Source organism: Saccopteryx bilineata, chromosome X (assembly GCF_036850765.1).
Source record: "Saccopteryx bilineata isolate mSacBil1 chromosome X, mSacBil1_pri_phased_curated, whole genome shotgun sequence".
Taxonomy (NCBI): Eukaryota; Metazoa; Chordata; class Mammalia; order Chiroptera; family Emballonuridae; genus Saccopteryx; species Saccopteryx bilineata.
In genome coordinates this window covers 87,488,695-87,751,335 of record NC_089502.1, presented here as the reverse complement: position 1 = coordinate 87,751,335, position 262,641 = coordinate 87,488,695, and the positions used below count along the sequence as shown (strand labels likewise).

Genomic DNA, 262,641 nt, shown 5'->3' with positions numbered 1-262,641 from the left:
TTCCTATGCGCAATCCACATCCCACTTGATGATTGAATTCCCCCTACAAGATCTTGTTAGGCTCTGCTCCTACAAGTGTAGAGGCCCAGAAAGAAAACCCTACATTTTAAGCATACTGTTGTTCGAAGTCTGAGCAATACAACAAAGTGTTCCAAGGGACACTGACCCCAGAGTGATGAATCGTTTCAATGGCATCTATTTAAGGATGCAGTTTGACCAAAATGCAGATATTGCCTAATACAGTAATTTCTACATACTCAGTGCTGGACTAGCTGCACAAAATTACCTAGGATGCCTTTTTAAAAAATTAATAGATTTTCTTTGTTGTTGTTTTGAGCAGTTTCAGGTTTTAGAAAAATTGAGTGGAAAATATAGAGTTCCCATACACCCCCTCACAACCCACACTCCTTCAGTTTCCCTTAATATTGCTATCTTGCATTAGTGCAGTGCACTAGTCACAATAGATGAGCCAATAGTGACACATTATTAAGTAAAATCCATAATTTACATTGGGGTTTATTATAGTCTGTTTTGTACATTCAATGGGCTTGACAAATATATAATGGCATGTATCCACATTGTTATATCATACAGAGTATTTTCACTACCCTAAAACTTTTCTGTGCTCTGACTATTCATCCCCCGCCCCCCACAACCCCTGGCAATTACAGATCTTTTTATCTTTTTTCCTGTTACAGATCTAACAGTTTTACCTTTTCAGAGTGAAATATAATTAGAATCATATAGTACAGGGGGTGGGAACCTTTTTGGCTGAGAGAGCCATGAATGCCACATATTTTAAAATGTAATTCCATGAGAGCCATACAAATGACCCGTGTATGTTATGCATTATCCAATAAAAATTTGTTGTTGTTCCGGAGGACAGCTGTGATTGACTCCAGCCACCTGCAACCATGAACATGAGTGGTAGGAAATGAATGGATTGTAATACATGAGAATGTTTTATATTTTTAACGTTATTTTTTTTATTAAAGATTTGTCTGCGAGCCAGATGCAGATGAGCCACATCTGGCTCACGAGCCATAGGTTCCCGACCCCTGATATAGTATGTAGCCGTGTCAGTTTGGTTTCTTTCACTTGGTAATATGCATTTAAGGTCCTTCCACATATTTTCATGGCTTCATAGCTAATTTCTTTTTATCACTGAAGAATATCCACTCTCTGGATGAGTCACAGTTTATTTACCCATTCACCTACCGAAGGACAACATTGTTGCTCCCAAAATTGTGGAGATTGTGAGAAAAGCAGCTATAAACATCCATGTGCTGGTTTTAATATGGACGTAAGTTTTAAACTCCTTTGGGAAAATATCAAAGAGCACTTTTGCTGTATGGTATGTTTAGTTTTGGGAACTGCCAAACTTGTCTTCCAAAGTTGGCTATACCAGCCTGTATTTCCACCCGCAATGAATGAGAATTTCTATTGTTCCAGTTTTCATTAATGTTTGGTGTCAGTGTTATGGATTTTAGCCACACTAATAGGTATGTAGTTTTGTCTCATTTTAATTTGCAAATTACCTAATGACATAATGTTGAACATCATTTTTTTAAATTTATTTATCTATTGATTAAGACATAGAGAGAGAGAAGCATCTACTCATTGTTACAGTTAGCTGTTCCATCTAGTAGTGCACTCACTGATTGCTTCTCATACCTGCCCTGACCCAGGACCAAGCCCATGATCTTGGTGTGCGGGACAAGCCTCTATCCACTGGAAAACCCAGCCAGGGATTGACTATCTTTTTATATGCTTACTTGCCATTGTGCACAGCTGGTTTCACAGAAGATACTTTGTGATCATATATACTTTTCTTCTACCCTGTAGCTTCTCTCCCAGCTGAGAAGCCCACAGGTCCTTACCCCTGCCCATGGTGCCTGGCTTATGGCTGCATGTGCATCAAACCTCACTGTAACTTGACTGGGGTTTCCTTTAACTTAGGTCTGGGATATTGTTGATCCTATCTATTTTACCCATCCTCCTTCAGCTATTTTTACTTCAAATACTATTGTGGTAGGATGATCTGTAGAATTATAACAGACATAGGGCTGATTATTCCCTGGTTCACACACTGTATATTGAGTCTGATGATAGGTACAGGTCCCTTTCTGAGTTCCCTTATACTCATAGAAGTTATAGAAAAGCAAGGTGGTGGAGACCTTTTGTCTTTCCTTGGTGATATTGATACACAGTTCACAGTCCTCTGCCTAGTTTCCCTCTCTCCCCAGAGTTCAACTATATGAAGCCCCATGGTGAGGTTCCTCAGGCTTCAGAAATGCATGGACCAGCCAGCTTCTGGTTGTGGCTGGAGCAGGGCATGTTGTCCTTCTCAGGGTCAAATTACAAGGGTTGGTGGGGGTCTGTCTCTGCTGTCCATGAGGGCGTCTCTGCAGGGCTATAGGCTTCAGCTGGCTGTGGTGAATCCAGACAGGTATACCTTCTACCTTGGCAGCCATAGGAGTGGTTAGGATCATGGAATAGGGTCCCTTCCACCTGGGTCAGAGAGGTGCTGGATTCCAATCCTTGACCACACTTGGTCTCCTGTGGGAAAAAAATGGATGGGGAAAATAAACTGATAGGAGCCCTATTGAACACCCACTTGGCTATGGTACAGGCTACTTTGCCTAAAACTTCTAATTGCCTGTATAGTTTTGTTTCTCCTAGTTCTCAGAGGGATCCTTGGCAAACTACATAATACTTGGGAGGCCTATTGTATAATATCTCATAAGGTGAGTACCTGGTGTTCTTCGATAGGGTACACCAAATTTTGAACAGAATTAAAGGTAAAGCTTGCACCCATTTAAGACCTGTTTCCTGACATAACTTGCTAAACCCTAACTTTAAAGTTCTATTCATGCATTCCACCTTTCCCGAACTTTGAGGTCTGTATTCCGCATGAAGTTTCCATGTGATGTTCATGGCTTGAGCAGCCTCTTCCACTACTTTAGCCACAAAGGCAAAACCGTTGTCAGAGCCTATCCAAAGTGGCAGTCCAAATCTTGGAATAACTTCTCTGAGCAATGTCCTGGTTACTTCTCTGGCCTTTTCAATCCAAGTGGGGTAGGCTTCTACCCATCCTGATTAGGTGCATAGCCTTGACCTGTGGTGGCACAGTGGATAAAGTGTTGACCTGGAAATGCTGAGGTCGCCAGTTCGAAACCCTGGGCTTGCCTGGTCAAGGTAAATATAGGAGTTGATGCTTCCAGCTCCTCCCCCCTTTCTCTCTCTCTCTGTCTATCCTCTCTCTCTCTCTCTGTCTCTCTCCCTCTCTTTTCTAAAATGAATAAAAAAATCTCTCTGATTAGGTGCATAATAGCACCAGCAGGTACTGGTAGCCTTGGCTTTTGGGCATCTCGGTGAAGTCTACCTGTACGTCCTCAAAGGGGGCTGCCCTGTAGGTCTGTATACTGGGGGGCACTGAAGGTCCTTCTTTTGCATTGTTCTGACGGCAAGTTTGGCAGCACAGGTTGACTTTCTTGGCTAAGGTTGCTAGGAGAGGGATGTAGAAATACCTTTCTAAAAGTTTTTATCTCTTTTTTTTGTCCCAGATAGGTGGCAGTGTGTGTAGCCTGGACTACTGCTGGTCCCAATAGGTTGGGGGATAACAACTCTACCATGTGGCAGCTGCATCCATCCAGCCACATTTCAATTCTTTTGTCCCTTCTTTTTCCATCAACTTTTTTTCTCTCTGAATATTTGAGTGAAAGATCTAAGGCCCATGGGATGACCATCACTATATACTATAGTAGCCTTGTAGTGTGGCAGAGTAAAAGCCTTCTTTTCCTTTGCATCTGCCCTGGCATTCCCTTGGGCTTCTACTGTTCCTCCCTCTGGTGTCCTCGGAAATGGATCACTGCCACTTGTTTTGGCTTCCAGACTGCTACCAGCAGCTGGAGAATTTCTCCTGGATATTTGAGGTCCTTTCCCCTGGCTTTCAGGAGCCCTCTTTCCTTGTGTATTGCCCCATGGACTTGCATAGTAAGAAAGGCAAAGCAGGAGTCAGTAAAGATATTTGCTCTTTTTCCTTCACTGAGCTCTAGGGCTTGAGTCAGGGCAATCAGTTATGCCCACTGAGCAGAAGTCCCTTGGGGGAAAGGCCATGCTTCCATAATCTCTGTTAGAGTCACTACTGCATACCCCACCTGCCTTTCTCCCCTTGAGTTGATGGAGCTGCTTCCATCTACATACAGCTCCCAGTTGAGATCCTTTAAAGGCTGATATAGTAAGTCCAGACGGCTGGAATACAATGAATCAAGGACTTCTAAGCAACTGTGCTGCAGCTTTCCCTCCTTCACTAGATTTAGAGTGGTAAACACACCTCTATTACCAGTCTTGGTTTTTCACATAATAAGCTCTGGTACTTAGTGAGCCAGTGCTGTCCTTTGGCATTCATCAGAGTCACTACTGCATGTGGCACCCACACCTTTAGGTCTTGTCCCAAAGTTCATTTGTCTTTTACCAGCATAGCTGTGGTTGCTAGGACTTTCTTTTTTTCTTTTTTTTTTTTTTTTAATTTTATAATTTTATTTTTTTAATGGGGTGACATCAATAAATCAGGATACATATATTCAAAGATAACAAGTCCAGGTTATCTTGTCGTTCAATTATGTTGCATACCCACCACCCAAAGTCAGATTGTCCTCTGTCACCTTCTATCTTGTTTTCTTTGTGCCCCTCCCACCCCCTATCCCTCTCCCATTCCCCCCTCCCCCCCGTAACCACCACACTCTTATCAATGTCTCTTAGTTTCACTATTATGTCCCACCTACGTATGGAATAATACAGTTCCTGTTTTTTTCTGATTTACTTATTTCGCTTCGTATCATGTTATCAAGATCCCACCATTTTGCTGTAAATGTTCCGATGTCATCATTTCTTATGGCTGAGTAGTATTCCATAGTGTATATGTGCCACATCTTCTTTATCCAGTCATCTATTGATGGGCTTTTTGGTTGTTTCCATGTCCTGGCCACTGTGAACAATGCTGCAATAAACATGGGGCTGCATGTGTCTTTACGTATCAATGTTTCTGAGTTTTGGGGATATATACCCAGTAGAGGGATTGCTGGGTCATAAGGTAGTTCTATTTTCAGTTTTTTGAGGAACCACCATACTTTCTTCCATAATGGTTGTACTACTTTACATTCCCACCAACAGTGTATGAGGGTTCCTTTTTCTCCACAGCCTCTCCAACATTTGCTATTACCTGACTTGCTAATAACAGCTAATCGAACAGGTGTGAGGTGGTATCTCATTGCCGTTTTGATTTGCATTTCTCTAATAGCTAAAGAAGATGAGCATCTTTTCATATATCTGTTGGCCATTTGTATTTCTTCCTGGGAGAAGTGTCTATTCATATCCTCTTCCCATTTTTTTATTGGATTGTTTGTTTGTTTGTTGTTGAGTTTTATGAGTTCTTTGTATATTTTGGATATTAGGCCCTTATCTGAGCTGTTGTTTGAAAATATCATTTCCCATTTAGTTGGCTTTCTGTTTATTTTGTTATCAGTTTCCCTTGCTGAGCAAAAACTTCTTAGTCTGATGTAGTCCCATTCATTAATTTTTGCCTTCACTTCTCTTGCCATTGGAGTCAAATTCATAAAATGCTCTTTAAAACCCAGGTCCATGAGTTGAGTACCTATGTCTTCTTCTATGTACTTAATTGTTTCAGGTCTTATGTTTAGATCTTTGATCCATTTTGAGTTAATTTTTGTATAGGGGGAGAGACTGTAGTCCAGTTTCATTCTTTTGCATGTGGCTTTCCAGTTTTCCCAGCACCATTTATTGAAGAGGCTTTCTTTTCTCCATTGTGTGTTGTTGGCCCCTTTATCAAAAATTATTTGACTATATATATGTGGTTTTATTTCTGGACTTTCTATTCTGTTCCATTGGTCTGAGTGTCTATTTTTCTGCCAATACCATGCTGTTTTGATTGTCGTGGCCCTATAATAGAGTTTGAAGTCAGGTATTGTTATGCCCCCAGCTTCATTCTTTTTCTTTAGGATTGCTTTGGCTATTCGGGGTTTTTTATAGTTCCATATAAATCTGATGATTTTTTGCTCTATTTCTTTAAAAAATGTCATTGGAAGTTTGATGGGAATTGCATTAAATTTGTATATTGCTTTGGGTAATATAGCCATCTTGATTATATTTATTCTTCCTAGCCAAGAACAAGGTATATTCTTCCATCTCATTATATCTTTTTCGATTTCCCTTAACAATGGTTTATAGTTTTCATTATATAAGTCCTTTACATTCTTTGTTATGTTTATTCCTAAGTATTTTATTTTTTTTGTTGCAATCGTGAAGGGGATTATTCTTTTGAGTTCCTTCTCAGTTGTTTCATTGTTGGCATATAGAAAGGCTATTGACTTCTGTATGTTAATTTTGTATCCTGCGACCTTACTGTATTGGCTTATTGTTTCTAGTAGTCTTTTTGTGGATTCTTTGGGGTTTTCGATGTATAGGATCATATCATCTGCAAAAAGTGATACCTTTACTTCTTCTTTTCCGATATGGATGCTTTTTATCTCTTTGTCTTGTCTGATTGCTCTGGCTAGAACCTCTAGTACCACATTAAATAAGAGTGGAGAGAGTGGACAACCCTGTCTTGTTCCTGATTTAAGGGGGAAAGCCTTCAGTTTAGTGCCATTTAATATGATGTTAGCTGATGGTTTATCATATATGGCCTTTATCATGTTGAGATATTTTCCTTCTATACCCATTTTGTTGAGAGTCTTAAACATAAAATTGTGTTGTATTTTATCGAAAGCCTTTTCTGCGTCTATTGATAAGATCATGTGGTTTTTGTTCTTTGTTTTGTTGATATGGTGTATTACATTAACCGTTTTACGTATGTTGAACCATCCTTGAGATTCTGGGATGAATCCTACTTGATCATGATGTATTATTTTTTTAATATGTTGTTGTATTCGATTTGCTAGTATTTTGTTTAGTATTTTAGCATCTGTATTCATTAGAGATATTGGTCTGTAGTTTTCTTTTTTTGTGCCATCCTTGCCTGGTTTTGGCATGAGGGTTATGTTGGCCTCATAAAATGTGTTTGGAAGTATTGCTTCTTCTTCAATTTTTTGGAAGACTTTGAGTAGAATAGGAACCAAGTCTTCTTTGAATGTTTGATAAAATTCGCTGGTATAGCCGTCAGGGCCTGGACTTTTATTTTTGGGGAGGTTTTTAATGGTTTTTTCTATTTCTTCTCTACTGATAGGTCTGTTTAGGCTTTCTGCTTCTTCTTGACTCAGTCTAGGAAGGTTGTATTTTTCTAGGAATTTATCCATTTCTTCTAGGTTGTTGAATTTAGTGGCATAAAGTTTTTCATAGTATTCTACAATAATTCTTTGTATATCTACGGTGTCCGTGGTGATTTCTCCTCTTTCATTTTGGATTTTGTTTATATGAGTTCTTTCTCTTTTTTCCTTGGTAAATCTTGCCAAGGGTTTGTCAATTTTGTTGATCTTTTCAAAGAACCAGCTCCTTGTTCTATTAATTTTTTCTATAGTTTTTCTGTTCTCTAATTCATTTATTTCTGCTCTGATTTTTATTATTTCCTTTCTTCGGCTGGTTTTGGGTTGTCTTTGTTCTTCTTTTTCTAGTTCCTTAAGGTGGGAAGTTAAGTGGTTCACTTGGGCTCTCTCTTGTTTGTTCATATATGCCTGAAGTGATATGAACTTCCCTCTTATCACTGCTTTTGCTGCATCCCATAGATTCTGATATGTCGTATTGTCATTTTCATTAGTCTGTATATATCTTTTGATCTCTGCACTTATTTCTTCTTTGACCCATTCATTTTTTAAAAGTATGTTGTTTAGTTTCCACATTTTTGTGGGATTTTTTTCCTCTTTTTTGCAGTTGAATTCTAGTTTCAAGGCTTTATGATCAGAAAATATGCTTGGTACAACTTCAATTTTTCTGAATTTGCTGATATTGTTTTTGTGGCCCAACATATGGTCAATTCTTGAGAATGATCCATGTACACTGGAGAAAAATGTATACTCAGTCACTTTGGGATGAAATGTCCTGTAGATGTCTATCATATCCAGGTGCTCTAGTGTTTTGTTTAAGGCCATTATGTCTTTGTTGATTCTCTGTTTGGATGACCGATCTAGAGCCGTCAGCGGTGTATTGAGGTCTCCAAGTATGATTGTATTTTTGTCAGTTTTTGTTTTAAGATCAATAAGTAGCTGTCTTATATATTTTGGTGCTCCTTGGTTTGGTGCATATATATTAAGAATTGTTATGTCTTCTTGATTCAGTGTCCCCTTAGCCATTATGAAATGGCCATTTTTGTCTCTAAGTACTTTTCCTGTCTTGTAGTTAGCATTATCCGATATGAGTATTGCTACACCTGCTTTTTTTTGGATGTTATTTGCTTGGAGTATTGTTTTCCAGCCTTTCACTTTGAATTTGTTTTTATCCTTGTTACTTAGATGAGTTTCCTGTAGGCAGCATACAGTTGGATTTTCTTTTTTAATCCATTCTGCTACTCTGTGCCTTTTTATTGGTGAGTTTAATCTGTTTACATTTAGTGTAATTATTGATACTTGTGAGTTCCCTATTGCCATTTTATATCTTGCTTTCTGTTAGTTTTGTGTCTTGTTTGATCCTTCTCTTTCGTTTTTCTATCTTTTGTTTTTATTTGGTTGTATTCCATACATCTTTCCTCTGTTGCTATCTTTTTTATCTCATGTGCTTCTGTGGTGGTTTTTTCAATGGTGGTTACCTTTGAGTAATGAAAAGGGTCCCTACCCTGTTCATTGTAGCGAACTATTTTGTGAGTACTTTTGCACTCCATCGTCCTTTGCTACTGTTAATCTCCGTCTTCTCCCCCTCTTTCTTTTTGTTGTTGTCACAGTTTAAATTTGGTTTTATTGTGTTCTTCTTGGAGCTTTTACTTGTGGCTCTGTTTTTTTTTGTTCTTTGTATCTGATTGGAGAACCCCCTTTAGTGATTCCTGGAGTGGGGGTTTTCTGATGATAAATTCCCTCATCTTTTCTGTATCTGTGAATGTTTTTATTTCTCCTTCGTATTTGAAGGATAGCTTTGATGGGTATAGTATTCGTGGCTGAAAGTTCCTCTCTTTCAGGACTTTAAATATTGGGGTCCACTCTCTTCTAGCTTGTAGAGTTTCTGCTGAGAAATCTGATGATAATCTAATGGGCCTTCCTTTATATGTTGTATTCTTCTTTTCCCTGGCTGCCTTGAGAATTTTTTCTTTGCTGTTGGTTTGTGTCAATTTCATTATGATATGCCTTGGAGTAGGTTTGTTGGGGTTAAGAAAACTTGGAGTTCTGTTTGCTTCTTGAACTTGAGGCTTTAGTTCTTTCCACAGGCTTGGGAAGTTCTCATCAATTATTTGTTTAAGTATGTTCTCCATTCCATTTTCTCTCTCTTCTCCCTCTGATATACCTATTATTCTTATGTTATTCTTTTTGATGGAGTCAGATAATTCTTGTAGGGCTATCTCATTTTTTTTAATTTTTGAGTCTCTTTCTTCTTCTCTCTGTTGTGCCTCAAGTTGCTTGTCTTCTATTTCACTAATCCTCTCTTCTATCTGACCTGTTCTATTAGCTAAGCTTGTTACTTCGTTTTTCAGCTCGTGAATTGAGTTTTTCATCTCTGTTTGATTTGTTTTTATAGTTTCAATTTCCTTGGACATATATTCTTTGTGTTCATGGAGTTGTTTTCTGAGCTCCCTATATTGCCTTTCTGTGTTTTCTTGTATATCTCGGAGGATTTTTAGGATTTCTATCTTGAATTCTCTGTCATTTAGCTCCAAGGTTTCCAATATGTTAAATTTTTTCTCCATAGATTTTTCCTCATCTAGCTGTGTTACCTCTCTTTCTTTTGTATCCATGATATTCGATTTTCTCTTCCTTAATGGCATCTGAGGGTGGTTTTGTTGATAGTATTAATGACATTTAATAAAGAATAAAAAGTTAAAAAAAATAAAAAAATAACAAATCAAAAAGAGTTGTTTTTTAAAAAAAATTAATAATGAAATAAAGAAAAATAAAATAAAATAAATTTTTTTTTAAAAAAGGAAATTATTCCCCCCCTCTTTTTTTCCTCTCCTCTCCTCTCCCCTCTTTCTTGAGAAAATCTTGTGGTGGACTGTGAGTTATAACAAACAATGCCTGTGATGGAGGGCCTGAATTGGGGAAAAGTAATAAAGGGGCAAAAAAGAGAGAAAGAAAAAAAAAAAAAAAAAGGAAAAAAAAAAAAGAAAAAAGAAAAAAAAAGAGCGTATGGACCCACAAAAAGCAAATAAGGAAAAAATTTGGGTCAAGAATAAAATGATTTGCTTTTAGGTGTTGGTTTTCTAAGAGTTATGATGAGAGGAATAAGAGGAAAATGGAAAAATGGGGGGACAAATTAAAAACTTACTATTGTATTTAGTGGAACAAGAACTAGATAATATGGAGAGCCAGGGATGGGAGCACTGCTAGTGCGTTAAAAAGGTGAAGTAAAAACCCCCCAAAATGCCACAAACATAGGTTTGAGTCCCAGATAAGATAATTTGTTTGTTATTGAGGTTTGAATGAGAGGAGATGTAAAGGAGAAAGGAAGAAACTAATATAGAGGGAGAAAAGAAAGAGAGAGAGAGAAAAAAAGAGGGAACCACTAAAAGAAGAAAAAAGAAAGGAGAGAGAGAGAGAGAGTTAAGGGTTTTGGAGTGCAACCCTCATAGAGAGAAAGGAAGAGAAGAGAAATGATAATGGGAGATGTAACACTTATGGGTAGTGTAGTTCAGGGAGAGGAGAGAGTAAGACCGGTAGAGAGTTAATCGGCCAAATTGGAGGAGGAAAAAAAAAGTCTCAAGAATGAAGATAAGAGAAACAAACGAACAAATATAATAAAATGGGATAGGTTATAAAGTCTGCAGATTATTCTTGATTTTGAGAGGTTATCTTCTTGCTTTTTCTTTTCTCTCCCTCTTCCTGGTCGGTGACTCTGTACCCCGGGTTCTGCCCCTTTGGCACGCTCAGGTAGAGGTGTGCAGTTGATAAGTCTCTATGGCAATGTCATGTATTGTGCTTTATTCTCGTTGGGAGTCGAGGCTCATTAGCATTTATAGGCTCCGACAGTGAGAGAGTCCGTGTTCCTGGAGCCTTTCTCCTAGTCTTTCCTTCCTCAATTAGTAGCCTGATAGTCCAGGTATGGGGTTGCTGCTGCCTCTGCCTGGATAGTAAGAGGCTCAAATTGCTGGCAACTCCCCACTCTATTTCCACTCAGCACAGGGCTCTGGGTAAGGCTCAGTCAGTCAGAGCTGCTAGCATAATCAGGCGGGCTTTCCGCCCACTCGAAGACCTCTGGCTCTGCCACTCTATCCGGTAACACAAGCGGGCGCCCACTTCCAGGGCGCTTGGAGGAAACTCTCACTCACTGTCTGCAACCAGGATATCCGGCCAGCAGTCTCACGCTCTGAGTGAAACCCCCAACCGCAGGGAAAAGTTGCAGCGTTGGAATTGAGTCTCGCTCCGTCCCCATGTGCGGCTTTTGCAAGGCGCTGGGGCGGCCCGAGACTCCGCCCTGGCCCACACAAAGGCCCCTGACTCTGCCCCTCTGCGCGACAACACGGGCGCGTACTGCCGAGGCACTCGGAGGAATCGCCCACTCCTTATCTGCGCGCGCAAACCAGGATATGAGGCCGGCTGCGGTTCCCTGTGAGTGAAACAGCCTCCAGCACGGAAAATCTCCACCGTTGGGATTAGTTCTCACTCCCTCCCGTGCGTGGCTTTCCCAGGGCGCTGGGGCTGCCCAGAGACTCTGCCCTCAGCCCACAGAAAGGCCTCTCTCCCTGCCTCTCCGTGGGGCAACACGGGCACCCACTTCCGCGGCTTAGGAAGAAATCTCTCTTCCACTAACTGCGCACCGACCAGGAGACCGGGTAAAATGGCCGCTCCGCTTGTCTTTCTTTGTTTGGGTTTGGCGCGAGTGTTAGCTTGTATTGCCCGGGTTGCCACAGGATCAGATTTTCCTCGGCTTGGATCTCTGAGCCACAGCCTGGTTCGGCCGTTTTTGCTGCGGCGGCCTGGATCTATTCACCCCCTTTGCCCGCCTCAGTTTCTATATTCACAGTTACCAGAAAAAGCCGCCCTGTTTAGGTTAGTGAGGAAGGCGGAGCATTTCTTACTCCCTATTTCCTTCGGGGTTTGGTTATATATTTAGCCAATTTTTCACTCAATCATACCTTTGGGTGTATTGCGAAGAATCTGGAAGCTCCAAGTATAGGTTTTTCTGTTTCTGGTTGAAGATCTTGTTGAGTTTTGGGGGAGATTTATCGGTATCGCTTCCTACTCCGCCATTACTCTGACGTCATCTCCAGGACTTTCTTTTTTTAAAAAAGATTTTATTTATTCAATTTTCAGAGAGGAGAGAGAGAGAGAGAGAGAGAGAGAGAGAGAGAGAGAGAAAGGGGAGGAGCAGGAAGCATCAACTCCCATACATGCCTTGACCAGGCAAGCCCAGGGTATCGAACAGGCGACCTCAGCGTTCCAGGTTGACACTTTATCCCACTGCGCCACCACAGGTCAGGCTGCTAGGACTTTCAAGCATAGTGGCCAGCCCTTTTAACCCCATCTAGTTGTCTGGAGAGATAGGCTACCAGTCTAGGCCACGACCCCAAGTCCTGGGTTAATACACCTACTGCTGTCTTGCTCCTCTCTGAAATATACAGCACAAAAGGTTTTGTTAGGTTAGAAAGACCTAAGGGCTGGGGCAATTTGTAATTAACTCCTTTTTAAGAGTCTGAAAAGCAAAGTCCTGTTGCAGCCCCCACTCCATGGGCTCCTTTTCTTCCCCTTTTGTAACTTCATAGAGGGGTTTGGCCAGTACTGAAAAGTTGGGGATCCACAAATGGCAGAATCCTACTACACCCAGGAATTCTCTAGCTTGTCTCCTTGTGGTGGGGACCGGGATGTTCTGAATAACCTGTTACTGTTCCACTCCTAGCCTCCTTTCCCTCTTCTGGAGAATGAATCCCAAGTATTTTATTTGCCTTTGGCAGATCTGGGCTTTCTCTTCGAGACCTTGAATCTATTCTTCTCTAGATGACATAGAAGCTCGTCGGTTCCTTGAGCACATTCTTGGACAGTCTCGTGACCCAGCAACAGGTCATCCACATACTGAATGAGAACACATCCAATGTTTTACACAGAAAACCTCTGGAGGTCCTGAGAAAGGGCCTCCCCAAAGATGGTGGGGGGGCTTCTTGAACCTTGTGGGAACCTAGTCCAGGGTGTACTGCACCTTTGCTCCTGGAGCCGGGTCCTCCCATTGGAAGGCAAACAGCTTCTGGCTTTCAGAAGCCAGTCTTATACTGAGGAAGGCATCTTTCACATCCAAGGAAGTGAACCAGGAGACTCTAGCAGAGAGGAAGCTCACAAAGGTGTAGGGGTTTGGTATTGTTGGGTGCAGAGTCACTGCTGCCTCATTAACAATTCTAAAATCCTGTACTGGCTGATAATCATTGGTTACCAGTTTTCTGACAGGGAACAAAGGAGTATTCCAGGGTGACTGGCATGGAATAATAAGGCTGTGCTCCTTGAGCCTCTGTAAATGCACCTGGATTCCTTCCAAGGTATCTCTAGGAATAAAGTATTGTTTCTGGATGACAGGCAGTGTTCAGGTTTTAACTCTATCTGCACTGGCACTTGGTTTATTGCCAGCCTGAGAGGATTGTCTTCAGCCCATACTCCAGGCCATTTGTGAGTCAATTTCTGGCTGGGCGGCTTCCCAGACTCAGTAGCAAAAACCTTCCACTCCTCCTCTCTGGGAACGGTTAGAGTTAGAACAAGCCTAGGCTTAGGTACCTGCAAGTCCAGCTATCCATTGTCAGCAAAAGATATAGCAACCCTTAGTTTACTTAGCAGATTGCATCCCAACAAGGGCACTGGACAGTCAGGCATGTACAAAAACTGATGCATAACTTCATGATCTCCTATAGTACATTTATGGGGCAGGGAGAATGTCTGCTCTGCCTGTTTTCCTGTGACTTCTACAATATTCACCCCACAGGGTCACCACCAAGTGTTCATTCAGCCCTGGTGTCAATCAAGAAGTCCATCTGTTGGCCCCCTACCATCATATGGACCATAGTCTCATTGCAGGCCCCTGAGTCCGGTTGCCTTCAGTCCAAGAGGGATTCCCTAGCTATGTTGAACAGTGTATCTTCCCCCTTTGGAGGTGGCTGGCAAGGATGCTTCCCCCTTGTCCCAGTTGGGACATTCATTTTTCCAATGACCACTTCCCTGGCTGATGCCCTGGTACACTGCTCATGCCACAAGGGGGTCCTGCCTGACTGTCCTTTCTTTCTCTTTTCAATGGGGGAGGCTTTCCTTTGCCCTTGGGCTGAAGGGCAGCAGCTATGAGCTCAGCCTTTTTCTTTATTTGGTGCTCATCTTCCTGCCTGCTTGCAACCTCTCTGTTGACATAGACCTTGTTGGCTACTTCTAAGAGTTGGGAAATGTTCATCCCAGCAAAGCTTTCTAATTTCTGGAACTTCATTTTTATATCTCCTGCACTTTGGCTGACAAAGGCCATATTAAACATTCTCTGGTTATCTGGAATTTCTGGATCAAAAAGAGTATAGATCCAGTAAGCCTCATATAACCTCTCATAAAAGTCACCCAGACTTTTGTCCTTCCTTTGCAAATTCTCTGCTACTTTGTTGATATTAGTGGCTTTCTGGCTTCCCTTCTGGAGGTCTTGGAGGAGACCCTCTCTGTATCTCTGAGCCATCTCTGGCCCTCCTCTACATTTGGGTTCCATTTAGGATCCTCTCCTGGCCTCTGGACCCTCACATATTCCTGGGGACTCTGGCGTTCCTCAAGGGCATTCTCCTCTAGCCATTTAGTTGCCGCCTGTATTATTTGGTGTCTTTCATCTGTGTTGAACAGAGAGGAGCAATTGATGGCAATCTGCTCACGTGGGATTGTGGGTCTGGAATGTGGATTGCATGAGATCTATTAAGGCCTGAGGCTTTTCTGTGTAAGAGGGAGTGTGGTGCTTCCAATTGAAGAGGTCGGTGGTGGTGAAAGGTTGGTACACCAGTACCTGCTATTCTACCATGCACTCCTGCTTGTTTATCACTGTGTTCCTTACTTCTCTCAGAGGCATCTGCACACTGGGCACTGTCTTTGAGTGCAACCTCCCAGGTAAAGGAGGAGAGTCTGTACTTGGTTCTGGTGGGGCAGTGGGAGGCACCTCTGGCTCGGATGAACTTATGCTGGGACTTGATAGATCCGGTGATGACGGGCCTGAGTCAGTAGCAGTCTCTGAGGTAGACAGGGAGCCAGGTGTGGAGGGGTAAAGCCTTCCAGTACATAAGGTGGAGAAGCCAAAGTTTTTGCTTCTGGTTCATTAGGGGTTAAAATTTCTCGCACTGGTGGTGCGAGCAGGTCTCCAGATTTGGTAGAATGCTTCCTTGCTTTTTCTACCAACACAGTGGGAGCCTGACCTCTATGCCAAGGAGGAGGGTGCAATACCAGTGTGAGCCAGGTGTCTATGTAGGAAACTGGTCAGGGTGACTTGGATCTCTATTAACTAGCTGCCACACTTTCTGCACAAGGGACCTATCCAAGCTCCTTTCTGCTGGCCACCCACCCCAAAAGTGGGCCATTCTAGTTCACACAAGGTCCTCAATTTCCCTGGGGACATAGTAACTCCATAATACCCTGAGACCCCTTTCTTAAAGTTCTTGATCATTGTAGCCAGGAAAGTAGGTGTTTCCTGTGAACCTCCCATGCCTCCCAGACAAACACTACTCACACCACAAGAAGGGATTGAGGGTAAAATAGGGGAAGCTTGCAGGGGATGCTACTTGCTTCATCCATCACCAGCCACTCCCCTCGCAGAGATAGTGGATCTTCTTGGCTTATGGAAGGCTGATATAAACCGTCAGCATGTAATTCTGCCTCTTAGCCTTATGAGGCACCCTTTGTAACCACAGTTTGGGACTCTACACTCTCTTTGGCCCTGTGGGAGAGAGTCAGAAGAACCCTCTCCTGGTATCTGTCTCATTCACTCTGCACTCTTTCATACAACCTCTCACAACTCGTGGAGGGTGATCAGTCACCACTCGTAACCTGTGGAGGGTGTCCAGTCACTACTCTGGGGGGGTGATCAGGCCTCCCTTCTGCCTAACGGGGCAGGACCTCAGCTAGCTACCTTGTGCCCAGTATGGCTTACCGTGCTTTAGATGTGCCCCGGTTTTCTTGTTTTTCTATTGTCTGATCCTTGCTGGGACCAGCAGAAGGGGTTTCCCCTTCCATCTTGTGAGGCATTCACATGGGGAAATCCCCAGTGTGCACTTAGCGGTCATGTTTACAGGGCAGTTTGGGGGCTCCCCAGTGGGGTACCTAAAGTTTGCCAAATGTGGACTTCTTGCTTCCAGGCCCATGTAGCAGAAATCTATTGCAGGAAGTGACACTGATGGAGGAGGCACTTAGACAACTTGATTAATAGAGGAAGGAGAATTTATTAGTAGCTGGTGGAGCACATGGAGTTAGTATCATCAAAGCATGAGCTCCCCGAATTAGATTTTCTTACAGTATATACTTTTACAGTAGCCAAGCAATGGGCACATGATTCTTTTGTTTAAGTTTTCCCAGGACTCAAGGAGAAGGGAGGGGGAGTTTCAGTGGGGTCAGCAAGGGGGATGGAATTTCCAGATCACTGGTCATAGCTATATACAGATTCTGTTTTTCCCGCTTTGTGTTACAAGCCGCTCCAAGCAACCATTTAGAGAACTATGGGATGTAGTTAGTTGATTACTGGCTGACTCAGTTATCCCTGCTGGCTCCTTTCCTCCTTTCCCTTGTATTCTTCTGGTTGCTCCCTTATCATAGCAGAAGGGAGGCTTGCTGTCTCCTCACTTTCTGCTTAAAGCTCCATGTGTCTTTTCCCAGCTCTCAGCCCCTCGTAGCTTTGCATCTTTTGCCTCCAAACTCAGACCTGGAGGGACCCTTGTGATCACATTGTCAATTCAGGATGATATCCCCATATCAAAGTCACCTGATTAGCATCCTTAATTCTATTGGCAAGGTTAATTGCCCTTTGCTTTATAACCTCGCATATTCCTAAGTTCTGGATACTAAGATGTGGACAGTTTTGGGGAGCCATTATTCAGTTACCACATCTCACCAAGAAATGTTTCTTCATCTGTATCCCCCCTTCTCTTTTCTATTGCTGAGGAAGACAAATTCCTTGTGCTGTTCAAGGCCAATCCTTCTCAGTCTACATCCTTGGGCTCATGCCCACTCTGAGGCCTTGTTCTGTCAGGCAACAGCTCTATGCCTGTATCATGAATCTCTCTCTCCACTAGCTCTTTCCTCCCCAAATATGATCATACTTAAGCCTCTTCCTTTAAAAAGCCCATTTTCTCTATCTTCTCTCCTAACAGATATCATGCAATCTCCCTCCTTTCTTTATAGTCAACCCTCTAGAGAAAGCAGAGTACACTTGTCTACCCTTCATTCTTTCGTTTAGTCATTCATGCATTCCAATAAATATCTATTGTGTAACTATTTTGTTCTAGGTACCCTGTTGGGCATTATAGCCAAGAACAAGACAGAAATGGTTCCTGCCTTCACACAGCTTATAGCGTAATAGAAAGAAAAACTTTCAATACATAATTTCAACAAAGTATGGCAAATGCAATAATAGGGGACATCTAGAGTGCCAGAGCAGCTTAGGACAGTGAAACCAAAGTCAATATTGAGGAGAGGGGCATTGGGGAAGACTTCCATAATTGAGTGATATTTAGGCTAAGAAAACTCTATAGATATTTGTTGAATGAATGACAGCAAGTGGTGGTGCTATTCTTCCTCAGTTTCTTTTTTCTCTCTTCACCATAACATGGCTCCTTATTCTTAGATCTGGAATGAGACATAGCACTTCCTTGCTGCTTAGTGGTGCTAAAGCAGGCTTGGTGTCAAACTCAGAATTTCTCAAAACAGCCTACTTCCTTGTAGCTGCTTGAGCTGGAGTCTGGGCCAGTGATTTTTAACTCACTGTTGTTTGGCTTCTTCCTCAATGAAATAGCTCTCACATATGTACCCCAGGGACTTACTAACTGTCCAAATTGAATGGACTTCTTTCTTTCTTTTTAGTGAGAGACAGACAGAAATGGAGAGAGATGCGAAGCATCAACTCATACTTGTGTCACTTTTTAGTTGTTCATTGATTGCTTCTCATCCATTCTTTGACCAGGGGGTTCAAGCCAAGCCAGAGACCCCTTGCTCAAGCCAGTGACCCTGCACTCTAGCTGGTGAGCCTGTGCTCAAGCCGGAGACCTCAGGGTTACAAACCTAGGTCCTCAGCATCCCAGGTTGATGCTCGTTCTACTGCACAATCACCAGTCAGGTGAATGGACAATTTTCATCTTAAATTTACCAGATAGCTCAGGCTAAGCACTTGCTTGCTCTTTGAAATTCTCTTATGTTACTTTTCATAATACAACTGTTGGCTACTACATTTCTTGGACCTTCCTTTTCCATCTCATTCCAGGTCTCCTTGTCCTTAGTCTGCCCCTTAAAACCTGGAGCTGGGGCTCGTCACTTTTCTTCATTTGGATGGGTAATGTCATCTACTCCATGGTTTCCATGGTTTTGCTCACAAATTTGTTTTTATCTCTGACTTCTCTTGTGAGCTTCAGGTCTTTATCCTCAACCACATCTTGAAAGCCTGTCTTCTTACAATCAGCATGTCCTAAGCTGTCTTCAGCATTGCCTCATTTGCTCCATTGATATTCCATTTCTGGAAATGCTACTACTTGCCACCTAATTACCCTAACCAAAACTTCAATATCATCTTTGATGTGTTTCTATCTCTTCTTCCAGTCAGTGACTCTTACTTATTATTATTAGAGCACACATGCACCCACAAGAGAGAGAGGGAGAGAGTCAGAGACAGAGGGAGAGAGATGAGAAGCATCAACTCAGTTGAAACAATTTAGTCGTTCATTGATTGCTTCTCAAATGTGCCTTGATTGAGGGGCTCCAGCTGAGCCACTGACCCCTTGCTCAAGCCAGAGACCTTGGGTTCAAGCCAGCAACCTTGGACTTCAAGCCAGTGACATATGGATTCAAGCCAGAGAACATGGGGTGATGTCTATGATCCTGCACTCAAGCAGGTGATGCCTTGCTCAAGCTGGTGAGCCTGTGCTCAAGCCAGATGAGCCCACACGGTGTTTTGAAGCTGAGTCCTCAGTGACTCAGGTCAACACTCTGTACATTGTTCCACCATCTGGTCGTGCCTACTTATTATTTTTCAACCTGTGTCTCTACTCTTCTATACTTCAGGCTGTCTTTCACATCTGGTCAACTACAATAGCTTTAAGCTGGACTGTCCTCAGTCTTATTACCCTGAAACTCACCATCCAAATGGCTGCCAGAATAACTCATATTTTATCACATCCCTCCCATGCCTAAAATTCTTCAGTGGCTCCTAGGGTGTATTGAGGAAAATATAAATTCTTTAATACGGCCCTTAATGAGCTCCATGACTGGTTCCTGCCTATCTCTTCATCATCTTCTGATCACCAGAACTGTAAGATACTAAATGTGTTATAATAAATCACCACTAAGTTTGTGGTAATTTTTTTAAAGCAGGAACAGAAAACTAATACACAAGGCAAATGCCATCTTGTGCCATAAATATTTTATGAGCACAATGATTAAAATGCATTTCTGAGAAGGGCTGTTTTTGGGGTATAAGGAAATTTCAAGAATGAACTACTCATATTCTTGTATAACAGATGGACACTGAGACCCCCTCCTGGGCCTTACACCTTCTATCCAAGAAGTACTTCAGTGCCCAGACAGAAATCCAGGTTTGCATAGATCCCAACCAGGGTTCTTTCTTTCTTGTTTGTGTGAAAGAGGGAGAGACAGAGAGAAGGACAGACAGGGACAGACAGACAGGGAGGGAGAGAGATGAGAAGCATCAATTCTTTGTTGCAGCTACTTAGTTGTTCATTGATTGTTTTCTCATATGTGTCTTTATTGGGGGAGGTTCTGGCAGAGCGAGTGACCCCTTACTCAAGCCTGTGACCTTGGGCCTCAAGCCAGCGACGTTTGGGCTCAAGCCAGTGACCATGGGGTCATTCCCACACTCAAGCCAGCAACCCCAAACTCAAGCTGATGGGCCTGTGCTCAAGCTGGAGGAGCCTGCACTCAAGTCAGCGATCTCAGGGTTTTGAATCTAGGTCCTCTTCATCCCAGTCTGATACTCTATCTACTGAGCCACTGCCTGGGCAGACCCAACCAGAGTTCTTTTTAATATATGTTTATAATTTAAAGCTCTTGAAATGAGCTGAACAACTTTCTTTTATAATTTATATGGAAAGCACTGTGATTCAGTCAATTTTGGAAGCACATCAGTACTAACCAGTGCAAATGAATAAGTCATGTTTTCCAAAGCTACTACAAAAACAAAGTGTTATGTCTTAACAGTCATATGTAAACCTTTAGCTACACTATGTGGCTTAAATATATTATTGCCTTTGCTTTTAAAGGACAAATTATTGCAAATAAGGAATAAGCCATATTGAATTCTAAGCCTTAAAAGGAAATGAGAATACTTTGCTTTGCTGATCTTTCCTCTTTCAAATATTTAATACAAAAGACTTTACTAATAATTTAACTAAGTTATAAATCTACCAGTAGATGTTAAAGTCTTAGACTCTTATTTCAAATATTGGTATTTCAGTATCATGCATTTAGTGATCATGTGAATATAAAAAATTCATCTGCAATCTACAACCATATACTATTTTTCTTTGAATGTGCCAATCCTTGTTCTAACTGGTGAGATGAACACTATATACATTTCTTACTTCCTTTGGATGTCCTCTGCTTTTGTTTTATGGCCACCAAAAGCTATGTTCATGAAAAATGTTTCATGAAATTTCAGTCATAGTTATGCAGACTCTAATAAAATGCCTTCATTTTAATAACATTCCTTTTATATACTCATTTTTACCTAATGCCTCCAAATGTCACAAGAGCTGTCTGAATGACTGACACCACAAATCTTCATTCTCTAGAGTGCTGCAGGTGATGATACTAGTCAGCTTATTTTGAAACTTTTGACTATTATTTCTTTAAAAAAAGCATAAGCATAAGGTTGTTGTATTATCAAAAATAGATTAAAAAGTGTTTGGGCTATATTTAGAAAAGCTGTTATATTATAAATAGTATGTGTAACTCCAAATTATTTGGAGTGCTTTCTCAGGAAGAAATTCTTTTATTTCATTCCAGAAGACAGAGCTCAAGTATTCCGTGGGAACTTGAGAGAAGCAGAATTCAGGTTAATCCCTATATACATTTGTTTTGATGCTATGGGACTTCGACATGTCAGTGAACCCCTGGAACAATGACTTTCTCAGCTGAAAAGTAAGGATAATATATAGAATACTATGTAGCCAATAAGGTCATAGGATTAAACACAGCAATGCCCAAGGAAGAATCTTGCAAAAGCATTTCAAATAATCATAGTGTTAAAAGATATATTTAATCTTTTAAGAGTCCTAGTCAAATTTTAAAAGAATGGTTAATTTTAGTTTCCTATTACAACTATTTAGCATTCTTCAGATGCATATAAACAATGTAATTTCCAGTTGGCAGCCTAGTTCGAAGAATTTTTAAAATTCTTACCTAAAGAGACATTTGGTATGCCTTATTTCAACCAATGTCTTACTCTCCCTTAACTGCTTTGTTCTCCATACAGTCTTAAGTCTTGTGTCTGTGCACTCCCAGCACTTTTGTGAAAGCTGTCTTTACTTTGAGAGAGACAATTGTGACTCTTAAAACTTGCATTGTTAATGCACTTCAATGTCCAATATCACTGGGATTTGGAGAGAGCCCCACAAGGTTCTAGCAAGACAAAGAGCATGTGAAGTCAGCCAGGAAGAGAAAGGAGGACAACATGAACATTTAAGATACATATACAATTACATCTCTGACAACACAGCACAAGGTTGAGTTAATATATTTATTACAGCAGGTCTTTAGTCATTATTGCCATGAAAAATGTTTCATGAAATTTCACAAAATCCTTTTAAGTTATTAGTATTAGCTTTTTTTCTTTTTATGGAGTGATCCTTTGTTAATGTATGAAATATTTACAGCGTTTACAAAAAGCAAGAGAATGTCTAATAAAATTTCTTATACATACAAAATTTATACATTATACTACTATTGTTTCTGAGATGTCTTATTTGGTAGACCAATTAAACTATGACATAAAATAACTTACAAAGATATATTTAATCTCTCTGAATTCATTGAAAACAACCATCTTAGCTATAAATAGTCTGTTACAGATCATTGTAAAACATTAATTGCTTTAACTCTAGCCTTAACTTTTATAAATATACTTAATAAATGAATTAGTTCAGATATCAAATAGAACTGCATTTGATATTTCATTTAAAACTACAGAAAAAATAAAACACCAAAAACCTGAAAAAGCAAACTGGGTACTTCAAGTAAAAATTTGTAGAACCAGTTTTTATGCACACTTGGGAGGAGGGGTACCCAACACCATTTAAACTGAAGTTAATAAACACAATACTTTCAAGAATATACTCAACAACTGTACACCTGCAGTTTTCATTTCAAAAATGATGCTCTAGCAATAGCTCAAACATCCCAGATGGTTAATCCTATGCTTTGGCAGATAAGCTGGTTTGACTAGAGCCGTGATGGCGAACCTTTTTGTAAAAACCGCCCACTTTTGCAGTGCTGGTCAACCTGGTCCCTCCCGCCCACTAGTGGGCGTTCCAGCTTTCATGGTGGGCCAATCGCAGTGCCATTTCATTGCCCTGCTACTGCCCACCATAAACGTAAACCACCCACTAGTGGGCGGGAGGGACCAGGTTGACCAGCACTGCAAAAGTGGGCGGTTTTTATAAAAAGGTTCGCCATCATGGGACTAGAGCAACATTTGCGAAAACATTTAGCATAGCAACATATAACATCCAACATCCTTGCACAGTGCTATATAGGGGGTTTCCCACATCCTGAAAATGGGTCAAAATTTTAGGCAAACTCATGGAAAAGCTTAGAAAATAGAACTGGCAAAGTTTAAAAAAATCAAATCATATTTAACTGGGCCCCATCAGTTTTCTTAAATATAAAAATACACTTCTCCTGAAAATTAGGAGAAAAAACTTCATATTCCAAAATTTCAAAATAATGAAAACCTCATCTAGACAGCTATTTCTCCTTAAGTCACCACTTATGATGGTATAAAATTTGGCAATTATTGAAATACCTTGCTTTTGGATAATGCCTCAAAATCTGAGCTCAATTTGGTTTTGGCAGTAACATACCTTTTACATCTGGGTTCACTTGACATAATCTGAAGCAATGCTTTTAAGCAACCCGAGGAAACTTCGTTTCACAAACCTCTCGTCCCCTTCAGTTTAAAATAATGTCTCAATTAAGCCCACAAATTACATATTGTATATATAGCATTTCTAAAGAGGCAAATAAAATTTAAACTTTATATTTTTCAAAAACTTATTTTGAAAGGTGTCAGGATTTTCCAAAAACTCCATCTGGGCTCCTTTCTTCTGATTGCCATGTTGACTGTGTAAACCAGTGGTTTTGAACCGCTGGTCCACAGACTGGTGCCAGTCCACGAAAGAGTTAACCACCCTGATGTTGAATGAAAACTAGAGACCCAATGAATATCTTCATACAACATCAGTATGGTTAACTCTTTTGTGGACTGGCATGAAATCTCTGGTGGACCAGCACAGTGGTTTAAAATCACTGGTGTAGACTGAAATTTTCTTGTAATATGTAATCTAGAAGGCACATATTCAAGAATTTAATATTCTGTTAGTTCAAGTTCTACATAGGAGGCAAATATTTTAATCTACTTGGTACAGAGGCCCCAAATGAAAGTCAACTATTTCCTCTATTTAGAGCTCAAACACAGCTCTGGGTAAGGCTCCCTCTCAGAAGTGAGTTTGCACATGGGGAAGCATTTGTGAAGGGCTGGAAGGTGAAGTTGAGGGATCAGAAAGCTTGGCAGAGTTGGCGAGCTGCAACTCCTCCAGCCGCTTTATGTATTCGTCACGCAATGCCAAGAGCTCCATGTAACGCTGCTCCACTGGATTGGGCTGCTGGAGGGAAGCACAAGCCTGAGTTACTGCTTTGCACCTGCCATATCACAAAAATTCACCAGCTCCACCCACGTCTCCTATAGGACCTTTCTTTCTTTCTTTCTTTCTTTTTTTTTTGGGGGGGGGGGAGGACAGGTGTATAGGAAGGCAGAAAGATAAGCATCAACTCATAGTTTTGGCACCTTAATTGCTCATCAATTGCTTCTCCTATGTGCCTTCACCGGGGGGCTCCAGCCGAGCCAGTCACCCCTTGCTCAAGCCAGTGACCTTGGGCTCAAGCCAGAGACCATGGGGTCATGTATGTAATCCCATGCTCAAGCTGGTGAGCCCGCGCTCACCAGTGACACTGGGGTTTCAAACCAGGGTCCTCAGCATCCCAGGCTTACGCTCTATCCACTGTGCCACCACATGGTCAGGCAGGACCTGCTTTCTGAATAAGCTTTCCAAATAAGGTTAACAGTCAGTCATACATAGTCTCCTCTAATATTGTATAATTTAAAATACAGAAAAGTGCCAAGAATAATAAAATGTCACTAAGAAATAACTGTACACTTTTCCTCCCACATGCATCACCATCTTTTAAAAGTTTCTCAACCCAGACACAGGTCCTGCCTCCTGTGTTGCCTGAGTGCAAGCTTACTGCCCTTTTGCTCCCAGAGGCAACAACTCCACTCAAGTTGGCAGGTAGCCTTCCTTCCTGTGGAGATTTATGGTACTTTTCCTATAAGTAAGTACAGTGGTACCTTGAGATATGAGCCGATCAACAAACAAATTTTTTAAGATACAAACTGCGACTTGGTCCATATTTTTGTTTGAAATCCAAGCAAAATTCCGATAGAAGTCGTGATTCGAGAAGCTGCTGCTAGTTGACACATTGGCGCACAGGTCCAGTATCACAGCACAACACCAGCATCTTGTTCTTTCTCACAGGTTACCAGCAGAATCAAGTTGAATCTCGTACACTGTAGTTGTTCTTGCACCATTTTTGCATTTTTTACTAACATTTTGTGTGCTATCATGGGGCCGAAAAAAGTGAGTGTAAAGGACAGTGGTGAGAAGGAAATGATGTTGATAGAAGTAATGAAAGAAATAATAGAAAAAACATGAGTGTGGTGTATGAGTGATTGAACTGGCAAGGCTGTACGACTGCAATACATCTACAATTTGTACCATCCTTAAACAAAAGGATACCATCAAAAGCGCAAATCCAGAGAAAGGAACTACAATTCTGTCCCAATTAAGGACAAATATCCATGAAGAAATGGAGAAGCTTCTGCTGGTGTGGGTGAAAGAGAAAGAGCTGGCAGAAGATACAGTGACAAAGACTGTAATATGCAAAAAGGCACATATTATTTATGGTGACTTGAAGAAGAACCATCAACCTCAACAGAGGCATCAGAAGAAATGTTTAAGGCAAGTTACGGCTGATTTGAAAATTTCAAGAAGAGATCTGGCATCCACTTCGTGGTGAGGCATGGTGAGGCTGCGAGTGCTGACGTTAAGGCAGCTGAGGAGTACATCACATGTTTTGCTGCGCTTATCGCAAAGGAAGGCTACATCCACCAACAAGTGCTCAACTGTGACGAAACAGTATTGTTTTGGAAAAAATGCCCCAGAGGACTTCCATCACCGCAGAGGAGAAGAAGCTGCCAGGCCAAAAACCCATGGAGGACCATCTGACCCTTTCATTGTGTACAAATGCTAGCAGTGATTGTAAAGTAAAGCCACTGCTTGTGTATCATTCCAAAAATCCTCGAGCCTTTAAGACTCACAAGATTCTTAAAGAAAAATTGCAGGTTATGTGGCGCGCCAATGCTAGGGCATGGGTGACGTGGCAATATTTATTGAATGGGTAAATCTCGTCTTTGGTCCTGCAGTGAAAAAATATCTTCAAGAAAATAAACTCCCAGTGAAAGCATTACTAATCCTTGATAATGCTCCAGCCCCCCCACCTGGTCTTGAAGATGACATTCTCGATGAGTTCAAATTTGCGAAAGTCCTCTACCCCCCACCCAACACAACTTCAATCTTGCAACCTATGGATCAGCAGGTCATTTCTAACTTTAAAAAGCTTTACACAAAGCAATTGTTCCACTGCTTTGAGGTGATTGACAATACAATTCTAACCCTTCAAGAGTTTTGAAAAGATCACTACAACATCGTGATATGTTTACGCATAATTGACTTGGCATGGCAAGAGGTTACAAGAAGAACCTTGAACTCAGCATGGAAAAAGTTATGGCCTGATGTTGTTGCAGACAGGGTCTTCAAAGGATTTGAACCACAGACCGAGACCGAGGTAGAAACGTTGGAGGAGATTGTGTCCCTCAGAAAGTCAATGGGTCTGGAGGTAGATAAGGGTGACGTAAATGAACTCATCGAGGAACATGAGGAGGAACTCTCAACTGAAGAGTTGAAGGAGCTACAGATGATGCAACACTGAGAGCTTCTGCAAGAGATTAGTAGTGAGGAGGAGGTAGAGTTGGAGGAAGTGATTTCTACAAGTGAAATTAAAGACATGCTGGCAAATGTGGGAGAAGCTTTCAAGTTTCATTGAAAAGAAACACCCAGAAAAAGTTTCAACTGGTCATGCTTCATTCAGCACATTTTAATGATACTTGGTTGTCACATTTCCGTAACATTTTAAAAGGCAGACAAAAGCAAACTCTTTGGATAGATTTTTATTCAAAAGTCCTGCAGGTTAAAGTGCCAAAAGTGCAGCCAAAAAGGCAAAAACAGGTGATGATTAAATGAAAAATACGTAATGTTAAGCTTAGGTTAAGTTTAAAGTTAAGAAAGTGCATTTTTTTTACAATTAAGTTTTTGTAGTTTCATTTTAGGTAAAGAAAGTACAGTTTTAGTTTTGTTTAAAGTAAAGAAAATGCAGTTTTAGTTTACATTTAGTGTTAAGAAAGTGCAGTTTTAGTTTACTATCTACAGTGCCTGCATCCCTTCCTCCCTTCCTCCTCCTCTGTCATTCACCTCCATTAGCCACACTTGTCTGTCTCCAAGGTAAGAATACAGTACTAAATAACACTTTTTTCTTTTATTTCACATATTTTGTTATGTATTGGTAAAGTATACATGTGTTTTTCTTAATTAAAAATGTCTTTTTTTCATAATTTAGAATGGTTTGGGGATGTTTCACAGGGCTGGAATGGATTAAATCTATTTCAGTTATTTTAAATGGGAGAAATTTGATATACGAGTTGACTGACTTATGAGCTCGATTACAGAATGAATTAAACTCGTATCTCAAGGTACCACTATATCTAGAAACAATACACTATTATTTTCTATTTTGTGAAAGTTTACATCAAAGGTGGTCTTCTGTAGTTAGTTACTGACATTTTGACATGACATTATGTTTCCGAATTTGATCCTTCAGTTCCATTGAATGAATTTTCTATTCATTCCCACATTGTATAGTTTATCTATCCACTCCCACATTGACGGGTAGTGGCAATTTCCAGTGCTCCCCACCATTACACTCAGTGCTCTGCTATCCTTGGACAAATCTACTCGTGCACATGTGCAAATGTTTGTTGAAGAAATCTGACCAGGGATGGCATTGGTGGAGAGGATAGTATGATCTCTCTAACTTCAATAGATGCTGCCAAACTGCTCTCTAAGGATACAATCTTATGCACCCGCTATTGAATCTGGCAGTTCCTATTTCTCCACATCCTCACCAGAACTTGGGAATATAAGAGTATTTGTGTGTGTGTGTGTGTGTGTGTGTGTGTGTGTGACAATTTGAGGACAATAACATGGTACTTTAAATATATTTTTATTTTTTTATTTTATTTATTCATTTTAGAGAGGAGAGAGAGAGGAGAGAGGAGCTGGAAGCATCAACTCCCATATGTGCCTTGACCAGGGAAGCCCAGGGTTTTTTGAACCGGCGACCTCAGCATTTCCAGGTCGACGCTTTATCCACTGCGCCACCACAGGTCAGGCTAACATGGTACTTTAAACAGCATTGCTCTGTTCTACCATATATTTTCATGTGCTATTGCTGATAGTAATAAATGCACAGCTGAGAGCAGTGGCTGACATCCACCAGGCTTGGTGTGAATCTTGGGTCTGCCTGTTGGCAGCTGTATGACAACCTTCTGGATGCCTCCACTTCCTATCTGTCAAATGGGAATAAAAACAGCACAGACCTCATAGGGTTGTTATGAGAGTGAAGCCAGTGAATATAATCTGCTTTGCTATATCATGTTATTTGATTGATAAATAGTGCATTTATAGCAGTATAAAGTGAGAGGTCATGCTGGAATAGAATGTGATTCTCCCCAGCATGTTAATTTTTAAAACTTTTGTACTGATATATAAATTATACATTAATGTGCATAAATCTTAAAATGTTTAACTCAATAAATGTTTACATATGTAGACACTAATGTAATCACCATCCAGGCCAATGTATATAGCAGAACAGCCCTTGGAAGACTTCCTCACCATCACATTAATGTTTTGAAGTGACCAAGGGCAAGCTTCTAGAAACCTTGAACAATATATAAAGACATTAAGAAAAAAGGCAAAAGTGTGCACTTGAAACCTGTATAATTTTATTAACCTATATTATCCCCCAAAATAAATAACTATCTTCAAAATGCTGAAAATAGATTAAGAATGTGTCAGAATGATTGATGTATTTTGAGTTTTTCTAAGATTTCTTAATATCTCTCAGAATGGCATCCTCTTGTAGTGACTTCTAGGTTCTTAGCTGAGAACCCCTTTAATCAAAGACAGAGTAGCAGGAGGAAAAACAAAGAGAAGTTTAGGAACATTTACCCTCCTGTATATATGGAAGAGATCCAAAAAACTGAATAACTCCCCAAAGTGGCTCAAGACACCACTTTAAATACCATATCCAGCTAAAGACAAAATATGTTAGGCTCCTGATACAAAGAGGGAGACAGCATTACAAATAGAGATTTCCCTTATAATGTAAATGTTTCTCTTAAAAAAGGGGTAACTTCTCCTCAATTTTCAGAGCTTCCCCTTTGCTGTTTTTTAAAAATAACTAGCTCAAAATAATTCTTATACCAAAGAGGCATATTTTGGGGTGGGAAATTCTGCTCCTTTGTTCTTAGGTAATTCTATTATTTCCCTTTGTCACATTGGAATTTCTACATATTGCTAGGGAGATATTTTATATCAAACCATGGGGCTATTATACTGTGCTATTTATGATGCAAACATAATTATAATTTATTTCTTATTTTTCTCCAACTTAAAATATAGTTTAAAAGCTGAAAGGATGGAGATGCCTATTAGTTAATAAAAAATTTTGTTCTTTTTATTCCCCTCATAAGTATGTGAGGTGACTTTAAAAAAAAAAGAACAAAAGCCAAAAATCTACAGGAATATCTTCTTTTAGTACTAGTGGCTTCCAGAACTGTCCTGCTTTCCAATGATTTAAGCTATCTGTCAAAGCCATGAACACCAACAAGGAGACTGTGAAGATGATGCACTGGTGAAGAAAGGTACACCTTGGATCCGATTGTTAATGCTGAGGGGATGGTCTGGATTAGAAGAAGACACCCTCTGGGACCTGCATCTCAGAGGGGGGAGCAGGAGGTCTGGGTTTTTTTTTTTTTCACTTTTCTGAAGCTGGAAACAGGGAGAGACAGTCAGACAGACTCCCGCATGCGCCCGACCGGGATCCACCCGGCACGCCCACCAGGGGCGACGCTCTGCCCACCAGGGGGTGATGCTCTGCCCATCCTGGGCGTTGCCATGTTGCGAACAGAGCCACTCCAGCGCCTGAGGAAGAGGCCACAGAGCCATCCCCAGCGCCCGGGCCATCTTTGCTCCAATGGAGCCTTGGCTGCGGGAGGGGAAGAGAGAGACAGAGAGGAAAGCGCGGCGGAGGGGTGGAGAAGCAAATGGGCGCTTCTTTTTAGTGCCCTGGCCAGGAATCGAATCTGGGTCCTCCGCACGCAAGGCCGACACTGTAATGCTGAGCCAACCGGCCAGGGCTTGGGTTTTAAGATAGTACTAGTTTCCTGTGGCTGCTATGACAAATTAATGCAAACTTGGTGGCTTAAAATAGAAACTTATTTTCTTACAGTTCTGCAGAGCAGAAGTTTGAAATCAGGGTGTCAGCAGGGCTGTGTGATCTTTGGAAGTTCTAGGGGACAATCGATCCTTCCTTGCCTCTTCTAGTTTCTGGTGATTCTAGGTTTCCTTGGTTTGTGGTAGCATCACTCCAATCACTCCTGTTTTCACATGGTCTTCTCCTCTATATGTGTCTATGGCTCAAATCTCTGCTTTCCCCTCTTAGGATATCTGTTATTGGATATAGCGCCGACCCAAATCTATGAGAATCTAATTTTGTAATCCTTAACTTAATTATATATATAAAGATACTTTGTCCAAATAAGATCACATTCACAAGTTCTGAGTGGACATGTGTTTTAGGGGCCACTGTTCATCCTACTGCATGTTGTCAAAGATTGATCCATGAAAGTCAAGTGCAAATGCATCAGACTATACCAACATTTCTATAGGGATTATTGCTTTCATTAAAGCTCTGGTTACAAAGGTCTATAGATTTGGAGAGGTCTCCTCCTAATCCTGTTCTTCCTGTAAGACTTCTTTTTTCTGTGACTTAGCAGAATGTGAGGTTTCTCAGAAATGCATATATGGCAATAGAGTAGAAACGTTTGGTAGAATGCCTGATGTCCAGTAAGTGCTGAGCACTGCCTGTTTACATCCTTTGCCTGTTTTTTTCATTACGCATTCCACTGAGGGGTCCAGACACTGTTCTAGGTGCTCAGAATCCATCAGTGAACAGAGGTACAAATCTCTGGTTTATGGTGTTTTTCTTCCAGCAGGGGGAGACAAACAACAAATACAAGGATCCTGACAGTTACATAGAACATTGAAAGGTGATAAATACCGTGGAAAAGAAGTAGAGCAGGGTAAGAGGCATGGGGACAGTAGATGCTGGTTACCCTCTAAACAGTGGGGTCTGGGGAGCTACACTGAGGAGGTGACTCCTGGGGGAAGGCTTAAAGAAGGAGAGGGACAGAGCCAGATATTTGAGTGTCTAAGGACGAGCAAGGAGCCCAGTGTAGCTGAAGCAGTGTGTGAGAAAGAGTTGTTGATGAGGACGTGAATGGGTCAGAGAGGTAAGGGGTGAGGCAGAGTTCATATATAAGGCCTCAGACCATCACAAGGATGTGTACTTTGACCTGGGGTGACGTAAGCAGCTACCTGAATGGTTGTGTGTAGAGAAGTGGTGTGACCTACTGTCTATTTTACAAGGACCACCTTGGCTGCTAGGTTGAGAACAGAATAGAAGAAAACAAGACAGAAATAAGGGAATCTAGGAACACATGGCTGAGGACTGGTGGCCTGGCCATGGTCATGGTGGGAAATGGTGAGAAGTGCTTGGAGGCTATATAGATTTTGAAGGCTAGGCAAAGCAGGATCTCCTGATAGAGTGGATGTGGAGTGTGAGAGAGAAAGGCGTCAAGGATGACTCAGGTTTCTAGCCAGAGTGACAAAGATAGAGTTGTCAAGAAGTGAAAGGGGGAGACAGACAGAGGAGCAGGTTTGGGAAGAACATTAGGAGTTCTGGTTTAGACATGCTAAGTGTGATTTGCCATGCCAGCACCATTTGCCACCCAGTCCATCATTCTCCTATATATTCTGATGTTACCTTCTTACCTTACCTAGTATCCACCTCTGTGTGGTCTCTTTTGGGGGCTCTTCTGTTTCAGGAAGTCTTGAAATATAGCAGGGCAGGCTCCTCTTTTATAACAACCTCGAAAATTATCTTGGCTATTTTTATTTTATTTTAAAGGATTTTATTTATTAATTTTAGAGAAAGAAGTGTGTGTGTGTGTGTGTTGTGTGTGTGTGTGTGAGAGAGAGAAAGAGAGAGAGAGAGAGAGAGAGAGAGAGAGAGAGAGAAAGGCAGTGGGGGAAGAGCAGGTATGTGCCTTGACCAGGCAAGCCCAGGGTTTTGAACCAGCGACCCCAGCATTCCAGGTCAAGATTTTATCCACTGCACAGGACAGGCTATCTTGGCTATTTAAAAAACCTCCCTGTTTCATATGACTATTAGAAGCAGTTTGTTATTGTACCAGCAAGTACAGATAGACAAGAAAAAGATATCCAAGGCAAAACAATAATTTTCACTGATGACAAGATTGTGTAATTAGAAAACTTGAAAAACTAGATGAGGGGGCGGCAAGATGGCAATGGAGTAGGTGGATGTACCAACTTCTACCTCCCAGAAACAAAGTGGATTACAACTTAATTTTAAGAACCATCATCTGGAAAAACCAACTTTGGACTAAACTAAGAGGACTCTTTAACCAAGGAAAACTGAAGAAGCCACACTGAGACTGGTAGAAAAAGTGGAAATGCAGAGAGGGCTGCCCAGTTCCTGGGAGCAAACAGCAGCCTGGAGAGACTTGCTTGGTGGGAAGTGAGTTTAGCGGAGAAGGGAGAGCCCTGAGCCCCAGGAACAAAGCCCCAGCCTGCAGCCCAGAGCCTAGAAGAAGCTTATGGACAGTATTTAGATGTGAAACAAGTCAGGATACTGTTTGTGAGAAAGAGACAGATTTCTTAGACCCAGGATTCTTCTTAAAGGGACCACGCAGAAAACCTCTTTCACAACCACTCACCCGGGGCTCCGGGGGTTAGGGAGAGAAGAGAGGACCAGAGTAGCAGGAAGAGGAGGCACAGGGAGAAACACTTTGAAGGACAGCCAACCTAACCCCTGGGCTGAGGCACTCCCCAAATCTAAAGTGAATATTTCTCCTGGAACCAGCAATACCAGCGAAAGGAAGCAGGACACCAGCCAAACAAGCTCTCTGGTGGCACTCAGAGCAGAGTCACTTCGAAGAAGGGAGCCATCAAAAATACAGTATTGAGGTCTGAGCTGCAGTGCCCCCACCCACGCTGCTGACGGCTGGCCGGAGGTTGGGCAGCAGTGGGATGCAGAAGTGTGGTCCTATGAGGCCCAGCATGAGCCACAACTGAAGCCACAACTGAGGCTCAGCATGAGCTCAGTCTTGCCGGGCGGGGGCGGAGGGGATGCACAAAAACGGTCTGGCCAAGGTTGCAGGCAAAAACCTGGTAACTGCAGAAACCTGAGGCCAAGCGCAGGCACACAGACCCACCTAGCCTGTGGAGATGGGGATTATGGCCTGAGGAGCGAGCACAGCTACACCTGCAGGGGCAGGGCGAAAACCTGGGAATAGGTGGAGACCCGCGGCTGAGCATAGATGTGCAGCCCTGTTCACAGTGCCAAGGCTTGGAGCCCTGGGCATGGTGCACAGCCCCACCCATGGGGACGGGGTGAAGGCCAAGGCTGGCGGAGGTTTGAATACTCGGGCATGTGAACACAGCCTGTTCTGTGGAGAAAAGGTGGAAACCACAGTGACAGCTGCAGCGGGTTGGCACCGGCAAAGCCCATACCTGAATGCCCTAGGCAGTGGCAGAGGGGGTGGAAGGCCTATAGACAGACCACACGTACAGAACACAGAGGCCACACCCTTCTTATACACAGACAAAAAGAGAAGGCAGAGAAATACAACCCAAATGAATTAAGAGAAATCTCCAGAAAAAGACTTGAATGAGTCAGATATAACCAAATTACCAGATGCAGAGTTTAAAATAATGATTGTTAGGATGCTCAAAGATCTTAGAACAAAAACAGATGAACATAATGAACCCATAAATAAAGAGATAGCAAGTATAAAAAAAGGACATTGAAATAATAAAAAAGAATCAGTCAGAAATGACAAATACAATATTAGAAATAAGGATCACAATGGAAGGAATTAAAAGCAGAATGGATGAAGCTGAGGATCGAATCAGTGAGTTGGAGGACAACATAAATGAAGTCACGAAAGCAGAGCAGCAAAAAGAAAAGAGACTCAAAAAGTCTGAGGAAACTCTAAGAGAACTCTGTGACAACATGAAGAGAAATAACATCCGCATCATAGGGGTTCCTGAAGATGAAGAAAAAGAACAAGGGATAGAGACTTAGTTCAATCAAATGATAGCTGAAAACTTCCATAAATTGATGCAGGAAAAAGTCACACAAGTTCAAGAAGCACAGAGAATTCCATTAAAGGGAAACCTAAAGAACTCTACACCAAGACACATCATAATTGAAATACCAAAGCTAAGAGATACAGAAAAAATATTAAAAGCTGCTAGAGAAAAAAAGGCTATCACCTAGAAATGAGCCCCCATAAGGATGACATCCGACTTCTCAACAGAAACACATGAGGCCAGAAGGGAATGGGAAGAAATACTCAAAGTAATGCAGAACAAGAACCTAAAACCAAGACTTCTTTATCCAGCAAAACTATCGTTTAAAATTGAAGGAGAAATAAAAAGCTTCCTAGATAAAAAAAAAAACAAAACTCAAGGAATTCATTATAACCAACCCAATGCTACAACAAATGTAAATGGGCCTGTTTTAAACAGATCAAAGTGGGAAAATAATATAGCAAAAGAGTAATACAGCTTTAAAGAATAAAACGGCAATAAACAACTACATATCAATAATAACCTTAAATGTAAATGGATTAAATGATCCAATCAGAAGACATGGGGTAGGTGCGTGGATAAGAAAACAGGACCCATACATATGCTGTCTACAAAGAGACACCTTAAAACAAAAGATGCACAAAGACTGAAGGTAAAAGGATGGAAAAAAATATTTCATGCACATGGAAATGAAAAAAAAAAAGCTGGGGTAGAATACATATTTCAGACAAAATGGATTAAAACAAAGGCTATAGTAAGAGATAAAAAAAGGTCAATACGTAGTGATAAAGGGAGCAATCCAACAGGAAGATATAACCATTATAAATATCAATGCATCTAATATAGGAGCACCTAAATATATAAAGCAGACTTTGATGGATATAAAGGGTGAGATCAACAGCAATACTATAATAGTAGGGGATTTTAATACCTCACTAACATCACTAGATAGATCCTCAAGAAAGAAAATTAACATAGAAACGGCAGACTTAAAGGACACACTAGATCAACTTGATTTAATAAATATCTTCAGAACCTTTCACCATAAATCAGAAGAATATACATTCTTTTCAAGTGCTCATGGTACATTCTCTAAGATAAACCACATGTTAGAGCACAAAAGTGGTCTCCACAAATTTAAGAAGGTTGAAATCATATCAAGCATTTTCTCTGATCACAATGGCATAAAACTAGAAATCAACCACAACAAAAAAACTGAAAAATACTCAAACACTTGAAAACTAAATAGTATGTTATTAGGAAGAAATAAAAAAAATCCTAGAAACGAACGATAATGAGCATACAACAACTCAAAATTTATGAGACACAGCTAAAGCAGTACTGAGAGGGAAGTACAAAGCATTACAGACATACTTAAGAAGCTAGAAAAAGCTGAAATAAACAACTTAACCCTGCATCTAAAAGAGCTAGAAAACGAACAGCAAGTAAAGCCCAGAGGTAGTAGAAGGAAGGAAATAATAAAGATCAGAGTTGAAATAAATGACAGAGAGGCTGAGGAAACAATACAGAGGATCAATAAAATCAGGACCTGGTTCTTTGAAAAGGTAAACAAGGTCGATGAACCTTTAACTAGGCTTATTAAGATAAAAAGAGGACATATCAAGATAAAAAGAGAGGACTCAAATAAATAAAATGAGAAATGAGAGTGGAGAAATAACAACTGACACAACAGAAATTCAAAGGACTTTAAAAAATACTATGAATTTTGTATGCCACAAAATTAGACAACGTAGATAAAATGAAGAAATTCCTAGAAAATATAATCTTTTAAAAATGAATCTGGAAGATTCAGAAAACCTAAACAGATTACAACAAATGAGATCGAAACAGTTATCATAAAACTCCCAAAAAAGAAGTCCTGGGCCTGATGACTTCACAAGTGAATTCTACCAAATATTCAAAGAACTAACTCCTATCATTATCAAGCTATTTCAAAAAATTCAAGAGGAAGGAAGACTTCCAAGCTCCTTTAATAATGCAAGCATAATTCTGATTCTAAAACCAGGCAAAGACAACACAAAGAGAAAAAGTATAGGCCAATATCCATGATGAATTTAGATGCTAAAATCGTCAACAAAATATTAGCAAACTGGATCCAGAAATATATGAAAAAATCATACACCATGATCAAGGGGGATTTATTTTCGAAACGCAAGGCTGGTACAATATTCGCAAATCAATCAATGTGATTCATCACATAAACAAAAGGAAGGAGAAAAACCACATGATAATTTCAATAGATGCAGAAAAGCATTTGATAAAATCCAGTAACCATTCATGATCAAAACTCTCAGCAAAGTGGGAATCCAGGGAACATACCTCAACATGATAAAGGCCATCTATGACAAACCCACAGCCAACATCATACTCAACGGGTAAAAGTTAAAAGCAATCCCCTTAAGATCAGGAACAAGGCAGGGTTGCCCCCTTTCACCACTCTTATTCAAAATAGTTCTGATAGTCCTAGCGACAGCATTCAGACAAGAAGAAGAAATAAAAGCCATCCAAATTGAAAAAAGAAGAAGTAAAACTATCATTATTTGCAGATGATATGATATTGTATATAGAAAACCCTAAAGTCTCAGTCAAAACACTACTGAACCTGATAAATGAATTCAGCAAGGTGGCAGGATATAAAATTAATACTCAGAAATCAGAGGCATTGTTACATACCAACAATGAACTGTCAGAAAGAGAAATTAAGGAACAATCCCCCTCACTATTGCAACCAATAAAACTAAAGTACCTAGGGAAAAAAAAAAAGTACCTGGAAGTAAATTTAACCAAGGACATTATGGACTTGTATTCAGAACGTTATAAAACATTGATAAAAGAAATCAAGGAAGATACAAACAAGTGGAAGCATATACGGTGCTCATGGTTAGGAAGAATAAACACCATTAAAAAAAATCGGATCATTTACAATAACATGGATGGACCTTGATAACATTATACGGAGTGAAATAAGTAAATCAGAAAAAACTAAGAACTATATGAATCCATACACAGATGGGACATAAATATGAGACTCAGAGACATGAACAAGAATGTGATGGCAACAGGGGTGGGGGGAGGAGGGATGGGGCGAGGAAGGAGAGAGGGGGTGGGGGAGGGGAGGGGCACAAAGAAAACCAGATAGAAGGTGTCAAAAGACAATTTGACTTTGGGGGAGGGGTATACAGCACAATCAAATGTCAAAATAATCTGAAGATGTTTTCTCTCAACATATGTACCCTGATTTATCAATGTCACTGCATTAAATTTAATAAAACAAACAAACAAAAATGTCTATATTACTCAAAACAATTTATAAATTCAATGCAATACCAATTAAAATACCAATGACATACTTCAAAGATATAAAACATATATTCCAAAAATTTATACGGAACCAAAAAAGAACACAAATAGCCTCAGCAATCTTGAAAAGGAAGAATAAAGTGGGAGGTATCACACTTCCGGATATCAAGTTATAATACAAGGCCATTGTACTCAAAACAGCTTGGTACTGGCGTAAGGACAGGCATATAGATCAATGGAACAGAACAGAGAACCCAGAAATAAACCCACGCCTTTATGGACAATTGATATTTGACAAAGGAGGTAAGAGCATACAATGGAGTAAAGACAGTCTCTTTAACAAATGGTGTTGGGAAAATTGGAAAGCTACCTGCAAAACAATGAAACTAGACCACCAACTTACACCATTCACAAAAATAAACTCAAAATGGATAAAAGACTTAAATGTAAGCTGTGAAACCATAAACATCTTAGAAGAAAACATAGGCAGTAAGCTCTCTGACATCACTCGCAGCAATATAGTTGCTGATTTATCTCCACAGGTAAGGGAAATAAAAGACAGGATAAACAAATGGGACTATATCAAACTAAAAAGCTTTTTGCACAGCTAAAGAGAACAAAAACAAAATAAAAAGACAAATTAAACAATGGGAGAACATATCTGACAATACTTCTGATAAAGGGTTAATAACCAAAATTTATAAAGAACTTGTAAAACTCAACACTAGGAAGATAAACAATCCAATGAAAAAATGGGCAAAAGAAATGAATAGACACTTTTCCAAAGAGGACATACAGATGGCCAATAGGGAGATGAATAAATGCTCAACATCACTAATCATTAGAGAAATGCAAATTAAAACCACAATGAGATATCACCTCACACCAGTCAGAATGGCGCTCATTAACAAAACAACACAGAATAAGTGCTGGCAAGGATGTGGAGAAAAGGGAACCCTCCTGCACTGCTGGTGGGAACACAAACTGGTGCAACCACTGTGGAAAACATTATGGAGATTCCTCTAAAAATTACAAATCGAACTGCCTTTTGACCCAGCTATCCCACTTTTAGGAATATACCCCAAGAACACCATAGCACTGTTTCAAAAGGAGAAACGCACCCCCATGTTTATGGCAGCATTGTTCACAATAACGAAGGTCTGGAAAACAGCCTAAGTGTCTGTCAGTGGATGAGTGGATTAAAAAGCAGTGGTACATATATATACAATGGAATACTATGGGGCCATGAAAAAGAAGGAAATCTTACCTTTTTCTACAACATGGATGAACCTGGAAACTATTATGTTAAGTGAAATAAACCAGGCAGAAAAAGAGAAATATCATATGACTTCACTCATTTGAGGAATCCAATGAACAATGTGAACCGAGGAACGGAATTGAGACAGAGGAGGGATCAAAGGGACCAGAGGGAAAGGGGATGACAGGATGGGATAAACCTGAAGGGAAGGAAGAGGGCGCTACATGGAGTGGGGCAAGGGAGATGTTGAGGGGGAAATGGGGCAGGGGTATGCATTCGGGGCAACAGTAGAATCTATGTACACACAATAAATTGAAATCAATAAAAAAGAAAAAGTAGATAAAAAACTATTAGAAATAAAAAGATAATTCAGTCTAGCAATGGGTACAAAATATAAAGAAGTCACTGGCCTAAAGACAGGACAAAAAAACATTTGCAGGATATAAAAAGAAGAGCCCATTTGTGAGAGCATAACAAAATACAAAATAATGAAAAATGAAATTTAAAGTGACTTTAAATACTGCATCTCAACTTTTTATTTGGGAAATTAATTATGAAGTAATGAACGTGCCAGCTCAACACAGAATAGAAGAGAGGCAATCAGCTAGCTACGGAAGTATTTTGGGCTTCAAATAGTATTTATATTCATATTCCTTTTCATTTTCCTAACTGAAATGCTTATGCACTGCACAGGTCAGCCTGTTAATATCTGACTATCCTTGTTCTCATCCTTGAGTTACCACTACATGAAATGTGAACTTGCCCAGTGCAACCCTGGTTGATAACTACATGAGGTGCAGTGGTTTCCCAAGTAAAATATGAGGCTTACCAGCAGCTGAAATTTCTCATTTAGGTTTTGGGACTAATTTATACTTCTACTTTCAACATGAGCAATTTCCTTACATTAAATAAAAGTACCAAATTTGCTTATTGAGAACTCGTCAAATGTAAGCATTAGTTTTGTCATCAATTCTGATTTTTTATGTGGTAGCAAGAGTTGCCTGCTTTTAAAAGGACATTAATCCTGTCTTCTTCTAGGTGATCAGCTCATTATAGGGAGGGGCTGTATATAATTTGGGGTCTTTCAGTATTGACAGCATGGAGTATTGTTGCAAAAGCTCTAGGTACCCAGGAATCATTTGTATTCCAACTGAGCCACATAACTGAATAACAATTTAACTTTTAAGAGGTGAAGTATATTATTTTAGATTTACAATATATAATATAAAAAGTACTATGTGATTGAATTTTAATCTATTTGTATATGAAATAATGTTCTATATAAGATCATTAAGAAAATCTAATGCACTTAATTCAAACTTCTATTATTGTCTTTCTCCCTAGGCATTATAATCATTGGCTTATCTTCCTGGGTGCCCCCTCCAGCTTGGGAGATCCTTGTGTGTGAAATCTCTCTGTGGCTGAACATCTTCTTAATCTCTGTGTCTCCCTTTTGCTGAATTATGAGGACACTCAGTATTTGGGAGATGAAAATAGTGTCAAAGGACATAAAGCTATGTGAGGGACCCTTATGTTCAAATAATCTATATTGAAAGGATAAGTTATTTTCTTTTTTGAGTAAGTTTCACAGATCATAACATAGACTAATTACTGTCACAAACAAACAAACAAGCTCTACCACAGAATGTTCAGTCCTATCTGGCCCAGTTTCATTTTGCTAAACTCTCTGAGAATAAGGGGATAGATACCTTACAGCAAGATCTTATAATGATACCCCTTCCAGCTTCCCTTGTCACAGAATTATTACTATTACCTTTATATATTCAGAAATGAATTGCTCTAAATTTTTTTAATTTCAAGAATTTCTCCAAGTACAAATGGATGAAGGGAGATTATATAATCTATACCAGGGGTAGTAAACCTTTTTATACCTACTACGCACTTTTGTATCTGTTAGTAGTAAAATGTTCTAACCACCCACTGGTTCCACAGTAATGGTGATTTATAAAGTAGAGAAGTAACTTTATAAAATTTATAAAGCAGAGTTACAGCAAGTTAAAGTATATAATAATAATTACTTACCAAGTATTTCATGTTGGATTTTTGCTAAGTTTGGCAGAATAAATCTTTATAAAACAACTTACTATAGTTAAATCTATCTTTTTATTTATACTTTGGTTGCTCTGCTACCGCCCACCATGAAAGCTGGAACACCCACTAGTGGGCGGTAGGGACCAGGTTGACTACCACTGATCTATACAGAAACTGTCAATACTTTCTAATTACCAGTGGTTTTTAAAAAAGCCACGATAAATACGAAAAGGCTTAAAGTAGAGGACAAATTTAATTAGAAAAGCAACATGCTCTCTGTAACAGCAGTCAGAACTCTGAAAAAATTCCCATTTTATATTCCACTCACTAGAACTACTGCTAAATATATAAATGCCCTCAACATGCTTCTTAAATCCAAAACTAAACAAGTGCATGTTCTCCAGCCCTGGAATCTGTCACTTTTCAAAAGATTACACATTTCAACCATTACAAAATTGCAAGAGACTTTCATGAACGCAGCAGAGACCTTGAAGTGAAAGTGCCAGCCTGATCCGGGCATTCCCCAATGAGAAGAGAGAGCACAGAATAGCATGAGGCCAGCTGCTTGAGTGGAACATGCAATCTCAGAGACAGACTGCAACACCAGGCCCCTGCTGTTGCCTGATGATTTCTATCAGGATTAAAGCTGGTGCCTATGCAAGACTGTGTTGTGAGTACAGGTAGTCAACCATCCAAACCACAGGAAAATGTGCAAACCTTTACAAAGAGCAATCACAAATGCTGAATATTTATAGCACTTAGAACAAATCACTAAAAGGAGGTACTTCTGAGTCTTTACAAACAGGCTGTACTTTCCATCTGATTTCTGATGGAGTTGGGGTGGGAAAATGGAAAGCCTGAGTGTGTCCAATGAAATGTGGTATCTCTTGCTTCAAAAACCATTGTTTCCATTTTTGAATGATAAATGGCCAACTTAGTATACTATCCATAGACAGAACCAGTATCTTTATTTTAGAAGTAAACACCCTCAGAAAAAAGCATTCTGATGTTAGTTGACCTAGTTACATACCCTCGTACATACCCCAGACACCAGAAAATGTTTTCATTCTGATTTCCAGTGGTCAAAGGAAATCCTTGGCTATCAAAACTCAGAAATTTCCCAGAGTTTTAAGTCAGTTTACATTTTAGTGAAAATAATTATATTATTCCCATTGACAAAAGAATGTAAGTTTACACCCAATAAAAAAGGTTTAGTAATCAAAAACAATTTTTAATGGAAGTTGTGTTTAAAAGCAAGTGTGACTTTTTTAGTCTGATAATTTCCCCCTCATGATATTTTTTAAGTGAGAGGAGGAGAGATAGTGAGACAGACTCCCACATGTGCCTGACTGGGATCTATCTACCCAGCAATCCCTGTCTTGGGCCAATGCTTGAATCAATGGAGCTATTTTTTTATGTTAGTAAGCATCTTTATTTACTCTTATGTGCATACATTTTTAGGAGTGTTTTTAAAATATATTTCCTATTTTATTATTTAATTATTTCTGAATCAAAACCCAAAAAGTATAAGAAGATATACAACAGGTCCTCAGATAATGCCATTTAATTCAATGTCATTTTGTTATAATGTTGACAAGATACCTTAGGTACTTAATTCTTATTTACATCAATTAGCCTACGGTGAAATGAGTTTCATTATACATCATTTTCCTTAAAGTTGCAGAAGCTATTGATGGCTTTAAGTGAGGAGTTATTGCATCATGAAAGGCTTCTATGCATCCTTGTAGCTTCTCTGCCTGGAGATGAACCTAGAAATCACTGTAACCTGTTCTTGTTTTTGTCCCCCAGAATTTATTTGTGCATATAAAAGAAAGTAAGACTATTTTATCTTTTTTACACTAGAAGAAGCATGTTCTTCATTCCATTCAGCACTGTACTTATTTTAGTTATTGCCAGATTTGTAACATTAGTACACAAATACTTTATCTTTTTTAAACACTGTATATGGTTCCATTAAGTACCAGTCTTCCACTGATGGATATTTAACTTTTAATTTATTTAACCTGTATTATATTGATGAAAATGTTTGTAATTTCCAATTAAAAAAAAGACTTTCTAACATTTTCCTTAAAAATACAACACATGAATAGTTTTTGTTTTTTCCTTCTCATAACAGTGTCATACATTTTATTTTTCACAAGTTTTCATCATTTATTTGTTTTTTCCTACCTTGGCATACTATGAGACATACATTTTATATATAATACTATTACAATTCAAATAGTTGTTGTGGATAAGGTCACTTGGGTTTACATTCTAAAGAAAACTGGATTTTCTTTTCAGTGTCTAATGTGACCTTAGTGGCAAAAGAAACTCAAACCATGCCTTGAGACATAGTGGTAACAATATTTTATATGCATATAACATATTTGAATGATGGAAGAGGTAATCTCATTTTTAAAGGCAAGCCCCTTTAAAACAAGTTTACTGCAGGAAACAATATAGTTTGGAATTAAAGCTCTTACAAAATTGGAGGTAAAAGTGAGTTCTGTAATAGAAGTCAAAGAAAAAGTGTACTGTTGACTTTTTAAAATGACACATTAACTTTAGTAATTAACTTTTTAAAATAAATTTTTATTAATTTTTATGGAGTGACATTAATAAATCAGGGTACATATGTTCAAAGAAAACATCTCCAGGTTATCTTGTCATTCAATTATGTTGCATACCTGTCACCTAAAGTCAAATTGTCCTCTGTCACCTTCTATCTGGTTTTCTTTGTGCCCCTCCCCTTCCCCCTCTCCCTCTCTCTCCTCCCTCCCCCAGTAACCACCACACTCTTGTCCGTGTCTCTTAGTCTCGTTTTTATGTCCCACATATGTAGGGAATCATGCAGTTCTTAGTTTTTTTATGATTTACTTATTTTACTCTGTATAATGTTATCAAGATCCATCCTTTTTTTTTTTACAGAGACAGAGAGAGGGATAGACAGGGATAGACGGACAGGACAGAGAGATAAGAAGCATCAATCATTAGTTTTTTGTTGCGACACCTTGGTTGTTCATTGATTGCTTTTCTCATATGTGCCTTGACCGTGAGACTACAGCAGAGTGAGTAACCCCTTGCTTGAGCCAGCGACCTTGGGTCCAAGCTGGTGAGCTTTTTGCTGAAACCAGAGTAGTCCACGCTCAAGCTGGCCACCTCGAGGTCTCGAACCTGGGTCTTTGGCATCCCAGTCCAATGCTCTATCCACTGTGCCACCGCCTGGTCAGGCAAGATCCATCCATTTTGTTGTAAATGATCCAATGTCATCATTTCTTATGGCTGAGTAGTATTCCATAGTATATATGTACCACATCTTCTTTATCCATTCATCTATTAAAGGGCTTTTTGGTTGTTTCCATGTCCTGGCCACTGTGAACAATGCTGCAATGAACATGAGGCTGCATGTGTCTTTATGTACCAATGTGTTTGAGCTTTGGGGATATATACCCAGTAGAGGAATTGCTGGGTCATAAGGTAGTTCTATTTTTAGTTTTTTGAGGAACAACCATACTTTCTTCCATAATGGTTGTACTACTTTACATTCCCACCAAAAGTGGATGAGGGTTCCTTTTTCTCCACAGCTTCTCCAACACTTGCTATTACCTGTCTTGATAATAGCCAATCTAACAAGTGTGAGGTGGTACCTCATTGTAGTTTCGATTTGCATTTCTCTAATAACTAATGAAGATGAGCATCTTTTCATATATCTGTTGGCCATTTGTATTTCTTCCTGAGAGAAGTGTCTGTTCATGTCCTCTTCCCATTTTTTTATTGGATCGTTTGTTTGTTTGTTGTTGAGTTTTATGAGTTCTTTGTATATTTTGGATATTAGGCCCTTATCTGAGCTGTTGTTTGAAAATATCATTTCCCATTTAGCTGGCTGTCTGTTTATTTTGTTGTCAGTTTCTCTTGCTGTGCAAAAACTTCTTAGTCTGATGTGATCCCATTCATTTATCTTTGCCTTCACTTCTCTTGCCTTTGGAGTGAAATTCATAAAATGCTCTTTAAAACCAAGGTCCATGAGTTTAGTACCTATATTTTCTTCTATGTACTTTATTGTTTCAGGTCTTATATTTAGGTCTTTGATCCATTTTGAATTAATTTTAGTAAAAGGGGACAAACTGTAGTTGAGTTTCATTCTTTTACATGTGGCTTTCCAGTTTTCCCAGCACCTCAATGGAGCTATTTTTAGCACCTGAGGCTGACTTGCTCGGACCAACCAAGCCACTGTCTATGGGAAGGGAAAAGGGAGAGGGAGGGGGAGCAGGGGGAGAGAGAAGCAGATGGCTGTCTCTTTGTGTGCCCTGACCAGGAATCGAACCTGGGACATCCACACCAGGCCAATGCTCTATCCACCAAGCCAACTGGTGAGGGCCATCACTATATTTTTTAAAACTATCAAATAACATCAAAGTCAAGAAATAATAATCAATCAACAATACTGTCTTTTAACAATGCCAGTTCATTTACCTGTTGTTTGATTCTGGGGTTCCATCTGATGTAGTAATTCACCCAAAGTTCCAAGTGACGCATACTGGCAACTGGATATAAAACTCGATTGATCTCTTTAGTATAGAAGGGATTTTTGAATGTGTCTTTATTACTGTTTATCAGCGACCACAAAGAAACTGTTCTTTCTGTAACTTTCTATAGAGAAAGGGAAAAGGGAAAGCCTAAATAAAAACACACACAAGCACATAAGATATTTTACAGCCTGTGGCAATACAATTGAATATCAACTTGAATCACACATTTGCATTATCCCCATAATATAGCTCAAAAGCCTCTTGGGCTAGTGAGTGCTCTGGCAGCCATTACTGATATTTGCACATATAATGGCCTAGCTTGAAAGTCACTATTTCTACTGGAAGATAGAAGTACCGAATGCTATAACATTAAATGCACTTAAATGATCTAAGAAGACTATTACTCACTATGCAAAACATTTATCAACAGATGGGCAATATGCTCTTTTTAATTCAGCAGAACAAAAATAATCATAAGACCCCATTGGTATATTTTATTTATTAGAATATGAAATTTTAACCTGTATTCATTTGACATTAGGTATCTAAATATGAAGTTATCAGCATTCTAATTAACCATACAGATGTTTAACCTACATCATGCTAACATCTAGATATTTGAAAACAGCTGGGTAACTGGCTTCCCTGAATCTTCATTTTTCTTCATTTTAGTCTGGTGTCCATCATCTCATTCAGATATTCACATTTTCATAGTTTTTTTATTATAGATTTTTACTGATTTCACCATAAACTAGAGAAAGACCAAAGCTTGGGCAGGTAATGCAAGTATTAAAATTATGAAAGGCAGAATTTAAAACTCTTACTACTAATCACTTCAATAAGAAGACCAATAAGCAAAAAAAGCTTGAAAAAAGTAACTGAAGAAATTTCTTTAACATACATGATTAATGTAAACAATAATAATGGCAGTGTAATTGCCTTCATTGGCCTTCATTGAAATCCACTTAAAACTTCATCTATACCTTTCTGATGCTACAATGTATATACTACATTATGTTTATTTGTGTTTTTATTCTTATACTAGTACATAGTTTAAAAAGTCACATCACTCGACAAAGCAGCCTCTCACCTCTCTGCCCAGCAATTGTGTTTGATTTTTAAAATCAATTTATTTGTTTGGTACTTACCTCCAAATCTCTAAATATCATGCTTTTCTTGCTACCTGTTAGCTACCCAGTTATAGGCATTAACTACAACAATGCCACACTAGAATGTCTCCCCTCCATCCTGCCACACGCACATACTTTATATCATCCTTCATACTCCCAATATATAGCATAGGTTCTATAACATTGATGTTTAGTGTTTAGATCCTATGTGAAGCAAGTGCTGTTTCCAAGTAACCCACACAGTCACTATTCTGTGATTTCTTTTCCTGTACATTTTTTTGTTTTCCCTCAAGTTAATAGTTGTCTAGTCTGTTTTACTTTTTTGATGCTTATTAATTAAACCCCAAATTTTTCCTCCAGTCTCAAACATCTGTCAAGACACTCTGTACATCTATAACCGCCAATTCCATCTTCAGAAAAGAGAAAGCTGCAATGGGTGGCCCTGCACTTGTGGCTAGCTCTCACCTGGGATCTTTCTATTTTGCCCTGAGGATCGCCCCTTGTCTCTCTATGTGCTGGAACTGCTACTTCCTGAATTCCATGCAGTCTTCTTCATTGTTTGCATGAAGCTTGTATCCCAATGGCTTCCAGAGAAAGAGTGTTGTGTGAGAGGAAAGTCTTTTTTGTTGCTATGCATGTGGGAAAATACCTTTGGCCTACCTTCAGATTTGGTTAACAGTTTGGTGACTATAGAATTCTAGGTTGAAATCACTCTCCTATAAAATTCTGAAAGCAATGATCCACCAACTTCTACCTTCCAATATTGCTATTGAAAAATTCAAAGTTTCCCTAATTTGTTTTTTTCTTTCCAAATAACCTATTTTTTTTCACTTTGGAAGCTTAAAGTTCCTTTCTTTGTCCCCAGCATTCTGAAATTTCACAAAGATGTGCCTTATTATGGGTCTATTTTAGTCCATTGTGCTTGGGTACACACTAGGCTTTTCAATGTGGGAACTCATGTACGTCAATGCTGGGAAATATTTTCAAATTGTTTCAGTAATTTCCTGGTCTCTGGTTTCCTTATTTTCTCTTTCTAGAAGTCCTATTATTTGGATATTCGAACTCCAGAACTGTACTTCTAGTTTTATTGTTTTCATTTTCTATTTTTGTCTTTTATAGTCTATTTTCTTTCTTTTTTAAAATTTTTATAATTTTAGTGAGAGGAAGGGAAGCAGAGAGGTAGACTCCCACATGTGTCCCAACCGGGATCCATTCGGCAAGCCCACTAGGGGGCAATGCTCTGCCCATCTGGGGCCCTTGCTCCATTGCTCAGCAACTGAGCCATTTTTTAGTGCCTGAGGTGGAGGCAACAGAACTATTCTCAGAGCCTGAGGCCAGCTCACTTGAAGCAATTGAGCCACGGCTGTGGAGGGGGGAGGAGAGAGAGGAGGAGAGAGAGAGAAGGGGAAGGGGAGAGGTGGAGAAGCAGATGGTTGAACCAGGGATATCCACATGCCAGGCCGATGCTCTACCACTGAGCGGGCTGCCAGGGCCTCTACATTTTATTTTCTAGGAGATTTCAACTTTATCTTTCAATTCTTCTCCCGAGATTTTAATTTATGTTGCTATTATGTTTTTAATTTCAAATTCTTTTCTGATGTCTAAATGTTCTTTCCAAATAATATCCTGTTATTATTTTGTGGTACCTGTATTTTCTTCTTTTTTGGGATATTAATACTAGTTTCTTATTTACGTTTCCCTTCTCTCTATATTGTAAGTATTTTCTCCAAGCCACTTTCTCTCTCTCTCTCTCTCTTTTGGTTGTCTGCTATTATGTAAAAGTGGAGGACTGAAGAGTTGAATGGAAGCTCTGAGATCTAGAGCCTCATTTGAGCTTCACTGAGGAACCCTAGGTGTTGGTATCTCTGGGTCCTTAATGGGCTAGTCAAGTTTTCACAGAGATGATTCTTTTTTATGAATTGGAGTTCACATACCATAAAATTCACCATTTTAAAATCTGTTACTGAGTAGCTTTTAGTCCACTCACAATATTGTGCAACCATTACCTCTATCAAGTTCTAAGGTAGTTTCATCATCTGAAATGGAAACCATGTACCCATTAACCAGTCATTTCCCTTATTCTCCCCTCCCTCCAGCCCCTGTAAACCACTGATCTACTTTCTGTCTCTATGAACTTGTTATTCTGGCTATTTCATATATACAAATCATACAATATGTAGCCTTTTTTGTGTCTGGCTCCTTTAACTTAGCATAGTATTGTCAAAGTTCATCCATGTTGTAGCATGGATCCAAACTTCATTCTCTTTTAGGGCTTAAAAATATTCCATTGTGTGAATATACCACACTGTGTTATCTATCATCGGCTGATGGACATTGGCATTGTTGTCACCTTTCAGTTGTTATTAGTTGTGATGCTATGAACATCCGTCCACACATTTTTTTTTTACCCTTATTTTCATTTCTCTTGAGTATATAACCTAGCAGTAGAATTGCTAGGTCATATGCTAATTCTATATTTAACATTCTCAGAGCCTGCCAGAGTGTTTTCCATAGTTGCTGTACCATTTTATACTCCCCACACCAAAGAATGAGTGCTGCACTTTTTCCTAATCCTCGCCAATAGAAAAACTTCTTTCATGCACCCAGCTGTAAGATAAAGACCTGTTGCCAGAATACTGGGAGTCAGTAGAGGAAGTAAGCTAGGGCTCTGTAGGAAAAACAGCTGTGTTAGGCTTGCTCGCTTGCACTTTGCATGATTAGTGCATGAGCACGTGGCAGAGACACACGTGTATAGCTTATGAAAGGCTATGGGTTCAATAACTTGGTGCAGATTGCGGATTGCTTGCTTGCCAATGCAAGGGGCCCTGGAGGATTGCTTGCTTGCCATTGTGAGGTGCCATTTTGCTGTTTGTTTGCTTGCTGCTGTGAGAAGCGGTTTCCCTCTGCCTGTTTGCTTGTTCGCCGTTGTGAGAATCTATTAAATGGGAATGGCCCAAAATTTTCCGGCTCCATCATTCCTTTACCATGCCCGAATCCAATGGGAACCTGCCTGGGCTTGGCTACAGGCATTACAGGTTCTCACAAGCCATCTCATCTCCATTCATATCACTCCTCCACACACTATGATGACTCAGGTTTCAACCCAGAGACCTATTTATACCCTCTCTCACAAAGAACATCTGTCAAGAGTCCTCACCTACAAATAGAGGTAAAGGGGATCTGGGGAAGCTGTTTATTCTAAACAGACCTTCAGGTTATCTTACTCTTCTTCTTTCATCCCACACACCTGATAGACCTTTGCCCCAGACTCCTGAGTCATCTAGGGTTCCTGCAATGTAGAGTGGGCTGGTTCTTGGCTTCCCAGCTGCTGGTATGAGATTTGGTTTTCTCAAACTGTTATTTACCACTTTCTAATAGCTTTCCAGTTTCCAAAAGTTTGCTGCTATGTATCTTTTCTGGTTTTCCTTGATCTTGTGGGTTTATATTGAATGCCTTTTTTAAAAAGTTCCCATTACAGGTATTTTTATGGCTTTTTAGGAGGGAGACCTTGTGTATATAAAAAGTTACTTCTACTCCCTGCAGGCAAAGTCAAATCTTACACTTGCATTAAATACCAGACACTCAACAAACCCTGGCTGAACTGAAAATACTCAAGCTTGGGATAAAAATTGGACGCTCTGCATTTACAATAAAGCAAGTTATCAAATTTTTCTGATTTTATGGCACACTAGACACATGTAACTAAAAAGATTAGCATTTTCACTCACTTGTCTTTCTCGAGCAGACTCACAGTTGTATAAAAAAGTCCCAAACCGGCAACTATACAGGTGATCCAAAATTGTCATCAAAAACCGTTCATTGAATTCGAAAGCTGTAGGAAACTAGACAAAAGCAAACAAGCAAATAAAACATTAAAACTCAGGTTGTCTGATCTGTGGTAACACAGTGGACATATTGGTAACCTGCAATACTGAGGTTGCCAGGTCGAAACCCTGGGCTTGCCTGATCAGGGTACATGCAAGCAGCAGCTATTATGAGTTGATGCTTCCCATTCCTCTGCACCTTCTCTCTCTCTCTCTCTCTCTCTCATCTAAAATCAATAAATAAAATCTTAAAAAAAAAAAAAACTCGATTGGCCTTTTCTAGAACTGCGAAGAGGTACATAAACTTTACCACCCTTTGCTTTCCAGGAAGAATAGTAGATGCTGCAATCAGCATACACCCCTGTAGGGAAAACAGTTCTGTTAGGCTTGCATGCTTGCACTTTGCATGATTAGCGCTTAAGTATGTGGCAGAGCCACATGTATATAGCCTATGTAAGACTATAGCTGCTTGCCTGCAGCAAAGATTGAAGATTGACTATCTTCTAGTGTGAGGGTCTGTTTTTGCTGTTCGTTTACCTACTGGCATAAGAAGCATTTTCCACTGTTTGCTTGCTCATCTGTTGTTGCAAGAATCTATTAAATGGGAATGACCCACCACTTTCCGGTTATGCAGTTTTTCTACCGTCTGCCCAAATCTAGTGTGAACCTGCTTGGCCTCAGCCACCTGTAATACATCTGGAGCAGTGGGAAGGATTCGGATCAGATTGGTATGGAGTCGCTGACACCCTTGAAGGGTGGAACAGAAGAGTGGCTGTTCCCTGTGGCTACCGTATTGGGGGCCATGGGCTGGGTGGTTTTTTTACAGCTCTGAGAGAGGAAACCGAAAGCTCTGTGCAAGAGGCTGAGCAAGGTTAAAAGCTCCAGGATGAGCTACAGATTGCTGACAGTGGCTTGAACTGCAACAATTGCTGGAGAAGGAGACTGACTGAGTTCCAGAGCTTCAGTTTTCTCTAGAATCTGAATGCTGGCAGTGACAGTTTTAAAGAAACACTGTGGGTTCATAAGCTTGATCTTCAGCTTCAGGCTGAGAGTTGGCAGCTGTAAGAGCTGAAGAAGTCACTGAAGAAGGAGCTGCTTTCGTGCTGGTGGAGGGACTCCTAGTTAGTGGTTGTAGGCATTTTCAACTCCTTCTCTGAGGAGTAGGAGGTTTAAAACTGCTTTCGACAGACTTAGAGCCTGACCAGTGGTCACCCAGAAGGTAAAAACCCAGCACTTAAAAGTGCCTCAAGGGCAGGCATAGCCTCCTCTGCAAGTAGCTGAGCATTCTGTGGCCTGGCCATACACCCAGACAGAGTTGATGGAGTTGGGGCAAAATTTAGAAAGAAACCCACCAAGTCCCTGGCAGCTTGGTTGCGGTAGTAGGACATAGGGGTGGATGGTAACATAGTCTCCAGAGAAGAGATGGATAAATTAGCCTCCATTACCATGCACTCCTCTTTGAATTACCATAACCCAGGAAATCATGCCCTATTTGAACGGATGATGGCTGCCATTTGTACAGTCTGGCAGAATGCTGGAAACTTGCTGGAGGCAGTGAGTTGGTGCCAGTTGTATACTGAACTGAAGCAGGTCCTCTGAGAACTAGATATGAAGAATGTTGCTTTCAACCTGAGGTCTTGTGGGCTGGATAAGGAAGTATTTACAGCAGGGATGAGGGACCTTATACTCTGTAGCACCCTAATAGCCCCTTTTGGGTCACTAATGGCTATCTTGAGCCCCTCTGTGGGGCAGTCCATCAACACGGTTACACAGATGGTGGCAGATTTGGGGGAGGTAGAGGTAGCATGCAACCATAAGGCTATGCAAGCTGTTGCCCATGCTGACCCCCCCCCCCACTGACTAATAAGAGAAACAAGCCTGCAAAGGTTACCCAAACACAGATGTGGGCAGATCTGATTATAGCAGGGACAAATAAAGAAAAATTAGATGGCAGGTCTAATAGAGGACTGCTAAAGCTTTGGCGGCAGCTTAAGCTGGAACAGAAGTTCCAGCCACTGAAAAAGCAGGGCAAAGTGGGCAGCCTCAGAAGTTGCCAAGAAACTGGCTGGTATTCAGGTTGTGCAGTTGCCGGATTACATGATAGAGACAGCTAAGGGAGAGGAGGACCCCCAAGACTGTTGTTCCAGTTTGAATAGGGGGAAGGCCAAGGGATACATCTAACAGGCACAGGTAGGGGCAGGAGACCCCATGTGGAATTGGCAATCCACTGGTCCCCTTCTAATGTGCAACAGGTGTTGGCCTTAGAAGATAATATGTGCTTTCTTTCAGCAGCAGCAGAAACTAAGAGATCTGTCAAGGCGGCACAGGCCTTAAATATGTCTGACCTTGGCAGGCCTTATATGCTTGCTGAGGGGTTTGGATGTGGCTTGTGGCAACAGATAGTGCACTTATGGAAAAGCACTGAGGTCCATTAATAAAAAGCTATATGTCTAGTTGCCTGTAATGGACCTTTACCTTGGTGATTTGCACAGACAGCTGGGCTATCGTGGGCTGATCACTGAGTGGTGTAATGGACACTTGAAGCAAGGCTGCAACAAGAAGGGGCACCAACTCCCTGCTGGATGGACATACCATTTGTGGACAGTATGAGAGACCCTGACAGGGGGCTGTGGCACCTGTGGAGGCCCTCCTGCACTGCACAACAACTCCCATCCAGTTGCAGAAACTCACCGAGGACACTTTATTCAATGGACATGGACAGTGATGGGGTTCAAATAATTTAACAACTGGCCTAATGACCATTTTAAGTATAAAAAAATGGTATACCAAAAGGTATACCATTATTATTTCATGCATTTAATACTTAAATAAGAATAAAACAGGAACACAAAACTAGATTATAAGAAAGTTTTGAAAATATTAAGAAAAAAAAGAATAACTGACAAAAAATAAAACTGTTAAGATATTTCTATATTGTTTCTTGATTGGCATCCTCACTTGCAAATTTTTCACCTATGGACGGAATGAACATTACTACAGGCACTTAGAATATGCTATTGTATAGATGGCGGCAAGATGGCGGATGGAGTAGGAGGACGTTCCAACCTCCCACCTCCCAGAACCAAAGTGGATTCAACTTAATTTTAAGAACAATCATCTGAAAGAACCAACTTTGGGATAAACCAAGAGGAATCTATAACCAAAGATCACCAAAGAAGTGAAACTGAGACTGGTAGGAAAAGTGGAAATGCAGAGAGGGCTGCCTAGCTCCCGGGAGTGAGCAGTGGCCCAGAGGGACTCACGTGGTGGGGTGGATTTCCTTGAGAAGGGAGGGTCCTGGGCCCCAGGACCATAGACCCAGCCTGCAGCCCCCAAGCCTAGAAGAGGCCTATGGACAGTATGTAGTTGCAAAACGAGCCAGAATACTGGTTGCAAGAAAGAGACAGATTTCTCAAACCAAGGATTCGTCTTAAAGGGACTGCGCAGAAAACCTCTTTCACAACCACTCACCCGGGGCTCCAGGGGATAGGAAGAGCTGAGAGGACCGGAATAGCAGGAAGACAGTGTAATCTAGGAGGCACAGGGAGAAACACTTTGAGGGACAGCCACCCTGGGCTGAAGCACTCCCCAAATCTAGAGTGAATATTTTTCCTGGAACCAGCAATACCAGCAAAGGGAAGCAGGTCACTGGACAAACGGAAGCTCTTCTGCTACAGTCAGAACAAAGAGTAGCTTAGAAGCAGGGAGCCCATCAGGGATACAGTACTGAGTTTTGAGGTCTGAGCTAAATCGCCACCCCCACTCTGCTGAGTGCTCTCAGGAGAGCAGGTAGTGGTAGATATGAGAGCGCAGTCTCGCCTGCAGGGGTGGAAGCCGGGGGCAGGCCATGGACAGGTAGCGCAAATGCAGTCTGGCTGGTGGCTGTGAGATGGGTGCGCAAGCATGGTCCTGCCAGCAGTCTGCCCGTGGGGGTGAGGTGGAAGCTGGAGAACTGGCCGAGTCCTGCAGACCTGGTACACCAACAGTCATGCCCGCAGGGGCCAGCCAAAGCTAGCGGCCAGGTGCTCAACTGCAGACCCACCCAAGGGGGCAGGGCAGAAGCCAGAGAACTGGTCAAGGCTTACAGCCGGTGCATGAACGCAGTCCAGCCCACGGGGACAGGGTGGAGGCTGGGGGACCAGCTGAGGCTTGTGGCTAGGCATGTGAATGCAGTTCCGCCCACAGGGGCAGGGCGGGGGACAGGGGCCGAGTGCGGCTGAGGCTTGGGTGTGCACGCGCAGTCCCACCTATGGAGGCAGGTGGAAGCCACAGCAGCTGCAGTGGCAGGCCGGCACAGGCCACACCTGTGCCTGAATGCCTGAGGCTGTGGCAGTGGTGGTGGTGGACCTGCAGACAGACCACACCTTGGGAACACAGAGGCCACAACCATTGAAGTCCTGTGGCCACACCCTTCTGAGGGCTGAAAAAGAAGAAAAATATAAAATAAGAGAAAAGGAAAAAAAAGTCTGGATAAACGACACATGAGGCTAAGGGGTAAGCAACATCCAATACCTTACCTAACCCCTAATTTATAGTCCTAAGCCCAACAAGTACCCACCAATATGATGGCAGAAAGCGGATCTCAGGGGAACATGAACACTTAAATGAAAATCCTCCAGGCCAAAAGTAGATAAAAGCCAGCCTAAGAGTGCAATTGGTATTAACAATGGCACCTATGCTCAGCAGAGGCAGCCACAGGATCTGGATCGCCCGTTGCTCCAAATAGGTAGATAAAGGCAATTCAAAGGCAGTGACCCCCCCCACACCCACTGGTCTTCTCCAGGCTCCAGACAACAAGGCCCAGGGAGAGCACATCCAGAGGCCAGATATGAGGAGCATAAGTTCAGGACCTAACAGCCCTTGTTAGAGTGATATCTTAAGGAAGATCTCCTCACACCTGACCCAGTTAAGATATAGAAAACACAAATACAAACAGCAAAAAGAACAGTGACCAGACAAATACCCCATAGCAGTTTGGAAACAGTAGCTGATGCTAACCCAAAAACTTCTAGAAACAACACAATTGGAAACTGGAGGCAGACAATGCCAACCCTAGACTCAGCTAGCTACACAAACAATACATCTAAAGAAGGAGTCTAAACACAGACAAAATGGGAAGGCAGAGAAATGCAACCCAAATAAATCAACAAGAAAAATCGCCCCCAAAAAGATCTGAATGAGATGGAAATAACCAAATTACTGGATGCAGAGTTTAAAATAATGACTGTTAGGATGCTCAAAGACCTTAGAGCAACAACTAATGGACATAATGAGCACCTAAATAAAGAGATAGCAAGCATCAAAATGGACATTGAAATCATAAAAAAGAACCAGTCAGAAATGACAAATACAATATCAGAAATGAAGACCACACTAAAGGAATTAAAAGCAGGATAGATGAAGCTGAGGATCGAATCAGTGATTTAGAGAACACGATAAACAAAAGTATCTAAGCAGAGCAGCAAAAAGAAAGAGGTTCAAAAAGTCTGAGGAAACTCTAAGAGAGCTCTGTGACAACATGAAGAGAAAAAAACATCCACATCATAAGGGTTCCCGAAGGAGAAGAGAAAGAACAAGGGATAGAGAACCTCATTGAAGAACTCATAGCTGAAAACTTCCCTAAATTGATTAAGCAAAAAGTCACAAAAGTTCAAGAAGCACAGAGTCCCACTAAAGATGAACCCAAAGAGGCCTACACCAAGACACATCATAATTAAAGTGCCAACATCAAGAGACAAAGAAAGAATACTAAAAGCTGTAAGAGAAAAGCATTTAATTACCTACAGAGGAGCCCCCATAAGGATGATATCTGACTTCTCAACAGAACCATTAGAGGCCAGAAGGGAATGACAAGAAATATTCAAAGTAATGCAAACCAAGAGCCTACAACCAAGATTTCTCTATCCAACAAGGCTATCATTTAAAATTGAAGGAGCAGTAAAAAGCTCCCTAGACAAAAAATAATAAAAAAAACTCAAAGAATTCATTATAACCAAACCAATGCCACAAAAAATGTTAAGGGGCCTGTTGTAAACAGAACAAAGGGTAAAAAAAAAATGTAGAAAAAGAGGAATTTAGATTTAAAGAATAAAACGGCAATAAACAACTACATATCAATAATAACCTTAAATGTAAAAGGATTAAATGTTCCAATCAAAAGACATGGGTATCCAGTCATCTATTGATGGGCTTTTTGGTTGTTTCCATGTCCTGGCCACTGTGAACAATGCTGCAATGAACATGGGGCTGCATGTGTCTTTACATATCACATATACACTATGGAATACTACTCAGCCATAAGAAATGATGACATCGGATCATTTACAGCAAAATGGTGGGATCTTGATAACATTATACGAAATGAAATAAGTAAATCAGAAAAAACCAGGAACTGCATTATTCCATACGTAGGTGGGACATAAAAGTGAAACTAAGAGACACTGATAAGAGTGTGGTGGTTATGGGGGGAGGGGGGAAAGGGAGAGGGAAAAGGGGAAGGGGAGGGGCACAAAGAAAACTAGATAGAAGATGACAGAGGACAATCTGACTTTGGGTGATGGGTATGCAACATAATTGAACAAGATAACCTGGACTTGTTATCTTTGAATATATGTATCCTGATTTATTGATGTCGTCCCATTAAAAAAATAAAATTATATTAAAAAAAGACATGGGTAGCTGAGTGGATAAGAAAACAAGACCATACATATGCTGTTTACAAGAGAACCACCTCAAAACAAAAGATACACATAGACAGAAAGTGAAGGGATAGAAAAAAATATTTCATGCAAATGAAAATGAAACGAAAGCTGGGGTAGCAACACATATCTGACAAAATAGACTTTAAAACAAGGGCTGCAGTAAAGGATAAAGAAGGTTATTATATAATGATAAAGGGAGCAATTCAACAGGAAGATATAACCATTATAAATATCTATGTGCCTAAATCAGGAACACCTAAATTTATAAAGCAGATTTTGATGGTCATAAAGGGCAATATCAACAGCAATACTACAATAGTAGGGGATTTCAATACACCACTAACATCACTGGATAGATCCTCAAGAAAGAAAATTAACAAAGAAACAGCAGACTTAAAGGACACACTAGATCAACTAGATTTAATAGATATCTTCAGAACCTTTCACCCTAAAGCAGCAGAATATACATTCTTTTCAAGTGTTCATGGTACATTCTCTAGGATAGACCACATGTTAGGACACAAAATGAGTCTTAATAAATTTGAGAAGATAGAGATTATATCAAGCATCTTCTAGGATCACAATGGCATGAAACTAGAAATCAACTACAATAGAAAAACTGAAAAACACTCAAACAGTTGGAAACTAAATAGCATGTTATTAAATAACGAATGGGTTAACAATGAGATAAAGGAAGAAATAAAAAAATTTCCTTGAGCCTGACCTGTGGTGGTGCAGTGGATAAAGCGTCGACCTGGAAATGCTGAGGTTGCCGGTTTGAAACCCTGGGCTTGCCTGGTCAAGGCACATATGGGAGTTGATGCTTCCAGCTCCTCCCCCATTCTCTCTTTCTGTCTCTTTCTCCTCTCTCTCCCTCTCTGTCTCTCTCTCTCCCTCTCTCTCTCCTCTCTCTAAAATAAATAAATAAATAAATAAAATAAAAATTAAAAAAAATTTCCTTGAAACAAATGAAAATGAACATACAACAACTCAAAATTTATGGGACACAGCAAAAGCAGTCCTGAGGGGGAAGTTCATAGCATTACAGTCATAACTTAAGAAGCTAGAAAAGGCTCAAATAAACAATTTAACCCTGCATCTAAAAGAAGTATAAAAAGAACAGCAAGTAAAGCCCAGAGGAAGTAGAAGGAAGGAAATAATAAAGATCAGAGTGGAAATAAATGACATAGAGTCAAAAAAACAATATAGAGGATCAATGAAACCAAGAGATGGTCCTTTGAAAAGGTTAACAAGATTGATGAACCGTTAAGCAGACTCACCATGAAAAAAAAGAGAGGGGACTCAAAGAAATAAAATTAGAAATGAGAGTGGAGAAGTAAAAACAGGCACAGCAGAAATACAAAAGATTGTAAGAATATACTATGAAGAACTGTACGCCAAAAAATTAGACAACCTAGGTGAAATGCACAAATTCCTTGAAACATATAATTTTTCAAAAATCAATCTGGAAAATCAGAAAACCGAAATGGACTGGTTACAACAATTGAGATCGAAACAGTTAAAAAACTGCCAAAACACAAAGCCCTAGTCTAAATGGCTTCACAGGCAAATTCTACCAAATATACAAAGAACTAACTCCTATCCTTCTCAAGCTATTTCAAAAAGTTCAAGAGGAGGGAAGACTGCCAAACTCCTTTTATGAAACGAGCATAATTCTGATTCCAAAACCAGGCAAAGACATAACAAAGAAAGAAAATTATAGGCCAATATCCCTGATGAATTTAGATGATAAAATTCTCAAAAAAAAAATTAGCAAACCAATCCAACAATACATAAAAAAAATCATACATCATGAGCAAGATTTATTCTGGGGAGGCAAGACTGGTACAATATTCGCAAATCAATCAATGTGATTCATCACATAAACAAAAAGAAGGAAAAAAATCATGAGTATATCAATAGATGCAGAAAAAGCATTTGATAAAAATCCAGCACCTATTTATGATCAAAACTTTCAGCAAAGTGGAAATACAAAGAAGACACTTCAACGTGATAAAGGCTATTCATGAAAAACCCACACCCAACATCATACTCAATGGGCAAAAATTAAAAGCAATCCCCTTAAGATCAGGAACAAGGCAGGGGTGCCCCCATTAACCACTCTTATTTAATACAGTTCTGGAAGTCCTAGCCACTGCAATCAGACAACAAGAAGAAATAAAAGGTATCCAAATTGAAAAAGAAGAAGTAAAACTATCATTATTTGCTGATGATATGATACTGTACATAGAAAACCCTAAAATCTCAGTCAAAAAACTACTGGACCTGATAAATGAATTCAGCAAGGTGGCAGGATATAAAATTAATATTCAGAAATCAGGGCATTTTTATACACCAACAATGAACTGTCTAAAATAGAAATTAAGAAAACAATCTCCTTCACTATTGCAACCAAAAAAATAAAGTACCTAGGAGTAAATTTAACCAAGGAGGTTAAAGACTTGTACTCAGAATATTACAAAACATTGATAAAAGAAATCAAGGAAGATACAAACAAGTGGAAGCATATACCGTGTTCATGGATAGGAAGAATAAACATCATTAAAATGTCTATATTACCCAAAGAAATTTATAAATTCAATGCAATTCTTATTAAAATACCAATGACATACTTCAAAGATATAGAACACATATTCCAAAAATTTATATGGAACCAAAAAAGAACACGAATAGTCTCAGCAATCTTGAAAAAAAAAGAATAAAGTGGGTGGTATCACACTTGCTGATATCAACTTATACTACAAGGGCATTGCACTCAAAACAGCTTGATACTGGTATAAGAACAGGCGTACAGATCAATGGAACAGAACAGAGAATTTAGAAATAAACCCAAACCTTTACTGACAATTGATATTTAATAAAGGAGGTAAGAGCATACAATGGACTTAAGACAGTCTCTTTAACAAATGGGATTGGGAAAATTGGACAGGTACCTGCAAAAAAATGAAACTAGAACACCAACTTACATCATTCACAAAAATAAACTCAAAATGAATAAAAGACTTAAATGTGAGCCGTGAAACCATAAACATCTTAGAAGAAAATACAGGCAGTAAGCTCTGCAACATCTCTTGTAGCAATATATTGCTGATTTATCTCCACGGGCAAGTGAAATAAAGGACAGAATGAACAAATGGGACTATATCAAAGTAAAAAACTTTTTCACAGCTAAAGACAACAAGAACAAAATAAAAAGACAAACTACACAATGGGAGAACATACTCGACAATACGTCTGATAAGGGGTTAATAACCAAAATTTATAAAGAACTTGTAAAACACCAGGAAGATAAACAATCCAATGAAAAAATGGGCAAAGAAATGAATAGACACTTCTCTAAAGAGGACATAGAGATGGCCAATAGGCAGATGAAAAAATGTTCAACATCACTCAAGATTAGAGAAATGCAAATTAAAACCACAATGAGATACCACCTCACACTAGTCAGAATGGCGCTCATTAACAAAACAACACATGATAGGTGCTGGCGAGGATGTGGAGAAAGGGGAACCCTCCTGCACTGCTGGTGGGAATGCAGACTGGTGCAGCCACTGTGGAAAACAGTATGGAGATTCCTCAAAAAATTAAAAATCGAACTGCCTTTTGACCCAGCTATCCCACTTTTAGGAATATATCCCAAGAACACCATATCACTGATTCAAAAGAAGAAATGCACCTCCACGTCTATGGCAGCATTGTTTACAATATCCACGATCTGAAAACAGCCCAAGTGTCCGTCAGTGGACAAGTGGATTAAAAGGCAGTGGTACATATACACAATGGAATACTATGGGCCATGAACAAAAGGAAATGTTCCTTTTGCGACAACATGGATGAACTTGGAAACTAGCCAGGCAGGGAAAGAAAAATATCATATGACCTCACTCATTTGAGGAACCCAATGAACAATGTGAATTGAGGAACAGAGTAGAGGCAGAGAGGGGATCAAAGGGACCAGAGGGAAAGTGGACAGAGGGAAAGGGATGAGTGGATGGTATCAGAGAAGGGAAAGAGATTGGTGAAATTACATATAAATAACACAGCATTATAGAGAGCAGAAAAGCAAATCCTGGAGGGAAGGGGGCAGGGCTTTGGGGAGGGGGGGCAAGGAGGATGTTGAGAGGAACATAGGGGTGGGGGCGATGTATTTGGTGGGATACTTGAATCTATGTAAACACAGTAAATTTAAATCAATAAAAAAAAGAATATGCTGTTGTACAGATGAACATTAAAAAAGAGTAAGGAATGTAAATTTGTGATTTCCACAATGAGCGGCTGCCCAGGCACCCATCTTAGAGAGAACCCTGATTACAAGTGCCATTTTAAATATCATTTTGCCTAATACAACAAAAAATTAGTTATTGGTTGTGCCGAAATGGTGCAAACTGCCTGAATTCCACCACTGGACATGACTCTGAACTATAAAGGCCCTCTCGCCTACCATGGGGTAGGGGGGCTAGAGGTTGGCCTCCAGTTAACTCCTTGGGCAGAGTGCTCGGGGAGATATTATAAAGGGCACCTTTGTAATTTCAGGGGATCTTTGCGTTACGACAGGCTTGACTTACGACATTTTGAGTTTATGACACTCACACCCATAAAAACTTAAGAAGTACGGTATATTTATGTCCTTTTCCTTTTTCTATGGCTTAGTTGTGCTTTTTGTTCTAGATTATGAATTTACAACTATGTTAGGATTGGTAAGTGACTTAGGCTAGGGTTGTTTCGACTTATACCAAAATTCGGGTTATGTCCCTGTCATAGGAACAGAACTGAATTGTAACCCAAGGACTCCCGTGTATTGTCATTTTTGGTATAGCGTGTGCCTTTGTAATTTGGTTGCTGTAGTCTATACTGTTTCTGTTTATGTAATGTACCTCACTTCTTGCATAGGGACCATCGTGGAAGATACCTGTTATGTAGATTGTGAGTCAAGCAACCCTAAAGGGGTGGAGTGTAGAAAAAAATAGCTGTGCTAGGCTTGCTCCCTTGCACTTTGTATGATTAGTGCCTGAGCACGTGTCAGGGCCATGCGTGCATAGCTTATGTAAGGCTATGGGTTCCTGCCCGCAGTGTGGATTGTGGATTGCCTGCCTACCACTCTCTGAGGAACAGTTTTTCTGTTTGTTCACCTTCTGCCATGAGAAGTGGTTTTCCCTTGCCTGTCTGCTCATCTGCTGTTGTGAGATTATTAAATGGGAATGGCCCACCACTTTTCAGCTGTGCAGTTCCTCTACCATTTGTCCAAATCCAATGTAGACCTGCCTGGCAGGTCATCAGCATTACAGCCCATACTCATTACTTGGTCCTTTCCATAGGACTGAGGAGTTTAAATAAGGGTCAAGCAAAGGAATAAAGAGGAAAAAGAGGAAAACAAGCCAAATCTTCTGGCTTCTCCTGAGTGTATAATGCATACAGGATAGTTTAATTATTGAAGGTATTTTAAGTTAGTAGACATGTTTGTATATGAATACTAGTATAGAATGGATTGTAAAGATGAATTGGTATTGTCAATTCCATTTCTCCTTCATTAGTAGAGTTAATATAGTTAAATACTGATTTTTAAAACTTTATTATGGAAAATCCCAGACATATAAACAGTAGTGAGAATAAAAAAAGAAAAATCCATGTACCCAGCTTCAACAATTACTCACATATGGACAAACTGGTTGCAGCTCTTATTTCTTCTCTGTATTATTTGGAGGCAAATCCCATATATTATGCCACAATATTTAAACATTAAGTTGAATATATTTTTATCCTATAAATCCCTTACCTGTTTTGACATTTGCCATACACAATCAATAAACTGGAGAAAAATAGGGGATCGGTCAGCATCTGCGTGGTTTTTATCACCATGACCTATTCTCTGAAATAAATTGATAAAGATTAATTTATAGGTACAAAACTGAGAGAGCTGATAACTCACAAAAGGTAACAATACAACTCCTCAATCTGCTTTCCAAATGCCAAGACTCCAAAGACTTGGTTTGTCTTTCCTCAGAAATATAGAAAATAATATAAGGTTTTAAAATAGTGAAAATGAAGTATATAAACTTTCATAAAGTACCAATACAAAGTGGCAAGGCATCATCATATGTGAGTGTTACAAGTATTTAATCTGACTGAAATTTTGTCCAGGTCCTGAGTGGCTACAGGTAGACTGGTCCAGGTTAGTCCATAGAGTATGTTACCAGTTGCTAAGGGACCAGTTCTAAAGTTTCAGGGCTTGAAACCAATCAAAAAGGGTGGATTATTATAATTAAAAGTAAGTTTCTTCTCTCTTAAAAGCAAGACAAAGACCTCACCATTTATTTATTCATTTTTCTAAACAATGATTCTTTTTACTTAAAAATGTTATTCACACTACTTATGAAGTTTGGATAAAGACTAAAAGGCTATACAGCAGTGTTTCTGAGTATCATCCAGGGAACTTGTGAAAAATATATATATATATTCAAAAGGTGTCTATAAACAAGACAGAGAAACAGGAATTTTAATACATTCTCTCAATTTTAAATATGTATATCAGAGAATAATAATGACAAATGCCTTAACTGAAAGTCTAGCATTTCTGTAAAATATATTTGGTTCTAACAGCTGTAATATTAGTTGAAAACTGTCATCCTATCTTCCTTCCTTTTCGCAATTTCAATTTAGACATTTCCATGCAGAATCTTCATATTAGTTTCAAGTGAAAGTGTAAACAGTGCAGATGGATAAACACGTCTCCTAAAGAGACTTTTTAGACCAAAGCATCACACATTTTCAAACCTGCAAAGTGTTGTGTATTACACTCCTCAGATTTTCATTTTAAAAGTGAAAATATGGTTTAACAACTAATTTTTAAATTCCAAATGGCAGTGATCTGACATTTTATATATCAGCTTTATTGTTTACTTACAGATGCAAATTTATGTCCAAAACTTATCCATTCTTTTTGTACCAATATTTCGAACCCCTCAATGCTCCGATAGAAGCTGTCCAACATTAGCATGGCAAGGGACGTCAGCTGGGCGGTCCTGTCCCATCCATCACTACAGTGCACGAGCACGGAGCTCTTCCCTGAAGAAACTTTGTCTGCTACTTGAATGGCTCCCGTCAAAACAAGCTAGCAAAGAAACACATGCAAGTTAGTAGGTAGCTGCAAGGTACTGCTTCAATCTGAAATGATAGTTTTTAACTGTAGAAAAAGTTCTGTTTTAAAATAATATTAATGTCTAGAACAGGAAGTGTCCAGAAAATGCAAAACCAGGAGCTGCAGGAGCTGCTGTTCTTCCTCTACGGAAACTGCTCTCAAATGTAACTAGGTTTTTTTTTTTTTTTTAAAAAAAGCCACACTGCATTTCAAACTTCTTTTCACATATGCAACTGTCTTAGTCTGCTGGGGCTGTCATTACAAAGTGCCACAGTCTGGGGGCTTAAACAACAGACATTATTGTCTCCCAGTTCTGGAGGCTGAAAGTTCAAGATCAAGCTGTTAGCAGGGCCAGGTTTATCTCCAAGCTTCTGCTAGTTCCTTGACTTGAGGCAGCTTAATTTCAATCTTCAGGTTGGTGTTCTCCCTGTGCATGTGTCTCTGTGTCCAAATTTCCTCTTTTCTTTTCTTTTTTTTTTTTTTCTGAAGCTGGAAACGGGGAGAGACAGTCAGACAGACTCCCGCATGCACCCAACAGGGATCCACCCGGCACGCCCACCAGGGGCGATGCTCTGCCCACCAGGGGGCGATGCTCTGCCCCTCCGGGGCATTGCTCTGCCGAGACCAGAGCCACTCTAGTGCCTGGGGCAGAGGCCAAGGAGCCATCCCCAACGCCCGGGCCATCTTTGCTCCAGTGGAGCCTTGGCTGCGGGAGGGGAAGAGAGAGACAGAGAGGAAGGAGCGGGGGATGGAGAAGCAAATGGGCGCTTCTCCTATGTGCCCTGGCCGGGAATCGAACCCGGGTCTCCCACACACCAGGCCGATGCTCTACCGCTGAGCCAACCAGCCAGGGCCTAAATTTCCCCTTTTCATAAGGAATTCAGTCTTACTGGATCAGGGGCCCACACTACTCCAGTACAACCTCCCTTATCTAATCACATTTGCAATGATCTGAGTTCTAAATAAGGACATACTATGAGGTACTAGAGGTCAGGACTTCAACATATGAAAGTTGGGGGGAACACAGTTCAACCAATAACAGTGATCATACTAGAAAAATTAGTGGTCTAACAGGCCAGTTTAGACCTTGAAGGCCTGATGCAATGAAAATCGCCTTTTAGCACACACTTGGCCCCGTTTCCTATTGTTGATATCATATAATAGTATGGTACTTTTGTCACAACTAATAAACCAATGTTGATATATTATTAAAATGTTAATAAACTTATTAACTTATTTTTAATAAAATACATACTGAATTCAGATTTTCTTACATTTAACCTAATGTCCTTTTTGTAATCCATGATTATCACATTACATTTAGTTGTCCCAGGGTATTTTGCAATTCATTTTTGAGGATGATAAATTAAGAAAAAATGAAAGGTGAAATAAAATATGATCCGTATCGTGTTGGAAAATAAAATTTCACTAGAAAACAATCTGTCTCAATAATGCACCTATTTAAAGTATGCCTTTTGTTTTTCTATAGAACTAAATGGTAGCTTCTAAAAGTGTTAGTTCCCTCAGATAGCTTCAAGTACTTTTACTTTTGAAAGAATGGAGGTTTTTGATGCCTTTATACAAATGAAGGATTCAATATAATAAAAAAACAAAATTTAACCATTAAAATTAGTCTATTTGATATTGGTTTCAATGAAAACAATTTCTCTCTAGGCCCGTGAGGGTCAAATACAGTAGTGATCAGATAATAAACTGGCTATTCCTAAATAAAGGTGTGTGAAAGCTCAACTATTTAGTATTGATGAGATGGAAAATGACATCTCTAACGATGCTAAAAATACTCTGGAGGTGACATTGTGAAGTCTTTTATTTAGGTAAGCGAATTATAAGAAAATACAAAATTGTCAAATGCAGAAAGAACCCTATACTAAAAAGATTTCATCACTTACTGGTCAATGTTCTTTAATTTAGGGATAAAAAAATTCCTGTTCCACTAAAATAATCATTGTTTTTTGAAAATACACTTGCCTTGATATGTTCTAACCAGTGAGTCGACTCCAAACTCGACAACCAGTGAGATTCTTCCACATTAGGATAAACAATGTCTTTGACTTTTTTTAAAGATTCCCGCATAACATGAATATTATGAATGTCTAAGAAGCAAAGTTCGGTGTTATGATATGCATCATCACTTTCATATCCTCCTCCAGTTGCCTAAGAAAAAAGATATACACACAATCACTTGCGTTTTCTGTGTCTTTCTTTTTCTAATTTTATTTTTCAATTATAGTTAACATTCAATATTATTTTTTATTAGTTTCAGGCATATAGCATAGTGGTTAGGCAATCATATGCTGTACAAAGTATTTCCCTCAATATTTCCAGTACCTGACCGCACCATACATAGTTATTACAATATTATTGACTATATTTCCTATGCTGTACTTTACATCCCCACAACTACTTTGTAACTTTCAATTTGTACTTCCTAATCCCTTCACTTTTTTTCCACATAGTCCCTCTACAAAAGTCTTCCCTCTGGCAATAGTCAGTCTGTTCTATGCATCTATGAGTCTGTTTCAATTTTGTTTACTTCACTCCTTAGATTCCACCTATAAGTGAAATCACATGGTATTTGTCTTTGACTGACATACATCACTTAGAATAATACTCTCTAGATCCATCCATGCTGTCATAAATGGTAAAATTTCATTCTATTGTAAGGCCAACAATTCCATATTTTTATATAAATATATATACATACATATATAAATATATATCTCACAACATTTTTATCCACTCATCTATTGATGGGCACTGGGGTTGCTTCCATATCTTGGAGAATGTAAAAAATGCTGCAGTGAACGTTAGGGTGCATATATTCTTTTGAATTAGTGTTTTGCGCTTCTTCAGATATATTCCCAGAAGTGAAACTTCTGAGTCATGAGGCAGTTCCATTTTCAATTTTTGAAGACCCTCCGTACTGTTCTCTATAGTGGCTGCACCAATCAGCATTCTCAGCAACAGTGCAGGAGGGTTCCCTTTCTCCACATCCTCGTCAGCACTTATTATGTGTTGTTTTATTAATGAGCACCTTTCTGACAGGTGTGAGGTGGTATCTCATTCTGGTTTTCATCTGCATTTCTCTGAGAATTAGTAAGGTTGAACATCATTTCATGTCTATTGGCCCCTTTGAAGAATGCTCTATTCAGTTCCTCTGCTTTTGGGATTTTTTTTTTGTTTGTTTGTTTTTGTGACAGAGAGATAGAGAGAGGGACAAATAGGGACAGACAGAAGGGAGAGAGATGAGAAGCATCAACTTTTTGTTGCGGCACCTTAGTTGTTCACTGATTGCTTTCTCTCCACTTTATTTATTTATTTTTTTTCCTTCTTTTTATTAGTTTTACTAGGGTGACATCAATAAATCAGGGTACATATGTTCAAAGAAAACATGTCCAGGTTATCTTGTCGATCAATTATGTTGCATACCCATCACCCAAAGTCAGATTGTCCTCCATCACCTTCTATCTAGTTTTCTTTGTACCCCTCTCCCTCCCTCTTTCCCTCCCCCCCAACCACCACACTCCTGTCAATGTCTCTTAGTCTCGTTTTTATGTCCCACCTATGTATGGAATAATACAGTTCTTGGTTTTTTCTGATTTGCTTATTTCACTCCGTATAATGTTACACTGATTGCTTTCTCATATGTGCCTTGACTGGGGGGCTGCAGCTGAGCCAGTGACCCCTTGTTCAAATCAGCGACCCTGGGCTCAAGCTTGTGAGCCCGCTCTCAAGCTGGATGAGCCCAGGCTCAAGCTGGCAACCTCAGGGTTTCGAACCTGGGTCCTCTGCATCCTAGGCCTATGTTCTATCCAATAGGCCACTGCCTGGTCAGGCCCCTTTGGAATATTTACCCGATTGTAGCATTGACAAATATCTTCTCCCATTCAATAGGTTATCTTTTTGTTTTATTGGTGGTTATCTTTTGCTGTGCAAATTCTTGTTAGGTTTTTTTTCTTCTATTTTCCTTGCCCAAAGAGATACATTTGAAAAAAAAATATTGCTATGAGAAATGTCTGAGATTTTGTGTTTTCTACTTCATCAATAACTTACACGATAACTTATAAATATATATATATGTGTATATATATATATATAATATATTTTTTTGTGGTAGAGACAGAGAGAGTCAGAGAGAGGGACAGATAGGGACAGACAGACAGGAAGGGAGAGAGATGAGAAACATCAATTCTTTGTTGCGGCTCCTTAGTGGTTCATTGATTGATTTCTCATATGTGCCTTGACCACAGGGGCTACAGCAGACTGAGTGAACCCTAGCTCGAGTCAGTGGCCTTGGGCTCAAGCTGGTGACCTCGGGGTCTCAAAACTGGTCCTTCACATCCCAGTCCAACGCTCTATCCACTATGCCACTGCCTGGTCATGCTAACTTACACAAATATTTGAAAATTTGTTGGTCTTCTAATCTCAACCCCAAACCTTGCAAGTTATTCTGCTCACAACAATTAGGGGATATTTCAAAATGAACATGAAGCTATAAAATATCCCCTAATTTTTGTAAGCAGTATCGATATAACGACTAATGGGATTTGACTTCCTATCTAACACAAAGCCTAAACAACATTAGTCACACTTTGAACTAGAAAAAAACTGGCAGGCTGGCAATTTTGGGGGGATGTGTATTTGTGAGAAAAAAAAATATCATTTTAAAAATGTTCCAGAATTACTAGCTCTTCTTCCAGATTTGGAAAGGCAAGAACAGGTTCTGAAGGTCCTTGTCCTTTTCAGGGTAAGACACTGGCTTTGCAATAGCACTCACATGGGACACAAGGGTGAAAACAATAGGCTTCGCAGTCAGACAGATCCAGATGGATAGCTCAGCTTCAGTCCTTCCTTGTGTATGATCTGGAGAAAGGCATTTAACTTTTCTGAGCCTCAATGTCCTCTCCTGAAGAACAGAGGGTAATACTATCTAGGTCTCACAGGATTAGAAGAAGTCATACTCTGTAACAGCTAACACCAGCCACTGTTTAATGAGCACCTATGAGTTAACAGATACTGTGGTTCTTGCTTTACATAACTTTTACAGCAATACTACAAGATAGGTATAGAGCACTGTACCTCAAAGCACAAAAGGTTTCAAGAGGGGATAAGACAGCTGCCAACTACCACAGCTTCTACAGGTATTAATTGCTAGGGAGAGTTATGGGTTCACCTTCACAGCATGGTAAAGATGCCCATTTTCCATGTAGACAAGAAGAAATGCTATGATTCTGTTTAGGAACCTGGCTGCATTCTCCTTAATGTTTTTAAATGCCATGGGGCATGTGGCCTCTTTCTCTTTAAGAAAAAGTTAAATAATTCAGAGGCTTGCTAAGAAAGGAATGTTTTATAAGCTGAAATGAAAGGATGCTAATTAACATCATAAAAACATGAATGTGTGAGTTTATCAGAAAAAATATATCATCAAAACATTATACTAATTTCAGAGTGTCTGCAGGAAGAGGACAGGGAAACGTGCTTGGGAACGAAGAACAAAGATGAAGGCACCAGAAAAATGTGCCATTGCTACTTTATGTCTCTTTTCTTTTTATTTATAACAACAGAAGGAATATAAACGTGTTGCTCAGAAGGGAAGGGCCAACACATCCTAGGAATTTTTACTGGGTTAGTCACAGAGACTTGCAGTAGAAATAAGGCTACCACTTGAACTTCAAACCTGTACATCTAGGTACAAATCAGAGGCCTTGATCTCCACAGACTCTAAGTAAGAAATATACAGAAATATTTATTGTGCTGAGCCCTCCCCCCCCAAAATAGATATGTTTCATTAAAGAAAAGTCTTTGTGGTGGGCTTTCACCTCCTCTTTGCCATGTGAAGGAGTAATTTTCACCTCCCATATTTCTTTCTCCCGTGTCTTTATCTGCTTTGTATGTCCTTTTGTCTATACCTCCCCAGTCAGCCTGGGGAAAGGGTTGGCTCATGGTTTGACAGAGGGAAGACAAATCAATACTATGTATATTAATAAGAATAAGACAGAAAAGTATTTTTCTAACTGGTGCACTGCTGTGTCTCCAGTACCTAGAAAAGTATTCATTCAATAAATAGTTGTTGAATTGAAAATATATTTTAAAAGCTTGATACAAATAGCATCAGTAGAAAGTAAACAATAGTCACTTGTTGTTTTTAAAAAGCTATTAGACGGCCCTGGCTGGTTGGCTCAGCGGTAGAGCGTCGGCCTGGCGTGCGGGGGACCCGGGTTCGATTCCCGGCCAGGGCACATAGGAGAAGCGCCCATTTGCTTCTCCACCCCCCACTCCTTCCTCTCTGTCTCTCTCTTCCCCTCCCGCAGCCAAGGCTCCATTGGAGCAGGGATGGCCCGGGCGCTGGGGATGGCTCCTTGGCCTCTGCCCCAGGCGCTGGAGTGGCTCTGGTCGCGGCAGAGCGACACCCTGGAGGGGCAGAGCATCGCCCCTGGTGGGCAGAGCATCGCCCCTGGTGGGCGTGCCGGGTGGATCCCGGTTGGGTGCATGCGGGAGTCTGTCTGACTGTCTCTCCCAGTTTCCAGCTTCAGAAAAATACAAAAAAAAAAAAAAAAAAAGAATATAAAAAAAAGAAAAAAGAAAAAAAAAGCTATTAGACAAATGAGTCATCTTCATCTCTTCTTGGTCATCAATGCCTGAGTAAATGACACCTGGCAGCTCTGATTGGAAGTCATGACAGAGGTGCTCTTATCCACCTGAAAGTCACTTTTTTAAACTGCAGGCACAGGGCATAGGAAGAAATGACAAGCCTAAGTTTTGCTAGATCTGCATGCCTATAATGCAACAACACATGTCATTCTCCCAGACAGACAACCTGCTTCTCTGCACATGTAATTTTTAAATAGTTACAGTGACTTTCAAAATTTCATAAATAAGTGAAGATGATATGAAAAAAAAGAAAAAAATATACTTAAAACTAATAGTCAAAATTTCTGCTAAAAACAGACACTAATATAGTTCCACTTTAATTCATCACAGTGTACTGCTGAAAAATTAAAAGCAGCTTGATGCTAGATATTATCCACCCACGGGTTTTGTCTGTTTGCTTGTTTAATTTATAATTATGTTATGATGCTGTTATATCTGGAGGTGTGAATATCTAAATATCCACAAGGGAGGAACAATTAGGTCCAAAGAGACAGAAGTCAGTAGTGTAAAATCATTTAGTCAGGCATAGATTAAGTTCTCAAAAGTACAAATTCTCCATCTCTGGTTAGTTTTAAAATATTCTTTTCAGTTTTCTTCTTTTCCACACACATACAAAAAACAACCCAGAGCCTGACCATGTGGTGGCGTCGGACTGGGATGCAGAAGGACCCAGGTTTGAGACCCCGAGGTCACCAGCTTGAGTGTGGGCTCATCTGGTTTGAGCAAAAGCTCACCAGCTTGGACCCAAGGTCGCTGGCTCGAGCAAGGGGTTACTCAGTCTGCTGTAGCCCCATGGTCAAGGCACATATGAGATGCAATCAATGAACAACTACGGTGTCACAACGAAAAACTGATGATTGATGTTTCTCATCTCTCTCCATTCCTGTCTGTCTGTCCCTATCTATCCCTCTCTGTGACTCTCTCTCTGTCTCTAAAAAAAACCCAACAACAACACAGATTGCCTAGTTTGATGACATAAAGGTCCAAGAGCCTGTTGTTATGGAGATAGGTGACTGACAAAAAGAAAGAGAGAGAGAGAGAGCGGCAAGGGAGGAGGGAGATCTGAGCTACTTTTTAAAGAATGATGCAGAGATCTTTAAAGCCTAGGGTTTTTTTCCCTCAATTTTTTTCCTTCCCTTCATTCTTAAAGGGACTAGAAACACAGGCATATTTCCTGAGTATTAAAAAGGCATTCAGCAATTCTACTGTTATAACAATAAGCTTTAGACTTAACATGATGCATGGATTTTATACATTATAATATTTTAAAATATTCTTTCTAATCCTTCATTTTAATGTTATATCTATTTCAGGCTAAATGTATACATGGAAATACTACATTTTCTATATATATTCAAGTCTGAATTCTAGGAAAAGAAATATATGAAGTTCAGGATAATCCAAAAAGACATTCATATTTAGACTTAACTTCCTAAATGTTTTACTTACAATTCCTAATTTACTTATTCATTTCACTTTCTGATTACTTTACATATAATTTCAAGGTCATTTTCATTCCCTAAACACAAACCACCTGTGGTAACAAACAGCTGGTCCAAGCACATTACAGGGCAGAGAGGCCCCCCAGGAGCCAGTGTGTAAGACAGACAACCATGTGAGTGGAGACCTCCACACATGATGTCTCACACACGTATGTTCAGACAGATGCCATAGGTCCCACTAGGGAAGATGCTGTGTCTGTATACTCAAGGACTTGTTTTGCTTTCAGGTTATTGTCTTGTGCTCTGAATAATTTAAGATACCAGATAAATGACTGCAGGATAAGCAAAGTATTCAAGATAATGAAACTGAAGCCTATACCTGATAAGAAACAAGAACTCTGAAAGGTGGAATGGGGACAAGCAACATAGGGGAAGGCCCACTGTGAGCACTTGTGATATTTGGCAATAAATGGGAGAAAAAAACAACAACAAAACAGAAAGGAAAAATAGAGCATAAAAAGCATACCACAGGCCCTGGGTGGTTGGCTCAGTGGTAGAGCATTGGGCCAGCATATAGAAGTCCTGGGTTCAATTCCCAGTCAGAGTACACAGGAGAAGTGACCATCTGCTTCTCCATCCCCTCTCCTTCTCTTTCACTCTCACTCTCATCTCCTCCCACAGCCATGGCTCAAATGGTTCGAGCAAGTCGGCCCAGGGTGCGTTGGATGGCTCCATGGCCTTGCCTTAGGTGCTAAAATGGCTTGGTTGCCAAGCAACAGAGCAACGACCCCAGATGGGCAGAGCATAACCCCATAGTAGGCTTGCCAGGTAGATCCTGGTTGGGTCACTTGCAGGAGTGTGTCTCTGCCTCTGTCTCCCTTCCTCCCTGCCTCCCCACCTCCCACTTAATAAAAAAAAAGCATAACACAATCTGGGAATATTTAGTATAGAGACAAACAGCTTTATACTTTGCAGAAGCCTCTGAAGATCTCCTGAAAGCAACACTATGAAGTCACTGATGTTCAGTGACAATCCCAGTCAACCTCAGTGGCACTTGGCATTTTCTGCTTAAGAAGGCAACAAGACAACTGAGACAGATTTCTTTGAAAAGAATAACATTTTGTGTGTGATTATAAACTACACATGCATAGATCTACTCATTTCTTGAATTATTTTACATACATGAGAATACAAATCGATGAATATAGTTAAGAGACTGTTTTGATAAAACTACAAATTTAGGATTTTAATTACAGCTTCCCACAACTCCTCACAGATGCCTCAATAGTGTAGACATTGAGATTGACCATTAACAGCTTAAAAAGTTCCAAAGAGATTTTAAATTTGCCTAAGATTCTGATCAAAATCCAGTTTCATTACAGTTCTATATTTGCTTAATTTACCTAAAGATTATTTTCATTTGATTTTAATACATTCAACTTTTAAGATAAACTTTATGATTAAAACTTTCTACCTTATGAGAATGTAAACTAGTATAAGCATTATGGAAGAAAGTATGGTGGTTCCTGAAAAAAATTAAGACTAGAACTACTATATGACCCAGTAATCCCTCTACTGGTATATACCCCCCAAACTCAAAATCATTGGTATATAAAGACACATGTACCCCCATGTTCATCGCAGCATTATTCACAGTGGCCAAGACATAGAAACAACCAAAGTGTCCCTTGAAAGAGGTTTGGATAAAAAAGATGTGGTACATATATACAAATGGAATACTACTTAGCCATAAAAAGGTAAAACATTGCTGTTTATGACAAAATGGATGGACCTTGAGAACATTATACTGAGCAAAATAAGTAAATCAGACAAAGTTAAGAACTATATGATTTGACACATAGGTTAAATCATAAATAAATAGGTCTAAATATAAAACTGAGACCCATGGACATAGATAAAAGTGAAGTGGTTACCAGGGGAAGGGGATGTGCAGAAAGGGATGTAGGGCAAGGGGAGGGGAGTAAAGAGGGACAAATATAAGGTGACGGAAAATGATTTGACTTTGGGTAATGGGTATACAACATAATCAACAGTTCAAATACTATAGAAACGTTGTGAAACCTATGTACTCTTATTGATCAATATCACCATGTTAAGTTTAATTTTCTAAATAAAATTAAAAAAAACTTTCTACCTTTGTGAACCAGTTTTTTTATCTCAGTTAAGTTTAACTATTAATTTAAGCGCACATGTTGACATATGAGAAAAACATTCATGTGAAACACTATATGCTGTATATAAGTTTCTATCATGTCATTAAATATATTCACCTTGTTGGCCACTGCATTTACGTTGGGTCTTGCATCATAAATTGTGAGTTTAGAAATTTGTCTATTAGTCTCCCTGATGATGTCGAGATATTTTTCATCATCTTTATTTCGTTTACCACTCATACCAACGAGAGGTTGACTGCAACGAACAATGACTGTCTTGTTTTCGGGATGAATCCATGACAGCACCTATAATTAGTACAGAAATTTTAAGCCATCAAAACAAATCTAAAAACAATTAAACCTATTTTAAAAAAGCACTAACAATCATGAGGAAGTATATCTGCTTTTGCTGAAATGGAATACTTATTCACCTATGATTTCACTGTATGTGCCCAGAAACATATTTAACAGTGTTTTTATTAAGAAAAAATTAGAATAACCAATTGCTTCACTAGTGTTTTCTTAATTAGCACCAAATTTTATAGAAGTTAAAAAAAAAAGATGTGAGAACACCCAAAAGAGCTGCCACAGTCTCCACAATTAAGCGTGGATACCTAGTTCCTATGAGAGCATTTTGAGCCTTTATTCACACTCAGTCCTCTCTAATTTTATACACATACCTACCATATTTGATACCTGGTTTCTCAGCTCATAGCACATGAGAAACAATAATTGCAAAAAGTAGTTAAAAATGTAATACACCAAAAGCTATAGAACTGTCCACTTTAAAATGGGTGAATTGTTTCGTGTATACCTCAATAAAGCTATTATAAAAAGGGGGGCAGGAGGTGAGCTTGTTAGGTAACAGCATGGGCTTTTTAGCTGTGGCACATTTCTGCCGTGGCTCTAACCTGCACACTCAGCTCACAGCATCTGTTGCTTCCCTTTCCTCTTTCATTAAATGGGGAGTAATGGCAGTGCTGCTGGGAGGATGAAGGAAGAATGAATGCAGGTAAAGTACTCAGCACAGGAGGCTGGCTGGCTTGAGTTAGCATCTAGAGGTAGGTTGGCAGCCAGTAAAGTCAGGTATGAAAAACTATGAAAAGCAGACACAAAAACCAAAGAAGCATAACAGTATGAGCTCTTTTATTTATTTTTTTAACAGAGACAGAGAGAGAGTCAGAGAGAAGGATAGACAGACAGGAACGGAGAGATGAGAAGCATCAATCATTAGTTTTTTGTTGCGCGTTACAGCACCTTAGTTGTTTATTGATTCCTTTCTCATATGTGCCTTGACCGCAGGCCTTCAGCAGAGTGAGTAACCCCTTGCTTGAGCCAGTGACCTTGGGTCCAAGCTGGTGAGCTTTGCTCAAACCAGATGAGCCAGCGCTCAAGCTGGCAACCTCAGAGTTTTGAACCTGGGTCCTCCACATCCCAGTCCGACACTCTATCCACTGTGCCACCATCTGGTCAGGTAACCCTCATCAGATTTTAACTTTAAATGAGGTTATATGTAAGAAACTGCCCTACACCACCAGTGCCCTCCTTTCTTCCGCTCCTCTTTTCTCTGTTTGGGAGATTTAAGACTACAATCACCATGCCATGTTAAGATACGCTACTCGGACTAAAGAAGTGCTGGCAGAGTGCCGTCACGGAAATGGCGCCATGAGCAGCGCGTCCAACAGATCTCCCCTAAATCACAACAAATTTATCAACTAGAAACAGAAAAATTTATCCTCGGAGCATTCCGGAGTTCCACACAAACTGGAAGCGAAAGGACTGTTTTCACTTGAATCTGAGAGACAGGGTGTGGAGGAAGCTACTGCAGCGACGTTCATTCAAGCCACGAGGGAGTGCGCCTGTGGTGAGTCAGCCCACACTTGGGAGCTGCGAGCAGCCGCTGGCGCGCGCTCCATACGGTTGCAGAGCGAGCACCGCCCACACTCCGGAGCGCAAGCAGCCACCGGCGTGTCCGGTCCGGTTGCAGAGCGAGCACCGCCCACACTCGGGAGCCGCGAGTAGCCGCGGGCAAGCACCCAGTACGGTTGCAGAGCGAGCACCACCCACACTTGGGAGCAGCGAGCAGCCGCCGGCGCGGGCCCGGTCCGGTTGCAGAGCGAGCACCGCTAACGTTCCCAGCGGCCGGCGCACTGCGAGTGAGAGTTGCCAGCCACCGGTGCCCGGAGCACCCCATTCACGTGCGTGCCCTGGGCATTCCACACGCCCAGAGCGCCTTACTGGCCCACACACCCAGGGTGCCCCATTATCCTGCACCTGGTGCGATTCAGCCGCCAGCGGCAGGGCGAGCGGGAGAGGCACCAGGGTGGTCTTCTACTTGGGAGATTCTCTCCGTGGGCGGGGCACCTCACCCAGCCATTCAAGCTAACAATCAAGCATTGGGGGAGGGGCGCACGCAGGCAGCCTAAAATACCTTCGGGAGCACAGCTGCGACCCAATCACTGAAATTAGCTTAACCCATGAAATCTGTGCACCCTCGGTTCTAATTGATAAGATCTCTCTCAGTTCAGCGACCCAAGACAAGAGGCGTGATATTTTTTAGTGCCTCTCGCTAAAGGGGTGGGGGCAACTTCTGATTGGTAGAGCCTCCATATTCAGGGATAAACACTAACAAGAGGGACTTGGCAGATAATAAGATCTATACTACACTAGTCGCAAGCAGAGACTAGTGCCTCTTCTTCCCAGCCAAAACAGGCTACAAAGTGTGGAAAGCCTGGGTTGAGAGGTCCAACTGAATGCTAGGCGCTGAACAGTCACCTTGACAACAATTGACTCCCACCCCCGCCTGATTACACTGGAGGCCCTGACTGCCAGAGCCTTTCCCAAAGCCTTGCACTGAGTGGGGATAGAGTGGGGATTTCCCAGCTCTTTGAGCCTCTTACTCCCCAGGCAGAAGCAGTTGCAGCCTTATAGCTGGATCACCAGGCTGCTAATTCAGGAAGGGGGGACTAGGAGAGAGAATCCAGGAAAGCAAACTCTCTCATCGTTGGACCCTGCAAACGCCAACAAGCCTTGACTACCAGCAAGACTAAAGCCAATTATATGACAATGCCATAGAATCCCATCAACTGCAAATCCCTACCTAAGTGTGACACAGGGGCAGAGCCTGGGGTACAGAGTCACCGACCAGGAAGAGGGAGAGAAAAGAAAAAGGAAGAAGTTAACCTCTCAAAATCAAGAAAAATCCACAGACTTTACAACTTGTTCCACTAACTTTTTTTGTTGTTGTTGTTTGTTTCTTCTATCTTATTGCCTTTATTTCCTCCACCTCGGTCCTTCTATTCTCTGCCCATCTTATGCTTCCCTTTTGTTGAACTACACTACCCATAACTGTTACATTTTATTTCTCTTCTTCATCCTCACCCTCCTTTAAGGTTATACTCCAAAACACTTAACTCTCACTCTCTCCTCTTTTGTTTTTTTTTTGATTTGCTTTATTTTGTTTTTTTCTCTTCCTTTTTTATTACTTCCTTCGTTTTTCTCTTTTTCATATTTTTTCCTTTCTATTCGTTTTTTCTTTTTTCATTTTACTTTCCTCCCATTTAATCCTCAATCACGAACAAATTAGTTAATTTGGGACTCAAGGCTTTTTTTGGCTTTATTTTTCTTTTTTGCTTTTGTTTTTGTTTTTTTCTTGTTTGTTTATTTTTGTGGCATTTTGGGTCCTCCCAACCCAAGGTCTCCATTGTATTTTGTCTTCGCTCCACTTAATACAACAGATTTTTACTTATTATTTTTATTTTTTTCTTCTTTATTATTCCTTTTTTGGTCCTTTTTTCTGGTTCCCTCTTATCCCTCTCATTATATCTCTTAGTTGACCATCACTTACAAGCAAATCATCTTATGCTTGTCTAAAATTTTCTTCCTTTTTTTTTTTTTTTTTTTGCATTTAGTAGGTCCCTACTCCCTTTTTTTGCCCCTTGAACTCTTCACCCCAAATCAGGCCCTCCATTATAGGCACGATATTTCCCTGAGGAGGGGAGAGGAGGGAAAGAGAAGAAAGAAAAAAAGGGGGAAATAAATTATTACTGGTTTCTTTTGTGTGGTGTTTTACCTTTTTGTTTTTTTTTACTTTTTACTCTTTATTAATTCTAATTAGTGCTATCAACAAGACCACCCTCAGATGCCAATAAGAAAGAGGAAATTGAATATTATGGATACAAAAGAAAGAGAGGTAACACAAATAGATGTGGAAAAATCTATGGAGAAAAGACTTAACATATTGGAAGCCTTGGAGCTAAATGACAGAGAATTTAAAATAGAAATCTTAAAAATACTCAGAGATATATACGAAAACACAGAAAGGCAATATAGGGAGATCAGAAAACAACTCAATGAACACAAAGAATATATTACCAAGGAGATTGAAACTATTAAAACAAATCAAACAGAAATGAAAAACTCAATTCACGAGCTGAAAAACGAGGTAACAAGCTTAGCTAACAGAACCGCTCAGATTGAGGATAGGATTAGTGAAATAGAAGACAAACAACTTGAGGCACAACAGAGAGAAGAAGAAAGAGACTCAAAAATAATAAAAAATGAGAAAGCCCTACAGGAATTATCTGACTCCATCAGAAAGAATAACATAAGAATAATAGGTATATCAGAGGGAGAAGAGAAAGAAAATGGAATGGAGAATATACTCAAACAAATAATAGACGAGAACTTCCCAAGCCTGTGGAAAGAACTAAAGCCTCAAATTCAAGAAGCAAACAGAACACCGAGTTTTCTTAACCCCAACAAACCCACTCCAAGGCACATCATAATAAAAATGACACAAACCAATGACAAAGAAAAACTTCTCAAGGCAGCCAGGGAAAAGAAGAGTACAACATATAAAGGAAGGCCTATTAGATTATCATCAGATTTCTCAGCAGAAACTCTACAAGCTAGAAGAGAGTGGACCCCAATATTTAAAGCCCTGAAAGAGAGGAACTTTCAGCCAAGAATACTATACCCATCAAAGCTATCCTTCAAGTATGAAGGAGATATAAAAACATTCACAAATACAGAAAAGATGAGAGAATTTATCAACAGAAAGCCCCCACTCCAGGAAATACTAAGGGGGGTTTTCCAACCAGATTCAAAGAACAAAAGAAAACAACACCACAAGTAACAGCTCCACCAAGAACACAATAAAACCAAACTTAAACTGTGACAACAAAGGAAAAAAAGGGGGGAGAGGATGGAGATTAACAGTAGCAAAGGATGATGAAGTGCAGAAATACTTATAAGATAGGGTACTACAATGAATATGGTAGGTACCCTTTTCATTACTTAATGGTAACCACCCTTGAAAAAACCACCACAAAAAAAAAAAACTTGACTTAAAAAAGGTAGCAACAGAGGAAAGAAGTATGGAACACAAACAAACAAAAACAAATGATAGAAAAACAAAAGAGAAGAATCAAACTAGATACAAAACTAACAGAAAGCAATTTATAAAATGGCAGTAGGGAATCCACAAGTGTCAATAATTACACTAAATGTAAATGGATTAAACTTACCAATAAAAAGACACAGAGTAGCAGAATGGATTAAAAAAGAAAATCCAACTACATGCTGCCTACAAGAAACACATCTAAGCAACAAGGATAAAAACAAATTCAAAGTGAAAGGCTGGAAAACAATACTCCAAGCAAACAACACCCAAAAAAAAGCAGGCGTAGCAATACTCATATCTAATAATGCTGACTACAAGACAGAAAAAGTACTCAGAGACAAAAATGGTCATTTCATAATGATTAAGGGGAAGTTGAATCAAGAAGACATAACAATCCTTAATATATATGCACCAAACCAAGGAGCACCAAAATATATAAGACAGCTACTTATTGACCTTAAAACAAAAACTAACAAAAATACAATCATACTTGGAGACCTCAATACACCGCTGACGGCTCTAGATCGGTCATCCAAACAGAGAATCAATAAAGATATAGTGGCCTTAAACGAAATACTAGAACACCTGGATATGATAGACATCTACAGGACACTTCATCCCAAAGCGACAGAGTATACATTTTTCTCTAGTGTACATGGAACATTCTCAAGAATTGACCATATGTTGGGCCACAAAGACAATATCAGCAAATTTAGAAAAATTGAAATTGTACCAAGCATATTTTCTGATCATAAAGCCTTGAAACTAGAATTCAACTGCAAAAAAGAGGGGGGAAAACCCACAAAAATGTGGAAACTAAACAACATACTTCTAAAAAATGAATGGGTCAAAGAAGAAATAAGCGCAGAGATCAAAAAATATATACAGACAAATGAAAATGAAAATACGACATATCAGAATCTCTGGGATGCAGCAAAAGCAGTAATAAGAGGAAAGCTCATATCACTTCAGGCCTATATGAACAAACAAGAGAGAGCCGAAGTAAACCACTTAACTTCACACCTTAAGGAACTAGAAAAAGAAGAACAAAGACAACCCAAAACCAGCCGAAGAAAGGAGATAATAAAAATCAGAGCAGAAATAAATGAAATAGAGAACAGAAAAACTATAGAAAAAATCAATAAAACAAGGAGCTGGTTCTTTGAAAAGATCAACAAAATTGACAAACCTTTGGCAAGACTCACCAAGGAAAAAAGGCACAGGACTCAAATAAATAAAATCCAAAATGAAAGAGGAGAAATCACCACAGACATCATAGATATACAAAGAATTATTGTAGAATACTATGAAAAATTATATGCCACCAAATACAACAATCTAGAAGAAATGGATAAATTCCTAGAAGAATACAACCTTCCTAGACTGAGTCATGAAGAAGCAGAAAGCCTAAACAGACCAATCAGCAGGGAGGAAATAGAAAAAACTATTAAAAACCTCCCCAAAAATAAAAGTCCAGGCCCAGACGGTTATACTAGTGAATTCTATCAAACATTCAAAGAAGACTTGGTTCCTATTCTACTCAAAGTCTTCCAAAAAATTGAAGAAGAAGCAATACTTCCAAACACATTTTATGAGGCCAACATAACCCTCATACCAAAACCTGGCAAGGATGGCACAAAGAAAGAAAACTACAGACCAATATCTCTAATGAATACAGATGCTAAAATACTAAACAAAATACTGGCAAACCGAATACAACAACATATTAAAAAAATAATACATCATGATCAAGTGGGATTCATCCCAGAATCTCAAGGATGGTTCAACATACGCAAAACGGTTAACATAATACACCATATCAACAAAACAAAGAACAAAAACCACATGATCTTATCAATAGATGCAGAAAAGGCTTTTGATAAAATACAACACAATTTTATGTTTAAGACTCTCAACAAAATGGGTATAGAAGGAAAATATCTCAACATGATAAAGGCCATATATGATAAACCATCAGCCAACATCATATTAAATGGCATAAAACTGAGGACTTTCTACCTTAAATCAGGAACAAGACAGGGTTGTCCACTCTCTCCACTCTTATTCAACGTGGTGCTAGAAGTTCTGGCCAGAGCAATCAGACAAGACAAAGAAATAAAAGGCATCCATATCGGAAAAGAACAAGTAAAGCTATCACTTTTTGCTGATGATATGATCCTATACATCAAAAACCCGAAGGACTTTACAAAAAGATTATTAGAAACAATAAACCAATACAGTAAGGTCGCAGGATACAAAATTAACATACAAAAGTCCATAGCCTTTCTATATGCCAACAATGAAATATTAGAAAACGAACTCAAGCCCTGGCCGGTTGGCTCAGTGGTAGAGCGTCGGCCTAGCGTGCGGAGGACCCGGGTACGATTCCCGGCCAGGGCACATAGGAGAAGCGCTCATTTGCTTCTCCACCCCTCCGCCGCACCTTCCTCTCTGTCTCTCTCTTCCCCTCCCGCAGCTAAGGCTCCACTGGAGCAAAGATGGCCCGGGCGCTGGGGATGGCTCTGTGGCCTCTGCCCCAGGCGCTAGAGTGGCTCTGGTCGCAGCATGGCGACGCCCAGGATGGGCCGAGCATCGCCCCCTGGTGGGCAGAGCATCGATCCCCACGGTGGGCGTGCCGGGTGGATCCCGGTCGGGCGCATGCGGGAGTCTGTCTGACTCTCTCTCCCTGTTTCCAGCTTCAGAAAAGAAAATGCAAAAAAAAAAACAAACAAAAAAAGAAAACGAACTCAAAAAAATAATCCCCTTCACGATTGCAACAAAAAAAATAAAATACCTAGGAATAAACATAACAAAGAATGTAAAGGACCTATATAATGAAAATTACAAAGCATTGTTAAGGGAAATCGAAAAAGATACAATGAGATGGAAAAATATTCCTTGTTCTTGGATAGGAAGAATAAATATAATCAAAATGGCCATATTACCCAAAGCAATATACAAATTTAATGCAATTCCCATCAAAATCCCTATGAGATTTTTTAAAGAAATGGAACAAAAAATCATCAGATTTATATGGAACTATAAAAAACCCCGAATAGTCAAAACAATCCTAAGGAAAAAGAATGAAGCTGGGGGCATTACAATACCTGACTTTAAGCTATATTATAGGGCCATGATAATCAAAACAGCATGGTATTGGCAGAAAAATAGACACTCAGACCAATGGAACAGAATAGAAAGCCCAGAAATAAAACCACATATATATGGTCAAATAATCTTTGATAAAGGGGCCAACAACACACAATGGAGAAAAGAAAGCCTCTTCAACAAATGGTGTTGGGAAAACTGGAAAGCCACATGCAAAAGAATGAAACTCGACTACAGCCTGTCCCCGTGTACTAAAATTAATTCAAAATGGATCAAAGACCTAAATATAAGACCTGAAACAATAAAGTACATAGAAGAAGACATAGGTACTAAAATCATGGACCTGGGTTTTAAAGAACATTTTATGAACTTGACTCCAATGGCAAGAGAAGTGAAGGCAAAGATAAATGAATGGGACTACATCAGAATTAAAAGTTTTTGCTCAGCAAGAGAAACTGATATCAAAATAAACAGACAGCCAACTAAATGGGAAATGATATTTACAAACAACAGCTCAGATAAGGGCCTAATTTCCAAAATTTACAAAAAACTCATAAAACTCAACAACAAACAAACAAACAATCCCATAAAAAAATGGGAAGAGGACATGAACAGACACTTCTCCCAGGAAGAGATACAAATGGCCAACAGATATATGAAAAGATGCTCAGCTTCATTAGTTATTAGAGAAATGCAAATCAAAACTACAATGAGATACCACCTCACCCCTATTAGATTAGCTATTATCAACAAGACGGGTAATAGCAAATGTTGGAGAGGCTGTGGAGAAAAAGGAACCCTCATTCACTGTTGGTGGGACTGTAAAGTAGTACAACCATTATGGAGGAAAGTATGGTGGTTCCTCAAAAAACTGCAAATAGAACTACTTTATGACCCAGCAATCCCTCTACTGGGTATATACCCCAAAACCTCAGAAACATTGATACGTGAAGACACATGTAGCCCCATGTTCATTGCAGCACTGTTCACAGTGGCCAAGACATGGAAACAACCGTAAAGCCCTTCAATAGAAGACTGGATAAAGAAGATGTGGCACATATACACTATGGAATACTACTCAGCCATAAGAAATGATGACATCAGATCATTTACAGCAAAATGGTGGGATCTTGATAACATTATAAGGAGTGAAATAAGTAAATCAGAAAAAAACAAGAACTACATGATTCCATACATTGGTGGAACATAAAAATGAGACTAAGAGACATGGACAAGAATGTGGTGGTTACCAGGGGTGGGGGGAGGGAGGACATGGGAGGGAGGGAGGGAGAGAGTTAGGGGGAGGGGGAGGGGCACAGAGAACTAGATAGAGGGTGGCGGAGGACAATCTGACTTTGGGCGAGGGGTACGCAACATAATTTAATGACAAAATAACCTAGACATGTTTTCTTTGAATATATGTACCCTGATTTATTAATGTCATCCCATTACCATTAATAAAAATTTATAAAAAATAAAAAGTAAAAAAAAAAAAGATACGCTCTTTTCTTTTTTAAAAAAAATTATTATTATTTTTAAATTTTTTAAGACTTTATTCATTTTAGAGGGAGGGGAGAGAGAGAAGGAGGAATAGGAAGCATCAACTCCCATATGTGCCTTGACTGCGCAAGCCCAGGATTTTAAACTGGATACCTCAGCATTCCAGGTCAACTCTATCCACTGCGCCACCACAGGCCAGGTCAAGAAATGCTACTTTTATGAGTGTTTCACCTCTTTCTTTGTATTTTATGATCTCAACTAACTTTAAAATGGATGCCTGCTGTATAGCTGATGAGGTACAAATAATGCTAATTTTGCAATATTAACTGCTATGAATACTTTTAAAGTATATGGTACCATATTAGGTTATTCTTATTAAAGTAAGTATCTAATACCCATAAATAATTAAGGATGTACACAAAGACTTGGCCACCAAAAGGTGGTTATCACAGCACTGTTTATATTAGCAAAAGATTAATAAATGGAACCTTGATGCTTCACAATAGAAAACTGATTAAATACATTGTGGTACAGCTACATGCTGGACTATGACTAGATGTTTGTAAGTGTGGAGCAAACTGAGACACAAATTATAGAATAATTTAATTGTTTTCTAATAAAAATATGATACATAGAAGGTAGTCTGAAAGGATATACACCAACATATTAACTGTGTTTCTCATAAGGTGCCTGACTCTTTAATTTTCTAAAATGTCTAAAGTAAAATATGTACTACTTATATGTTAAAGACTTCCATAACATTAAGACAAACCTGTTTGAGAACAAAGGAATATGTATCCATTAATGGGAACATTAAGGCATATGGATTATTACATTAATCAATTATATTTCATAAGTTTGCTTCTTATTTACACACAAAATAAGAAGACTGATTTCTCATAAATTATTTTTGCATTTTTATATGGGCTTAAAAAACTAAATATAAAATACTGACTTCACATTAAAAGAAGGTTAGAAGTTATATCAGAAAGAGTACATTATCTATTGTTAGATATTATTAAGCACAACAATTCTAGAAAGATATAGAGGTAATGGATAGCTTAGCCTCAGTTTTGTTAGGAAGAATAAATGCAAATTGGTAGCCATCACAAAGTAAGAAGGATTCATAAAATGGCTCAATGAGTAAAAAGTTAAGCATTCTATTTGCTCTACAGAGGGCTCTCATTCACTCAATAGTAGAAAGTACTGGATTAACATGGCAGCCTGAGTATAATGGACTAGGCACAGTTGTTTCATTTCCTCTCTTACTCCAAATCCTAACACACACACACACACACACACACACACACACACTTTTGACATAGTAGATGTTCAGTAAACATTAGTTGAGTGAAGGAGAGAACAAAAGTGATTCACGCTACCCTAATCCAGTTCTCCTGTGGACAAGGAATTTATTACTGAGACAGATGGCCAGGACAGATGTGGAATCTATGACTATATTACAGAAAAGTATGTCCAAATAGATCACAAGAAGAGTGACCTTGCAATTCGAACTTCCTTAGCACCATGTTCTAACAAAATGAACTCAAGAACATACTTTCAAGTATAATACATATCATGAAGATATGAACAGATACTCATAATTAGAGAACCAAGTGAATTTTAAAATTTACAATTCATATTATGTTGACAAGTGTAAGAAAGCATTCACATGAATATCCTTTTAAGGCTAAAAATATCTAGACTTGGAATTTAAAGGCAAGGTGACATTAAATCTTAGTATCTTCAACCCTTGTTTTCATACCAAAACAAAACAGTGTACTTATTGTGACATGCCCTGAAAATTAATAGCAGGGGAAAAATTCTCTAAATTTTTAGTCAGTAAAATTTATGTACACAGAGCAGATAGTATGAATTATACATAAATATTTAAGAAGCAAAGGAAACTCTGTGAATCAGTCCCAATGGTACCATAATTATACTGTCTGGAATAATCTGCACTTGGTTCCAGTTTGCTAATGGTATTAAGGCAGCTTGCAAATGTGAAGAGGGTAAGGTAATCCTAATAAAGGTGCATATACATAAAAACCTGCACTCAGAAGGCACTTGATAATTATTTGTTGGATTAAAACCTGAGTGTGCCTCTGAATTACTTGGCTGCCATTCTTATGGAATAACAGGTACTCTTTGAAAACAAAAACAAAAACAAAACAAAAAACATTAATTATAGTACTCACTGGAATTCGATTTCGGGATCTGAAAGTTGCAACTCTCTTGAGGTCTTCATCTGTGGCACGAAATGGAACTACCAAGAGAGCAGGGTAAGTGTCACACAGTTCATAGCACTTATTAATAAAAGTTATTCTCCAGTGGTGATTGGGCAAGCCCTGCAGAAAGAAAAAGGAAATCCAAGTCAGTATTGCATGACTTCTTCTCTGTACTGGCCTCGGGTCTCCTCTCTTTTAGCAGAATTTGTACATGCCTCTTTGACTACGGTGTAGTGATGGCCTACTGATTTACGACAAGGGCGCCAAATCATAATCCAAACAACATAAGAACACAAGACAAAACATTGGTGGTTTCCATAATCCTAAACTGTCATTGGTAAATAAAGATTCTCTTAAATTTGAGATCTTCCTTTATTTCATGTCAAACTACTCTTTACTACTAGTACATGAAGTTAAACCCCAGCTCATTCCCCCTCTTGCGTACTCTCCTACTCTAGAGAAAATATATCATGTAGTTTTACTAAGTTTCTAATTCAGGATAGAAGAGAGATCAGGCAGCTGCCTCTCCCTATTCAAAACAGAGGAAATGCTTAAGTCTACTCCACAGTAGAAAGAGGCTAAGTGTATGAAGAAAGTCATAGAGGGAAGTAAAGAAAATCCCCTCTTGGGGAGGCTCATTTCGCCACCTCCTAAGAGTTTTTTCAATAAACTTGTTTGGGATTGGTGATTGCCCTGTAGGTTATGTGAAAAATACAGTCATTTGCAGTCTAAGAAGATTGCTAATGTGACAGGGAGACATAGAAGACATCTGCCATGCTATTGTTTACCCACAACATTTTATCTAGTGTGGATAAGAGCCAGAGGTGGTGGAATATTCTCTCCCCATACTCACAAATACACATATATATACACACACACAGAAGGAAGCTATGTGGGTGCTTGCTTTGGGGACAGACATGGTACCTTTTTTTAGTCTGGCCCTATAGACCATGGACCAAACAGATGAGTCTGATGCTGAATCCAATTAGAGAGGATTAAGTCCCATCAGAAAGTTATAAGAAAAAAAGATGGAATGTAATGGCAGTCTAGAATAAAATACCTTCAACAGTTCATATATGCATGCAATCTTAAAAACAGGAACTGTTTTGTTTCAAGCTAGAAGCTTTGACCTAAAAAGATACATCTTAATATTGTCAATAACACTCTAAAAACAAAGTATACATACTTTAATACATAATGCTACAGAGATCTCCAGAATATGCAAAATATTTTAATGGTCCTTCTTCTGCCTCAATAACTGACCCAGAACAAAGGCCACTAAAATGAGAAGCATACACAGACTTTGAAAACAATAGCCTAAAGCTTTTATCTAAAAAGCAATAGTGTATACTACCTTATATAATATATATGTGTTCTAGAGATAAACTCCCACACCTCCATTCCTGAACGTCAAATCTGCTTATGAATACACACACTACTGATCAAGACTAAATGGAAATCAACCCAGGTCTTTAATAGTGGAGGTGGTAGTTAGAAGATTCTTCTTAAGTCTAGGGTTCTGAGATATTATTGTACATTTACTGCATTTTCATATAATGCAACTAGGCTTGATTTGATCCTCAAAGGTCATTTTTAAAAATTCTCAATTATTTTAAGAAAAATTTCATCATAAAACTTCTAGCTGTCCTATAAATTTAGTTATACCAGAGGTCAAATTGTGGCTCTTGTTATATAACATGCACAGTATCTTTTTCTCCACAAGCACACCTTTGTCTCTGAAGAACCAACATTATTCCAAGCCTTTTGTCTTTATTACAACAAATAGAGATGCATGTAGGTAATGTTTACATAACATAGAAGCAAGGGTAATTCTAATATACATTCATCGAAGCTTTCTTGGAAAAGACATTATACAGAAAACAGTTCAAATTCATTTAAATCTGTAAACCAGAATGCATGCAATAGAAATCTAACTGCCAGTACTAGTTAGGCTCACAAATATATAATTATATAGCAACATCAATTCCTAGCAGGGGTCGTCAAACTTTTTATAAAAACCGCCCACTTTTGCAGTGCTGGTCAACCTGGTCCCCACCGCCCACTAGTGGGCGGTCCAGCTTTCATAGTGGGCCAATCGCAGCGCTGTTTGGTTGCGCGGTAGGGACCAGGTTGACCAGCACTGCAAAAGTGGGCGGTTTTTATAAAAAGTTTGAAGACCCCTTAACTTAACCAGCCAGACTTCAATGCAGCTTGAATATGGCTATGGAATAAATACACAGTATAAGCTATATTATACCACTGCCATTAAAAACATATTTAGCAAGGATGTTATTGATCCAATTGGTGACATATGGTCACCATGCATGTTTCAGATTCATTATATGCCACAGTACCTATTAGCTTACCTGCCTTCTGTATTCTTCAATTGGATTATAAACCATCCATCCATCTACGTTAAACTTTTCTTCATTTAAAAATGCAAATATTGGCTAGAACGGCAAACAAAAAGAATTTAAAGTTCAGTGTCAAGAAACAAATAGGCACCTGTCCTGTGGTGGCGCAGTAGATAAAGTGTCGACCTGGAAAGCTGAGGTCGCTAGTTCGAAACCCTGGGCTTAACTGTCAAGGCACATATGGGAGTTGATGCTTCCTATTCCTCCCACCATCTTACTCCCTTCTCTCTCTCTCTCCTCTTTATCTCTCTCTCTCTCTCTCTCTCATTCTCTTTCTTTCTCCTCACTAAAATGAATAAAGTCTTAAAAAAAGAAACAGTCTATTAATACTACATCCTTTGATTTTTCACCAGATTTGCATACCATGAAATCACAGCCAAACCTGAGACTTTCAACAAAGTAATTATAGTAAAAAAAAAAATCAGAATAGACTTATACTACCTTTTATCTTCAGTAATTACTTTTGAGACCTCAATTTTCTGGGGCTACAGTCAACTCTTTTAATTATTTTTTTAAATGATATTCCACAAAATCAGATTTCCAGATAAAAAAATGCCTATCAATTTTAAACCACATTACAATTGATCAGGTAAAAGCCACTAAAAAAACTAAGAGGAAATTCATGAATGATTATTAAACAGTGCAACCGGATCGAAAGGGTACAATAACATGTTTATCAATTTTAGAAAAGACAGGACATTAGGAAAATTCTTAATCAACTTTCTGTGAATTTTGACTCAAAGCCCTGATATCTGTGAAAAGGCAGAATTTAGCTCTTTCACCTCTTTTCTATTTATGCTCACTCTTGAGGAGGCCATATTGATGAGTTTCATGGCTTCAAATACTATCCATACCCTAGTGACTCCTAAATATCTATTGCTGTCCAGCCCTCACTCTGATCCCCAGACTCAACTATCCAAGTGGCCACTCCACAATCCTAGACTGCCTAAGAAGCATCTGGAGGACTTTGGTTAACATATCCAAAGACAAATCACTGACTCCTATCCAATTCTATTCTTCTCACAGCCTCCTCATTTCAGCAAGTGGATGCCCCACCTTCTGTTGATTGAGCTAAAAAAATCTTGGTGTTAGCTTCATCACTTCACTGCCACCATCACCCACTTGGGTTGTTATAATAAACTCCTAACTGATCCCTTGCTTTTCTCTTTACCTCTAAAGTCAGAGTAATAGTTGGCTTCAGTCTCACTTGGAGTTAAAGTGATCTGGCCATGTATCTGCTCTCCCCCCTGCTCACTCCAGTCTAGCCACACTGGCCTCCAGGGCTGCTCCTGAAAAGCACCAAGCACATATCAACCTCCAGGTCTTTGCATCTGCTGTTCCAGCTGACTGAAATCTATTACCTTCATGGGTTCCCTCTTGTACTTTTTTATTATCAATTTGAGAGAGAGAGAGAGAAGAATGGAGAGACAAAAGGAGGGAGAGACAAAAGGAGGGAGAGATGAGAAGCATCAATCGTAGTTGCTTCATTTTAGTTGTTCATTGATTGTTTCTCATAGGTGACTAGACAAGGGTGGGGGGCTCAAGCCAAGCCAATGACCCCTTGTTCAAGCCAGGGACCTTAGGATCTATCAGTGAACCCATGCTCAAGCCAGCAACCCTGTGCTCAAGCTGATGAGCCTGTGCTCAAATTGGTGACCTCAGGGCTTTGAACCAGGGACCTCAGCATCCTAGGTCAGTAGTAGTCAACCTGGTCCCTACCGCCCACTAGTGGGTGTTCCAGCTTTCATGGTGGGCGGTAGCAGAGCAACCAAAGTATAAATAAAAAGATTGACTTGACTATAGTAAATTGTTTTATAAAGATTTATTCTGCCAAACTTAGCGAAAATCCGACATCAAGTACTTGGTAAGTAATTATTATTATATGCTTTAACTTGCTGTAATTCTGCTTTATAAATTTTATAAAGTAAAGTTACTTCCTTACTTTATAAATCACCATTACTGTGGAACTGGTGGGCGGTTAGAAGATATTACTACTAACAGAGATACAAAAGTGGGCGGTGGGTATAAAAAGGTTGACTAACCCTTTCCTAGGTCAATGCTTCACCATTGCACCACTGCCAGTTAAGCTCCTCTTCCTTACTTTTTCAAAAATATGCTCAAATGCAACCTTAATCAATTATACTTGCTCTGACATGCTGTAGAAAAACAACATGCTACCTCTACAACTGCATCCCCTATTCTCTTTCTCATGTTATTTCTCCTTATCACTTATGACCATTTGATATATTACATATTTACTTATTTCTTTACTGTTGGACCTCTACTCTTCCCTTCCCTCAGAACATGCTACATGAAGGTAGACACTTGTTATGTTGACATCCTGTATTCCTAGTAACTGGTAGTGTCTGGTCCATAGTATTTGGAATACATATTTGTTGACTGAATGAAAATGTGAAACCTTATACAGCCCCTGAACAAATACTTTCTTTGGGGTTACTGAGTCTGGGCACTTTTCCTCCACGTATCCACCTTCCCACATATCTTCCTCTGCTGTCAGCCTACAACTTTGAATGCCAGCATTCCCTTCCCTACATTACAGAGGATTTCTAGGAAACCATTATTTAGCAGCAACAGTTTTCTGTATTTAAGTGGTAAGAGGTTTGGGGTAAAAACTAATCAAGAACATGCACTCCAGACTGTCTTCTGAACTTTCTTTCCCTTTTTTTTTTTTTTTTTTTTTGGACAGAGACAGAGAATCAGAGAGAGGGACAGATAGGGACAGACAGGTAGGAAGGGAGAGAGATGAGAACCATCAATTCCTCACTGCAGCATCCTAGTTATTCACCAATTGCACCCTCACATGTGCCTTGACCGTGGGGCTACAGCAGACCGAGTAACCCCTTGCTCAAGCCAGCAATCTTGGGCTCAAACTGGTGAGCCTTGATCAAACCAGATGAGCCCGCACTCAAGCTGGCGACCTCCGGGTTTTGAACCTGTGTCCTCCATGTCCCAGTCCAATGCTCTACCCACTGTGCCACTGCCTGGTCAGGCTGTCTTCTGGAACTTTCTAAAGCATGTGGCACCTTCAGCACATCTCAACTCTGGCAGTGCCAGCCTAAGTGCTGTGTAATCTGTGATAAATAACATGCCAACCACACATTAGTAATAATGCTGATCTAGCCAGGCAATTCTTTCAAGGTTTAGCCTGACACTGAATCCACAGCAATATACTTAATTATTCAGCACCACTGGGGTAAACGAGTGATTTTTGTTAACTGAAGTTTAACTCAAAGACAGGGAAACTTGGTAAAAAGTGTTATAATATATGTTGAACTTCTTTATCCATAAACAGAATCTATAGAACATATCTAAGCATTCTCTTATCGACATCTGAGTGCCAGATACTACACTGGTCAGGATGTAGCACAGGTAAATACTCAATAGTGCTGCATGCTGTGCCACTGACATACTATAGATCAGCGGTTCTCAACCTGTATTTTCCAATGGCTTTAGGCGACCCCTGTGTTTTGGTCGTTTGACCCCCGCCGGGGTCGCGACCCACAGGTTGAGAACCGCTGCTATAGATGGCTGATGGTTTGAAACATAAAGCTGTACTGTCACTCACTTTAGAAGAAGATCTAGATCTGCTTTCTTTATTTTACCCTTAAGTGAGAAGCAGAGTGGCAGAGACAGATTCCCACATGTGCCCCGACTGGGATCTACGCAGTAAGCTCCATATGGGGCAATGCTCTGCCCATCTGGGTCACTGCTTGGCAACTAAGCTATTTTAGCCCCTAAGATGAGGCCATGGAGCCATCCTCAGCACCCAGGGCCAACTTGCTCCAACCAAGCCATGGCTGCTAGAGGAGAAGAGAGAGATAAAGAGAGAAATGGGAGGGGGAGAGGTGAAGAAGCAGATGGTCTCTTTTGTGTGTCCTGATGAGGAATTGAACCTGAGACATCCACACACTGGGCCGACACTCTACCACTGAGCCAACTGGCCAGGGCCCGGGATCTGCTTTCTTAAAATAAGTTCCTGATCTCAACATGGTTTTGTTCCTTTTGTTTTTAGTTATTTGCATTTTCCCCATGAAGCTCAAGTGAATAAACTGGCCTTTTAAAAATAAACAATAAAATTGTTAACTCAAAGGCAAGATAAAGTTTTTCCTCCAGGAAAACCATTATGTGTATTAATGCTATCCATGTCATTTGACTTGCCAGCAGCATCTTCAATGTAACTTACTATTTCTCAATCACTAATAAAGCAACTCCCTTTTTGCTCCAAATATGCTCTTGTATCTTACATTAAAAATTACTGATAAGTGTAATGTAAGTTTACCAGATTGTTATCATTAGAAGAGAGCTATGGAGCCTAAACCAAATTATTACCATATTTTCTTTAATATGTTTGATTTAAGAGAACTCTGAATACAAGCAATATTTTAAAAATTGTCATTAATATGAGAATGATACAGTGACTTCATGGTAATGATATAACTGGTGGCCTTTCTCATGACATCATTCTAGAATGACACTTCTCATTCTGAGTGATGTCCAGATACGTAAGATGAGTCAAGGTACTGTCATCCTTTACCCCTGAAACATACTAAGAGAACTCTATGATGGAAAGAGCTCCTAAACTAATTTTGATGCTAAGAGCCAGACTTGGACCTCAAACATTTCAGAAGATTCCAGCTATTTCTTGTCATGAAATACATACATGGCAACACATTTAATATTGAAGTGAAGCTTATGATGGAAAAGACCAGGTGCTTAAACTAATATTTTAACCACTTAAATAAATTAGCTTACAAATACAAGAAAACATATTTTTAAAATGCACTACTTGTTAATGTTCACCTTGTATTTTTCTTTAAAAACTAAGTTGTCTATAAATTCCTTGGCTTTACTGAAGCAATTTAAAAGAACCAAAATTTTTAAAAGTTAAATGTACCAGAACTTACTTTTCAGATATTTTAATTTTTACCTTTTCTTTCCTTAAAGATTCAGAAGAGAACAAAGAAGGAACTTTAAGAAAATAAGCTCTCAAATAGAGTAACATAAATGTGAATTATTTAAAAAGAAATAAAAACTAAGCATTAAAACAAGGTAACAAATCTGTTCATCTGTACCTTATTATTAAAAAAAGTATAAAATTCCCTACAAGTTATAACTTGTTACAAGCCTACTTAAAGTTCCCGTCTGAAAACTGTTAAAACCCAAACTAATGGATTACATTTCTTGAGGTTCTTAACTGTCATTTTTCCTCTTATAGATAATACATTTTTAAGGCTTCAAGCAGATTGACATTATCCATAATTATAACTTAGGTTAGCATGGCCCCTTTCTTTGGGAAATTTAAGTCCCATGGATAGAATCAGTTCTATAGAACTTCCCTTTATGAGAAACAGCAGGGAGTTGGGTTTGCAAAACTGGTAATAAAGTCCACTCCATGAACCTGAACCTGTCTAGCACCAATTTCATTTCAGGGCCTATCAATAACTTAAGAATGGTTCAGTCCCAGCTTAAGCGAAGCCTCAGAGTAGAGAAGTAGTTTGCTGAATGTTACCGGTAGCTGTAGTTGGTGCTTCAGGAAATCCTCCACGGCTTTCTTTCAGGGCCTGGACCATCACTTGACCTCTGCCTCAGGATTGGAGATGGGAGCAATTTCCCAAGGTGCTAGTTACTTCCTGTGCCCCACCTCACCCCACTGAACCAGGATCTGTAGGGGGTGATTGCCCTGATCTCGAAGGGCCACAGGGAATACACCAGAACACTTGTTAGGAGGCCAGCCTAAGGAGTCTGTGTGGTCAAGTAATTATGGAGGGCGGATTTACTTTTTAAAAAAAAAAGTTATTTGAAATAATTATAGATTACAAGAAACTGAAAGCAAATGCACAGGGGAATCTCATGTATCCTTCACTCAGCCTCCCCAATGTGAACATCTTACATAACTAGAGTCCAATATCTAAATCAGGAAACTAACATTAGAAAATGTATACTCTCAAGTGCTTCTCCTAGTTTCAAGGGAAAGGGTCTTCCTTTATTTGGCTCTGGCTCTATGTTAGTAATTGAGCATTTCACCAATTCAGATTCCTTCTAGTTAAGAGATACCATGCATGGAGACTTAAAAAAAAAAAGAGCAGCCATGTGCATTTTTTCCAATATTAAAAATAGCACAATGTAACATTTGAAAAATGTTAAAGCATAAGGTTGAGATGAAAATTTGTAATTTCACACTAGGGATACAAATAGCTCTGAGAAAAAGAATGTAATTTGTTATTTTAATTTAGCTATGTTTATCACTGTTGTGTCTTGTGGGGGAAAGTCTGAAATGACAACAGATTTTACCTTACACTTAATTAACCATTATTTGTGTGTATGTATAAAGTACTTCATTATTTTTATTTTTAAAAATTTATTTCTACTTTATTGGGAGAACATGGTTCACCAAAATATACCAACTCAATTAAAACACATCCAGATTAGGTTTATTTTTGTTGAATAGAAGCTATAAATGGTAAGTGATTCATGAGTTTCCTTCCTTCTGTCACAAAATTAGGATTCCTAGAGCTCATAAAGCCCCCTTCCAGACAGCCTCTTTCCCCAAAGACATGTGATACGGTGTCTTAGAACTGGATGTTTGACAATAAGATACAAAAATTAAATATCATCCCAAAGGAATACAATTATAGAAGAAAACAATTTTCATAGAATTGAGGCAATAAATTGATAAACCATTTAACAGTGCTTTCAAATAAGTCACCACCATGCCATAATCATTGATGGACATGATTTTTAGGAAAAGCAGACTCTTTTCACTCAGCAAATAGACTACAGCTCTGAATATATCCAGACTTAAAAATTCAGGGGACCATTCACTACTTCTTTCCTGATAGAATTTGCAACCTTTGAATAGAAATTTAAGTGAACTTTCTCTAATTTGATATCTAAAATTGAAGATATTTATCTTTTTAAAAGCTTCAGTCTACAAAAAAAAAAAAAAAAAGCTTCAGTCTACCATGCAAGGGTGCATCAAGGTAAAATTACCTTTTTCATCTTTTACATTACACTCAGGATACAAGACCTCCTGCATCTAAGAAAATAAAAACCCACTTTCATTAAAGTTGGACAAAAAAAGCCTAAAATCTTAAGGAAGAATCATAGGACGCACTAAAAGTTAACAAAGATTATAATTCCAACTAACATCTTTATGCTAGATAGTGAATTCAGCTGATTTCACATTACTTGACTCAGTAAATTAATAAAACTGCATCAAAAGTAATTATATACCAAAATTGGACAAAAGTCTCACAGGTATAAAGCAGCTAGCACATAAATTAACATCTATACTTTGTATAAATAATTCTCCTCATCCTATTGCCATCACTTTCCCGGGGAAGATAGTTGAATATGCCTGAATCAATAGTACCTTCATATATAAATGTACATAATCACTTATCCAGGAAAGGACAACAAAAGTACATCTGCAATGTCATTTGAAACCATTTTGGAAAACAAACATTCCTTACCACTTATCATAAAGATAACACTAGGAGGGAGGGAACATGGCAGCGGAGTAGGCAGACACACAGACTCCCAGCTCTCACCACCAAACTGGAATACAAATCAATTTAGAAACAATCAGCATGAAAAACCAACTCTGGACTACAAGAAGAGCTCTCAAAAACCAAGGAGCAAAGAAGAAGCCACAACAAACCTGGTAGGGAATCCCCGAATCTCCCCTGCTAACAGGAACGGAAGTGGGTGTGAGGCTGAGAGCCCAGAGGGGCTCTCACTCCAGGGAAAAGAGCAGAAAATACTACTCACAGCCACTTGCCTGGCGACCAGGGAGCGAGGTGTGTTGAAAGGACCAGCTTGTATTCCAAGAGGAAAAGGGAGAGAGAGGGACAGATGATGAGGGACAGAGGAATGCAGAGGACGACCTAAAAAGCTGACTCATCCAGGACTGGAGGCGGCCATAGCAGGGGGAGGGACTGATCTTTCCATATAACAAAGATAAAAGTGATTCCGGATCACGGATCTCTAGACATCTCTTCACTTCCAATCAGCACAACAAGACACAGCTGAAAATAAGAAGTGGGGAGAGGGGCAGTAACTCAGGTCTCCATGGAGCTCTGAGATACATCTCGCCCTACTGAAGCTGAGAAAACACCCTGCCCCCAGAGAGATTATCTGGTAGAAGAGGCATTCAGAGTCTCAGGTTATACCCACTGCATTCCTGGATAGTTTGAAGGAAGCCCCCTGCTGAGATCAGCAAACAAGACTATAACCTGTTAAGAAAACAAACAAAAAAAAGACTTCAAAGCAGCCCAAATCCGAAAGTGGATTACAAATAATAGTTGATACCAACCCAAGAAGACCTAGAAATAACACAATTGAAAACAGAAGGCAGACAACACCAAGCATAGACTCAATCACACAGACATAATGAGAAGACAAAGAAGTGCAATCCAAATGAAACCACAACAGAAAACTTCAGGAGATGAACTGAGTGATATGGAAATAACCATACTTCCAGATGCAGAGTTCAAAATAATGATTATAAGGATGCTTAGGGATCATAGAACAACAATGGATGGTCATTACGAACACCTCAATAAAGAAATAGCAAGTATAAAAAAGAATATTAAAATATGAAAAAAGAATCAGTCAGAGATGACAAATACAATATCAGAAATGAAGACCACAATGGAAGGAATTAAAAACAAAATAGGTGGAAATGAGGATCAAATCAGCAAGTTGAAGGACAACTTGAATGAAGACAAGAAAGCAGAGAAGAAAAAAGAAAAGAGACTCAAAAAGTCTGAGGAAACTCTTAGAAAGCTCTGTGACAACATGAAGAGAAATAACATCCGCATCATAGGGGTTCCTGAAGAAGAAGAGAAAGAACAAGGGATAGAGACTTTGTTCAATCATATCATAGCTGAAAACTTCCCTAAATTAATGCAGGAGAAACTCTCATAAGTTCAAGAAGAACAGAGAATTCCATTAAAGAGAAGCCCAAAGAAACCTACACCAAGACACATCATAATTAAAATGCCAAAGCTAAGAGATAAAGAGAAAATATTAAAAGCTGCAAGAGAAAAAAAAGCTATCACCTACAAAGGAGCCCCCATAAGGATGACATCTGACTTCTCAACAGAAACACTTGAGGCCAGAAAGGAATGGCAAGAAATATTCAAAGTAACGCGAAACAAAAACCTACAACCAAGACTACTTTATCAAGCAAGGCTATCAATAAAAATTGAAGGAGAAATAAAACGCTTTCTAGGCAAAAAACCCCTCAAGGAATTCATTACAACCAAACCAATGCTGCAGGAAATGTTAAGGGGTCTGTTGTAAACAGATCAAAGTGGGAAAAAAATATAGCAAAAGAGGAATACAGCTTTAAAGAGTAAAATGGCAATAAAAACTACATATCAATAATAACCTTAAATGTAAATGGATTACGTGATCCAATCAAAAGACATAGGGTAGCTGCGTGGATAAGAAAACAGGACCCATACATATGCTGTCTACAAAAGACACACCTTAGAACAAAAGATGCATATAGGTTGAAGGTAAAAGGATGGAAAAAAACATTTCAAGCAAATGGAAATGAAAAAAGAGCTGGGGTAGCAATACTTACATCAGACAAAATGGACTTTAAAACAAAGGATATAGTAAGAGATAAAGAAGGACACTACATAATGATAAAGGGAGTAATCCAACAGGAAGATATAACTATTATAAATATCTATGTACCTAATATAGGAGCACCTAAATATAGAACAGACTTTGATGGATAAAAAGGGCGAGGTCAACAGCAATACTATAATAGTAGAGTATTTCAATACCCCACTAACATCACTAGATAGATCCTCAAGAAAAAAAATTAACAAAGAAACAGCAGACTTAAAGGACACACTAAATCAAGTTGATTTAATAGGTATCTTCAGAACATTTCACCCTAAAGCACCAGAAGATGCATTCTTTTCAAGTGCTCATGGAACATTCTCTAGGATAGACCACATGTTAGGCACAAAAGTGATCTCACCAAATTTAAGAAGATTGAAATCATATCAAGCACTTGCTCTGATCACAATGGCATAAAACTAGAAATGAACCACAACAGAAAAGCTTAAAATCTCTCAAACATGTAGAAACTAAATAGCAGGTTGTTAAAAAATGAATGGATTAAGAATGAGATCAAAGAAGAATAAAAAAATTCCTAGAAACAAATGACAATGAGCATACCACAACTCAAAATTTATGGGACACAGCAAAAGCAGTACTGAGAGGGAAGTTCATAACACTACAGGCACACTTTAAGAAGCTAGGAAAAGCTAAAATAAACAACTTAACCCTGCATCTAAAAGAACTAGAAAAAGAACAGCAAGTAAAGTCCAAATGTAGTAGAGGGAAGGAAATAATAAAGATCAGAGCAGAAATAAATGACATAGAGGCTAAAGAACCAGGAGCTGGTTCTTTGAAAAGGTAAACAAGATTGATGAACCTTTAACTAGACTCACACACAGAAAAAGCGTGAGGAGTCAAATAAATAAAATTAGAAATGAGAGTGGAGAAATAACAACTGACACAACAGAAATACAAAATATTGTAAGAAAATACTATGAAGAACTGTATGCCAAAGAGCTAGACAACCCAGATGAAATGGACAAATTCCTTGAAACATACAATCTTCCAAAAATTAATCTGGAAGAATCAAACAACCTAAACAGACCAATTACACCAAATGAGATTGAAACAGTTATCAAAAAAACTCCCAACAAAGAAAAGTCCGGAGCCTGATGGCTTCACAAGTGAATTCTACAAAATATTCAAAGAAGAACTAACAGCTATCATTCTCAAGCTATTTGAAAAAATTCAAGAGGAAGGAAGACTTCTAAGCTCCTTTTATGAGGCAAGCATAATTCTGATTCCAAAACCAGGCAAAGACAACACAAAGAAAGAAAATTATAGGCCAATATCCCTGATGAATATAGATGCTAAAATCCTCAACAAAATATTAGCAAACCCTATCCAACAATATATGGAAAAAATCATACACCATGATCAAGTAGAATTTATTCTGGGGAGGCAAGATTGGTACAATATTCGCAAATCAATCAATGTGATTCATTACATAAACCAAAGGAAGGAGAAAAACCACATGATAATTTCAAAAGATGCAGAAAAAGTATTTGATAAAATCCAGCACCCGTTCATGAACAAAACTCTCAGCAAAGTAGGAACCCAGGGAACATACCTCAAAATGATAAAGGCCATCTATGATAAACCCACAGCAAACATCATACTCACTGGGCAAAAATTAAAAGCAATCCCCTTAAGATCAGGACCAAGACAGGGGTGCCTCCTTTCACCACACTTATTCAACATAGTACTGAAAGTCCTAGCCACAGGAATCATACAAGAAGAAGAAATAAAAGGTATTCAAGTTGGAAAAGAAGTAAAACTATCATTACTCGCAGATGATATGATATTATATATAGAAAACCCTAAAGTCTCAGTCAAAAAACTACTGGACCTGATAAATGAATTCAGCAAAGTGGTAGGATATAAAATCAATACTCAGAAATCAGAGGCATTTTTATATGCCAAAAATGAACAGTCAGAATGAGAAATTAAGGAAACAATCCCCTTCACTATTACAACCAAAAAAATAAAGTACCTAGGAGTAAATTTAACCAGGAAGACTAAAGATTTGTACTCAGAAAATTATAAAACATTGATAAAAGAAATCAAGGAAGATACAAACAAGTGTAAGCATATACCGTGCTTATGGTTAGGAAGAAGAAACATCATTAAAATATCTATATTTACCCAAAGCAATCTATAAATTCAATGCAATACCAATTAAAATACCAATAACATACTTCAAAAATACAGATCACATATTCCAAAAATTAATATGGAACCAAAAAAAAAATACGAATAGCCTCAGCAATCTTAAAAGAGAAGAATAAAGTGGGAGGTATCACACTTCCGGATATCAAGTTATACTACAAGGCCATTGTACTCAAAACAGCCTGGTACTGGCATAAGAACAGGCATATAGATCAATGGAACAGAAGTGAGAACCCATAAATAAATCCACAGCTCTATGGACAACTGATATTTGACAAAGGAGGTAAGGAAATACAATGGAGTAAAGACAGCCTCTTTAATAAATTGTGTTGGAAAAATTGGACAGCTACCTGCAAAAAAATGAAACTAGACCACCAACTTACACCATTCACAAAAATAAACTCAAAATGAATAAAAGACTTAAATGTAAGCCATTAAACCACAAGCATCTTAGAAGAAAACATAGGCAGTAAGCTCTTCAACCTCTCTCACAGCAATATATTTGCTGATTTATCTCCACAGGGAAGTGAAATAAAAGACAGGATAAACAAATGGGACTATATCAAACTAAAAAGCTTTTGCACAGCTAAAGACAATAAGAACAGAATAAAAAGACAAACTACACAATGAGAGAACATATTTGACAATATATCTGAGAAGGGGATAATAACCCACTAGGGGGTGATGCTCTGCCCATCTGGGGTGTCGCTCTGCCACAATCAGAGCCATTCTATCGCCTGAGGCAGAGGCCACAGAGCCATCCTCAGCGTCCGGGACATCTTTGCTCCAATGGAGCCTTGGCTGCGGGAGGGGAAGAGAGAGACAGAGAGGAAGGAGAGGGGGAGGGGTGGAGAAGCAGATGGGCGCTTCTCCTGTGTGCCCTGGCCGGGAATTGAACTGGGGACTCCTCCATGCCAGGCTGACGCTCTACTACTGAGCCAACCGGCCAGGGCCGCAAAAATTATTTTAAGACACTGTCTTATTTTGGGGGAAACAGGGTAGATGGTTTTACATGGAAATAGAGTCACAAGAAATTCTTGATAGAATTCAGAGTTTGGTTGGTTATGCTGATATGTGATGACATGACTACAGTATATTAATAAATGTTGACTTTTTGTTCAACAATATATGTGAATTCTTGTTCATGGAAAAATAAGACCTCCCCTGAGAATAAGACCCAGCGCATCTTTAGAAGCAAAAATTAATATAAGACACTGTCTTATTTTCAGGGGAACATGGCATATGCTGAGTTCTGTGAGTTCTCCAAGTGAATCATGGAACTTGGGCTGGTCTTAGGAATATCAGGAGAGAGAGAGAGAGAGAGAGAGAGAGAGAGAGAGAGAGAGAGAGAGAGAAATAGAAATTCTTACAATAACTATTTTTAAAAATTCATTAGCAAAAGCCACCATAAGAAAAGTCAAAAGGTATATGGGAAAAATACGTGTAACCCATAAAATAAATCAGTATAATTATTACATGAAGAGTTCCTAAAATTAACAAGAAAAAGACCAATATCACCAAAGAAAAATGGCAGAAGATACGTAGAATGCAGAGATAGGACGTCAGAGTAATGGCGGAGTAGGAAGCGATACCGATAAATCTCCCCCAAAACTCAACAAGATCTTCAACCAGAAACAGAAAAACCTATACTTGGAGCTTCCAGATTCTTCGCAATACACCCAAAGGTATGATTGAGTGAAAAATTGGCTAAATATATAACCAAACCCCGAAGGAAATAGGGAGTAAGAAATGCTCCGCCTTCCTCACTAACCTAAACAGGGCGGCTTTCTCTGGTAACTGTGAATATAGAAACTGAGGTGGGCAAAGGGGGTGAATAGATCCAGGCCGCCGCAGCAAAAACGGCCGAACCAGGCTGTGGCTCAGAGATCCAAGCCGAGGAAAATCTGATCCTGTGGCAACCCGGGCAATACAAGCTAACACTCGCGCCAAACCCAAACAAAAAAAGACAAGCGGAGCGGCCATTTTACCCGGTCTCCTGGTCGGTGCGCAGTTAGTAGAAGAGAGATTTCTTCCTAAGCCGCGGAAGTGGGTGCCCGTGTTGCCCCACGGAGAGGCAGGGTCAGAGGCCTTTCTGTGGGCTGAGGGCAGAGTCTCTGGGCAGCCCCAGCGCCCTGGGAAAGCCACGCACGGGAGGGAGTGAGAACTAATCCCAACGGTGGAGATTTTCCGTGCTGGAGGCTGTTTCACTCAGAGGGAACCGCGGCTGGCCTCATATCCTGGTTTGCGCGCGCAGATAAGGAGTGAGCGATTCCTCCGAGTGCCTCGGCAGTGCGTGCCCGTGTTATCGCACAGAGGGGCAGAGTCAGGGGCCTTTGTGTGGGCCAAAGCGGAATCTCGGGCCGCCCCAGCGCCTTGCAAAAGCCGCACACGGGGACGGAACGAGACTCAATTCCAACGCTGCAACTTTTCCCTGCGGTTGGGGGTTTCACTCAGAGCGTGAGACTGCTGGCCGGATATCCTGGTTGCAGACAGTGAGTGAGAGTTTCCTCCAAGCGCCCCGGAAGTGGGCGCCCGCTTGTGTTACCGGATAGAGTGGCAGAGCCAGAGGTCTTCGAGTGGGCGGAAAGCCCGCCTGATTATGCTAGCAGCTCTGACTGACTGAGCCTTACCCAGAGCCCTGTGCTGAGTGGAAATAGAGTGGGGAGTTGCCAGCAATTTGAGCCTCTTACTATCCAGGCAGAGGCAGCAGCAACCCCATACCTGGACTATCAGGCTACTAATTGAGGAAGGAAAGACTAGGAGAAAGGCTCCAGGAACACGGACTCTCTCACTGTCGGAGCCTATAAATGCTAATGAGCCTCGACTCCCAACGAGAATAAAGCACAATACATGACATTGCCATAGAGACTTATCAACTGCAAACCTCTACCTGAGCGTGCCAAAGGGGCAGAACCCGGGGTACAGAGTCACCGACCAGGAAGAGGGAGAGAAAAGAAAAAGCAAGAAGATAACCTCTCAAAATCAAGAATAATCTGCAGACTTTATAACCTATCCCATTTTATTATATTTGTTCGTTTGTTTCTCTTATCTTCATTCTTGAGACTTTTTTTTTCCTCCTCCAATTTGGCCGATTAACTCTCTACCGGTCTTACTCTCTCCTCTCCTTGAACTACACTACCCATAAGTGTTACATCTCCCATTATCATTTCTCTTCTCTTCCTTTCTCTCTATGAGGGTTGCACTCCAAAACCCTTCACTCTCTCTCTCTCTCCTTTCTTTTTTCTTCTTTTAGTGGTTCCCTCTTTTTTTCTCTCTCTCTCTTTCTTTTCTCCCTCTATATTACTTTCTTCCTTTCTCCTTTACATCTCCTCTCATTCAAACCTCAATAACAAACAAATTATCTTATCTGGGACTCAAACCTATGTTTGTGGCATTTTGGGGGGTTTTTACTTCACCTTTTTAACTCACTAGCAGTGCTCCCATCCCTGGCTCTCCATATTATCTAGTTCTTGTTCCACTAAATACAATAGTAAGTTTTTAATTTGTCCCCCCATTTTTCCATTTTCCTCTTATTCCTCTCATCATAACTCTTAGAAAACCAACACCTAAAAGCAAATCATTTTATTCTTGACCCAAATTTTTTCCTTATTTGCTTTTTGTGGGTCCATACGCTCTTTTTTTTTTCTTTTTTTTTTTTTTTTTTTTTTTTTCTTTCTCTCTTTTTTGCCCCTTTATTACTTTTCCCCAATTCAGGCCCTCCATCACAGGCATTGCTTGTTATAACTCACAGTCCACCACAAGATTTTCTCAAGAAAGAGGGGAGAGGAGAGGAGAGGAAAAAAGAGGGGGGGAATAATTTCCTTTTTTAAAAAATTTTTATTTTATTTTATTTTTCTTTATTTCATTATTAATTTTTTTAAAAAAAAACAACTCTTTTCGATTTGTTATTTTTTTATTTTTTTTAACTTTTTATTCTTTATTAAATCTCATTAATACTATCAACAAAACCACCCTCAGATGCCATTAAGGAAGAGAAAATCGAATATCATGGATACAAAAGAAAGAGAGGTAACACAGCTAGATGAGGAAAAATCTATGGAGAAAAAATTTAATATATTGGAAACCTTGGAGCTAAATGACAGAGAATTCAAGATAGAAATCCTAAAAATCCTCCGAGATATACAAGAAAACACAGAAAGGCAATATAGGGAGCTCAGAAAACAACTCAATGAACACAAAGAATATATGTCCAAGGAAATTGAAACTAAAAAACAAATCAAACAGAGATGAAAAACTCAATTCACGAGCTGAAAAACGAAGTAACAAGCTTAGCTAATAGAACAGGTCAGATAGAAGAGAGGATTAGTGAAATAGAAGACAAGCAACTTGAGGCACAACAGAGAGAAGAAGAAAGAGACTCAAAAATTAAAAAAAATGAGATAGCCCTACAAGAATTATCTGACTCCATCAAAAAGAATAACATAAGAATAATAGGTATATCAGAGGGAGAAGAGAGAGAAAATGGAATGGAGAACATACTCAAACAAATAATAGATGAGAACTTCCCAAGCCTGGGGAAAGAACTAAAGCCTCAAGTTCAAGAAGCAAACAGAACTCCAAGTTTTCTTAACCCCAACAAACCTACTCCAAGGCATATCATGATGAAATTGACAAAAACCAACAGCAAAGAAAAAATTCTCAAGGCAGCCAGGGAAAAGAAGAATACAACATATAAAGGAAGGCCCATTAGATTATCATCAGATTTCTCAGCAGAAACTCTACAAGCTAGAAGAGAGTGGACCCCAATATTTAAAGTCATGAAAGAGAGGAACTTTCAGCCACGAATACTATACCCATCAAAGCTATCCTTCAAATACGAAGGAGAAATAAAAACATTCACAGATACAGAAAAGATGAGGGAATTTATCATCAGAAAACCCCCACTCCAGGAATTACTAAAGGGGGTTCTCCAATCAGATACAAAGAACAAAAAAAAACAGAGCCACAAGTAAAAGCTCCAAGAAGAACACAATAAAACCAAATTTAAACTGTGACAACAACAAAAAGAAAGAGGGGGAGAAGACGGAGATTAACAGTAGCAAAGGACGATGGAGTGCAAAAGTACTCACAAAATAGTTCGCTACAATGAACAGGGTAGGGACCCTTTTCATTACTCAAAGGTAACCACCATTGAAAAAACCACCACAGAAGCACATGAGATAAAAAAGATAGCAACAGAGGAAAGATGTATGGAATACAACCAAATAAAAACAAAAGATAGAAAAACGAAAGAGAAGGATCAAACAAGACACAAAACTAACAGAAAGCAAGATATAAAATGGCAATAGGGAACTCACAAGTATCAATAATTACACTAAATGTAAATGGATTAAACTCACCAATAAAAAGGCACAGAGTAGCAGAATGGATTAAAAAAGAAAATCCAACTGTATGCTGCCTACAGGAAACTCATCTAAGTAACAAGGATAAAAACAAATTCAAAGTGAAAGGCTGGAAAACAATACTCCAAGCAAATAACATCCAAAAAAAAGCAGGTGTAGCAATACTCATATCGGATAATGCTGACTACAAGACAGGAAAAGTACTTAGAGACAAAAATGGCCATTTCATAATGGCTAAGGGGACACTGAATCAAGAAGACATAACAATTCTTAATATATATGCACCAAACCAAGGAGCACCAAAATATATAAGACAGCTACTTTTTGATCTTAAAACAAAAACTGACAAAAATACAATCATACTTGGAGACCTCAATACACCGCTGACGGCTCTAGATCGGTCATCCAAACAGAGAATCAACAAAGACATAGTGGCCTTAAACAAAACACTACAGCATCTGGATATGATAGACATCTACAGGACATTTCATCCCAAAGTGACTGAGTATACATTTTTCTCCAGTGTACATGGATCATTCTCAAGAATTGACCATATGTTGGGCCACAAAAACAACATCAGCAAATTCAGAAAAATTGAAGTTGTACCAAGCATATTTTCTGATCATAAAGCCTTGAAACTAGAATTCAACTGCAAAAAAGAGGAAAAAAATCCCACAAAAATGTGGAAACTAAACAACATACTCTTAAAAAATGAATGGGTCAAAGAAGAAATAAGTGCAGAGATCAAAAGATATATACAGACTAATGAAAATGACAATACGACATATCAGAATCTATGGGATGCAGCAAAAGCAGTGATAAGAGGGAAGTTCATATCGCTTCAGGCATATATGAACAAACAAGAGAGAGCCCAAGTGAACCACTTAACTTCCCACCTTAAGGAACTAGAAAAAGAAGAACAAAGACAACCCAAAACCAGCCGAAGAAAGGAGATAATAAAAATCAGAGCAGAAATAAATGAATTAGAGAACAGAAAAACTATAGAAAAAATTAATAGAACAAGGAGCTGGTTCTTTGAAAAGATCAACAAAATTGACAAACCCTTGGCAAGACTTACCAAGGAAAAAAGAGAAAGAACTCATATAAACAAAATCCAAAATGAAAGAGGAGAAATCACCACGGACACCGTAGATATACAAAGAATTATTGTAGAATACTATGAAAAACTTTATGCCACTAAATTCAACAACCTAGAAGAAATGGATAAATTCCTAGAACAATACAACCTTCCTAGACTGAGTCAAGAAGAAGCAGAAAGCCTAAACAGACCTATCAGTAGAGAAGAAATAGAAAAAACCATTAAAAACCTCCCCAAAAATAAAAGTCCAGGCCCTGACGGCTATACCAGTGAATTTTATCAAACATTCAAAGAAGACTTGGTTCCTATTCTACTCAAAGTCTTCCAAAAAATTGAAGAAGAAGCAATACTTCCAAACACATTTTATGAGGCCAACATAACCCTCATACCAAAACCAGGCAAGGATGGCACAAAAAAAGAAAACTACAGACCAATATCTCTAATGAATACAGATGTTAAAATACTAAACAAAATACTAGCAAATCGAATACAACAACATATTAAAAAAATAATACATCATGATCAAGTGGGATTCATCCCAGAATCTCAAGGATGGTTCAACATACGTAAAACGGTTAATGTAATACACCATATCAACAAAACAAAGAACAAAAACCACATGATCTTATCAATAGACGCAGAAAAGGCTTTCGATAAAATACAACACAATTTTATGTTTAAGACTCTCAACAAAATGGGTATAGAAGGAAAATATCTCAACATGATAAAGGCCATATATGATAAACCATCAGCTAACATCATATTAAATGGCACTAAACTGAAGGCTTTCCCCCTTAAATCAGGAACAAGACAGGGTTGTCCACTCTCTCCACTCTTATTTAATGTGGTACTAGAGGTTCTAGCCAGAGCAATCAGACAAGACAAAGAAATAAAAGACATCCATATCGGAAAAGAAGAAGTAAAGGTATCACTTTTTGCAGATGATATGATCCTATACATCGAAAACCCCAAAGAATCCACAAAAAGACTACTAGAAACAATAAGCCAATACAGTAAGGTCGCAGGATACAAAATTAACATACAGAAGTCAATAGCCTTTCTATATGCCAACAATGAAACAACTGAGAAGGAACTCAAAAGAATAATCCCCTTCACGATTGCAACAAAAAAAATAAAATACTTAGGAATAAACATAACAAAGAATGTAAAGGACTTATATAATGAAAACTATAAACCATTGTTAAGGGAAATCGAAAAAGATATAATGAGATGGAAGAATATACCTTGTTCTTGGCTAGGAAGAATAAATATAATCAAGATGGCTATATTACCCAAAGCAATATACAAATTTAATGCAATTCCCATCAAAATTCCAATGACATTTTTTAAAGAAATAGAGAAAAAAATCATCAGATTTATATGGAACTATAAAAAACCCCGAATAGCCAAAGCAATCCTAAAGAAAAAGAATGAAGCTGGGGGCATAACAATACCTGACTTCAAACTCTATTATAGGGCCACGACAATCAAAACAGCATGGTATTGGCAGAAAAATAGACACTCAGACCAATGGAACAGAATAGAAAGTCCAGAAATAAAACCACATATATATAGTCAAATAATTTTTGATAAAGGGGCCAACAACACACAATGGAGAAAAGAAAGCCTCTTCAATAAATGGTGCTGGGAAAACTGGAAAGCCACATGCAAAAGAATGAAACTGGACTACAGTCTCTCCCCCTGTACAAAAGTTAACTCAAAATGGATCAAAGATCTAAACATAAGACCTGAAACAATTAAGTACATAGAAGAAGACATAGGTACTCAACTCATGGACCTGGGTTTTAAAGAGCATTTTATGAATTTGACTCCAATGGCAAGAGAAGTGAAGGCAAAAATTAATGAATGGGACTACATCAGACTAAGAAGATTTTGCTCAGCAAGGGAAACTGATAACAAAATAAACAGAAAGCCAACTAAATGGGAAATGATATTTTCAAACAACAGCTCAGATAAGGGCCTAATATCCAAAATATACAAAGAACTCATAAAACTCAACAACAAACAAACAAACAATCCAATAAAAAAATGGGAAGAGGATATGAATAGACACTTCTCCCAGGAAGAAATACAAATGGCCAACAGATATATGAAAAGATGCTCATCTTCTTTAGCTATTAGAGAAATGCAAATCAAAACGGCAATGAGATACCACCTCACACCTGTTCGATTAGCTGTTATTAGCAAGTCAGGTAATAGCAAATGTTGGAGAGGCTGTGGAGAAAAAGGAACCCTCATACACTGTTGGTGGGAATGTAAAGTAGTACAACCATTATGGAAGAAAGTATGGTGGTTCCTCAAAAAACTGAAAATAGAACTACCTTATGACCCAGCAATCCCTCTACTGGGTATATACCCCAAAAACTCAGAAACATTGATACGTAAAGACACATGCAGCCCCATGTTTATTGCAGCATTGTTCACAGTGGCCAGGACATGGAAACAACCAAAAAGCCCAGCAATAGATGACTGGATAAAGAAGATGTGGCACATATACACTATGGAATACTACTCAGCCATAAGAAATGATGACATCGGAACATTTACAGCAAAATGGTGGGATCTTGATAACATGATACGAAGCGAAATAAGTAAATCAGAAAAAAAAACAGGAACTGTATTATTCCATACGTAGGTGGGACATAATAGTGAAACTAAGAGACATTGATAAGAGTGTGGTGGTTACGGGGGGGAGGGGGGAATGGGAGAGGGATAGGGGGTGGGAGGGGCACAAAGAAACCAAGATAGAAGGTGACAGAGGACAATCTGACTTTGGGTGGTGGGTATGCAACATAATTGAACGACAAGATAACCTGGACTTGTTATCTTTGAATATATGTATCCTGATTTATTGTTGTCACCCCATTAAAAAAATAAAATTATAAAAAAAAAAAAAAAAAAAAAAGAGACTTCAAAAAAAAAAAAAAAAAAAGAATGCAGAGATAGAAATACCAATAGCTCAAACCAAAAGATACTCAATTTCATTAAATAAGACAAATAAAAAAAACTATGAAAATACATTTTCACCTATAGATCAGGAAAGACAAAAAATTAGAAAGCATACTGGCTTTGTGTGGTAGGCAGAATAATGGCCCCCTAAAGATGTTCATATACTAATTCCTAGGACCTGAATTATATTGCTATACATGGCAAAAATAAATTCAAGTTGCAGATAGAATTAAAATTGCTAACCAGTTGACTTTAAGATAGGACAATTACCCTGGATTTCCCAAGTATGCCTAATGTAAACAAGAAGGTCCAGAGAAATAGAAGGGAGAGGCAGAAGAGTCAAAGTCAGAGGAGGAGATATGATGATGGCTTAGAGCAAAGTCAGAGTGATTCAAAGGACTTGACTCACTCTTGCTGGCTCTGAACAGGGAGGAAGAGGCCACAATTCAAGAAATATGGTGGCTACTAGAAGCTGGAAACACAATGAATGAATTCTCCTCTAGAGGCTCTGGAAGGAATGCAGCCCCGCTGACACCTTGATATTAGGTCAATGAAACTCATTTTGGACTTCTGACCTCCAGAACTGTAAGATGATACACTCATGTTTCTTTAAGCCACTGAGTTGGTGGTACACTGTTATAGCAGCTATAGGAAACTCATTCAGTTGGAGAGAATGTCTGGAAACAGGCACTCTACCACACTGCATGTGGGAGTGAAAGCCAGTACATCTTCCATAAATGGGAATATAACTTTTTCTATTTAGTGAGAGGAGGGAAGGCAGAGAGAGACCCCCACAGTGACCCAACTGGGATCCACCCAGCAAGCCCACTAGGGGGCAATGCTTTGCCTATTTGGGGCCCTTGCTTCATTGCAACCAGAGCTATATAAAGGGGAATTCAGCAATATCAGTAATTCTACTTCTAAGAATTTATCCTACTATACAAATAAAACCATACAAAATCATGTATATGCAAGGTTATCCACTGCTATAGTTTATAGAATAGCAAATGATTGGAAATAATCTTAATATCCATTAATAGAGGATTGAATCAATAAAGTAGGGGACAGTCAACAGAGTACTGTGCAGTCATAAATAGAGTGAAAAAGCCCATTCATTACACACTATCTACTGATGAGTTAGAAAATATATGTAAATGCCAAGCTGCCTATATAGGTCTAAACTATCACTGGGTAGATAGTAATAGGCTGAACACACCAACTGTGTGTGAGGAGAGGAATGGGGTGGCTGAAGGGTGCTAGGAGGGAGGGAGATAATTTTACTGTATACCTGTCTTAGTTTGAGTTTCTATAACAAGATACCACAGATTGGGTGGCTTGAAACAACAAATCTTTATTTCTCACAGTTCTGGAGGCTGGAAGTCCAAGATCAGAATGCCAGCATGGCAGTGTTCTGGCAAGGGCCCACTTCCCAGTATACAGAAGGCAGCCTTCTTGCTGTACCACACACAGTGGAGACAGTGAGCTCTTCCATAAGTGCACTTCCTCTTTTTACAGGGACACTAATTCCATCATGAGGGTCCACTCCACAATTTAATCTAAAACTAATTACCTCCAAAAGTCCCACTTCCAAATACCATCACATTGAGAATTAGGGGTTCAACATGTGATTTTTGAGGGAGGGACACAAACATTCCACTTATAGCAATATCTGTTTATACTTCCTGAATTTTTAGTCATGGGCATACATTAGCCATTTAAAGAAAAAATTAAAGTATAGCCCTGCCTGGGTAGTGAAAATTTGTTAGAGTGTCCTCCTGGTACACTATATTGCAGATTTGATCCTCCATCAGGGTACATACAAGAATCAAACAGTGAATGCATGAATGGGTAGAACAACAAATCCATGTGTGTTGTCTCTCTCTCTCTAAAAAAAAAATGAACCAATAAAAATTACAAAAAAAATAGATTGATTATACCTTTTTGCATTCTTCCAACAGCGTATAAGAGATTTAATTCCTCCATATCCTAGAAAATATTTGGTTTGGTTGTTTTTTTTAATAAACATTTTTTTTTATGTGTTAACTTTGTCATGCTACCTCACTATTTTTCTAAGGATTTATGGTGAGCCTTTTCTCCATGTGTATTTGCTATCTCTGTATCTTTTGTAAAATGTTTGATCATATGTTCTGCTAAATCTGCTATGAATTTTGGCAGTTTTCTTTACCAAAAGAGTTAGGGAAATAACAAAAATGCATGCTGAAATCTCAAAAAAAAATGTTTTTCTTCATTATACTGAATGAAATAAGTAAATCAAAAAAAGCTAAGAACTGTATGATTTCACACATAGGTGGAATGTAATACTGAGACTCATGGACACAGATAAAACTGAAGTGGTTACCAGGGGGAGAGAGATTTAGGAGAGGGGGATGGAGGGAAGGGTGTACAGAGGGACAAATATAAGGTGACAGAAAATGATTTCATATTGGGTGATGGGTATACAACAAAATCAACAGTTCAAATGCTATAAAAATGTTTACCTAAAATGTATGTACTCTTATTGATCAATGTCACCCTGTTAAATTTAATTTTTTACATAAAGCTATAAAATTTTTTTTCTTAAGTAAATGTTTATTGAATAAAATACCCTTTCTAGATAGCAGGATATTCTTATTGATAACTTGGTTGCTGCTGGTTTCTATTCATTCACTCTACTGACATTAGTATATTCACTCAACAAACACCAAGGGTTTATTATGAATAAGTATTGCTGGAGAAAAAGATGAGTCAGACACAGCCACTGTCTTAAAAGAGTTAGAAATTCTCCAAAGAAGAGAAATGAGAAGGGAACAACTGTTGATCATATAAGGAGGAAAGTGGTAAATGCTATGAGTAGTACAGATAAAGCACTATGGGGCTCCAGAGAAGCCAAGTTTACTTCTGGACAACAGTGCCCAAAAGGACATTTATGGAATTTGTACTACCCTGGAAAGGTAAGATGACTTTGGACATGATAACAATGATGATGACAAAATGACACAAATGGAAGCCAGACTCAGAGAATTTGTGGTCATCAGCAAACACCTCATTCTCAACACCAGGGTATAAGAGGGAGAGAAAAAATGGAGACCATTGAGAAGTGGGGCCACACTGCAGAGAAGACAGAGGTTTGCATTTACAATGAAAAAGAGGCAGGAACCACTGATGTTTTGAGGGCAAGGAAAGGAGACCTTCAGTGCTACATCGCAGGGAGATGAATCTGACAGAAGGCAGGTGTGGCATAGACTAGAAAAGAAACAGAACCAAGGTAGGAAAACCAGTTAAAGCACCATACCAACAGCTTAGAAGAGAAAAGGGGAAAACCTTACCTAAGTCAGGCAGAGAAGGGAGAATTCCCTAGATATAGTAAATGTTAAGAAAAAAAAATATTCCAATGGCTTTGATTTGAGGAGGAGAAGGAGGAGATAGCATCAGAGAAATTGGAAGCAGAGGAGTAGGTTTGGGGGGAAGATGAAAGATTAATTTAAAATAAACATTTGTGTCAGTTAAGTCATATAGCAGCTAAAGGGAAATATAAAGTTATAGATTTGAAAGTTATGCTCAGAAAGGCAATCCTGGTAGACAAATTGACGAGGGGGTAGTATAGAATAAGAAGGAAGTGGAAGAATGGACTTTTCTAGACAACCCAGAGTTAGACAGCAGAAGGAAGCAGAGTAACAAGCTAGGTCGGTTGATGGACCAGGAGATTCAGGTCTCAGAAGCCACAGGGAGAGGTGTCTGGAAGCATGATGGTCTAGAAGCCCTAACTAATTTTTCTGTAGTGAGTGGCTGCTGAGGACATGCAGGTACGCAGTAAACACTCTGCTTCTGAACATGGATGGCCATTAGGAAGCAGCCCAACTGGGACCACAGTTCCAGGAGATGGGGGTGTGGGGAGAAGAACTGAGTGTGTCCAAAGGCTACAAGGGGGAAGGCAATAGGAAAAGAAAAAGAGAAAGAGAAGAAGGCTAAGTCTTGGAAGAGGCAGGAAGGAAAGTGATTTAGAAGCATAATTAGACCCTCAATTAGCCAAGTTTACTGTTTATTCACGGAAAAAAAAAAAGCTCTGGCCAAAAAGGAAATAGAGAACTAAGACATACTTCAGTCCTAAGGCCACATCAAGGATGAAAAGTAGGTGTAGGTGTAGGGTGTGTGTATGTATGCAATGTTGCTTCTTATTTCAACTCCCACCTGAAAAATGAGCTTTTTACTTTTATCTATTAATTCTGCAATTGACCTAGAAAATAAGAGTCCACTACATTTCAGTCTAATTTAATATTTCAAGCAATTTATAAAAATTTCTCCATTTCTGAACTAAAAAATGAAGGCACAGGGAAAAATACCCTGTGTGCTTAATTCTTTTTTTTTTTTTACAGAGACAGAGAGTCAGAGACAAGGATAGATAGGGACAGACAGACAGGAATGGAGAGAGATAAGAAGCATCAATGATTAGTTTTTCGTTGCAACACCTTAGTTGTTCATTGATTGCTTTCTCATATGTGCCTTGACAGTGGGGCTACAGCAGACCAAGTAACCCTCTTGCTCAAGCCAGCGACCTTGGGTCCAAGCTGGTGAGCTTTGCTCAAACCAGATGAGGCCGCGCTCAAGCTAGTGACCTCGGGGGTCTCGAACCTGGGTCCTCCGCATCCCAGTCCAATGCTCTATCCATTGCGCCACTGCCTGGTCAGACTTAATTCTGTATTTATAGGATTATTTATCCCTCTCATTCAAATAATCAAAAAAGATGTACACACCATAATCCACTTTCTTAATTTTATGTAATTATTTTTACAAGTAAGCACAAGTGGAATAGATCAAGAGAAGACACAAGGTAAAAGTAGTACAGTGCTTAAATAATACCACAGGGTTTTGATTTGGCTCACCAAAGCTAGGCAAATATAAATAATCAGTAAAAGCTATGAAAACCAAAGGCAGCAGTTACTAACTCCTGCATATACAGATGATCGCTGCTCTCAAAGATACTGCTGTTTCAAAGATACTGCTTCCAGCCTCCGCATACAGTATAAAACACAGTGCCATCAGTGATGGGAGGTTGCTGGTCTCTACAGAACAGGCTTTGCAACCTGGTTGCTTTTCTCAAAAACAGAGCCAGAAAGGAGAGTCTTCTCTCCTGTGCCAATTTCCACTGCCCATAGAAGGTTGTATTTGCCAAAACAAACAAACAAAACACCAACAAACTTTGCAACTATATGACTGCTAAACAGCTCGTAGAATAAGAAGTAGGAAATATTGTGACACTAAAGAGCTTAATTTAGAATGGTACAAAAAGTAGAAAGTGCAGAAACACAAATTCACTGAGCCATGTTACCCTGGAAACAACAGGCCTGTGTAGGGTCCAAAGCAGAAAGAAAAGATGGAAAACAATTTCTGAAGAGTTCTGTTTATTACATATTATGGTTGTCCATGTTTCATATTTTTAGTTAAGATGCTTTCTGTATTCAATACTTGAAATTTAATACTTTCAACTAATCCATTATCAAGGTATAACCAATGATTTGTTAATAAAAACTCTTACCTTTATTTGTATAGTACCTTTCATTTAAAGGGCTTAAAGCATCTCACAAGTGATCACAATTACTTTATTAATACTCTTGGGAAAAAGTGTGTTGGGGTAATCATCCTTTATTCTTTGCACCTGCTGGGAAAATGCTGTGCTAATAACAGAACTGACATTTATTGAACACTTACTGCGAGCCAGGCACTGTTGTAAACACTTTCCATTTAATCTTCACAAAATCCCTATAGGGTTGACAGTGTTATTATCCCAATTACAGATGAGAACACAGAAGCACATAAATACTATGTGACTTTCAAAGTCACCAAGCAGGTAAGTGACTGAGCCAGATTCAGACACAGGCTGCTGTGTCTGCAGACAGGCCGTCTCACAGGGCCCCCTAATCAGTGGCTGCTGAGAACCTGGCATCTGGGTCTCAGTCTCCATTTCTTCTAGCCCTACAAGAATTTTGAGTCTATGTCCAATGAGTCCAGTCACAAACTCAAGCCCTTCACTTGGACAAAATTCAAGAAAATCCATGCATGTCTATTGTTGTAATAATTGACTAAAGAGACTTTATTAATGCTTAAATTAACCTAAAGCACATTTTATTATATATATTCTACCATTATCTAAAACTGTTTTTAAAAATTTCTAGAACATGATTAACAAAGAGCCACTTACTTTATACCATGACCCAGACATATATACACACATAGGTAAGTGACAGAAACGTTTCAAAAATCTACATTTATCCATATTACATGTTATGCTTTGAATTTTTTCTATTCCATTTAAAAATGCTGGTTGCAATCTAGTAAATTGACTTTATGATTCAATAATAGGTTGGGATTCATAGTTAAAAATTTTTTTCATCCAAAACTTATGTTGCCACTGACTATCCCATCTGAGTAAAAAAATGAGCAAACAATAAAGGAAGAACTTTGGCATTGAACATATCACCCCCACAATCAAACTCTATATTTTTCTGTAGAACTATCAGGCTCTGCTTCTACACACTCAACTTCTGTTCCCACCATTAAACAAAAAATACCACTGTATCAGAAGCATTGCCACATTTCTTATAATAAAAATGTATCATTTACGCGGAACCAGTATTGAGTTACAATGCATCTTGAAAAGCAAAGCAAAAATAAAACAACAAATTCTTTAGCTGTAATAGAAAATGTTATTTTAAACAATTTTGTATTATGGATGGATATAATACAAAAAAAAATCAAGTTAATGGTTTGAGGTCAACTCTGTGTGGCTAGACTGCTCACATTTAATTCAGAGTTCAAATTCCAACATGAACACACTGAGTGGTAAAAATACTAATGGGGAAGGAGGTGAGAGAGAGCCAAAGGAGTGGTCTGAAAGAAAAAAGTCCACTTATATACTATTCAGCCCACAGCTGGATTCGGAACACACCTCTCTTGGCCTGCAAACAATATTGCATGGATATAACAGCAAGTTTACTTCTGACTTCAAATGGCCAATAAAAGACATTATAATAATCTGCAGTAAATTGAACAGTTTCATTAATGTTAACAAAGTGATATTTTTTCAAGCAGGGCCTTTTTGTATTGTTCAATGCAATCATGCTTAGATTACGCTTCCAGGAAATCCCTTTTTGGCACACTCTAGCATTCCCTACTGCGGCAGTTTGGAAACTTTTTTTTCCCCCTCCTGTCTGAGAGATATAACTGTCCCTTCTTTCCAAAACCACCCTACAAACTGGGCTTAATCCTATCTCCCTCTGCATTCCCCAGGATCCTGCTCAAGAAAGGATCCCTTCTTTCTCTTGCCTTGAAAAGACATGCGCCCTGGCCGGTTGGCTCAGCGGTAGAGCGTCGGCCTGGCGTGCAGGGGACCTGGGTTTGATTCCCGGCCAGGGCACATAGGAGAAGCGCCCATTTGCTTCTCCACACCCCCCTCCTTCCTCTCTGTCTCTCTCCTCCCCTCCCGCAGCCAAGGCTCCATTGGAGCAAAGATGGCCCAGGCGCTGGGGATGGCTCCTTGGCCTCTGCCCCAGGCACTAGAGTGGCTCTGGTCGTGGCAGAGTGATGCCCCAGAGGGGCAGAGCATCGCCCCCTGGTGGGCGTGCCGGGTGGATCCCGGTCAGGCACATGCGGGAGTCTGTCTGTCTCTCCCGTTTCCAGCTTCAGAAAAATACAAAAAAAAAAAAAAAAAAGAAAAAGAAAAAAAAGAAAAGACATGCTCACAAATATGTCTCTTCACCTCTCTCAGACTCTAAGGAAAATGCTTCTTTCCTCAACCTGGCTGCTACCACTCCTTTTTTTTTAGCATTGCCTACTCTCCCTTTAAATCCCTAAAAATCTGGCTTCTGTCCCCTCCACTCAAATCATTTTCCTGGATTCAAAAAAGTTCAACAAATGTATGCCAGGCACTGTATTTGGGGATACAAAGGAAAGGTCTCAACCACAAGCAGTTCAGTTAAGGTCCCCAGAAAGCTTGTAAACATCAAATCTAAAGGACTCTTCTGATCCTCCCCTCTCCAGCATAACACACCCATGATTGTCTTCTTAAACTTCTCTCTTCCTTTGACCTTCTGCAGTTTATAGGTAGTGAAGGGGGCTGGGGAAGGAGCTCCCAAAGTGAAAGAGAATGGTTAGAAACATGAGAGAAGAATCTGCAGCATGTGGCCTAGATCAGTGGTCCCCAACCTTTTTTTGGGCCATGGGCCGGTTTAATGTCAGAAAATATTTTCACGGACTGGCCTTTAGGATGGGACGGATAAAAGTATCACGTGACCGAGACAAGTGTCAAGAGTGAGTCTTAGACGAATGTAACAGGGAATCTGGTCATTTTTTAAAAAATAAAACATGGTTCAGACTTAAATTTAAATAAAACGGAAATAATGTAAGTTATTTATTCTTTCTCTGCAGACTGGTACCAAATGGCCCACGGACCGCTACTGGTCCGTGGCCCGGGGGCTGGGGACCACTGGTCTAGATAAAAGCAAATAGCTCACTTTCAGATGGAAAATGAAATGAGAAGCAACACTGATCATGTGCATCTAGATGTGTTCTTCAGCTTAGATGTGTCCTTCAGATCACCAGTGTCTTAGTTCAGCACTACAGACCTCTTGCCTGGCCCTCTGACTCCCCTTCCTGGCTTCAGGAGCTCTCTTCTCCTATTCATTCTTCAGTCCACCATTTATTTAAAAACCTTCAGTGATCTCTGCTACTTTCCAAAGTACAAACTCCTTATCATACCAAGGACCTCCATTGGGTGACCCCAGATCTCTTTCTCTTCCTCACACTCCAGCCAAATATCACTGGCTACTCTCATAAACACTTTGTAATACTTCCAGCTTCCTCTATGCTATGTCAAGGGTCAGGGTCTTGCCTCTTTATCTGAAATTCCACTTTCTCCATCATCCTAGCCAACTGGAAATGATAACCCTTCTTAAGGCCCAAACCAAATGACTATCAATTCCATTCAGCCTTTTCCAATCTGGGTTGGATGCTCTGTCTTCTTTTCTCCTCTTTCTCCTTCTTTAAAGATTTTATATACTGATTTTACAGAGACAGGAGGGGGGAGTGAAAAGTATTAACTCATAATTGCTTCACTTCAGTTGTTCATTGATTGTTTGTCATATGTGTCTTGGCCGGTCAAGCCCAGGGTTTTGAACTGGTGACCTCAGCATTCCTGGTCGACACTTTATCTACTGCGCCACCACAGGCCAGGTGGATATGCTGTCTTCTTCCTGAGACTTCCTAATGGACTTCCTCTGCATTTCTCTTATAGCAATGAATGTACAATGTCTAATGTTGGGGCCAAACATGCTTGTCATATAACCTGTCAGATCCCTGAATGGGACTAGGTATCGTTCATCTGGTAGTACTCCTCATCTGCCATCAATGCTGCCCAACAGCACCCATAACAGTACTTTGAAATAAACTTGATTTATGAAACAGATGCACATGTTGACTTGAATAGCAGGAACTGACATTTCAAAAGCCATGTCAGTAGCTGGCCTGTTTTTATCTGTATCTTGTGTTGTTTTGATGTCTAGTTCAGCTTTTTAAAAACTACTTTTAGTGGTTAAAAATTAGAGACCTTAATTTTCCAAAATTTTATATGAACAATTCAGTTCACATTTTAAGCAGTGATTTCTAGCACAAGTACAAAAAAGAAGGCCAAGTATCATAGACTGGAAAAAATCAAACCCTTTGTCCCTGGCTGGTTGGCTCAGCGGTAGAGTGTTGGCCGGCATGTGGAAGTCCTAGGTTCGATTGCTAGTCAGGACACACAGGAGAAGCAAACATCTGCTTCTCCACCCATCTCCCCTTCTCTCTCTCTCTTTCCCTCTCTCTCTCTCTCTCTCTCTCTCTTTTCCTCCTCCTGCAGCCATGGCTCAAATGGTTTGAGTAATTTGGCCCCAGGTGCTGAGGAAGGCTCCATGGCCTCACCTCAGGCACTGAAATGGCTTGGTTCTGAGCAACGGAGCAGTGGCCCCAGATACACAGAGCAACACCACCTAGTGGGCTTGCTGGGTGGATCCCGGTTGGGGCGCATGCGCCAGTCTCTCCTTCTGCCTTCCTGCCTCCATGCCTCCATGTCTCTCATTAATAAATAAATAAATAAATCAAACCCTCTGTGGACCCCTCCAATGACAGCAACCTGAAATGCTAGGCTCTGGTACTAGATCTACAACATCCAGAAATCCATCCCATTTGTTTCCCTATAATGATTCCCCCTTCATTTTTTACTAAACCCAAGATCAGTAAAAAAGCAATCGTTATACAGCTCTCATGCATAAGTAATTTTGTTCAGGTTAGAGAGATTAAAAAAAGGCTGATCCCCACATTGATAAGCTCACAGTTCAGCAAAAAGGACAGGCAATTACTACACAATTATTATATAAGGCAAACTAAGATAAGTGCTCTGACAGAAGTACCTGCCAAGTCTAACGCGTAAGAGGGGAAATGAACTCGCTTATGAGGAGAATGCATAAGATGTGGAAAAGGATGGAGAACTGAGCAAGGTGGTGGAAGATGGACTTAAAGAGACAACAGGACTGCAGATGAAGGGGACAATAAAGTCAAAGGCTCTAAGTCAAGGAAGTTCTATGTGTACCAGAGGGGCACAGGGTGGTCCTGTGGAGTTGAAGTATAGGGTATAAGACATGGAAAGTCACTGAAATTTTTTATTTATTAATTTATTTTTGGCGGGGAGTGAAACACAGAGTGATATGATCAAAACCGGCAGCATTGTATAGGATAAATTGCAAGGAGAGGAAACTGAAAGAAGGGAAGCCAGTTGGGATGGATGGCTTAAATTAGAAAGCACAACTAGACATACGTAAAAAATATTTGAGAGTTACTAATAAGTAGAACCTATAGGGTTTGGAACTGATGTGGCTATGAAGCAAGGCAGAGGAAGAATAAGAAGGATGACTTCAAGTTCTTGAACTTGAGCAACTGAGGATCATTCAAACTGAGGGACATGTAGTGTGAAGAGTAGGTCTGGTGAGCTGCAAAGAGGTTAGGGAGATGACAAGTTTGTGATCCTCATGAACTTCCACAGGAAGATGCTTAAGAGATAGGTTTGTTAGATTCACTTAAGACCAATGTCAGGGCTACACTTAAAAATCACCAACACATCAATGACAGCTTATAATATGGGACTAAATGAAATCATCAAGGCAAAGAAAATAATATGAGAAGAAGGCTGATAGGGGACCAATGATGAGATGTTTACATTTAAGGAAAAGACAGAACAGTGGGGGCTGGGAAAAAGTATTCAAGACAATAGAGAAATACAGAAAGCAAGGCTTGCAAGAGGGTGGTCAAAGCGGTTGAATGCCTGGGCAAGAGCAAACAGAATTAAGACTAAAGTGAGGTCCTAGATTTGGCCAGTAAAGGTCATGAGTTCCAAGAAGTTTACTTCCAATAAAGCTGGATACTGGAATGGGTTGGGAGAATTAATGAACTGGAAATAAGGATATGCTACTGTTTCCAGAACACTAAATTGAAGTGAAAGATGGGACAGCAGTTTAGGGGAAAGCTGGTTCAATTCTTGACTTTTTTTAGGGAAGTTAACCCTAAAAGAGGCAGAAGATGCCAGAGAACGGAGGTGAATAATGGAGCAAGAGTTTATAGATAGATTGGGGCCTCAGCTCCTTCAAATTTATGTGAGCCACTCTTTACATTTCTGATTAATTTAGGGCCAGATATGTAAAACCCAAAGACAAGACATTTTCCCAAATTAAATTTTCATGGATTAGACTTAACATTCTCACTTTCATAAAAATTTCAAAGATGTGGTCCCATAAAACTTTTTACCCTAAGAGTTAAAAATATTTAATGCTGAAATACATTTTAAATCACATATTTAATCAAAAACCGAGAAAAGGCTGAAAATATATTTAACTCTCTGATATCACTGCATTTGTTTTAAGCATTACATTTGCACCTACAATCACATGATTCATGATGAGTCTACTTCATATCCTTCTGGAACACTGCAGTCTTTGTATAATTATCCTTTTTAATCAACCACGAATTTCCTTTGACTGAAACAACTGCTAATGAAATTTGGAAAGACAGAAGCCTTTTTCTCACTAGAAAAAAATCTGATGCACTTATGGCAAATAAATTAATTAATTAAAAGACAGCCATAGGAAGAAGAGACACATTACAAAGCAGCTCTTTTGTTTAATGATGTTTTTCATCACCTTTAGTCTAGCACACAACATATTTATGCTATACTTAAAATAAAGGCATCCACAGATAGATAGATAGATACATACATACATACATACATACATACGTACATATAGATATAGATATATTTGTAAATAATTATTTCCTTGCTTACTCCATAGAAGGTGTTCGCTTCCAAGTTTGTTTAGAGTCAAGCACAAGGAGAGGGGTAAGAAGATGTGAGCGAGGCATGGCGGAACAAAAAGGAAGGCAAGACCACCAGGACAGAATACAAAGATTGTTTTAAAAGCAAGATGTGTGGTAAACTTTATTTCAATCATGTGGTAAAACAAAGTTAGATTACTCAGTTTGGTGAATAGGAAGGAAAAGTTTTAGGTATACACATCCTGAATCTTGTTATAGATAAAATCATAGGTGATAAATAAACACACAGATAAGTTTGTCCTACCAAATATACACTAAATGCTATCAAATGACATTTAAAGTGGCATTCTTTTAAAAAAAAAATAAGCCTGCCTTATTCAGCAACTGCCTGCAATATAAGTAAAATATATCTGAATTTTAGAAGTGTGGTTGCTTAGATGGCATTTAGGCTCAGAGGACTGATTCCTATTTATAACTGGTGCCACAATAGCCTGATACACATCACTTTTTAGCTCCTAAGTTGAGAACAACCTCTGGGGTGTCTTCACAGTGTGGCACTAAAGCTGCTATGGCCCACTTCACAACCTCACACCTTTTACAGAGGGCTGGCCAAGACCGAGAGCATGCTCGGCGGTAGGTGAGTACAAGCTGCTACAGGACAAGCTCTCCGGCTCGCTCAGGGCTCCAACCCACCTCAAGGCCCACGCTGCAGTCACCTGGGGTGAGCCATCCCATACAGACTAGCATAGGAGAAGCCTACTCCCTTTGAAAATGGATCAATGATCTTTAAGAAACACCCTTGTATACACATCACACTAGAAAGTGCAGCACAGACAGTACACGAAAGAGGAGACACCCGAGAACCTTCCGACATTGAGGAGAACCCTGGAATTTACCAGACTATGGGCCAGGGGAAAGGCATATTTCGTGAGGATCTCAAATATATCTCTTCTGCTGTGGCCTTCTTGTTTCAGTGCGAACCTCAAGTTTCTCATGTCCTAGGGGGCAGGAAATTTGATAGATCAGTCTTCAAATAAAGTCACATTTGTTAGCTAGAAATCTATGCAACTAAGGGTGTAGAAGATTCACTTACCTGAAAGGGCAATTCATCTAGATTACTAAGAAAATTACTTTGTTTTGTATATTTTGAAATACCCAGTTTAAGAACCTCTGAAAATACTCTCATTGTAGTCATGAATGTAAAAACAAAGCAACTAATGTTAAAGAGAAAACAGAACTAAAATTTATTCAATATAAAGACAAATAAAACCAGGTCTTACACATCATCTACTGTGTCTATCTAACTGGTTTCATGGTATTTTAAATTATAAAACTGGACTTCATTCATAGAACTTCTAAAAGGCATACCTGATACCAAATATAATCTCAAAATTATCAAACATGTTAATAAAATACAGCTCTTTTCTTCACCCCTCATGCTTTTGAAGTCTTATTTTTAAAAATTTGGAAATGATTGGCATTTTAAGCTCTCATATAAGTAATATAATATGTTTTTACTATACAATTTTACTTTCACAGAGTTCTATATAACCACATGAAAGTACCCCATATTAGGAGGGGCTATGCTTCCAGGAACTAAAAATTAATGATCAAAACCATGGTTTAAGGGTAGCTTCTATTACGTATCTCTCTCTTTTCTTTTTTTGGGGGAAGAATAGATAGGGCCAGATAGACAAGAAGAGAGAGTGATGAAAAGCATCAATTCTTTGTTGTGGCTCCTTAGTTGTTCATTGATTGCTTTCTCATATGTGCCTTGAACGGGAGGCTCCAGCTGAACCAGTAACCCCTTACTTAAGCCAGTGACCTTGGGCTCAAGCCAGCGACCATGCGGTCATGTCTATAATCCCATGCTCAAGCTGGTGACCCTGTGCTCAAGCTGGTCAGACCATGCTCAAGCCAGATGAGCCTGTGCTTTAGGCTGGGACCTCAGGACCTGCATCCCAGGCCAATGCTCTATCCACTGTGTCACCAACCTGGTCAGGCTACATATCTCTTTAATAAGCAGGAAAATCTTCCTTTAAATCAAGTCTAAACAAAATAAGTTACCTTAAATATCATTTTGTATTATACATCAAAATAACATTCTATCTTATTTTCAAAGCTAGAGTTTATAGGTCATTTCTCAAATCAATCATGGTACTAATAACGTTATATATTGCGCTCCACACTTTCAGTCAGAAACAAGCACCATGATGAACCCTGGGGATACAGTTACTCATGAGTGAGACAGATCCAGTTCCTGCCCTTTTGGATGTCACCATCTTAATGTTTGCAAAGTGCTTTTTAATTTATTATCTCAAGAGCACTCTTAAAGCTTCCTAAATCTTTTACATGAAGGACTAGCAAAGGTCTTGCTGTATATAACCCAAAATGCAAATGGCAGCAAAGAAAGTATAAAGAACCAGACTATAAGACCTTTAATGAATGACCTGTGAATGATCATTCTGTATACAGATGGCATCTACTAGGCCTTGCCAGCTCCAGGATATTGTGCTTTCATTTTTAAAAGCATGTAATTGAATAAAATCCAAAAACTGATTCACAACATACTCCAACAAAACTGGAATATCGGTTGCTGACTCATGACGCCAAGCACTAGTCAAACATAAGGGGAAAAAAATCATTTCAATAAAATAACAGCTTTTAAAGCATAAGCTATGAGATATAAGTATAGCACAAGAAGTCCCAGGGCTCAAAGAACTGTGAGGAACTTTCTTCCTAATAGCATTGGGTCAGATGATAACTCTGCAGCATCATTCTCTTAACCACTCAGCAAGAAATTAGACCATTGCTAGGTAAATATTTATTCTATCAGTGATTCCAGCAACTACTTTTAATGTGCCAAAGCATAAGTGATTCAAGCAACTTCTTTTTGCCACCTGATGCAGATGTAATTAAAGGACAGATAGAACTACTATCTCATCTTTCCAACAAGAAAACTGAAGTGGAAAAGACAGACTCACAGACAGTACTTGCTTCGGTAGAGAAACAAAGCTGTATTACAGTTACTGAGTGCAGATGATGGCTGACCTACGAGAGGCAGAAGGATGAACCTTTATCCCACTTGAATCAACTTCAGGATTTACTGTGAGAATGGAACATGACATTGCTGTTTCCAAGGAGATAATTGAGTTAAAATGTTGTGCTACAAGATTGTTCTTGGCCATTGTCTTTTGAGTTCAATGATAATTCCAAGAAATATATATATTAACATTTGAGAATTATGTGTGGTGAGGTGTGCCATAGTTCTTAAAATAAAGTCAAAAGGTAAGACTGTGCATTCTCCTATTAGTTTTGGGTGATTTAAACACAAGTTTTTTTCCTATTGAAAAAGGCACAAAGAGGATTTGTTAAACAAAAAACTCTAACAGAATAAAAATCAGTTCAAAATCATCAAAATAGCAATCCCATTTTTCCTTGAGTACTGTAATACAACACTTTACTCCCATGGATCCATTTATACAAACTGCAAAAAAACTTTTCTTCAAAGTAAATCCCCACATTTCTAGGCCTCAAAGGATAGACTGTAGCTGGGTTCATAAATACCCATTTCTCCGAAAATAAGACATCCCCCGAAAATAAGACCTAGTGCAATTTTTTTCAAGCTTAAAAATATAAGGCCTCCCCTGAATATAAGACCTAGCATGTCTTTAGAAGCAAAAATTAATATAAGACACTGTCTTATTTTTTGGGAGACAGCATAGATTGTTTTACTTGAAAATAGAATCATAAGAAATTCTTGATGGAATTCAGAGTTTGGCTGGTTATGCTGATTTTGTGATGACATTACTACAGGATATTAATAAATGCTGATTTTTTGTTCAACAATAAATGTGAATTCTTGTACATGGAAAAATAAGACATCCCCTGAATATAAGACCAGCGTGTCTTTAGGAGCAAAAATTAATATCAGACAGTCTTATTTTCAAGGAAACAAGGTAAGGTATTAAGGTAGCATGGAGTAAAACAAGAAGAACAAAAAAAGGCAAGGTGAGGAAAAATGAAAAAAAAATTGTTTGTTTCTGATTTTTTTTATTGATTTTAATTTACTGTGTTTACATAGATTCCAGTGTTGCCCCAAATGCATCCACCTTCCCACCTATTCCCCTCAACATCTCCCTTGCCCCCTCCCGTAATGCCCTCCCCAATCCCTTCAGCTTTATCCCATCCTATCATCCCCTTTCCCTCTGTTCTCCTTTCCTCTGATGCCTTTGATCCCTCCTCTGTCTCAATTCCGTTCCTCAGTTCACACTGTTCATTGGATTCCTCAAATGAGTGAAGTCACATAATATTTTTCTTTTTCTGCCTGGCTTACTTCACTTAACATAATAGTTTCCAGGTCCATCCATGTTGTAGCAAAAGGTAAGACTTCCTTCTTTTTCATAGCCCCATAGTATTCCATTGTATATACAGTGTGTCCCTAAAGTCATGGTGCACTTTTGAACGGTCACAGGAAAGCAACAAAAGAGAATAGAAATGTGAAATCTGCACCAAATAAAAGGAAAACTCTCCCAGTTTCATACTTATTCAGTGCAGTTCGATGTGGGCACACACAAAGATTTTTTAGGGCTCCTTAGGTAGCTATCCCGTATAGCCTCTACAGACTTGTCACTGACTGATGGCCTACCAGAACGGGGTTTCTCCACCAAACTGCTGATTTCCTTCAACTGCTTATCCCACCGAGTAATGTTATTCCTATGTGGTGGTGCTTCATTATAAACGCGCCGATATTCACGTTGCACTTAGGTCACGGATTCAAATTTAGTGAGCCACAGAACACACTGAACTTTCCTCTGTACAGTCCACATCTCGACTGGCATGGCCGTGGGCTGCTCCACTGTATACACAGTGTTACGTCATCATCTGCAAATGTGCACATGCTGTCACATCATCCTACAGAAACTGGGAGGGTTTTCCTTTTATTTGGTGCAGACTTCACATTTCTATCATCTTTTGTTGCTTTCCTGTGACCGGTCAAAAGTGCACCATGACTTTACGGACACACTATATGTACCACTGCTTTTTAATCCCCTCGTCCACTGACAGACACTAGGGCTGTTTCCAGATCTTCTCTATTGTGAACAACGCTGCCATAAATATGAGGTACATTTCTCCTTTTGAAACAGTGCTATGGTGTACTTGGGGTATATTCCTAAGAGTGGGATAGCTGGGTCAAAAAGCAGTTCTATTTTTATTTTTTTGAGGAATCTCCATACTGTTTTCCACAGTACTGCACCAGTTTGCATTCCCATCAGCAGTGCAGGAGGGTCCCCTATTCTCCACATCCTTGCCAGCACTTATTCTGTGTTGTTTTGTTAATGAGCGCCATTATGACTGGTGTGAGGTGATATCTCATTGTGGTTTTAATTTGCATTTCTCTAATGATTAGTGATGTTGAACATTTTTTAATATGCCTATTGGCCATCTGTATGTTCTCTTTGGAGAAGTATCTATTCATTTCTTTTGCCCATTTTTTTTCTCTCATCTATTTTTTTATTAATTAATTTTAATGGGGTGACATTGATAAATCAGGGTACATATGTTCAGAGAAAACATATCTAGGTCATTTTGACATTTGATTATCCTGCATTCCCATCACCCAAAGTTCAATTGTCTTCCCTCACCTTCTAACTGGTTTTCTTTGTGCCCTTCCCCTCCCTCAACACCCTCCCTCTCCTCCCCCAATCCCCATAACCCCCACACTCTTGTCCATGTCTCTGAGTCTCATTTTTATGTCAAACCAATGTATAGAATCATATATTTCTTAGCTTTTTCTGATTCACTTATTTCGCTCAGTATGTTATCAAGGTCCATCCATGTTGTAAATGATCCGATGTCATCATTTCTTATGGCTGAGTGTATTCCATAGTACATACATATCAAAGCTTTTTAATCCACTGGTCCACTGATGGATACTTGGGCTGTTTCCAGATCTTTGCTATTGTGAACAATGCTGCCATAAACATGGGGGTGCATTTCTTCTTTTCAAACAGTGCTATAGTGTTCTTGGGGTATATTCCTAAAAGTGGGATCGCTGGGTCAAAAGGCAGTCAGAATTTTTAATTTTTTGAGGAATCTCCATACTGTTTTCCACAGTGGCTACACTAGTCTGCATTCCCACCAACAGTGCAGGAGGGTCCCCTATTCTCCACATCCTTGCCAGCATTTATTCTGTGTTGTTTTGTTAATGAGCGCCATTATGACTGGTGTGAGGTGATATCTCATTGTGGTTTTAATTTGCATTTCTCTAATGATTAGTGATGTTGAGCATTTTTTCATATGCCTATTGGCCATCTGTATATCCTCCTTGGAGAAGTGTCTATTCATGTCTTTCGGCCATTTTTTGATTGGATTGTTTGTCTTCTGGTATTGAGTTTTACAATTTCTTTATAAATTTGGTTATTAACCCCTTATCAGATGTATTGTCAAATATATTCTCTCATTGTGTAGTTTGTCTTTTTATTTCATTCTTATTGTCTTTAGCTGTGCAGAAGCTCTTTAGTTTGATATAGTCCTATTTGTTTATCCTGTCTTTTATATCACTTGCCCGTGAAGATAAATCGGCAAATATACTGCTGCGAGAAATGTCAGAGAGCTTACTGCCTATGTTTTCTTCTACAATGCTTATGGTTTTACGGCTTACATTTAAGTCTTTTATCCATTTTGAGTTTATTTTTGTGAATGGTGTAAGTTGGTGGTCTAATCTCATTATTTTGCAGGTAGCTTTCCAATTTTCCCAACACCATTTGTTGAAGAGGCTGTCTTTACTCCAATGTATGCTCTTACCTCCTTTGTCAAATATCAGTTGTCCATAAAAGTGGGTTTATTTCTGGGTTCTCACTTCTGTTCCATTGATCTATATGCCTGTTCTTATGCCAGATCCAGGCTGTTTTGAATACAATGGCCTGTAGTATAACTTGATATCCAGAAGTGTGATACTTCCCACTTTATTCTTCCTTTTCAAGATTGCTGAGGCTATTCGTGTTCTCTTTTAGTTCCATATAAATTTCTGGAATATGTGTTCTATATCTTTTAAGGAAGTTATTGGTATTTTAATGGGTCTTGCATTGAATTTATAAATTGCTTTGGGTAATATAGACATTTTAATGATGTTTATCCTTCCTAACCATAAGCACGGTATATGCTTCCACTTGTTTGTATCTTCTTTGATGTCTTTAATCAATGTTTTATAATTTTCCGAGTAAAAGTCTTTAATCTCCTTGGTTCAATTTACTCTTAGGTACTTTATTTTTTTGGTTACAATAGCAGAGTGGATTGTTTCCTTAATTTCTGTTTCTGACAGTTTACTGCTGGTGTACAAAAATGCATCTGATTTCTGAGTATTAATTTTATATCCTGCCACATTGCTGAATTGATTTATCAGGTCCAGTAGTTTTTTGACTGATATTTCAGGGTTTTCTATATACAATATCATATCATCTGCAAATAATGATAGTTTTACTTCTTCTTTTCCAATTTGGATGCCTTCGATTTCTTCTTCTTGTCTGATTACTGTGGCTAGGACTTTCAGGACTATGTTGAATAAGAGTGGTAAAAGGGGTCACCCTTGCCTTGTTCCTGATCTTAAGGGGATTGCTTTTAATTTTTGCCCATTGAGTATGATGTTGGCTGTGGGTTTGTCATAGATGACCTTTATCAGGTTGTGGTATGTTCCCTGTATTCCCACTTTGCTGAGAGTTTTGATCATGAAAGGGTGATACATTTTTCAAATGCTTTTTGTGCATCTACTGAAATTATGTGGTTTTTCTCCTTTCTTTTGTTTATGTGATGAATCACATTGATTGACTTGCAAATATTGTATCAGCCTTGCCTCCCCAGAATAAATCCCACTTGATCATGGTGTATGATTTTTTTCATATACTGCTGGATATGGAGGGCTAATATTTTGTTGACGATTTTGGCATCTAGATTCATCAGGGATACTGGCTTTTAATTTTGGAATCAGAATTATGCTCGCCTCATAAAAGCAGCTTGGAAGTCTTCCTTCCTAATGAATTTTTTGAAATATCTTGAGAAAGATAGGAGTTAGTTTTTCTTTGAATATTTGGTAGAATACACTTGTGAAGCCATCGGGCCCGGGCTTTTGTTTGTTGGGAGTTTTTTGATAACTGTTTCGATCTCATTTGTTGTATCTGTCTGTTCAGGTTTTCAGATTCTTCCTAATTGATTTTTAAACTATTATATGTTTCAAGAAATTTGTCCATTTCATCTAAGTTGTCTAATTTTTTGGCATACAATTCTTCATAGTATTTTCTTATAATCCTTTGTATTTCTGTTGTGTCAGTTGTTATTTCTCCATTCTCATTTCTAATTTTATTTATTTGAGTCCTCTCTTTTTTGCTTGGTGAGTCTGGTCAAGGGTTCACTGCTCTTGTTTACTTTGTCAAAGAACCAGCTCCTTGTTTCAATGATCCTCTGTATTGTTTCTTTAGCCTCTACATCATTTATTTCTGCTCTAATCTTTAATATTTCCTCCTTTCTACTACCTTAGGCTTTACTTGCTATTGATTTTCTAGTTCTTTTACATGCAGGGTGAGGTTATTTCAGCTTTTTCTATTTTCTTAAGGTATGCCTGTAATGCTATGTACTTCCTTCTCAGTACTGCTTTTGCTATGTCCCATAAATTTTGAGTTGTTGTATACTCATTATCATTCATTTCTAGGATATTTTTTTTTCATTTCCAGTTGCATGAAATATTTTTCCCATCCTTTTACCTTCAGTCTATGTGCATCTTTTGTTTTAACGTGTGTCTCTTGTAAGCAGCATATGTAAGGGTCCTGTTTTCTTATCCACACAGCTATGTCTTTTGATTGGATTTTTAAAATTTCTTCTTTGCTTTCATTGTTAACCCATTCATTATTTAATAACATACTATTTAGTTTCCAAGTGTTTGAGTATTTTTCAGTTTTTCTGTTGTGGTTGATTTCTAGTTTCATGCCATTGTGATCGGAGAAAATGCTTGATATGATTTCAATCTTCTTAAATTTGTTGAGACCACTTTTGTGCCCAAACATGTGGTCTATCCTAGAGAATGTACCATGAGCACTTGAAAAGAATGCATATTCTGCCACTTTAGGGTGAAAATTTCTGAAGATATCTACTAAATCATGTCAATCTAGTGTGTCCTTTAATCTGCTGTTTGTTAATTTTTTTCTTGAGGTTCTATCTAGTGATGTTAGTGGGGTATTGAAATCCCCTACTATTATAGTTTTGCTGTTGATCTCGCTTTTTATATCCATCGAAGTCTGCTTTATAAATTAGGTGTGTAGATATTTATAATGGGTATATCTTCCTGTTGGATTGCTCCCTTAATCATCATGTAGTGACCTTCTTTATCTCTTACTATAGCCTCTGTTTTAAAGTCCATTTTGTCTGATATAAGTATTGCTACCCCAGCTTTTTTTTCATTTCCAGTTGCATGAAATATTTTTCCCATCCTTTTACCTTCAGTCTATGTGCATCTTTTGTTTTAACGTGTGTCTCTTGTAAGCAGCATATGTAAGGGTCCTGTTTTCTTATCCACACAGCTATGTCTTTTGATTGGATTATTTAACCATTTACATTTAAGGTTATTATTAATATGTAGTTGTTTATTGCCATTTTATTCTCTAAAGCTGTATTTCTCTTTTGCTATATTCTTTCCCCCCTTTTGATCTGTTTATAACAGGCCCCGTAATTTTCTTATAGCATTGGTTTGGTTGTAATCAATTTTTGAGTTTGTTTTTTTTATTTGGTTTAGGAAGCTTTTTATTTCTCCTTCAATTTTAAATGATAGCTTTGCTGAATAAAGCATTTTGGTTATAGGCTCTTGTTCTGCATTACTTTGAATATTTCTTGCCATTCCCTTCTGGCCTCAAGTGTTTCTGTTGAGAAGTCGGATGTCATCCTTATGGGGGATCCTTTGTAGGTGATAGCCTTTTTTTCTCCAGCAGCTTTTAATATTTTCTCTTTATCTCTTAGCTTTGGTATTGCAATTATGATGTGTCTTGGTGCAGATTTCTTTGGGTTTCTCTTTAATTGAATTCTCTGTGCTTTTTGAACTTGTTTGACTTTTTCCTACATCAATTTAGGAAAGTTTTCAGTTAGATTTGACTGAACAAAGTCTCCATCCCTTGTTCTTTCTCTTTGGCAGGAACCGCTATTATGTGGATGTTATTTATCTTCATGTTGTCACAGAGTTCTCAGAGTTTCTTCAGACTTTTTTAGTCTCTTTTCTTTTTGCTGCTCTGCTTCTGTGCCTTCATTTATCTTGTCCTCTAACTCGCTGATTCGATCTTCAGCTTTATCCATCCTGCTTTTAATTCCTTCCTTTGTGGTCTTCATTTCTGATATTGTACTTGTCATTTCTGACTGATTCTTTTTTATTATTTCAATGTCCTTTTTTATACTTGCTATCTCTTTATTTAGGTGTTTGTTATGATCATCTATTGTTGTTCTAAGATCTTTGATCATCCTAACAATCATTATTTTAAACTCTGAGTTTGGTAATTTGGTTATATCTGATTCATTGAACTCCTTTTCTGGGGATTTCTCTTGATTCAATTGGGTTGTATTTCTCTGGCTTCCCATTTTGTCTGTGTATAAGAAGGTTGTGGCCACTATAGTCCAATGGGTATAGCTTCTGTGCTCCCTAGCTATGGTCTGTCTGCATGCCCACCACTCCCTCTGCCACTACCTTGGGCCTTCAGGCAATCGGGTATGGGCATTACTGGTGCTGGCCGGCTGTGGCTGTCACTGCAGTTTCTGCCTCTCCTTCAGGGGAGGGGCTGTGTTCACGTGCCAGGGTGTATATGCCTTGGCCTTCGCCCTGCTGCCGTGGGTGTGGCTGTGGGCCATACCTGGGCTGCAAACCTTGGCACCACAGGCATGGGTGAGTACCTTTGCTCAGCCATGGGTCTCATTCTATTCCTGGGCTTATGCCCCGCTCCCATGACTGGAGCTGCACTGGCAAGTTAGGCTGTAAGGCCCAGGGCTCCGAAGGCTGGGCGGGGTTGAACTCCTTCACTCAGCCTCGATTCTCCATCTTTTCTCGGGCTTTCGCCCCAACCCCACAGGTGGAGTTGTGCTTATACATCAGGCTGCAAGCCCTGGCTCTGCCAGTTGGGTGGGGCTGTGTGCTCTTCTCATCCGCGGTTCTCTGCAGATCCCAGGCTTTCACCTTTCCCCTGCTTGTGGGTTTGCAGGCTGGCCTGCAGCCAGCCAGATCGCTTTCGTGCACCCCTTCTGCCCATGCTGGGTGAGACTGAGCTCACGCCAAGCTTCAGTCTCTTGGCTGGCCCAGCTTCCGCCTCCGCCAATGGAACCATGCTTCTGTGTCCCACCACAGCCCACCGTCTGTCTAGCCCTCAGCAGTGTGGTTGGGGGCACTGCACCTTGGACCATAACACTCAATACTGTATTCCTTAAGGCTCCCTCCTTCTAAGCGACTCTGCTCTGAGTTTCGCAGAAGAGCTTGTTTGGCTGGTTTCCTGCTTCACTTTGCTGGTATTGCTGGTTCCAGGGTAGATATTCACTTCTGATTTGTTGAGTGACTCAGCCCAGGGGTTAAGGTGGTTCTCCCTCAAAGTATTTCTGCCTGTGCCTCCTAGATTACACTCTCTTCCTGCTATTCTGGTCCTTTTATCTCTCCCTATCCCCTTTAGCCCTGGGTAAGTGGTTGTGAAAGGTTTTCTGCAGGGTCCTTCTAAGAAGAATCCTGGGTCTGAGAAATCTGTCTCTCACAAACAGTATCCTGACTTGTTTTGCAGCTAAATACTGTCCAGACACTTCTTCTAGGCTCTGGGGCTGCAGGCTGGGGCTTTGTTCCTGGGGCCCAGGGCCCTCCCGTCTCCGCTAAACTCACTTCCCACCACGCGAGTCTCTCCGGGCTGCCATTCACTCCCAGGAGCTGGGCAGCCCTCTCCACATTTCCGCTTTTCCTACCCGTCTCTGTGTGACTTCTTCAGTGTTCCTTGGTTAAAGAGTCCTCTTAGTTTAGTCAAAAGTTGGTTTACTCAGATGATGGTTCTTAAAATTAAGTTGTAATCCACTTTGGTTCTGGGAGGTGGTAGATGGTACGTCCACCTATTCCATCGCCATCTTGCTAACCCCCGCGAAATGAAGAATTTTAAGTTCAAGTCTAAAATTATATAATCCTTTGGTTTCTGATAGAGTATACTAACCTTGATCTTTTATAAATCAGATATAAAAAGTAAAAACAACAAAAAGAAACAAACAGAAAAATGTGTTCTGTTCATAATCCAGACAAAACTATAGGAGATTGCTTTTAAGAAATCACAATGAATGAGGCTTTTAAAAAGACTTGGATTTTAATTCTGGCTCTTAGGCAACTCTAGTCAAGTAATCCCATTTAGCCAGAGCCTCATTTCCTCAGGACGGGCTTTTTGTTATTTGCAAAATGATCGACTCACTGTATTTGGATCTCAACTTGGCCATTTAGTAGGTAATCTTAGCTAAGTTACCTAACTCTTCTTATCCTTAGGCTCTCCATCTATAAGATGGGAATGCCACTGTCCATCTCGGAGGTTTATACTGAAGACTAAATACAAACCACCTAGCATGTGCTTGGACCGACATTGATACTCAATAGATAACTGCTATTACAACAGGTTAAATTTTATTAACTGCAAATCTCAGCCACTCACCAAGCCAAAAGAAAATGTTAGGCTGCTATCTCTGTAAAGTATCTATGGAAAAGTTAGAAAGGCTGTTAGAGGTAAGAACGTATCCTGTGAACAGACAGAAAAATCTTTTGTATTTCTCTTTCGTGTCACAGTGTGAAGGTGTCTAGCTGGTAACATCATATAAAAGGACACTAGAAGCAGACTTGGGCAAAAACTCAAAAGTGTAAAATTTTACTTATAAAGTTTTCTTCCTATTTAGTCAAGCTAACAAAATGACCAGTTCAAGTACTCACACTTGGTGACAATACCAGGTTCCTTTTATACTGCTCACAAAAATTAGAGGATATTTCAAAATGAATATGAAGTGATAAAATATCCTTTGATTTTTCTGAGCAGTATTTCCCCAGTTGGTTTTGGAAAGCTTGAGCATGATGTAAAAACAAGGTTCTCTGATTTTTTTTTAAGCCACATTAACTTTTACTTATCATTCAACATTAATGTGCCTTTTTTTCACATAAGAAAGTATGGAATCTCTTACTTTACAAGTAATATCTAGACCATAGGAATTTTCTCCTCTACTTGTCGCACCACCCATTTTTTCAATTCTTGAGATCACTCCCAGAGGAACATCAAGTATTAGAGCAGAATCCTGTAATTAACAAAAATATAAAAGTTAATATTTGTGTCAGTATAATCAAAATGTCAAAAACAAATTAAAAAAAAACATATGCTTTCAAGGTGTTTTTACCTTTGCCCTTCTACCACTTTTTATAAACAAAAATATGATATAGATAACACATTGTATGCAAGCTTTAAAATAATCAGTTACGCAAGCAAAATGCATTCCCAAACGTGTCATTCTGCACTGTCTACACAAAGAAGAGTAAACTTCTTGGTACACAATTCAAGAGCACATAATGTTGCTTCCAGCCTGTCTCTGCAGAGTTCTATCCCATGACATTCTGTGCTCCAAGTGAGTGAACACTTTCACCATTCTTCAAATATTTCATCTATTATCAGGCCTATATGCTTTGTGCATGGTGTTCCCTTTGCCTAGGATGATTTGGCTTTTCCAAATACCAAAATTTTTCCTTCGGCTTAAAACGCAGCCCAGCATGTATCACCTCTCATGAAGCCTTGCTTTCCAATTAGATCATATAGTTCTGACCATTTCCATCTCTGAAGTTCTACAACACTTTATTCAGACTACTATTACACCACTTGCTTCACTCCATTTTGTTACCATGAATTTCCTTGTCTGTATTCTCTCACTAGAAACCAAGCACCTGGCTGTCGTGCTTATTTTAGGCATGAGTGCATATCCCACAGCAGAAGGACCTAAGTGTATAGCAATACTTCTCCATCATTTCTTATCCAATGCTGGCTGCAAGGAATCCATAAGACTGCTGGCCTGACAAAATCATGGTACTGAAGTCATTCGCAATCCTTGCAACAAGATAACAGTTGTTGCGATGTACATAATTACTTGTTTGTTCCAGATACTACAACAGAGGCTTGGCATGCATCATCTAATTTTATCCTCACAACCATTCTGGGTGTAGGTGAAGTATTTCTGTTTATACATGTGGAACCAAGGCTTTAAAAATCTTCAGTAACTTGCTTAGAAAACATTGGGAAGGGTTGAAATTCAAGATTAGGTATGAGAACATATAGCAAGAGAGCCACAAAACTGGTCTTAACACTTTGACTCCATAACTGTACTCCAAAGAACTTATGTTACAGCAATCATACAACAGAAGGAAAAGCTGTATGCATGAAGATACTTAAGGGAGCTAGAGGTGAACATCAGGCTGCAGAATATTAAAGTTAGTCAACTCAATGGAATTAGCATACAGCTATTAAAATCATTATGGTGCATGGAAAAATAAGTTAAAGTGGAAAAAAGCATACAAAAATACACTAAGACTACAACAATGTAAAATATAAACAAAGATAGAAAGTGTATAAAATTTTTTAAATTCAACATTTTCTTTAATGTTAGATGACTTTAATAATGAAGAAAAAAATTTTAAAGGTGCTTATAATTTTTCTTTAAAAATGTCTTTGTAGAATACAAATAAAATTAAGTTTTTTATTCTATTTAAAATTTCCCTCCTTAAAACACAGTATAAAAAATGTTTCTTCATAAAATATTTTATAGATTATGGGTATTCCAGAAAGTCAAAAAGTGTAAGACTGTGGTGCATCCATGCCATGGAATGCTACTCAGCTACGAAGATGAATGAACTATGGATACATGCAAAAACCTGGAAGGATCTTAAAAAACATCATGCTGAGTTTATAAATAAAACCGAACTCAAAAGGTCATATGCTATATGATTCCATTTATAACATTCTTTTTTTGTTGTGTGTGTGACAGAGACAGAGAGAGGGGCAGATAGGGACAGACAAATAGGAAGGGAGAGAGATGAGAAGCATCAATTCTTCATTGTGGTATCTTAGTTGTTCATTGATTACTTTCTCATATGTGCCTTGACTGGGGTGCTATAGCAGACCTAGTGACCCCTTGCTCAAGCTAGCAACCTTGAGTTCAAGCTGGTGAGTTGTGCTCAAACCAGATGAGCCCACACTCAAGCTGAAGAGCTAGGTGTTTCGAACCTGGGTTCTCTGAGGACCCAGATTTGAAATCCCAAGGTCACTGACTTGACCATGGGCTCATCTGGTTTGAGGGCAGGGTCACTGTCTTGAGCGTGGGATCATAGACATGACCTCAGGGTTGTTGGCTTTAGCCCAAAGGTCGCTAGCTTGAGCCCAAGGTTGCTGGCTTGAGCAAGGAGTTACTTGGTCTGCTGTATCCCACCCCCCACCTGGTCAAAGCACATAAGAGAAAGCAATCAATGAACAATTGAGTTGCAAGGAAGAATTGATACTTCTCATCCCTCTGCCTTCCTGTCTGTCTCTATCCTGTCCCTCTCTCTGTCTCTGTCACACACAAAAAAAAGAAAAAAGAAAAAAAGAAATGTTGATGCAAAACCTATGTACTCTTATTGATCAATGTCACCTCATTAAATTTAATTTTCAAATAAATAAAAAAATCTGATGTAACTCTATTGTGCCAATCAATTCTCCGGTTTTGATAAAGCAGTAAAGTTATTGCAGAGGCTGAGTGTAGTGCACACAGGACCTCTCTGTACTCTTTTTCAAAAAACCTGAGTTCATACCTATGTCAAAATAAAAAATTTTAAAAGTATGAGTACAGTTATTATTATGTAAAGAGCATAAGCTCTTAAGTTGGACAAAAATGATTCTAATCTGGGTTTTCATATACATTAGCTGAATGCTTTTAGCAAGTTACAGTATTTCTCTGCCATATTTACCTGTAAAAGTAGGGATGATTAGAGATAATGAACTTAAATTACTGGGAATGGTGCCTGTCACATGGTAGCTAGAAAACAATAAAAGTTATTATTATAGAAAAGAATCCCTTGGCCCTAGCCCATTGGACCTGCATGTGGATGTCCCAGGTTTGATTCCTGGTTAGGGCAAACAGGAGAAGCGACCATCTGCTTCTCCACCCCTCCGCGCCCCCTCTTTCTCTTTCTCTGCCTCTCTCCCTCCTCCCACAGCCATGGCTCAATTGACTAGAGCGAGTTGACCTCTGGAACTGAAGATGTCACCCTGGCCTCTGTTTCAGGTGCTAAAAATAGCTTGGTTGCCCAGTAATGTAGCAACACCTCAGATGGGCACAGAGTATCGCCCCATAGGGGGCCTGTCAGGTGTATCCTGGTTGGTCCAGGTGTATGCAGAATTTTGCTGTCTGTCTTCCTTGCTTTCCTTTAATTAAAAGAAAAAGAATCCTTTAGTACATTTGGAAGACATTGCTTTGCTATGCAACTATAGTGGCCCAGTGTGCCGTGCTCTGGCACACAGCTACAGGGCTTTTTGTTTGTGTCTATAAGGAGGCATTTTTTAGCTGTTCATGGGACTACATACCTCACTATATAACTGAAGTCCAATTCTATAGAGAAAAAGACACTACTCAGTAACCGTGTACATACATAGCTACACATTATAATGTATTTACTTCTCAATGCAGTCTAGTTATTAAAAACATATTACCAGGCAGTCTGTTAAGATTATATTGAGATTTATGAGCACGTGTTCAACTGTATTTCTAAATGTCAAACGTATACATAAAAATACGTAAGAGGCCCTGGCCGGTTGGCTCAGTGGTAGAGCCTCGGCCTGGCATGCAGAAGTCCTGGGTTCGATTCCCAGCCAGGGCACACAGGAGAAGCACCCATCTGCTTCTCCACCCCTCCCCCTCGCCTTCCTCTCTGTCTCTCTCTTCCCCTCCCGCAGTGAGGCTCCATTGGAGCAAAGATGGCCCGGGCGCTGGGGATGGCTCCTTGGCCTCTGCCCCAGGCGCTAGAGTGGCTCTGGTCACAACAGAGCATGCCCCGGAGGGGCAGAGTATCGCCCTCTGGTGGGCAGAGCGTCGCTCCCTGGTGGGCGTGCCGGGTGGATCCCGGTCGGGCGCATGCGGGAGTCTGTCTGACTGTCTCTCCCCGTTTCACTTCAGAAAAAAAAAATACGTAAGAGTAGACACTAAATAGGAGTCTGAAACTCTAATAGCAACATGGAAGCAAGGATGCATGTAAAGCCAGAAGCCAGGGCCAAGGCCACTATCACAGCAGCTTTCTGGCCCATGCAGGTTCGCATTGGATTTGGACAGTCGGTAAAGAAACAACGGAGCCAAGAACTGATGGGCCTTCATCTTTAATCCTAGCTTGCACCCGGTGGGCAAGTAAAAACACACACTGGGCTCCAAAACCCAATCACATTCAGTGCTCACAAAGCTACTGATTTATCCGAGTTTCCTAGAATCAAAGGTTTCTAGCTCACCAGCCTTATTCTCCTCAGTTCCCCATCTCCTTCCTTATCCCAGATACAAACTCTACACAAACTGGCATCTCACTCAGCACTCCGCCATCTTGGCTGCTTTTCCTGGCCTCCTCCACGTGGCCTTTCTCTGTTCTCTTCTGCTCTCTCTCTTCTAATGATAATCTCAGGAAGCAAGAGCGCAAGCTCCCGTTCTACCCCTATTTTATAGTGTAGAATCAAAACCCTTAATCCAATATACAAAATAGGGAAGTCTCTAATACAAAGTCACTTTCTGAGGCATGATTGGATTGTACCACCCCACATCAAAAAGGGTAGGAAAGGCTTAATCCCAAAACCAAGCCCCAGGCTACAACGATCCTGCCTGCCCCCAACACACATTAATATCACCTGGGCAACAGGTTATCTTTTACAAAGTGAGCATAATACATTTTATCTGCCCAACAATGCAAAAGAAAAAAAATGCAGAAGAATTAAAAGTGAGATGAGACCTCTAAACTCTTTGTCCCTGTATAGAAGGAATTCAATAGCTGTGATTGCCCTGGAGAGAAAAGAACACACTGAGAAGAACCAGCCAGCTCATGACTAAGGACATCCACAATCTAATCAGGCTATCTGTCTCATTCTCCCTGAATGATAGGTTCAAAATCAGATAACCTAGCAGGCCAAACTGGAAGATCCAGGAATGGGAAAATTATCTTCCCTCTTTAGAAACCTAAGTTGCCACTATCTAAATATCATTAAATATGAAAGGATTCTCAAAGGTCCATTCTAACTCAAAATTTTGTGCCTCTGACCTTTAAATATGTAAAAGAGTTGAATACTAAATATAACAATCTAAAAAGATGCATTTATTTACTATCTCTCTTTTGAGTATATCCTGAGTAGCAGAAACTGTACTGTTCCCTAGGGACCATGGAGATTAAACAAGACACAGACATTGCCCTCAGGGAGCTCCAGGCCCAGTCTGGGAGATAAGACACAGTATCTGAATAGCTACAATGCCAGGATGCAAGTGCTAAAAGTCATTAAAAAACAAAACAAAAAAAGGGTCCAGACAAAGTGGAACTAGAGGTCGTAGGAGAGCAAGATGAGTTCCTGTCAATGGGGTTATATGAAGGTTTGGTGGTGAAAGTTACATTAAAGATAATTCTTTGCCCTGGCTGAATAGCTGGGTTGGAGCATCAACCTGAAGCAGAGGTTGCCAGTTTGATACTCAGTCAGGGCACATACAGGAAAGGATCAATGTTCCTCTCTCTCTCTCTCCCTCTCCCTCCCTCCTTCCCTCCCTCTTTCCCTGGCTAAAATCAATAAATAAAAACAAACTTAAAAAATGATTCTTAAAAAAATAAACAGGAAACAGTGACATCAGCTACAAGTGTGAAAAAGTATAGGGCTACACCTATTCATAGGAATCTTGGAGGCTAATGTGTGTGTATATGGTTTCTTTTTATTATGTTGGCATGGTTTAAAGCAGGGGTCCCTAAACTACAGCTCACGGGCCACATGCGGCCCCCTGAGGTCATTTATCCAACCCCACCACACTTCCGGAAGGGGCACCTCTTTCATTGGTGGTCAGTGACAGGAGCACTGTATGTAGCAGCCCTCCAACGGTCTGAGGCACAGTGAACTGGCCCCCTGTGTAAAAAGTTTGGGGACCCCTGGTTTAAAGGGTCCAACACAATATAACAGCATCAACACACCACTTCTTGCCCCACTATACCCCATGCAAAGTCTCTTTCTACCCCCATTTCCCACCTTGCCTCCCTCCCCCTACTTCCACCCATTTTCCTCTGGCTATTGCTACTCTGATTTTATATATATATATAAAATCCTTTCACCTTATTTGATCCAGTTCCCTCTTCCCCTCTTTCCTCTGACACCTTTCCATTTGTTCCCTGTGACCCTGCCTCTGTTTCTATTTTGTTACTTTTTATTAGATTTCATACTTTTTATTAGATTATTGTGTTTATTAGATTTCACATATAAATGAAATCATATGATATTTGTCTTTCTCTGCCAGGCTTATTTCACTTAGCATAATAATCTCCAGGTCCATCAATGTCATTGCAAAAGGTAAGATTTCCTTCTTTTTCTCAGCTGCATAGTATTCCATTGTGTAAATGTACCACAGTTTCTTTATCCACCCATCAACTGATAGGCACTGGGGCTGTTTCCAGACTTTGGCTATTTAAAATAACACTGCAATGAACATAGAATGCATATATTCTTTTGAATCGTTTTGTGTTGCTTCAGATATATTCCCAGAAGTGGAATCACTAGGCCATAAGGCAACTCCATTTTTATTTTTTTAATGGAAATTCCACACTGTTTTCCACAGTGGCTGCATGAGTCTACATTCTCACCAATAGTGCATGAGGGTTCTCTTTTTTCCACACCCTCATCAGCACTTGTTTTTTGGTTCATTTATTAATGATAGCCATTCTGGAAGGTGTGAGGTGGTTTTAATTTACACTTCTCTGATGATTAGTGATGTTGAACATTTTTTCATGTTTATTGGCCATCTGTATCCTCTTTGTATAAGTGTGTATTCATGTCCTTTGACCATTTTTTAAATTGGATTGTTGTCTTCCTGGTGTTAAGTTTTATAAGTTCTTTATATATTATGGTTATTAACCTCTTATGAGATGTATCTGCAAACGTGTTCTCCTATACACTGGGTTGTCTTTTAATTTTGTTAATGGTTTGTTTTACTGTGTAAAAGCTTTTTAATTTGATATAGTACTATTTGCTTATCTTTTCCTTTATTTCACTTGCCTAAAGAGATATATTGGCAAAAACACTGCTATGAAGTGAGGTCTGAAAGTCTACTGCCTATGTTTTCTTCCAGGATTTTTATGGTTTCATGACTTACATTTAAATCTTTTCTCCATTTTGAGTTTATTTTTATGTATCGTGTAAGTTGATGGTCGTTTCATTTTTTGGCATTTACCTATCCAATTTTCTCAACACCTTCCACAAAGGAGATTGTACTCCATTGTATATCTTGCCTCCTTTGTCAAATATTCATTGACCATAAAGGTGTGGGTTTATTTCTGGGTTCTCTGTTCTGTTCCGTTGCTCTGTATGCCTGTTCTTATGCCAGTACCAGGCTGTTTTGACTAGAATGGCCTTGTAGTATAACTTGATATCAGGAAGTGTGACACTTCCCACTTCTTTCTTCATTTTCAAGATTGCTGAAGTTATTCGAGTTCTTTTTTGGTTCCATATAAATTTTTGGAATATTTGTTCTAGATCTGTGAAGTATGCCACTGGTAATTTAATTGCAATTGTTTTGAATCTATAGATTGCTTTGGGTAGTATGGACATTTTAATGATATTAACTCTTCCTATCCATAAACACGGTATATGCTTCAGCTTGATTGCATCTTTTTCAATTTCTTTTTTCAATGTCTTATAATTTTCTGAGTACAAATCTTTTACCTCCTTGGTTAAACTTAATCCTAGGCAGTTTATTTTTGTTGTCATTGCAATAGTAAATAGGATTGTTTCTTTAATTTCTTTTAGACAGTTCTTATTGGTGTATAAAAATGACATTATTTCTCATTGTTAATTTTATATCCTGCCACCTTGCCAAGTTCATTTATGAGGTCTAGTAGTTTTTGGCAGATATCTTAGAGTTTTCTATGTATAGTATCATGTTGTCAGCAAATAATTACATTTTTACTTCTTCCTTTCCAATTTGGATGCCTTTTATTTCTTCTTTTTGTCCGTTGCTATGGCTAGAACTTCCAGTATTATGCCAAATAAGAGTGAAGGAAGAGGACACTCCTATCTTGTTCCTGATCTTAATGTGGTTTGCTTTTAATTTTTTCCCACTGAGTATGATGTTTGCTGTTGGTTTGTCATATATGACCTTTATTATGTTGAGGAATGTTCCCTCTACTACCACTTTGCTGAGTTTTCATCATAAATAGGTGCTGGATTTTATCAAATGCTTCTTATGCATCTATTGATATGATCATGTGATTTTTATCCTTTATTTTATGTGATGAATCACATTTATGGATTTGCAAATACTGTACCAGTCTTCTCTCCCCAGAATTAACCTACTTGATCATGATATATGATCTTTTTAGTATATTGCTGGATCTGGCTTGCCAATAATTTGTTGAGAATTTTAGCATCTATGTTCACCAGGAATATTGGCCTATAGTTTTTATTCTTTGTCCTATCTTTACCTGGTTTCAGAATTAGGATAATGCATGATTCATAAAATGAGCTTGGAAGTCTTCCCTTCTCTTGAATTTTTTGGAATAGTTTGAGAAGGACAGGTGTTATTTTTTTTTGAATATTTGGTAAAATATGCCTGTGAAGCCATCCAGTCCAGAACTTTTGTTTGCTGGGAGTGTTTTGATAACTTCTTCAATTTCACTTGTAATCAGTCTGATCAGATTTTCTGATTATTCCAGGTTCAATTTTGGAAAATTGTGTGATTCTAGGAATTGAGTCATTTTGGCCAGGTTGTCTAATTTTTTGGCATACAGTTCTTCATAGTATTTTTTTACAATCCTTTGTATTTCTGTGATGTCAGTTGTTATTTCTCCTCTTTCATTTCTAAATTTGTTTATTTGGGTCCTATCTCTTTTTTCTTAATGCAGTGGTAGTCAACCTGGTCCCTACTGCCACTAGTGGGCGTTCCAGCTTTCATGGTGGGCGGTAGCAGAGCAACCAAAGTATAAATAAAAAGATTGACTTGACTATAGTAAGTTTTTTTATAAAAATTTATTCTGCTAAACTTAGCGAAAATCCGACATAAAGTACTTGTTCAGTAGTTATTATTATATGCTTTAACTTGCTGTAACTCTGCTTTATAAATTTTATAAAGTAAAGTTACTTCCCTACTTTATAAATCACCATTACTGTAGAACCAGTGGGTGGTTAGAAAATTTTACTACTAACAGAGACACAAAAGTGGGTGGTAGGTATAAAAAGGTTGACTACCCCTGTCTTAATGAGTCTGGTTAAAGGTTCCTCAATATTGTTTACCTTTTCAAAGAAACAGCTCTTGGTTTCATTAATCTCATTAATCTTTTGTACTTTTTTAAAAGTCTCTATGTCATTTACTTCTTACTTGATCTTTATTATTTCCTTCCTTCTGCTTCCTTTGGTCTTTGTTTATTGTTCTTTTTGGTAGTTTTTTTAGGTGCAGGATTAAGTTGTTTAAGGGTTTTGCAGGGTTTTTTTTTCTTTTTCTTTAGGTGAGGAGGTGAGATAGTGAGGCAGACTCCTGCATGTGCCCCGACCAGGTTCAACCTGGACACTTCATCTGGGGCCAATGCTCGAGTACCAGCAATTTTTAGCTCCTAAGGCTGTCACGCTCTGATGGGAGTTATCCTCAGTGCCTGGGGCCATGCTTAAAACAATCAAGCTAGTGGCTGTAGGAGAGAAAGAGGAAGAGAAGGGGGAGAGGGAGAGCAGGAAAAGCAAATGGTTGCTTCTCCAGTGTGCCCTGATTGGAAATCAAACCCAGGACGTCCATACATCAGGCTGATGCTGTATACACTGAGCAACTGGTCAGGGCCTCTTTTGCTTTTTGAGGTATACCTGTAATGCTATGAACTTCCCTCTCAGGACTGCTTTCTCTGTGTCCCATAGATTTTTGGTTGTTGTTATGTTCATTTTCATTTGTTTCAAGGAAATTTTTTTTTCTTCCTTGGTCTCTTTGTTAACTCATTCATTATTTAATAACATACTATTTAGCCTCCAAGTGTTTGAATGTTTTTCAATTTCTCTATTGTAGCTGATTTCTCATTTCATGTCATTGTGGTCAGAGAAGATGCTTGATATGATTTCAATCTTCTTAAATATATTGAAACTTGTTTTTTGTCCTAACATATGGTAGATCCTAGAAAATGTTCCATTTGCACTTGAAATGAATGTGTATTCTGCTGCTTTGGGGTGGAATTCTCTGAAGATATCAGTTATCTGACCTAGCATGTCTTTTAAGGTCACTTTTTCCTTGTTGATTTTCTGTTTGGAAGATCTATTCATTGATATCAATAGGATGTCAAAATCCCTAATGACAGCTGTATTACTGTCATTCCCTCCCTTTATGTCCATCAGGATTTTCATATATTTAGGTGCTTCTATGTTGGGTACATAATGTTTACTAGGGTTATGTCCTCTTGTGTTGATCCCTTTATCATTATGTAGTGTCCTTTTTTTGTCTCTTAATATAACCGTTGCTTTAAAGTCTATTTTGTCAACTATGAGTATTGCTACCCTAGTTTTCTAAAAATTTTTATTTGCATAAAATATCTTTTAACATCCCTTTACTTTTAGTCTCTGTGTTTCGTTCTGAGGTGGTCTCTTGTAGACAGCATATATATTGGTCTTGTTTTCTTATCCATTCACCAATCCTATGTCTTTTGATTGGAGCATTTACTCCATTTACATTTAAGGTTATTATTGATATGTACTTACTTATTGCCATTTTATTTCTTAAATCTATAATCCCCTTTCTCTCAATTTCCTTTCTTCTTCTTATAGAAGGCCCTTTAACACTTCCTGCAATACTGGTTTAGAGGTAATGAACTTATTATATTTTTTGTTTGTTTGTTTTGTCTGAAAGCTCTTTATTTCTCCTTCAATTTTAAATGATAGCTTTCCTGAATATAGTAGTCTTGGTTGTAGCTTCTTGTTTTGCATCCCTTTGGATATGTCTTGCCAATCCCTTCTGGCCTAAACTGCTTCTGTTGAGAAGTCAGATGACAGCCTTGTGGGGCTCCTTTGGAGGTAATTAAGTGCTTTTCTCTTGCAGCTTTTAGGATTCTTTTTTTGTTACATTTGGCATTTTAATTATGATGTGCCTTGATGTTGGCCTCTTTGGCTTCATCTTTAATGAGACTCTGTGCTTTTTAAACTTGTGTGAGTTTTTCCTTCACCAGATAAGGAAAATTTTCATCTATAATTTCTTCAAACATGTTCCCTATCCCTTGTTCATTCTCTTCTCCTTCAGGAATCCCTATGATGCAGATACTGTTTCACTTGATGTTGTCTCAGGGGTCTCATAGGCTTTCCTCAGCCTTCTAGAGTCTCTTTTATTTTTGCTGCTCTACTTTTGTGCTTACTGTTTTCTTGTCCTCAAAAGTACTGATTCCAGGCCCTGGCCGGTTGGCTCAGCGGTAGAGTGTCGGCCTGGCATGCAGGAGTCCCGGGTTCGATTCCCGGCCAGGGCACACAGGAGAAGCGCCCATCTGCTTCCCCACCCCATCCACTCCTCCACCTCTCCTTCCTCTCTGTCTCTCTCTTCCCCTCTCGCAGCAAGGCTCCATTGGAGCAAAGATGGCCCGGGCGCTGGGGATGGCTCTGGGGCCTCTGCCTCAAGCACTAGAATGGCTCTGGATGCAACAGAGTGACGCCCCAGAGGGGCAAAGCATCGCCCCCTAGTGGGCATGCTGGGTGGATCCCGGTCGGGCGCATGCGGGAGTCTGTCTGACTGCCTCCCCGTTTCCAGCTTCGGAAAAATGAAAAAAATATATATATATATATATGTATATTGGCTCTGGTTGGTTGGCTCAGTGGTAGAACATCAGCCTGGCATGTGGATGTCCCGTTCTATTCCCAGTCAGGGCACACAGGAGAAGCGAACATTTGCTTCTCCACCCCTCCCCCTCTCAGTTCTCTCTCTCTCTCTCTCTCTCTCTTCCCCTAGGAAAAAAAATAAGAAAAAAAAAAGTACTGATTCCACCCCTTCTTCATCCAACCTGCTGCTGATTCTTTCTGGTGCAGACATCATTTCAGATATTGCATTCACCATTTCTGACTGCTTCTTTTTTTATTATTTTAATGCCCTTTTTTAAGGCTTGCTATCACTTTGTGTATGTTCTGACATCATCCTTTCATACCCTAAGATCTTTGAGCATTCTAATAAATATTGTTTTGAAATTTGTGTCTGGTTGTTTGGTTGTTTCCATTTAATTTAATTGTCTCCTGGGAATTTCTCTTGTTGGTTTATTTTGGGAATATGTCTGTCTGTCCTTTTTTGTCTGTGTATTAGGTGGCTCTGCTCTGACTCCCAAATCAGTTGTGGTATCTTTATGAGGAAGGTGTCTTGTTGGGCTCAGTGGTACAAACTGAGAGGCCACCTCTGCTCCTTGCTTGAGAATTTTTTCTTTAGGGTTATATGTACTCTCTTGTTGTATGTGAGTCTTGAATGCTGTTGGCCCTTTCATGGCTGAAGTTAACCCTTCAGGCTGGCTGGGCCTAAGGGTCACCCTTGATCATGTGTATTAGACCTTGTGTCATGACTCTCCCCTGAAGTATAGTTATTCTCAGCAGGGTCTGGTGCTTACTGGACTATTACTTTGGGTGTGTCACTTGTGTGGTTGGTGCAGTCTGCAACCCATTGCTGGTTGTGTTTGTTCTAGGTCCTCCTAGGTGGGGTTGAGGTGCAGGTTGATGTCAGACATTGTAACCAGCTATGGGCTACCTGTCTTTAGCTACCACTGTGTTCACTGTTTGTATCTATATTTTCTGTACCTCAGTGTGTGTGGGAGGGGTCATCCTGTGTACATAGGTCAACTTCTTCCTGCTTAAAGCTGTAAAAGGGCCAAAGCTCCTTATTTTTGCTTCTACTTTTCAGATGTTTCATTTCCCCTTGAAGCTGCCTAGTCTTCTACCAGACCCTTCTGTAGAAAGATTGTAGAGTGAGCTCAGACTGGCTTCACCCCACCAATTCCTCCACAGTTTGCAAGTTTGGTAAGGTAGGGCAACTGAGGTTGGGAGGACATTAGTGGGACCCCCATACTTGTGAGGTCTCTTCATCATGCAGTTGGTATGGGAAAATTGGCCCCTATACCAGGTCCTAATCTCTTAGTCACTGCTGGATACTACAATTTTATTTATTCCCAGAGAGGTTCAGGTTGGGTGGGGCCGAGAGTCCCCTCTACAGAAGTTCTTCCAATTGAAGATCCACTGGTCTCAGGAAGGAAGATTAAGAGAGTCTTCTACTGGGGCTGATTGTGGCCCTGCCCCCAGGAGGGGGTAAAGCCCTTCATCTGGTCTTAACAATAGGCTCCAAGGCACTCACACTTTGAATGTCTAAGCTCTAAGCCTCTCTTGCTTTCAACTGCGGGACTGAGTCCAGCGGGGTAGGATATCTAGGACTTGGGCTAGCTGATTATGAGGCTCTATCTTGTCCAATGCATGTCAGCTGCTGTGTATGTATTGACAATAGGAACCAGAATTTGCCTCAGATGGATTTGTTGCCTTATGATCTCTCCCTCTGGATATGCCACTTATAATGCTAGTTGGATCCTGTTCTGATGTTATCTGTAGCTGGCCACTGTATGTGTTGGTTCTGGGTCTCTTAGGAGAGAACTTGGTATAGACCAGTGTAAGACACTGCCTATGACTTCCCCTCAGCAACCCATTTGAAGCTACAAGCAATCCACAATTTGTGGCTGCTTCTGTTGTACTTAGGTGCACATGGAAGGAAGAACTGCACACCTAGCTTGGCTTTTACTAGCACTGGACCTGGGGGTGGTCATCAAAAGACCATAGGCTTCTGGAGATCCACCTCTTGCTGCCTCTGTATGCTGGTTGCTTTTAGGCTCCACACTGAAGAAAACCTCTGAGACAGTAGGGAGGCTAGGAAAGGTGGTGGATGTGGCTGCTACTTGAGTCCCAGGTATCCTTGGTAGGGTGTAGCCACTAGGAGTCAGGTGGGTAGAGCCTCTGAAACCAAGAGATTTGACCTTCCAATAGCCCAGACAGTTTCTACTCAATCTCCCATTAGGGGAAGCACCAGTCATATTCTTAGGAAAGTGGGTGGGGAGAAATAGCTCTAGCCTCAAATCCAGATACCAGAGTCACTGTTACCCACTGAGTCTGTTTAGCCTTCTGGCAAGGCTACTTAAATCTCACAGGGTGAGTCAAGATAAATACCCAAGGGTGGCCCCCTACGCTGATGCAGCATAGAGAGAAGTGCTCCAGACAAGAGAGATGGTGACAGGTACCATAGAATGACTCAGCAAAGGGTTCCTAGTGGGTGTCCCCCCATGATGTATACCCCTACAGCTGCAAATCTCAGACTTTCTTCATATGACTCTAGTCCTCTTAGCCTTCCCTTTGCTGGAGACCATAGTAAGTGGCTGTGAATGAGATTTTAAGTTTTGGCCCTTTAAGAGGTTGCCTATGGCTCTGAAAACTCCTGTCTCTTTCTGTCAGACAGAAGCCTCACCTCTTTTCATAGCTAAATGCTATAGGGGTACCTCTTCTTGGTTCTCATGGTCTATGCTGGGGAGACAAGCTTGGGGTACAGCACCCATACCTCTCAGGATTAACCCCCTGATATGTCCCTCTGGAACCTCAGCCACCACTGGTAGGAGTAGGGGCAGCCCTTTTCATGTCTCCACCTTTTCTACCAGTCTTGCTATGGCTTCATTTGTGAATCCTTGGTTATAAGCCTCTTCTTCATTTAGCCTTGAGTTGTTTTTTTTAGGATGATTGTTCTTAAATTTAGTCCTAAGTCCAGTTGTTTTTTTCCTGGGAGGAGGCGAGTGAATCATCTTCTTACTCCATTGCCAATTGGGATTCCCCAAACTCTGGAGATTAATGTTTTAATGAAAGCAAGAGGCTATGAGAATCTGAAAGTAGAGTGTGAGGTGGAAACCAAATGAAGGGTATGAACCACTGTGGAAGAATCAAAGGTGACTCAGATTTATAGTCAAGTGTCTATGACAATGGTGGTCTTTCTAAGAGATGTGAAGAACATAAGATGAGGTTCTAAAGGAAGATTAACACTGTCAATTTTAGACACATTGGATTTGAGTTTATGATAAATTATTCAAGATCAGATATCTAGGAGGCAGCTGGAAATACAGAACTAGAATAGATCCCAAAGATTCCTCAAACTCAAAATGTCCAGAACTAATCAAATGATGTTTCTCTCTCCAAACTATATCTTCCTATCTCCACTTCTGGCCAGTTACCAAAGCCTGAAATCTAGGTGTTACACCCTTTCTTCATTATCCTTAATCCTACCTTTCATGTTTACCTCTTAAATCAATCTCGTATCTGTTAACATCTCTCCAACACTACCAGCAACTTCTTCGGACCACTGGAATAGGCACAGTGGTCTTTTTGCTGCTATTGTTATTCCACTTATAATCTTCCCTCTTCACAGCAGCCTGGGTGATCTTTTATATAAGTAAACTTGATGCTATCATTCCTCTACTTAAACTACTTCTGAAGCTTTCCTATGCTCACCTCTAAACACTTAAAACCTTAGCAGAGTCTACGAGGCCTAGGTCATCTGGCCACCACCCACCTCTCTGCTCATCTCTCACTGTTGTCCTGGCCCCCATCCCAGTCACACTGCCATCGTTTTATGATCTGTTTGTTCTCCCATATGCTGCTCTCTCAGCTTATTCTCTCCAACCTAGCCCTTTCCTAGTATCTAGGTAACTTGTATTTCTTCTCCAGACTATGGGTCAAGCATCATGTTCTCAGGACAATTTTGCAAAATTCTCAAACTACTGTGCTCGTCCTGTACTACTGCCATGCAACACTTACCAGTTTGTTGCTATATATTGATGTAATTATCTGATTAATGTCTGTCAGTCCCATCAGAACTAAAGCTTCATGAGACAGAGACTGTGTTTGCTGTGTGCATCACTATATCCTAGCACCTGGCACAGTGCTTGACAGTAGGCTCTGAAACAACCAATGAATAAAAAAAGAAAGATATGGCCTGGAACTATGGAATTGGAAAGCAACGAAAGTTGAGAAAGAAGAAGGCAAGGATGGAACTCTGAGGAAATATACATAACTCTGGGGGAATTACAAAGCGGGAAGGAAAAAAAATGCACTGCAATAAAGGCAAGAGGCAAAAAGGAATGGAAGAACCAAGATTTCATGGAGAAACTTAAAAAGAAAGGAGTAATCAACAATACCTATAGCTGCAGAGAAGTTAAAAAGTTGGGGATTCCACCAAGGCCACTGAAATTGAGCAATGAAAGGGTAATTTCAATAGAGAACAAAAGCCAAACCACAAAAAGTGAAGGAGTTAACAGACCAGGCAAGAGACAAGATGGCCATGGAGTAGGCAGATGTTCCAACTCGTACATCCCAGAACCAAAGTGGATTACAACTTAATTTTGAGAAGAGTCATTTTAAAAGACCAACTTTGGACTAAACTAAGAAGATTCTACATCCAAGGACCAACAAAGAACCCACACTGAGACTGGTAGGAAAGGCGGAGATGCAGAAATTGCTGCCCCGCTCCCAGGAGCAGGAGGTGGCCGGGAGGGACTCTCATGGTGAGGAGGATTGCCCAGTGAGTTGTGGGTCCTCAGCCCCAGAACTGGAGTCCCAGCCTAGAAACCTGGAGCCTTGAAGGGGCGAACAGACTGTATTTGTCTGAGAAAGGAGCCTAGATACTGTTTGAAAGAAGGAGACAGAACTCTCAGACCCAGACTCCGTAGTAAAGGGACTGGACGGAGAACCTCGCTCACAGCCACCTGCCTGGGTTTCCGGGAGCGGGGAGTGCTGGGAGGACTGGAGATTCCAGGGGAGAGTGTGGTCTCGGAGGCACAGGGGGAGACAATTTGAGAAATGTCTACCCTAACCCCTGGGCTGAATCACTCCCCAAATCTAAAGTAAACATTTCTCCTTGGAGCAGCAACATCAGCAAAGGGAAGAAATTACCCTGTCCACCAGAAGCTCTCCTGCTCCAGTCAGAACAAAGAGGAGCTTAGAAGTAAATGGTATATTAGGGACACAGGTAGTGAGTGCTGAGGTCTGAGCTATACTGCCTCCCCCATGCTGCTGAGTGCTCAGCTGCTGAGGTCAGAGTGAGCACGCAAGATCACCCAAGGCACAAGCTTGGGCGACTGTGGAGGTAGTCCAAGAGGGCGCTGGAGAACCCACCCAAGGCAGTGGAAGCCACAGCAGCAGATGTAGAGGTCAGAGTGAGTGCGCAAACTCGTGGTCTACCGCATGACCTCAGGAAATTGCAGAGGCAGTCCCAGTGGGCATGCGCAGGCCCACTAGCGGCGCGAGCCCACCCTTGGAGGTGGATGGGGCCTGGAAAACAGCAGAGGCAGTCTCAGCAACTGCGGGCCACCCATGGAGGCAGAGGCTGCGGGAGCTGCTGCACAAGTCCAAGCTCCCAAGCAATTCCGCCTGCGTTGTAGGCTCCCCTTGCCCCTGGCAATGGCTAAGTCCTGGGAAACAGTGTAAATATAATGGATTAAAAGAAAATAATATGATGAAATGTATGCCAAAAGTAGACAACCTAGGTGAAATGGACAAATTACTTGAAACATATAATCTTTGAAAAATCAATCTGGAAGAATCAGAAAACCTACACAGATTACAATAAATGAGATCAAATAGTTATCAAAAAATTCCCAAAAATCAAAAGCCCTGGGCCAGATGGCTTCACAAGCAAATTCTACTAAATAATCAAAGAAGAACTAGCTCCTATCTTTTACAAAGCTATTTCAAAAAATTCATGAGGAGAGAAGACTTCCAAGCTTCTTTTATGAGGCAAGCATAATCCTTATTCCAAAACCAGGCAAAGACAACACAAAGAAAGACAACGATAGACCAATATCCCTGATGAATTCAGATGCTAAAATTCTCAACAGTAAATCAGGATACATATATTCAAAGATAACATGTCCAGTTTATCTTGTCGTTCAATTATGTTGCATACCCATCACCCAAAGTCAGATTGTCCTCTGTCACCTTCTATCTAGTCCTGATTTACTGATGTCACCCCATTAAAAATAAATAAATAAAATTTAATTTAAAAAAATAAAAAAGGTAGTTTATTAAATAAGAACAATAAAAGAGGTACACAAAACTAGATTATGGTATAAGAAATAGTTAACTATTAATGAAAAAGTTTTAAATAATACCTGACAAAATATATATATATATATATAATTTATTTAAAATACTTCCAATGAAAGCTTGTCACCTGCTGGTTGTTTGCCACTTTTTTACTTTACGTTATATGTTTGCTGAAGTAACAAACATGAGGGTATTAAAATGTAGTATTTCATTTAAAGTATACTGAGTTTTATGAAATGAATAAATAAATATTACAATCATAAAAAAAATTCTCATGATCAAGTGGGATTTATTCTGGGGAAGCAAGGCTGGTACAATATTCACAAATCAATCAATGTGATTCATGACATAAACAAAAGGAAGGAGAAAAACCACATGATAATTTCAATAGATGCAGAAAAAGCATTGATAAAATCCAGCACCCATTTAAGATCAAAACTCTCAGCAAGGTGGGAATACAGAGAATATAACATGGTAAAGGTCATCTGTGACAAACCCACAGCCAACATACACAACGGGCAACAATTAAAAGCAATCCCCTTGCCTGACCAGGCAGTGGCACAGTGGATAGAGCATCAGACTGGGATGCGAAGACCCAGGTTCGAGACCCCAAGGTCGCCAGCTTGAGCGAGGGCTCATATGGTTTGAGCCAGGGTCCCCAAACTTTTTACACAGGGGGCCAGTTCACTGTCCCTCAGACCACTGGAGGGCCGGACTATAAAAAAACTATGAACAAATCCCTATGCACACTGCACATATTTTATTTTAAAGTAAAAAAACAAAACAGGAACAAATACAATATTTAAAATAAAGAACAAGTAAATTTAAATCAACAAACTGACCAGTATTTCAATGGGAACTATGCTCCTCTCACTGACCACCACTAAAAGAGGTGCCCCTTCCGGAAGTGCGGTGGGGGCCAGATAAATGGCCTCAGGGGGACGCATGCGGCCCGCGGGCCGTAGTTTGAGGACCCCTGGTTTGAGCAAAAGCTCACCAGTTTGAGCCCAAGGTCACGGCTCGAGCAAGGGGTTACTCAGTGTGCTGAAGGCCATGGTCAAGACATGTATGAGAAAGCAATCAATGAACAATTAAAGTGTTGCAATGCGCAACGAAAAACTAATGATTGGTATTTCTCATCTCTCCGTTTCTGTTTGTCTGTCCCTCTCTCTGACTCTCTCTGTCTCTGTAAAAAAAATTTTTTTTAAAAAGCAATCCCCTTAAGATCCAGAACAAGGCAGGGTGCCCCCTTTCACCACTCTTCTTCAATACAGTTCTGGAAGTCCTAGCCACAGCAATCAGACAAGAAAAAGAAATAAAACGCATCCAAATTGAAAAAGAAGTAAAACTATCATTATTTGCTGATGATATGACGTTGTAGATAGAAAACCCTAATGTCTCAGTCAAAAAACAACTGGACCTGATAAATCAATTCAGCAAGGTGGCAAGATATAAAATTAATATTCAGAAATCAGAGACATTCTTATACACCAACAATGAACTGTTTGAAAGAGAACTTAAGAAAACAACAGCCTTCACTATTGCAACAACAACAAAAAAAGTACCTAGAAGTAAATATAACCAAGGAGGTTAAAGACTTGTACTTGGAAAACTATAAAACATTGATAAGAGAAATCAAGGAAGATACAAACAAGTGGATGCATATACCATGTTTGTGTATAGGAAGAATAAACATCATTAAAATGTCTGTATTACCTAGTAAAATTTATAAATTCAATGCAATTCCTATTAAAATACCAATGACATACTTCAAAAATATAGAACAAATATTCCAAAATTTTATATGGAACCAAAAAAGAACACGAATAGCCTCAGCAATCTTGAAAAAGAAGAATAAAGTGGGTGGTATCATACTTCCTGATATCAAGGTATACTACAAGGCCATGGTACTCAAAACAGTTTGGTATTGGCCTAAGAACAGGCATATAGATCAATGGAAGAGAACAGAGAACCCAGAAATAAACCCACAGCTTTATTGACAATTGGTATTTGACAAAGGAGGTAAGAGTATAGAATGGAGTAAAGACAGTCTCTTTAACAAATGGTGTTGAGAAAATTGGACAGCTACTTGCAGAAAAATGAAACTAGGCCACCAACTTACACCATTCACAAAAATAAACTCAAAATGTACAAAAGACTTAAATGTAAGTCAAGAAACCATACGCATCTTAGAAGAAAACATAGGCAGTAAGCTCTCTGACATCTCTCACAGCAATATATTTGCTTATTTAACTCCATGGGCAAGTGAAATAAAGGACAGGATGAACAAATGGGACTATGAAACTAAAAAGCTCTTGCACAGCTAAAGACAGTATGAATAAAATAAAAGACAAAGCACACAATGGGAGAACATATTCTATAATACGTCTGAAAAAGGGTTAATATCCAAAATTTATAAAGAATTTGTAAAACTCAACACCAGGAAGATAAAAAAATCCAATCAAAAAATGGGCAAAAGAAATGAATAGACACTTCTCCAAAGAGGACATACAGATGGCCAATGGGCAGATGAAAAAATGTTCAACATCACTAATCGTTAGACAAATGCAAATTAAAACCACAATGAGATATCACCTCACACCAGTCAGAATGGTGCTCATCAACAAAACAACACAGCATAAGTGCTGGTGAGGATGTGGAGAAAAGAGAACCCTTCTACACTGCTGATGGAAATGAAGACTGGTGCCGCCACTGTGGAAAAACACTATGGAGATTCCTCAAGAAAATTAAAAATGGAACTGTATTCTGACCCAGCCATCCCACTTTTAGGAATATATCCCCAAAACACCACATCACTGATTCAAAAGAAGAAATGTACCCCCATGTTTATTGCAGCACTGGAAATAGCCCAAGTGTCTGTCCGTGGACAAGTGGATTAAAAAGCAGTGGCACATATACACAGTGAAATACTATGGGGCCATGAAAAAGAAGGAAATCTTACCTTTTGTGACAACATGGACGGACTTGGAAACTATTATGTTAAGTGAAATAAGCCAGGCAGAGAAAGAAAAATATCATATAACCTCACTCATTTGAGGAATCCAATGAACAATGTGAACTAAGGAACAGAATTGAGACAGAGGAGAGATCAAAGGGACCAGAGGAAAAGAGAACAGAGGGAAATGGGCTGATAGGATGGAATAATCCTGAAGAGAAGGTTGGAGGGTGTTACAGGGAGGGGGGCCAGGGGGATGTTGAGGGGAATCTGGGGGAGGGGAATGCATTCGGGCGGACACTAGTATCTATGTAAGCCCAATAAATTAAAATCAATTTAAAAAAAGGAGTTAATAGATCAGATGTGGAAGCAGCATGTGTAGACTAATTTTTTTAAAGGGAAGAAAAAGGACAGCAGGACAGAGAGTAGCAGGAATGCAATACGTTTTAAAACAAAGAGACTAGGGTAGGTGTGTGGGGGTTGGGGGAAGGGAAGCAGCCAATGAAAACCACATATGTAAGACAGAAGAATAACAGGGCACTAAGGTTCCGGAGGAAAAAAAAAAGGAGGAAGGAGAAAGGCTCAAGTAGAAGGATTTGCTTTTGGACAAGAAGGTGCATAGCTCCTTCCTCTGAGATGGGAGGAGGAAAGGATGAGTGAAAATAGATACAATCAGGTAATGAGAGCGGAATTTATAGGAGCTCCATGAGGATAACTTGTAACTTTTCAACTTGTAACTTTTCAACACAGCAAGAGATGGTGTCAGCTAAAGAACATTGTAGAGCCAGAAGCCAAGGCCACCATCAAAGCAGCCTGGCCCATGCAGGTTCGCATTGGATTCGGACAGTCGGTAAAGAAACAACGGAGCCAAAAACTGATGGGCTGTCATCTTTAATTCTAGCTTGCACCCGGCGGGCAAGTAAAAACACACACTGGACTCCAAAACCCACTCACATTCAGCGCTCACAAAGCTACTGACTTATCCGAGTTTCCTAGAATCAAAGGTTTCTAGCTCACCAGCCTTATTCTCCTCAGTTCCCCATCTCCTTCCTTATCCCAGATACAAACTCTGCACAAACTGGCATCTCACTCAGCACTCCGCCATCTTGGCTGCTTCTCCTGGCCTCCTCCACGTGGCCTGCTCTCTCATGCAAATCATCCCAGGAACCAAGAGCGCAAGCTCTTGTTCTGCCCCCATTTTATAGTGTAGAAATCCAAACCTTTAATCCAATATACAAAACAGGGAAGTCTCTAATACAAAGACACTTCTCTGAGGCATGGTTGGATTGTGCCGCCCCACATCAAAATGGGTGGGAAAGGCCTAATCCCAAAACCAAGCCCCAGGCTACAAGGATTCTACCTGCCCACAGAGACACATTAATATCACCTGGGCTACGGCCTCCTCATGGGCAGCGCCGTCTTTAACAAAGTGAGTATAATATATTTTATCTGCCCAACAAACGTGGAGGGTTTGTCTTCGATGTGGTGGAGGTGTAAAGAAAATTCAATTGAAGATTAAAAGAATTGCCAAAGCAGCAATGAGACTTTTCTGAGGCTTAAAAGCCTGAACTTGTGGTAGAAATAATTGATTCAATTTACAATGTGGCTTTCAACAGCAGGGCTCAGGAGTTTCCAGAGCAAAATGGGATGGTATGGCAAAAGGGGAAAGGGACTCTAAAGTATTAGCAGGAATTGTTTTAAACTGAAAACGGCATTCATTTTGCAGCAGCAATACAAGATGATTTGAGATTGAAGTTTAAAAGAATGCCTATAGTGTGACTCTATGTTCCCACTTATATTCTTACCTACAGACACACTAGGGATGTTTTATTGTTTTAGTCTTTTTAACATTATTTAATCTCCTTTAAAGAAAAGAGGTATGTTGGTCAAATAAGTCTCTAAATATGATATATGTTTGCTTGCTTATAGTTTGATTTGGGTGTGGGGGACAGGCTGTAAGCAGGTAGGGTGGTTATAGCCTAAGGCTTAGTTTTAAGACTAAGCTTTTCCCCACACCCTTGACTGCTGCATGATGTGGGGTGGAACATTCTCATGAGGAATCCCATCATGCCTTAGATAAGTGACTGTATCAGAGACTTCCTTGTTTGTATATTGGATTAAAGGTTTTGATTTCTACACTATAAAGTGGGGCAGACCAGGAGCTTACTCTCTCAGTTCCTGAGATTAGCATTAGAGAGGAGAGCAGAGAAAGGCCATGTGGAGGAGGCCAGGAGTAGCAGCCAAGATGTTGGAGTGCTGAGGGAGAAGCCAGTTTGTACAGAGTTTGTGCAAGGAGATGCAGATGGGGACCAGAGGTGAACAAGTCTGGTGAGCTAGAAACCTTTGATTCTAGGAAACTCAGGTAAATCAGTAGCTTTGTGAGCACTGCATGAAAGGGTTTTGGAGCTCAGTGTGTGTTTTTACTTGCCCGCTTGGTGCAAGCTAGGATTAAAGCTAATGGCTCACCAGTTCTTGGCTCCATTGTTTCATTACCGTCTGTCCGAATCTAATGCAAACCTGCATGGGCCAGGTGGCTGTGATGGTGGTTGTGGCTACTGGCTTTACAAGGTACCAAATCCACTAAACCTAAAAAAAGAACAATCTTGAAAAATTTCCAATGTACTTCCCTGAATAGAAAAATACTACAGGATTCTTCTTTGTTCATGCTTGTAATGAAGTGGTTGAGCCTTCCCTCTGGGAAAGAATACAGATCTGGCTTTGAAATGTCCACAATGAGAGGTAAATTTTGCCTCCCTTCTGGGTGGTATCCAAGGCTTGTAGCTGGAATTGCAGTCAATCAGAGAGATCATGGAACCTATGTGCTGCTACAACTGTTAGATGCCCAGTTCTTGGGTGGCATGATACCTAGCACCTATCCAAATATCATTTCAGAACCCGACATCTGAGAGTCTAATGGACATGCAGGTTGTTCAGCCATCTTGATTTTACAAATCCTGCCTCTGCACTGGTAAAGCATCAAAAAGCAAAGTAAACAGACCTGCTCTTCTTGTCCCTCACAGAAATATCTTTACTGAATAAAAGTTAATGTGTGTTCTCTTTATAGAGGGCCTTGAATGGTATTCAAGAATCTTTGGGCCTGACCAGGCAGTGGTGCAGTGGATAGGGCGTCGGACTGGGATGCCAAGGATTCAGGTTCGAGACCCCGAGGTCATCAGCTTGAGCGCAGGCTCATCTGGTTTGAGCAAAAGCTCACCAGCTTGGACCCAAAGTCGCTGGCTTGAGCAAGGGGTTACTCGGTCTGCTGAAGGCCCGCGGTCAAGGCACATATGAGAAAGCAATCAATGAACAACTAAGGTGTCGCAATGCGCAATGAAAAACTAATGACTGATGCTTCTCATCTCTCCATTCCTGTCTGTCTGTCCCTGTCTATTCCTCTCTCTGACTCTCTCTCTGTCTCTTAAAAAAAAAATCTTTGGGTGATACTCTGCCTGAAGAATTGAATCTCTATGTTTCTACTTTTAACAACAAAGTTGTTTCTGAATTTAATCCAGGAAGAACATATTGTTTTGGACTTATCATTGGAAAATGAAAACTATATATACAACATTTTTCTCATAGCAGCAGTCCTAATTCTAGAACCAAATTTTACTGCTAAGGGTTATCAACTATTTATTTTGACAGTTTTAAAGCCTCCATTCCTTTAGTTTCTTACACACGCTCATATCCCATTCTATTTTTAAAAGAGGTGTGTGGAATGACCAGGAGTGAAAAATACCAACTTTCAGATATTACCTCTGAAGTGAAGGGGAGATGGGATTACTTCAGCTGGGTGGTAGATCTAAAGATGGTTATGTTATCCTTTATAAACTTTCTTAAATATTTCAAAATAATTTTTCAAAGTGTGTGTTTGTGGGGGGAATGAATGATGTTTTTTCTAGTTGGAGAAAATTGTCTGAAGGTGAAATATAGAAAGTTTTTTAGCAAATAGGTAATTTAAAGGCTCTTAGCAAAAATAACTTCATTTAGCTTCTCTCATCTTAAACTCTAAATGACCTCAGCATTTAGATTTAAAACTCCCTGCCTCTGGCCTTGCCAAACTATTGTGGTGTCAGGGATAGGTTGTAAATCCTGGAATGTTTAGGACAGAGGTCCCCAAACTACAGCCTGCGGGCTGCATGCGGCCCCCTGTGGCCATTTATCTGGCCCCCGCTGCACTTCCGGTAGGGGCACCTCTTTCATTGGTGGTCAGTGAGAGGAGCACATTGACCATCTCATTAGCCAAAAGCAGGCCCATAGTTCCCATTGAAATACTGGTCAGTTTGTTGATTTAAATTTATTTCTTCTTTATTTTAAATATTGTATTTGTTCCCGTTCGGTTTTTTTACTTTAAAATAAGATATGTGCAGTGTGCATAGAGATTTGTTCATAGTCTTTTTTATAGTCTGGCCCTCCAATGGTCTGAGGGACAGTGAACTGGCCCCCTGTGTAAAAGGTTTGGGGACCCCTGGTTTAGGAATAGGTATGTGAAACATTTCTCACTATTGTGGTGTCAGGGATACGTTGTAAATCCTAGAATGTTTAGGGATGTTTTTGTTAGGCATGAGAAACATTTATCACTACTGTGTTACCATGTTTAAAGTTTATGGTCTTAGTGTGTAGAAAATGTTTTTTTCCTTTTAATGGATCCTATAGATAAACACTATAACAAGACAGTAAAATTTAATCTTGTTAGTGAGATTAATGACTTTTGTACCATGCTACCCCTCCTTCCCATACCCCAACCAGTATGTGATTTTGTCTTTAAAAGCTGGCCCCAAACTGTGTTCGGGGCCGCACGATTTGACTGACTTAGGTCTCTGTGCAGTTGCCGGCTTTAAAATAAACACTCCTTCATTTGGCTACTTAATTGTGTGGCAAAATGTCTGTTTCTAGCTATTCCAATACAACAAAGGAAAATCCAGAGGGGAGAAAGCATGGGGCCTGTTTAGGGAAAAAGCTTGATCTAAGGTTGTGGGGTGGGACTGAATGATCTGCTGGAGCTGGACTATAGAGAGAGTAGGAGGAGTGGGGAATGGGAGGCAAGGAGGCTGTATATACATTATATGGAGAACAACACATCAGATATGTAATTCAGGAAGGGAAGTCAGGTTAGAGCATGATTGATGGATTAGGGGAGATAAGTCAGGGGTAGACTGCAGAGGACTGTAAATACCTAGCTAAGGAATCTGAAATGAGGGAGGAAGTAGCCAATGAGAGTTACTGAACAGAGGAGTGATAAGATCCTGAGAATGTCTTAGGGAGCTGGCAAAAATGGAATGGGAGAAGTTATTGCAGTAGTCTGGAAGAGATAAGTGATGGTATTTAAGACCTTAGGCTAAGGTGGGGCAACAGGCCAAGAAACAACTGGGAAAATGTGAAAAAGACTGTACAGGTATTGATCGACTTATGACCTATACAACTTACGGTCATTCGACTTTACGACCAAAATCGCTAGCCACGACTGCTCCACGTCTGGCAGCGCAAGCGTTGCCCAGCTGGGCGTATGACAGCGCTGGCCAATAAAATGTTTCATACATGTTTATATATTTTGATATGTTTTGCAATTGGGAAAATGTTTCCTATGGTATTTTTTACACCTGTATTTTGTATTTTTGTATACACCTGTATTTTGTAATTTTGTATGTTTTGCAAATATTAAACCAGTTGTACTGGTAATGCAGTGTTTTACTTAAACCTGATGAATGTAAAAATAAGAAACAAAATGGTGTAGAGATAAGACAAATGGCATAAAATGAACAAAGAAAATTATGATATATAATAATGAAAGAAAATTATGATAAAATATGACTTAAAGATTTTTATAACATCATTTCACGGCACTGTACATATAGCCTACTCAACTTACAACCAAATCTTGTTATGACTGGTCTGTTGGAACCAATTGTGGTCATAAGTTGAGTACTAGCTGTAGAGGAGAAGGGAGGGAGGCTTAGAGAAGTGATTCCAGGGTGACTAGAAGAAAAGTAACACCATCAAGTGAAACAAGAATGCCAAAAGAGGCCCTGGCCGGTTGGCTCAGCGGTAGAGCGTCGGCCTGGCGTGCAGGAGTCCCGGGTTTGATTCCCGGCCAGGGCACACAGGAGAGGCGCCCATTTGCTTCTCCACCCCTCCCCCTCTCCTTCCTCTCTGTCTCTCTCTTCCCCTCCTGCAGCGAGGCTCCATTGGAGCAAAGATGGCCCGGGCGCTGGGGATGGCTCTGTGGCCTCTGCCTCAGGTGCTAGAATGGCTCTGGACGCAACAGAGCGACACCCCAGAGGGGCAAAGCATTGCCCCCTGGTGGGCATGCCGGGTGGATCCCGGTCGGGCGCATGCGGGAGTCTGTCTGACTGCCTCCCCGTTTCTAGCTTCGGAAAAATGAAAAAAAAAAAAAAAAGAATGCCAAAAGAAGGATCTGAGAAGGGAGAAAGAGCTGAAGAATTTGGCCATGCATCTAGGCTTCCAGGTGGAAAGCCTAGAAATATCCAGCAAGTAGTAAGAAATGAGAAACTGGGGTTAGAAGAAAGGTCAGCACTAGAAAACAAAGCCAAGGAGCAGGAAGGGGCTGGGGGCTAGGGAATGAGGCAGGTATAATCTGCTTTGCTTGTCAGCTATTGTTAGATGGTATAAGTGTGTGGGAAAATGCTTGGTAAATTCAAGGAACTTTGTTAACATATGGTGTTATCTGTAGAGAAGTAACTAAAGCTAGGGAGATGAAGCTTAGGGAAAAAAATAAATAGAGAGAAATGTGCTGAGAACTGGGAGCTGGTGAATCTTCAACCAGGAGGATCAAGGAGGAGCAAAGGAAACCAATCAGATTCAGACCACCACAGAAACCATTCTACCTGGGTTCCCAGTGCCTTGTAATGGCCACCTCCCACAGTCTCTGTTCATTCTTTATCTTACTGAACCCTGCAATATTTCACACCATGCTCCACTATTACTTAGAGATTTTTCTCTTCTACCAACTTCCACCAAAACCTTCCCTCAGATTTTCTTTTTCTTTTTACATTTTTAGGTGAGAGAAAAGGAGATAGTAAGACAGAATCCTGCATGCGACCCAACTGGGATCTATCCGGCAACCCTGTCTGGGGCCAATGCTCAAATCAACTGAGCTATTTTTAGTGCCTGAGGCAGATGCACTGCAACAGAACTATCCTCAGTGCCCAGGGTGACGCTGGAACCAGTCAAGCTACTGGCTTCAGGAAGGGAAGAAGGAGAGAAATGGGAAAGGGAGAGGGGGAGAAGCAGATGGTCGCTTCTTGTATGTGCCCTGACCAAGAATCAAATCTGGGAAGTCCATATGCCAGTCTGATGCTCTATCTACTGAGCCACTGGCCAGTGACTCAGATTTTCTTCTACTGCTTCCTTCTCTTCTCCAGTGGCTCTTCTCTCCCCATCAGGGAAAAATATTCATGTCCCCTGGTATTCCTTTCTCAGCCTACACCTCTTTGAGTAATCTTATGGATGTACGTACATGATTTTTGCAAATATTGATATCCTAATAACTTCAGAAGCTTTTGAGTCATGTTTCTGACTGCTTCTGAGCTATTTTCATGTGGTAGTTATACTGCTCTAAGTCCACACATTCATATTTATTTCCCCTGGGGCTTGTTTGTAACAAATCCCTTCTCCTGTAATTTCTATTTCAATGATTGGGAGCAGCTTAAATCATTCAAGCCAAAAAATTCACAGGTCTCGACTCAAGTCTTTCATTCAACTCCTACCTTCAATGGCCATACAAATCTTCCTGAATCTCTCATGGCTGTTTTCTTCTTTCAATTGCAACCATGGCTATAAGGCTCTTATTGCTTACCTAGAAAACTAAAATAACTTCCTGCCTCCAGTCCCACTCTCCCTAATTCATCATACATGCTGCAACCCGACTTCTCTTCCTGAAATACACATCTGATATGTCATTCTCCATGTAACATGCACACAGCCTCAATGCCTCCCATCCCCCACTCCTCCCTCTACCTTCTATATTCCAGCTCCAACAGATAGGTCACTCAGCCATTTCCACAGTCTGTGGTATTTTTCCATATTTATACATGTGATATAAAAACTCTACTTGATATGCTCTTCCCACTTTCCCTCCTGTCCAGGAAATGGTTACCATTCTTCAAGACTCGGTTCAACTATTAACCTTCTCTATAAAGCATTCTATGACTCATCACATGGTTTTTCATCCTCTTCCTTACAACCTCACAGCATTATGAAACCACTGCAGGCTTTGCCATGTTATACCACAATTACTCATCTCCACATCATTCACCTAGCATGGTGCTAGATTCACCACAGGGCTCAATGAATAAGTTCTGGAATAAAGATATGAACACATGAATGAACAAAGGGTTGATCTGTCTTTCTCATTTTCTATAGCGACTGAACCCAAAGTCTTCCTAGAAGGGAATCTGGAAGCACTCTTTCCCATTGTCATCTACATGGCAGTCTATAAAGTATTATGTGCCTAAAGTGGACCCTAATGGAATCACAAGATCAACTCTAAAAATTCCTGAGCACCCTCAAGATCAAAAGGTGGATTTGAGATATGGTCAAACTGCAGTGACAAGGTCTATTCCCTCCTGAGTTCACTCATTGAATATATTTTTACTGAGCATCTACTGTCTATCTACTGGACACTGTACTTACTAGGCACAGAGAGCCAAAAGGACTCACTATTAGTTATGACCACAGACAAAGCAGCATGTAAGTAAGACAATTCTTTCATTCGGCACAGACTGATTAAGTATCTTCATGAGCCAGGCTCTGTCCTATGTACTAAGGGTACACCTGTGAAAGGATAGACAAGCATCCCTGTCCTCAGACAGATAAGGAACAACATAAAGCACTGAAATATATAAAATAGGAGATAGTGGCAAGTACTCAGGAGAAACAAACAAACATGGAAGGGAGAGGGAAGTATTGGAAGGGGTATTACAAGTTTAGATATGGTGGCTAGGGAAGGTTTCATAACAAGTGTTAACAGAGCTGTGAAAAAAAAAGGTCTGTGGGGACACAAAGAGAGTGATTTCTTCAAAGGCAGCTGTAGAAGACTTCATAGACGACACAATTTTTGAGGTGGGTTCTGAAGGACGAATAGGGGCTTCTCAAAGGGCATTCTGAAGGACGAATAGGGGCTTCTCAAAGGGCATTCAGTGAGAACAGCACATGCAAATGCTACAGAGGCACAGAAGGACCTCACATGCTGGGAAAAGGGAAGAGGCTTTGTGTATTTTGAGAAGAGTATGGGAGATGTGGTAAGAGTCAAGGCAAGAGAAGTCAGGAAGATTTTATGCTATATAAGGAGAGTGGATTTTATTCTATGGGCAATAGGGTGCTGTTAGGTTTGGGTTCAGTGCTCCTTTAAATCCAAGAGCCCCTTTAAAACTCAAATTCCCCTCACCCAACTAACTGCCCAACAGGGCTCAAAACAGATCATTCTCATCCCCCACTGTTAGGTTGTAGTTAATTGGTTTGTTATTCTCTCACTTAATGGCTTCCTGGCCTTTACTTTGAAATGTAGCAAAAAGTTTACCTTTGCAGGAATGTCAGGGAAATCTTCCATGGGGGAGAGACCTGACCTTAGGGGAGTTTAAATCACAATAGTTGTTTGTGAAAGCCTAGCCATAGGCCCAGAGGCACCAGGCCCAGCTGTTCCTGAGAGATTCCTGACCTCTTGGCTGTCTTCAAAATTCACCAAGGACACCAGAAAAAACCATACTGATTATGTCTGTGCTACATCAGAAAAAACTTGTGTTTCTGCAGCTGAATCCCCCTCCTCCTGCTCATCGTCAAGTCAGTGACCAAGGCCACAAACCCTGATATGCTAATCTGAGTATGTCTAGGTGCAAGCAAGCCCATGGCAGGAAATGCCTGCAGCAACCCCTATATCTAATGCTTTCTCCAGCAGCTTGGGGCTGACACCCTTTGCTGGACTCAGACCAACTGCACCCAAGCACTTTTAAAATAAATTTTCCTTTTGGAACACACTAGCCTCGTGTTTTTGGTTTGCCCTGCGGTTTCTGCCTTACAGGTAGGTAGGTGCCAACAAGAATTTTGGAGTTGAGAAGTAAACTGGTCAGCCTAGGCCTAAGGAAGATCACTCTGGAGGCAGCATGCAGGCCATAGTGGCACTGGAAGACCATGAAAGAGGGCCAAGTGGAAGACCAGTGTGACAATTTAAGAAAATGACCACTGTGCTTGGACAGTTGACTCCGAGTGAGACTGCACTTCCACTGCAGTGTTTACATACCTGAAACAAAGAGGTATCCACTTCAAAATGCCAATGAGATGACAATTCTTTCTCAAACACACACACACAAAATCACGTTTTATAGCTGAATCCACAATTAATGCTCTTATTTAGGACTTTAAGTGACAAACACTATAACTACATTTTTAGACTTCTATATAACCAATCAAATGGCTCTATATGGTGTTTTCTGCCATTAGCTGCTTGCTTTTATACTTGGGCTAAATGTTGTAGCCAATCACTCAAAATATTTATGTAAAACTTAGTACAAGAAGAAAAAAGTTAGAAATCAGTGTCAAACAGGCATTTTATTCACCCATTTGGCACAAGAGGGTCATATAAAAACAAAATAAAGCTTGTTAGTTGCTCTCCCAATTATAAAAGGAATATATGCTCCTTCCATGTAGAAGGGGAGAAAACATGCCTAATTTCATCTACTCTCCAAATACCCCAAGTACTAAAACTTCTGCTGTACTTCCTTCTGGTTCCTTTTCTACAGGTAGTTTTTGTTTGTTTTATGTCATTTAGATCATACAATATACACAATCTTGTCACAATACCACAGTTTAAATAAGTTTCCCAGTTGTCATCAATGACAGCAGAAAATAGAACCAGGCATATGTGTGACTGGTCAATAAGCCAAAAGTCTCAGAAGTGAAGGCACCATAACACCTGTCTTAATTCTAAATTTCTGATGATTTTCCCCTATATTAGCATAAAATATCTCAATCTGTCCCAGTTTGATCCTTGGGAGCTATACAGAATGAGTTTAATCCCTGTTACACAGAAGGCACTTCAAATATTCCAAGGTAACTCTATCATGTGTCCTTTGTCTTCTTTTCTTCACATGAAAGATCAACATTTATTTCAATCATTGTTCATATTGCAGCCCCTTCACTAGCCAGATTCCCTTTGTCTGAACTCTATCTAGTTTTTCCATGTCCCTCTTATAATATGACATCTCGATTTTAACATGACACTTCAGACAGAACTACAGTACCATCTTATTTTGTCTTTTCTTAATTCAGCCTATAGGTCTATTAACTTTTTAATCAATCATGTCCAATGACTGAATCGAATAAGTGCAGGCTCCTGTTAAGACAAACCTCTTCCGTCCTTTATTGATACAATGGTAAATGTTATTTACACTAAACTTCATATTATTAGTTACACTCCAAAATCCTAGGTGATTAAGATAGCTTTCAACCCCAATTCTGTCAGCACATTAGCTAGTTTGCTGTTTTTCACATATTGGACACACATGCTTTCTTTGTGCTTATTTACACTGTATTAGAAACACTGGAGACAAAGGGTCCATACTACAAGATATGAGCCACCACTCTTCCTGGCTGTAATCAAGCTTTTAATCAACAGTTTATAACTCCACCTAAGTGTACAGCCACCATTTGGCCCATGCTACTTTGTTGAAGTCTGCCACATGCTTTGATTCAATTAAGACAGGGGTCCCCAAACTTTTTACACAGGGGGCCAGTTCACTGTCCCTCAGACTGTTGGAGGGCCGGACTATAAAAAAAACTATGAACAAATTCCTATGCACACTGCACATATCTTATTTTAAAGTAAAAAAACAAAACGGGAACAAATACAATATTTAAAATAAAGAACAAGTAAATTTAAATCAACAAACTGACCAATATTTCAATGGGAACTATGCTCCTCTCACTGACCACCAATGAAAGAGGTGCCCTTCCAGAAGTGCGGCGGGGGCCGGATAAATGGCCTCAGGGGGCCGCATGTGGCCCGCGGGCCGTAGTTTGGGGACCCCTGAATTAAGACAATGTGAATAACACTCCCAATGGTTTCTTTTCTAGGTACTTAAAAATCATCTGTTTAAATGATTAAATCTAGAATTGCTGTCATTTGTTGCCAAGGGTTGACATCCAACTCACGGACCTGTTAATTTCTAGACTCTTCTTTTGTATTTTGGAAAATGAGTAATATTTTTTCAACAGGTCTTACTTAGAAGCCTGAATAGATTCACATAAGTAAAATACCCAATCTCAGGACCCTGTGAGTCTATGAACACTATAGAAGTGGACTCCCACAACTAAGGCAATAGAAGTAATAAACAGCATTTTTCAGACTTTGGATACAATACTGAACATAAAATAAATCAAAAGGTGCAAACTATTCTAGATTAGAACTGTTCTGAAAAAATAGCAGGGTAAAAGCAATAAAACAAAAGCAAGATTCCCCTAACAGTCTCAATGACTCCTACATACAAGCTGCTCTTGGGCTCTCTTCCACATACCCTGTACATATTTATGCCCCCCTTGTTCCATATCATCAAAATAAAGCTGTCTGTTCAGGTCAGCCTGGGCAATGGAGACCAGACCCACCACATCTACCATAGGTCCTTCTGTGATAGCCATAGAGGTTATTCAATCCTTCTTTCCCCCCTGGAGCATATCATCTCTATCTCTTTGTTCCACCAATGGAATAGAATATTCCTTGAAATGTTGTGGCAAACATTCCATGGCCATAGAATGAAAAGGTCGAGATGACTAAGCCACACAATAGCTTAGTTCTAAACTGCTACCTGGTGCTTTGTAATCAAATACTTTGAAAGTTCGAAAGCAGTGGGCTTACACAAGGGATTAATATCAGCATCCTCCTCTGTGATATTTTAAAAGTTACATCTGTGCCTGGACCATAGGACTGGATGTACTGATGCAATACATCTAGGGTATCTGTAGTGTTTTTAAGTTCCACAAGTGGTTTTCCTCTGTGCTTCTGTTAAAGAACCACTGTTCTACACCTAACTAACTTCTCTAAACTATCAAATGGGTACAGTTTCTAACATCTCCCCACTATTATGAGAGACAAACTTATTAATTTTTTAATTCACTCTATTCCTAAATATACTGGTGTTAGTGTTAAATAAGCTTTGCATAAGCCAAAAATTAAGAGTTGAGAAGCCAATGTATCCCCCATGTTAATCTGATCCACAGTCAATCTTGTAAGGTAGAAGAAAAACAGTTTAGCATTATCCTTAACAATTAGAATCATCTTTATGGTCTTAGATTCTACTTACCATTTCCAAACTTCTTAAATAAAGACGATAATTTGTGATGTAAACTCTTCCTTTAATGGGGCCATTGAAAGGACATATGTAAATAACTTCTTTGTCTATTAAAATAAAAGAAGTACCCTAAAATAACAGAAACATATACCAAGATACATAACAAATGCCACTAATTTAATATGAACTATTTGGTTAAGAATAACTATAATTAAAAAAATCACTGAAAAGATGGAAAGCAAGCATTGGTAATACTCCTACATTGCCATGCTAGGTCCAGTGGGGCAGTGAGGGAACTAGTAGGGCCACAGTCACCTCCAGGCACTAGTGATGCTTCCCTGAGCTTGCCTACAGTGCTGCCACTACCTGGGGCAAGGTGGTAACAGCTGGAAAGTGAATGAGGGTATTGCTTGCTGTTACCTTCAGGAGGTTATAAAAGTAACCACAGAGCTACTTCAACCAGAGGATTACAATTCCCTTTAGGACAGTCTCATGGACTAACCACTAGATAGGGTTTGAGTTTTGCCAACCTCTAATCAAACAAACATTGTGATGTTTTTAATAGATGAATGTCAGCACTAGAGGTGTTTCTATAGTCTACTGTTTATCTTTTAATAGTTCATATGAGAGTTTAGCTGGATTCGTTTCAGATAGTTGAATGATATAAAACAGATGGCCAAGGAAATAGTACATCTTCAGTGGAATCAAATTTAAGAAGAAACTAAATTAGGAGATTTATTATAAAAATGTATCTTTGTCTTAACTTTCAAGGATGTCCTTGAATATGTTACTGCTTTTTCTAAACAAGTTTGAAATCCCTTTCTCCTGAGGTGCTAAATAAAAAATAGTAAGGCTGCCTGACCAGGCGGTGGCGCAGTGGATAGAGCATCGGACTGGGATGCGGAAGACCCAGGTTCGAGACCCCGAGGTCGCCAGCTTGAGTGCAGTCTTAGCTGGTTTGAGCGAAAGCTCACCAGCTTGAGCCCAAGGTCACTGGCTCGAGCAAGGGGTTACTCGGTCTGCTGAAGGCCCGCAGTCATGGCACATATGAGAAAGCAATCAATGAACAACTAAGGTGTTGCAATGTGCAATGAAAAACTAACGATTGATGCTTCTCATCTCTCCATTCCTGTCTGTCTGTCCCTGTCTATCCCTCTCTCTCTGTCTCTGTAAAAAAAAATAGTAAAGCTACATCATGCTAATTTAAAGCTACATCATGCTAATAGTAAAGCTACATCAGCTAAGGTTCTGGCACTGATCCAGTACACCAAAAGTTCATACTATATATGAAGATCAGAAGTGAGCTTCCCTCTTTGCTCTTTTCCAGAAATTGGGATGGTTTCCTTTTCAAAACTAGGATCATGCTAGCAAGTCTGTGGACATGAAATAGTTTCTACTGGTGCATAGTTAACTAATTCCCAAAGGCACTATATCTATGACCTTAATCTAATTAGCAACATGTCTTAATAGCTAAACAACCAAGATCTTAATCAATAAGAAACAATGATAACTTTACTGTCACCAAATATATGAGAATCTGAGAGGATATTGACTCTAATGTAAAATGTGAAAACTCACAGGATCAGCCCTTGGCTTAAAAGCTGTCAGATGCTCCTGTATACTTAAACAAGAATAATCCTGTCCTTCCAAAGTAGATCCTTTCCTCTTAATATGAATGTATCATGAAAAAATAAGCCAACAGTCAAATTGTTTCATCAATATTACTAACTTCAGTTATCTGGCAAATAAAAGATATTTTAAACCATTATGGTCTCCTGTATTTCAAAGAAGAGAATACTGAGATTTTTTTAAATTTTTTTTTATTTATTCATTTTTAGAGAGAGTGGAGAGAGAGAGAAGGAGGAAGGAGCAGGAAGCATCAACTCCCACATGTGCCTTGACCAGGCAAGCCCGGAGTTTTGAACCAGCGACCTCAGCGTTCCAGGTCGATGCTTTATCCACTGCGCCACTACAGGTCAGGCAAGAATATTGAGATTTTAAGCCATTAACCTAATCATTTTAAAGCATATATCAGACTAGAAACCTTAATACCATTTTCTTCTTATAACATCAATTCATGAGACCTTATGGCTCCAATAAGTAACTTTGAAGATATTCACATTTCTTCCAAAATAATTCTGTCTTTGGTACAGAGAAAAAGGTATTATCCTGAAGAACATGAAGCTCTTGAACTCTTTGACAAGAAACTAATACATAGAGTTCTATACTAACAGTTTTAAACAAAACTAGACTATTTGTCTAAATTTGACTTCTAAAGAGCAGGAGAAATTAAAGCCACCTGATCCTGCTGGACCTCTCATCAATTTATGCAAACCCTAACTTAAGAGGATCCTTACCAGTAATGCGAGTTTCTCCTGGAAGTCGAGGAACAGCCTCACTGAGATCCCAATTAACTCCATCCCTAGAAGTCTGGAAATAAAACAGTGGCATCAGAAGTAATGACATTACATCTGCACAGGTTTTTAAGCAACTTGAAACACAAATGACCAGAAATACACCTTTCAAAGGAAAAAAATTAGAGACATATTTACAATTATAAAACTTTGGCGCAGAAAATCCAAACTAAAAAATACAACATACCTTTGAAATTTATTAGCTGAAATAACTTTTACTCTGCAAATAATATTAGCATGCTTTTTAATATTAACCTTAAAAACCACTTCCAAAGCTTCACAGTTAAGTGTTCAGGAAAATGATAAAAAGTAAATATTAAATGTATTCTATAGATACACATATACTGTGGCAGTTTTTTTGCATGTTAAATACACTGCTCATAAAAATTAGGGGATATTTTATCACTTCATATTCATTTTGAATATGAGTTGAATATAAGGGTAGGAACAAAAACTTCTTCAAATATTTTTTATTGATTGATTTTACAGAGGGCGGGGAGCTAGAAGTATCAACTCATAGCTGTTTCACTTTAGTTGTTCATTGGTTGCTTGTCATATGTGCCTTGATGGAGCAAGTCCAGGGTTTTGAACCGGCAACCTCAGCATCCCAGGTTGATGCTTTATCCACTGTGCCACTTCAGGCCAGGCACAAAAACTTTTTTCAATGAGGCCTTAACTGAGCAACAGTAATCACAGAATCTTCTTACAATGCCAGAAAGTAACCACTATTACACATTGGGTTTCTTTTTTACTAAGATCCTTTTTCACGTAGGTAGCTTGATAAGAAAAAAGGGGACTGTCTGGATAAAGAAGATGTGGCACATATACACTATGGAATACTACTGAGCCATAAGAAATGATGACATCGGATCATTCATTTACAGCAAAATGGTGGGATCTTGATAACATTAAATGAAGTGAAATAAGTAAATAAAAAAAACCCAGGAACTGCATTATTCCACACGTAGATGGGACATAAAAGTGAGACCAAGAGACATTGATAAGAGTGCGGTGGTTACGGGGGGAGGGGGGAGAGAGAGAGGGAAGGGGGGAGGGGGAGGGGCACAAAGAGAACTAGATAGAAGGTAACAGAGGACAATCTGACTTTGGGTGATGGGTATGCAACATAATTGAACGACAAGATAAACTGGACATGTTATCTTTGAATATATGTATCCTGATTTACTGATGTCACCCATTAAAAAATAAATAAATAAATACTTTTAAAAAAAAGGAAGAAAGGGGTCTGTCATTGAAATTTGGAGCTGATAAAGCCTTAGGTACCATCTACATTAATTCTTCCCAATGCTGTATTATGTCTCTAGGCCTCCTGGCTTTAGAGATATTCCAGGTCTGTGCCTATGCAATGGCCACAGCATCTCCCTCAGGCAGGCCAGTATTTATTAATCACTGAAAGCCAGAGGGGAGTTCTAAGAATCTAATTTGCCATAATTAGCAAGTGTGGCCTGGATGCCTGGTAAGGTGTCTCCCAATCTATTCAATGGATTCATACCAATGATAGGCTGTCTGTGTCCACTGTAGGGTGTATGAAGCATATCATTAAAATCTGTTTGGGTAAAAGTTTTTTCCAGCATTACTTTTCATTCATTATTTTCTAGTTGTTTTCCAAAGTCACAATGCAATCATTTCATATGTGAAGTTAGTTAATACTTCCCTCAAAGGGGTTTTGTAAATGTATTAAGTGAAACAAAATGCACAATCACACTTTTGTGAATTATCAAGGGCTATGCAAATGTCAAGTATTATCAAATGAGATAAATGTGAATTATGTACTTTGATAAAATATAAGCTGTCAAAAACAGAGTGCTTTGCTGGATTTTTAATGGCTTTATCTCTTTTATTCAGGCACAAAATGAAAATTCTTAGCCAATTTTCAGTATGTTTTAGTGCTTGCAAGTTAAACATTTTAACTAGGAGTACAAGAAAAATTTTCCCCAGCCAGGATGCCTTTCTCAGTAAGGAGCAAAACCTTATATAAATAATAACACTAGAAATAAATTATCATCAGCCTTTAACACCGCCAACCACTAACTAAAAACAAGTACAATGAGCAAACTTAATATTCAGTATGCCTTTTAAATACCAGTTGTAAGTCAGATGAAAGCATAATACAACCACAAAATAAAAACAAATGTTTGATTAACACAGGATAACAAGATTAACATAGGATACACTTTATTTTAATATTACACAAGGACTTATGATTACCTTCTTGAAGTTACTCTTGTGTTTACAACTAATTCTTGTACCATAAAATTACTAAAATACAATAAAAATTTATATAATTTTGGTGATGAAAAGGTCCTTGTAAACATGATACCAAAAGCAAAAAATATAAAGAAAAAGATTCATAGATGTGATTATATAAAAACTTTAAATCTGTGATTTTAAAAATCAAAGCAAAATACTACAAATATACTTAAAATACTTAAAATATAATTAAAAGGCTGACAATAAACTAGGAGAAAAAAGTGAAGGGAGATAAGAGGTATAAAGTTCTCGATATAATAATAAGTAAGCCATAGAGATATAGTGTACAGCTCAGGGAATAGTCAATAAAAAAAAACACAAAAAAATAATTAGGACAAAGACTTATAATGTATATTATAAAGAACTGGTTGGCTCTGGCTGGTTGGCACAGCGGTAGAGCATTGGCCTGGTATGTGGAAGTCTTGAGTTCAATTCCGGGCCAGGGCACACAGGAAAAGCACCCATCTGCTTCTCCACCCTCCTCCAACCTTTTCTCTCTCTATCTCTCTCACTCTCTCTCTCTCTCTCTCTCTCTCCCCCTCCCACAGCCAGGGCGCGACTGTTTCAAGCGGGTTAGCCCCAGGCACTCAGGATGGCTCCATGGCCTCACCTCAAAAGTTAAAATAGCTTGGTTGCTAAGCAACGGAGCAGTGCCTCAGATGGGCAGAGCATCGCCTGGTAGGGGGCTTGCCGGATGGATCCTGTTCCAGCAGATCCTGGTCGGGCCCATGCAGGAGTCTATCTGTCTGCCTCCCTACCTCTCAAATAAATAAATAAATAAATAGGATTATAAGATATAAAAACACTTATAAATCAATAGGAAAAAAATCCCTCAAACATCTCAAAGGCAAATAGGCAAAGCATATGAACAGCCACTTTACCAACAAAATGCAATCCAATGCACAGTTCAACTGCTATAGAGATGTTTACCTGAAACCTAGGTGTTTCTATAGACCAATGTCATCCCATTAAATTTAATTTCTAAATAAAATTTTAAAAAGAAAAAGTAGAAGTACAAGTAGATAAAAACCTACATTTTTTTCTTTTTAGAAAGGCCAACCTTGTTAGTAATCAGAGATATACAAATTAAAAGACACCAGTTTTCTCCCGATTGCATCCCTCTACACAGCCAATGAGAATATAAATGAACCTTTCTGGCAGATAATTGGGAATATGTACCAAAAGAATTAAAGAGCCATGAATAAAACTTATTTTAAATTTATCCCATACTTTCAATATATGTGCCAAAATCTGCCTATACTTACACAATTTTCTCCTCAATGCTTTGAACCATTGTCTGTTAACACTGTATTTGTTTTGGATGTAAAACTATTTTATCATCATAATTAGAAAATAATGCCAATATTTAGAAAGGTGTAACAAGCTTCTCAATAGGCCTTAGTTTTCCAGTGTCTCTTTCAGAAAACTTTCAGGGGCAAGGTATTGCCTAGTACCTCAACTGTAATATTCACAAAAATGAAGTTACATGAAAGGAGTTACAGGATGACGTCAGAGTAATGGCGGGGTAGGAAGCGATACCGATAAATCTCCCCCAAAACTCAACAAGATCTTCAACCAGAAACAGAAAAACCTATACTTGGAGCTTCCAGATGCTTCGCAATACACCCAAAGGTATGATTGAGTGAAAAATTGGCTAAATATATAACCAAACCCCGAAGGAAATAGGGAGTAAGAAATGCTCCTCCTTCCTCACTAACCTAAACAGGGCGGCTTTCTCTGGTAACTGTGAATATAGAAACTGAGGCGGGCAAAGGGGGTGAATAGATCCAGGCCGCCACAGCACAAACGGCTGAACCAGGCTGTGGCACAGAGATCCAAGCCGAGGAAAATCTGATCCTGTGGCAACCCGGGCAATACAAGCTAACACTCGCGCCAAACCCAAACAAAGAAAGAAAAGCAGAGTGGCCATTTTACCCGGTCTCCTGGTCGGTGCGCAGTTAGTGGGCGAGAATTTCTTCCTGGGAAAGCCACGCATGGGAGGGAGTGAGAACTAATTCCAACGATAGAGATTTTCCGTGCTGGAGAGTGTTTCACTCAGAGGGAACCGCGGCCGGCCTCATATCCTGGTTTGCGCACGCAGATAAGGAGTGAGCGATTCCTCCGAGTGCCTCGGCAGTGCGCGCCCGTGTTATCGCACAGAGGGGCAGAGTCAGGGGCCTTTGTGTGGGCCAAAGTGGAATCTCGAGCCGCTCCAGCGCCTTGCAAAAGCCGCGCACGGGGACGGAGCGAGACTCAATTCCAACGGTGGAGATTTTCCGTGCTGGAGGGTGTTTCACTCAGAGGGAACCGCGGCCGGCCTCATATCCTGGTTTGCGCGCGCAGATAAGGAGTGAGCGATTCCTCCGAGTGCCTCGGCAGTGCGCGCCCGTGTTATCGCACAGAGGGGCGGAGTCAGGGGCCTTTGTGTGGGCCAAAGCGGAATCTCGAGCCGCCCCAGCGCCTTGCAAAAGCCGCGCACGGGGACGGAGTGAGACTCAATTCCAACGCTACAACTTTTCCCTGCGGTTGGGGGTTTCACTCAGAGCGTGAGACTGCTGGCCGGATATCCTGGTCGCAGACAGTGAGTGAGAATTTCCTCCAAGCGCCCCGGAAGTGGGCGCCCGCTTGTGTTACCAGACAGAGTGGCAGAGCCAGAGGTCTTCGAGTGGGCAGAAAGCCCGCCTGATTATGCTAGCAGCTCTGACTGACTGAGCCTTACCCAGAGCCCTGTGCTGAGTGGAAATAGAGTGGGGAGTTGCCAGCTCTTTGAGCCTCTTACTATCCAGGCAGAGGCAGCAGCAACCCCATAGCTGGATTATCAGGCTACTAATTAAGGAAGGAAAGACTAGGAGAAAGGCTCCAGGAACACGGACTCTCTCACTGTCGGAGCCTATAAATGCTATTGAGCTTCGACTGCCAACGAGACTAAAGCACAATACATGACATTGCCATAGAGACTTATCAACTGCAAACCTCTACCTGAGCGTGCCAAAGGGGCAGAACCCGGGGTACAGAGTCACCGACCAGGAAGAGGGAGAGAAAAGAAAAAGCAAGAAGATAACCTCTCAAAATCAAGAATAATCCGCAGACTTTATAACCTATCCCATTTTATTATATTTGTTTGTTTGTTTCTCTTATCTTCATTCTTGATACTTTTTTTTCCTCCTCCAATTTGGCCGATTAACTCTCTACCGGTTACTCTCTCCTCTCCTTGAACTACACTACCCATAAGTGTTACATCTCCCATTATCTTTTCTCTTCTCTTCCTTTCTCTCTATGAGGGTTGCACTCCAAAACCCTTAACTCTCTCTCTCTCTCTCCTTTCTTTTTTCTTCTTTTAGTGGTTACCTCTTTTTTTCTCTCTCTTTCTTTTCTCCCTCTATATTAGTTTCTTCCTTTCTCCTTTACATCTCCTCTCATTCAAACCTCAATAACAAACAAATTATCTTATCTGGGACTCAAACCTATGTTTGTGGCATTTTGGGGGGTTTTTACTTCACCTTTTTAACTCACTAGCAGTGCTCTCATCCCTGGCTCTCCATATTATCTAGTTCTTGTTCCACTAAATACAATAGTAATTTTTTAATTTGTCCCCCCATTTTTCCATTTTCCTCTTATTCCTCTCATCATAATTCTTAGACAACCAACACCTAAAAGCAAATCATTTCATTCTTGACCCAAATTTTTTCCTTATTTGCTTTTTGTGTGTCCATACGCTCTTTTTTTTTCTTTTTTCTTTCCTTTTTTTTTTTTTTTTTTTTTTTTTTTGCCCCTTTTTTACTTTTCCCCAATTCAGGCCCTCCATCACAGGCATTGTTTGTTATAATTCACAGTCCACCACAAGATTTTCTCAAAAAAGAGGGGAGAGGAGAGGAGAGGAAAAAAGGAGGGGGGGGAATAATTTCCTTTTTTTTAATTTTTATTTTATTTTTCTTTATTTCATTATTAATTTTTTTTAAAAAAAACAACTCTTTTGGATTTTTAATTTTTTTTATTGTTATTTTTTTAACTTTTTATTCTTTATTAAATGTCATTAATACTATCAACAAAACCACCCTCAGATGCCATTAAGGAAGAGAAAATCGAATATCATGGATACAAAAGAAAGAGAGGTAACACAGCTAGATGAGGAAAAATCTATGGAGAAAAAATTTAATATATTGGAAACCTTGGAGCTAAATGACAGAGAATTCAAGATAGAAATCCTAAAAATCCTCCGAGATATACAAGAAAACACAGAAAGGCAATTTAGGGAGCTCAGAAAACAACTCAATGAACACAAAGAATATATGTCCAAGGAAAGTGAAACTATAAAAACAAATCAAACAGAGACGAAAAACTCAATTCACGAGCTGAAAAACGAAATAACAAGCTTAGCTAATAGAACAGGTCAGATAGAAGAGAGGATTAGTGAAATAGAAGACAAGCAACTTGAGGCACAACAGAGAGAAGAAGAAAGAGACTCAAAAATTAAAAAAAATGAGATAGCCCTACAAGAATTATCTGACTCCATAAAAAAGAATAACATAAGAATAATAGGTATATCAGAGGGAGAAGAGAGAGAAAATGGAATGGAGAACATACTCAAACAAATAATAGATGAGAACTTCCCAAGCCTAGGGAAAGAACTAAAGCCTCAAGTTCAAGAAGCAAACAGAACTCCGAGTTTTCTTAACCCCAACAAACCTACTCCAAGGCATATCATAATGAAATTGACACAAACAAACAGCAAAGAAAAAATTCTCAAGGCAGCCAGGGAAAAGAAGAATACAACATATAAAGGAAGGCCCATTAGATTATCATCAGATTTCTCAGCAGAAACTCTACAAGCTAGAAGAGAGTGGACCCCAATATTTAAAGTCCTGAAAGAGAGGAACTTTCAGCCACGAATACTATACCCATCAAAGCTATCCTTCAAATACGAAGGAGAAATAAAAACATTCACAGATACAGAAAAGATGAGGGAATTTATCATCAGAAAACCCCCACTCCAGGAATTACTAAAGGGGGTTCTCCAATCAGATACAAAGAACAAAAAAAAACAGAGCCACAAGTAAAAGCTCCAAGAAGAACACAATAAAACCAAATTTAAACTGTGACAACAACAAAAAGAAAGAGGGGGAGAAGATGGAGATTAACAGTAGCAAAGGACAATGGAGTGCAAAAGTACTCACAAAATAGTTCGCTACAATGAACAGGGTAGGGACCCTTTTCATTACTCAAAGGTAACCACCATTGAAAAAACCACCACAGAAGCACATGAGATAAAAAAGATAGCAACAGAGGAAAGATGTATGGAATACAACCAAATAAAACAAAAGATAGAAAAACGAAAGAGAAGGATCAAACAAGACACAAAACTAACAGAAAGCAAGATATAAAATGGCAATAGGGAACTCACAAGTAACAATAATTACACTAAATGTAAACAGATTAAACTCACCAATAAAAAGGCACAGAGTAGCAGAATGGATTAAAAAAGAAAATCCAACTGTATGCTGCCTACAGGAAACTCATCTAAGTAACAAGGATAAAAACAAATTCAAAGTGAAAGGCTGGAAAACAATACTCCAAGCAAATAACATCCAAAAAAAAGCAGGTGTAGCAATACTCATATCGGATAATGCTGACTACAAGACAGGAAAAGTACTCAGAGAAAAAAATGGCCATTTCATAATGGCTAAGGGGACACTGAATCAAGAAGACATAACAATTCTTAATATATATGCACCAAACCAAGGAGCACCAAAATATATAAGACAGCTACTTATTGATCTTAAAACAAAAACTGACAAAAATACAATCATACTTCGAGACCTCAATACACCGCTGACGGCTCTAGATCGGTCATCCAAACAGAGAATCAACAAAGACATAGTGGCCTTAAACAAAACACTAGAGCACCTGGATATGATAGACATCTACAGGACATTTCATCCCAAAGTGACTGAGTATACATTTTTCTCCAGTGTACATGGATCATTCTCAAGAATTGACCATATGTTGGGCCACAAAAACAACATCAGCAAATTCAGAAAAATTGAAGTTGTACCAAGCATATTTTATGATCATAAAGCCTTGAAACTAGAATTCAACTGCAAAAAAGAGGAAAAAAATCCCACAAAAATGTGGAAACTAAACAACATACTTTTAAAAAATGAATGGGTCAAAGAAGAAATAAGTGCAGAGATCAAAAGATATATATACAGACTAATGAAAATGACAATATGACATATCAGAATCTATGGGATGCAGCAAAAGCAGTGATAAGAGGGAAGTTCATATCGCTTCAGGCATATATGAACAAACAAGAGAGAGCCCAAGTGAACCACTTAACTTCTCACCTTAAGGAACTAGAAAAAGAAGAACAAAGACAACCCAAAACCAGCCGAAGAAAGGAGATAATAAAAATCAGAGCAGAAATAAATGAATTAGAGAACAGAAAAACTATAGAAAAAATTAATAGAACAAGGAGCTGGTTCTTTGAAAAGATCAACAAAATTGACAAACCCTTGACAAGACTTACCAAGGAAAAAAGAGAAAGAACTCATATAAACAAAATCCAAAATGAAAGAGGAGAAATCACCACGGACACCGTAGATATACAAAGAGTTATTGTAGAATACTATGAAAAACTTTATGCCACTAAATTCAACAACCTAGAAGAAATGGATAAATTCCTAGAACAATACAACCTTCCTAGACTGAGTCAAGAAGAAGCAGAAAGCCTAAACAGACCTATCAGTAGAGAAGAAATAGAAAAAACCATTAAAAACCTCCCCAAAAATAAAAGTCCAGGCCCTGACGGCTATACCAGCGAATTTTATCAAACATTCAAAGAAGACTTGGTTCCTATTCTACTCAAAGTCTTCCAAAAAATTGAAGAAGAAGCAATACTTCCAAACACATTTTATGAGGCCAACATAACCCTCACACCAAAACCAGGCAAGGATGGCACAAAAAAAGAAAACTACAGACCAATATCTCTAATGAATACAGATGCTAAAATACTAAACAAAATACTAGCAAATCGAATACAACAACATATTAAAAAAATAATACATCATGATCAAGTGGGATTCATCCCAGAATCTCAAGGATGGTTCAACATACGTAAAACGGTTAATGTAATACACCATATCAACAAAACAAAGAACAAAAACCACATGATCTTATCAATAGATGCAGAAAAGGCTTTCGATAAAATACAACACAATTTTATGTTTAAGACTCTCAACAAAATGGGTATAGAAGGAAAATATCTCAACATGATAAAGGCCATATATGATAAACCATCAGCTAACATCATATTAAATGGCACTAAACTGAAGGCTTTCCCCCTTAAATCAGGAACAAGACAGGGTTGTCCACTCTCTCCACTCTTATTTAATGTGGTACTACAGGTTCTAGCCAGAGCAATCAGACAAGACAAACAAATAAAAGGCATCCATATCGGAAAAGAAGAAGTAAAGGTATCACTTTTTGCAGATGATATGATCCTATACATCGAAAACCCCAAAGAATCCACAAAAAGACTACTAGAAACAATAAGCCAATACAGTAAGGTCGCAGGATACAAAATTAACATACAGAAGTCAATAGCCTTTCTATATGCCAACAATGAAACAACTGAGAAGGAACTCAAAAGAATAATCCCCTTCACGATTGCAACAAAAAAAATAAAATACTTAGGAATAAACATAACAAAGAATGTAAAGGACTTATATAATGAAAACTATAAACCATTGTTAAGGGAAATTGAAAAAGATATAATGAGATGGAAGAATATACCTTGTTCTTGGCTAGGAAGAATAAATATAATCAAGATGGCTATATTACCCAAAGCAATATACAAATTTAATGCAATTCCCATCAAACTTCCAATGACATTTTTTAAAGAAATAGAGCAAAAAATCATCAGATTTATATGGAACTATAAAAAACCCCGAATAGCCAAAGCAATCCTAAAGAAAAAGAATGAAGCTGGGGGCATAACAATACCTGACTTCAAACTCTATTATAGGGCCACGACAATCAAAACAGCATAGATTGGCAGAAAAATAGACACTCAGACCAATGGAACAGAATAGAAAGTCCAGAAATAAAACCACATATATATAGTCAAATAATTTTTGATAAAGGGGCCAACAACACACAATGGAGAAAAGAAAGCCTCTTCAATAAATGGTGCTGGGAAAACTGGAAAGCCACATGCAAAAGAATGAAACTGGACTACAGTCTCTCCCCCTGTACAAAAGTTAACTCAAAATGGATCAAAGATCTAAACATAAGACCTGAAACAATTAAGTACATAGAAGAAGACATAGGTACTCAACTCATGGACCTGGGTTTTAAAGAGCATTTTATGAATTTGACTCCAATGGCAAGAGAAGTGAAGGCAAAAATTAATGAATGGGACTACATCAGACTAAGAAGATTTTGCTCAGCAAGGGAAACTGATAACAAAATAAACAGAAAGCCAACTAAATGGGAAATGATATTTTCAAACAACAGCTCAGATAAGGGCCTAATATCCAAAATATACAAAGAACTCATAAAACTCAACAACAAACAAACAAACAATCCAATAAAAAAATGGGAAGAGGATATGAATAGACACTTCTCCCAGGAAGAAATACAAATGGCCAACAGATATATGAAAAGATGCTCATCTTCTTTAGCTATTAGAGAAATGCAAATCAAAACGGCAATGAGATACCACCTCACACCTGTTCGATTAGCTGTTATTAGCAAGTCAGGTAATAGCAAATGTTGGAGAGGCTGTGGAGAAAAAGGAACCCTCATCCACTGTTGGTGGGAATGTAAAGTAGTACAACCATTTTGGAAGAAAGTATGGTGGTTCCTCAAAAAACTGAAAATAGAACTACCTTATGACCCAGCGATTCATCTACTGGGTATATATCCCCAAAACTCAGAAACATTGATACGTAAAGACACATGCAGCCCCATGTTTATTGCAGCATTGTTCACAGTGGCCAGGACATGGAAACAACCAAAAAGCCCAGCAATAGATGACTGGATAAAGAAGATGTGGCACATATACACTATGGAATACTACTCAGCCATAAGAAATGATGACATCAGAACATTTACAGCAAAATGGTGGGATCTTGATAACATGATACGAAGCGAAATAAGTAAATCAGAAAATAACAGGAACTGTATAATTCCATACGTAGGTGGGACATAATAGTGAAACTAAGAGACATTGATAAGAGTGTGGTGGTTACGGGGGGGGGGAGGGGGGAATGGGGGAGGGAAAGGGGGAGGGGGAGGGGCACAGAGAGAACAAGATAGAGGGTGACGGAGGACAATCTGACTTTGGGTGGTGGGTATGCAACATAATTGAACGACAAGATAACCTGGACTTGTTATCTTTGAATATATGTATCCTGATTTATTGATGTCACCCCATTAAAAAAATAAAATTATATAAAAAAATGAATAAATAAATTAATTAATTAAAAAAAAAAAGGAGTTACAAGCAAAATTTATGTAATACATATAAGGTAGTCTGTCTTTTTTAGAACAAGATGTGATAATAAATACAGTAAAACCACATGCATTAAAGTATTCACATTATATGAATAATATAATAATTCAATAAACTCAAAGTGACCTAATGTTCAAATATAAAAAGAGAAATGTAGAGAAAGAAATAGGATAAATCTGAAAACATAACTTACCCTCTTAATAGACTCATTTTCCAAGGAGCGTGAATTATATTTAGAAGTTGATGCAGAAGCCATACTGGAAACTCTACCAAGAAAGACAACATTTAATATCAACTGAATTGTTTGCAACTTCAAACACATGCAAGACCTGATATTTAAATATTGCAATTGAGAACTAATAGTACTACCCTTTACAGGCCCTATTTACATAGTAGTTTCCAGTGGGAATGACACACACAAAGGACTAAGCACAGCACAGGTCATAAGACAGAGCTTTGGTAAAGATACAGGGCTATCTTTACCAAAGATAGAACAGGAAAGGGCAACTAGCTAAGTATGCATGGCATACTCAGGGGAAGATAGCACATATATTCCTGGACTTTTTATTCATAGCATTCAAATTGTCATCTGAAAGAACTTAATGTTGGCCCTGGCCAATTGGTTCAGTGCATAGAGCATCAGCCCAATATGCAAACGTCCCAGGTTTGATCCCTGGTCAGGGCACACGTGAGAAGTGACCATCTGCTTCTCTTCCCCTCTCTCTCCCCCTTCTTTTTCTCTTCTCCTCTTGCAAGTCAGTGGCTCAGTTAGTCTGAGCATTGGCCTCAGGCACTGTGGATAACTTGGTTAATTCAAGCATCAGCCCCAGACGGAGGTTGTTAGGTGGATCCTGGTCGGGGTGCATGTGGGAGTCTATCTCCCGTTCTCTCACTTAGAAAAAAAAAAAAAGAACTCAATGTTTAGTAATTGTGCAACAGGCCTCACATTTCTACACCTTAATTTTTAAAGATTATTTAGAGGCAGCAAAGCAATAAAAAGGGTAGATAATTGAACACACAGTATTTTCCCATTTAAGAATTTTGTTTTCTCCAAATTAAAGCAATTTAAAGTGGCATGAATTTGATGGAAACCAAATGAGCAAGATTTGATTTAATCAATATTCTCTAAGGAAAGTGTAGACTTCATTTAAATAATACATATTCATCACAATTCAGACATAAATGAAAGCATCATATTCAGGATGTAAACAATATCATTTTAATTCAATATTCACACTTGTGAAGATTATAACAACAGGAAACTAAGCAATGCTTCGGTTATTTTATTTATCAATGTTAATGACAGAGATGCATATGAAGTTACAGGGAGGTACACAGCATCTAATTCAATAAGATGACTGTCGGCATTTGTGGGATCTTTTTTCTCAGACTCATTAAATGAGTAACAATTTGCTAACAAGATCCATTATGGAGAATATTAACAATACCTTAGCATGCAACCTAGTGATCTGATACTTTCCCAAGTGTCAGTCACTGTCCTTAAGTAAGTAAGGCCCAAGAGAGATGACAAGATGCAGATAAGGGCAACCACCCAGATGAAGAGGCAGAGATATAGCCAGGTGAGGACAATCTTAAAAGATTAGAATTGACAGCTTCCCTCACCTCCAAAGTTCAGCTCTCCAAGGGAAAGGGTTGGGGTCCATCTGGGTTGTGGTTGTAATCTGGCACAGAGTCGACACTCATAACTATTTGGTAAATGAATGAATGAATATGTGCAAAATACGCAATATTGTGAAGCATCACGGTGAGCTTAGATGGTATATTGGTTCATCAAATCCCAGAACACTGAAACTAGGGAACTACTGCTGAGGCTTAAAAATTAACAAGTAGGGCAAAAAACAATATTTCTTTATAAAAAGAAATATTAAACTTCAAAAACCTGAAACTACTAAGACATGGCACAACTGAAAATTAGAAATAACTTTTTAGAAAGATTAATGAATGATCTCTAAAATGAATTAAATTCTGACAAAATAGCCTTGAAAAACCGCTCTAACCTTACATTTAAATCCCAGAAAAATAACACATTATTCTGAGACAGAAGAATGTATGAGACAAACTGGATAGAGCAAGTCTAATATTTTTGTCCTAAAATTATTCTATTGACTAATCAAGATTATATCCTTGGGGAATTTTCTTCAGTAACAGATATAAGATTACTTTCTAGTAATCAAATACTATAATATTTAAAATATTTTAATCAGTCAGTGTCATCATACAAAAGTTAAATTATTACTGTCAAGTCAACAGAAGAAATTTAAAATGTTGGGTTATGTAGTCAACTCAGTCTTCACCTTCCTGGTTCTGCTTATAAACCATAAAAGATTAATTTTCCTGTTTTCTTCAATCCTCATTTAAAAATTTTAATTTAAAATAAACTAAATATAACAGAGGCCAGTCCTCATTTTCCCCTTATTTTAACAACTTTATTGAGACATAACTCATATTATACAACATACCCTTTTCAAGTGTACAATTTAATGGCTTTTATTATACCCAACAGAGTTGTATAATCATAAGCACAGTCAACTTTAGAACATTTCCACTACCCTGAAAGAGAAACCTTATACCATTGTTATTCATGAATCACTCCCCATTCTCCTAGCCCCTAAGCTACCACAAATTTTCTATCTCTATAGATTTGCCCATTTTTGACATATTATATAAATGAATTTATATAATATGCAGTTTTTATGTCTAAAAGCCCTCATTTTTAGAGTTACACTAGAAACTGCTATTAAAAGCTAGATCAAGGCCCTGGCTGGTTGGCTCAGTGGATAGAGCATTGGCCCAGCGTATGGACAGCCTGAGTTTGATTCCCAGTCAGGGCACACATGAAAGGCGACCATCTGCTTCTCTTCACCTCTCTCTCCCCCTTCTCTCTCTCTTCTCTCACAGCCAGTGGCTTGAATGGTTCAAGTGTGACCCTGAGCACTGAGTATTGCTCAGCTGGTCCAAGCATGTCAGCCTCAGGTGCTGAGGATAGCTCGGTTGACTCCAGCATCCCAGCATCAACCCAAGACAGGGGTCACTGGGTGGATCTCAATCAAGGGGCATGCAGTAGTCTGTCTATCTCCCCTCCTCTAACTAAAAAAAAAAAAAAAAAAAAAAAAAAGGTAGATCAAGTAGAAATCTGAGAAATCCAAAGGTCCAGGTAAAATGGGTCAATTTCATGATGAGGTTCCCTGTAAAAAGCTCATCAGTAAACCTCTGTTTAATGATTCCAATTATTGAAATGTACAGAAGCTGGAACAGCGTGATGCTAGAGAGCACAGATGTTGGAGCTGACTATTCAAATTCTAACTCTGCAACTCACTATTTAACCTTGGGCAGGTTATTTAACTTCTCTGGCCTACAGTTGTTAGTATGTCTACTTTACTATAGCAAAGTTGAGATAGAAAGGAAGGAAGTAATACATATGAAAGGCTTAAACAGTGCCCAGTACATTTGTTAACAAATATTATCATTTTCTCAATTATGAAAGGATAATTATTGAATATGGACATCATAACCAATTCTTCTATAAATTAGTTCTGACCCTATAAATACTAGGAAGATAGTAAACTACTATACCAGGATAGTACATGGCTGGTGGTGACCTAATTACAAAGCTATTTAAAAAGTACATGAACCTGACCAGGCAGTGGCACAGTGGATAGAGCGTCAGACTGCAATGCGGAGGACCCAGGTTCAAAACCTCAAGATTGCCGGCTTGAACACGGCTTCATCTGGCTTGAGCAAGGCTCACCAACTTGAGCCCAAAGTCGCTGGCTTGAGCAAGGGATCACTCAGTCTGCTGTAGCTCCTGGGTCAAGGCACATGTGAGAGAGCAATCAATGAACAACTAAGGTACTGCAATGAAGAACTAATGCTCTTCAGTGCTCTCCCCTTCTGTCTGTCTGTCCCTATATGTCCCTCTCTCTGTCTTACCTTGCTCAAACCAGATGAGCCCGTACTCAAGCTGGCTACCTCGGGGTTTTGAACCTGGGCCCTCTGTCTTAGTCTGATGCTCTCTCCAGGGGTAGTCAACCTTTTTATAAAAACCACCCACTTTTGCAGTGCTGGTCAACCTGGTCCCTCCTGCCCACTAGTGGGTGTTCCAGCTTTCATGGTGGGTGGTAGTGGAGCAACCAAACCGCACCGTGATTGGCCCACCATGAAAGCTGGAACGCCCACTAGTGGGCAGGAGGGACCAGGTTGACCAGCACTGCAAAAGTGGGCGGTTTTTATAAAAAGGTTGACTACCTCTGCCACTCCTGGTCAGGCTCTCCTTAATTTTAAGAGAACTAACCTCAATGGTCTCATAGAATCCCTTTCTCTGTCTTCCCTAATCCCCCAATTCTGCCTTTCCCCTCTCCCTCTGCCTCTGTCTTCTCTCTGCCCCTCTCCAACTATTCTTTCTACCACATACCACCTTTCAAATATCTGTTGTTACTTTCTAGCTCCACCCGTCAGAATACAAGCCCCTACTAAATGGGGATTCTCATCTGTTTAATTTACTGCTTCATTTATAACATCAGTAACACTTATTAGCTGGCACCTGGTAGGTACTTCATAGGTATTTGTTAAATGAATGAATCAACTGGGTAAAAAAAGACCTGGTCAAAGAACTTAACTGTTCTTTGCCCAATGTTTCATTTAAGCCAGAAATTTAAAAAAGAAATGGTACAACTAATCTGGCTAATCAAGATATGATGGCTCTGGGCAGCAGAATGACAGCATTAACTTAAGCTGCTTTGAAGCAGTTAGCATTAAAATGAACTTGAACACTACAGACATTTCAAATTAAAGTACAAAAACCTCTTCCATCATGCCCTTCTTCCAGACTAAGAAACTGTTCCACTCTCTGTTGAGTATGAAAAACAGGATTCCACTAAACAGCTGCAGCATCATAACTATAAACACTTTCAAACAAATGAGGGCCATTTTTACCCTACTGTAAAAATCTAAAAGCAGAATTAGAAAATAATTTTGACCTCCACCCTCACAGGGCCTTTGCACGTAAAATCTAAACTCCAGGGGAGCTCTTATTCCCATGGTCACCTGATTTGAGATCAGTGGGCCTCTATTAGTGGTTTTTCTGAACTTTCCATATACAAATAGCAACAAAAGGTGTGCAGGCCTTCTCTTTGGATCTTACTCAGTGTGCTTTCTTACTCCATATTGACATTTAAATAAAGTTTAAGGATAGTCTTTCTCTGGAAGGTCCTTTGAAAGCTGCAGAAATCTACTCACTCAGAAAACCAAGTTCTAAAGCAGGGGTCCCCAAACTTTTTACACAGGGGGCCAGTTCACTGTCCCTCAGACCGTTGGAGGGCCAGACTATAAAAAAAACTATGAACAAATCCCTATGCACACTGCACATATCTTATTTTAAAGTAAAAAAACAAAACAGGAACAAATACAATATTTAAAATAAAAAACAAGTAAATTTAAATCAAGAAACTGACCAGTATTTCAATGGGAACTATGGGCCTGCTTTTGGCTAATGAGATGGTCATGTGCTCCTTTCATTGACCACCAATGAAAGAGGTGCCCCTTCCGGAAGTGCAGCGGGGGCCGGATAAATGGCCTCAGGGGGCCGCATGTGGCCCGCGGGCCGTAGTTTGGGGACCCCTGTTCTAAAGCCTACCAGTGAGTGAGGAGTTATGTATAAGCAGCCTCTAAGTCCACAGTTCCAGGCATTTCTAGAGGAGCTCTTTTTACTTGGAAATTTGTTCTGAAAAAAAAGTCAAATACCTAGGGCAGCCCCAAAGCTCCCTTTGTTATTAAACAAATTTCTGTAAATCCCCCTTTGATAGCCTAAAATGAAATCATAGATATTATCAACCTAAACACAATTTCAAAAAAATCAATATAATGCCTTAACTCCAGTATAATGGAGAACTAAATGGAAAATGGATCATAATAATGTATTCTTCACAACATTACACTAAAACTAAAAACATCCTCCCTCCATTTCCAGTATGGCCTTTAAGAGTAGTGTCAACACTCCCTCCTGAGTACCAATACCAGACAGTTCTGTTTTGTAATTGGGAGTGCCCATAAACACAGGATTTACTAAATCAACTTATTCTGACTTTTGCATTAAAGTTTCGTTGACTGCAGGACCACTAGGAGGAAAGAAAATGGAAAAGATGCGTTGAGATTCCTCAACAAAACCATTCTCAGCACAAAAGAGAAATGTTCACATCTCAACCATTTGGAGACTGATACACTACCAATACAACTTCTACATTTGCCCAACCTGCATGAAAACAAACAGTGATCAGCAAAGGTAGAAATCTGTTTAATTACTATACATTTTCCTTTGAACAGGAGATGGTAAACTTTTTTTCTTTAAAGGGTCAGATAATAACTATTTTAGACTTTGTGAGCCATATAGACTATTGCAGCTCCTGAACTCTCTTATATCAGGAAAGCATCCATAGGCAATGCAGAAACAGCAGAGTGTGGCTGTATTCCAGTAAGACTTTACTGACAAAAACAAGCTGTCCCCGATGCCTTAAACCAGTGGTAGTCAACCTGATCCCTACCGCCCAAAAGTGGATGTTCCAGCTTTCATGGTGGGCAGTAGCAGAGCAACGAAAGTATAAATAAAAAAGATTTAACTATAGTAAGTTTTTTATAAAGATTTATTCTGCCAAACTTAGTGAAAATCTGACATAAAGTACTTGGTAAGTAATTATTATTATACGCTTTAACTTGCTGTAACTCTGCTTTATAAATTTTATAAAGTAAAGTTACTTCCCTGCTTTATAAATCACCATTACTGTGGAACCAGTGGGCAGTTAAAAAATTTTACTACTAACAGAGATACAAAAGTGGGTAGTAGGTATAAAAAGGTTGACTACCCATGCCTTAAACTTTTTTTTTTTAATTTACAGAGATAGAGAGTCAGAGAGAGGGATAGACAGGGACAGACAGACAAGAATGGAGAAAGATGAGAAGCATCAATCATCAGTTTTTTGTTGCGGCTCCTTAGTTGTTCATCGATTGCTTTCTCACATGTGCCCGGACTGTGGGCCTTCAGCAGACCATTGCTTTCTCATATGTGCCCTGACCGTGGGCCTTCAGCAGACCAAGTAACCTCTTGCTCGAGCCAGCGACCTTGGGTCCAAGCTGGTGAGCCTTGCTCAAACCAGATGAGCCCACGCTCAAGCTGGCAACTCGGGGTCTCGAACCTGAGTCCTCGACATCCCAGTCCGATGCTCTATCCACTGCGCCACCACCTGGTCAGGCCCTGCCTTCAACTATTAAAACTAATGATTCCCAAGTGAACTTACTTTAGCCAAAGTAAATAATAACTGTGTTCTTTTAAAGTAAAAGGTAAGTTATTAACCCCATCATTCGTAGCTTATACCTTGTAAAAATACACCATGACCAGCTGCAAAAATGTGTCATGCAGTTGAAAAAAGGAGGGGATTCTGTATTCAGATCAGTTTGTGCTTCAAATACCAATTTTGTCACCTTATTAATAATAATAGTCATCTAACCCTGGACAAACTGCAGTGCCCTGTCTGTGAAATGGACATGATACTGCCTACCTCATGAAAATGTGATGAGAAACATGTAAAATGCTGGCACAACAGATGGCAAAACAGAGGCACTCCAATACCAGGCCCTTTCCTCCTAAAGGCGATGTTTTGATGAACTCTTAAGTCATTCCTCAAACTGACATTAATATACTTGGCTGGATTCTTCATAAAACATAGGATGCCTAACACTGCCTAACCATTCAGCATATACTTTTCCTAAGATGGTCCATGTAATCTTGGAAAGGCTCTGAACAGTTTTAACCCTTTGAGTAGTACAAACGTTCATGCACGTCCTTGTGCCTCCTGACCATCCAGAGTACGATCATACATGTGTAAGGCAACATTAAATAAAGGCAAATGTATGTTCTTCTTGTTTCTGTAAATTGGTTATCAAACAAACATGATTTTAAGTTAATAAAACTGTAACTGGAACTAATTTCATTTTTTCAAAACAAAACAAAACAAAACTCACTCCCAGGGGTCAGCGAGCATAAAAATTCACTACTCAAAAAGTTAAAGCAGTTTATCCTCAAAGCATAACTACTTCCATATTAAAAAATAAATAAACACTTGAGTCAGCCCAGGGAAACTTTCCATGGAATCCCTAACATGAAGACCTTGCTTCATTACTTTCTATTCTAACTCAACGATCTAGAAATATAGTAGAGGTTTCTTAAGTAAATCTTACTGTATTTATTCCAAAACAGTACCCTCCCCTGCGTGAAAGCTGTTTATTGTCTAAATAGACCGATGTAAAACATATGCATTAGAGCTTCTCAATTTGTCTTGGCAACATCAAACCTCAGGACTAAAAAGGATTTATTTCAATGATTATTCTTTGGGAATTATGAAATATTAAATAGAATTTTATCTAGAAACTCATCCATTGAGTCATTTTGATATTTCTTATTCATTTTAAAGATCACAATACACTTACTTTCACTTCTTTGTATGGTGCAAAGACCTTTGGCTAAAAACATATAATTCAGACCAAATGGAGAATGCATTTTACATCACTTTTTCCAGTGGTTAGTGATGAATTTGAGTTGATCCATTCACCCTACTACTTGGTCCTCTCCAAACAAATGGCTTATCTTCAAGACAGCTGAATGGCTTTTAGAGGCATGAACTGTGGCTATGAAAGAGAGTAACTATAGAAACACTTCATAAAATAAAATTGATATGTTAAATAAACTACTAGAAAAGTGAATGACCATCAGGTTAACTTTCTTAATGTAAAAAGGATACCTAGTAATACTACATACACTCAGATAATCTTTAAATTTGCCAATGGATTTTGTCAGATACCTGCCAGTAAACAAAGTTTTAAAATAGGAACAAGATCAAGTTCCCCATCCATCTGCCAATTCCAAACTCTTGAATCCAGCTGACCTGCTCCATGACAAAACTGTATTTTGTTTAACTAGTTCCCCTGTAAGAAACTCTTCCCAAAGAGTACACTTTAAATTTATAAGTAAAAATATATTATGCAAAAGTAAAACTATAATTGTTGATGGCAAGAGTAAGCCTATGTAGGCCAGTTCAAAACATCTTACTTTTTTCTAGGACCTTCTTAGACTAAGCATTACTGACAAAGAGACCTCCAATTGGAATTAGTGGTGGGGAGGGAGGATCAGAAAGGAACTCAAGTGCAAATGTGCAATTTCTAGAAAATAAAGAGAAAAGCTGGAGATGATAACCTGCCATTTAGACCAGTTCCTCTAGGCACTTTCACTGGGAGAAACAGGAGCTTTATTGGCACAGGGTCCTTATTTACCCACTCCAAAACAGAAAGCCTTTCTTGACCTCCTCATATATATACGTACACAGAGACACACCTCACTTCTCTGTATACTGTACAAATTTCTGATATTTCATTTGTCATGCTATACTCTGTTTATCCACTGACATTTTGTATCTCTCTCTTCGATCTGAGCTTCCTAAGGGTAAGGGCTGTTTTACGTTGTGGCAGCAACACAGAGCAGCTTTAGCACTCAGTCAGTAATGACTTTGGAGACATAAGTCTTCAGCCATTAAAGGTACTCCAGCCTTCCTCTCTAGGGCTAATTTTTGTGTTTATAACTCTTTTGCATATCTGTATAATTTTTCCACAAATGTAGTATATATCTCTAAATATTATGTTGAGTTTGAACTTTCATATATAACTAAAAGTGTTACACATTCATCTGCCCCTTGCTTTTCTTACACAACATTGTTGAGAGCCATAAATGTGGATGTGCAGAGTTGTGCTCCACGCATTTCCACTGCTACATAGGAACCCATTCTTCCATACTTTGCCATTCTCTTCTCAGTGGTCCTTTGAACTGGTTCCAGGTTTCACTATTGCAAACAATCTTGTAGGTGACATAAGGGAGTTTGGGATAAATTATTCAATGGCCTGTGATATGTGCTATAATTTTTTCCCCCTTTGCATAGACTTGGGGGCTAGGGTTGGGTAGTGTGGAAGCACATACCATTAGTATTGTGGAAACTGCCCAGTAATCTGTCCTCCTAGGACTATCCCTAGAAGCAGAGTGCTGACTCATGAACCCTACAGCCTAGGTTCATATCCTGGTAAATCTTGTAAATGTCTCCTACTTCTAGCATACACGTAAGAACTGCAATGGTTTTTATGTGCCAGATTTTCTAATACCTTTGTCTGATGTTGCAGTAAATGTGTGTATACATACACACACACAAAATGTTTAATGAAACTATACTGAGAAGATGACTAATGGATGAAAATGTAGGCAAATCAACCACTTGAGATTAAATAAAAAGTGAAAGCCAGAGTGGTCAACACTCTAATTCAAGGAGCAAGGGGAGAAAGGCAAAAGAATGGATGTATGGTGTTTAAGTTTCCTGGGGCTGCTGTAACAAAGTGTCACAAACTGGACAGTTTACAACAGAAATTTCTTCTCTCCCAGTTCTAGAGGCTACAAGCCTGAAATCAGGGTGCCTGCAGGACCATGCTCCCCTGCAGGCTCAAGAGGAGGGTACCTCCTGCCTCTGTCAGCTTCTGGTGGTTGCAACCACAGTATTTCAAGCTCTGTGTCTGTCATCATATAGCTTTCTTCTCTGTGTGTCTCTACATGGTTCTCCTCTAAGGATAAGAGTCATATTAGATTAAGGATCCACCCTACTCCAGTATGACTTTAACTAGTTATATCTGCAATGGACTTATTTCCAAATAAGGTCACATTTCAAGGTACTGAGGATAGGCCTATCAACATCTTTCTCAGGACACAATCCAATTCATAACAGAAACAAGAGGTTAGCTACACAAATTAACACTCTACAAAATGATTGTGTCATTATATTCAGAACAATTTAGTTTGTCAAGTCATCTATAAGCATTCACTAAACATCTATTAAATTAACCAGCACTTAAATATTAATATAGCTTCTTAGAAGAAATAATGAAATGACATCAGGCCAATCATTTCTGGGGCACTTTTCACTCAACATACATAATCGTTTAATCCTGTTTCCAAAGAGGTAAAAAATTAGTTAGTAAATATATATTGGGCAACTACTCTGGATCACAGTGTGAAACTCTAAAAAAATGAGATAGGTCTTCAAGGAGTGAGCAACTGAGTTGAGTTGAATAAATATGCAGGATTGTCAGAAGCCAATCAACAGCTGCTGGTTGACATAGTCACAGCAAAGAAGATCAACAACTGCTGGTTGACACAGTCACAGAAAGAAGAGGCACAACGATACTTCCCCCTTTAACTTTTTGAATTAATTTGGTTTTTTATCCCACCTTTTCTGGGGGTGTGTGCTATCATTTATGGCACAGGGGTAATAGCACCGTGCTTACCCTGCAGATTCATAGTAATTTCTCTTTGGAAATGAGACAAGGGTGTGAGTTCCACAGAAAAGCCTATAAACCCCCTTGCCTGGGCCCATAGACACAGGAGGCTGACTATGATATCCTCTGAAAAGGGGGGACCAATTTTCTGTGGGAAAATTCCCTCCTATAAATCATATTAGGGAAAAATAGATTGTGACTTATGAATAGGTAGGAAATAGTAACTATACACAAAAGCACCTTTCAGCTTTCACCTAATCCATTACTTTACCTCCCTAGTCTTTTCATATAGTAGAATAGAAAAACTTTTTGTTCCTCTTGCATACCTGACCTGCAGGTAGTGGAACATTCTGAGAAAAATAAAGTTAGAACTTAACTAGTATATGAATATAGTAGACTAATAAAATTTCACTAGACAATATAGGACATTAGGTAAGGTAGAGTTATTAATCAATACTGACCTTTTAGAAGCTTGCACAAAAACCATTGTTGCTGTTTTCAAGTTATTGTATAACTGTACTTAGAATGACTTACCACCTGATTTATAGCTTATAGAAATGTACTAACCGTTACCTAGAAATATGTAACCATAGTGAAACAAAAACAATTATTAATCAACGTATTCTGTATACCATATGATTGTAACTTAGTGTGTGTGTATAAAAATAAAGCTGTACTAGCCATTGGCGGAGATGCCTGGCAGTGAATGCTAAAGAATTCGGCTCGGCTCTCTCACTCATTTCGTGCTGACGTCGTCTCTTCCTGTGGGACCCCTGGATTCCCCCCAGGGCTGGACCTCAGCATAGGACAATTTAATAGTGATAAAGACAACAAATAGGTATAAGTTAAATAATAATAAAGACAGTAATACAGGTGATACTATACAATTAAGGCAAAATAGAAAGAACATCTGTTCATCAATGATCATGGCTTCCATTTACTAATCCTCTATTATGTGCCAGGCAGTGTTTTAAGCACAGATAAACTCATTCAATGACCCCAACAACCTCATATGGTATGACTACCTTCATATGAAAACACACAACCCCAAGGAGCAGGAAGGTTAAAGAATATGCCCACTAAAAAAAAACAAAAAAAAACTATCAATGTTAGAATTCCAATCTCGTCACTCTGGCACTCTTACCCACTAACAGATAATTTGTTGCTCTAGTTATCTAACAGACGATCAAATAAAAAAAAGGACATTATGCCTCCTGCTTACACAGCTGAATAAAAAATATTTTTTTAAAAATTTCATTTTTATGTAACCAAAACAGTCACAAAGAACTCTAGCCTTCATTTTAAAGATAAAAGTAACAAATAGTGACTTTTTCCCCCTAAATCCATGTCTGTGAGGCACTGAACCAGTACATTCCTTCTTGTTTGTCCACTGCAATATTACTTTGCATCATGTTTTTTTTCAAACTATATTTTAAAAAGAAGCAAAAATTTTATTACTAGTTGACAAAAATAGAATAAATACCCCATGAGGCACAACTGTGATGTAATGAGGCCTTTTTGAAAATGTACATCAGTGTAAAGGAAGCTAGATGAGTTATTTTTCAAAGTAGTCCCTTTAGATGGTGTGCACTTATTCCAGCAATCCTGCCCCTATGCCAAGTACTTTTCCAATCCTTTGGAAACTGCCTTTAGAGTTTAAAGCCATATAAAGACTCCTCATGAATTTTACCATATCTCAATTTTTAAATGAAGAACAATGCTTCCCACAGTGTGAGTGCCCATTCTCTCTATTTAATAGATGGCCCTCAAAATGATTTTGGTGTAGAGCTGAAAGCTAAGTCCTCACTAAAATATTTGACACCATTGAGGAAGTTTTTTAAAAGGTGTCATGATCTTGCCTGACCTGTGGTGGGGCAGTGAATAAAGCATTGACCTGAACTGCTAAAGTTGACATTTTGAAACCGCGGGTTTGCCCAGTCAAAACACATAAACAAAGCAACTACAAGTTGATGCTTCCCACTCCTTCCCCTAGCCTTTCTCTCTCTCTTTCCTCTCTCTAAAATCAATCAATAAATTTTTTTTTAAAGTGCCATGATCTCTTATGGCAGTGGTCGGAAAACTCATTAGTCAACAGAGCCAAATATCAACAGTACAACGATTGAAATTTCTTTTGAGAGCCAAATTTTTTAAACTTAAACTATATAAGTAGGTACATTCCTTATCGAGGTAGCACCTGCATGTGGTATTTTGTGGAAGAGTTACACTCAAGGGGCCAAAGAGCCACATGTGGCTCGCGAGCTACAGTTTGCCGACCAGGGTTTATGACAATTCTAAAGAAGAGTTCCAAAAATGGGCTGGATAATTTTAATTTGAAACTTCTTGTTCCTTCTCTTCACAGGCTAGTAGTAAAAAGCAGAAAGTGAGGTTTTTGAATGTTGCCTAAGGTCTCCCAATTGTTGGAAATGCTAAGCTTGAGACATCTTAATTAACTGTAACTTACTAGAACAGGTTGATATTAATGGTTCACAGAGATCAGCAGCAAGACTAGCATCCTGCCCAATAGGTAGTTCGCTATAGTAAGTTAGAGGAGTGTCCAAATACAACCTCTAAAGACTGTCTTCATTAGAAGCCTTGGAGATTCAGAAAGACAAAGACTTACAATAACCCAAAGTATGAACAATATTTATCTTTGTGTTTGGGGCAGTTACCTATTATTCTAGCCATATATACAAGTGTCCACCCATCCCTGCTATAGAAGAAGGTGAAAGAACTGAATGAACACATGAACACACACACACACACTCTTCTTTGACTTGGCACTGTTAGCACAGATGAAGTTTTAATAGATGTGGAAGAAATAATCTAAAAGTCAGAAACAAAAATGCAAGGAAATAGAGAGGAAGCAAAACCAGTGTCAAAAGAATGGCAAAGAAAGGGAAAGTGAAGAAAATTCCAGTAGTATTATAACAATGACACACAGGAATCCAACACAGATAATTGCCATAGTTTCTGAAGGAGCAATATATGCTGCTCTATAGAATAAGAAAAAGAATTCCCAACAGGGATATTCATGAGGTATATCACCTACCTGAAGATGGTATCTGAGATACACAGAATTCTACAAACATAATTCAACATCTAATCATGATAAAAAATAAACTCTCATCAAACTAGGAATAGTCAAAAGACCTAAGAAAAACCTATAGCTAACCTAATAATTAATGGTGAAAAAGGGAATACTTTCTATTAAGTGTGGGAACAATGCAATGATGGTGCTCTTATTGCTTGTATTATATATTTTCAGAGATCCTAGCAAGTTTAATAAGGCAAGAAAAAAAAATATTGCCTTGCCTGTGGTGGCATAGTGGATAGAGCATCAACCTGATACACTGAGGTTGCCAGTTCAAAACGCTGGGCTTGCCTGGTCAAAACACATACAGCAAGCAATCAATGAACAACTAAAGTGAAGCAACTATGAGTTGATACTCCTTGATCGGCCCATCGCTCTTCCCTCTGTAAAGCCAATAAATAAAATCTTAAGAAAGAGAAAAAGAAGAAGGAAGAAGAAGGAAGAAGAAAGAAGAAAAAGAAGAAGAAGCCACCTGACTAGGTGGTGGTGCAGTGGATAGAGTGTTGGACTGGGATGCAGAGGATCCAGGTTCAAAACCCCAAGGTCACTGACTTGAGCATCAGACTCATCCAGCTTGAGCGAGGGGTCGCTGGCTTGAGCGTGGGATCATAGACATTACTCCATGGTCACTGGCTCCATGGTCACTGGTTTGAAGCCCAAGGTCGCTGGCTTGAGCAAGGGGTCACTCGTTCTGCTGTTGCCCCCTGCTCAAGGCCCATATGAGAAAGTAATCAATGAACAACTAAGGTGCCGCAACAAAGAATTGATGCTTCTCATCTTTCTCCCGTCCTTTCTATATGTCCCTATCTGTCCCTGTCTCTGACTCTTTGCCTCTGTGGAAAAAAAAAAAGAAATAAAAGGTATAACATTAGAAGGAAGAAGTAAAATATTACTTGCAGATGACATGATCATGGATGTAAGAAAAATCCTGAAAATATTACAGAAAACTATTAGAACTAGTAAATTCAGTGAAGGTGCTTGATACCAAAGGTAAACAAAAATTAATTGTATTTGTATTGTTAGTAACGAACAAATATGCATTAAAGTATAAAATGTCATTTGCATAATATAAAAATGAAATATTTAGGGATACATTTAACAAAATGTGTATAATATCCATACACTAAAAACTTAAAACACTGCTCATACACTAAAAACTTAAAACACTGCTGAGAGAAATTAAAGACCTAAATACATGGAAATATATATCATGCTCAAGGATCAGAAGACTCAGTATTGTTATGACATCAATACTATATATTGATTCCATGCAATCTCTATCAAATCCAAATGGGCTTTGTCATAGAAATTGACAAGATGATTATGAAAGGTATATGGAAGGCCAAAGGACCAAGAGTAGATAAAATAAAGTTGTCCATCACCATATTATGGTTCACTTTTTGTGATCGCACTGTATCACAGATTTTTAAATTGTATATATCTCATTTTGTATTGTGGATTTTTCACTATATCATGGGATTTTGCAGTATAAAGGTATTTTATATATTTATTATTTTAATTATTTTGTGGTAAAATAAGCATTTTCTAGCCTAGAAATTTGAAAACATAAAAAACATAAAAATATTAATTAAAACATTAAAATAATATTAAATTGAAATAAAATATGTAGCATACAGCAGAAGAGTAGACAAAGACTTGCACGTATGGAAAATGCAGCTACAGCTGCTTCTGTTCAAGCTAGTTTGCCCACGTGCTCTTCTTGGCTGTGCAGTCATCTCATCGTCATCAATACTGCAAAGCTAATTCATCATCATTTTCATTATTCAAATTGTAGTATATTCACTGGTGAGTACCCATATAGAATTTTATATGTTGTTAAAATTACATAGGCTTAAGAGAGTAGAAAGTGTTTAAGAGCATAGAAAGTGTTTATAAGAGTGTGGGAAAGGTTAATAACAGTGTGGGAAAGGTTTATAAGAGTGTGGAGAGAGTTTACAAAGCCTTAAAATATATATAAAAATAAAATAAATATAAGGTTGCTACTTCATGGATTTTCCCCTATCACGGGAGGTTCTGGAACCTAACACCCCATGATAGATGAGGGACCACTGTAATCTTGAAAGAAAAAAAAAGTTGCACTTCCACTACCCAATTCCCAGACTGACTATATATAATGCCTACATCGTCAATATGTGGTACCTGCCTAAGAATAGGTATATAGATCAGTGAAACAGAATAGAGTCCAAAATCAGATCCATCTTTTGGAGGTCCAAGCAATGGCCAATTGACTTCAAACAAAGGTATCAAGGTAATTCAATGGGACACAGATAGTCTTTTTGTGGGGCAGCTGTGTTAGGCTTGCGCATTGGTTTACCAGCTGCAAGCCCTTTGTCTGATTAGTTCGTGAGCACATGGCAGTACCATGTGTGTATGGCCTATATAAAGCTATGGGTGCTCACGCTCAGGGGGATTGTGGATGCACAGATTGCCTGCTTGTCACTGTGAGGGGCCATTCTTGCTGTTTGTGTGCTGGAGAAGAGGGTTCCCCCTGCCTGTGTGTTTGTCCGCCATTGTGAGACTTTATTAAACGGAATGGCCCAACCCTTTCTGGCTCTGCAGTTTTTCTACTGTCTGTCTGAATCCGCTGTGCATCTATAAGACCTGCATCACTGGCATTATACTTTTCCACAAATGATGCTAGAACAATTTGATATTCATATGGGAAAATAAGTAAATCTTGACCCTTATTTTGCCCAATAAACAAAAATAACTTGAAATGTTATTTTTGTTGGTGGCTCCATACCAATCTGCTCCAAATACTGTCCACTATGCCAGATGTAATGCCGGTGGCCGAGGCCAGGAAGGTACACATTGGATTCAGGCAGATGGTAGAAAAACTGTGGAGCCAGAAACGATTAGGCCATTCCGTTTAATAAAGTCTCACAATGGCGGACAAGCACACAGGCAGGGGAAATCCTCTTCTCCAACACAGCAACAGCAAGAATGGCCCCTCAGAGTAGAGGGCAGGCAATCCGTGCATCTACAATCCTCCTGAGCGCCAGCACCCATATAGCCTTATCTAGGCTATGCACACGTGCCTCTGCCACATGCTCACACACTAATCAAGCAAAGGGCTGGTAAACCAGTGAGCAAGCCTAACACAGAGGCCCCACATCCAGTAATGCAACACTCAGTATTTACCCAAGACAAATGAAAACACAAGTCCACATAAAGACCTGTAAGCAAATGTTCAAAGCAATCTACTCATAATGGCAAAACAAACAAAAAACCAAAAACAGATTCAACTCAAATGTTCATCAACACGGACAAATTATGTTAGAGCCACACTTTGGAGTACTACTCAGTAACACAGTCACCAACTGCTAACACATGAGACAACCTGGATAAATATAAAAAGCATTCTGTTACGGTAAAGAAGAAAACCACAAGATATTATATAAACTTAACTATACTATGTTTATACTATATAAACTTACCCACATTTCAAAGAAACTAGTATTCAGACAACATTCTTTGACCATAATGCAGTTAAGTTAGAAATCAGTTTTTAAAAGACCTAGAAAATGTATTTGTAAATTTAAAAATAGACTTCTAAACAACTCACAGGTGAATGAAATAATCACAATAGAAATCAGCATATACTACAAACAAATAATAAAAATACTGAAATATCCAAACAGCAAAATAAATCCAGACAAAAGGACGGAGAAAATTAAGAGTGATTTTGAGGATATTTTTTAAGTGAAAAAAGCAAGAAGCTGAATAGTGTATGTAGTATACTTTTTTTGGTGTAAAGGAGAAAATACAAATGTGTGTCTGTGTAAGAGTGTACATGCTTGCTCAAATTTGCAAAGGAAGAAACATAGAAGAATGAACTAAAACTAATGATACTGATTGGGTGAGAGGGGTACAAAGCACTCCTGATAGGACAGAGTGATGGAAGTGAAGCTCCTCAAAATATACCTTGATATAAATTTGACTTTAGAATCATATCAAGTTTTTACTTACTAAAAATTAATCAAAATAACTTGAAAATATAATTATGATTGTTCATTTCCACATACTGACAAACCTCGTACTGCATAACCACAACTGACAAACTCCTGATAAGACTAATCAAGAAAAAAGAGAGAAGACACTAATAAATTATATTAAAATTTAAGAATGGAAAGACAGACAAAACTACAGCTATTAACTGGTAGTTTAAAATCTTCCCACAAGAAAAGACCAGGCCCAATGGCTCTAGTGGCATGTTCTTACCAAACATTCAAGTAACAGGTAACTCCAATCTCATGCAAACTTACAGAGACCAGAAAAAGAGAATCCAGTATGCTTAACTCACTTTACAAGGCTAGCAAAACGATACTAAACTAGAAGAGACAACACAGAAAAAGAAAATTAAAGCCAAATCTCCCTCACAAATACAGATATAAAAATCCTACCAATCAAATCCAGCAGTAAGAAACATATTGGGTTCTCACCAGCAATGCCTGATTAATGCTGCAAAGTTATATTAGAAAATCCCTTTTAAGAGCTCATGCATAAACAGGTTTAAAGAAGAAAGAGAAACGTGTCTCCATAAAGGCAGAAAGGGGGTGAATAAAATTCAACATCTATTTATGAAAAAAAAAATGTGCACTAGATGTTTGTCTACACAAAACCTAAGGCGAACATAATACTTTCTGGTAAAACATGGAAAATATTGTTCCCTCTCAAATACAGATCCTGGGCCCCATCCCAAACCTACTTGAATCAGAAACTCCAGCCTCTTTGCCAGTGAACCTGGCATTTGGGCAATGCCCTCAGGTGATTCTGATGAGTTGGCTGCTCAAAGTCAAAGTGAGTGTCAAAATAGCACAAGGGCATCACCTGGGAAGGCTGCAACTGAGAAGGGTTCTCCAATAGTCGAAGGCTCACTGAGTCCAAATATGCATTTCCAGCTGAAATCCAGGTGATGAGCTGGGCAGTCCGGCTGGGGACATGTGTGCTCCTATTATAGCTGCTCCTGAGCAACAGGCCAGAGTCACCCAAGAACTTTAAAATGCAAATGCCTAATCTTCCCCAGATCAAAAAAATCTTCAAGTGTGTGAATGGGGTCCTGTGGGGAAAATGGCTATGTTAGGCTTACTCACAGGTTTACCAGCAGCAATCACTTTGCCTGACTGTTGCTTGGGTGCATGGCAGGCAGCACTGTGTGTGTGTGGTCTATGGAAGGCTGCTAGTGCTTGCCCTCTGTGTGAATCTGCCAGATCATTCTCCCACCACCATGAGGTGTGGTTTGCCCTGCTCCCTTGCCTTTCACTGCAAAAAGCAGATTTTCCTTTTTTAATTGGCTCTTCTTACCTTTTGTTTATTCACTCACCTGGCTTTGCGACCCTCCAATAAACAGATATGGCCTGACGCTTTCTGGCTCCATAGTTCGTCTAACATCTGCTCAAATTCAGTGAGTACCTGCCTATCCTCAACTAACAGGATTACAGGCCCTGTCAGCAGGTTGGTAAAACTCTTAGGTGATGCTAAAGAGCGGCCAGAATTGCAATCCACTAGAGTTCCCAGCCCAAGGAAACTTCCACTGAGGGACTCCGGGTCTACTCTGAAGAGCCAGAAGAGGAATTCCTCAAGTTCTTTGAAGATGCCCCCATGAAAGAAGCTTGCACTTCAGATGTGTATCAATGGTGTCTTAAGCCAGCTTACTAAACTGAACTGGAGAAAAGAACTCTCCAGTGGGGATGATGAGAAAATTCAAATGAAATGTATGTCATAGCACCAAGGGCTTGGCCCAGATTACACTGAATATTAACACAAGGTCTTACTGAGGCCGTGGTGGCCCTGCGGTGAATCTGCTGACAGCACCATCAAATCAAGGTCAAAATGTACCTCTCCAAACTGTCCTGCCCAACACTGGAGCCACTAGGCCACGTAGCTCCTGAACATGTGAAATATGGCTATTCCAAACTGAACGGCGCAGTAAATGTAAAGTACACACCGGATTTTGATAACTGTGGGGCAGGTGTTTTTGGTTTGCTTGCAGGGTTACCAGCTGCAAGCACTCTGCCTGATTGGTGCATCAGTGTGTGGCTGTGCAACGTGTGTGTGCCCTTTATAAGGCTTTGGGTGCTTGTGCTCAGGGGGATCGTGGATGGCTGGCAGATTTCCTGCCCACCACTGTGAGGGGCCATTTTGCTGTTTGTTTGCATGAGAGGCAGTTACCCCTGCCTGTGTGCTTGTCCACCGTTATGAGACTTTATTAAATGGAATGGCCTAACACTTTTTGGCTCCACAGTTCCTCTACCATCCGCCTGAATCCAATGTGGAGGTTGAACGTTGACAGTGGCAGATGTTGGACAAAGAACTGCAGGTTCATCTTCCGGCCGAGATCTGGCAGCAGCAGGAGCCGAAGCAGGTACAGAAGATGGAGCTGCATTCCTGCCAGTGGAGCAGCCCTGAGTTGGCAGGAGCAGGTGTTTCCAACACCTTCTCTTCTGAGGGGGAGGCTCAGGCTGCAACTGCCGTCTGCAGACGCAGAGCCCAGCCTGTGGTCATCCAGAAGTTAAAAACCCAGCAGTAAAGTGTACCTACAGAGTCCCTGGTAAGCTTGCTGCGATTGTGGGGCTTAGAGGTGGATGTCATCATGCTCTCTGGAGCAGAGGTCGAGGTTGGCCACTGCTGCTACATGCTCCTCCTTGAGGCAGCGTCTTCAGAACTGCCATGACAGCAGGATGGAGGCCTGAGGCCCCATGTGAAATTAGAGACCCTGATGGGGGAGCACCTCCTACAATGGGAAGCAGCTCTCACCCAGTTGCAAAGATGCACCAAGGACATTTTTGGTTTCAATGGACATGGCCCTGGAATGTACAAGCCCCCCCACCTAAGATGGGTGGACTTGTTGGCAAGTCTGTGGGGTGAGGAGTTAGAGGTGGGCATCCAGTTAACTCCCTGGGCAGAGTGCTCAGGTAGATAGACATTGTGAAGGGCACCTTTATGATTGTCATTTTGGAATGTATGTAATGTACCTATAGTGAGGCGAGCAACCCTAAAGGGGTGTGTGGGGAAGCTGTGTTGGGCTTGCTCGTGGGGTTACCAGCTGCAAGCATTGGTACATGGGTGCATTGCAGCGCCAGGTATGTATGGTCCATATAAGGCTATGGGTGCTTGTACTTGAGAGATTGGGGATTGTGGATGCACAGATTGCCTGTGCTCCACTGTGAGGAGCCATTTTGATGTTTGTTTGCCTGAGAGGCAGTTTCCCCTACTTGTGTGCTTGTCCGCCACTGTAAGACTTTACTAAACAGATTGGCCCAACCTTTTCCAGCTTTGCAGTTTTTCTACCATCTGCCCGAATCCCTTATGAACCTGCCTGGCCTCAGCAAACAGTATTACATCTGGTGCAGCAAGCATGGTTTGGGGCAACAGCAAAGCTGCCATGACAGCAAGGATGAGGGGGAAAGCCTGAGGCCCCATGTGAACATCTGCTCAAATTCAGTGAGAACCTGCCTATCCTCAACCAGCAGCATTACAGACCCTGTCAGCAGGTTGGTAAAACTCTTAGGTGATGCTAAAGAGCAGCCAGCATTGCAAACCACTAGATTTCCCAGCCCAAGGAAACTTCCACTGAGGGACTCCGGGGCTACTCTGAAGAGCCAGAAGACTGCAGCCAGATAGATGTTGATTTAACCCAATATATCCAAAAATGGGTTTTGTTGTGTTTGCCTAAGAGGTGCTTTCCCCTGTGTGTTTGTTCGTTGTTGTGAGACTTTATTAAATGGTAATGGCCCAACACTTTCCAGCTGCATAGTTTCTCTATCGTCTGCCTGAATCCAATGTGGACCTGCCTGGCCTTGGCCACTGGCATTACAATAACTTAATATAGAAAAAGAAGACGACATCTCATTAATTATTATACTAATTACATGCTGAAATATTTTGGATACACTGGGTTAAATCAACAGCTATCATAAAAGTTGATTTCACCTGTTTCTTTACTTTTTTAATGTAACTACTAGGAAAATGGGTTGCACATGTGGCTCAAACTATATTTCTAGTGGATATTGTAGTCAAGGGGTTATTGGGGAAGCCAGGATGTGAACTGCTACTTAGCCCAGTGTATGGAAGTTAAGACTGTGCATTTCTCCTAAACCCCCGGGAGCTGAGGAGCAGGGGTGTGGGGCAGCTATGTTAGGCTTACTCGCAGGTTTACCAGCTGCAACTACTTTGTTTGATTAGTATGTGAGTACATGGCAGAGGCACGTGTGCATAGCCTATATAAGGCTAGGGGTGCTTGCACTCTAGAGATGGGGGATTGTAAGTGGTGGGTTGCCTGCCCACCACTGTGAAGGGCCATGTTGCTGTTTGTGTGCTGGAGGAGGTTTTTCCCTGCCTGTGTGCTTGTCCACCATTGTGAGACTTTATTAAACGGAATGGCCTAATGCTTTTTGGCTCCACAGTTTCTCTATCATCTGCACAAATCCAATATGGGCCTGCATGTGATGGCCATGGTGGTGGCCCCTGGCCTTACATCTGGCGTAGTGGGTAGGATTCAGAGCAGATGGGTATGGAGCCACAGCCAACGCTGAGGGGTAAGGGTAGAGGACTCGTTGTTATGGCTCCCCATGGCTATCCTTTTGGGTACTGTAGGCTGGCTGTTTTTTACAGCCCTACAAGAGTAAACCAAGAGTTCTGTGCAAAAGTTGACCCAAGGTCGAGAGTTCCAGGGTGAGTTGCAGACCCAGTGGCAGCAATGGCTTGAACTGGAGCGAGTGCTGGAGAAGGAGGCCGAATGGGTTCGTGAGCTGCAGCTTGCCATGGAAGTTGAACGTTGGCAGTGGCAGTTGTTGGAAGAACAACTGTGGGTTCAGCTTCAGGCAGAGAGCCGGCAGCCACAGGAGCTGAAGATGGAGCTGGGCCAGCGGGATGGCTCTGATTCAGCAGGAGCAGGCATTTCTAGCTCTTCTGAGGATGAGGAGGCTCAAGCTGAAGCTGCCATCTGCACACACACAGCTTGGCCACTGGTCGTGCAGAAGGTAAAAACCCAGCAGAAAAAAGTACTTAGCCCTTGGTAGGCTTGCTGTGATTGTGGGACATAGGGGTAGATGGTATCATGCTCTCTGGAGCAGAGGTAAAGAGGTTGGCCACTGTTTCTATGCACTCTTCCTTGGGTCAGCATCTTCAGAGCTGCCATGATGGCAGGGATAAAGGGAGAAGCCTGAGGCCCCATGTGAACTTAGTTGCCTGTAAAGGACCTTTACCTTGGTGATTTGCATGGACAGCTGGGCTGTCTATTATGGACTGATCTTGGACTGCAACTAGGAGAGACCCGGATGGGGGGAGGCAATGGTACCTGTAGAACCCTTCCTGCACCAGGAAGCTGCTCTCACCCAGTTGCAGGGACGCACCAAGGAGGTTTTTGGTTTCAATAGACGTGGCATTGGACTATACAGAACCCCCACCTAAGATGAGTGGCCTTGTTGGCACCATGGGGTGGGGAGTTGGAGATAAGCATCCAGTTAACTCCCTGAGCAGAGTGCTCAGGGAGACATTATGAAGGGTACCTTTATAATCATCATTTCTGGTATGTATGTAATGTACCTATTGAGGTAAGCAACCCTAAAGTAGTGGAATGTGGAGCAGCTGTGTTAGGCTTGCTCGTGGGGTTACCAGCTGCAAGCACTTTGCTTGATTAGTGCATGAGCATGGGGCAGAGGCATGTATGCATAGCCTATATAAGGCTATGGGTGCTTGCGCTCGAGAGAGATGAGAAATGGGGATTGTGGATGGCGGACTGCCTGCTACTGCGAGGGGCCATTTTGCTGTTTGTGCTAGAGGAGGGTTTCCCCTGCCTGTGTGCTTATCTGCCATTGTGAGACTTTATTAAACAGAATGGCCTTAATGCTTTCTGGCTCCGCCGTTTCTCTATCATCTGCCTGAATCCAAAGAGGACCTGCATGTGCATGGCTATGGTGGCGGCCCGAGCCTTACAAGGGGCATCAGGGTACTTCTTATCAACAAGTTAAAACTGTTTGGTGACAGAAGTGATGGGAACCTCTGAAGGAATGATCACATCAATTCAAAGATGATAACAGCAAAGAAAGGAAATAGCCCCACGGTTATGTTCAGCCTCAATTTTCAAAAATCAGTTACTATGTGTAATGCCAGAGGCGAGGCCAGAGGCGAGGCAAGTCCACATTGGATTCCGGCAGATGGTAGAAAAACTGCAGAGCTGGAAGAGTGTTGGGCCATTCTGTTTAACAGAGTCTCACCACGGCAGATAAGTTCGCAGGCATGGGAAACCCGCTTCTCCAGCAAACAAACAGAAAAATGGCCCTTCACAGTGTTGGGCAAGCAATCTGCAATCCCCAATCTCTCTCGAGCACAAGCACCCATGGCCTTATAGAGGCCATACACACATGGCGCTGATACGCACCCACGCACCAATCAGGCAAAGTGCTTGCAGCTGGTAACCCTGCATGCAAGCCTAGCACAGACGCCCCACATTATGTCTTGCAGCAAGGACTACAAAAAGGTGAAGGCGAACATTTATTGCCCTGTATCTGTGAGGCAGTAGGGATTTGAACCGGCTCTCAGACTAGAACCACTGATGTGTGCAAGGAACACTTCTGGACTGAGAAGCTCAAAATTGAATCATCTGGGGCTTCGTATATCCTGCCTGTCACATATCCTGCCTGTCATATAACCAGTGTCAAGGGTGGAGACGTTCTGGGGTGTCACTGAAATCAAATACAGCCCTAGCTGGATAGCTCGGCTGATTAGAGCATCACCCTAATATACAAAAGGTTGCGGGTTCGATTCCTGGTCACAGCATATACAGGAACAGATCAATGTTCCTGTCTTTCTCTCCCCCTGACCTTACTCTCTCTAAAAAATAAATAAATAAATAAATAAATAAATAAATAAATAAATAAATATAAAACCAAGTACAAGTCTTCCTTCTTACTGTGATCCACTGTGGGGAAGCTGTGTTAGGCTTTCTTGCTTGTGTACCAGCCGCAAGCACTTTGTTTGATTAGTCCCTGAGCACCTGGCAGAGGCACATGTGCATGGCCTATATGAGGCTATATGGGTGCTTGTGCTCAAGAAAGAGATTGGGGATTGCAGATGGTGGATTTCTTACCCGCCACTGTGTGGAGCCATTTTGCTGTTTGTTTGCCTGAGAGGCGGTTTCCCCTGCCTGTGTGATTGTCCACCATTGTGAGACTTTATTAAACAGAATGGCCCTACATTTTCCAGCTCTGCAGTTTTTCTACCATCTGCCTGAATCCAATGTGAACCTGCATGACCTCAGACAACAGAATTACATCCACAAGTAGTACTGACATGTAATGGCTGAGGTTCACTGCTGTGCAGAGACATTTATTTCAGTAAAATAGCTCATGCCAATTGCAGCCCTGCTGGAATGAATCCTGAAAGCACAGTCCTAGTTCTCCTCAGTCCCTACCTCAATCATCTTAGGGTTACAAAGGAACTTAAAGTTCAGACAAGGGCATTGCAAGCATTACCACCTAATGCTAGGAATCCCCTTCAAGACTGTAATGCTGGTGGCCGCCATCACAGCCAGGCAGGTTCACATTGGATTTGGGAAGACAGTAGAAAAGCTGCGGAGCCGGAAAAGGTTGGGCCATTCTCTTTAATAAAGTCTCACAATGGCAGACAAGCACACAGGCAGGGGAAAACCTCTTCTGGCACACGAACAGCAAAATGGCCCCTCACAGTGACAGGCACGCAATCCACACAATCTGCAATCCCCAATCTTTCTGGAGTGTAAGCACCCATAGCCTTATATAGGCCATACACACCTGGTGCTGCTATGCACCCACGCACCAATCAGGCAAAGGGCTTGCAGCTGGTAACCCTGAGAGCAAGCCTAACACAGCTGCCCCACAAGGACCCACCTCTGCCTTCAGAGTTCCCATGAAGGGGAAAGCAGGATAGCCTAATGTAGCAGTCCCTTCTATTGTAAGAGGCTCTGGGAAACATTGTTTCTTCTCACACAAACGGATGTGATAGCAACACCTAACAATGTCCACAAACTAAATAAAGGGCATCACTGTATTGTCAAAGTCTGCAGGCAAAGGAATCAAGCTAGAGGAGTTACAAACAAGTTACTTTTCTTTTTACTTTCAATTATAACCTTTCAACTTCCCTTAGCCCTTCCAACCCCCAACATACAACGCAAACAAACAAGCAAAGCAAAACAAACAACAAAAAACAGGAACCTAATTGCAAACTGTTGGTGACAATAGTCCAAAAATCCAGAAGTTGGAAAGAAAGGGGTGGGAAAGCAATGTGTGAGAGCTTGCCCAGTACTGGACTCAAAGAACTTTCTTATTCATTTGCTAATTGGAAAGAAATGCTAAGCATGAGCTCTGTTGTTTCATCTTTCAGTCAGGGAATATAATCCCTAGACAGACAATAGAATTTACTGAAATGAACATATCCAGACAGTTCTAAACTCTCCTCCCTTGCCCAGTTCAAGTCAAAGATTGTTTAGTAAATGTCTGTCCCATGAAGAAGAGTGCCATGTTAGGTTTCATCTGCCCAGAATGATGCCTCCAACCTGAGCCATCTGTATTACAAGATTAGAAGATGAAAAAAAAAATAATGCTGAAATATGCAGGTATTACGTATCAAGACAAAGAGTTGAGGAACATAATATTAAACTAATATAAGTACATGAAATTTCCAAGAGCTACTTATGAAATCATTTCAAGACAAAAGAACACTAGGCCCTGTCCTGTTCGCATAAGGAAGGTAGTGTGGAACTGTAGAGCAATCAAGTCCCTGGATTTCTTCTTATCCCAACCCCAAGACTGCGAACATCCAGTCTAATATGGGTAGAAGACATCAGCAGGGTCTTGAGGAATATTGATTTGAAAAAGACTTATGTTCTCAGAAACTGCAGAAAATGGCAGGTGATCCTTGTGATTGTTGGTTATACAGTGCTATCATTTTAGGAATCAAGAAAATGGAAGCTCAGAATGTGTACCAATGCCTTCAGGTCCTTTTGAGAGAGGCAATAAAACACTTGCATATGTCAATGCAGACAGAAGAGGGAGAGTGAGGAGAGGCCATACCTACAGCTATGGGGGATATGAGCCAAGAACAGGAAGGACACTGCCCTCTAACACTAGTTCTCCAAATAGTGATGGCTTATAGAACACATGACCACAGTAACAATAATGCCACACTATCTTCAAAGGGTGCTGTTGCACATTTGATTCTCTGAAGAAATCTGGAAATTTGGTAATGCAAGTTTTCTTAATTTATCTTAAATGGAAGAGCCACCAGCAGCAAGGCAAAATGACTTGTCCCATGTCCTAGAGTTAAGAAGGTGCTGACCTGGGACTTGATCCTGGCTTGTGGAATCCAAACTCAAGATTTCTACTACCTCATACAGACACAAGACTCTTTCCCACTACTTGTTCCTCAGGTAGAAACAGAAAGAAAACACAAATGCAGAAAGCCAGTTTTCTAAAGAAATGCTTGCCACATTCTTAAAAACAAAAAGATGATATTGTCCTCATGTTTCTGTGGAAAAACACATTGTAACATTTAACATGAAAAACCATCCTTCAATTACAGGATTACAACTGGATCTCACTTGACTAACTACAACTGAGTCTCTTGGTACCCACTCACACTCAAAGCAGAGGAATTGGAAGGATTCTCTTGCTCAAATCTTGTTTGTAATAGTAAAATAGGGCTTCAAGTTATTTGAGTCTAAACAGTAAAGAGAACTTAGCACTGCAAGAATTGTGAACACTGCTGCCAACATCACCTGAAACTACAAGCTCAAGTCAATAATGAAATTAAATGTCTAGAAAATCAGACTTACTAGATTTCCAAAAGTTTACTAAAATGTATCTGGAATCATTTTTTTTTCTTTAAAAGAAAAGAATGGAGTTCCATGTAGTTCAAATCAAAAGAAGGGAATTCCATGTAGTTTAACTTTTCTTGAGTGGAATGTGTTAAGAATAGATTTGGTTTTGGGAAATAGACAAAAGTCATTCAGAGTCAAATCTGGTGAGTAAGTGATCACGCCCAAATATCAAGTGCAAGATGATATTCTAAGCACTTAACATAGATGATCACTCAGTCCTGCCAACACCCCTTTGAGGAAAGTACTATTATTTTCCTTTTAAAGATAAGGAAACTGAGGCACAGAGGTAAGTAACTTGCCTAAATTCACCCAGGTAATGTTAGAGCCAGGATTCAAATCCAGAGTCAACAGCTCATAAGTAAATAACAGTCCCTGTCCCCATGTCTGACAGAAAGGAATAATGAACTGGGTAACTAGAAAAATTTTAAAAAGCAGAACTCAGAGATTAGAAACAAGGAAGGGGAATTACTAAAGAATAATGAAAACCTCTTATTCTTTTATTAAAAAAAAAGAGAAACTTTAGAAATAACAAGAAATTCTAGCCTTTGAAATCTTTGGCCACCTGTTCAAAATGTCACCTTGAAGAGGCTCTGCTTTTGTCCTTATTTTGGAGACCTTTAAAAGTGCAAGAACCACATGTTCTTTCAGTGGTTTTTAAAGTAACTACATTTTGTTAATCTTCCTTCCATTTTGGAATAAAGAATACGAGAGTAATTTATGTAACAATCATTTTTCAGAACCTGTACAAATAAAAATATTTGCTTTGAAGTCACAGAACATATATAGTATGAGAAAACTGAAAAGGTGCTGATCTGATTAACTTTTTTTTCATAGTAAGTTATCATTAAAGCCAGTTGATTGGCACTCTTGTTCTTAAGAAGTTGAGTGCTTCTTCATTTCTAGAGCTACAGGCATATCTCATTTTGTTGTGCTTCACTTTATTGCACATCACAGATGTGTGTGTGTGCGTGTTTCAAATTGAAAGCAAGGCCGTCTACCAGGAAAAAGATGACAACTCGTTTACTGTGACACTCACTTTACTGTGGTGTCCTGGAACTGAACCTTCAGTCTCTCCAAGGTATGCCTGTAATTTCCAAACGAACTTGTTTCTTTACAAACCACAAAACATGAAGGTGGACGAGCATTTCAGACAGTAGGTTCCCAGTACAAACCAGTGTGCAGAAGAAGTGCTTGTGTAAGGTAGCCTGGGGCCAGCAGACACTGGTATGAAATCAACAACCAACACTGTCCTCAACAGAGCCTTCTGTAGCTAGCAAAGGACTTGAAAACCGCCTCTCTAGGGGTCTGAAACCACTTATTGCTTGCATGTGAAGGAAAAGAAATGCAACTAAAAATGAGGCTGTAAGGAACTTATCATTCAAAGGGCAATAGCTGGTGAAGAGATACCATAGAATCTCTTTGATTCACACAAATTTACTTCCCAACTTATTTGCTGTAATGGAGCAGCAGTTTACAGTCTAAAACTAGCAATTAAAAGTAATACAAATCACTCTTATTCATGCCAGCCTATTTTATTGCCATCATAGAGTTCCAGAGCTCTATCTTTCTTCATACTGCTCATCTCCACTAGAAAATGTAGCTTTTTAAAAAATTGTCTTGTTTTCCCACACATTAGCTCTGTAAGGCAGGGACCTCATCAGTGGTGCTATCTGCTGTCTTCCCAGTGTGTAGACCATTGTGAACAGACCATGGTCTTCTAGATTGAATGAATGAATGAAATAACTTACAATTTGATAAATGTGTTAGAACTCTAAAGTAAGAAGATCAATCGTTTAATAACCATACTAGAATCTAAAAGCCCCAATGGGACCCAGGTTCGATTCCCGGCCAGGGCACATAGGAGAAGCACCCATTTGCTTCTCCACCCCTCTCCCCTCCTTCCTCTCTGTCTCTCTCTTCCCCTCTCGCAGCCAAGGCTCCATTGGAGCAAAGATGACCCGGGCACTGGGGATGGCTCCTTGGCCTCTGCCCCAGGCGCTAGAGTGGCTCTGGTCCCGGCAGAGCGATGCCCCGGAGGGGCAGAGCATCGCCCCCTGGTGGGCAGAGCATGGCCCCTGGTGGGCGTGCGGGTGGATCCCGGTCGGGCGCATGCGGGAGTCTGACTGTCTCTCCCCGTTTCCAGCTTCAGAGAAATTCAAAAAAAATAAAAAATAAATAAAATAAAAGCCCCAATGAATATTCTCCACTTTCAAGACCTTCAGGAGGCTGATATACCCTGGCAGCACCAAAGGTTTGAATTTATTCCACGGTGTGGAATGTGTGAAGGGTAGATTTGGTTTGGGGAATAGACAAAAGTCATTCAGAGTCAAATCTGGTAAGTGATCATGCCCAAAATACTGTACATGTTTAATGAAAGCAAAAAGTGTCTATAAATTAACAAGCTGATTTTCTCAGTTGGCTTGTAAAATAACTCTGAAGGAAATTCAAAACGGTTTGAAGAATAGCAAAATCGCTGGCTCTGTCTCGAGACTCTAACGTGGATACTCTACATGTAACAAAACTGAGCCGTGCTTTAAAAAATAAACTACCCAGGTTGGACAGCTGCCAAGATATCCCTCAGAGACCTGACTCCTTATATTAGCTTTGCCATTAAGTTGTCCAGCAGCCTGTGTCACATTGGTTACTTTCTCTGAGCCTCAGTGTCCTCATCCGTGAAATAAATGAACTAGATGAACTTTAAGGTCTCAGTCAATTCTAATATTCCATTATTACATTCTTGTGAAGGTTTAGTATCTGTTTCAGAACCAGTTACAATCCACTTCATACTTCGTAAGCGTATAAAAAGCTTATAGTATAAATTTCGCATTTCATCTCTGCTTAGGCAAAAACTAAAATTAGTTTTCACTTCCTGAGCACAGCAAAAGACAGTTAAGGGAGGCAACCCGGCAAAGGGCGCTTGCTCTTGTCTGCCCATACTTCCGACTATGTATCAGGGAACTAACCGTTCACTTTAAGATCTTCCTTCAACTGTTGCAAAAATAGACAAATCTCCTGTCTGTGACACAGAAACAAACACTGGCCAAGGGCGCAGATCCAGGCTTCACAGCCAATGACCTGCTGAGGCTGCTCCAAAGAACCCACGGGCGATGCCGAAGGCACTCACCCCGCGCCGAAAGCAATGGCGAGGACCAGCCGAGGCACGTCGCCAGGGAGACAGGGCGGCAGCCAGGCCCACTCGCCGTCCCAGGACCGGGAAGTAAACCCCAACCCCCACCCACGGCCCACGGGCCCCGATCTCGGACCCGATCTTTGCCCGCCGCGGACCTGGACCTTGGACGAGAAGACCCTAGAAGCCAGAGGCACCTGCCTGCTGCTCTCTGGCCTTAGCGCTGGCAAGCGGGCACAGCCTAGGGCGAAATGACGCTCCTTCCGGGTGCTGCGAGGCCCCGAGGGACCCGCCGGCATGGGGAGTCCGAACTTCCTCTTCCTGGACCCCACTATCCCCACTACGGGTCCCCGCAACGCCCGATCAGAGAAAGCGTACACCCACCTTGTAATCCCCGCGCTACCGCCGTTGCCAGGCTGCTCGGCTCCCGGGCCCCACTCCGCCCCCTTCAGGGCCCACCCCCTGCGGCCTCCCCGCCCTTGGCCACCGCCCTCCGCCCTACTCTGAGCGTCGGTTGGCGGGGCTTTATTACGTAACAAAGGACTGGGCGGGTGGACGACTCCCAAGAGCCTAGGGAAGTCGCTCCCAAGGGCGGGGCTCTTCGCCCCAGAGGCTGCTGGGAAACCTTTTTTGAAGGGTCTGTTTCGAGGAAGCCTCTGGGAGTTGTAGTTTTAAATATGGTGCCATCAATGGACAGGGCCAAGATTCTGGGGGCCACCCTTGGAGTTGGCTCCAAGCCCAGGCTGCTGGAAAGCATACTCGCACTGTTTTTCTCCAAAAAGGGGAAATCCAGAGGGAAGACTTCCCAAGATAAAACGTTAGCGGATGTCACTAAATTTATCAATTATTATTGGGTACTTAAGGTTGACTACTTGAAGTTGAGATACTGTAACGGAAAAAGAAATTAAGTGCTGCAGAATCTGCAGTTCACAACCCAGCTCATAGTTGAAGCATTCTTCATTAATGACAGCACCTTTGCAAGAACTTTCTTAAGACTTAGTAAAAGGAAACATTGTAGAACAATGTTCCTTCCACTTTTTGAGGTTTGGAGCAGGCAAACATTGATACAGTAAAAAGAAAGGAAAAGAAAAAATAGAAGGAGGACAATTTCCAGAAGAGAATTCAGTGTATAATTAAAAAAAAAATACTGGCCCTGGCCGGTTGGCTCAGCGGTAGAGTGTCGGCCTGGCGTGCGGAGGACCCGGGTTCGATTCCCAGCCAGGGCACATAGGAGAAGCGCCCATTTCCTTCTCCACTTCCCCCCTCCTTCCTCTCTGTCTCTCTCTTCCCCTCCGCAGCCAAGGCTCCATTGGAGCAAAGATGGCCCGGGCGCTGGGGATGGCTCCTTGGCCGCTGCCCCAAGCGCTAGAGTGGCTCTGGTCCCGGCAGAGTGATGCCCCAGAGGGGCAGAGCATCGCCCCCTGGTGGGCAGAGTGTGGCCCCTGGTGGGCGTGCCAGGTGGATCCTGGTCGGGTGCATGCGGGAGTCTGTCTGACTGTCTCTCCCCGTTTCCAGCTTCAGAAAAAATAAATAAATAAAAAAAATTAAAAAAAAACACAATACTTGAATACACAAAAAATATTATATTCTTTGTGATGCATGACAATTATACATAAGCAGTTCAGGTTAATGATGATCAAATGGATTACTTAAACATAACTTTTTCTCTCTATGTGTTTTAGTACTCAAGCATCTAAAAGCAGATGTTTTATATACCAGTATATATGTTAGTGTGTATATAGTCCTATATCATTATGTATACACATATTAACCCTGTTGAAGAGTCCACACTTCTTAGATGAGTAACAAGTCCTTCAGATTGCATCCCCACCTACTCTTCAACAACTTCTGCCAATGTACCTTTTCTCTCCCCTCACCCCAGCTTCTGATCTAGGCAAAGGGAGCTTCTTTCAATTCTTTAGATGCAATAAGTGTTTTCCTCCCTCTGCCCTCTAGACTTAGTCCTTTCTACTGGATTGGTCAAACTCCTAGAAAGGTGTGGGTGGAGCGCAGAGCGCATTTCTAGCAGCTGCAGCTGATGCAATGCTGTGAGAATACTCCAGCTCCCAGAACCCTCCTGGGTATACCCAGGAAGGAAGCTCGCCCGCTATAAGGAAGTGACTCAGCGCCAACCATGCAGCTCTCTGATCTTTTCAGCCATTGGCTATGAAGGACACACTATAACACCTTATAGGCTGAACCCATGTATATAAGCTAGCTTACTTCCTGAATAAAGTGGATCTGCATCACTGAACCTGGTCCCAGGAGTTGGGTCTTTGTGTCTCCGTCATCCTCACTCCCGGCAGGACTTGTCCACAACTGGTGCCCAACTTGGGGCAGGGACCTAACCGGCATCCAGGGACGGGTGAGTGACCCTCTGCAATAAGAAACCCTCACTCTCGAGCCCCACAGGCTTGAACCCTGTATGCCCTATTGCAGAGTAGGTGAGTTAAAGTTAGTGAAAAGGATCTCTGTACTTACTGGGAGATCCTCTCTGGTTTCAATCCCTGGATTAAGGACGCACCTCTCTGGGACGTGGATACTTGGGCCTGAGCTCTCCGACGTGTTCATTTGGCCGAGGTACATGAGGGACTGGCCTTCCCTCTGGGTCTCACTCCTGCCTTATTGGCAATACACGCCTGCTTGACCAGTGCTCCTGCTGGGGACACTCCGCCGGTCCCTAAGGTCCTACAGGCTACTCCTCTTTCAGAGGAGCCCCTGCATCCCTATTAGCCCCCCTCCACTGAGGAAGAAAGTAGTTTAGCCTCCGAGTTTGACAAAATCGCGGCTGAGCACGCAGAAACGAAACCAACCAAATTGCTCACTGCGCCATCAGCTCTGCCGCCTGAAAAAGCGAAGTTGCTACTTCCACATTCCCTGCCGGGGTTCAATGCCCCACCCCAGCCTCTCAGACGCCATTTTCTACCCCAGCTTTAACTCCAACACGTGTTCTTGCTGCAGACCCGTGGGCCAGCCTATACGCCCCCATGTTTCTTTTTTCTTTCTGTCTCTCTGTCTTGTCTGTTTTTCTGTATCTCTTTCTCTCTATCTCCCCTGCCCCTTTCTCTGAAATGATGCTGGAAGGACCCAGCCATGGCACTGTGGCAGAGATCACACCCTCTTCTAACACAAGGGAGAGGTTATGCTTGTGTTTTTCAGCCAATTTGGATCCCAGGAACCCCCCAAACTGCTTGACAGGGTTTCTTGGGCACCCACTAAGTGGTTCAGTCTTCAACCGTCCAAAGCCACAACCCTGGCCTTCTCCACACCGACTACACCTGAGGGGAGGAGGTCCTCAGCGCTCCAGAAGAAGACCTTGTGGCTGGTGTGCACACCCCATCACCTGGGGGGATATGGAGGCTTTGGTGGGGCAGGCCCAGAGAATTGCCCCTGATGGGCCCCCAGGTCCTGGAGCTCTGTTCTTGCTTATATGTGCTATAGTAACTGCTGACTCCCAGACGCAGATGGCGGCAGCCCGGGGCTCAAGCCCAGCAGCATGAGCTGGTGTTTTCAGTTCATCTTTGGAGGATGAGAATTGGGCTGGACTTGCAATTCACAGACTCCAGAAGGTAAACGGCACCAGCTATGGTGGGAGGATGAACGGAAGCCAGGCTTGCATTGCTGAGTGGTTGCTGGAATGGCAGGGAGTGCCTGCTAAGCTGCTGGTGCATTTGCTGACATTTTGGGACATAGGAGTGGACACCATCATACTCTCCAGAGCAAGGATGGAAATGCTGAATGCCATTGCCATGTGCTCCTCTTTGGGACAGTGTAAGACCTGCCAGGACGGCAAGGATGAGGGGGGTGGCTGAGGCCTCATGTGCATGGACTGATTTCCTGGACTACGACCCGAATGAGCACTGGCTCCTTTGTGGGATGGACTTACTGATTTTGGACAATATGAAATACCCTGAAGGGGGTGGGGGGTGGCTTTGCAGGAGGCTCTTCCCCTGTCCAGGAAGCTTTTCCCATGGCTAGAAAGAAGGCCAAGGACATTTTGTGCTTTTGGCAAAGTGCTCAGAGATGGGAGAAGTGTACCTCTGTAATTGTTGAAATTGTTTGATTTGTCATGTTGCTGTAATTTGTGTAATGTGCCTTGCAAACATATGCAGTATGCAGCGTACGGCAAGCCATCCATTTTGTGTTTGGATGCTGGGACCTTTGTGGGAAGGTGGTGTGCATGGACCTACATCCATTTTTTACAATCAAAATGGAACTGTGTTTAACGGCACCTAGAAGGTCTCTGTAACACAATGGGAGGGAAATGACATCCCGACCCCTAGGAGAAATACCCTATTTAAGACCCCCATTCTATTTCCTAACTAGTCAAACATTACAGAAGCTTGCCTCATTGTTTAATCCAGCTAATCTATTAGCATATAGTATAATAGGTATTATAGTTGTTTTAGTTCTATTAAGTTTCCATTGCATAATACATAGCATTCAGAAGCTACAACAACAAGCTGTCATTCATCAAGTCCAATTGGCCTTAATTAAAAGAGAAGGGGGAGATGTGGGTGGAGCGCAGAGTGCCTTCCTAGCAGCTGTGGCTGATGCAATGCTGTGAGAATACTCCAGCTCCCAGAACCTTCCTGGGCACACCCAGGAAGGGAGCTTGCCCACTATAAGGAAGTGACTTAGCGCCAACCACACAGCTCCCTGATCTTTTCAGCCATTGGCTATGAAGGACACGCTGTAACATCCTATTGGCTGAACCCATGTATATAAGCTAGCTTATCTCCTGAATAAAGTGGGTCTGTGTCACTGAACCTGGTACCTGGAGTCGAGTCTTCGAGTCTCCTTCGTCCTCACCCCCGGCAGGACTTGTCCACAGAAAGGGGGCAGAATAGCACTTGTTCCTGGGCCAGGTAGAATTAGAAGCTCTCCCCAGAGCCCTTCTTGTAGCACTGATACCATCATTTATTTACTTGTTTTCCCTGCCAACTCTCCTCCCCAGACTGTGAACTTCTTTAATCACATTCACTTATGTACTAGATTTGAAAGAGTGTTCAGTAAATGCTTCTAGATTGCATGCATTTATGCCAGCGGGGCTCCTGGTATTCTACTGAATAACTGGATTCCCATATCTCTGACTCTTGGAGCAGAGAGAGAGAGGAAAATTGATGGGTGAAGGGAGGGCAGCAGCTGGATAGGAGAGCTTGCATAAAATAGGCACTGTGTTCAAGGATAAAGCTGAAGGCTTTTGCTCCATGAAGCAGGGGCACTCTTCATTACAAAGCTGTAGTTATTGGGGAAGATTCCAGCACCTCCAACCTTGATTTGGCCCCAGCTCCAGAAGGAGACAACCCAAGCAGGAAGCATCAGTAGAGAAGACCAGTCTCTGGCCTGTGAAATGGGGACAGTGACCAGTGACTCCTCCCTGCCTGCCTCACAGTGTATATGGAAGGATCAAATGAGATAAAAGTACTGTGAAAACTGTAAAATGTAAAGGCTGAAGACCACAGAGGAGTTTCTGCTTTGCCCTTGGCCAGGTCACTATGTTTTATGTTTTCTTTTTCTTTTTTTTTTCTTTTGTTTTTGTATTTTTCTGAAGCTGGAAACTGGGAGGCAGTCAGACAGACTCCCGCATGCACCTGACTGGGATCCACCCAGCACACCCACCAGGGGGCGATGCTCCGCCCATCCGGGGCATCGCTCTATTGTGACCAGAGCCACCCTAGCGCCCGGGCCATCTTTGCTCCAATGGAGCCTTGGCTGTGGGAGGGGAAGAGAGAGACAGAGAGGAAGGAGAGGGGGAAGGGTGGAGAAGCAGATGGGCGCCTCTCCTGTGTGCCCCAGCCGGGAATTGAACCCAGGACTTCCGCATGCCAGGCCAACACTCCACCACTGAGCCAACCAGCCAGGGCCTCTTTTTTTTTTTTGAGAGAGAGAGAGAGAGAGAGAGAGGGACAGGAAGGAAGAGAGAGGGGAAGGAGAAAGAGATGAAAAGCATCAACTCGTAATTGCTTCACTTTAGTTGTTTTTAATTGATTGGGTCTCATATGTGCCTTGACGGAGGGAGAGGGTTCAAGCCGAGCCAGTGACCCCTTGCGCAATCCAGCGACTTGGGTTTCTAGCCAGCGACCTTGAGCTCAAGCCCGCAACCTTGGGCTTCTAGTCAGTTACCTTTGAGCTCTAGCTAATGACCTTGGGATCTGTAGATGATCCCATACTCCAGCTGGCAACTCCGTGCTCTAGCCAGCTCAATCCATTATGCAATCACTGGTCAGGCAGGGCTCTTAAGTTCTTGACCAAATTCTGCCCTCCCTCAGGCTATATGTTGAGGGTTCTTCAGCTTTCCCTGCATCTCACACACACATGCACATGCACACGCATATGCACATGCACAAACGCCAAAAATGCAGGAGGTCTATAGAAAGATGGCCAGCTTCCAGCTAGGGGCTCCTGAACAATAGGGAGAAGCAGTAGATGTGACATAAGAGTGCTTCTTTGATAAAGGTTCTGGATGGGACATTTTTCACCCATTCCCCCAGAGTCCTCTTGCTTTTGCTAAGGCACAGGGTGAACGTGTCTCTTACCCTCCCGGGCTCCATCTGTTTCTCCCAAGTTGGAGGAAGTGTAACAGGTAGGACTAGAAGAAGGTCTATTGGCCTGGCCAGGTGCACCCCTTACCCCCACAGCCAGCCTCCTGGGTGAGAAACAGGCCCAAGAAAATAAATGGACTCTTTATGATTCTCTTCCTTAGCACACTAACTACATGGCCCGTAGTACTGGTGCTTTTACTTCCCAGTCCTCACACCTGCCAGGCTAGGGACTGCTACCACCTGGTTCTACTATGCTCACTATATTGAACCTAAGGTGAAGGAAGGTGGAGGAAAGTCAAGGATGTCCTTACAGAGGAAGGACAAAGCTGAAGAAAGAGGTGGTCAGAATTGAATATATTAAATGTAGCTGGGTGCTACTCTCTAACAGAAATCACTTGCAATCAGGAAACCTGAATTCCAGTCCCAGCAATTCTACAGATAATCTGTTGGCCTTGGGATAGATACTTCACCTCTCAGATTATTACCTTCTTTCTCTGAGGAAAGGAAAAGGAGTCAAATGTCACCTCCAAGGGTTGCTGTGTCCTAGCACAGCAAGGACAGAAGTGAATGTGATGTATAGAATGACAAGATAGCAGTGTTGCCAAGCTGCTAGGTTTGCTGATGGAAAGAGAGGTGGCAGAGTGCAGGGGATAAGCTCCTGGATATCGGCAGGAAGACCTCTGGGCTAAAATCCTCTGGGCCAGTACAGCTCTCTAAGCCTTGAATTTTTCTCCTGTGAAATAATAATAGTAATATCTAATCTTGTGTGAAGAATAAACACATAAATGCTGAGGACTAAGTTCTGCTTCTAGAACCACAAGGCAGCTCTGCCTCCCTCCCCTCACCCCCACCCTTCATTTGAAAAGTCACCTTAACAGAAGGGTTCAGCCACTTTGGAAAACAGTTTGGCAGAGATTTATGCAGTTCAGTGTACACATGGCCCAGCAATATCACTGCTAGGTATTTAGCTAAGAGACATGAAAATTTATATTTATAAAAGTAATTGTATTCAAATAATAATAGCAATCTTTTCAAAACAGCTGTCAAAAAGGTAAAAAACAACAAAGTTCATCAACCAATGAATAGCTAAATGGTGATGTTTCCGCACAGTGGAATACTACAGAGTGATAAAAACGAAGGACCATTTATACATGCTATGACATAAATGAATCTAAAATATATTATACTAAGTAAAATAAACAATATACAAAATATTACATTCTGTATCATTCTATTTATTCTATTTATTTCATTTGGGGAAAGGCAAAAGTATAGTATAGGAAGCAGATTTGTGGTTGACTGGAGCCAAAGGTGTGGGAAGGGCATTGAATGCAAAGAAGCAAAAGGAAGTTTTAAGGCTGATGGAAATGTTCTATGCTTTGATGATTATGCAAATATATGCAATTGCCTAAACTCATTAAACTGTGAACATGAAATGAGTAAATTTCATTGTAGCTAAATTATATTTTGATAAAGCTGAGGTTTAAAGTTGGGAGGGATATCTTAACTTCAGGTTTCTGATGCTGCCTACAATTGTCAGTTTGTTTTGGTTTGGTTAGTGGGCTAGTTTTTTGTTTGTTTGTTTTTTAGTCTTGCTCATATTATTTACTTTTTTATTTTATTTCTAATTGCAGTTTACAATCAATATCATTTTGTATTAGCTTCATGTGTACAGCATAGTGGCTAGATAATTATATACACTACAAAGTAGTCCCCCCAATATTTCAAGTACCCACCTGGCACCACACACAGTTATTACAAAATTATCAACTATATTTCTTATGTTTTATTCTACATACTGGGACCATTTTGTGACTACCAATTTATAGTTCTCAATCCTTTCATGTTTTTTCCCAATCCTTTCACGTTTTTTAACCCAGTCCCACAACGGTCTTCTCTTCTGACAACCATAAGTCTATTGTCTGTATCTATGAGTCTGATTCTATTTTTATTTACTTATTTATTACTTTTCAACTTTAAATTAAAGTTTAAATTCAGTACTATTCTGTATTAATTTAAGGTATACAGGAAGTGGCTAGACAGTCATATACTTTATAAAGTATTTCACCCAGTATTTCCAGTACCCACCTGACACCGTATATAGTTATTACAAAATTATTGATTATATGTTCTACGCTCTACTTTACATCTCCATGACTATTTTGTAACTACCAACTTGTATTCCTCAATCCCTTCACCTTTTTCACCCAGTCCTCTATCCCATACCCATCTGGCAACCATCAGTCTGTTTTCTGTATCTATATAAGTCTGTTTCTATATCTATAAATCTATTTGTTTGTTTATATCATTCATTAGATTCTACATATAAGTCAAATCATATGACACTTGTCTTCCTGTTTCTAACCTATTTCATTAAGCATAATAGCTTCTAGATCCATCCATGCTTTTCCAAATGGCAAGACTTTACTCTTTTTCATGGCTGAGTAATATTATATTGTATATATGTGCCATTACTTCTTTATCTGTTCATCTATTGATAGGCACTTGGATTGCATCCATACCTTGGCTTTTGTAAGTAATAGTGTAATAAACATAGGGGTACACATCATCCTTCAAATTAATGTTTCAGGTTTCTTAGGATATATGCATAGAAGTGGAATTGCTGAGTCATAAGGCAGTTCCATTTTCAGTTTTTCTGAGGAATCTCCATATTGTTTTCTGCAGTGATTGCACCAATCTGCATGCCAAACAACAGTGCACTAAGGGTCCCTTTTTTCACATCATTGCCAACATTTGTTTATTGTTTTATTGGTAATAGCCATTCTGACAGGGATGAGGTGATATCTCATTGGGTTTTAATTTGCATGTCTCTGGTCACTGGGGAACAATTTTTTAAATTTTATGTTGCATGAGGTTTTAGAATGTTTTCTATATATTTCTGCATTGCTGATTCCCAATCTGATATCCGTTTTTTGGTGCATGCTCTAGTTTTTACACAATTTTAATTTCTGTTTGTTACAGTTAATGGCATGCATTGGTTTTTAAATTGGAGTTACAATGACTCTTGAATTGAACATAACCACAAGGCAGTTAATGTTTTATAAACATCTCTTTTACATAATTGTAGTTGTGTTTAAATGTAAAAAATTATTATCTGATAAAAACACCTTATTTTTTTAAGATTGAATCATGGCTTCTTCAAGTAGGTGTAAATGTAAGAATAGTCTTGACACCTTCTGTTATATATGTGGCTGTTACACACTTCAACATCAAAGGCACAATATTTCGTCATTTGTGACACATGCATATATTGTCTATTTTCAAGTTCCCCTCGGTGATCAAGACAAGAATTGGGCTCCTCATATTGTGTGTCATAATTGTGAGGAAATGCTTCATGACTGTACAAAAGGAACATATAAAGGAATGCCTTTTGGTATTCCCATGGTTTGGCGTGAACCTAAGAACCACAGCAGTGACTGTTATTTCTGTCTGATCCATAAAAAGGGCATCAGCAAGACAAAATGGCATATGATCACATATCCTAATATTCCTTCAGCAATACAACTTATCCCACACTCAGACACTCCCAGTACCAGTTTTCAATGGTTTTATTTCTTCTAAGTATAAAGAAAGTGAACATGGTGATCAAGTGTATTTTGGTAAGATGCATGAGGAAATGGTTGTAGAATCTGAAAGGTCTTCTTCTGATGCCAAGCAGTCATTTACCCCTCAGCAGTTTAGCCAACTCGAATTGAATGACTTAGTAAGAGATTTGGGCCTATCAAAGAAAGCAGCTGAGTTATTAACCTCCAGGCTTCAAGAAAAGAATGTACTTCACTGGTCAGCTAAAGTATGCCATTTCAGGAAGCATGAACAAATTTTTGTGGACTTTTTTCCGAAGACAAACACTTTGTTTACTGTCATGATATCAGTAGTCTTCTCAGCCAGCTAGGTGTTACCACTTACAGTCCAACAGAATGGCAGCTATTTCTTGACAGCTCTAAATGGAGTCTGAAACGTGTTCTTCTACACAACGGTAATGTTTATGCAGCAGTTCCAATTGGTTATTCAACTCATCTGCGAGAAGATTATAATGACATAAAAATTGTCCTTGACTTTCTGAAGTATGAGGGGCATAACTGGGTCATTTGTGTGGATCTGAAAATGGTAAATTCCCTGCTAGGACAACAGAGAGGTTTCACGAAATATCCTTGCTTTCTGTGTTTGTGGGACAGCCGAGCTCAGGAGAAACACTGGACACAGAAGGATTGGCTGAAATGTGAAGCTCTGGAAGTAGGGATGCAAGATATTGTGAATGAACCTGTAATTAATCGCGACAGGATCATTTTTCCCCCACTTCATATCAAACTTGGCTTAATGAAGCAGTTTGTTCAGGCTTTGAATAGAGAAAGTGAATGCTTTCAACATATTATTTCTGCTTTTCCTGCCTTGTCTTTCAAGAAGATAAAAGCAGGTGTATTCGATGGTCCTCAAATTCAAACCCTCATATGTGACGAATAATTTGCCAGGAAGATGAATAAGGAGGAGCAAGCAGGATGGCAGTCTTTTTTGGCAGTTACAAAGAACTTCCCTGGCAACAAAAAAAGCAGAAAACTATAAACTTCTGGTTTAAAGGATGCTGTTGACTTTCCACAACATTGGGTGTATCATGAGCATTAAGATTCACTTTCTGAACAGTCACCTTGATAAGTTTCCTGAAAATCTTGGAGCTGGTAGTGATGAGCAGGGAGAATGCTTTCATCAAGATCTGAAGACGATGGAAGAGTGTTATCAGGGGCAATGGATAGAAATATGATGGCAGACTACTGCTGGAGCATCAAACAAGATTGTCCTCAAGAAGTACACAAACGCAAATTTTTGCCTGAATAGAATTTAAATAAGTTTTGCACAAATTTTATGATTAAAATAAGTGTTTTAATATGTTCTATTTTGAAATTGTAGACAAATTCTGATGCAATCATATCTTTTAGTATATTTACTGCATTATATAAATTATTATATTTTCACAAAGATGATGCCCAAGAAGACATTCTACTTCATTATGTTAAACTAAATGTTGAAATTTTACAATAAGATGAAAACCCAAACTCTTGGGTTGCAAATAAACACTGTAGCTTATAGAGAAAAACTGTTATATTTGAGATCAGCACACTCGAATTAGTTAAGACCAAGTGTTTTGTGGATGCAACAAAAATTTTGTTTCCCAGTGAATGATAAGCATCTTTTCTTTTTTTTATTTATTTTTTAATTTTTTATTTATTTTTAATTATTTTTATTTATTCATTTTACAGAAGAGAGACAGAGAGATAGAGAGAGAGAGAAGGGGGGAGGAGCAGGAAGCATCAACTTCCACATGAGCCTTGACCGGGCAAGTCCAGGGTTTTGAACCGGCGACCTCAGCATTCCAGGTGGATGCTTGATCCACTGCGCCACCACAGGTCAGGCTATGTTAAGCATCTTTTCTTGTCTATTGGCCATCTGTATGTCCTCTTTGGAGAAGTGTCTATTCAGGTCCTCTGTCCTCTTTTTAATTGAGTTGTTTGTTTTTCTGTTTTTGCAAAATATGAGTTTTTTTCTAAATAAATTTTGAATATTAACCTCTTTTGGGTTGAATCATTGGCGAATATGTTTTTTCATTCAGTAGATAGTCTTTTGTTTTGTTGATGGTTTCTCTTGCTGTACAGAACTTCTTAGTTTTAATGTGGTCCCATTTTTTTTTCTTTTGCTTCCCTTGCCTGAGGAGATATATAAAAAAGTATTGCTAAGAGAAATGTCAGAATTTACTGCCCATGTTTTGTTCTAGAAGTTTTATGGTTTTGAGTCTTACATTTAAGCCTTCCATTTTGTTTATTTTTATATATGTTATAAGAAGGTGTCCTAGTTTTATTTTTTGCATGTATCTGTCCAATTTTTCCAACACCATTTATTGAATAAACTGTCTTTACACCATTGTATATTCTTTTTTCATTTATCAAATATTGATTGACCATATAGGTATGGGTTTATTTCTGGGTTCTCTGTTCTGTTCCATTGATCTATATGTCTGTTGTTTTTTTTGCCAATACCATGCTGTTTTGATAACTACAGCCTTGTGGTGTAGTTTGATATCAGATAGTGAGATTCCTCTAGCTTTATTTTTCTTTTTCAAGATTCTGTAGGTAGTTGGGTGTCTTTTGTGAGTCTATATATATTTTTAGATTATTTTTTCTAGATCCATAAAAAATATCATTGGTATTTTGATAGGAATTTTGTTTACTCTATAGATTTCTTTGGATACTATTAACAGTGTAATGATGTTATTCATTCTATCTATGAGCATGTTGTATGCTTCTATTTATTATTATTTTTCACATTTTATTGAATTTATTGGGTGATATTAGTTAATAAAATTATATAGGTTTCAGGTGTACAGTTTTATAATACATAATTTGTATACTGTATTGTGCATTTACCACCTGAAGTCAAGTATCCTTTTATTACCATTTATCCCTTATCCCTGTATATCCTCTTCTACCTCCCTCCACCTCCTTTTCCCTCTTCTAATCCCCATATTGTTGCCTGTGTCAATGAGGGTTTGTTTGTTTGTTTAGTTACTATTTTTTGCTTAATTCTTTCACTTTTTTCACCCAGCCTTGCAACACCTTTCCCCTCTGAAAGTTGTATGTCTGTTCTCTATCTATGAGTCTATTTCTATTTTGTTAGTTTATTTTGTTCATTAGATTCCACATATGAGTGAAATCAGATGGTACTTGTCTTTCTCTGACTGGCTTATTTCACTTAGCATAATGCTCTCCAGGTCCATCTATGCTGTTGCATAGGGTAAGATTTCCTTCTTTTTTTTTTTAACAGCTAAGTAGCATTCTATTATGTAAATGTACACAGCATTTTTATACACTTGAGTTACTTCAAAAAAATTAAAAATAGAACTGCTTTCTGACCCAGTGATTCCACTTCTGGGAACATAATCAAAGAATCCTGAAACACTAATTCAAAAGAATATATGCATCTCTATGTTCATTGCAGCATCATTTACAATTGCCAAGATTTGGAAGCAGCCCAAGCTTTCATTTATTTGTATCTTCTTCAATTTCTATTTTTAGTGTCTTATAATTTCCTTTTACCTCTTCAGTTAAATTTATTCTTAGGTATTTTGTTATTTTTCTTATGCAATTGTCAATGGGATTGTTTCCTTAGTTTCCCTTTCCAGTGGTTCATTATTGGTGTATAAAAATGCAACTAATTTCTAAATATTCATTTTGTGACATGTTAGTTAACTGAATTCATTTGTCAGTTATAGTTGTTTTTTGGTGGAATCTTTAAGGTTCTTTATATACAGTATCATACTATCTGCAAATAATGACAGTTTTACCTCTTCCTTTCCAATTTGGATGCCTTTTATTGCTTCTTATTATCTTATTGCTATGGCTAAGACTGCCAGCAATTTGTTGAATAAGAGTGGTGAAAGGGGGCACCTCTATTGTGTTTCTGATCTTAAGGGGATTGCTTTTAATTTTGCCCATTGAGGATGACATTGGCTGTCGATTTGTTATATATGACTTTTATTATGTTGAGGTATGTTCCCTCTAATTCCCACTTTGCTGAGAGTTTATATCTTAAATGGGTGTTGGATTTTATCACATTTCTTCTGCATCTATTGTTATGATCATGTGATTTTTATCCTTCATTTTTTATGTGATGTATCATGTTAATTAATTTGAAATTTTAGTTGGTTGTTTTTAAGAGACCCACTGTCTTGAAAGGCTGAGTGTTTTGAAGCATGACCAACACATAACAAGGGTATATTACAAGGCAAAGGATTGGGTGAGACAAAGGGAAAGTCCCTACCAATAAATGATGGTGGCCCAGGCTCCTAGGGGCAGAACCGGGAGTGCTTACCTGTATAGAGGAGCTTGAGCAGCTGAGTCTGAATTAACAATGCATGACACATTTTAACCCAGGTACCAGAAGCTTTCCCCTGCTTTCTTTATGGGAACCTCCAGTTGCCCGTGGACTTGGACAAGGTGTGGTTCTGAAACACAGGGGTGCAACATGGAGTCTGTGTTCACATGCAGACAAGAGTGCTATTGCTTCTTGCTGGTGATTTCCTTACATTTTCTCATAGGACTCAGTAACTCAATGTTGAGCTAGAACCTCCTTAGAGAAGCCCCATTGATCAGCAGGATCTATTTTCCCAGGTGCTAGGTGGAAGTTTGAGCCAAGTAATGGGACATGAAAACATTCACAGACAGAGAGAAACCCAGATTTTTCTTCTTTGTCACAGGGCTTCTTGGACAAAAGAATCACACATGCAGAGATTATTGTTATGACATCAAAATGTTTCCAAGGGCAAATCCTGTTTATTTCCATCATTGCTAGGCAAATATAGAATGTTCAGGAATGGTGTTGAGGTTTAATACAGAAACAGCATGATGAGAAAATTGCCTTATGCTCTAGTCAGATCACAAATCAAATCCAAATCACTCAGAAGAAAGGCCAACTCACAAGATACCCTCCCTTTGCCCACAATTATTAGTTTTATAGAACATCTCTTTCTTATACTAAAAAGGTTTTGAGGAAGTAAACCCCATGAAGAACTGTTTCATTCATTCAAATATGTGTTACTCAAAACATATTTTTGAAAAGAGCTTTATTTTTTAAATTTGAAATAAATGGCCTGATCTATGTTGACATGAAGAATATGTTACTTCTCATACACAAAAAGATTTGGAGACCCAAGGTTAAAACTGAAAGAGAAGATAATAAAAAAGAAAGAAATGAAAGAAGAAAAACCTAAATGTCAGCAAATATTTGCTGAAAGTGAGTAAAATTTTAATTATTTAAGATTATTCATTCAGTGTGAAGAGCACCTTTGTAACTATTATTTTTGGTATGTATATAATGTATATATTGTGAGGTGAGTAACCCTCAAGGAGTGGAATGTGGTGCAGCTGTGTTAGGCTTGCTCACTGATTTACTGACTGCAAGTACTTTGCCTGATTGGTGCGTGAACATGTGGCTGTGCCACTTGTATAAGGCCAATGTATGTATGGCCTATGTAAGGCTACGGTTGCTTGCACTCAGGGGGATTGTGGATGGTAGGTTGCCTACTTGCCACTGTGAGGGGCCATTTTGTTATTTTTTTTGCCTGAGAAGCAGTTTTCCTCTGCATGTGTGCTCATCTGCTGTTGCATGACTCTATTAAATAAAATGGCCCAACACTTTAAAAAATTCATTCAAAAAGGATAAAATACTTAGGAATAAATTTTACTAAGGAAGTAAAAGACTTGTACACTGAAAACTAAAATACCTTATTGAAAAAATAAACACACAAATAAATGATAAGATATGTTGGGTTAATGGATTCAAAGATGTGGTAATGTTAAGATAGAAATACTATCTAAAGGGAGCTACAAATTCAATGAAATCTCTCAAAATTCCAATGGCAGAGTGAACTCATGGAAATGGCGCCGTGAGCAGCGCGTCCGACATGTCTCCCCTAAATCACAACAAATTTATCAACTAGAAACAGAAAAATTTATCCTCGGAGCATTCCGGAGTTCCACACAAACTGAAAGCGAAAGGACTGTTATCACTTGAATCTGAGAGACGAGAGTGGAGGAAGCTACCGCAGCAACGTTCATTCAAGCCGCGAGGGACTGCACCTGTGGTGAGTCAGCCCACACTTGGAAGCTGCGAGCAGCCACGGGCGCGCGCCCGGTACGGTTGCAGAGCGAGCACCGCCCACACTCGGGAGCCGCGAGCAGCCAGGGCGCGCGCCCGGTCCGGTTGCAGAGCGAGCACCGCCCACACTCGGGAGCCGCGAGCAGCCGCCGGCGCGCGCCTGGTCCGGTTGCAGAGCGAGCACCGCTAACGTTCCCAGCGGCCCGCGCACTGCGAGTGAGAGTCGCCAGCCACCGGTGCCCGGAGCACCCCATTCGCGCGCGTGCCCTGGGCATTCCACACGCCCAGAGCGCCTTACTGGCCCGCACACCCAGGGTGCCCCATTATCCTGCACCTGGTGCGATTCAGCCGCCAGCGGCAGGGCGAGCGGGAGAGGCACCAGGGTGGTCTTCTACTTGGGAGATTCTCTCCGTGGGCGGGGCACCTCACCCAGCCATTCAAGCTAACAATCAAGCATTGGGGGAGGGGCGTGCGCAGGCAGCCTAAAATACCTTCGGGAGCACAGCTGTGACCCAATCACTGAAATTAGCTTAACCCATGAAATCTGCGCACCCTCAGTTCTAATTGATAAGATCTCTCTCAGTTCAGCGACCCAAGACAAGAGGCGTGATATTTTTTAGTGCCTCTCGCTAAAGGGGCGGGGGCAACTTCTGATTGATAGAGCCTCCATATTCAGGGATAAACGCTAACAAGAGGGACTTGGCAGATAATAAGATCTATACTACACTAGTCGCAAGCAGAGACTAGTGCCTCTTCTTCCCAGCCAAAACAGGCTACAAAGTGTGGAAAGCCTGGGTTGAGAGGTCCAACTGAATGCTAGGCGCTGAACAGTCACCTTGACAACAATTGACTCCCACCCCCGCCTGATTACACTGGAGGCCCTGACTGCCAGAGCCTTTCCCAAAGCCTTGCACTGAGTGGGGATAGAGTGGGGATTTCCCAGCTCTTTGAGCCTCTTACTCCCCAGGCAGAAGCAGTTGCAGCCTTATAGCTGGATCACCAGGCTGCTAATTCAGGAAGGGGGGACTAGGAGAGAGAATCCAGGAAAGCAAACTCTCTCATCGTTGGACCCTGCAAACGCCAACAAGCCTTGACTACCAGCAAGACTAAAAAGACTAAAGCCAATTATATGACATTGCCATAGAATCCCATCAACTGCAAATCCCTACCTAAGTGTGACACAGGGGCAGAGCCTGGGGTACAGAGTCACCGACCAGGAAGAGAGAGAGAAAAGAAAAAGGAAGAAGTTAACCTCTCAAAATCAAGAAAAATCCACAGACTTTACAACTTGTTCCACTAATTTTTTTTTTGTTGTTGTTTGTTTCTTCTATCTTATTGCCTTTATTTCCTCCACCACGGTCCTTCTATTCTCTGCCCATCTTATGCTTCCCTTTTCTTGAACTACACTACCCATAACTGTTACATTTTATTTCTCTTCTTCATCCTCACCCTCCTTTAAGGTTATACTCCAAAACACTTAACTCTCACTCTCTCCTCTTTTGTTTTATTTATTTATTTATTTATTTATTTATTTATTTATTTTTTGCATTTTTCTGAAGCTGGAAACAGGGAGAGACAGTCAGACAGACTCCTGCATGCGCCCGACCGGGATCCACCCGGCACGCCCACCATGGGGCCACGCTCTGCCCACCAGGGGGCAATGCTCTGCCAATCCTGGGCGTCGCGATGTTGCGACCAGAGCCACTCTAGCGCCTGGGGCAGAGGCCACAGAGCCATCCCCAGCGCCCGGGCCATCCTTGCTCCAATGGAGCCTTGGCTGCGGGAGGGGAAGGGAGAGACAGAGAGGAAGGCGCGGCGGAGGGGTGGAGAAGAAAATGGGCGCTTCTCCTATGTGCCCTGGCCGGGAATCGAACCCGGGTCCTCCGCATGCTAGGCCGACGCTCTACCGCTGAGCCAATCGGCCAGGGCTTTTGTTTTTTTTTTTATTTGCTTTATTTTGTTTTTTTCTCTTCCTTTTTTATTTCTTCCTTCGTTTTTCTCTTTTTCTTATTTTTTCCTTTCAATTCGTTTTTTCCTTTCTCGTTTTACTTTCCTCCCATTTAATCCTCAATCACGAACAAATTAGTTAATTTGGGACTCAAGGCTTTTTTTGGCTTTATTTTTCTTTTTTGCTTTTGTTTTTGATTTTCTTGTTTGTTTATTTTTGTGGCATTTTGGGTCCTCCCAACCCAAGGTCTCCATTGTATTTAGTCTTCGCTCCACTTAATACAACAGATTTTTACTTATTATTTTTATTATTTTCTTCTTTATTATTCTTTTTTTGGTCCTTTTTTCTGGTTCCCTCTTATCCCTCTCATTATATCTCTTAGTTGACCATCACTTACAAGCAAATCATCTTATGCTTGTCTAAAATTTTCTTCCTTTTTTTTTTTTTTTTTGCATTTAGTAGGTCCCTACTCCCTTTTTTTTGCCCCTTGAACTCTTCACCCCAAATCAGGCCCTCCATTATAGGCACAATATTTCCCTGAGGAGGGGAGAGGAGGGAAAGAAAAAAAAAAAAAAAAAAGGGGGAAATAATAAATTATTACTGTTTTTTTTTGTGGGGTGTTTTACCTTTTTTTTTTTTTCTTTTTACTCTTTATTAATTCTAATTAGTGCTATCAACAAGACCACCCTCAGATGCCAATAAGAAACAGGAAATCGAATATTATGGATACAAAAGAAAGAGAGGTAACACAAATAGATGTGGAAAAATCTATGGAGAAAAGACTTAACATATTGGAAACCTTGGAGCTAAATGACAGAGAATTTAAAATAGAAATCTTAAAAATACTCAGAGATATACAAGAAAACACAAAAGGGAATATAGGGAGATCAGAAAACAACTCAATGAACACAAAGAATATATTACCAAGGAAATTGAAACTATTAAAACAAATCAAACAGAAATGAAAAACTCAATTCACGAGCTGAAAAACGAGGTAACAAGCTTAGCTAACAGAACAGCCTAGATTGAGGATAGGATTAGTGAAATAGAAGACAAACAACTGGAGGCACAACAGAGAGAAGAAGAAAGAGACTCAAAAATAATAAAAAACGAGAAAGCCCTACAGGAATTGTCTGACTCCATCAGAAAGAATAACATAAGAATAATAGGTATATCAGAGGGAGAAGAGAAAGAAAATGGAATGGAGAATATACTCTAACAAATAATAGACGAGAACTTCCCAAGCCTGTGGAAAGAACTAAAGCCTCAAATTCAAGAAGCAAACAGAACACTGAGTTCTCTTAACCCCAACAAACCCACTCCAAGGCACATCATAATAAAGATGACACAAACCAATGACAAAGAAAAAATTCTCAAGGCAGCCAGGGAAAAGAAGAGTACAACATATAAAGGAAGGCCTATTAGATTATCATCAGATTTCTCAGCAGAAACTCTACAAGCTAGAAGAGAGTGGACCCCAATATTTAAAGCCCTGAAAGAGAGGAACTTTCAGCCAAGAATACTATACCCATCAAAGCTATCCTTCAAGTATGAAGGAGATATAAAAACATTCACAAATACAGAAAAGATGAGAGAATTTATCAACAGAAAGCCCCCACTCCAGGAAATACTAAAAGGGGTTTTCCAACCAGATTCAAAGAACAAAAGAAAACAACACCACAAGTAACAGCTCCACCAATAACACAATAAAACCAAACTTAAACTGTAACAACAAAGGAAAAAAAGGGGGGAGAGGATGGAGATTAACAGTAGCAAAGGACGATGAAGTGCAGAAATACTTATAAGATAGGGTACTACAATGAATATGGTATGTACCCTTTTCATTACTTAATGGTAACCACCCTTGAAAAAACCACCACAAAAACACTTGACTTAAAAAAGGTAGCAACAGAGGAAAGAAGTATGGAGCACAAACAAACAAAAACAAATGATAGAAAAACAAAAGAGAAGAATCAAACTAGATACAAAACTAACAGAAAGCAATTTATAAAATGGCAGTAGGGAACCCACAAGTGTCAATAATTACACTAAATGTAAATGGATTAAACTTACCAATAAAAAGACACAGAGTAGCAGAATGGATTAAAAAAGAAAATCCAACTATATGCTGCCTACAAGAAACACATCTAAGCAACAAGGATAAAAACAAATTCAGTGAAAGGCTGGAAAAAAATACTCCAAGCAAACAACACCCAAAAAAAAGCAGGCGTAGCAACACTCATATCTAATAATGCTAACTACAAGACAGAAAAAGTACTCAGAGACAAAAATGGTCATTTCATAATGATTAAGGGGAAGTTGAATCAAGAAGACATAACAATCCTTAATATATATGCACCAAGCCAAGGAGCACCAAAATATATAAGACAGCTACTTATTGACCTTAAAACAAAAACTAACAAAAATACAATCATACTTGGAGACCTCAATACACCGCTGATGGCTCTAGATCGCTCATCCAAACAGAGAATCAATAAAGATATAGTGGCCTTAAACGAAATACTAGAACACCTGGATATGATAGACATCTACAGGACACTTCATCCCAAAGCGACAGAGTATACATTTTTCTCTAGTGTACATGGAACATTCTCAAGAATTGACCATATGTTGGGCTACAAAGACAATATCAGCAAATTTAGAAAAATTGAAATTGTACCAAGCATATTTTCTGATCATAAAGCCTTGAAACTAGAATTCAACTGCAAAAAAGAGGAGGGAAAACCCACAAAAATGTGGAAACTAAACAACATACTTCTAAAAAATGAATGGGTCAAAGAAGAAATAAGCGCAGAGATCAAAAGATATATACAGACAAATGAAAATGACAATACTACATATCAGAATCTCTGGGATGCAGCAAAAGCAGTAATAAGAGGAAAGTTCATATCACTTCAGGCCTATATGAACAAACAAGAGAGAGCCGAAGTAAACCACTTAACTTCACACCTTAAGGAACTAGAAAAAGAAGAACAAAGACAACCCAAAACCAGCAGAAGAAAGGAGATAATAAAAATCAGAGCAGAAATAAATGAAATAGAGAACAGAAAAACTATAGAAAAAATCAATAAAACAAGGAGCTGGTTCTTTGAAAAGATCAACAAAATTGACAAACCCTTGGCAAGATTCACCAAGGAAAAAAGGCACAGGACTCAAATAAATAAAATCCAAAATGAAAGAGGAGAGATCACCACAGACATCATAGATATACAAAGAATTATTGTAGAATACTATGAAAAATTATATGCCACCAAATACAACAATCTAGAAGAAATGGATAAATTCCTAGAACAATACAACCTTCCTAGACTGAGTCATGAAGAAGCAGAAAGCCTAAACAGACCAATCAGCAGGGAGGAAATAGAAAAAACTATTAAAAACCTCCCCAAAAATAAAAGTCCAGGCCCAGACGGTTATACTAGTGAATTCTATCAAACATTCAAAGAAGACTTGGTTCCTATTCTACTCAAAGTCTTCCAAAAAATTGAAGAAGAAGCAATACTTCCAAACACATTTTATGAGGCCAACATAACCCTCATACCAAAACCTGGCAAGGATGGCACAAAGAAAGAAAACTACAGACCAATATCTCTAATGAATACAGATGCTAAAATACTAAACAAAATACTGGCAAACCGAATACAACAACATATTAAAAAAATAATACATCATGATCAAGTGGGATTCATCCCAGAATCTCAAGGATGGTTCAACATACGCAAAACGGTTAACGTAATATACCATATCAACAAAACAAAGAACAAAAATCACATGATCTTATCAATAGATGCAGAAAAGGCTTTTGATAAAATACAACACAATTTTATGTTTAAGACTCTCAACAAAATGGGTATAGAAGGAAAATATCTCAACATGATAAAGGCCATATATGATAAACCATCAGCCAACATCATATTAAACGGCATAAAACTGAGGACTTTCTACCTTAAATCAGGAACAAGACAGGGTTGTCCACTCTCTCCACTCTTATTTAACGTGATGCTAGAAGTTCTGGCCAGAGCAATCAGACAAGACAAAGAAATAAAAGGCATCCATATCGGAAAAGAAGAAGTAAAGGTATCACTTTTTGCTGATGATATGATCCTATACATCGAAAACCCGAAGGACTCCACAAAAAGATTATTAGAAACAATAAACCAATACAGTAAGGTCGCAGGATACAAAATTAACATACAAAAGTCCATAGCCTTTCTATATGCCAACAATGAAATACTAGAAAACGAACTCAAAAAAATAATCCCCTTCACGATTGCAACAAAAAAAATAAAATACCTAGGAATAAACATAACAAAGAATGTAAAGGACCTATATAATGAAAATTACAATGCATTGTTAAGGGACATCGAAAAAGATACAATGAGATGGAAAAATATTCCTTGTTCTTGGATAGGAACAATAAATATAATCAAAATGGCCATATTACCCAAAGCAATATACAAATTTAATGCAATTCCCATCAAAATCCCTATGAGATTTTTTAAAGAAATGGAACAAAAAATCATCAGATTTATATGGAACTATAAAAAACCCCGAATAGCCAAAACAATCCTAAGGAAAAAGAATGAAGCTGGGGGCATTACAATACCTGACTTTAAACTCTATTATAGGGCCACGATAATCAAAACAGCATGGTATTGGCAGAAAAATAGACACTCAGACCAATGGAACAGAATAGAAAGCCCAGAAATAAAACCACATATATATGGTCAAATAATCTTTGATAAAGGGGCCAACAACATACAATGGAGAAAAGAAAGCCGCTTCAACAAATGGTGTTGGGAAAACTGGAAAGCCACATGCAAAAGAATGAAACTCGACTATAGCCTGTCCCCGTGTACTAAAATTAATTCAAAATGGATCAAAGACCTAAATATAAGACCTGAAACAATAAAGTACATAGAAGAAGACATAGGTACTAAAATCATGGACCTGGGTTTTAAAGAACATTTTATGAACTTGACTCCAATGGCAAGAGAAGTGAAGGCAAAGATAAATGAATGGGACTACATCAGAATAAAAAGTTTTTGCTCAGCAAGAGAAACTGATATAAAAATAAACAGACAGCCAACTAAATGGGAAATGATATTTACAAACAACAGCTCAGATAAGGGCCTAATATCCAAAATTTACAAAGAACTCATAAAACTCAACAACAAACAAACAAACAATCCCATAAAAAAATGGGAAGAGGACATGAACAGACACTTCTCCCAGGAAGAGATACAAATGGCCAACAGATATATGAAAAGATGCTCAGCTTCATTAGTTATTAGAGAAATGCAAATCAAAACTACAATGAGATACCACCTCACCCCTGTTAGATTAGCTATTATCAACAAGACGGGTAATAGCAAATGTTGGAGAGGCTGTGGAGAAAAAGGAACCCTCATTCACTGTTGGTGGGACTGTAAAGTAGTACAACCATTATGGAGGAAAGTATGGTGGTTCCTCAAAAAACTGCAAATAGAACTACCTTATGACCCAGCAATCCCTCTACTGGGTATATACCCCAAAACCTCAGAAACATTGATACGTGAAGACACATGTAGCCCCATGTTCATTGCAGCACTGTTCACAGTGGCCAAGACATGAAAACAACCAAAAAGCCCTTCAATAGAAGACTGGATAAAGAAGATGTGGCACATATACACTATGGAATACTACTCAGCCATAAGAAATGATGACATCAGATCATTTACAGCAAAATGGTGGGATCTTGATAACATTATAAGGAGTGAAATAAGTAAATCAGAAAAAAACAAGAACTACATGATTCCATACATTGGTGGAACATAAAAACGAGACTAAGAGACATGGACAAGAGTGTGGTGGTTACCAGGGGTGGGGGGAGGGAGGACATGGGAGGGAGGGAGGGAGAGAGTTAGGGGGAGGGGGAGGGGCACAGAGAACTAGATAGAGGGTGGCGGAGGACAATCTGACTTTGGGCGAGGGGTACGCAACATAATTTAATGACAAAATAACCTAGACATGTTTTCTTTGAATATATGTACCCTGATTTATTAATGTCATCCCATTACCATTAATAAAAATTTATTATAAAAAAAAATTCCAGTGGCACTTTTTTCAGAAATAGAAAAATTGATCCTAAAATTCATATGGAATTTCAAGGGCCCCTGATTAGCCAGAAGAGTCTTGAAAAAGCAGAACATAATTGGAGGTCTTATACCTACTGATTTCAAAACATACTGTAAAAATATAGTAACCAATTCAATGCAGTACTGGCATAAAAAAATAAAAGATAGGCCCTGGCCGGTTGGCTCAGCGGTAGAGCATCGGCCTAGCGTGCGGAGGACCCGGGTTCGATTCCCGGCCAGGGCACACAGGAGAAGCGCCCATTTGCTTCTGCACCCCTCCACCGTGCTTTCCTCTCTGTCTCTCTCTTCCCCTTCTGCAGCCAAGGCTCCATTGGAGCAAAGATGGCCCGGGCACTGGGGATGGCTCTGTGGCCTCTGCCTCAGGCGCTAGAGTGGCTCTGGTCGCAACATGGCGATGCCCAGGATGGGCAGAGCATCGCCCCCTGGTGGGCAGAGCGTTGCCCCTGGTGGGCGTGCCGGGTGGATCCCGGTCGGGCGCATGCGGGAGTCTGTCTGACTGTCTCTCCCCGTTTCCAGCTTCACAAAAGTGAAAAAAAAAAAAGAAAAGACATATAAACCAAGGAATAGAATACAAAGTCCAGAAATAAGCTCTCACATATAGGGTCAAATTATTTTATTTTTTATTTTTCCGAAGTGAGAAGTGGGGAGCAGCAGACAGACAGACTCCCGCATGCATGTACCTGACTGAGATCCAGCTGGCATGCCCACCAGAGGGTGATGCTCAGCCCATCTGGAACATTGCTCCACTGCAACCAGAGCCATTCTGGCACCTGAGGTGGAGGCCATGGAGCCATCCTCTATGCCTGGGCCAACTTTGCTCCCAAGGAGCCTTGTTGTGAGGGGAAGAGAGAGACCAAGAGAAAGGAGAGGGGGAAGGGTGGAGAAGCATATGGGCATTTCTCCTGTGTGCCCTGGCCTGGAATCGAACCTGGGACTTCCACACAACAGGCTGCTCTACTGCTGAGCCAACCCAACAGGACCTTAGAGCCAAATAATTTTTGACAAAGGTGCCAAGATCATTCAATGGAAAAAGGACAATCTTTTCAACAAATGTGTTAGGAAAATTGGTTATCCACATGCAGGGGAATAAAATTTTATCCTTATCTTACACCATATATAAACATTAACTCAGAATGAATCTGAGACCTAAATATAAGAGATAAAATTATAAAACTCTTAAAAGAAAACTAGGCAAAGTTTTCTCAACATTGGATTTAGCAATGATTTCTTGGATATGACACCAAAAGTACAGGCAACAAAAGTAAAAACAGATCAGTTATACTACATAAAAATTAAAAGCTTTTGTGCATAAAGTAATGACTGCCTGAACTGCAAAATATTGTTAGAAACTTTTAGTGACTTCTGATATGACATCTCTTTAAAAAATTACTTTACCCTTTTCAATTGTATTCTTTGACATTCATATACTATATTTGTTACTGTATTTGGGGTGAATTCTTGGATGGGAAGCCATCTATCATGTCCTATAAGTATCTGCTTATAATTGTCATAAAGAGAGTAACTTATATTTGAAAAGTGAATTAAAATTATCTAATAAACCTTAATTTTGACTCTGCCAAATAAAATGTTTTGCACATCGAAGTACACAATTAACAGTATAAAAGGCAATACGTGGAATGGGAGAAAATATTTGCAAATCACATATCTGATGATGTATTAATATCCAGAATGTATGACAACTCCTACAACTTAACAACAAACAATGAAATAACCCAATCAAAAAATTGGCAAAGGACTTGAATTGATGTTTCTCAGAAAAAGATATACAAATGGTTAAGAAGCACATAAAAAGATACTTAACATCACTAATTATTAGGGAAATACAAATCAAAATCACCATGAGATACTACTTCATACTCATTAGGATGTCTACTATAAAAGCCAAAAGGAAAAAAAGAAAAACAAAAAAAACTAAAAAATAACCAATGTTGGCAAAGATACAGAGAAATTGAAACTCTTGTGCACTGTTGGTGGGAATGTAAATTGGGTCAGCCATTATGAAAACAGTATGGTGATTTCTCAAAAAAATTAAACATATAATTATTATATGATAGAGTGATTACACTTCTGGATATGTAACAAAAGAATTGAAGGCAGGATTCAAAGAGATATTTTGGACACCCGTGTTCTTAGCAATATTATTCACAGTAGCAAAAAGGTGGAAACCACTCAAATGTCCATCTACTGATGAATGAACAAACAAAACAGGGTCCATCCATAGAATGCAACGCTATTCATCCTAAAAAAATAAAGCAAATTCTGACTAATGCTACATTATAGATGAAACTTGAGGACATTATACTAAGTAAAATAAGCCAGTCACAAAAGGACAAGTATTCCATTTATATGAGGTACCTAGGGTAGTCAAATTCATAGAGACAGAGACCAAGTGCTCAGGGGGGAACAATGGGGAGTTATTGCTTAATGGGGACAGAGTTTCAGTTTTGCAAGAAGAAAAGAGTTCTGGAGATTGGTTACATAACAATGTGGATGTATTTAGCACTACTGAACTGTACACTTAATAATGGTCAAGATGATAAATTTGATGTTATGTGTATTCCACTGAAATTTTAAAAAGAAAAATAATTAAGCCCCCATAGTACCCTGATTTAAGAGGACCAATAATCCAGACTCGTTGACATGGTCATTGGTGGTTCATCTAAGATATGATTGTACCCTGCAAGGAGTCTCGTGTCCTATTCCAGAAACAAAGTCTCCCATAGGAGGCCAGAATTAACCAAAAGCCCAAGTCTCAAGGGGCTGGCTGGAAGAATGAGGGAAGCAATAGCATGGGTTCTTTCCAAAAGAAATACTACTGCCTATTCTTTGTGTCACTGCCAGAAACTCTTGAGAGTTGTGAAGGGGTATCTTTCCCCAGAATGTTTTCTAACACTGAGGAGAAAGCTAGGGTGTGTTGGGGAGTAGGATACAATGGAATCTTCCCTGGAAACTACCTTCAAAGAGTCATAGCCATCAGAAGTAGGGAGCTGGGAGACTTCTTTGGGGAAATGGTCCAGACAGAGTCTAAGTTAAGCATCCCCAAATTTCTAGTTATAACCTCTAGGAATCACTCCAAAGAGGTAATAGACTAATGGAAGGGGCATGTGCATCCCCAAAAGAAGCCTGTTAATCCCATTAGTCTTCAAGTTGGGGGCTCCAGGAACAACTATTTACAAGTAGGATTGAGCTTCAGCCACTTCAGTTGTACTGCTTCAGACCACTAGGGTGTAAAATACATGGTATTTCTAGCAGCAGTGTTTCTGATGATAGCTTTAGAATACCTACTTGCTCTTCCTTAGACCATGGGGTTTGTCGGTACAAAGCTGAAGTTCTGGGGAATGAGAGCATTGGTGTTAGAACACCAACAAAGCCTGGGTTTCAGTGCTGCATGGGGACACCTGCTTAGGCTAAGCTCCCTCTTCCAAATCCTCAACTCTCATCCTCCTGGCCCCTGCCCCCAACATAGAACATCTCATATGCTCTTTCTTTCTAAATAGCTTTGTTGAGGAATAAGTATAGTGTACAGTTCAATGTTTTTTAGTATACTCACAGAGCTGTAAAACCACTACCACTGTCTAAGTCCAGAATATTTGACTATCCTCCAAAAACCCTACTTCTTCCTCCCCACTATCCCCTGGCAACCGATAATCTACTTCTTTTGTCTGTAGATTTGCCTATCTGTACATTTCATAAAAATGAAATCAGATAACAAACACATGGCCTTTTGTGCCTGGCTTTTTTCACATAGCATAATGTGTTTATAAGGTTTATCCATTCATGTTAAAGCATGTGTCAGTACTTCATTCCTTTTTATGGTGGAATAATATCCCCTTATATGTATATATCTACTACATTTTATTTATTCATTCATTCATGCATGAGCTTTTGAGTTTTTTTTCCATCTTTTGGCTTTGATGAATTATGGGCTATGAACACTTGTGTACAGTTTTTTGTGTGGACTGATGTTTTCATTTATCTTAGATGTACACCTAGGATTAGAATTTCTGGGTCCTATGGTAACATTATGCTTAACATTTGAAAGAACTGCCAGACTGTTTTTCAAAGTGGTGTCACCATTTTACATTCCCACAAGCAATGTATCAGTGTTCTAATGTCTCCACATTCTCACCAACACTTATTACTGTCCACCTTTTTTTTTATTCTAGCCATCCTAGTGGATGTGAAATGATACCTCAAAAGGTTTTGATTTGCATTTCCTGATGATTAATGGTATTTACCACATTTTTATTTGTTCACTGGCTATTTTTATGTCATTCGTGGAGAAATGTCTATTCAGATCTTTTGTCCATTTTTAAAAACTGAATTATTTGTCTTTCTATTTTTAGTTGTAAGAATTCTTTATATATTCTCGACATAAACTAATCATCAGATATATGATTTGCAAAAGTTTTTCCATTATGCAGCTTGTATTTTCACTTTCTAGGTAGTCTTTGTTGAAACACAAATGCTTTTTATTTCAATGACATCTAATTTATCATTTTTCTTTTATTACTTGTGATTTCTGTTCCATATCTAAGAGACCATTGTCAAATCCAAGATCACGAAAATTTATCACTATGTTTTCTTCTAACACATAGTTCTATGATTCACTTTGAGTTAATTTTTGTGTATGATTAGAGCTAGGGATTCAACTTCATACTTTTGCATATGGATATCCAGTTGCTTCCGCACTATTTGTTGTAAAGACTTCTTTCCCACCAAGTGGTCTTTGTACCTTTGTTGAACATAAATTACCATATGTGTATGTATTTATTTCTGAACTCTCAATTTTATTCCATCAATCCATATGTCTATCCTAATGCTAGTACCACACTTCTTTCTCTTTTCTCTCCCAGTTCATTGGGAAGGCCCCCTTGTGTGATCCCTAATATATCCAGTGCTTTCAAGTTCCCCAAGCCCTCTCAACCCCTCTTATTATCTGGTCCACACACAGCTTTAGAGGAAAAATAAATAAGGTAACCATCCCTCTTTTACAGATGAGGAAAGCAAGGCTCAGGGAGACTGTGAGTAGCTCAAGGTAGTTGTGCTGGTAGGTGGCAGAACTGGGACCATAACTCTAGTTTTCAACTATAAACTCACACTCTCCTGGATAGCACTACTCTTTTTAAAAGTTATGACTTCAAAGGCATATTATTTGACACTTTTAAATTAAGGGAGCCTCCAGGGGCTCCATTCCTTGCCCAAGGTAGTTCATAGAAGTGTTGTGAGACTCAATGTAGCTCATATAAATGAAAACATTTTAGAAACTTTCAAGGGCTAAGTACACCTGAGAAGTTATTAGTCATGTGTTTCTAAAACAGCTCTCACCTGAAATCATCTGGTTCAGAGGTCGAAACGGGACATTTCCCAACCTTCCACAACACTGCAGCTTTTGTTGGCCACAGACTACTGTAACTATATCACTTTTCCTCTGTCCCAGTACAACAGGCACTCTAAGGCCTACTATTGTCCCAGTTGTGTTTATTATCTAGGAAGTCCCCCAATATCACATGGTTTTCCTTTAGGGAGAGAAGTAAATACAATATTCTCTTTCGACTTATAGTCACTATTTGGCCACTGAGTTACACTTTTAACAGCTGAATGCACTAACCAATTGTGCCACAGAGACCCACAGTGAGTTACATTTTTAAATTAAACACTATATCAGTAAACAAGCATTAAGCATCTCTGATGTTTTAGACACAGTAGTGGGTGTTAAAGGGGATAGGGAAGATTAAAATAGAACCAAGACAGGCAAGAGATGATGGCTTTATTTTTTTACATAAAATCTTATTTATTTTTAAAAATAAGATCACTAGAAAAATATATATCACAGTCCTGAAACAGCAAACAGACAGGCTATATTATCATTGCAACTAATAAGTTGGTAAAGGTCTTTATCAAAGTGGTAAGGTGCCAGAAATAGGGTAGGAAAACTGCATGTTGCAAAGGCCCTAGGCAAAAGTGGTAATTGATAATGCTGGGCTGTGGCTCTTTTGGTCTAAAGAAGACACAGCTCACCTGAGTTGCTTAGTTTTTCTCCTTTGACCAAAGGATTGTCTCAGTAGTGTTCTGTTCTTTCAGAGAGTTGAGTAAGCAATGCTAGGTTTAGGTTTCATTCCTGAAAAACCAAGTTTTTTCCAAATCCAGTACTTCATAAATCTCTTAATTCAGCAGCCAATAGCTTCTCTTTCACTGTTAATTCCTGGGTATAGCACAATCAAAACGCCATTTCCTTTCAAGGGAGAGTACCACTGCAAGTTTGTCCTGTCACTCTGCGGCAGACAGGCAGGCTTAAGGCCCATCATGGTAGCCAGTCAGGAGGAAGTTTGGGCTTCCCAAACCCACAGTGACATTGCCTCTCATGTTTTTGGAGGGTCTCCAAGCTGAAAGATGTAATGTGTGAGAACTTAAGAAGTGCACATCTACACCTTGATGGTCAGAAACGAGTATCCAAAGAAACTTTTCAGAGTTTTTATCCAAATGACCTCTCCCAATTTCACATCTTAAATCAACTTGATGTATATAAAACAAAATGAAGCAAAACAAATACTCAGAAACCGGTTCCCCCATTCTAAATTAGTGACCTCATGGATTTTGTTTTACAGTTTATGAAAACTGGTGTGGTGATGTTGCCAAACAAGAGGTTGTCAACAAACAAACACCTCTCCTCACATTCCACCAGGTCATTGGCAGGTTAGAGGAACTTGTCAGCCTGCTGGTACTTCATAGGGTTCTGGCTTGGTTTGAAGGAAATGCCTGCTGCCAGGATAAGTATTTGCCACATGAAATTTAGGCTCTCAAAAACTTTCAGACCTAATTTTTAAAAAAGTATTTTATTTATTGACTTTTTAGAGAGAGGAGAGGGAAAAATGGAGGGGAAGGAGCAAGAAGCATCAACTTGTAGTAGTAGTTGCTTCTACTATGTGCTTTGACCAGGCAAGCCCGGGGTTTTGAACCAGCAACCTCAGCATTCCAGGTTGACACCTTATTCACTGTGCCACCACAGATCAGGCTCAGACCCAAGTTTTAGTACCAGTTTTTAAATTTTTTCCCCATTTCATTTTCTAGGATTAAAACATAAAAGAACCAGGTAGCTCAGTTGGTTAGAGCATAATCCTAAAGGGCAGAGGTTGCTGGTTCGATCCCTGGTCAGGGTACATACAGGAAAAGATTAATGTTCCTGTCTGTCTCTCTCTCTTCCTCTCTCTAAAATCAATAAAATAAACATAAAAAATAACCAGTGTTCAGAGGCAAGTGATACACGTGTTAAATTTGCTGTCATCTCTTCATTCATGTACTGCTTGAAGGACCAAAATTCTCATTCTTTATTTTAAAAATATTCCTGCACTCAGCCTCAATGGCCATCAAGACTTCTATTTCTAAATAGATGAGACTCCTTCATCTTCTTGGTCATGGCTAGAATGAGGCTCATGTGGTCATTCATACACTTGATCACACAATCCCCTAGTTGCCACTTCACCTGAAACTCTTTACTCCCTGCATCTATTGAATCTTTGGATTTGTCATTGCAATGCATGATGCACTGGGCCAGGCAGTCTTGTAACTTCTCTAGCTTGCTGGTAACCAGGGCCTGGTCTTGAGCCAGAGGTATATGGCAGCACTCAATGAACTGATATACCTGCTGCATGGCCGCCTGACTGTCCATCAGCCGGTACTGCACTGGAACATAAGAATCTGTATTTTCCAGAAACTTTCTCTCTCCAGACTCTCTACCATGGAATCCACTGCCTCCTGCACCCAAAGCTGCTACAAGTCCACTATGGTGAACTCATGCTGGATGGCGCCACCATGGCACCCACATGGACTCTGTGCAGAGATGACGGCTTTAAAGGAAGGACAAGTACTTACACAAATACATATTATGTTTCTTTATTCAAATTGTGTGCCAGGACACAGACATGGTCTCCACCACCACTGGTTAGGAGCAAGTATTGGATTACCATAATGGATATGAACTCCCTCAAATAGCTCATTATATCCAGGTTGCAGGCCATGAAAGAAAGGGAGTCCAATGTGCTATGAGAGCAGTGGCCAGAGCTCTGAGCCAGTAATAATGTCAGGGGGATCATCTCTGAGAAGGGCACATTTGAGCTAACATGATGCAGTGAGGGCTCTGTGGGCTGGAGATGTATAGACTGTTCTGTAAACCCAGAGGATGAACTAATGAAATCTTGGCTAAAGTGGGATACGTTTCACAGAAGTAGTGATGTATGGACTTTGATCAACAAGTAGAAGTTTACCAGGTAAAAAAGGAGAAGAGGACCACTCAAAGTTAGCACAAACAAAAGCTTAGGTGACCACAGAATATACCGTTCAAACTAAGACATCTTTGGAGGGGGGCAGTATTGATTACTATGTGCACAACAGTCATAAACTGGGACTGTCCCTGGTAAACCCAGATGAGTAATTCCCCCTAGCCAAAGTACATGATGGAAAGTGCACAGGGAACACTTAAGGAACAGAGTAGTTAGAGTAGTGGATTGGTGGTAGAGGGAGGGGTCAGAATGGAAGGTGAGTGTATAGTTTGTTGAGGCTACCATAACAAAGTACAAGTCTGATATCAACCTGTTGGCAGGACCATGCTACTTCTGAAGGTGCTGGGCAAGGATCTGTTCTAGGCCTCTCTCTTAACTTCTGGTAGTTCCTTGGCTTGTGGAAGCATCATTCCAATCTCCATATGGCATTCTTCCCATGTGTATCTGCCTCTGTGTCCAAATGTCACCTTTTTATGAGGACACCACTCATATTAGATTAGGGACTACCCTAAAGACCTCATCCTAATTTAATAATCTGAAAATACTAAATTTCCAAAGAAGGTCACATTCATAGATACTGGGCGCTATGACTTCAAGATCTTTTGGGAAGACATAATTCAACCTTTAACAGAGAGGCAGAAGATGGTGACAGCTGTGAGAGAATGCTACATTAAAGAGTCTAGACTTTTCTGAAGGTCATGAGGAATTACTACCAGCTTACCAATTTAGTCCAAATAGAGATGGACAATGATTTTTTGGCTTTTTTTTTCTTTTCACAGTTAAAAAAATACCTTTTTTTCATATTGCACTTCCCTTTGGAAATCAAAGAGAAAGCAAAATATTCAATATATATCCTGAAAACAATGAGATCTTTTAGCAGAAACAGTATTTCCTCACTCTCAAACCATTTTCACCACCCAGGCTTGGAAGATAACAACTGAGCTTTCTACTAGAATACACAATGTAGTCTGACTCTCATCTCAGTAACTGCTTATGGGGTAGAATAAAAAGCTGTTTCATTTTACATACAGAATTTTAAGGATGCTTGTCAATGCCTTGGTGTTGTATGGGATATATCACTTGCACTTAAAACTCTTACTTGCCTTTGATTCCTGACTTACAACAGGGGTTTCCACATGGTTCCTTTTGCCTCAGTAAATATGTTGGGGACTGCCCAAGGGGTTGGCAAGACTGACAAGAGGGGCTCAGCATGGACTGCTTCTGCATTTGTCACATTTGTCTGAAAAAAGCCTTGCATTCTTTTGTTAAAAGCTGGGAAAGCCTTTGATTTTGTGCTCATGGACCCCTTCTCTAGAGTAAGTGTATTGGGCAATTGAATGGATTTCATTATATTTATTCATTTAGCAAGTATTTATTAAGCATCTACTATATACCTGGCACTGTTCTGTGGACTGGCATACAGCAGTAGACAGGGCGTGTGTCTGTGGTTACCTCTTCAGAGGGGACTTTGGGAATAATGAAAGCCACTTTGAAGCACAATTTCCCTAATCAACAATATCATCATAAATAATATCTAATAAAGACCAATTTTTAAGTGCCCACATTTGCAAGAAATTAAGTGAAGATTATATGGTGGGTTCAATTGCATCTTCCCAAAATTTATGTCCATCAGAAGCCCAGAATGTGACCTTACTTGGAAATATGGTCTTTGCAGATATAATTAGTTAAGGATCTCAAGGTGAAATCATCTTGGATTTTGGGTCGACCAATGACTGATGATTTTATAAGAATAGGGGAGGACACAGAGACACAAGAAAGAAGAAAGCCATGTGAAGATGGAGGCAGAGTTTTCAGTGATGTGTTCACAAAGCAAGGAACACCTAAGGCTACCAGAAGCTGGAAGAGTCAAGGAAAAATCCTCTTCTAGAACCTTCAGAGACAGCACAAACTTGATGTCACTTTGGTTTTGAACTTCTTGCCTGTAGAACTGAGACAATTTCTGTTTTAAGGTATCTAGTTTATATTCCAACAGTTCTAAAAAGGCCTTCTATCAAGGACTTTTGATTATTTTATTTAGCCTTCTCTCAAAAGAGGAAGGAAAGAGCACAGCTGTTTCTACACACTTCACAACATATTATAGCCACTAGATCTGCTGGAGCAGAGAAACCAGCTGCTTTCTCCCCTCCTTGTCCTTTTTCTCACCTGAAGAGCAAGGGCTTGCCATAAGTTCTGGGAAGTCCCTCAGTTCCAGATGCCTCTGGGAGAAGTCTAAACAAGAAGATGGGGCAACTCTGTGTCATTTCTGCTCCCTCTACCTCGTTACTTAAGGCAAATATGTCTCTCACACAGTGATTCTGAAACAGCTATGGCCTTTTTGTGTACCCCAGCCAACCAACCCAGACTGGCAGCACAACACTGGTGACAAACTTTAATCAAAGCAGCCTCACTCTCCTTCTGCCCCACTGCACACCACCTATTCTGGACTCTCTATCTACCTCATGATGTCCAACAAGCCAATGGAAAGGCGGGGTGCAGTCAAGCTCATATCAAGTGTGTCTGGGTTGTTTTAATTGGGGGAGCTGTTGTTGAGAAATTCCTTTTGAGAACTCTGGTTCAGTAAAATGTGAGCCCTAAACATACCTCCCCATATGTTAACTTATTAAGTACTCACAATTGCCCTGCAAAGTCAGGATGATTACTACGCCCATTTTAGAGATGTGAAAACAGAAGCTGGAAGAGGTTTAGGAACTTCCCTAAGGTCATATGGCTCTTAAATAGCACCCAGGGGCAGGAGCTTAGGGTGTCAAGTGGGACAGACTCTGACATTTTCCTCAGGTGCTGCTGAAGTTCTTGGGGGCCATGTCTGCATCTTGAGAAGGAGCCCTGAGCTGCTGTCATGTTCTCCTTCCCCACTGAATCCCAAACACACTGTAGTGCTGCCTTTCTTGGCTTTCTCCCTTTTTTGTCACTAATGCCCAAAGCTAATCAGGTCCTGGCCCCATGTGTTGCACTTTGTTCACTGCAACCTCATTTTCAGATGTGCTTTGTAAAGGGTAAGATTCAGCAGCAGCCAGACTGCCAACCCCCACTGAGCAACTGCCATTATTTATTTGTTGTTATTTTAACATTCACCTCTAAGACTTATGGGCTGCTTCTTAAGGCCTCCAATTCTTTTTTTTTTAATTTATTTATTCATTTTTAGACAGGAGAGAGACAGAGGAGAGAGAGACAGAGAGAGAGAAGGGGGGAGGAGCTGGAAGCATCAACTCCCATATGTGCCTTGACCAGGCAAGCCCAGGGTTTCGAACCGGCGACCTCAGCATTTCCAGGTCGACGCTTTATCCACTGTGCCACCACAGGTCAGGCGAGGCCTCCAATTCTTATAGTGAATTTATGGGTTCTAAAAAGAAGGCATTACCTAAAGCATTTTTGGGGGTTGCCTATTTTAGGAAAAATCTAAATCTTTAGAATAATTTCCCCCAAATGATTCTATCTTGTGAAAAAGCAAATAAAATCATTGCTAGTATGGTATTTCTTCCTATTTACAGTGGCTAGCATATTTGTTTTAGGGCAAATTAAGTTCTGGTTTTATGTGAACTATACAGTTTGTGTGGCCTGGGCCTTGAACAACCCATGTCTAGAGAACACCAGTCCCCACTGAGAAGCCCCCAAACCCCCCTTTTCCATTTTCAGTAATTCTCCAAATTTAGATAACTGCTAGGCCAGGTATGTGGTGGTCCTAGCTACATTTGTCTGATGTCAGACCCTGAGTCAGGAAGCCCCAATAAGAGAAATATACAAGCAGCTGTCTTTGAGGTATGGACTCTCAGTCTGCTCTGCCACTTAGCAAGAAAAAACCCTCTGAAAGTGTACCAGATTTTCTGGATGTAACCTTGGAAAGAAAAGGGGAAGAGGCACAGGACTGAATATGACCCAGGGGCAGGAGCTTAGGGTGTCAAGTGGGACAGACTCTGACATTTTCCTCAGGTGCTGCTGAAGTTCTTGGGGGCCATGTCTGCATCTTGAGAAGGAGCCCTGAGCTGCTGTCATGTTCTCCTTCCCCACTGAATCCCAAACACACTGTAGTGCTGCCTTTCTTGGCTTTCTCCCTTTTTTGTCACTAATGCCTAAGGAGAAGCACACAGGATGCCGGCACATTCCCACATTGAGGCAATTAATGAATTCCACAGCCTCTCAGGGTTCTCAGGTCATGGTGCCTGGTGTGGAGTTTGGGCCCCTTTTAGAAATCATCTCCCATAGATTGATGATGTCATAGTAATGGCAGTATGAGAAATACCCTTAATCTCTTCCCTTGAAATTTCAACAAATTAAACAGCTCTAATGCTGTGAAGGAATTCCAGGTGGGATTGCAGTCTTGCCTGAAAGATTAGCACACCCAATCAACTAAAGCTAGGAAAGGTAGAAAAATGGGGGTGTAAGATAAGACGCACTTGCTATTGGCTCAGGAGAGGGGAGAGGCCCAGACTGGTTTGGCTTTTGTCTGCGGGAGCTCTGCAGAAGGCAGAACCCTGGAGTGACTGGGTCTTCTTCCACTGGAGGACTGGAGAGATTGGGGGAAATGTGGTGTGACACTGAAACACAGTGGCAGAGCATGGGGTCACCGCCAGTGTTCCCACAGTTGGCCAGGAGCCTGCACTTGGAAAGAGATACAAAAAATACAAAATGTGGCTCCCCAGCTTACCAGATATGACCTCCCTCCCTTCACAGGTACAGAGTATAAAACATATCCCACAGCTGAAAAACAGAGGGGCATTGTGACTGGTCCCATTCTTTTTGGATGAAGGGATGAGCACCCAGAAGCCTGAGATCAATATTGTTAAAGGATAGAGCCCTTACAAATCCCATCGAGACTGCAGACCCACCTCTACCTTTACTAGAGCAGCTTTTTAATAGCGTTCAGCCTGGGATTTTACAGAGCTAAAACTTGTAATACAGCGCCACCTACTGGAAAGAGATAGGAAAAAACTCTCAGAAATATTTTCTTCAAATTCCTTGTTTTTATTTCTTTTTGTGGTTGTTATTGTATGTATTCAATTATTCTATTTTGGTTTTGGATTTTGCAATCCTTTTATTTATTTTTTTAGGTGAGAGGAAGGGAGATAGTGAGACAGACTCACACATGCACCCCAACCAGAATCCACCTGACAAGCCCTGTATGGGGCCAATGCTCAAATCAACCAAGCTATCCTTGGCACCTGAACTGACACATGGACCAACCAAAATATCCTCAGTGTCTGGGGCAACACTCAAACCAATTGAACCACTGGCTGCAGGAAGAGAAGAGGGAGAGAAGGGGGAGAGGAGAGGTGCAGATGGTTGCTTCTCCTTTGTGCCCTGACCAGGAATCAAAACTGGGATCTCAATACACTGGGCCAACACTTTATCCATTGAGCCACAGGCCAGGACCTAGTTTTTAATTTAATTTAATTTTTAAGTTTATTTATAATTTTACATTTTTGTTGTTATTTATTGCTTGATTTTTGACAATACCACCCTCAAATACCCTCAAGGCAGAAAAAAATACTGTGACTACCCAAGAAAAAGATAGTTCAGAAAGAAAATGAAAAAATCTCCAGAAAGCTATCTCAAACGCATGGAAACCTTGGACTTGAACAATACAGAATTCAAAACTGAAGTTCTGAAAATACTCAATGAGATGCAAGCAAACACCAATAGGCAACCTAATGAGCTCAGAAAAAACAACAACAACAAATACCTAATCAAGGAGATTGAAACTTTAAAAACAGAAATTAGGAACTCAGTACATGAATTGAAAAATGAACTAGCAAGTTTAGCTAACAGATAGGCCAGATAGAGAAGAGAACTAGTGATGTTGAAGACAGGCAATGAAAAATGATACAAGGAAAGAAGAGAGAGACTCAAGAATTTTTAAAAAATCAGCTCTACAAGACTTGTCTGACTCCATCAAAAAGAGCAATATAAGAATAATGAGTATTTTAAAAGAAGAAGAGAAGGAGAAGAGAATGGAGAGTTTTTTTAAACAAATACTTTTTTTAGCAAGATAGACACAGACAGAGAGAGCAATAGGGACAGACAGATAGGAAGAGATGAGAAGCATCAGTGTTTTTGTTCCAGCCCCTTATTTATTCATTGAATGCTTTCCCATATGTTCTTTGACCAGGGGGTTCCAGCTGAGCCAGTTAGGACCAAGCCAAAACCCTTGGGCTTCAAACCAGCAAACTTTGGGCTCAAAACAATGACTGTGGAGTCATGTCTATGATCTCACAATCAAGCCAGTGACCCTGCACTCAAGCTGATGAACCCACACTCAAGCTGGATGAGTATGAGCTCAAGCTGACAACCTCAAGGTTTCAAACCTGTGTCCTCTGTGTCCCAGGCTGACACTCTATCCACTGTGCCACCACCTGGCCAAGCAAAAAATATATATATTGATGAGAAATTACCAAGCCTATGGAAAAAGTTAGGTTCTTGAATCCAAGAAGCAAATAGAATGCTGAGACACCTCAACCCAAACTGGACTTCTTCAAGGCACACTGTAATAAAATTGTGAAAAATTAATGACAAAGAATCCTCAAGGTAGCTAAGGAAAAAAACCTAAACATATAAAGAAAGGCCCATCAGGTTATCATCAGACTTCTCATCAGACTTATCTTGTAGAAACTCTATAAGCCAAAAAGAGAGTGGACCCAAACATTCAAAGTACTGAAAGAGAGGAATTACCAGCCAAGAACATTATGTCTATCAAAGTTATCCATCAAATATGAAGAAGAAATAAAAACTTTTCCAGAGAAAAGCTGAGGAAATTTATTACCAGAAAACCCCCCATGCAGGAAATACTCAAGAGGATTATTCTACCAATACATAAAACAAACAAAAAAAACCAAATCAAAACTAAAGTAAAAGCTCCAACAAGGTTACAATATAAACAAGGATAATCTGTGACAACAAAAACATAAAAGGGGAGAGGATAAAGGTCTGAAATAGCAAAGGGGGATGGAGTGAAGAGGCACTCATAAGACAAAGAACTCTTCTATATATGAAACTTTTTTTTCACAACAACATAGTAGTGACCACCCATGAAAAAAAAACAAACAAATCTGACATACATAGCTAAAAAAAAAAGTAATACCACCAAGCAAAAACAACCAACAGAAACACAAAAGAAAAGAACCAAAGGAGACACAGAGATATCAGAAAACAAAACATAAAATGGCTATAGGAAATCCTCAATCATCAAAAATTACCTTACATGTAAACATACTGAACTCACCAATAAAGAGGAGTAGCAGATTGGATCAAAAAGCAAAACCCAATCAAATGCCTTCAAGACACACATCTAAGCTGTAGGGACAAAAGTAGACTGAAAGTAAAACATTGGAAAACAATTCCCAAAGGAAATAATACTCAAAGAAAAGCAGTTGTAGCCACACTTATATCTGACAATGCTGACTTCAAGACAACAAAAGTAACCGGAGATGAAGATGGATGTTTTATAATGATTAAGGGGACACTATATCAAGAAGATATAACACTTACTAATATATAAGCACCGAATCAAGGAGCATCAGAATAGATACAGCATCTACTAACAGATCTAAAAAGAGAAACAGACAAAAATGCAATCATAGTTGTAGATCTCAACACACCATTGACATTATTAGATAGATAACCCAAAGAGAAAATCAATAGGAAAATATTGGCCTTAAATTACACATTAAACCAAAGGGACATAATAGATATTACAGAATATTTCATCCCAACACATCAGATTATACATTCTTATCCAGTGTGCATGAAATATCTTCAAGGATAGATCATATGTTGGACCACAAAACTAACATTAACAAATTCAAGAAGATTGAAGTTTTACCAAGCATATTCTCTGACCATATGGCTTTGAAATTAGAATTCAACTGCAATAAGAAACTAAAGAAACCCACAAAAATGTGGAAATTAAACAACATACTTCTAATAAATGACTGGGTCAAAGAAGAAATAAAAGCAGAGATAAAAAGATCTATACAGACAAATGAGAATGACAACATGATATATCAAAATTTCTGGTGTGCAATGAAAATAGCAATACCCAGTTTCCCCAAAAAGAAGACGTCTTCCAAAAATAAGACCTAGTGCAATTTTTTTCAAGCTTAGAAATATAAGGCCTTTCCTGAAAATAAGATCTAGTGTGTCTTTAAAAAAAAATAATATAAGACACTGTCTTATTTTTGGGGAAACAGGGTAGACTGTTGTACATGGAAATAGAGTCACAAGAAATTCTTGATGGAGTTTAGAGTTTGGTTGGTTATGCTGATGTTTGTGATGACATGACTATAGTATATTAATAAATGTTGATTTTTTTTGTTCAACAGTAAGTGTGAATTCTTGTTCATGGAAAAATAAGACATCCCTGAAAATAAGACCTAGCATGTCTTTAGAAGCAAAAATTAATATAAGACACTGTCTTATTTTTGGTGAAACACAGTAAGAAGAAAGTTTATATCATTACAGGCTTAGAACAAGAAACAAGAAAGATCCTTAGTAAACAATCTAGCATCACATCTTAAAAAACTAGATAAAGAACAAAGGCAACCCAAAGTCAGTAGAGAAAGGCAATAGTAAAAATTAGGGCAGAATTAAATGAAATAAAGAACAATAAAACTATAGAAAAAATTAATAAAACAAAGAGCTGGTTCTTTGAAAATATCAATAAAATTGCCCAAACCCTGGTTAGACTCATGATGGAAAAAGAGAAATGACTCATATAAACAAAATTTGAAATGAAAGAGGAGAAATTACCACAGACATCATAGATATACAATGAACCATTGTAGAATACTATGAAAGATTATATGGCACAAAATTTAACAATCTCGAAGAAATGACTAAATTCCTAGAACTATACAATCTTCCTAGACTGAATCATGAAGAAGTAGAAAAATTAAATAAACTGTTAGCATGAAGGAAATAGAAACAAATATAAAAAACCTCCCCCAAAATAGAAGTCCAGGATCATATGGCTACTCTAGTGAATTCTGCCAAACGTTCAAAGATTTGGTACCTATCCTTCTTGAAGTCTTCCAAAAGATAAAAGAAGAAATAGTACTCCCTAACACATGTAATGATGCCAACATAACCCTGATACCAAAACCTGGCAAGAACAATAGAAAAAAAAAAAAACACTACACACCAATATCTCTAGTGAATATAGATGCAAAAATCCTAAACAAACACTAGCAAATTGAATGCAATACATTAAAAAATACATCACAATCCAGTGAGGTTCATTCCAGGAGCACAAGAGTGGTTCAACATACATAAATCAATTAACATAATACACCACATCAACAGAACAAAGAACAAAAATAATATGATTCTCTCAATAGATGCAGTAAAAGCATTTGAAAAGATACAATGCCCGTTTATTTTTAAAACACTAGATAAAATGTGTATAAAGTGAAAGTACTTCAACATAATAAAGGCCATATATTACAAAACATCAGCCAATACCATTCTAAATGGTGAAAAACTGAAAGCTTTTCCACTAAAATCAGGAGCAAGACAAGGTTGCCCACTCTCTCCACTCTTATTTAACATGGTACTGGGGACTTTTCTAAAGCAACCAGGCAAGAGAAAAAAGTGGCATCCATATTGGGGAAGAAGTATTAAAGGTACCACTTTTTGCAAATGATATGATCCTGTATAAAGAAAACATCAAAAACTCAACTGAAAAACTATTAGAAACAATAAACAGTAGATTTGAAGATGGCAATGGAGCCTGACCTGTGGTGGCACAGTGGATAAAGTGTCAACCTGGAAACACTGAGGTTGCCGGTTCAAAACCCTGGCTTGCCTGGTCAAGGCACATATGGGAGTTGATGCTTCCTGCTCCTCCCCCTTCTCTCTCTCTCTCTCTCTTCTCTATCTTCCCCCCTCCTCTCTAAAATGAATTTTAAAAATTAAAAAAAAAAAGAAGATGGCAATGGAATAGTAAATGTTTCAACTGCCACCTTCTAGGACCACATTGGATTACATCTAAATTTAAGAACAATCATCTTGAAAATCCAGCCTTATACTAATGAAGGGGAGTACAGAATCACAGAATCATGGAAAAGGCCACATCGACACTAGTAGGAAGGGAGGAGACATGAATAGGCCTTCCCTGCTCCTAGGAGCAAATGGCAGGTGAGGTTCCAGAGGTACTCTCTGCTGGGAAGTGATTTACCTTGAGAGGAGTGTGACATAAGCCTCAGGTTTGGGCACCCAAGCCTAGAGCTCCAGAGCCTAGAAGAGGTGTCCACATAGCATTTGGCAGTGAAAAGAGGTGAGGTTCCTGTCTGTGATAAAGAGACAAGAGCTCTCAGAGATACAGGCATTATTTTAAAGGGCTCACACAGAAAATCTTGTTCACAGCCACTTACCCGGGGCTCCAGCAGAGGGAGGGCTGAGAGGTCTAGAATTGTGTGAAAAGAGTGTAAATTTTGTGGCTCAGGGTGAGACACCATAGGGGATGGCTACCAAAACCCCTGTGCTGAGTCATTCTACAATATGCAATCACCATCTTTCTTGCTTGGAGCAGTCCCCTCTGTGCAACAGCAGCCTGGGGTAAAGCAACTGCCCCACCCTTGGGAATCTTTCTTGCCTCACCCTATGGAGATTGGGCCATTCTGAGAAGTAAGCCAGGAAGCAGGAAAAGCATCAGTGATTGTTTTCTGGCATTGAGACTAGACCTTTCCTTTGCACAATCCTGAGAATATGACTGATGCTTCCACCTCATGGGAGATTCAGTAGAACATTCCAGATTGTAGGCTGACCAAAGCAATGGGTTTCAGAGGTCACACTGACTGTAATCCTGGTGGCCACATACTACTGAGGTTTGGAGGAAAAATCAGGTCAAACTGGCACCTGGGGCTGAAGAGTGGAAACCACATCAACCACCCTTCTTAATCCCTGACTTACCACAGGCTCTAGACTCTACCAGAGGTTTTCTCAGTGGCTGACCCAAACAAGCAGCCAGCAGAGGCAGCAAAGGGTTGCTATCAGGGCACCTTGGGCCATTGGCTGACTTTTCCCCAAGCCTAGTGTGGGTAAAAGCTAGCTTAGGTCTGTGGCTTGGGCCCAGTAGAGACAGTTACAAACTCTGGTCTGCTTGTAGCTCCAAGAAGGTTGGTGAGGACCAGTCATGGGAAGTGTACTGCACTAGTCTGCACTGGGTTTCCCCCAGAGAGGCTCAGGGCTAGCACATACACTGGCCACTTGTGGAGAGTATCAGTTCAGGACCTAATGAAGCTTGCTGGCAGTCTATTCAAAGAGAGGACTTATTGGACACTGGGCCCAGCTGAGGTGAGCTCTGCTTTCTGTGGTCAGCATCTGCACAGCAGGATCATGCACACATTAAACATGGTGGATTTAAAGCCAGTAGCCACGACCACCATCACAGCCGCCTGGCACATGAAGGTTCACATTTGATTTGGACAAATGGTAATGAAACAATGGAGCCAAGAACTGGTGGGCCATTAGCTTTAATCCTAGCTTGCACCCGGCGGGCAAGAAATACACACAGTGGGAAAACACTTCCCTTTCCATTCAGGGTTCCCAAAGCCACTGACTTATCCGAGTTTCTTAGAATTAAAGGTTTCTCCTGACCTGTGGTGGCGCAGTGGATAAAGCGTCGACCTGGAAATGCTGAGGTCTCCGGTTTGAAACCCTGGGCTTGCCTAGTCAAGGCACATATGGGAGTTGATGCTTCCAGCTCCTCCCCACCTTCTCTCTCTGTCTCTTTCTCCTCTCTCTCTCCCTCTCTGTCTCTCTCTCTCCCTTTCTCTCTCCTCTCTAAAATAAATAAATAAAATTAAAGAAAAGAAACAACTGAAACTGAAAAAAAAAGAATGAAAGGTTTCTAACCTCACCAGCCTTATTCACCTCTGTTCCCCATCTCCTTCTCTCTGCACAAACTCTGCACTAACTGGCTTTCTTTCAGCACTCCACCATCTTGGCTGCCTCTCCTCTTCTCCATGTGGCCTTTCTCTGCTCTCCTCTCTAATGCTAATCTCAAGAACCAAAATAGCAAGCTCCTGGTCTGCCCCATTTTATAGTGTAGAAATCAAAACCTTTAATCCAATATACAAACAAGGAGGTCTGATACAAAGTCACTTAGGGTGGGAAAGGCTTAGTCTTAAAACTAAGCCTTAGGGTATAACAACCTTGCCTGCTTACAGCCTGTCCCCCACACCCAATGCAAACTATAAGCGAGCAAACCTATATATCATATTTACGAACTTATTTGAACAACAGTGGAGCTTCACAGTTGGCCAGCTTGAGTCCCAGATATCCTGCCCTGCTGAGCTAGGTTCCACAGGGGAAAAAAGGAGAAGCTTGGATCATGGTCATTCAAGGTATGGGTTCCCTAGAACTACATTGAGGGGCTTAGCCACCTTCTGAGGGGGCACAGTCAGCCCCTGGAGAGGTCTCTTTTGGTCTTCTTCCCCGAGTCTAGGGGCTGCCTAGCTGGAAGAATTTCTGCATAGTGGACTGTTGGCTCTACTCAGTCAGAACCTGCTGTTCACCTCACTGGGGAGAAATAGAATGGGAAAAATAGAAGTCTGAGGAATTAGGCTCTGGCATAAGGGCTACTTTCCCAGTACTAAACTCCTGACCAATAGACCCCTGAAGTAGGGGATTTTACTAACATTGTATCACCAACCTCAGCTGCCGTAACCCACCAAGCTTGCAACCTGCAGAGGATTTGGTGAGGTGAGGCCAGTTTGAGCCCACACTATAGTCTTTCTACAAAAAGCTCTGTGCGAAGACCAGTCAGCTGCAAGAGGAGGTGGAGCAGCTAAAAAGTGGAGGTAAATCTTACAGAGATTGCTTTCAGCTCTAAGCAGGAGGAAGCTGACCCTTGTACATAGGTTGGACCCTCCCACACTATCCAGGAAAAAAAAAAGCAAACACAAACAGAAAACAGAGCAGTAGTTCTAGAAAGGTAGCCCATAGCAAGTTACAAACAACTGCTGACACACTTGACCATGTGTAAGAGGACCCAGAACCAACAGAACCAGAGGTGGGTGGCAGTCTGTACCAATAACAGACTCAGCTAGCTACACAAGCAGCATGCCCAAAGGAGGAATCCAGCAGGCAACAGACACTGTGGAGAATAAATATGCCTAACAGGACAGACATTGCACAACACCTAATATATGAAATCAAGGTTGATCATTAGAGCCAACCAGGCTGAAGGAATAACTCCACTCATGAAAGGACCAACTGCATTCAAGACTCTCATACAATAGGAGGGTAAATATAACCTTCAAGAAGCATTCCTAGAGCAAAGAACTCAGGTGGCACACAGGTCAATACCACTGAGCCCATCTTCTTCATGAAGACACCACAACAAATATCAAAGTAAGAGCAGAGCTATCTAATGCAAAGAAAAAATGGGCAAAGAAATGAAAACTAAAGGATTAAACAAGAAATCACCATAGAAGAACTAAATGAAAAGAAAATAACCAAACTACCAGACACAGAGTTTATAATAATGGTTATAAAGATGCTCAAGGATCTTAGAGAAATAATGGATGATCAAAATGAGAACTTAAACAAAGAGATAGTAAGCATTAAAAAGGATATTGAAATCATAAAAGAGAACCAGTCAGAAATGACAAATACAATATCAGAAATGAATACTGCACTAGAAGGAATCAACAGCAGGCTGGATGAAGCAGAGGATTGAATCAACGATTTAGAGGACAAGATAAATGTTATCACCAAAGCAGAGCAACAGTAGCAGGAAAAAAAAAAGGAGGCTCAAAAAGACTGAGGAAACTCTAAGAGACCTCTGGGAAAACATAAAGAGAAACAATGTCTGGATCATAGGTGTTTATGTGTTTATGTAGGAGATAAATAAATAAAGGATAGAGAACTTGTTTGAAGAAAACATAACTGAAAACTTCCCTAAACTGATGAAGGAAAAAGTAACACAGGTGCAGGAAGCACAGACAGTCCCATTAAAGATAAACCCAAGGAGGCCCACACCAAGACACATCCTAATTAAAATGTC

General features: G+C 39.8%; 1 protein-coding gene and 1 pseudogene across 3 annotated transcripts; both read right to left on the bottom strand.

The window, feature by feature from the left end:
* Nucleotides 1-22,890: 22,890 nt before the first annotated feature.
* MTM1 (myotubularin 1) lies at nucleotides 22,891-216,452 on the bottom strand. 3 transcript variants are annotated; one of them, XM_066249555.1, is made up of 15 exons: nucleotides 216,392-216,452; nucleotides 184,734-184,806; nucleotides 172,699-172,771; nucleotides 170,354-170,448; nucleotides 135,939-136,049; nucleotides 123,632-123,733; nucleotides 89,073-89,156; nucleotides 86,677-86,826; nucleotides 74,584-74,772; nucleotides 66,168-66,353; nucleotides 63,945-64,151; nucleotides 62,817-62,909; nucleotides 50,226-50,339; nucleotides 45,312-45,488; nucleotides 22,891-24,175 (listed from the first exon to the last, which is right to left on the bottom strand). In XM_066249555.1, exons 2-15 carry the CDS (start codon nucleotides 184,794-184,796, stop codon nucleotides 24,008-24,010), a joined length of 1,812 nt encoding a protein of 603 aa, XP_066105652.1. In that variant the 5' UTR covers nucleotides 184,797-184,806; nucleotides 216,392-216,452; the 3' UTR covers nucleotides 22,891-24,007. The 3 variants fall into 3 exon arrangements, with proteins under 3 accessions (XP_066105652.1, XP_066105653.1, XP_066105651.1); XM_066249556.1 differs by having other exon boundaries at nucleotides 22,891-24,172; XM_066249554.1 differs by lacking the exon at nucleotides 22,891-24,175 and adding an exon at nucleotides 43,637-44,817.
* A 31,247-nt stretch (nucleotides 216,453-247,699) lies between these two features.
* LOC136317722 (protein FAM136A pseudogene) lies at nucleotides 247,700-248,034 on the bottom strand (annotated as a pseudogene).
* Between the last annotated feature and the right edge of the window lie 14,607 nt (nucleotides 248,035-262,641).

Coding starts and splice junctions, on each gene's coding strand:
- MTM1 (XM_066249554.1), bottom strand. CDS start 184,796: ATGGCTTCTGCATCAACTTCTAAATATAATTCACGCTCCTTGGAAAAT. Junction 123,734..135,938: donor GTCTAGATATTACTTGTAAA/GTAAGAGATTCC, acceptor CCTGCCCCCTAG/GACATGAGAAACTTGAGGTT. Junction 45,489..50,225: donor AGTCTGCTCGAGAAAGACAA/GTGAGTGAAAAT, acceptor CTTTCTCTATAG/AAAGTTACAGAAAGAACAGT.